Source organism: Megalobrama amblycephala, linkage group LG17, assembly GCF_018812025.1.
Source record: "Megalobrama amblycephala isolate DHTTF-2021 linkage group LG17, ASM1881202v1, whole genome shotgun sequence".
Classification (NCBI taxonomy): Eukaryota; Metazoa; Chordata; class Actinopteri; order Cypriniformes; family Xenocyprididae; genus Megalobrama; species Megalobrama amblycephala.
In genome coordinates this window covers 35,378,341-35,666,698 of record NC_063060.1, presented here as the reverse complement: position 1 = coordinate 35,666,698, position 288,358 = coordinate 35,378,341, and the positions used below count along the sequence as shown (strand labels likewise).

The window sequence follows — 288,358 nt, the reverse complement described above, 5'->3', positions numbered from 1 at the left end:
TAATGTGTGCAATTACATTGTAATCCATGCAAAATATTAACATGGTGTGTGCTTGTGATATGTGAGGTGACACTTCCAAAGTGTTTTGCAGCACCATGACTTATCTGAACTACAGGGGTATTGATTTTTATAAACAACAAAAAAATCAAAAATGCTCACTTAGGCTTTTTCACTTAAGGCGAGCATACACTGTGCGATATCTGTGCGATTTCAGCAAGGTTACCAACTCACATTGTACGAGTAGATCGCGTGCGATGGAAAGCCAAAACGCACGATTTATGTGCTCACACCATGCGGTCCGATGGTCGAGACGTGACTTGACTGCTCACACTATGCGTTTGAAATATGCACGATAAACCCACGTACTGGGATGCGCCGATAGACAATATGTTTCCAGAGATATTGTCAAAAGCATCAGCTATGGATATCAAGAGGATTTAGCATTTCCAATTCATATATTAAATAATAATAATAATAATAAGCCTATTATTAGTAGTAGCAGTAGTAGTAGTAGTAGTAGTATAGGGTAGGCCTATTTAATATTAAATTGATATTAGCTACAATTCATTTGGCCCGCAATATTTCATAGCGCATCACCGCATAACTGACGCGCTGTGAGGATAATAAAAGATTTGATTAGCTTATAATTACTCCTAACTGAAAATTATTTAAAGACATTTATACAATGAATTAAAGGCATATAATTAAAATTATTAACAGTAGCCTATGTGTTCGCAGACTGCAATAATCAGTCAATGAAAAGCAGCTTCACTTCAAAAACAACCTGTTAAACACGAAATACTTCTCTTCTCATTTTTTCACCCACTACATACAGTTTATGGGCCACAAGAGAAATATTAAGAAAATAAATTATGATATATAGCCTACCGTTATCAGGTTGAAGTAGGATTTATCTCTCGTTGTCTCTGAGAGAATATGCACCGAAAGCTCGTCGGTTTTACTTTTATTTTTTTGTAAAGACTGGTGAATAATTGACAGGGGATTGAGACGTCTTCATCGGCATAACTCTTGCGCAAAGTTTGTACATTGCTTGTGTAATATAAAGTAGACACTGACTTGCCTTCCTGGTTTAAAATGGAAAAAATTCCTATATGCGACGTGACATTTTTCTTTATCACCAATTGCCAAATGATGGACAACTCACATTTCCGCATTTAATAAAATTAAGTGAATATTAAATAGCCTACATGAGTAAATAGAAAGTGAAAAGCAAAACATATAAATTAATTATCAAGTAAATTAAAAGACAAGAGGCACCGGTTATGTACACCCAGGTGGCTTGAAAGACGTGGGTTTATCCATCATGCAACACGAACTGGAGGTAAGCAACATTTTGCTAAATTGCAGCTAGTTTGATAGCTACAGAACTTAAAGATCTCCCTCTTTTCATTTTCTTTCTTGCTGCATTGAAGATTGGTTTAATTTCTTTTTTCGCGCAGGCGCAGTGGGGGGAAAAACACAGGTTTTAGGCAAGTCGGTTCGTAGCTCTGCTTCAACTGTGCGATATCCTCACGAGGGGCGACCAAATTTCTGACATGCCAGAACTTTATCCGACCATGCGATTGCCAGTCGGGAGAGGTTTATCGCCACTCGTTTCCCCGTGTACACTGCACGAACACTGCACGACAAACGACACACGACAAAGCTGAAAATCGGCCGACTCAAAAAAGAGTCGCACGATTCAGAATTCGGCTCAAAATCGGACGAAAAATCGCACAGTGTATGCCTGCCTTTACTCAATTCTGAGCTTAAAGAGATTTGCTCAGTGCTGCAAGAAGTATCGGGTTGGTGACTAGGTGGTATTTAATTGTTCTGATTTAATCAAAGGTGGTAAGAAGACTGATGCAGTACCTAATATTGCACTGTTGAGTGTAGAGCAGACAGGTTCTCTCTGGATGGAGTCTAGCTGGTAGCCAACGGGGCTGTTCCATGGATCTGAATATGCCAGCAAACTGAATGCATCCTGCAAGAATGGAGATAGTAAGAAGCTTTACCACAAAACATACATAATCGTTGATGCCGGGCGGAAACCTTATATCTCCTTATTTTGTCATATTTCTTTTTCCTCCCTCAGAAATCATTACTATTGGTCACCCTTTATATCTGTCTGTGGGCTTTACAAATTTTTAACCAATGAAAAGGATTAAAAAGAGCTTGTGACTAAACCTCACAACTTGATAAAATCCTCATAACTCCACCCACCTTTATTGTGAATAAAGTGCTGCATGCATTTTGGACTGCCTCTGCTCTGTTGCAACTCAAGAGTAAATGAATAACTGGTTCTTTGAATAAGTACAGCGTTTTCTTTCCTCAAGGAACACACATATATATATATATATATATATATATATATATATATATATATAAAATCTAATGGTTTTTTTTGTATTTGAGAAGTGGAGAATAGCGTCTTAGTCAAGCATTTGTCATTGAGTCATAACATGATATATCTACATGAGATATATGATCTACATGATATTATAACATGAGATCTTGGTCAAATGACAAAAAAACGGAAAAAAAAGTGCCCACATAGCTACAATAAACTTTATAACCTAAAAGTTGATGAAAACATAATGCAGCTGCCTCAAATGCGGCTGTTCTAAATGACAGTCAAAATCACGTATTTCTCAAATTCTCCAAAATTCGTTGGTCAAAAACCTTCTAACTCCATTTGAGCTTGATTTTGGTAAAATGTTGATAATATAATGACACTTTCAAGTGTCAAACCATATATAAATCCACAATATAAACTTTGACAACACCATGTTTATTTATTAAAAAAAAAAAAAATAAAGTGTTTTTTCCATTTTCTGAAAAGTAGTGTTTTTGGAAATACAAGGTTTCCACCAGACAGCGACGATATACATACATCTCCATGTTTACTGGTCATTACCACCATAACCAAAAGATGTTTCGTACTGTGTTTTTCTAAACACCATTTAAGTCATAAATGTGATTAGCTACAAACAGCACCTACAATATAGAACAAGTGTGTATTGATGGCAGTACCTTGAGCATCTTCTTATTGGCTGAGTTTTTTCCCCGCTCACGGCGCAAGTGTTCGCTCATGCTCTGTAGCTCTCGGCCGAACTGGATCATCCTCTCGATGGCTGCCTGGCTCCCACCGCACAACTGCCCCTTAGACTGAGCGCTTTCCACTTCTATGTACAAAGCATTTAATCCATTTAAAATGGCAAACGGGATTCATTTGCATAACATAATTGACCAAACTATTGGGAGTCACATGTACAACATTAGATTTGTAATACAGATCACACAGGGAAAAAAAGAAAGAAAAAAAGACATTGACCTTTTACAACAAATCTCACTGCAGATGCACAGAATTTAACAAAAAAAACTAAATCCAATTAATCTACTCACCCATATCTGCATCACAATCCTCCAGCTCTGTCCCATGTGTAGAGCTGCCATTCAGAAATCCATTTGAAGAGGATTCAGACACTCCGTTTGAAAAGTGATCAACCTCCATCTCTACCTCAGCACTGCTAGGAAGAGTCAACAAGAGATAACAGGCTTATTCTGTGCTGTACAGTTATGTTCATTTAAAATGGTGAACTGTTAAAAAAAAATAACGCAAATTAATCCATTCATTTGCATAACATAATTGACCAAAGCTCCTCCCTTAGCTCTCTCTGTCTTGGACCGTCTTTGCACTCTCTCTACCTCACACACAATAATCTAAATCAACTCACATAAGACCGTCCATGTTTCACGACATTCGGAGAATGTTTTTCCTGAATAACCGCTGGGTGTGAATACATTAGATTTATACCCAATTAATCTACTCAAAAAGAAAACCCATATCTGCATCACAATCCTCCAGCTCTGTCCCATGTGTAGAGCTGCCATTCAGAAAGTGTGCTTCATTTAGCATTTGTAAAAAGCCTTAATAATCCAAAATATTTTCAGGATTCAATGTGTAGTAAATTAGCCTACCTATAAAACAGTTAGTTTAGACTGGAGTGAGGTGAAACCAGAACAAAGCCTGTTGTTTGAATTCAATTGTAATGGTAGAAAATTATATTATTGTTAATATAACTTCTAAATCTTTTTAAACTTTTCTCAAAAAAGCATCTTCTCTACAAAGCTACCTTTTTTTTTTTTTTTTTTTGCAAAGAGGGCAAAAAAGAATTACAGTGAGAGTGATGTACTATTGTCAGTATCAGGCTCGCAGATCACGTGGGTAGGGCACTTTTTACTGTTTGTGTGGAGATGTCTGTCACCACCGAAGACCATTTTTGACAGGAAAACCCTGCATTGATTCATTTGAATTGAAATATTTAATACTTTCACAGCAAAAATTATGTATGCGATTAATTTTGATTAATTAATCACAGAGTGTGTATTCTGTGCTGTACAGTTATGTTCTTAAATAATATGCCCTTTGGTAATAAAATTGCGATCAAACAGAAGTAGTGACAGATCTTCACCTATTGTGTGACTGATTATTTTAAAAAAAATAAAAAAAATAATGCTTTTAGGTTGTTTTTGAGCATCAGTTGGCTTAGTTTTTTGGCTCTAGTTGGACGCCATCAGGTTTTTTTGGGCCGTCGGTGAGAGAGAACTCCGATTGGCTGTCGAAGGAGTCAGTGCACAAGAATAAAAAGCAAAAGTGATGAAAGCAAGGAAAGAAGTCAAGACGATACAGACAGAAGACCATCATTATTACATACCTCACGTTGGTCTGCTGGCCCCGACTGCCATTCAGGACACCAAGCTCGGGACTTGGCAGGGTAGGGGGACAAGACTTGTGACTGTGGGTTGAGGTGTGGCCTTTACTTGATGAAACTCCATTACAGTAATTACTATCAAAACCTGGAGACAGATGGAAAAACAAATGATCCGTGATAACGGTCTAAGTTTAGCCTTGATTTGAAAATGATTTTTTGATTCCAAAGTACCCCTATGACCAAGACAACGTCCTTCTAAGCTGATATGTACCTCTGATACTTCTTTTGTAATATATGATGTCAGTTTAAGATTAAGGGCGCACTAGTGGGCCCTTGGTTGAGAACCACTAATCTAAATAGCTATTTCAATAAAGATTACGTTTTCGTACAATATTTTTGGTGAGACACTTTTCACCCATGCTGGCTGAAGATATCAGAAGATATAGTATAAAAAATTTTTTTAATTCGTTTAAAAGTGTGTATGTAGTGCACATGCCTGTCTGGTAGGCCTGGGAGCTGCTGGCTTTGTGAACAGGGCTGTTGAAGAGGCGAGGGGAGCCTGGGTAACTATCCTGTGACTTAGGGCTCCTCCCACCGAGACACCTGACCTCACTGTCAGTACCATTCACCATCTCAATGAACTGCCTGACTCTGGAATGAGATATAGATACATCATGTACATCATCTTCACTGGAGATGTGTCGATTCTTATAAAACTGCACACATCACACTCACTTCAACATGAAGAGGAGGTCTGGGTTTCTCTCTAACAGGCTGGGATAAAGTTGCTGAGTGGTCTCTATAGCCTCTCCCATTCTGCCGGACAGGACCAGCTTCTGGATCTCTGCAATCACAATCGTGAGGTCATTACTCCGCATTAGGTTCACCCTTGAATGCATGCATTAATGAATCGTTCAGAATTAGACCAGGAACTTTAATTAAAAGGCACACTATAGCCACATTTCCACTGCAGGAACTCAGAATTTTGGAGTGGTACTCGACCAATGAAGTTCCAGGCAAAAATTTCCCCCTCAGAAAGTCCCTGCTCATGAGGTAGTACTTTTTTAGAGTTCAACAACGGGGGTGGGACTTGGGTGCTGAACATGCTGATTAGTTGAGTTGAAGCAGCATTTTATTTCAACCACCATTTTTAAAAGTCTGTTGCGGTGCGTGAAGTAAGAGTTGTTTACTATTCAAATCAACAATGGAGTTTAAAAATATGACAGATGGACTGACGACGATGTCAGGCTTTATTAAGCTTATATGCGGAGGACGAAATCCACTGGGAACTGGAAAGTCGTGCGCAGTGCTACGTTACCGGACCAATTTGCCTAATCTTCATGGTACTTTAGACCATGATGGAAATGCAGACAGCAACAGGTCTGGGGGAAAAAAAAAGTTCCTGGGATAGAAATTCCTGGGACAAATTGTTTTAGGTAATTTCAGTTGAAACACGAAACACATGTAACTTTTGGCCCTCTAGCGGTTACAAAACAAAACTGCATGCATTTTGAGGAAGAACACCGTTTTGGTTGTGCTTCGGTTCTTGGTTCTCCATTCACGCCTATAATCCTCAATATCAAAGTCAAAGGGATCCTGCCCAAAATTGTTGTCCACGACCTCCCCTAGAGTCTGTAGACCCTAAAAATCCAGTGGGAACTGGAAAGTCGCACGCAGTCCTACGTCACAGGACTAATTTCCCTAATCTTCATAGTATTTAAAAAACAGAACTGCATGCATTTTGCGCAAGAACATTGTTTCAGTCGTGCTTCGGCTCTGCGTGACTGTGCGGATGAATATAGTTATCCTTCCTCTCATGAAACATTCACTACTAGGCTTATAACCAGTTTAAATGGAAAGGATCTCAAGCTGATTAGCTGAAGATGTTAATGTAGCCCATTAGTAGACAGGTTACTTCCTTGAAAATAAATTCCAGCACAGCGCTACAACAATCATAATGAAACAACCCTTCACATTAGATAATGCTTTACAATGAACTCTGTTAGAGCTACATATGCCAACCTATCTGTTCTACAAATTACCTTACTCACCTATTGAGAGATAAAAACGGCATCTCTGCGTCGCTTTACAACATTTTAAATCCATCGTGTCTCTCAATCTCCGAAAACCCAAGCTAATGTTGATTCTTGTTTTATTACAAGCTCTGTCGTATTCTCTTTTTACAAGAGTTTGGCGTGTTTTTGAAAACGTGTGATTCCCCGGAGGTTTGAGATTTAGCTGCTCCATGTCAACCTTTCTCGCTTGTTGTGACAACTAACCTATGCCACTCCCACATTCGTCAAAATAGCCGGAGCAACTTTTCTTTATTTGCGGATATGGCGAGACATGCACGGATGAGGACGCAATTTTAAGCAAAAAGCATCTTGCTCGGTCTAAAATATAAACACTTATAATGGGCTTACCATAGTGAATCAGTGTAAGACAAAAAACAAAACAAACAAACAAAAAAACATTTTGGAAGAAGGATTGATGGTGTATTGACTTTTGTTAATTTTGAACCAAAAAAGTTACATAGTGAACCTTTTAGAAAGTAAATAGAGTTAATTAGATTTTTTGTTGATCTTAATTAGAAAGACCCAAAAGGCCTGACAAGAGTCTGAACAGCCTATTTTTATTGACTGGGGAGACTCACTCTGTCTATTTTTGATAGAAGCAAGTTCCTCATGTACGGCCTGGTCAGTTGATTTGGCAAAGGCCTCCGCGGTGGCACAATAGCTGTGGTGAACCAGATAGGAGGCCACCATTCTGGGAAGACAGAAGAAAGCGAATAATTCAGAAAAAGAAATGGGGAATTATGCAGAAAGAAATAAGCAACTAGGCACATACATTCATTTCATTTTAAAGGTTCTGAAAACAAGACACAATTATAAAAAATACTCCAAATCAAAAGTACTCACTTCTGAATCATGGCCTGCCATTCTCCTTCTCTTTCCCCAATGGGGAAGCGATCAATCTGGGCTTGGATCTTGGTTCTCCATTCACGCATATAATCCTCAATATCAAAGACAAAGGGATGCTGCCCAAAATTGGCGTCCACGACCTCCCCTGGGGTCTGTAGACCCACTGTGGGATACAGGTTGGGCTGAAAGCAAAATAAGCACATTTTACTAAATCTGGATCACTTAATTTAACTTTTTGTTAATGATGTAAATGTAAGCACAATATCGAAAGACTTTCTGATAAAACAACTGAGAGTAGCGTGAAAAGATGATGGAAAACTGCAAATCTCGACTGCCTGATTGCTTGTGTATCATCACAAAATGTAAACTATATTATTGCCCAGCCAGCGCTAATGAAGGCATGAAGATATTAGGATTTTTTTAAAATAGTAACATCATGATTTTCTGTAAGGCTGCTCTGAAACAAGGAGTATTGTTAAAAGCACTATACAAATAAATCTGACTTGAAAATGCGCCTTGGTTCATGTGAATCATTAGGCGTTCAAACCGAGACGGATTAGAAAAAACATCAGATTTTAATCGGATTACAAATCAAAACTACATCATTATTTTTCTTTCCTTTTTAACGCCTTGGCAGCTTCTATGGCTATGTTCATGGTGAGAGCCAGGTTTAGTTAATCAAAAACAAAACTAAAGATGTTTAATATTCATTTTTTTCTAAAAACCTTATAATCTAAAAACCTTGAATTTACTTGGCTTTTCAACAGAATAAAACAAGTTCCTTAAAGGTGTAGAAGTATTACAGTCCAGCAAAATATGTTTAACATACAGTGGATTCTGACAAGATGAACACTTTGGTGATTTTTCTCCTGATAGTAAAAATGTATGTGTGAGTCTTGAGTGTCATATCCGGCATTGTGTTTAAATTACTTGATAAAACTTCATAATTCAAAGGTTGCATCTCGGTCAAGTCAGGGGGCAGGCACATATTAGTCATTTTGTGATGCTTTTTGGAGAATAACTCTGAGAGGGTCTCTGCTCATGGTCCAATAGAGAGAAAGGTCAGGGCTGCTAAACTGACATACTTCACAGAAGTACTCAGAGTAACATGAATGCTGGTCACCAGCCAACTGTGTTTTCTGCTCAATGGATTATTGTTATAGCCCCAAACAGGCCTCTGTTTATTCAGCGAGAGAAATGCTTAGGGGTTGTCAGTCCAAACATCTTGAATGATGAAGAAAGGAAGGAAAGACAAAACAATAGCAAAAGGCTTCCTCTACAACATCTAAAAATGGAAGATTATTACAATAGTAAAATATACAAATATACAATATACAAATGATCAATAACCACATGACCTTCAGTCAGAGAAAACAAAAACTAATCTGTAAAGTTACGAATGATGTGACTTGATATTTTCAAAAAACATTTGTGCATATATTGGAATGTAAACCAGATATATTTATCTGATGAAACCATCAGAGGATGCACTACATCAAATATAATATTATAGTAAGATTTTTAAAGATTTTTAAAGAAATGAACACTTTTATTCAGTAAGGTCACATTAAATTGATCAAAAGTGACAGTAAAGACTTTTATAATGTTACAAAAGATTTCCATTTCAAATAAATGCTGCTCTTTTGAACTTTCTGAATACTGAAAAAAAAATGTATCACAGTTTCCACAAAAATATAAAGCAACAAAATTGTTTTAAACATTGATAATAATCCAAATTAGCATACTAGAATGATTTCTGAAGGATCATGTGACACTGAAAAAAAATGGAGCTATGGCTGCTGAAAATTCAGCATTGCCATCACCGGAATAAATAAAAATTTTCAAATAGAAAAATTATTTTAAATTGTAATAATATTTCACAATATTACTGTTTATGCTGTATTTTTGACCAAATAATGCAGCCTTGGTGAGCATTAAAAAAAAAAAAAAAACTTCTGAACTGTAGGGTATAATATGGTATGAAATAATATAGCAACAAATTCTTAACTTCAATATCAGAGGTGATTAAGAAAAAACAGACTTACCGGTAAATCTGTAAAAGCTATCCCTGAAAGAAAAAGAAAAAAAGAATTAAACATAAATTCAATATTTAACTGTGTGCATACATGGTGTGTTAATTAGCCAAAAGTGCTTTAAACTTCCCATACACTTCTAAATCATCCTAAATTAAAAGTATTCTATTCCTAGAAATGTATATGTAATGTTAAAGTGCCCACTGAATTGATGGAGGAGGCTGTACCGTTACTGAAACATCAGTAATAAAGAAAGAACAAATAACCAGAGTTTAGTTGAAACAGGCTTTTAATCTTAATATGCAAAACAAATGTTTACTACCTAGACTGTGGCCATTTTTTGTGTAGAAACAGGTATTGTTGATGAGGTTCACACAGCAGCCAATCACATCGCCTGTTGTAAATGTGGGACCATAGGGCTGTCCAGTGCCAGAAGAGCAGAAGGAGTGGCCATCATCGCCATGGTAGCCATATGAGTGTTTGTCCCAACCTAAAGGTAGAACATTGGGCACATACTGTTGTTTTTTGGAAAAAAAATGTAATGCAAAAACACTAAGGAAAGAGCACTAAGCAGTCTAAACTCTTATCTCTCTGACAAGCTGCAGACTCACAGAGGAACCACCCAGTGTCTGTGAGAATCAAAACGGTGGCGGATCAAGTTAAAATGCCCACTAATTGCATCTAAACTTCAAACCTTGTCCATCTCTAGTGATTCAGAAACAGAATAGGACTCCTAGACACTTTAGACACAAACAACCTGAAAATATGACATAGCTAATATGTTACTAGCAATAAAAGTCCAGTGACTCCTCAATGTCTGAATGTCATCTTACCTGGAAGTCTGTTCATGTTGACACCTTGAGCTGACAGGCCAATCCCCATGTACCTGGTCACAAAAAAACAGCATTTATTTGATGTAAAAGTTTGTATCAGAGAAAGTTAAAATCGGTTACCCTAAAAATTAAAGGTGCACTCAGTAACTTTGTCCTAATTACAAAAGTTTTATTCCTAAAGAAATGAACAGTATGACTGAAAAATGTTAAAAATCATACTTATGTGAGACTGAATCTATTATTTTAGTATCATTTTATTAATATGATTAATATTAATAAAATATTATTATTATTTTTAGATTTTTCATACTCATTTTAATTTTAGTTAGTTTTAATAATTTTGTTGCGTTTTTGTCATTTTTATTAGTTTTCGTTTTTTTTTTTAATTAGTGCAGTCAAACAATTGATCGCGGTTAATCGCATCCAAAATAAAAGTTTGGTTATGGAATTTGTGTTTTTTTTTATTATGTATATATACACACACATACATGTATTTATTTAAAAATATTTACATGTATACATTTATATTTATATATAATTTATATTATATATAAATATTTTATAAGTTAAATATATACATGTATGTGTGTGTGTATTTAATAAATATACACAGAACACACAAATTATGTAAACAAAACTTTTATTTTGGATGCGATTAACCGTGATAAATCGTTTGACAGCACTATTTTTAAAATATACATAGTCAGTATACATCAGTTTTAGTTCTTTTTGTACATCAAGATAAAAGAGAAATGTTGCTTTGATAACTAGCTGAAATAAAATAGGTTTCATTTCATTTTAATGAACTATAATAACCCCCAGCCTGAGCGGTGCAGGTCACCCCATGGGGGCTGCCATTTTGAGATCACGTGATTAGATCACATGACCAGAACGAACATACTAATCATTTTATCTCAGTAAACCTCTCATTAGCTGACATTTTCGCTCATAGAATAAATTAATCATGGCTGACTTCTACTAGGTCATTTCTACAAAGGCATTAGTAAATGAAAACTTTTGCATAATGATACATCTGCGCCACTAGGTGCCAATATAAATCCAAGATGACTGTTATATAGCCCACTGCCGCATCAACAAAAAATTACTGAGTGCACATTTAAAGTTTTCCAGCTGATCTCAAAATACTGAATCCTTCACATACCCATCTCGTCCTTTACTGATAATTTTCACCTCAAAGTAATAGACCCCGCAAGCAGCTGGAATAGGGTGTGTTGCACGGACAGATGCCGCATCTTTTGGGGTCTTTCCATGACCTGGATGACATAAACAATAATTTTCAACTGCAGGTGGATAGTGTCACTCACAAGGAGAACTGGAACATTTGTAATATTATAACGTCGCCAGAGGTCGTGATGGCAAAAGAAAAAAAAAAAAGAAACACTTAGCAAAATAATCAATGTTTTGCTGTGAGAGCTGTACGCTTCAGGCTGATGACATTTTGCCTGGCAACAGAAAAAAAACTGCCTATTTGCTCTGATATTTAAAAATGTTTACTTGTTTAACATTTATTGTCAATTTTTTTAACAAAAAAAAAAAAAAAAAAAAAAAAAACTGTCCAATATTTGCCCCATTTAAAAATTGAGACCTCATTCACTCAACTTCATTTGAAACTATTAATTGAAATACATTTTTAAAAAAACATGGAAGTTAATTCTAAAACCAAATCTACATCAAATACAAAAGTAGCTGTTAATAATGCACCAAATAGAGCATGAACACACACACACACAAAAAAAAATTGTATGACAAACTATATATAGCTCGCTAAAGTCTAGATTTTGATTTTTTCAGGGATTTTTTTTATCAAAACCACCTCATATTAGCTGCAATATTTAACAAAGTTCACCTCTAAGACAGCAAATAAATATATCTAAAAGCTATAGGTCCCTAAAGTGTCTGAAGAGGCATTTAACTTATTATTAACGCACAACTAGACAGACACTGAACAGAACAGAATTAGCCACTTAGGTTTACTTCATTATCCATACATATTTTTTTTTTAGAAAAATCAGGTTAAAATGTATGCATTAAACATGATACAACAGGCTTCTGGGGAAATTTGATTTGTACATCTCTCAATCCTCATTGTACCGCCTTTCATTATCTGTTCGCCCCCAAAGCATTGATCATAAATCTAAGCATTTAAATATCATCTTACAAAGACATTTTCCTGGGACATATAGTATGACAACTGATATTTTATGCAAATAGTCTGCTATACTGTTATAATAAATCTCTGATTTACATTACAAGCTATCACAATTTTTTTACATTTTGGAATAAGTAAGAATCTTTTTCTTTTTCTATCCCAGTGGGGACTTCAACCTGAATGCACACCGACTCATGGGGACTAAATTGAGGTCCCCATGAGGAAACAAGCTTATAAATCATACAGAATGAGTTTTTTTTTTTTAAATGTAAAAATGCAGAAAGTTTTCTGTGATTGGTAGTGTTAATGTAAGGGGATAGAATATACAGTTTGTACAGTATAAAAACCATTACATCTATGGAGAGATGTATGTGTCTGTGTGTGAGCTCTGTATTATCACTATATCATACTTTATTGGCAATTAAAAGCCTGATGTATCAAATATAATACAAAACATGAAACACATATGCACATTTTTTATTTTACATTTTGTCTAAAGATTCACTTTGTTCCATTTTTCTAACTATTATTTCATATGTCAATGTATGAGGCATTTTTGGTAACATTTCAGTCCTGAACCCTTGACAATCAGACATAAACATATCTAAAGTAAATCCATAAGCTTATATGCAGCTTGTACATTTAAGACATCTTGGCCTACTGGTAATTTAACGCAGCCTACCTGAAACCTACCTGTCAACTGGCCTAATTAATTCTGTGGCCTACCTTTATGACTCAGCTGAGGAAAATGGCAGACACCTCACTGGATTCAAAGAAATTACTTATTTAATTACTAAATATGTTTATCAAATTATACATATATTACAGTTTTTCTTTATGTGCCAATTTCCTACTCGCGGTGGCAGGAAACCTGCCTCTGCAGATAAACACACACACACAGGCCTTGCTAGAGCTTATGCGACAGGCTCGATCAGTACCTACATCAGCATGTGTGTATTAAGACATGGCCTTTGTGCAAAGATCATGTTGTCAAAGGAGCTGACAATGACTGCATTTCAGCAGTGAAACTCTATAGAGTAGGAGCTTCCGGAAATGACTGAAGCATCTTTATAGCTCGCTACCATCTCATTGCTACAGTAAACGAACTTCATACTTTCAAACTTAACACCTTTATCATTCATTTCCAAAGGCCATATGTGTAATTATCCACATGCACGCACTGTTATGCATACAACATTATATTAAAGCAGCAGCTCAGTTAACAGACAATGCTGACTGCTCAGGAATGGTGCTAAATAATGCTAAAGGGAGGCTATTTTTATTCAAACACGTCGTCTGAGCAGTTAGTTATTACTTGTTAACACTCGTATATTTATATATCGACTAACGTGCTCGATTATCACTCCATATCCGTAACGATCTGAGCAGCTTTTGCGAACAAACATAGGTTTGATTTACACACAATACAAGTACGCAGGAGCTAATTAGAAGTGTCTTTTTAAGATCACTGATCAGATGTGCAACTTGATACGAGCTAACCTGGCTAATGCCTTCAACATTTAGCTGGTAAACAACTTGGTGTTTGTGTTCATCTGCTGCTGTTAGCCTTGGTTACCTTTGTAATGCACCCGGAGGTTGTTTTGAGACAGGCCGATGTAGCTGAATTTATCTTTGGGGCTCCAGGATCTGGGCAGCGGGGTCTCCTGCTCGTTGACGGCCGGGTAAAGGCGTCTAAGCCGCTGGTTGAGCTCTTTTTCCTGCTCATTGAGAGCCAAGTCTCCGTGAACGACAACCGACATCAGAAACCCACAGCCCGATGACGGTCCTGACATCGCGATCCGATTCCTGCCGTCGATACCAACAGCTTGCCAGCTATCTTTAGCTGGACAGCTTTCTAATAGTGTCCAGGGACTAAAGCGACCGCTGTCAGACACCGCAGGAGAAGAGCCGCTGAGATTTCGGGGTTGTTTTATTCGGATCTGACGGCTGGCTAGCCAGCCAGCTAACTGCGATTAGCCCGCAAACAGCCTCTCTGATACGAGTTAGCAAGACGCTCGAGAGAATTAATCACGCCAATACAGCGAAACGACAGCTTACAAAAAAATAACAGACATCCAGAAAGTTGATCCTTGTTATTTAAGACGACATCCAGCCGATCGGACAGACTAAATCGGGTAAAAGGAGCAGAAAGACAGCAGCAGAAGGGAACCCCGATCTTTTGTTTGTTGTTAGTGTGAAATACAGCGATCTGATTGGCTCTCTCAAGGTCCAGTCATACTTCCTCGAGGACTTGGTACATGACTAGACGCAAGCTACCAATAACATGTCCTAATTCTCACTTGACTTGTTATCGATATTTGAGATGGCTGTGACAATGAGAATATACATGCACACTTACAAATTATAATGTTTCGTTATTATATCATGGGACAATGCAGTCGTGATGCAGATTAGGACCCTCTTACCTCTTCTCATTTTCAAGTAGTGACTTGCACTGAGCTAATTATATTTTTATATCCCCTACCTCTTAATCTAACCCTCAAATATTTTTCCTGTTTTTTTTTTTTTTAATTCCATTAAAGACTGTATACATTTTTAGCAATAGCCTATTTATTTATGTGCCGCAACACTGTAAAAAAATAATTGTTGGTTTAACTTAAAAAAAAGGTGTAAGTTACCTGGTTGCCTTAAATTTTTGAGTTCATTAAAATAAACATTTTGAGTTAATACAATAAAAGTGATTGGTTTAATCAGCAGAAACTCAAAATGTTATGTTATCTGAACCACATTAATTATTGAATTGATTTGACCAAAAAAAAAAAACAATTTTGTCATAACAAATCATGAATATAATTTTTTAAAGTGTACATGCACATAACGTCACACCATTTTGAACAACTTGATTTTCATTGAAACATCAGTCCTTCTTTATTTTACATAAAGTACATCATTGACCATGCAACATAAATTATCAATTAAAGTATTTTATTATTATTATATTATTATTATTTTACAGTCCAAACGATTTGTGGTTTAACAGGGTCAGTGCATGTAATCTAGTTGGGGCAGCATCAAAAGTTTTACAAAAAATAATATATATATATCTATACAAAATATGTGAATTATAGTCTTTCCCAAACAATTATTCACATTTGCATGTGTAAAAGTGGAATGTAATAATTTATCACGAATCATGATTTGATGTTTTGTTTTTCCAGTTTTTGCAACAAATCACACATATAATGAAAGCCGCATCTGATGTCTTGGTCTTCCCATTTGACTTGGGATGTAAAATACTATACAAACTATAAAGTGCATTCTCCAACATTTCATAATCATTCATACATTTGTCACAAAGTGTAAAAACATATGCATGTATGTTTCTTTAAAACATGTTCTGACATGTTCATGCTTCACATGCATTTGTGTTCCAGGTGAAAATTGCAAAGTCAAACTAATACACTATATTGCAAACATCCAATGACTTGCAAATCTTAAAAAAAAAAAAAAGTTATTGTATGTTAATTATTCAGACAGAGAAAATGTACATTAGTAAGCCTAGAGTTGTTGAACTGACCATTTCAGGCACTCCAGGTAAAAGGCACATTTAACAATTATATACAGACATATGGTGGATCATTTTGTTGGTGTGAATACCAGTTAAGTATTCTAACATGGCATTTTCAGTGTTGGGGGTAACGCATTACAAGTAACTTGAGTTAGGTAATCAGATTACTTTTTCAAGTAACTAGAAAAGTAACACATTACTTTTTCAATTTACAACAAAATATCTAAGTTACTTTTTCAAATAAGTAACACAAGTTATACTGACTGACAGCTCTCCTATCCCCATGTTGAGAGAAATAAAGTGCAGAGGTGTTGTGTGCGCTGTGTGAACCTGATGGTTATTGTAGTTCTAGACTAAATATAAACTTGCATTTACTCATCTCACTTGCACGAAAACATTCAGTATTCCTCAGAATGAATAAAAACAGTGAAATGCAATTTCAGAAATGTATGCAAACCTGTAATAATTAGATAAATTAAATTACAGAAAATATACTTTATGTATTTAATCTCACTTTATTAACCATTGTCTTTGCTGCTGACATTCAATGATCCAATTCAATCATACTAATAAGCAAAAATTACTTCAGATTAGATTTAGAAAAACGAGTCTGAACTTCCTTCTGTATCCTATTCTTCTTTAATCCAGAATGGCAGAACAGCTGAACAGTTTGTTTGAGCGGCGCCCTCTACTGAACAGGTGTAAATATGCATTACCTTCAGCCTGAGGCTTATTCATTTCACTTTTGATGTGAAAGTGCCTTAACATTTGCCAAAAATAGAGCTTTTTTGTTGTTATTAAAAAATAAACAAGCAAGCCCAGCCCAGGTGAGCAAAAGTAACGCAAAAGTAATGTAACGCATTATTTTTCATAAAAAGTAACTAATGCGATTAGTTACTTTTTTAGGAAGTAACGCAATATTGTAATGCATTACTTTTAAAAGTAACTTTCCCCAACACTGTTGATTTGTATGATACTAAATGAAATCTGTGCACTTTTATTGTTATTTATTTTCAGTTCACTGTAGCCTACATTGTTTATCCATGAGCAGGAGAATTCACTAGTTTCAACAAATCGGCATTAGCGCATCCAATCATCAAATATAACAGTTACACTTATTGCTTTGGTCATTATGGTGGCACACAGTCCCAAAACTCACGACAGAGGCATTGGCAAAGGCCGTACACCATGACAATGAGAAGACTGATAGGTACCAGACTGACCATCAACACCCCCGTTGTGGTATGCTGCATGATTAGCAGGTAGACACCTAGAGGCAGTGAGCTGAAGTACAGCAGCCCCAGCAGCCAGACCAGGATGCGCGCTGAGGTCTGGCACAACAGGGCCGCGCAGTTCCACACTGTCCATCTATTGGTAATGGAGGCCATGGAGTCCAGACTGGAAGAGCGGTAATCCCTACCCAGGGCTGGAGTAACAGACTCCTGCCGAGGCTCCATAATGGTGATCACCACGTAATTGGAACGAATCGAGGTGGGGGAAGCTGAAGCAGAGTGTCCCACCAGGGAGTTGAGGTGTCTGGGACTGAGGAGAATCTCGCCTTGGGTGTCATTCAGGTTCTGGTGTTTCCGTGCCTGGACGGACAGAAGCGCTGACACCAGGTTATACTCATCTGGCAGACTATCCACAACTTCTCCGGGAAGGTCCGTGATGTAGCGGCAGAACGGACATACAACTGTATTTGGAGAGGATTCGCCTAAATCGAGGATTTTTGCAAGGCACTTGGCACACAGACAATGGCAGCACTTGAGAACCTTGGGCCGTCGTCTTGACAGGCTGTAAGCACAGTAGCAGATCTTGCATTCCAGTTCCTCTGAGGTGAAGCCACCCACCACATCCTCCGGGAGCTGTCCCATCATGTCTCCTACCTCTCAACGCTTTCTCATCGGCTGGTTGTAATCGAAGCTGTGCGGGAACATGGTTGGGAGGCAGCTGCTGGGCCGGTCCTGGTGTCTGGATAGTGTCCTATGCAGAACGGAGCATCTCCTGCACTGTGCCACAGAGGCTCTGGACGGGTTTGTGCTGAGGAACATTTCATGCACAGTGTGGAAGGGTGGGGAGAGGCCACTACCGAAAAGATAACTGTTAACACAGCAGTAGAGAACAAACACTGCAGCAACAAAGCAGGCCCTGTAAAACCAGGGCTGGAATTTTCTAGCCAGGGCTTTTGTTGCCACTGAAATTCAGTCCAATTAGTAGCTCCACACTTTCTGGTGCTGATTTTGCTTGCTCAATGCAATGCTGTTCCAAAAAAGGAGGACATTAGTTTGAAATTACTTTACGTTTAGAATAAACAATAATATAAAACATTTGAAACTTATTTGAAACTTGTTTCAAGCTGTAATTTTGAATACCAGCCAGGTCAGCAGTACACAGTTCACTGTGCAACATTAGAAATTAGGTCATTGCTGTTCACTGAGCTTGTCTCTCAATGCAAGGTATTACTGAGATTTTACCATGTAAAATGAGAATTCACTGATTGACATTTCTTTCCAAACATGATACTATTATATTCTGATTTATTATAGAGCACAAGCCCTTTATATGTGACTGGCGAGGCACACATAACCTGACCAGTGGAATTCGGTCTATGCCTGTATGACTAAGCAAGCTCCCTATTTCCTTTTTCAAAAGTACAAAAATGATTGCTTTGGAGTTTCACAACACTGCCACTGATTAAATGCTGAAGAGACAGGGTAATGTGGTTAGGGGTAATAGTAACATTTGAAATCATGATATTAACTTACTGTATCTCATAAGTGCGCACTTCAAAATAATATAATTGCTTTAAAGGATTAATTCACTTTCAAATGAAAATTACCCCAAGCTTTACTCACCCTCAAGCCATCCTATATGTATATGACTTTCTTCTTTCTGATGAACACAACCGGAGTTATATTAATAAATATCCTGACGCATCCAAGCTTTATAATATCAGTGAACCAGATCAACGAGTTTGAAGCTCATGAAAGTGCATCCATCCATCATAAACGTGCTCCACACGGCTCCGGGGGATAATAAAGGCCTTCTGAATCGAAGTAATGCACTTGTGTAAGAAAAATATCCATATTTAATATATAGTAATCTAGCTTCTGCCAGACCGCCTACTGTATTCAGCTTACGAAAAAAGTTGTCAGTTACACTTTTTTCGTAAGTTGAATAGGGAAGGTGTAGAACGTAGCATAAGCATGTTGAACTGCAAGAGTTTTACACTTTCTTCCTAAGTTGAATATGGAAGGCGGTCTGGTGGAAGCTAGATATTTTACTTTATAACTTGTTAAATATGGATATTTTTCTTACTCAAACACATCGATTCACTTCAGAAGGCCTTTATTAACCCTCCAGAGCCATGTGGAGCACATATTTATAATGGATGGATGCACTTTCTTGAGCTTTATACTCGTTGATCCGGTTCACTGCCATTATAAATCTTGGATGTGTTAGGATATTTCTTAATATAACTCCGATTGTGTTCATCAGAAAGAAGAAAGTCTATACACCTAGGATGGCTTGAGAGTGTGAAAATCTTGGGATAATATTAATTTTAAAGTAAGCTAATACTTTTATACTTATAAATGTAGTGTTTGCCTTAATATGGTACAAATTATTTAAGGCTGCCAGGAATAATACGTGTTTAAATAAAAATATTTTTTTTTTACTAAGATTTGAGCACCTGACAAGTCAAGTCTGTGTTCTGAATACTGCAATAATGATCAATAACATATTTTAAATACCTTTCAGTCAAACATTTTCATAACTAGTGTTAAAATTAGCTCTGACCTTACAATCAAGATAAAAATCTTGTATGAGTGTTAGCAGCTGTCAATCATGTCAACTATTATCCAATGACATACACTTTTTCAAAAGCACCACAACTTTAAACAGCAGAAGTTTTAGACATTAAAAATGATAATAATAGCAATAATAATTTTATATATATATATATATATATATATATATATTGTTAGTGGCTACTTACAATACAATACAATTTAGGTGGCTAAACTACTTCAACAAGCAATTTACAGTAATTTACACTGCGCCCTAGTGGTTAAAGAGTTTATTGAACTCTTTACTATTTTGTATTTTAGAAAAAACAAAATTTTAGATGACCTAGATATTAAAAGTTGCAAGATGAAATAGAAGAAATTTGTATTTTTCTAAACTTTAGAATGATGGCTGATAATGAACTACTAACTAAGAAGACTTGAATTGAAGAAAACAATGCATTATTTCCATGCATTATGAATGAAATCAAGCAAAACATTAATTTGGCTGTAATTTCGAGCAATAATCCGCATGCATTAGTAACCTAGAGCAGGTGGATGTTACACAGCTGACTTAACGATGACGTAAGAGTTCCCAACAGCAACCCGGGGCTGCCTCTGAGTGACGTCAGCGACTAAACAACAACAAAATAAATAGCAGCTGGCAGTGCGCGTGAGGAGAGGGGAGCGGGTTCGCGTTCGTTTGCTATGGCTAATCAGGGTGGATGCGACGGCCCGGATGCTTCAGAGGTGGAGCCGGTGGGCAAGACCGCCGGCGAGACTTCCTCCCGATCACTCAGCTCAGGTGGAGGAGAGATGGCGGAGAAAGAGGAAGAGCAACCTTCGGGAGTCCGACACCCTGCAGACAATTATCCGCTGTGTCGTTTATCAAAGCTGATTAACTGGAAAAGACCATTATGGACTTCCGCTTTCTTCGTAACTACAAATATAGCGTTTTGGTGAGACACATGACGCAGCGTATTTTCCTTATGTACATATTTATATTATATCACTTGAATGCAGAATGTATGTATGCAGATATCACATATTCTCATTTAAGATATCATGATTTTGGAGTTTGAATAAAATGTTGCATTAATAAATATGGGTCAGTGCTTATCGCTTTCCAATGCACTATATTTAATCGAATTAAATCAGCAGGCCCAACAGTTTTTGGCTTAAGGCATTTTCCCTTGACCATTTTCTCTGTATCTGTGTTTGCACTGGACTTGGCTACAGTTGCATTGCTCTAAGTATAGTGGTGTATCTTTTGTGCAAGTGATAATTGTTTCTTTTGTGCAACATGAATAAATATTTGAAGACAAACTTAATATTTAATTCAAAATTGCATATGCATTTTCCTACACGTACAATGTATTCATTGCTTAAATTAGTTTTAAAGAAATCTTGTTGTGGAATGCGGGAAAATAGTGTATCGGTTAACTAACATGACTGTATAAGTAGTAATTTGGAGTTCCTTTAGGAATTAGTTTCACTCAAAGCACATGATTTTACATAAGAGGTAACTTGAATAATAACACGAGTGTATAATTGTTTAATGTTTTCAAAGATGGCAGATTTATAGCATTTATCTTAAAAAACAAGCGCTATACAGTACATAGATGTCTGTTGACTGTAATTGTGTGCATGTGATTATAGATAGGAAACCTGTTTCTGTTTTTTTTCTTCCATGCAGGTTTGTTTCCCTCAGTCCCTGTCGAGTGTTCAGCCTCATCTGCATGTGTGTAGCTCTCTTAGTGATTATACAGCTAATGAGAGATGTGGCTCTTTCCAGATCAAGAGGTGTGGGTTTGTTTCATCCCATAATACTCTAACATGTATCACTTTACTCATAGGAATGGAAGCAAAATTCGATCCCACTGACGTTTATTTTCCTCTTTATAGGAGCTGCTCTATGGAAGAGTATGACGAGCAGGTAAATTTAGAGCATGTGTACTTATATAAATTCTGACCAAATACACAAAAGTTCAAAAGTTTTTGAATGTTTTTAAAAGAAGTCTTCTATGCTCACCATTGCTGCATTTAACCTATTTGGTCAAATATACAAATATTATTACAAGTCCAAATATCTGTTTTCTATTTTAATATATTTTAAAATATAATTTAATATTTTTATTACTGTAATGGCAAAGCTGAATTTTATTATCAATGTTGAAAACATTTTTTTTTTTTTGGAAAATCATGATAATGACAGGTTTTTACAGGATGTGCAGCTTGTACAGGATTTATTTGATGAATGGCCTTTAAGTAGAATTTTGTATCATTATAAATCCCTTTTTACCAATTTAATGTGTCCTGAATAAAAGTATTCACTACTGTTCAAACTTTTGAACAGTAGTGTATGTATTTTTTAAATAAACCATCAACTTGCATTTGAAAAGGTACAAATGCACAAATCTGAGTGCATGTTTAAAGGTGTTATTAAGTGGTTAGTTCACCCAAAAATTAAAATACTGTCATTAATTACTCACCTTCACTTCGTTCCAAACCCGTAAGACCTTCATTTATCTTCAGAACACAAATTAAGATATTTTTGATGAAATCTGAGATGTTTATGACTCGTCTATAGATGGCAATATAATCACCATTGTCAAGGCCCAGAAAAGTACTAAAGACATCATTAAAATAGTCCACGTGACTACAGTGGTTCAGCCTTAATTTTATGAAGCGACGAGAATACTTTTTGTGTGCAAAAAACAAAACGAAAATAACGACTTTATTCAACATTCTCTTCTCTTCCCTGTCATTATCTTTATGCAGGTGATGCATTAAGCACAGTGAAGGCTTCCGAGTTTATGTCCAAATGCCGGCTCAGTATTGGCCAAAGCTGATCACGTGAGCGGCACGATGCATGTGTGTGATGCTGATGCAGGTGCTGGCCAATAATGAGTCCGTGTTCTGACGTAGAACCTGGAGGCGCTGGACATAAACAGCTTAAGAGAATGACACAGAAGAGAAGATATTGTTAAAGACAGTCCTTTTTTTTGCGCACAAAAGTATTCTTATCACCTCATAAAATTAAGGTTGAACCACTGCAGTCACATCGACTGTTTTAACAATGTCTTTAGTACCTTTCTGGACCTTGAAAGTGTTGATTAAATTGCTGTCTATGGATGAGTCATACACACCTCGGATTTCATCAAAAATATCTTAATTTGTGTTCTGAAGATGAACGAAGTTCTTGCAGGTGTGGAATGACATGAGGGTGAGTAATTAATGACAGAAATTTCATTTTTGGGTGAACTAACCCTTTAAGCATTTTCCATTCATCAGTTACAGTCCAGCCTGTAACCACTAGAGGGTGTCCTATACCTCTTAATGGCATTATTGTTGACATACAGCAATCCATAAAGCCTGTCATGTGAGCTTGGAAATGTCAGTGAGATCTGCTGTGGAGGAGCTGTTGTGTGATCAAACTAATTAAAAATATTTAACAAAGCACACCTGACCCCCTTGAAACTGGTGACCTTTTTCATATATGATTTAGTTTGAAGAGTGTCCCAAGTGAAAAAACATTATATAATCAATATTTCCATCAAATCTTTGCATTTGAGAACATTGAGAAGTCAGCCTAAATTTGTTAAAGTATTGGATTAGTGGAAGGCTTGATGAATTTATCCAATACTGCTTATCATTGGCCTGCGGTTTTCCATTATTTCAATCTGGGTTGCGCCATGCTGTACTCTGACCGGAGTTGCAAATGCAATGGCACCATTGTGCTCAAGTGGGTGAGATGCCAGTGCAATAATCTTCAGTGTGGTGTTTATGTGAGGCAGGCCTCATTAAAACCTTGGGTACTTGACCAACAGCTGCTGGATTGCCTAAGCTTGTTCATTTCTGCTGGCTGCTGTTAATGCGAGTCCTGTTCAGACAGTTGTCTTCGCCCGGATCTTCACTCTGACCTCTTTGCCCCTAACCCCCCCTTCCCATAGCTATGGGATCAAAGAGTTTTCTGTTGTGCCCTACTTTATGTATTTCTGTAAGAACTGATAAGATCAATAAGTCATGACAACATGTTTTATTAATTACTTTAACTCATCAAAATGGTTTTTAAAAAAAAAAATGAGTTGGAATGACCGCCAGTTTGATTATACTTAAAAATTTGAGGCAGCAACTGAACTTAAGTTTTTAAGTTGAATTATAAAACGGTTAGTTCCTGTCCTTGATTCTGTGTTTTATTCACGATAAAACACGGCTATGACCGCTTCACCAAACGGTTCTGCGTATCACTACACAACACCCTTAGCAACCACTCTTAGCATCGTAAACTGTATGTTCTCAATTGATATTGTTCACTGAAGCTTATCGTATTATGTAGAAGAGTATTGTGAGAAAGAGATCGAGTGAGCGAGTTTATTACCTGCATTCAGATTTAGCATTTTCCTTCAGGTCAGTCCTATGTTTATAATAATTAATCTGTTTAAATGTCCAATGTATTATCTTGTCCTTTTAACAGTTGAGGGGTTTTCCCATGACTGACAGCGCTAGTCAAAGCATTTGTCAGTTGCGTCTTGTTCGTGTTCACAACAGTTCAGTGTTTTCAATGTAAAAGTCTTCGCTACTGAGTGACACACTCATAAAGACAGTCTTTGCTGCCATCTAATGGCGTACTAATGGAACTTCTTTTGCTGTTCACGGTCAGGGACTATTTTTTCAGGCGGAAGGAAGGCTTTTAGTGATTTTACTTCATGAAAGTTTTGGGCTTTAATATTTGTATTGTGGTAACCATTTTAGAAAAGCAATAAGGGACTCGAGGCTGGTGCTATATCCAGAATAAGTCACGGCTGAAGGGGTTGCAGGCACTCCCCTTATTCACGATACAGCACAGTCTCTCATACCTTTTTTGCTTATACTTAGAGGAATTTTTACATTTATGTATTTCATAGATGTTACATTACATTTAAAGTTTGTTATTTTTTTAAAAGTCTGTTATTTTATTTTTTTATATTCCAACAGAAGTTTAGTAATATTAATTTATTTACACAGTGCAATAATTTGTACTAATATAATATATGTCATCTTTAGTGAAATGCTTTGTTTATGTGTATTGTGAGTGTGACACATGCTGTAATGGGTTGTTTTGTCCTATGGTAGCATGTCATGTTGTGAAACCTGAGTTTATGTTTCAGACCATTGCGTGCATGTGTGTGGCAAGTTGAGTAGAATGACACAGCCATTTGTGCGCCCAGGAGTGATAGTAATCCTTTCTTGCATTTCCTCACCATTCTTATTGGGGGGATTTTGGAGTGTCCCAACCAAGAAGCCAGTCACATCACAGGATACTAAATAACAAAGGGTGTGGCTAGAGACTGGAGTTCTCATTGGAGGAAGGCTGAGTGATGATTAGATTACTGGTATTAGCTGTTCGCTGACCAACTGACCAGTCACGTTGCTTTCGTCACGGTCAAATGACCAAATAACAATGAGATAAATAAAGAAGTGATATAAATAATAAAGAAGACTATTACTGTCTGTATTTACCGGGGAGACGGGGCAAGTTTTCACACTATTTACTCCACTGAGTAGTTTTTGAAAGTTGATTTTTGTATATATACATTGAAGTCTTACAAAAAAAAGTTGTTGAACATATCCACCATTATTTACCAGGAAAATTGCATTTAATTTATGTCACATGCTGTGGGGTAAGCTGGCCCAGTGGAACCTGCCATTAAACCGCCTGTTATAGGCTTTTCAGCAAAATTTAAACAATAAAAGGATTATTAAAAGATGAAATGGCAAATGTAAAATGTAAAATGTACAAAAAAGTAGAAAACCATTGTTTTGGCCAATAAATATTTTAATAAATTATTGATTTTATACCTTTTTAAAACCCATGTAATGAAAAATGAGGTTTCATGAGCTGAACTACTTTAGTTAACATGAACTAAGAATGAACAATATATTTTACAGCATTTATTAATTATGTTAATGTTAATTTCAACATTTACTCATACAATATGGAAATCAAATGTCGTATTTGTTAACATTAGTTAATGCACTGTGAACTAACATGAACAAGTAACGAACAGCTGGATTTTTATGAACTAACTTTTAACAAAGATTAATAAATACTATAACAAAAGTATTGCTCGTTGTTAGTTCATGTTAGTTAATAACTAATGTTTAACTAATGAACCTTATTGTAAAGTGTTACCAAAAAAACAACAACAATAAACATATGACAACTTGCCCCATTTGTGAAAAATAAATATTTAAATAAATAATTTGTATTAATTTTATACCATTTAAAACACATGTAAATAATGAACAAAAAAACAATAAAGATTTGACAACCTATCCCAAATGAATATTTGTGAAAAATAAGCATTTAATTAATAAACTGTATAATTTTATACCATTTTAAACGCATGTAAATATTATTATTATTTTTTTTTAAAAAGGTGACAACTTGCCCCAAACAGACATTTATGAAAAATAATTTTAATTAATAATGTAAAAAAGCAATGGAAATGTGACAACCTGCCCCATATGAACATTTATAAATAGCACCCTTGTCCTGCAAAACGTTTCTGTTGAAATCTGCCTTCATTATATAGTCTGAATGTTTGCTAGTGAGTGTTATTTTCATTTGCTTGATACGATATGTACTGTATATCGTATTTACCTAACATGGTGAACCAATGGAGTTCTATATTGACAAGATAATTAATTTATAAACAAATGTTTTTCAGTAGTATAAGATTTTATATCATCATGAAACCCTAAATCATCATAAATCGATGAGAAGAACAAGACAAGCCCAGACTAAAATGCATGTTTGAGGTGTTTTAACTGAAAACAACTTGCACTGATATATCTTAAAATATGTCAGTGTCACTGTTTTGTCTCAAGATGCACAGCAGTAATGTTTTTTCTAAGGCAAGTTTATAAAAACTTCTGAAATGTCCTAATTAAACTAAGGCCTAATCCTGGCTTAATCTAAACCCTGTCTGTGAAAAGAGTGGAAGGAAGTAGCTTTCCACTAAAAATGATACTCATGTACCTGCACGGAGATCATTTTTCAGTGCGAAAAATTGTGTCATTCTAAATACTCTTCAGAGAGGGTCTCATTCTGTGAAGTGGGGGTATTAAGGGGGTATTATATGAAGTGTTTGTACGTGTGTGTGTTCATGCCCCAGCGCTGTCTTTCTGATGCCTGCTTGTGGAATGCTATGTGACTCTGGTATTTTTAGACCTGACTAGTTGAAATAGTGAAGCTCAGGCCTTGATCAACATAAACACTAGCTTGTGTGGTTCATGCGACACTTCATTTGTGACTCTGTCTGAACTCTGGAACTTATCACTGACACACTCACCTTCTGACTTACCTTCTGAACGCATTTCATGTTGAAACCTAGAGCTTTTGAGATGACGGCTGAAGACCATGGACCAGCATTGAGGTAAAAAAAAAAAACTGTATTGAAGAAACTGGCACAAAGAAAGAGTGGATTTTAACTCTTTGAATACTAAGCATCAGTGTTATGTGAATTAAGCTGCCAATTTTGTATATCTCGTATGACTTGAATGTATATTTTGTCTTTTTAAAAATATGTTATATTAATTAACACTTGTCTTTGAAGAATATAGTTTTAATATTACTTACATTGCACTTAGATGTGTCATGTTTCTGATATGAGCTTGTTCTGTATTATTATAAATGTCAGTCATCGTGTATCAGATGCATCTGGAGTCGTGCGGTCTCCATGGCGGCCCTTGTTTTGGAACATTTGCAAGGGGGAATTTCATGTTGATTGTCCCAAGGACTTTATAGGTATTGATACGTGCATGTATGCCACGCACCAATGGAACATGTCAGTCATGTGTGGTGAGGTTTAAGTGGACACAACCACAGACAGGCTAATAGCATTGTTAAAATACTGCAATTGACAATGCTAGTGTTTCTCCTGCCCTTATTTTACAAATTAAGAGACACTGTGGATTTTAACTGCCATTCCTCAGCTGTTTGTTTTGGGCTATTTTAGTGCCCTGTTACTGGGCCTGTTTGAGTGTCAGACAAGTAGCTTTCTGTGTTGTTTTTAGCGATTAGCATGGGAGTCAGCTAGTCCAGCGGTTTGGTTTTCAGAATCACCTGTTGTTAGAGAGGCTTTTCTACATATTTTCTTTGGTTTTAAAAGATTTAAGGCTTGCTAGAGACCGCATACTTTAACTTTTGTTTTGGCTTTCACATAATAATAATACTAAGCAACATATTTACCATGCAGTATGACTTCAAATAGTGTTAACTATCAAACAACACATGGCGTCAGTCAACAACCAGATTTCCCGAAAACATGTAACAAAAGATGACATGAAACCTCATCATACGTTTACAAGTGTCATATGAGTATTACACCTCATTGATCTCTAGTCGTCAGCTCTGGTCTGGGTTGGGCAAGCCTGAGCTACACTTTCTCTGGCACTTTCTCTTGTATGGTGAAATGCTAATGTGAGCTCTGTTGCCTCATAGTCACATGCACCCCATGCGCCCTGTTTAATAGGAAACCTCCGGTGGGGAAACATGTCTCTGAAATGTTGGAGGGGACTGGTTTATGACCTTTTGGAGGAAACACAGCTCGAGCTGATCTGTAGGAGGCAGCCCTAATTGCTTGGGTTATGTGTAGCTGTTTTTTTGCTTACGTTTGTGGTCGATCTGTTTGAAAAGTTTCGACACATTTACCTACTCTAGGTGGCGTTGTTTGGTTTGTTCAGGTGATGGGAAATATAGGGCGTCAGCTGTGAGGGGACAAGAGTAGGGGCGCATAACCAGAGATAAAGGGCATTAACAGGCTGCCTGTTAATAGATTCTTATCTAGTGCCAAGAAATTCTCAGATGCCCGTTCTAAAAGTCACTGAAAGCCAAATGTTTACCAAAGAAATATTTGCTAGGCTTTTAAAACTTTAACCCCCGGTTTCACAGACAAGGCTTAAGCTAGTCCTAGACTAAAATGCATGTTTGAGCTGTTTTAACTGAAAGCAACTTATCTTACAGTATGTCAGTGTCATTGCCAGCAATGTTTTTTTTTTTTTAGTGTACTTTTATAAAAGCTATTTAAATATCGTAATTGAACTAAGGCTTAATCCTGGCTTAAGCTAAGCCCAGTCTGTGAAACCGGGCCTAAAACTGATTTACTGTAAAATTTTCATACAGCGCCAAATGTGTTTTATTCTCAACAAAGAGTCTAACTTTGACCCCATCGGACTCAAAGAATAGTCATTTATGTGATTAATGATATGTTTGTTAATGTAGGCCATTGGTTAAAGACCTATAAATCCATTATTATGTAATCTGTAAATGGCAAACTAGATGAACCCACAAATACCCAAAGCATTTCAATGTGCAATAATTCCCTTATATATAAATCAGGTATTTTCAGGTTGACTCAGTTTTAGTTATCTCATGAACCCATTGTAGTTAAAAGTGAGAAGAATCCTTTTGTACATTTCTGCAATCATCACTCAGACTGTGAACTATTTCACACATGCAGCGTTCACGGCGATAGCGCTAGATTCTGTCTGTATAGCTAATGTTAAAGACACTGACATCCATTTATTAAAAACCTGATTTTGTAAAATCGAGACATTGACTGTGATCTAATCAGTGTGGAAAAACTGTAGCTTAAATGTTTATGTTACCTATATATGTTCAGATTGTGCAGGGTCTAAGGTCTAAATGAAGCTTTAAGGTCTAAATGAATTCTTTCCATCCTCCAAAACATGGATTTAAACATTCTGTGTAGGATCACATAGTTTCAGAGACTGAAAGGAGGCCACTAATATGTATATTGCAGTAAATGTGTTTAACAGATATGCAGTGATAATTAAAAGAATGAATGAAGTGCTGTTTCAAAAAGGCTCAGTCTTCTGGTTCAACATTAACGATCATCTATGTCTCTGGTCTTTTTAATTGTAGCTGGGAGGTCATTGATTCTGCCCAGGAGGGCAAGTCAGGACCAGGATCTCCATTCACAGACTTCTGGACAAGCCTTAAGCTATTCATTGAGGAGACTTCCTCTTTTAAACAGCAGAATCCAGGCAAGGTATGGATGGATTTGAGTAGATAACACATAACATGTTCTTTTTTTTACATCAACATCAAGATTGTATAAATGTATAAGGGAAATCTTGGGTAAATCTCAGTTTCTTCTACATTTCCACCTTTTTGCCTTCAGTAGTTCATTTTTTAATGGTCCTACAGTAACATCGATTTTCATTTTAATTTAATATTAATTTAGATGTTTTATATTTATAATAATATTTTTAGTTTAAATATTAATATTAGTTTTAAAATAATAATTTGTTTTTTTCACAGTATTCAATGTAATCTCTTTCCTAATATGGGCTCATAAAAGCTGCATGTATAATAATTATAAAAGAAATAGCAAAATGCTGTCTAGAATAGTTTTAGATAGAGTATAGCATGTCACATTGCATATTATATTAACTTTCCAGAAGTATTTCATGTCATCTATCCATTTCCAGTGAACTTAGATATTGTGAATTTGTGTGTCGTTGCAGTTCTGTCTTCTGGTGTGCAGTATGTGTTCTTTTCTGGCAATACTTGGACGTTACATTCCAGGGGTTGTTATTTCATACATCTTAGGTAAGTGGTAAGTTAGTACCTACATACACAAAAAAGATGCCTATCAATAGTTTTTGTCCTACCTTTTCATTTAAGTTTGATTGTAACCATGCTACTAATGGCTGAGGAGAGCAGACCCTTTCCTGGATTTACCTCCAGCACACTCGAGAACATCCAACAGTCCGTTTGTCATGTGACAGTGGGTTCCTAGTAATGTAACCAGGACGACATTCTCACTCAGTCTCTGGTTTCTCTTTCCTCCTAGCAGTCAGCAGGTTCATAAACACACTGGTAGTGACACCTACATTAATAGTTTGTACATCTGTTTACTGCAGTGCTGGGCATTTTTCTCTGGCCTTTGGTGTCGTCACATGAGTTTGGGATGTGGTTGGAACCAGTTCTGCAGAAACTGGACTTTGGAGTGGGCGAGTTTATTCAGAAAATTAAAGAGAATCATGGTAGGTCTCAAATACATTCACACGCAAAGCGCCTTTACATTTCTGAATTCTACATTATTTCCAATTCTTTGTTTGACTAGAGAGGCTCTGTTTCAAAACCTACTGAGCTGTGTAGAGACAGCATCCTAACCTTCATGGAAACTGTTATCGTTAACTTAAAATTAAAAGCACAAATATAGCACTAGACTTATAATTGAGTTCAATGGAGTTTGGCATTAGCATGTTGCTAAGCTAACAGCGATACGCCCTTTTTTTTTTTTTTTTTCAACTACTGTTTTTTAATGATTTAATTTCCAATTCAAACAAAATATTTAATTTAAAGTCATTCCTAAATTGCATTTTTCATATTCCCTCCCTTTTCCAGAGAAAAGGATACTCCAGTCAGAAGCCGAAAGAGAGAGCATTGAAGCAGATCTGTCTGCACTTTTTCCCAAGGTCAGTGCGTTGTCACACCTATATACTCATATCATGTGCCACTGAAGACTATGAGGGTTTCATGATATGATTATAATATAATATACATAATATATCGATTTCCTGTCTATGTGTGATATTGCTGATATTGAGAGATCTATTACAGATGGACTCCACTGTGTGCAAAGAGCTGTCTATATCAGACACAGAGGTTTCTGAAGTAACGTGGACAGACAATGGCACCTTTAACCTTTCAGAGGGAAACACACCTCAGACAGAGAACTCTGAGGGTAAGCTCCCTTATCTTTTACAGAAATTTATGCTCAGCAGCATCATTCACCTTGAAAATAAATGCATTAAATTGATCAAAAGTGCAGATTTTTATACTGTTACAAAAAAAATCTGTTTCAAATAAATGCTGTTCTTTGGCATTTTTTTGTTCATTAAAGAATCCTGAAAAAAATATCACAGTTTCCACAAAAATATTAAGCTGTTGTCAACATTAATAATATCAGCATATTAGAATGATTTCTGAAGGATCATGTGACACTGAAGATTATTTTAAAATATATTAAACACAAAAAAGCTATTTTAACTTAAAATATTTTACAGTATTACTGTTTTTCCTATAGTTTTGATCAAATACATGCAGCCTTGGTGAAACTTACTTACCCCAAACTTTTGAATGGTATTTATGAAAATAAATTAAAACATAAATGATTATTAATAAAATGTATGCCAGGCACCTATATTAGAAAGCCATTCTTCATGTATTATAGCCGGTCTTTAAGTATTATCTATTATGCCTTTCTAATGAAATTATGTCATATTAATATGTATATAACAATTTAAAATATTATAGCGTTTTCAAGACATTGAATTTTAGATATTAGACAAATTATGTTCCATTTGAATGTCAATTTCAGCTTTCATTTTTTAAAAATGTATTTTCTACATTTATTTATTTGATGTATTTTCTCAAAGGGGACGAGGAGGTCTTCACCGGTGGACTACCAGAGTTTCCCTCCCTGGACAATGGCTTGGTGACAAACGGAGAGGACAGTGAAGACCTGAGCATTGGGATGCCCACCCTTCCAGCCCATCCCAGCAGAGCCGGGTCCACACAGTCAGAGGTGGAACCTGCGGTCCAGGCCTTGGAGGTTGTGCAGAGGCTGGCTGGAGACGTAATTACGGCAGCAGTCACCGCGGCCATGCAGGAACGCCTGGAGGCGGCGGTAGCGCCTGCGCTGGTCCAGGCCCTGGACGAGGAATCAGACAGCGAGGCGGAGGACTTTGAGTTGTTGGACCAATCAGAGCTGGAACAGCTGGAGGGCGAGCTGGGGCTGGACCGGGCGAGCCGTGCAGATCCGTCTAAATCTAGCAAACCTTCTTCAGGCTTTCTGTCCAAACTACTGGGGCGCCACTGATCTTATTCAGAGGGGCGTCCGCTTCCCTCTGTGATGGGATGTGGGTGGGAGGATAAATGTCGGGTTTACAGGGCAAGGTCCAGAGTAATGAAGGTATTCCATTGTTTTACTTTGCCGGTGTGATTCGGTTGTTTTGCTATAAAAACAAAGTCAATCTTTGGAAGGGAGGTTAATTGTGGATTTTGACGGGGAATGTGATAGTGGCTGGTTTTGGCGTAGCTCCATCTCAGAGGGTCATTGGAGGAAATAATTTTCACAATGTTTCCTGTAACCTCCAACCCGCCAATGACCAGAGGGTTATGGACCAGAGTATTGTCATTAGTTTAGCTGTTAAAGGGCTGGTAGATGCAGGATACTCCATATTTTGCTGCCAAATATTTTTCTCTATTCAACTTCACATCAGTTCTCCCTTAAAAAAAAAAAAAAAAGAAGCTTAATGGCCAAAGAGAAAGGGCCTCCCACTAACTGACAATCAGGACAGCACTTAAGCAAACAGAAACATCTTCTAATAATAATGAAGTACACATGTGGTGAATATGTATTTTTATTCAAAATATTTTGTTTTCTAATCTTTTTTTTTTTTTGTATTTTTTCATGAAGGATTTTTGAAAAGCCGGTGGTCTTAGTGTAAACCTTTGCATGGATAGTCATGTTTGTTTCTATTTGCACCTTCCTTTAGAGTGAACCAACTAGGAACTAGAGCACATAGACACCAAAGTTGAACAGATTATGTTTTATATTCATATAAATATTCATCAAATAGTGCTTAAAGTGATGGTTTACCTAAAAATAAATATTCTGTCATCAGTGGTGTTTAACCCTTGTGCGTCAATTAAAAAAAGTTACACGTAGGTCCATAGTGGACAAAAATGTCCGTGTCAAATCCATAAATCAAAGCCATAAATCTAAACAAGCTGTGTTCCAAATTTGAGGTTGATATCTCAAAAAATTAGCTTTCAGTAAGATTTTGTTTGGGTGCAGTACCAAATTTTCCCCATTAGATGCCAGCAAAACTCCATTGGTATACACAGTAGAGTTTTTCTCTTTCAAATATTACAAGCACACACACACACAATTTTTTTATTACACACATACAAACCACACTGTCATATCCTTACCAACACACCCACACAATTATAGCTGCATAATTTATCCAAATGGCTCTATAATATGCATAAGCATAAAACAAGAATAAAGTGAGTATTTGCTTTATAGGCCAAACCTGAGCAAATGGCACCATCTGGTGAAAAATAGTAAAAATTTAAATTTTGAAGCCTTGCCATCTAAATGAAAGCCTATTAACAAAAATTACAACATTTTATAGTTAAATAGCCCTGGGATTAGAAATTGCAATGGGGACATTTTTATTCAAAAGGTCCTGAGAGGAACTATTTTGTGTACAAATAGATTTTTTAAATGAAATGGGGGTGAAATAGTAAAATTCCAATAAAAATACACTCCTGTGCCAAAATTTATGTAGTTGGCACAAGGTTAATTTTGCTTTGGACCCCACTGACTTTCATTTTATAGATAAAATCAATTGAAACATCTCCAAAATGTATTCTTTTGTGTTCCACAAAAATTCACACAAGTTTGGAATGACATGAGGGTGAGTAAGTAATGCTCATTTTTGGGTAATCTTTCTCTTTAACATACACAAATAACCTTAATATTCATTTTCAGTAAAAAGTAACATGGAAAATGTATTTAATCCCTAAAAACAATGTAGAGACAAGACAATTGCACTTTTAGTCAATCACATGAATCAGAATGTCTCTTTGGGGGATCATTATTTGCTTTCTGTGAGAAAGTAGTCTGTTATCAATTTACCTATTATTCATAATTGCCTTTTCATCAATGTAAGTACAGTGGCACATATAGCCAAGACTGTTTCTGTTCACAGTGTGGTGCTTGGTGTGTATCTAAATTTAGTGTTTCTAACAAACTACTGATGTATTATGAATTTTGTTTTGAGATGTATCAACCGCTTTCTATAATAACGTAGCTGAATATGAATTTCTGCCACTCACTATGACTGCTATCCAAAATTGATTCTAATCAGGTGTCAGTTTGATCATTTTTTTTATTTAAAAATATTATTTATTCCTATATATCTCTCTTATTAGATAGCTGCCACGCACATATGGTCGACTTATATGCCTGTGCAAGTTTGTCTGTCAGAGCGGAAGAAAAATAATCAAAATATAGTTATAAACAATCTCAAGAATGTAATTAAAACCATATGATTCAAAGACAGTGGTTTCTCTCTTTTTTTCTGAATGAGGTTGAGTGAAATATATCTGAAGTGACTTTGAAAAGATTCCAAATGTGGTCAAAACATATACAGTGAGGTTCAAATTTTACATTAAAAATCTGGGATTCTTTTCCCCTTCATTTAAACTTGGAAATAAACAATGCTTTAAGAAATTATGAGGTAAAACTGAAGAAATATAAGAGGTTTGAGTGCTGCTATCATTTAAAGTAGTGTTTCTCAACCCTGGTCCTGAAGGACCCCCAACACCACAGGTTTTGTCTTTCTCCCTAATTAAACACACCTGATTCAACTCATCAGCTCATTAGAAGAAACTCCACTACCTGAAATGAGTGTGTCAGACAGAGGAGACTTTCAAAATGTGCAGTGTTGGGGGTCCTCCAGGACCAGGGTAGGGGAATCTAATAAATACTAAGACATTATATAGGACATTTTCATATTGTAATGCTAATATATAAATTATATATTTTTTTTACCTTTTTTTTATTAATTAAATTAAAATGATAAACACTAGTGATCTCAGACTTTTGTACCTCAGTGTATAGTTAATTGTAACCAAATGCATGATTACCACATAACAAATGTATTCTCACTGGTATTTTCAAGTTTGCAGGTTTACCAGGTAAAGGGGAGGCACCGTCCTCCTCATAAATCTGACACCAGGTGATTTACTCATACCTGTAAAGCACTCCATCCATACATCACCTAAACTTTTCCTCAAGTCAGCATGAACAAAATAGTCATATTTCAATCTGTATGATTTATGCTTGGTAACTAACATCACTATGAACAGCACAAAATTAAAGCATTTCATGATTAAAGCAGATAAAAAGAATATTATCAAACATATTCATGATTTAGAGTGAACAAACAGCTTCTGAATGGATGCAACATTATGGCGACTATAGGTTATGGCTAAACATACTGAAACAATTAAAAAGAACCTCTTCCATAATTCTGCGTCTGGTGGTTGTTTAAATGTTCAGGCCCAGCAGGAGATGTTTTTACAACCACTGCATTTCTTTATGAAGTGAGTGGTTTAATGTGGTGTGATTTGTGTCTTAGGGCCAAAATAACACTCAAACATGCCACAAAAAGTCCACAGACCAGTCAGGGTGCCCATGCTGACCTCTGTTCACCACCAAAAGCACCAACAGTGGACATGTGAGCATCAGAACTGGACCATGGAGTAATGAAAGAAGGTGGCCTGGTCTGGTGAATCACATTTTCTTTTACATCACGTGGATGGCCGGGTTGCGTGTGCGTCGCTTACCTGGGGAACACATGACACATTGGGTCCTGCTATCCATGTGGATGTTATTTTGACACGTACCACCTACCTAAGCATTGTTGCAGACCATGTACACTCTTTCATGGAAACGGTATTCCCTGGTGGCTGTGGCCTCTTTCAGCAGGATAATGCGTTCTGCCACAAAGCAAAAATGGTTCAGGAATGGTTTGAGGAGCACAACAATGAGTTTGAGGTGTTGACTTGGCCTCCAAATTCCCCAGATCTCAATCCAATCGAGCATCTGTGGGATGTGCTGAACAAACAAGTCCGATCCATGGAGGCCCCACCTCGCAACTTACAGGACTTAAAGGATCTGCTGCTAACATCTTGTTGCCAGATACCACAGCACACCTTCAGGGGTCTAGTGGAGTCCATGCCTCGACGGGTCAGGGCTGTTTGGCAGCAAAAGGGGGACCAACACAATATTAGGAAGGTGGTCATAATGAAATGCCTGATCGGTGTATATAGCAGGATCCAATGAAATTTAATTTATGAAATTATACTTGAAACATTTAGTTACTTGTCCTTTCTGGCATGTAAATTATATGGTACCATACATATAATTTCTGTTATAATTTCTATGAAAACAAGCCTCAGTTCTTTTGAGAAAGGTCTTTAGTTTTCCATAAAATGCTATTTACGAATCATGTTGCTGGAAATATAATTATTTTACATAATACAACATCTCAGAGTAACAACAGGTATTTCATCACATTAACTATGTGTTTGACAGCCAGAAACTGTTTTAAACAAGATATCTATATTGTTTTAGCATGTGAAATTGAGCTTAATTTTTTTTTTTTTTTTATAAATGCTATTTGGTTTGATATTGTACTTTCTAATGCATCTTTAGGGGTGACTTGAATAGCTAAATGCTTTTGGGAGCCATTGTATGTGTGGAGAGAAAGGAGTAGCACTCTGCCCTTTAAGGCAAATAGGTGAGTTACCTGGGAAGAAGTGAAAACTGTCTTGTAAAACTCTAGAGACATGCAAACAGTGACAAAAGGAGAAAGAGAAACAGAACTCCTCAGAATTTTATCACCTTGACCTTCCTTGCATGCCACACTCGTCCTGTCAGAAGTTATAGGCCTACAAAAAAAAAACTAAAGTTCACTAAAGTTTAAAGAAACAGGGCTGATATATGATTTGATGTAATTTTTTTACTGTAGTAGATATAATGTATATATTCAAACAAAATAGGGCGAAGGGCAAGTTTTTTGTGTGCGTGTCTTCTAAGTGATTTTAAAGTCTTCTCTGGCGCCAGGTGTTCTGAAATTTTGAGCGAACGTCACATTCTTCTACATGTGGTATGTTGAAATTATGAGGCCGTATCGTGCTTGTGTGTTCAGCTGCTTCCAGGTTGGATTGCAGGTTTATGTGCTATGTAAAACACCTGTTTGCAGCAAGCCTGAAGTTTAATTATATATGTGTAGCTGGACGTGCTGATCCGGCTGTCCCATCATCATGATGAATGGATCTTAGTGGACACCATTAAACATACAATCGCATACAGTATACCATGCTGTATACATACAGAGATGCATGTTATTCTGAATCAAAAGCAGCCACATAGCTAAAACTATACATTTTTTTGCTGGTTTTAGTGGAAAATAATGATGTTCTGGTCATAAAAAGCAGTAATCTCTGATCTTTTATAGCATTCTTTAACCTTCTGGCCTTCAGTTGCCATTAGTTTCGACAGTGGTCGACACTTTCTGCTTTTCCTGTGGAATCTTTAGTGAGTGTGAAGAAACTGCCAGATAACACCTTCAAAACACTGCTGACAGGAATCCGCTTGTTGAAGAGAGTTTTTTTTTAACAGCAATGGTCTGGTTTTTAATTAGCTTGTATTACACAATATTGTATACAGATTTCTAAAAAAAAAATTCTAAAAATAATTCTTGTGCTAAGCTCACCTTTACATATTTTTGCATATCTTTACAAATATAGTGCTGATTTTGTCAGTTTTATAGGCGCAAAATTGCAAATATGACAAACATGCCTTAAATAATCAATTCTCATTGTAATTAAAGGTGCTAAAGAGATGTTTTGTTTCACACATTTTTGCAATATTACTTGAAACTGTCTTTACTAACTGATAAAATACTATTTATTAGGTGCAAGACCTTATGTAGCCCCGCCCCTTTTCAGCGCCGCGCTCGTTGTCTTTTGACTTCCGGCTTGTATTTCCACAGCGATCTTGTATTTATGAATGAACTGCTCATTTTAAAATCTTCCCGGTCTACTGACATTTGTTAAGACATCTGCTTTAAACATAACAATGCTCATGATAACTTTCATTGACTCTACAACAGGTAAATCCACTTCACCAGTTAATTATTCTTATTCTTATTTCCATAGAAATATACAGGGCTACCGCAAAACCGGAAGTTTAAAGACAATATTCTAAAGATGGCGGCGCGCTTGTTTCTCTGGAAAATAAGGTCTATACATCATCTGTGCACGAGGTAGGTCCTTAAAAACATCAGCCAATCGTTTACACGATCATCGCGTAAAAGATTGGCCCTCTGGCTTGTCAATCACTGCCGTGACGTTCCTTGTGAGAGACGAGCGCGGCTGCGCGCTCCAGTAACTGTCCACAGTCTACAGGCGCCGCATGCAATGTTTTTGTCAGGAGACAAGAGTAACAACTGCAGATTATGAGTTACCTGCGGTGAGTTCGACATAATTAATCTACTAACACGACACAGCGAATGCCGGTGGCAAACACTCATGTTCCAATACTCGTGCACGAGTTTTGGGAGGCGTTCCCTCAAAATGAGTTGTGAAGGAGGGGGGTTGTTCTTACGCATGCGCTCATTTCAAAAACTCACTAACGGTCTTTGGTTTCTCAGTCGACGAAAAGATCCTCTTTAGCACTTTTAAAGGGTTAGTTCACCCAAAAATTTAAATTCTGTCATTAATTACTCACCCTCATATCGTTCCACACCTGTAAGACCTTCGTTCATCTTCAGAACACAAATTAAGATATTTTTGATAAAATCCAATGGCTCAGTGAGGCCTGTATTGACAGTAAGAAAATGAACACTTCCAGATGCCCAGGAAGCTACTAAAGACATATTTAAAACAGTTCATGTGACTACAGTGGTTCAACCTTAATGTTATGAAGCGACGAGAATGCAAAAAAATAAAATGACGACTTCAACAATAGTGATGGCCGACAGTTTGATAGTTTAACTAACCCTTTAATTACAAAAGATGAAATACAAAATGTATTTTTGTTGTTGTAACATATTGCAGTCAGGTTAGTCATATTAAATATTTTTAGAACAAACCTAATTTAAAGATTATTTTACCTGTCAAAATGTTTGTTAAAGTGCAGTACAAGAATAAGTCTATTAAAAATCAATTTTTCGATTAATTTATTAAAAAATATTCAGCAGAAGCATATGAATAGATAATTACATAGAGATACACAGAGATTCAGAACAATGTTGCACTCAAAGATAAACTGATCTATGTGAAATGATCACAAACTGATTATGTATATGGCAGAATGGGGAAAAAAAGTCAATGTTCAGTTAAATTGTTTTTTCTTTGATTACTTCTGCATCCCTCCGGCTCCTTCTTCCAAGCTCGATCTTGCTGCTTTTCTTCATAATTACAGGACTCTCATTGGTCAATGAGCTGATTTTGCAAGAGCCAATCCCAAAAAGGCTAACAGCAAGCTCCTGACATATGACATGCCTTGTTGTTCTTAATGATCATGGAGCTCCTTAAAAACGTTGCCATCCACCACAGAAGCTCAGAGGGTTCGAAGGGGAGTCCAGGGGTTGTGTGAAGAGTTCAGTACGCCCCTTCAGAGCCCACCAGCAGCTTACGAGTATCTCCAAACATTTCTGCTGGAACAGGTAAGTGCTTTTGACTTGTTCCTTTTTTTCATTCAGTTGGCTGATAGAAAGAGTTTCCAAAATAGTCTTATTAAATTCATGTAAGGTTGAGTTAAGACCACTGAAAACTGGGTAAGGGATGTTTTGCTGGAGAATCTCATATGGATTGTCATATCTGTTGTATTATTTGATATGAATAATATAAAGATTTATATATGAAAGACTTATATATGAAGATTTTTCTGATTTAATATTTTCATCTAAAAATTAAAACAACACAATTTGGGATTAAATAAGACAGGATTAAATAGTATTTAAACATTCAAGAAGAAACTTTGGGGAAAGCCAAAGAAGTACTTATAAATAAAAAAGTAAAAATTTGTTTACAATTAAATGGAAAAAAACTTTATTTAATATGTAAAACATTTATGTTTTTTTTTTTTTTTTCAATTAATTGTCAAACTTATTCTTACTTTTCAGATTTATAAGTACTTATTTGGATTTTTACTTTACATATTTACACATTTTTACAAGAATTGTATCTACACTGTAAAAAATATTTTCATGATTTAATCAACTTCAATAATTAATGTGGTTCAGAAAACATAATATTTTGAGTTTCTGTTGATTAAACCAAATCGCCTTCATTGAATGAACTCAAATGATTAATTTCTATGAAGGCAAACCAGGTAACTTACTTTTTTAACGGTTTTTTTTATTTTATTTTTTTTTTTTTTTTTTTTTACAGTGTATAGCCATTAAATAGCAACACAATATTTAAGTTACTGGTCATATTAAAGAAATCATGCATTGCTTAAAAGTTAAAATAGTTAAAAGTTCAATATCATTTAAGAATCAACTATTGAAAAACCCAAATGGCAAAGTACTATTTTGGTACTCTCTCACGTGACAATTTTTGTTTTCAGGATTCAATAATCAAGAAAAATGGCCAGACTTACACTGTCTGTTATGATCTGTGGAATGGCTCTTGCAACTGTCTTTATGTCAGGTGAGAATCCATTTTGATCTAAACAAAATATTAAATCTAATATTTAAAATAAAATTCAACATAATGTCAAAAATTAAATTAATGTAGCATCAGAAAACATGAACCAAATTTCTAAGAAAACAAATGAGCAAATTGTGATTTTTTTTTTTTTGGGAACACTTTTGTGAAGACAAACAGTGCCCATAGGAAGGAGTCCTTGTGATTATCAGCCAACTACTTTTTCCATGAGCTATAAACATCTAAAGAGACCAACTGGAGGTGCAGATATATGCCACAAATAATGTTGCATGTACAGAACATTTTACATCCTTCATTTTATTTTACAGCAGTGGTAATTATAGCAGCAGCCTCTGGGCTGGTTCCCAAATCTCTTTGTAGTTTAACAGGTACACTTGCAGGGGGTCCCGGAAGTTTAAGCCCCATTTTAAAGCACTTAGAGCTCCCAGAGAGCCGAGACAGAGCAGTAATCACTAGAATAAGACACAGCCATCACTGACGGGAAAAGTACCTGCTGTGCACATAAGAGCATTTTAGTCAGTTGGCATTTTCCTTGATTTCAGAAGTGTGACATTTGGTTCATAACAGTTCTTTTTTTTGCAATGTTTGATAGACTTTCTGAATGCTGGTCCTGTAGGGCGCAATGAAGAAGAGGGCGGTGAGTTGGACTTTTTATATAATTATATCAGCTTCTGTATTCTGTAAATGGCACCGACATCACTCTGACGTGAGATAATGCCATTAAATATGAATCATTATGTTGCACACTTAAAAATGGCAGTGGTTCATTGTCTCATATATAGCATCTCTACATCATGGCCCTAAAATAGAACGTCCTACTTCTTAATATCATTTTAGGTTATATATTTAGAAAATGTTAACATTTCATAGTTATGAACGGTGATATGCTGGCAAAGATTCTTAATATTGCAATCAAATCACCACAATGAATTTTCCTCTTTTCCATTCATACTTCTCATCCTGTACACTGCCAGTCAAAAGAGTTTTTCTGCTTATTATGTGTTATCAATATTTTTCATATTTTAAAATAATAGTCATCAAAACTATAAAATAACAAAAAATATGTATAGACATATGTCTGTACATATATGTATGTCTAAAATGTGTTCAAATGTGAACCAAAACTATGTTTTATGTAAGATATAATATTCTATATAGCATAATACTCTTATTTTATAAAATACGCTACTGTTAAAAAGTTTGGGCTAAGTATGATTTTTAAAAAAAAAAAGAAATAATACTTTTATTATGCAAGTGCACATTAAATTGATTAAACATGACAGTAAAGACTTTTAAAATATTACAAAATATTTTTTTTTATAAATAAATGCTAAACTTCGAAGAATCCTGAGAAAAGAGTGTGATATTAAGCTTGAATGACATTTCAAAAATATTAAGCAGAATAGTTATTTTCAACATTAATAATAATAAGAAATGTTTCTTGAGCACCAAATCAGCATATTAGAATGATTTCTGAAGGATCATGTGACACTGAAGACTGGAGTAATGATGCTGAAAATTCAGCTTTTACATCACAGGAATAAATTACATTTTAAAATATATTAAAATAGAAAATAACTTTTTTAAATTGTAATAATAATTCACATTATTAGTTTTTATTGTATTTTTTATAGACTTCTTTCAAAAACATTAAAATATCTTACTGACCCAAACCTTTATATGAAGAAATTCGTATGTTGGAGCAATTTCTATGTAAATTCTATACCAAACTACTTTTATTTAAGCATAAGCTTCTAGATAAAAACGTTTTTAAAATCATGAGAAAACTAAATTTAGTCAAGTGTATAATATTGTAACTGGTAGTTAAAGTTTATAGTATCATGCCATTTTGTAAAACCAACATATTCTCAGTTCTGCCTAAATTAAGCATCCATAAAAAGGTATCTTCTACAATTAGGTATACATCAAAACCCCTTCACAAGAACTCCACAATAAGTGTAACAGTAAAATTGAGATGCCTATGATGATACTTGCTTTTGTCATGTGCTGGTTCAGCCATAGAGGGCGCTTCTGAGGTGAAGACAGACAGCAAGTCATCACTGAAGAAGCTTGTCCGCAGCAGGAGGAATGTTGCCTATTACAGAAGCCAACCTGATTTCTGGGGCTGGTATAAATACTTCATGGAGACCCACAACCAGGAAGGAGTGAGTAACAAAAGCAGAGTTTGTCAGTCATGGTCTTTTCATTGACTTTTTAGAATATAGTTCTTTAAACAAGTCAACTTCCTTGAGAGATGTTTTCAGAAAATTGCGACAAGTATAATCCAATCAGCCCGATCTTGTTTCTCTGTGATTACCTCCAAAGGTTGAGAACATGGATCGCATGTACCTTGCTTACCTGCAGAACAAGCACAGAGTAGAAGACGGCCGCTCTTACAACCATTACCTCACGCACCTGAGCGAAATTTACAAAGCCTGTGCCAACTCCGACGACCCAGACTGCATTGCAGAATCCACCAGTAAACCCAAAGCCAAGATTGTCATGCCTGTTCCCGTGAGGCAAGCTGCTGTGACAGTGTGCAACCCTTACCTCGACCCATACTGCCTCTATGCTGTTAGACCAAAAGCTGCAGAAGAAGAGCCTTCACCTGCTCCGGCGAAGGTCCCTGCTCCGATTCTGTCCCCTCTACTCCCTCTGCCTCTGAAAACCCCACCGGCTCACTACTACTACGCTCCGGTTCTGGAGCCTTTCCTGTCGGCTGAGCAAAGAGCAGAGCTGTTGCGTATCTGCAACCCTTCGGACACTGAGTGTCTGCAGTATCACCTGCGTGCTGCGTATGGCTACAGGCCCTCGCTTGGCCCTCTGCCCTCTTACGCTCACCTTGGATGTGATCCTACCAAAGATCCTTACTGCCAGCCCAAGCTGGTGGCCAGATCACCCTCAGGTTTGTATCACCTGTACCCCACCTGTAACCCGGCCACTGACCCCCTTTGCATCACCAATGTAGTTGCACCTGCAGCCCAAACTGCAGAGAATGCAGAAACCCCCAAAGACAAGTTTTGCAACCCTTTGTTTGATGAGGGCTGCAACCCCCTTACAGCTGCCAAACTAGCTGCACTCAATAAGCCTGTCTTGGAGTATGCTCCAAAAGATGAGCCTGCACCTCTCAACCTGGCCTGCGATCCTCGTTACGATCCGTATTGTCTGATTGGTGGAGCCGCCACTCTCAGGAAACCCCCTCCAGCTCTCCCGGAGTTCCAGACCCGTCACCGTCTGGGCGTCCGTGGGAAGACCAAGGAAGGATATGACTGCTACGTGTTCTACGATAAGGACTGCACCCCGGTGGAGAACCAGGAGTTGAGGGCCAGTGCTGCCAGTTCTAAACCTGACTGCCACCCGTACGACCCCAACTGTGGTAGGTTTGCCGCTCATCCGTCCACTCGAGCAGAGGCAGCCAAGACGGTCAAAGATGGCATCATTGAGCCCCATCCAGACTGTGACCCAGAAATCGATTACAACTGCCGTCTGCGCAGGGCAGAATCCACAGGTGAAGAACACAAAGATGAACCGGCACAGCAAGAACAAGGTCACAGCAACCCTTTCCCTGAACATGTGGCTCCTGAGTATCCAGTTCCACGATTCGAGGACTTCCTGAGAGGATATATGGGTGGCTACAAGAAATGAGAAGAAAAAAATGGATCATAACTAACAAGTTCAATCATGCTTATACAAATTTAGCACAAGTTTAGGTCTATGCAAGAAAAGCAATTCAGGGTAACTCAAGAATAATTTTTGTATTGATGTTTTAGAAGCTCTAGAGATTAACATTTCATTTTGTCTGAAATGTCATGCTGGGAAACAAATCAATAGATTTGGGGGTTTTGTTATTGGTAATGTGAAGCAATATACAGTATGTATTTATGTATTATATAGTGTAGGATTAGGGTAATGGAATATGACTTTAACTGATACTTAAATCTGTATGTTACCTTTTCTTTAGTTTTGTTATCTGATCCTTTTTATATATATATATATATATTTAATGTAGCTCCAACGACTTTGATAAAAACAATGTCTTTTCCCTCAGCATGTTATGCTTCATTATTTCAATAAAAAATAAATGACTTGAAATAAATCATTGGCGTTTTTCTATTCTTCTTGGAGTATGCATTAAAAACATATGGTAACATGAGTATATCTTTTCAAATAGACACTAAGTTCACATTACAAACTGTGTGATTTTCATAAAAAAGTGTCAACACCTGATAAAGTGGTACATCTATTGTGACAAAAATGAAAGTATTGAATTGTTAATGATGTGTTATGCAATATCAGGCTTTAAAAAGAGAGCAAGAAAACAGATGAAAGAGCTCAAACTTAAAAAAAGAAAAAGAAATCTACTGAGGGCAAATAAGTCATTCATAATATAAACTTGCATGACAAGTTACATAAGTATACATTTTTGTTCTTCAATATATAGGCCTTCTGTTGAATAGAAATGTCATTAATTGTAAAACCATGATTTAAATCACCCACAACAGCATCTGCTCAAAAGATCCCTGAGGCAGATGAAAAGTGAGTGCACTCTATGACTGTTTTAAAACAGCTTGGCATGCCAACACGGTAACATTAATGACTACTCACACAGACAGTGAACATGTTGAAATATGCATTAACTGCAAGGTGCACTGTAAATATGCCACTCTAAGAAGGTGCCTCAGTGGACAAATCAAAGTTACCTAAAAAGGGCAATGATGAAGTAAAAATACCTTGGATTATCCACGGACACACAACAGATTTTATTGGCAAAATTCATTCTGACAGGCAACTTAAGAGTACTAGAAATCAGTGGGGATATATTACCCAGGTGCATACTCAGCAGTTCGCATGTTCATACCACTGGCACGTCTGTTGTGGTTCTTTCCTCACTGTCTAATTGGCCTTAGGTGGGCTTTGAGAGGGGATTGAGCAAAAGCTATGAGACTTTGAACTGTTGCTTAATGCCTCAGTCAGCATGAGTCCGGTTTGTGCTGACTGCACCTCTCCATGGCCTGCATACCTGCGGGACCAGCTGAATGTCATTAAGTGGATGGGAAAGGGCCCTGAATAGTAATGAGGGTAAATATGTCCTCTGCATAAGCAAACAGAAATTAGCAGTGTACTTCTGTGTGCTGTATTCAGCAGTGCTGCAGAGTTTCTCATTTTTATGTGGTTAGTGAGTGAGTTTGTTTTTGAAACACTGCTTTCTTGAAAGAGACAGATCTGGCCTTGAACAGAGATTTTGATTATTTTGATGGCAATTCTATACAGTGATATATGGCCATTGAAACATGTATGAATGCATATGAATGTATTTTTGTAAACATTCACACATAGTCAGAAACAGAATAATGATACTGTATGTTTAGTATTGTCGTAAGCTGAATAAAACCGACCACAGAAAAATTAGTAGAAAAACATGTTATATACACCGATCAGGCATAACATTATGACCACTGACAGGTGAAATGAATAACATCTCTTCATCACGACACCTCTTAGTGGATGGGATATATTATGCAGCATGTGAACATTTTGTCCTCAAAGTTGATGAGTTAGAAGCAGGAAAAATGGATAAGCGTAAGGATTTGAGCGAGTTTGACAAGGGCCAAATTGTGATGGCTAGACGACTAGCATCTCCAAAACTGCAGCTCTTGTGGGGTGTTCCCACTCTGCAGTGGTCAGTATCTATCAAAAGTGGTCCAAGGAAGGAGCAGTGGTGAACCAGCGACAGGGTCATGGGCGGCCAAGGCACATTGGGGAGCGAAGGCTTGCCCCTGTGGTCCGATCCAACAGACGAGCTACTGTTGCTCAAATTGCTCAAGAAGTTAATGCTTGTTCTGATGGAAAGGTGTCAGAATAGACATTGCATCACAGTTTGTTGCGTATGGGGCTGCATAGCTGCAGATCAGTCAGGGTGCCCATGTTGACCCCTGTCCACCGCCAAAAGAGCCAACAGTGGGCATTTGAGCATCAGAACTGGACCACAGAGCAATGGAAGAAGGTGGCCTGGTCTGATGAATGACGTTTTCTTTTACATCATGTGGATGGCCGGGTGTGTGTGCATCGCTTACCTGGGGAACACACGGCACCAGGATGCACTATGGGAAGAAGGCAAGCTGGCAGGCAGTGTGATGCTTTGGGCAATGTTCTGCTGGGAAACCTTGGATCCTGCCATCCATGTGGATGCTTCTTTGAAACGTAACACCTGCCTAAGCATTGTTGCAGACCATGTACACTCTTTCATGGAAACTGTATTCCCTGGTGGCTGTGGCCTCTTTCAGCAGGATAATGTGCACTTACACAAAGCAAAAATGGTTCAGGAATGGTTTGAGGAGCACAACAATGAGTTTGAGGTGTTGACTTGGCCTCCAAATTCCCCAGATCTCAATCCAATCGAGCATCTGTAGGATGTGCTGAACAAACAAGTCCGATCCATGGAGGCCCCACCTCGCAACTTACAGGACTTAAAGGATCTGCTGCTAACATCTTGGTGCCAGATACCACAGCACACCTTCAGGGGTCTAGTGGAGTCCATGCCTCGACGGGTCAGGGCTGTTTTGTTGCAAAAGGGGGACCAACACAATATTAGGAAGGTGGCCTGATCGGTGTATATTTATAATATTCAACATAAAGTTCATATATATATATATATATATATAGGGACTATATATATATGAGCTTGTAAAACTGACATGAACTGCTGTTTGCGGTGCTGTTGCACATAATGACAAATAAAGTTTGACTTTGACAAATGTTTAGCCCTAAAGGAGCTGCGTCTGACAATGATTTTCAAACCAGATGTTACATGGACCTTAAAATCACACGAAGGTCATATATCTACCTAAAACTGTCCATTTTAAGTTGGCTAATGCACTGAAGGTGACCTTTTGCCAAAATGAGAGACGCCCTAGTTACATGAACAGTTTTAACTACTTTAATCTCTCTGGGTGACACACTTACAGAACATTGATGACAGGTTCTTTGTACTGTGCTTCAAATGAGAAAGTGTCTTTGCCATACAGGCAAACCTGCTGGGAAAAAAATAACATCAATATCAAAGACTTCAGTGTATTTATGCATTCTGGTGTGTCTGTTCTTATAAACACTAACATTTATTTATGGCTAAATTGTTAAAGTAGAATTTTAGCATAATAAAACTCACGGAGAGAGGATGAAGAAGAGAAGATTGTCAGCACTGTTGTGCAGCAGATAGACACAACCTCCAACCTCCTCATGCAGGCTCTGAAGCATGTGATGACATGGTGCAAAGGCTTGACAACCCATGAGGAACATTTTCAACTGCTGGTTCATATGGAGTTGTCTGGTACGCTTTGGTTTATTCTCAAAGATTTAATTTAAGATAAAGTTGTAGTGTTTCCTCTAGAATCTATAAGTCTGAATCACTGCAACACATTGTAATTTTTTACTGAATCAGAGACCTGTGATTGATATTGGAAAAAATACATCCTGATTTTCTAAATTCCTACATGTCATTTCTTACTGGGACTAGTGAAACAGTATATGATCAATTTAAATAAGCTTTAAACTTAAACTTGCACTTATATTGTATAGGAATGCATTAAAAAATTGGTTAATGTTATGGAAAGGAAGTATCGCACTACTGAAACACGCGCCTTCTGTGGTACAGAAGATTTGAAGAAACACAGTTTATACAAAGATTTATAAAAGAGACTACATGTAGGTAAATTTGGCATGTTTAGTTGTGAACATAAAGATTTGTACCTAATATTTTTTTGGATTTTGTCATAAGTACAGCAGGAATGATAGGCCTATTAAACAGATATAGTTATACAGTTTGTTATGGTTTCGATCTATGGACATTTTTAACCCTGCGGGCTTTTAAAGCACACTTTTCCCACTCATGAAGTGTTTTCAGTGGACAACTTGAGTTAAGTAATTTTACCCCGGTGTCATTTCCACCACATATTGTGTGTTCTGTGATGGAAAAGCGATTTTATACATTGTTGTCTTGCTAAGGCTAATTTCATCAGCTAGCATAATTAGCTAGCATTAACTAACCTAAATACACACAATTACATAATATTCAGTGACATTTACCTTGCTTTCACTTTGTTTTCTTCACATGGTTCACATTTCTTATCAAACAGCTGTAGCCTACACCGATACTGTTGTGTACTTGGTAAACTAGTAGCCTACACTAACTTTTGAAAAAACTTTATTGAAGCATGGGACAGATGGAATTTCGCGCAATAAATATAGAAAAGTTTATTTACACTATTTTATCATTAAATTTTTAAACATGCAATAATTCCTTCAGTTCAATTCAAATGTTTATGATGGATTTACATGTAACATTGAAAGTCTGGGTCTGGTATAAGAGTAAAACAACAAAATCTATACATAAAAAGCATTTGCAAGTTACAAAAATGAGGAATACATGGCAAAAAGTTTCCAAGACAACTGACAGTCGTTAAAAAAAAAGAAGAAATTTTTTTTTTTTTAGTTCTTCTAAAATCAACCCCTGTGACAAAAAGAAGGGGGGAAAAAGAAAAGAGATGTGATCATAATAAAGTGGAAATAAAACAACAACAACAACAAAAACAGGCTAAGTACCAATAACAGGCTAAGCCAGCTGTGAATGAATGGATGCAGTATGGAGGACATGTGGATGATGAAGCGGGCAGCAGCTGCTGTCACATGATCCAGTGAGGCTGAGATCTGAACGATCCAGAAGCGCAGCGCTCTGCACTCGCTCTCCATCTCGTCTGATGCTCGGACTTTGTTATTGGTGAGTAGCTCCTGTGTTTTACCTACTGTCTTTCTCGATTCTTTTCATCGTTGTCAAATGTTGAAATGCTTTTACTCATGTATTACCTGAGGTATTTTTTTAAAGAGGCAGTAGCTAGCCCACTTTTAATTATGTTTTGACGTCGCGTTCATTTCAAACTAATAGGCTAATTATTTAGGCTATACCTAAAATTGTTTTCTGTGCATGATTAATGACCCAACTCTTGGGTTGGTTCCGAAGTTTGCAGCACTACTTTAGTTAAAGGTTCCAACAGAAATCAAAAAAGGGTTTTCAATCTGATTCCAAATAAGAACCTTTTAAGTTCCATTAAGAACTGTTCTAAAACGTGTGCACTTGTGCTTTAAAGGAACCAGAAACCAATACACTTATTTGAAGAACCTTTAATGTGAAATGAAAAACTTTTTGAATCTGCAATGTTGACTGCGTTTGTCACTTTCATTATGTAATGTGCTGCATTTTACAGTTGGACCAGTCTTATTCATTGTATCCATATTGCTGACTGGTCTTGACGTTATTAAAATCATAAGAATTGGTTTGTCTATGAGGAAATGCTGACAATAAAACTGAAAGCCAACAATTTGACACACACACACACACACACACACACACAAATCTTTATTTCATGTTATCAGCATTTTATAAGTTGGCTTTCATTTTATCAAGCCAATTGCAATATTTCTTTCATTAATTTTGTACAAGCGCATGGTCCAAAACATAATAATCAGTCTGTGTCAACCAGGTGAACCAACTCTCAACTAGATACGATACTCACAGTCTTCCTGCAAAATCCTCTTCTTTAATCGATATTGTTCTTTTAGTGTCGAGAATGATAGTGCTGAAGATGTATGTTATTCTGAAAAAGAATGATTTACTATTCAGACTGTGTCAGTCAAGGGACAGGTGGGGGAAGCCAGCCATGAAATATCCTTTCCCCAAGTAAGGCTTATCTCTCATTGGGAATTCTGGGAGTATAAACCATACGATACCTGGACAGAATTTTCAGAGTCTTCCTCAGAGACCCACATTCTGCGTACACATACAGATAATGAAGATAAAAGTGTGTTTATTTATGTAACATATTACCAGTTTTAATGGCAGGATGAGCTGCCACAAAGTATCATGCTATATTCTTCCCTAGAGATGGCAGATAGATCAAAATAACTCTATCTGAGGTACCTTAAAGGGTTAGTTCACCCAAAAATGAAAATTCTGTCATTAATTACTCACACTCATGTCTTTCTAAACCCATAAAACTTTCGTTGATCTTTGTAAGACAAATGAGGATCTTTTTGATGAAATGTGAGAGATTTCTGTCCCTCCATTGACAGTCTACACTACTGAAACCTTAAAGGTCCCGTTTTTCGTGGTTTTTTGAAGCTTTGATTGTGTTTATAGTGTGCAATATAACGTGTTCATGTTTCGCGTGTAAAAAAACACAGTATTTTTCACATAATTTACTTATCTGTATACCGCTGTTTCCACTGTCATAAAATGGGCTGATGACTTCCTTGTTCTATGAAGTCCCTCCTTCAGAAATACGTAACGAGTTCTGATTGTGCCAGCGGTTCCTGTGTTGTGATTCGACAGCAGCTTAGCGCTCCTTGCCCGGAAAGGTCACGCCTCTTACCATAACGTGGAGATGCACGCGCTCAGTGTTATTGTAAACATGTCTTTAATTTTACCCTATCAATTTGAGCCGGAATCAGACCCGGTGATTGGACTGCGGGATGAAAATAACAGCGTTTCGACGACATGGCGACAAACACACTCTACAAACGCAACTCTTGTGTATTCCTGTGGGCGGAGGTTAGTCAAAAAACTGTTTTAGTCATTAAAGAAGGAAGTAGAGGGATGTAGTCCAAACTGGCCGTTCGATGTAGGCGACTTCTGTTAAATAAAATATCTCGCTTGGCATTGAACTTTGAGCTTTAAAATTTTACAGATTTTATTTATACTCTAACAACAACATTACACACTAACTAAAGTTTGAAACATGGGATCACGAAGAACGAGACATTTAATAATGAAATTGTAAAACTAATCCATATGAATTGAGAAATTTTCTGAAGAGACACAATCGCTTTATATGATGAACAGATTGAATTTAGGCTTTTGTTCACATAAACATTCATCAACTCACACATCAGTTGTGGTAAGCCAGTGAAAGCTCAAGCATTTTCGCTTGACGCATACAAGAACCAATGAGGTTCATTCTCGTGTGTTACGCAGCACGTCTGAGCTTTCGCAAGAGGTTGTTCTTGTGCGTCAAGCAGGTTTGTTCTGTTTATGTTCGCTGATCAATGTTTATATGTGAATAAAACCTAAATCTGTTCATCATATAAAGTAGAAAATTGAGTAGAAAATTAGTGACTAAATCGCTTGATTCATATGGATTAGTTTTACGATCTCTTTATGAACTTTTTGAAGTGTCAAAATGGTAGTTGCATAGCCGCTACAGAGGGACAGAAATCACTCAGATTTCATCAAAAAGATCTTCATTTGTGTTCTGAAGATGAACAAAAGCCTTACGGGTTTGGAACGACATGAGGGTGAGTAATTAATGACAGAATTTTCATTTTTGGGAGAACTAACACTTTAAACTCACATGCAAGATGTCTCTTCCAGTAAAGTTTTATATTGTAAACACCTGTCCTGTAGACTGAAAGATTTTTTTTTCTCTCTAGTTTACTTGAGAATAAAAACATGAGTGGGAGGAAGACGATTGCATAAAGCACCTCATTTTGTCATGTTATTTCAGAAACACAGCCTATTAGGTTTTACACCGAAACCACTTTACTGTCTGGCCTTCTGTCTTCACGATGCTCTATTATGATTTAATTCCTCCGGTTTGTTTAGAAGTTCATTGTTGATAGAGAATGACGAGATGAATGGAGTCTGCTTGTAGAATATGCTATTATCTACAGATTTCATTGACTTATTATTTAAAAGAACAACTTATTATAAAGAACTGCAGTAATTGTACCTACTGTATAAGGCTTTAACCCACTTAACAGTGATTAACTCTCCCAGTGATTAACTCTCACCCGTTCAAAATATATTTTGTTAATCTTATCATATACAAGTTTGTCGTTGAGGAATGCATAATTTACAATTAAACACAGTGAAAATAAATAAATAAATGTGATGACAAAATTTTGACTTCAGGGAGATGTTTTGGATTTATTTTAGCTCGTCATCCTCACTGTTCATGTAAAAGTGAATGGATTTCCACCTTAAATTGACCTTGTGTTGTCTAAGCAGTGCACCTGTCATGTCAATTGCAGCTCATTGTGTTACCAGCTAATTAGTCACTGCTCTGGTGACCCACTTACACATGCCTGGTTGAATTTACTCTATATTTGGGATCACCCAACAGAGGGAGTAAGGGATGAATAAGTCTCCTTAATGCCAGAGGAAAGAATGTCATGGCACTAAATAATAAACAAAAGAACATTATAAACATCAAATGTTATTTCATTATCTCATAGATGTAGATGTGAATACTCAGTGTTGGAGAGGTGTGCTGTATAGTGGATTGGTAGGATCTGTTGTGATGTTTTCTTACATTGTTTTTTTTTTCATGAATTCTGTGTGAAGTGTGAAGAGCTTTCATGCAGAAACTGTAATCTGAACAAGCACAGCATCAGGAACAGCTACTGTATATAGAGTTATACAGAAACAAAGAGATAAAAAACACATCAAGTTTAGAATCAGAGGCGGCTTGTAATAATTACACCAAAATTATCCCACTTATTACAAGGCTACTCACCAATTTATAAAACAAAATAAATAAATAAATATGTGAACATGCAATATTAATTTGAGTTGAAATAATTTTGTAATTTTATATATTTCACTATCAAAATAAAAGTAGTCCATTGCAACGTACAAAGCAATAAGACTAGCAACAAGACGAACACTGCAATATTTTGGAAATATGAATTAAAAAGTCATTTTCAATCTCAAGGTTAGTAATTAAAAACAAACAATGTTTTTTAACTGACAGTTAAGTAAGGAGCCTTATTATGTAATAAAAATATTTATTCATAACCAAATATAAACTTTTAAAGTCCCCCTGTAGTGAAAATCAAGTTTTTAATGTTGTTTATATGTCTACGTGGTGTTTTTAATATGTTTTAAGACAAACCATGTGCAAATTCATAAGTCAACACCATTGCTGAGTTGTTTTTTCTCTTTTAATCTGCAGTGATCTATAGACAGTTCAAAAACTCGGTTGGAAATCGCTGGTGTTTCTTACGTCACAAACCACCTTGTAACCAATCATGTCAACGTGCCGGCGGGCTTTAGCATATCATTAACTATGACCACTCTGAAGCAGTCTCAAGAGAAGCCAGGTTATTCTGGTATATTTTCTGTTTATATGAAAAATCAGGTAGATTTGGCAATATAGCAGGTGTATGATATATATTACAAAGTTATGATGAAATATATGCCTTTCTCCACTGACGTTCTGAGTTGTTCAAAGCGTTTTTAAGGTGTGACTCTGAGATGAAGAACGGGAACATGGTTTGTGTAAAATTAGCAACACATTATTAGCTGTTTGTAATCAAGCAAAAGGCTAATCGTATTAAAGGTGCCCAAGAACTGCTTTTTCACAAGATGTAATATAAGTCTAAGGTGTCTCCTGAATGTGTCTGTGAAGTTTCAGCTCAAAATACCCCATAGATTTTTTTAAATAAATTTTTTTAACTGCCTATTTTGGGGCATCATTAACAATGCACTGATTTACACTTGGCGCCGCCCCCTTAAATCGCGTGCTCCCTGCCACACGAGCTGTCGACTATATTACAGCGCATTTACAAAGTTCACACAGCTAATATAACCCTCAAATGGATCTTTACAAGATGTTCGTCATGCATGCTGTATGCATGCTTCGAATTATGTGAGTAAAGTATTTATTTGGATGTTAAAGTTTTATTCTGAGTGAATTTGAGGCTATCCTCCGTGGCTAACGGCTAATGCTACACTGTTGGAGAGATTTATAAAGAATGAAGTTGTGTTTATGAATTATACAGACTGCAAGTGTTTAAAAAATGAAAATAGCGACGGCTCTCTTGTCTCCGTGAATACAGTAAGAAACGATGGTAACTTTAACCTCATTTAACAGTACATTAGCAACATGCTAATGAAACATTTAGAAAGACAATTTACAAATATCAGTAAAAATATCATGCTATCATGGATTATGTCAGTTATTATTGCTCCATCTGCCATTTTTCGCTGTTGTTCTTGCTTACCTAGTCTGATGATTCGGCTGTGTGCAGCTCCAGACGTTAATACTGGCTTGTGTAATCCCTTGAACATGGGCTGGCATTATGCAAATATTGGGGGCGTACACCCCGACTGTTACGTAACAGTCGGTGTTATGTTGAGATTCGCCTGTTCTTCGGAGGTCGTTTATACAAATGAGATTTATATAAGAAGGAGGAAACAATGGAGTTTGAGACTTTTTGTATGTCTTTTCCATGTACTGAACTCTTGTTATTTAACTATGCCGAGGTAAATTTAATTTTTGAATCTAGGGCACCTTTAATTATAGCTATGTGTCCGACATTGTAAAAAACAATACCATTGTGCAGCATTTAAATCAGTAAGTTGACCGAGTGGATCTCTGAGCTTGTGCGAGTGAGTGGAGGCGGGGCTAATTAGCATATTCATAGATCTGCGTATACTAAATGAGGCAAGGGTGTAGAGTTACATTCAAGCTATTTTAAGGCATGAAGAATTTTAAATATGTCACTTAAATATGTCAGAAAAACATTTAAATATGTCATTTTGGTGATCAAAGATGAGTTTTACGGGATCAAATGATTGACTACAGAGGAACTTTAAAATGTGTATACATTAGTGAGATGATTCTAATGCTGAAGCAGAGATGGCTTGATGCCACCTTTTTTTTGGTTATGTACTTTTCGCACTGACCAACAAATGGGAGAAGTGTGAAGTGCTGTACTGTGTGAGTAGAGAGTGTTTGAATGGGGAATGTATAATAGAATAACAGGCTGCATGGGCTCAGTGGAGCTGGCGAAGTGATGGGGTTTGAATGGGAATAGAAATGTCATGTCCAGTCACAATGCCAGAGCTCTGCCAAGCCTGTCAACCTGAGAGAATGAGGTGAGGTTATTGTTAACACAGGGAAGCAAAAGGTTTTCATGCATCAGTGATTCGGTAGAAATGATGGTGTGTATTGAGAGCAGGATGCTGGTGTTGCTGAGGATCAGTCAGACGGTTGGCTCACTGTCTCACAGATGAAATGGATTCTGTGTCGGTCTGCTGATTTCCAGATCTTTTGTTTCTAGTGTGTTGAATGGTAGATTATATGAAAAAGAATCTAAAGAAGTTGCAGTATTCCTTCTAAAATTATATTGTACTTTAAACAGAGGTAAACATTTAACATTTAAAGATCACATTTATTATTAATGGTTAATGGTTTTTATTTTGTTTTTTAAAAGAAAGACTTGAATTTCTGTTGAAGTTGGGGCAAAAATATTGAAGTTTGTTCTTTATTTAATAGCTAGAATTTAGTTTATGTCACAGTCATTAAAGTTGATTTGCTAGTGTTCAGAAGTAGGCGGTATTAAGGCTTGAACACACTAAATGACTTTGAAAAATCTGAACAGATTTTAAAACACTAGACATCATAGACTTGAAGAGAGGAAAACTGGTGCATCATACACTAAATGACTGAGGAGGATCATACCAGGCTTGACTGAGATGTTCTGTACACAACAGACTCAGAGAGGCCGCTCACTGCAGAGCCAATTGACCTAGTCCAGCTCCACCTCTGTGGACCTAATGGGTGGAGCTTAATTTAATTTAATTTAGGGATAGGGTAAGGTTAGGGTGTGGCGGGACCTTCGAGCAGTGAGCACCACTTGCAAACTCAAGCAGAAACACATGCCTAGTTGATAGGAGATACATGACAAATGAACTAAATTTGTTCTAAAATTGGCTTAAAAAAATCAAACCAAAATCTGCAAACTTGGTCTGACTTTCAGCAACTAGCCTCAATTTGTCCAGACTGCAAATTGTGTCAAAAATCTGGGCAAAAGTCTTGTATTGTATTCTAGCCTTTAATGGGAGGGACAACATTCGATTTGTATAAAAAGCTGAGGAGTGCAGGATGAGTCATGAATTTTTTTTGTTTGTTTGTTTTTCTGGCAGTGAAAGAATGTATCACAGTTTTCACAAAAATAATATGAATCACAACTGTTTACAACAATGCTAATAATAAGAAATGTTTCTTAACCACCAAATCATCATATTAGAATGATTTCTGAAGGATCATGTGACACTGAAGACTGGAGTAATGATCCTTAAAACTTAGCTTTGCCATCTCAGGAATAAAATACATTTTAAATACAGTATATATAAAAAACTACGAAGCCCTGCACATGAGCTGCAGGAAAAAAAAAGTAGTCTAAATCTTGCACACGATTTACTAATTTGTTTCCTCAATTTGCTAAATCATGCACACGATTTATAAATTGAGGGAATGAATTAGTAAATCATACACATGATTTAGCAAATCGAGGGAACAAAATAGAAAATCGTCCGCACGATTTAACAAATCGAGGGAACGAATTAGTAAATTGTGTGCACAATCTAGCAAATCAAGGGAACAAATTAGTAAATCGTCTGCACAATTTAACAAATCGAGGGAACGAATTAGTAAATCGAGGAAACTAAAAAGTAAATCGTCTGCATGATTTGACAAATCGAGGGAATGAATTAGCAAACTGAGGTAACTAAATAGTAAATCGCCCGCACGATTTAACAAATTCAAGGGAACTAATTAGTATATCGCATGCACGATTTAGCAAACTGAGGGAACTAAATAGTAAATTGTCCGAAAAATTTAGTCAATCGAGGGAATTAAATAGTAAATCTTCTGCACTATTTAACAAATCAAGGAACGAATTAGTAAATCATGCGCACGATTTAGCAAATCAAGGGAACTAAATAGTAAATCGAGGGAACAAAATATGTGCATTACATGTAATATATATTTTTCAAAATAAAACAAAAACATTCAAAAATATTACCCCAAACCTTTAACCGGTATAAGCTAGCAGACTAAAAGCCACAAAACCTGAATTTTGATTCATAATTGTAGGTGAAACTGGATGCTTCACATTTGAAACAGTCCCACCATGATAAAGTTTTGTTTTTTTACTGACGTCACTGCCTCAGACCTGTTTTTTCCTTATTTGAGCTGAACACATATGTCCTAGAACTCATAAAGTCTATATTGTTTTGTCTTTAATATCCATATGTTAGCTGAACCCTTGACAACTCAATGATTTTGCACTATTGGTTATATTTACATTTAATGCATGTGAGGGAATGCAGGTGGGAATCCTGAAGAAACACTTTGTTATCACTTGGAGCGAAAGACAGGAGAAGCCTTATATGTGAACCTTTTTTTTGAGTGTGAACTTCACACGTCTCAGCATTCACACTCTGTAGTGCTCCTCACATCTCATCCAGACTAGTGTCTTCTCTGGTGTCATCCCTAGTGCTGCCACATTCAGCAGGATGTATAGCCTCTGTATACATGAAAAGAGTGTTTAAAAAAATCTGACTGGATCATCTTTAAAGAGATGTATAAATAGTGCTCAGAAAAAGATCTCCTTTCTTCTTGGTCCATTTACAGCAACTGCAGAATATTGGAGGAAGATTTGAAAACGCACATGAAACAGTTAGCTTGAGTTTGATGCGCTGTTTAGATGTGGCTATATCAGCGTTTGTGTGTGGTACGGTTTCGGGAAGAGAATGGATGGAGTAGGTACAGTATCTGAAAATAACTTTCTTTCTTGATCATAAACATTTAATGTCTGTTGCCATGGAGATAGGAAATGGGCAGGTAATGAATGAGTCAGTATCTGTTTAAACCCCACTGAAAAACTCATTATTTCACCTATACATGTACAGTGGGTACGGAAAGTATTCAGACCCCCTTCAATTTTTCACTCTTTGTTATATTGCAGCCATTTGCTAAAATCATTTAAGTTCATTTTTTTCCTCATTAATGTACACACAGCACCCCATATTGACAGAAAAACACAGAATTGTTGACATTTTTGCAGATTTATTAAAAAAGAAAAACTGAAATATCACATGGTCCTAAGTATTCAGACCCTTTGCTGTGACACTCATATATTTAACTCAGGTGCTGTCCATTTCTTCTGATCATCCTTGAGATGGTTCTACACCTTCATTTGAGTCCAGCTGTGTTTGATTATACTGATTATACTGAAAGCCACACACCTGTCTATATAAGACCTTGCAGCTCACAGTGCATGTCAGAGCAAATGAGAATCATGAGGTCAAAGGAACTGCCTGAAGAGCTCAGAGACAGAATTGTGGCAAGGCACAGATCTGGCCAAGGTTACAAAAAAATTTCTGCTGCACTTAAGGTTCCTAAGAGCACAGTGGCCTCCATAATCCTTAAATGGAAGACGTTTGGGACGACCAGAACCCTTCCTAGAGCTGGCCGTCCAGCCAAACTGAGCTATTGGGGGAGAAGAGCCTTGGTGAGAGACGTAAAGAAGAACCCAAAGATCACTGTGGCTGAGCTCCAGAGATGCAGTTGGGAGATGGGAGAAAGTTGTAGAAAGTCAACCATCACTGCAGCCCTCCACCAGTCGGGGCTTTATGGCAGAGTGGCCCGACGGAAGCCTCTCCTCAGTGCAAGACACTTGAAAGCCTGCATGGAGTTTGCTAAAAAACACCCGAAGGACTCCAAGATGGTGAGAAATAAGATGAGAACAAGATAGAACTTTTTGGCCTTAATTCTAAGCGGTATGTGTGGAGAAAACCAGGCACTGCTCATCACCTGTCCAATACAGTCCCAACAGTGAAGCATGGTGGTGGTAGCATCATGCTGTGGGGGTGTTTTTCAGCTGCAGGGACAGGACGACTGGTTGCAATCGAGGGAAAGATGAATGCGGCCAAGTACAGGGATATCCTGGATGAAAACCTTCTCCAGAGTGCTCAGGACCTCAGACTGGGCCGAAGGTTTACCTCCCAACAAGACAATGACCCTAAGCACACAGCTAAAATAACAAAGGAGTGGCTTCACAACAACTCCGTGACTGTTCTTGAATGGCCCAGCCAGAGCCCTGACTTAAACCCAATTGAGCATCTCTGGAGAGACCTAAAAATGGCTGTCCACCAACGTTTACCATCCAACCTGACAGAACTGGAGAGGATCTGCAAGGAGGAATGGCAGAAGATCCCCAAATCCAGGTGTGAAAAACTTGTTGCATCTTTCCCAAAAAGACTCATGGCTGTATTAGATCAAAAGGGTGCTTCTACTAAATACTGAGCAAAGGGTCTGAATACTTAGGACCATGTGATATTTCAGTTTTTCTTTTTTAATAAATCTGCAAAAATGTCAACAATTCTGTGTTTTTCTGTCAATATGGGGTGCTGTGTGTACATTAATGAGGAAAAAAATTAACTTAAATGATTTTAGCAAATGGCTGCAATATAACAAAGAGTGAAAAATTTAAGGGGGTCTGAATACTTTCCGTACCCACTGTACTTTGAATTAGCCAGTCTACTTTATATAATTAAAATATAAATGAGAGTTGTTTTATATAGTGTTATTGTCACAATTCTGTTGTTTCTGTTTCATTTTCAAGGACTTTTAGTTTGTTGTCGTCATTTCCTTTCACATCTTTCCAGTGAAATTTTGATATGCACTGGTACAAAAAGCAATATTCTATAAATATATTGTGTAGCCAGATTTGTTGATAGAATTGAATAGAATATTTATAGGGGACCTATTAAGTCTCTGGTTTCCCCAGAATGTGTCTGTGAAGTTTTAGCTCAAAATACCCCACAGATCATTATAGCTTGTCAAATTTGCCCCGATTTGGGTGTGAGCAAAAACGTTTTTGTGTGTGTCCCTTTAAATGCAAATGAGCTGCTGCTCCCAGCCCCCTTTCCAGAAGAGGGTGGAGCTTTAACAGCTCGCGCTTCAGTTGCTCAACAACAACAAAGCTGGCGAATCTCACGCAGCCAAAATGATGATCTTCAGTAACGGTGTTCAGCCTTACATTGTTCAAACCGGCTTCGGACACTGATGGAGAGACTCAGGAAGAAGTTACAACTTTTAGAATGCATCTGGACGTTTCTAAATGGTTAATGGATACATTTATGTAGTTGCTGTGGAGGTGATTCAACTCATCGTCCGGCGTAAAATGACAGCATGGTAACAACACCCTACTACAACAACTCTTTCTCTTCTCTAAAGTGGACTCACCCCCTTTGTGCGTGTTCTCGGGGGCGGGGTTTATGTAAATTTTAGTGTTCGTGATGTCACCAGTCCGGGAAGAAACTCGTTGTAGACCCTAACAGCCATTTGTTGCAGTCCTTAAAAAGCATTTTCTGTAAAAGAAAACATCTCCCTTTGCATTGAACTTTGAGCATCTTAACTTTGTAGATGTTTATGTTCAAACAGCAACATTTAATACTAACTAAAGTTAAAAAAGTGAAATCATAATCAAGGACCCTAATCTAGTTCTAGTGTTAAATAATAATAATAAAAAGTTATAAACCAGTATAGACTGTAATTTTTGTTTTCAGTCAATAGCACCCAAGTTCAAAAAACAATCACACTGAGTCTGAAATGGTTTGATCAAGGATCCAGTTCTCTAAACCCATTCTTTCTGAAAGCCTACTCTGCTCTGATTGGTCATGGCCCAGTCTGTTGTGATTGGTCAACCAAAGGAAACGAAATGCCCATTACCATGCTGAATTTCTGTTCCTGAAGCTTCCTCAGCATAGCATTTGTACAGACAGTGATATGAACAGTAACGTTGGTGTCGGTTTAACCGTATAAATTCGAGTCCTCATCCTTTTGAAGTGCATGCAAAGTGGATTTGCTTTCGCAGTGCAGAAAACAGCGTCTTCTCAACATGTCGTCAACACAAGCCAAACTCTTCCAGGCCTCAGCTACAACTACAGTGTTTGTGGGCGGGTCAAAGTAGACGTTGTTCACAGGCAACCAATGAAGACGATATGCAGGTATTATGCAAATTGGTTAGAAACTTACACAGGTTCTTGCTGAAGGTAAGGCTAGAATTACTGACTGTAAGACAGACAGTCTCCATTTATCATGCACTTTGATCTATGCAGGCCTTTTACATTCACAAACAGCTATATTACACACTAAAGGAAAGGTAATATCTGAAAAAGCATAATATTTGTTTATATGTGTGTGTTTCAGGACATCCTGAGAAGGATGACTGGGAAAACTCAAACCAGCAATATAACAAATAAGACAGATCCTCACTCTCTGAATTCCAGAGTGTTCATTGGAAACCTCAACACAGCTGTGGTCAAGAAAACTGACATTGAGCTAATTTTTGCCAAGTATGGCAAGATCACCGGCTGCTCTGTGCACAAGGGCTTTGCTTTCGTCCAGTATGCCTGCGAGAGGAACGCTCGCTCAGCTGTGGTTGGCGAGAACACCAGGGTGCTTGCTGGACAGACCTTGGGTAAGTGATATTTATTTCCCTTTTTATTTATGTAAGTGATTTGGACTGAAACAAGTGACAATGATTTCGATGACAATGAGGAGGAAGGTAGAAAACAAAACAGGAGAAATTCAGAAAAGGAAGGAAAGAGGTGAGATCTGCAGGCACAGAGAGAGTTGATCTTAGGTCATAGTCATTCCCATGGCTACCTGGTAAATATTCATCATCCTTTATTAAAAATGAAATTCCTGCTGTCACTGTTGTGGCTGTGGCTGTGGCTGTGGCTTGAGTTGAACTCAAATGGGTCTCTTGTGCTGGACTGATTTGGGTTAGTTCACCCAAAAATGAAATTTCTGTCATTTATTACTCACCCTCATGTCGTTCCAAATCCGTAAGACCTTTGTTCATCTTTGGAACACAAAATAAGATATTTTTGATGAAATCTGAGAGCTTTCTGATCCCTCAAGGCCCAGAAAGGTAGTAAAGACATTGTGGACTATTTTAACAATGTCTTTGCTACAGTACCTTTCTGAGCATTGAAAGTGGTAATTACATTGCAGTCTATCGGGGATCAGAAAGCTCTCGGATTTCATCAAGATGTTCCTAAGATGAACATGAAGAAGGTCTTACGGGTGTGGAACGACATGAGGGTGAGTAATTAATGACAGAATTTTTATTTTGGGGTGAACTAACCCTTTAAGGTTACTGTTATTTCTCTCTCTCTCTTTTCAGACCACTTTCCTTGTAAAAAAAATATTAGTTACTTGATTTTACTGAGCAGTGCAGAGCTGGGTATATGTATAAGTGTAAAACAATAAGCGTTTTGTTTTAATTTCAGTAGTATTTTGGTGAAAAATTCAAATGGCTTTGGAGTTTTTTTTTTTATATATATACTTTATTATATTATATTATAAAATATAACTTATTGTTATAGTTTATAATATAATATTGTTAATTATAATATTGTTTTATAATAATAATATCGTAAAATTTTATAATATTGTTATATTTTATGAACTTATCCATTCAAATCCTTTAATACATTAAACAAAATATAAATAAATAAATAAATAAATAAATCTTTTGTGATAATACCCACCACCCAACACAAAAATCACAATAGAACAACACATATAGAAAACAACACAAAAAACAATAGAAAAATACATAAAAAGATACTTTTACATCTTCAATATAAATAAATAAAAAAACATATATTCACACACACACACACAGGTTTGTTTTGCTATCAAAGTGAGGACATTCCATAGGCGTAATGGTTTTTATACTGTACAAACTGTACATTCAATCCCCTACACTACCCCTACTCCTAAACCTACCCATCACAGGAAACATTCTGCATTTTTACATTTTTAATAATTGTTTAGTATGTTTTTAAAGCTATTTTAAATATGAGGACTCATGAAATGTCCTTGTATTTCATGTTTACATCGTAATACCAGTGTAATACCCATGAATCACAAACCATGACCTCATAAATCACAAAATCACCTCATGACCTCATAAACCATGACCTCATAAATCACAAAAACGCGTGCACACGCACACACATACACACACACACACACACACATAATTTATAACCACACATAATATCTACAAATAAATAATATATAAAGCAAATAATACAAATAATATAGTCAAAAAATCACAGAAAAAAAAACTACGACTACTACTACTAAAAATTATGATAAATAAGTTAATAAATGATGGTTTCGGGGGGTTTTAGAGGGTTTTTGGCACTTTTCAGCTGGTCAGGTCAATGCTCCTCATTTTAATGCTAATAAGTTTTTTTTTTTTTTTTAAATAGTTACTTTTTAGTAACCAGAGCAACATTGTATCTTTAAAAATGAATATAGTTCTTTACAATGATATTGAATTGAAACAATTTGAATAGTTTCAAGAATTTATCTTAACTATTTTTCTGGGGTGTATAGAGTGAGTTCATTTTGAAGACATGTGACTCATATTTACAGTGTTTTATTGCCCCCTTATGTTGGCAAGAGGAAGTACTGGTAAGAAGAAGAAGAAGAAGAAGAAAAAAGTCATTTTACTGAATAAAAAATAGGCCAATGTCAGTCACTAGATGGCAATATAAATATACCATATATGTATATATACCAAATATGGCACTGCAGTGGCAAAGACAAAGCACAAGAAAAAAATAAAAAGCTCATTGTGGAGGATTTATTCATAACTCATGACCCCATTCAATTCACTCTGAGTGCTTTTACTCAGAAATATAACAGAAACTAAAAGTACTCCAGAAGAATACTAAAATCTCATAAACGAAATCATCTGATATATTTCTGCATATTTGAAGAACTCTTCCATGAATAAACCATATAATGTCAAACTTAAGATTTATGTAAGCTTCAAAAGGAATATGAGTCAGAAATCTAACCTTTAGTTTCTTTAACAATTTAGAAACTCCCAGACCTCAGTAAAAGACTTCACAATCTTCAAGATTATTTTCTTTAAGCTTGTCTTGAAAAAAGCTTTTATAAGAATATCAGTGTCACAGTGAATGTGTGTGTGTACTCATGTCACTATAATTAGTTTTTCTATGTCTGAAACCCTCTGACAGATATGAAGGCATCACAATGTCTTCAATTTCAGAGCCTGTCTTTAATTCAAAGGAAAAAGCATATTCCTGCATGAATAGCCTCCGGGCTTATAATGTTAATAACTACCCAGCATTTTCAAATGACTGACAGCAGCTGTGTGATGCTGTTCTTTTGATGTATAATATGATCCAAGATAAGATAAACAATCCGAGGCAAGAGTATAAACTGCATCAATCGTTGATATATATTTATACTATCCGTATATATATGTATTTGTAAAAGCTATACAGTAGTACAGTAGTAGATAAACATAATGCGTGTATTCTTAAATAATGCTTAATGTATTTTTTGTTGTTGTTGTTGTTAGTTTTTATCATGCACAGCATGATTTCTGCACTGTTTATTGGGTCCTGATTACTAATTTATAATTGTTTCAAATTTTTCGAACACCCCCATGATGTGTCAGTGGTACGGTCTGGAATGGTGCATGCCTGTATGCTGAACTCTATTCAGTCAGTCTCTCACAGTGACACTACGGTGAAGTGAGTTCAAGGGAAAGGAATCATATGTTTCTCAAAATATAGTATGCACAACCTAATGGACATGTACAGAAGAACAATGCATAAAGGGAAGCGCCACAATCAGAGATGTGAGTATTTTACGGACAAATAAGATGCTTTTAATATTTGATTTATAATAATACTTGAATTATAACATGCATAATAATAAGACTTTTGCAGTCTTTTTTAAATGAAAAAAGTGTTTTTTTACAATTACGTTATGTATTTACATTATATGCAATAAAATTATAGTTGTTTTTCTTGTTTGATATATAAAAATCTGTTTAATTATTAATAAATACATTTAGTAAATACAATGAAAATCATTTAGTTTGTAATTAGTCAAAGGAGAAGTCTGGTGAAACTGTCTCTGGACTGCACAGTTGCTGTGGACATAAAAAATCTGCTAAATGACAAGTAACCAAATAAATATATGCTGTAAATTCCATATATGCTGTAAAAAACTGAGAATGTGCTGTTGTTTCCATAAGGAGTTATTTCTACTTGATCTGAAATGACTTGTAAAATTACTTGTAAGTAAGAAATACATCATTTGCTGCATCCTAGTATAGTTATTAAACTTTAAAAATAATAAAATACTATTATATTAAAATAGAATAATAGAATAACATATTATTATTTAAAATAAAATTATTATTTTTTGACTTGAATAAAAACTGTTAATTTCAATGTTGACACATGAAACACACTTTAAGGTTAAAAAACATTTTTACAACCTTTTGGTCAACCATTCTGAAAGCTCTTAAAGGAGGAAATACATAAGAAACTAAACTGCATCTGTGAAAAAATGTTGTGACCTGTCTAAAATGATAACCTGTCTTTATTCTTTCTGAGGGTTCGGTGTGTGTTCTCCACATTGAACCATCACCTTTAGTAGATGAGCATGATTTTGGTCTTAAAGGATTAGTTCACTTCAGAATAAAAAAATCCTGATATTTTACTCACCCCAAGATGTCCATGTCTTTCTTTCTTCAGTTGAAAAGAAATTAAGGTTTTTGAGGAAAACATTCCTGGATTTTTCTCCATATAGTGGACTTCAATGGGTTGAAGGTCCAAATTGCAGTTTCAATGCAGCTTCAAAGGACTCTACATGATCCCAGACGATGAAATAAGGGTCTTATTTACTGAAACGATCAGTCATTTTCTAAAAAAAATAAAAATGTATTTACTTTTTAACCACAAATGCTTGTCTTGCACTAGCTCTGCGATGTGCCACGCATTACATAATCATGCTGGAAAGGTCACGTGTGACATAGGTGGAAGTACAGAGCAAGTGCCTGTAAAGCGAACGTGCAAAGACTAAGTCAAATGGCCTTTACAAAAAAAAAAGGTTAAAACAACGACGTTGGAAGATTTTGAAGTTGAAGCTATTCGGTACTTCTACCTAAATCACACGTGACCTTTCCAATGTGATTAAGTAATGCATGGCGCATCGCAGAGCTAGTGCAGGATAAGCATTTGTGGTTAAAAAGTATATAATTTTTTATTTTTATTTTATAAAATTACCAATTGTTTCACTAGATAGGACCCTTATTCCTCATCTGGGATCATGTAGAGCCCTTTGAAGCTGCGCTGAAACTGCAATTTGGACCTTCAACCCATTGAACCCTGTTGAAGTCCACTATATGGATATATGGAGAAAAATCCAGGAATGTTTTCCTCAAAAACCTTAATTTCTTTTTCACTGAAGAAAGAAAGACATGAACATCTTGGATGACATGGGGGTGAGTAAATTATCAGGAAATTTTAATTCCGAAGTGAACTAATCCTTTAAGTTTTTCTCCTTGAATACATATTTTTTCTGCTTTCACTTGTTCATATCTTTGACCACCAACTCAAGAAAATTTGAATTGGCCAAGTAAATAATTTAGAAATAGTTGACACAAAATTCCAAAAGCTGATAAATTTGCATGCAAGTTGAATCTGTTCATGATGAGCATTCATGTTTTGTGTGCATGCGTCTAATCAAAGACGGCACATCAAAGTTACAAAGCAAAGTTTTGTAGCTGTGCACACACACGACTCCAGGGATAACGAGTGGCACTGAAAATGGATATGATGTCCTCAAGTGTACAAGCCGTTCCAGACAATTGCGCACATCAGTCACTGAATTACATCACGCCACAAAGGAATGAATAAAGGAAGTGAAATGAATGTTCGATAAGTAGGTCATGTATGGAAAACACTCATTAGTGAAAGAGATGCAACCAGTGCCAGAGGTGTCTGAATCATATTCATATAGGCAGAAAAATGAGTTAATAATGTTTATAATTTCTGCAAAATGCTTTTCTTTGGAAATAAATAAAGTCCTTGAAGTTCTTTCTTGCTTAGTCGGGTAAATCCTGATTCACTTTGTTTACTGAGATTTATCAGAACATATTTTTCATTTAGAGTTTAGCACAAGTCTTCAGTAATGTCCTCTCAAATGAATCACTCAAAAAACTCCTTTAAGCTGACAGGCGGACGCTTTGACATTAAGCCGAGGTCATCACTAAGAGAAACGCCAATCTTCTCTCTTTGCTAAGCCTGATAGACCTTTGGGAGAGCAGCATACTGAGTAGAAGAGGCTCATTGATAAACTGAGATTAAAGCATTGATATGGCTTCATGTCTGAAATATGGTGGTATTTTAGATGTTCGGCACAAATCGAATGAAGTGTCTGGCGTGTTGTGGGACATTCCACTGATTATTGGTGCAGTTGGATGAGTCAGCCTGTTTCGGATCATATTGTCGACCAAGAAACCATTATTAAGATCTCACAAAATCATTATCGTGAACTTGAATCACTTGCTTCTACATTAAAGCAGTCAAAGAGACTCAATAAGGTTGTTAGTGTGACTCGGACAGTAAAGGATGGCACTAGTGTCAGGGGTTCGATTTCCCAGGGAATGCATGGACTACAAAAAATGCGAAGTGGATAAAAGTGTCTGCCAAATGCATTAATGTAAATCAAAAGAGATGAACAGCAGCCACCTCAGTGATTAGTATAAAATGCCAAGTTCATTGTGAACATACTCATTATGACTTCCTTTTTCACCCCATTCAATTCATGAACTTTAAATGCAGATTACCTCACCTTAAACATATACGAGAACCTAAAAATACTAAAGCAGAATACTAACATCTTATCATGGGCCATACTTTCTGATGTTTGCTTGACAATCTTAAGAAAAATGGTACCAAATTAGGGTTCCTTGGCTTTTTGGTGCTAAATAGAACCCTTTTTATAAGGTTCCATAAAGAACCATGCTTGAAAGTGCTATATAGGACACTTAACCCTTATGCAGTCTTCGTTTGGGAAGTACACTCAGGGTCTTTGGGGTCTCCACAGACCCCAGGCAACAAAATGCAATTTTGTAACAAAATTCTTGTTTTTTTAAAAACAAATGTAATTTTACTCTGTTTATTAATGTTTTTACTCCATGTTTGTACAGTTTTTGGAGGATTTATCATATTTTTTAAATTTATATAAAAAAATTTTTTAAAAAAAATTTTTTTAAATAGGTTTTTATACAAAAACAGCTTTTTATGTAAAATTCACTTTATAAAAGACCCACATTTCTAAATTTCATTCATGGGGATAACATGGATAATTTGACATGGTTTAGTGTAAGATTTTTGCCCATCTTTTGGAAAATGCAGTTTTAAAAGTAAAAAAACTATCATTTTTACCAGTAGATGGCTGCACGACTCCACTATATGCTATGTGCTATTTGAATGACTGAAAGACATCTTTTCATAAGTTTTTTTCAGTTGGATTCATATCTAAATATTATGAAATCACAATTATAACAATAAAGGGTACTTTTTGTCAAAGTTTAGTATTTTTTGTAATGAAAAAAAATGGTTTTTCAATATTGTTACATTATGATGAGACTCCACTGTGAAAATGGACAAAATTCATCCTCAAAATCAACATTTTGGAAAAATTATTTTTTTTCAGTAAAAGTAACTTTTATTGTTATAATTGTGATTTCATAACATTTAGATATGAATCCAACAAAAAAAAAACTTATGAAAAGATGTCTTTCAGTTAGTCAAATAACATAGCAAATAGTGGAGCTCTGCAGCCATCTACTGGTAAAAGTGATTTTTTTTTTTTTACTTTTAAAACTGCATTTTCCAAAAGATGGGCAAAAATCTTACACTAAACCATGTCAAATTATCCATGTCATCCCCATGAATGAAAGTTAGAAATGTGGGTCTTTTATAAAGTGAATTTTACATAAAAAGCTGTTTTTGTAAAAATATTTATTTATTTATTTATTTATATAAATTTAAAAGATACGAGAAATCCTCCAAAAACTGCACAAATATGAAGTAAAAACATTAATAAACAGAGTAAAATTACATTTGTTTTTTAAAAAGCAGTTATTTTATAACAAAATTACATTTTATTGCCTGGGGTCTGTGGAGACCCCGAAGACCCTGAGGGTACCTTTTTTTTTTACACTAACATAAAAACAAGCTATCACTCCGATTTTTTTTTTCTTTGTAGATCTAGAAAGTGTTAACAACGGTACAAAGTTTCATGTCATTTGGACAAAGAGAATATTTTTTTTTATTTGAGCAAACGTCGTTTGGGGTCTAAAAAGACCCCAAAGACCCTATAACGGTTAATGGTGTAATAAATAACAGTGTGTCTCTTCTATTTGTTTATGTAAAAACAATGATATGTTTATGAAGGCCAAAATTAGCAAAAATGGACAATATGTGAGCCGTTTACAATATTAAAAGGAAAAAGTGATATAAAGTCATGTGATGGCTTTAATGTTTTTTTGACTGGGTATGTTTATACTAGAGTAATACTAAAAATTTTTTTGAATAAATTCAATATCTTTGTTATTTGGTGGAAGAAGAGAAGATAAGTGAACTGAATAGAGCTGTTAAACTAAAAAGAGAAAAAGACTTGTCTGGTAGAAAACCAGTAACAACTTGAAAGTTAAAATTTACAGACATTTTAAGAAAAAAATAATTTACTTGTTGAGAGTGTGTTGACAGTCTGTGTAATTGGATGGCTGCTGAGCTCCAGAAAATCAGTAATGTGGTGGCTTTGACAGTTACAGATTTGAAAAACAAGACATAAAGGGTTCTTCAAGATGATACGGTTCTAAATAGAATTGTTACTATGTCTTTTTTTTTAGAGTGCATTTGAAGTAAAACTTAATGCCAAACCTTTTTTATTTTAAAAATCAAACTTAAAAAATAATAAAATACATATTATTTGAAATAAACGAATGAATGCATAAATATCTTTTTAAAATGTATACAAGTGAATGGGAATACAAATGGGATCTTAAAGAAATTAAAAAAATGAAAATTCTCTCATCAATTATTCACCATCATGTTGTTTCAAACCTGTAAGACTTGAATTTTTTCCCCCCAGAAATCGTTTAGTGTCCAATCTTTTTGTCCCATGAGGGTGAGTAAATGATGACTTTTTGAATGAACTATCCCTTTAAGTTTCTTTAACATTAAATTTAGAAACTGACATCAAACTCACAGCAATATCCTTTGAACCCCAAAAACGTCAACGTAATTACATTAATTTGAAGAGAATTTCTTTTTATATAAAGCTTTTGTGTTAACATCAAACTTTTCTGTGGAAAACGAAGGTTAGCTAATTGGTAACTGCTCATTAAAGAGGATGATAATAAACCTGATCTTCCCGGTCAACTGTTTTTTCTCTTGCTTTTCAGTTGCTATATGCACTCCAATATGTTTGAGTGTACTATTTTCCAATGTATTCCCCTAGCGACCCTCTCAGTCAAATGTTTTGAAACTTCAATCTCATAAATATATTCCGAGCGTGACAGTCTCCATTTAAAAGGTCTGTATGCTTCCATAATGAATTTGGCTCAGTCAGGCAAAGACTAATCTAAACTCTGAAAGTGCACTACTTTTCCTTACAGATTTAGTGCTTTGTTTTGTGCTTCATCAGAGTGAAGGCTTAAATTGCTTGTAAATGTCTTAAAGCTCTGAATTGTGATTTAGTCAGGCACTCAGGCAGCCCGTCCTTCTGGATAACGTGTCGGGTGACCTTGAAAGGCACTCAGGAGTGATTGTGTGTGTGTGTGTTGAGTGAGGCTGTTGCTCTGATAGCATCTCTCTTTCTGATGAGACAGATGAGTGCCATCAGTTATTTATTCTGTGGCATAATGCCTACGCTCTTTCAGAGGGCACAGAGGCTTTTCTATGTCCATTATATTCACCAGACATTTTCAGCCATTTATTTGAAGGAGACTGATTAAAAAAGAAAGCGTATGCTGTTTTTCTTTATAATGTCCTTTGCTCTTCCCACAGACATTAACATGGCTGGAGAGCCCCGTCCTTACAGGCCAAAAGTGGGATCTAAGCGTCCCTTCTCCTTATACAGGTGAGCCACCGAAATGTGTTTATTTATTTAGCTTTTTTCATTGTTTCAGACTGAAATAAACATTTTTCTCATTTTTCTCAAGTGGCTATGAATTTGATTATGATTTCTACAGGGATGATTTCTATACCAGGTATGTATAATTATATTAATTCAAAGATACCAGTAATTTTATAGAGTTCCATTGGTATTTCAGTAGTTGAAATTGTAATATGTTTTTGTTAATTAATTTTTTAGTTAAGATCCACCATGTCTCGTTTGACCTTTTCTGTGCTATGAAAAAGTAAGGTAAGATGAAGAGAAAAAAAAAAAACTAAAAAGTAGAGGAAGAGCTTCTCCTAATATCCATAATTAATGTCATTTTATTGGTTTGACTTCGATCCTTTGCTCAGGCTAATGATGAGCACTACTCTCCTGTGAGACATTAGCTGAATGTCAGAAAGCTGCTGGGTCGTTAACTGAGCAGCGCGAGTTACGCCGGTCATCTTTTCTCTGACATTTTCATGTGTTTGCTTTCACTCCTCATTTGGCAGAGCTGAATTTTTTTTACTTCTCCATGGAAAATATATGTGTGCTAACGAGCGAAATGCCTTCAGTGTGCCTAATTATGCTCATCAAGTGTTATCTCAGGGAAGAAGGACTAAGAAGTGATCTTGCTCTTTTGCATGTAGACTAAGTAAGATATTCTCTTATCTCTTTGTATTATAGCTTATTGGAATTCTATACATGTAATGATGTATATGTCAGTTGCTGGATTACACCAGGTCATTTTAAATTGGGTACAGTCAGTGTCTTAGACATTAGTGAAAATGCTTCTATTTTTGCAAATTATTAAAGGTAGTGACTTTTTTGTTCAAAATTAATGAGCCAATACGTCATCACTTCTTCTTACAAAACAGGTTTTTGTCTTACCCTGATTCACAATGTTAAAGGATTAGTCCACTTTTAAATAAACTTTATTTACTTACTGATAATTTACTCACCCCCATGTCATCCAAGATGTTCATGTCTTTCTTTCTTCAGTCGAAAAGAAATTAAAGTTTTTGATGAAAACATTCCAGGATTTTTTTCATATAGTGGACTTCAATGGGCACCAAACAGTTGAAGGTCAAAATTAGTTTCACTGCAGCTTCAAATTGTTCTACACGATCCCAGATGAGAAATAAGGGTCTTATCTAGTGAAACCATTGCTCATTTTCTGAAAAAAATTGAAAATTGTATAAGTTTTAACCATAAGCTCATCTTGAACTAGCTCTCTTCTTCTTCTCTATTAGAATTCTGGCAGTGTAGACACTGTGTATTACTGCCCTCCACAGGTCAAAGTTTGAACTAATTGTTATATACTAGCATATTGCATATAAAAATTAGTTAAAAACTTTGACCTGTGGAGGGCAGTAATACACTTAGCAGTGTCTACACTGCCGGAATTCTAAAGGCCGGAACACAGTAAGCCGATGCCGACGAACTAGTGGCGACGAAAGCAGACTGCGGGGTTTGCTCACGTCGCAGCGTCTGTGTCCAAAGTTGCCCTGACACACCAAACTGACGCTAAACAGCCGACGGCCAAGTAGCACGTCAGTTCTGCGCCTGCGTGAGATGAAATGCCTTTCCGAACCAGCAGGCGGCAGTAGCTGAACAGCCAATCAGAATGATCAGATGGCCCGACGGGCCGACGAGCTCCAACGCCGATTCAACATTTCGAATAGGCCGGAAAAAAAAACGACGAGGACCAACTTCAGCTGACGGTGCGGAACACACTGAGAAAACTTAGTCGGCCGACGAAGAAAAACTGCCCGACGGCTGACCATCGGCTTGGTGTGTTCCTGCCTTAATAGATAGAGAAAAAGAAGAGAACTAGTTCAAGATGAGCATTTATGGTTAAAACTTATATAATTTTCAATTTTTTTCAGAAAATGAGCGATGGTTTCACTAGATAAGACCCTTATTTCTCATCTGGGATCCTGTAGAACAATTTGAAGCTGAAGTGAAACTAATTTTGACCTTCAACTGTTTGGTGACCATTGAAGTCTACTATATGGAAAAAAATCCTGGAATGTTTTCATCAAAAGCTTTAATTTCTTTTCGACTGAAGAAAGAAAGACATGGACATCTTGGATGACATGGGGGTGAGTAAATTATCAGGAAAAGTTTATTTAAAAGTGGACTAATCCTTTAAGCCTATTATAAGTGTTTATATTTTAGATCTGAGGGGACACTTTTTATGAGAAATGACGTACATATGTCACTCACCCATGCGTGTCTTGTTATATCCGTAAATAGAGAAAAGTTGCTCTGTCTACTTTGACATGTGTATGGTGTGGGAGTGGCATAGGTTAGTAGTCACAACGAGTGAGAAATGTTGACATTGAGCATGCTATAATCTCGAACCTCCGGGGAATCACATGTTTAAAAAAAAAAAAAAAAAAAAAAAAACCAAAACAAAGGAGAATCTGCTGGCAAAAAGAGAATGCAACAGAGCTCGTAATAAAACAAGAATCAACATTGGCTTAGCTTTTCAGAGATGGCGAGAAATGAGGGATTTGAAATGTTGTTTTTATTACTCAACAGGTGAGTAAGGCATTTTATTGAACTTATATGTAGCTCTCTAAGAGAGTTCACTGTAAAGCATTATCTACTGTAAAAGGGTCAAATTCATCCACACAGTCATGCAGAGCCAAAGCACAACCAAAACAATGTTCTTCCGCAAAATGCATGCAGTTTTGTTTTTAACCACTAGAAGGCCAAAAGTTACATATGCTGCATCCCAATTTGATTACTATCCATCCTAAATAGTATTCTGAATTAGAATTAGTGTGTCCCAAATTGTAGAATGTTGAAATGAGTATTCCAAAGATACCCGGATGGTCTACTTTTTCCGGTTAGAATCCAAAGTGCAGATCGACGCACTCTCTAATGGCTAATATGGCCCACAACCCATTGCGTGTTGGATGAGGATTCGATTAGAACTACAAACACGAGTAAAAAGTGTTAAAAAAACATGGCGGATATGCAAGAACGACAGATAAGATAAAGGGGTTTGAGTGATTAATAATCGATATCTAACCTAATGAAAAGATATTTATTAAATATTATGCACATGATATTTAATCTGCAACAGCATTGTGAACTTTTATAACAATGCGTTTGGTCATTAACTATTAAATGCATTATTATGCAAACATGAGGAGAGTTCTCCGCATGAAAGACCCATGACTGGCAGATCAACGTGCTTCTACATTTCTCTCCAAAATGGTAGGAAATTTAATTGAATGTGGAGGACTTTAACTGTGACAAGATGATTGACAGGGCAGTTTAACCGGTTACAGGTTGCACGTAACTAAACAACAGAGCGTCAGAACTTTTGAAAGTGATCATTAAATAATAATAATGATTTATAAAATATTTTGTATAATATCTTTTTTCAGGATTTTTGACATTCATGGGCGATTTGAACCATCCCCTCGGGCTATGATACCTATCAAGCATTCCCGCTTGGTTGCACTCTCAACACGCAGGACGAAAAACTCTTTCCAGCCAAAGATGTCCACCTGCTCTTCTTATCTAAGAACGCTGTCATCAGGTTCCTTACGCTCTATGGGTTTGTCCATCATTCCGAGTCAATTTTTGTCACATTTCAGTTTCCATTATAATTTTTTTAGCCCCAAGAACACCATGTCCCAACCTGAACTTTGATGTATGTCCATACGAACCATAATCTACTGTCAACCATAACTACTTTAAAAATAAAAGTAACACAGTGAGCTGATAAAATCACAGTGATATATATTCATCCTCATCATTTTTTTTTTTTTTTTGTGTGTGTTTTTTTATCTAAGTGAAATCCGATCAACTCCTGACAATCAAGAAAGAACTGTCTCAGATCAAGATTAAGATCGACTCCTTACTGGGAAGGCTAGAGAAGATTGAACGGAAGCAGTTAGCAGAAGCAGGTAAAGGATGAAAATAACATTGCTGTCAGGTTAGAGGCCATGTTGGCAGGAGGTAGATTAAAAACACTTGTCTTCATCACTTTCAATGTCAGTGCAGGAAATCGAAAACAGCAGCACTCTGTCCCTCTACACACACAAAATATTGGGATGGGAGAGGGGCATCCACATACCTGTGTTAGTCTTTTTAAAGGTGCCCTCGAATGAAAAATTGAATTTATCTTGGCATTGTTAAATAACAAGAGTTCAGTACATGGAAATGACATACAGTGAGTCTCAAACTCCATTGTTTCCTCCTTCTTATATAAATCTCATTTGTTTAAAAGACCTCCGAAGAACAGGCGAATCTCAACATAACACCGACTGTTGGGGTGTACGCCCCCAATATTTGCATATGCCAGCCCACGTTTCCAACATTATAAAAGGCATTAGACAAGGGCAGCCAGTATTAACGTCTGGATGTGCATAACCAAATCATCAGACTAGGTAAGCAAGCAAGAACAATAGCGAAAAATGGCAGATGGAGCGATAATAACTGACATGATCCATGATAACATGATATTTTTAGTGATATTTGTAAACTGTCTTTCTAAATGTTTCGTTAGCATGTTGCTAATGTACTGTTAAATGTGGTTAAAGTTACCATCGGTTATTACTGTATTCATGGAGACAAGAGCCGTCGTTTCATTATTATTTTCATTTTTAAACACTTGCAGTCTGTATAATGCATAAACACAACTTCATTCTTTATAAATCTCTCCAACAGTGTAGCATTAGCCGTTAGCCACGGAGCACTATCAAACTCATTCAAAATCAGAAGTAAACAATATAACAGTATACAATACTCACATAATCCGACGCATACATGCCGCATGCATGACGAACACTTTGTAAAGATCCATTTTGAGGGTTATATTAGCTGTGTAAACTTTGTTAAGGCACTGTTCAAGGCAAGCGCGAGCTCTGTGGGCGTGGACCACGGGATTTAAAGGGGCCGCAGCATAAAATCGGCGTGTTTATAATGATGCCCCAAAACAGGCAGTTAAAAAAATTAATAAAAAAAAATCTATGAGGTATTTTGATCTGAAACTTCACAGACACATTCAGGGGACACCTTAGACTTATATTACATCTTTTAAAAACATAATCTAGGGCACCTTTAATTCTTTAAATATTCACTGTAGCCATTTGCTGCACTTTAATCTCATTCACCTCTTTGTCTGCCATCTTTATATTGCATAGAAGCCCACAGGAAGCACGAGAAGGCCTATCAATCTCTCTATAGTGAGACAGAAGAAAATTCTGGAGAGGATGTGGATCAGGAACATCAGACGTGGGACGTGACTGATGAATGTGATGATGGATATGATGACAGGGTAAACAATGAACTGGTGAGCTGTCATTAAACTTATATGAGTGTGAAATGTCAGTTGTTTTATTATAGATATATGAGTAAGAGCCACTTAGGATAGGATTTAATTGTGTGTATGTGTTTTAAACCCCAGATAGAAAACCACATATCTGATGTAGACAACTGAACAAGGTTTGTACATTCATACCACATTATGTTTAAAATTCTTCTCTACTTTTATTTGACATAATCAAAAAGTAGACAATTGTCTCTGTCCTTCAAGAGTTTTGTGAAAGGTACTGTCTGACACTGTCTGCTCTCATTGTATTGTGCAGTTTTTATTCAGACAGACATTTAGAAGCAATGCCCTGTAAACTAAAACTATTTAAGCCATTCATTTATGAGTACTAATGTCTCTTGAAATTTCTCATCATTTGACCTTCAGTATCAAGCAAGCAAAAAGTTCTTATTTGTTTTATTCAGTGTACAACCAACACTTATTGATACTGGAAGTTTCTGATACTAAAAAGTAATAATACCACAGACATTTTGTGATATATCTATTATATTTTAATATGTAATATTTATAATAATATATAATATTATTCAAGTTTTTTTCTTCTTCTTTTAGGACTGAGACCAGTGCACCTATAATGTTTACTATTTTTTGGAAGATATCAAGCTGGAATTGTTGACTTTTCCATGTCAAACTATTTATGTATTAAGTATGTATATGTATATGTATTTATTTCGTTCAATCATTATTTTTTGTAAGAAATTTGAGATCTATGAAGTTATTCTGATATCTGCACACATAAACTAAAACTAAATGGTGAAAACTGTAACTTTGATTTCAACTATGTAAAATAATTCATGTATTTTGTCTAGAAAAAAAGTGATAAACTTAAGTGTCATTGTCATAAAGGTTTACAAATAAATGGAAAATGTTATATTGTAGTGTATGTGCATTTTATTTTTCAGCATTAAATGATTATGTTTAAGTAATATTTATTGAATGCACATTTATGTATAGCCTAGGCATAAGTAAACTATCATAAAATGAGTGATGTCTCACACATCATTAGCTACCTTTTACATCTCTGTCTAGTTCTTTTCTATATTTCTTCTTTATTTTATGTGTTTATATTGTGTGACATATTTGTGAAATAAAATCAGCCAGACATCAATTGTAGCAGCTTTTTGACTTTTGGTATTTCACGCTGGTTGTAGCTGTGTATAAACCAACTGGAAACATAAAATACTCGCTAGGTAGGCAGCTCAGGACACATTTGGTTTCTTTTGGGATAGAAACTTCTGAAAGAGAAGCGGAAGTGATTACAATGCCGGAAGTAGGAATTACGACTAAGCGGGACTTTTAATTTCTGCAGCGGTAAAGTATAATGGAAAGCTTTGAATCCTACCCAGACAGTTAAAGTTTACTACATGTCAGGTAAGGTGATAGTAACACATTGCCTTCTATGTTAATTATAGTATAATGGAGACGAAGTTATCGTGGAATTTAAAAAAATAAATAAACCGAGGCTAGCAGAAAAGCTGACGTTCAACTAACTAACGTCACAGCACTTTGCATTTGAAATTAAAGCTTTACCTAACAATTTTGTACTTTTATACGACCCTGGCAGCTCCACATGCCATTTAATAGGAGAATTTGCCTGTTATTAACACAATCAAGTGTGTGAAAACGATGAGACTGGGCTTTGTTTACATTATGTGTTGTGTTGTCAAGTGCTGACGTTCAGAGTCTACAACTTATTTCAGCTCTTCGTCTTAATTCTCAGTTTCTGAATCAGTGACTTAATTTAACATTTATTTCGATTAAGGCATTTTTAAGCGTTTTTGTTGCGACATTGTAAATAAACGTGAAACAGTAACACGCTGTGTTGTGGTTAATGCACCCTCGTCTATTTTGTTATGACTTATTTGGTCATGTGACCAAGGTCTGCGGGTTATTTCTTATATATTTGACAGGTTGATAAAGACAGTAACTTGTTCTCACTGTGTCTGTAGCTTCGTTATGGCTGTTGGAGAGCTGTGTCTAATTGATAAGGATATTTCAAGGTGAGTTTAACTCAATCTAGATTTACACTAGTGTGTGATCGTGACTTCACTGAAGGTATTTATTTTTAGTCTACTAGAGGTCCAACTGAATCCCAGCATTTCATCCCTGAATCTTCACTGCAATCGCCTCACTAAGATTGAGGGCTTGACGACAGGATGGCATATACGACATCTGGACCTGTCATCCAATCACATCTGTCGTATTGAAGGATTAGCTTCCCTGTCCTCACTGCGCACCCTGGACCTGTCCTGCAACTTAATTACCAAAGTAGAAGGTAAAGCTCACACTTTTTGAGGCAGATTTTTTTTGTGTGTGTGTAAAACAATATTAGAAAAAATGGTAAAATGAAAGTGTGTCTGTTTTGAATTTGATCTTAAATAGGTCTTTCCTGCTGTTACTTTAAATTGGGTGTCTTTGTTATGTAATTGGTCAATACATGGATTTCTTTCAGGACTTAATGGACTAACTAACCTCACAAGACTGAATTTGGCCTACAATCAAATAAATGACCTAACGGGTAGGTTAAATGTTTTTGAAAGAAGTCTCTTATGCTCACCAATGCTGCATTTATTCAATCCAAAATACAGAAAAACAGTGAAATACTTTATCGTTGCAATTAAAAAAAAATTCTAATATAACGTTTAATATATATTTTGAAGTGTAATTTATTCTTGTGATAGCAAAGCTGAATTTTCAACAGCCAGACTGGAGGTCTTCAGTGTCACATGATCGTTCTAATCTGTTGGTTTTGTGCTCATTAAATAGTTGAAAATAGTTGCTCTGCATAATATTTTAGTGGAAACCATGATGCATTCTTTCAGGACTCTTTGATTAATAGAAAGTTCAAAAGAAAAGCATTTATTTTAAATAGAAATCTTTTTTAACAATGTTAAAATCACTTTTGATCAGCTTAATGCATCTCTGACTAAAAAAAAAGAAGAAGCATAAATTACTTTAATAAAAGAATTTTTACTGATCCCCAATTTTTAAACAGTGTAGATCACAATTGGACAACTGTGTATTCACTTTCTGCTCTGTGCTTTTAGGTCTCTTGTATCTCCATGGAGCGGAATACAAACTAAAGTACCTGCAGCTTCACAGCAATCGTTTGGAGAGTTTGAACCACCTGCTGCAGTGCATGGTGGGACTGCAGAATCTGAAAGATTTTACTCTTAGCAAGGATGGCGCACAGAATCCAATCTGCTCGCTGCCAGGTTTGTTGGAAAAAGTCCTGACATGTAATGAATGAAATGTGGTGAAAACTCTGAAATAGTGAAAAAAGGGTAAAAAAAAAAAAGAGAGAGAGAGAGATCTGGTATCACTTGTATGTTCTTCCTATGTTTTAGGCTACAGGGAGATGGTTCTTCAATCTCTGCATCAAGTCACCACACTAGATGGAGTAGATCGCCTGGGAAACACATCTCCTTTAGCAGAGGACAGTCCAATGGATGTTCCTGGTCTTGAGGACTTTCTCGAGTTTCTGATTTCATCAGACACTAGTGTTAATGGAGAACTGGTAAACTATTTTATGATACTTTTTGATTAGCTTTTTAATTAGCTAACCCTAACATATATATATTTATCTGCTTTTAGACTGAGAATGACATGTGAATCATCTTGAGTTGGTAGTGAGATGCATGCTCATGTTCAGAGTGTTTCTTTGTTATGAAGGCAAAGTCAAATGCTCCTCTCACTACTCCACGGATTGATGAAGTCCTGACCCAGTTTCGGCAACGAGGCGGAAAACCAACTGCAGAAAATCAAGAAAATGAGCAGCGAATTAAAAAACTAGAGCAGCAGGTTTCCCATCTAATTCAGAAGGTACAGCATGGAAAAATTATTACATTTTATTTATCATTATTTTAAGTCTTTAAAAAAGCACAATCCAAAATTTAGCAAATAGTATACATTTTACATTTGTACTTAGATCCCTACAGGGGCTGGCGTTAACACTGTGAGTTCTGTAGCTTCTGTGGTTCGTAAAGCTAAAAGAGACACCGATCAGACATCAGAGAGCGAATGTGACAGTGGAAAAGAGAACCAACGGCATTCCAGAATCCTGTCTCATCCCAAAGGCTCTGCAGGGAAAAAACTGTCTAAGGACACCAAACCCAAACAATCTGACTGGTGAAGTACTTGTACACATTCATATTTATATGTGCTTTTGTCCTGAATTTCGAGTGCTTATTGCATTTGGACTTCAGTTTCACAAACATTTCTCATTACAGTTTACTGGATTTGATTAATAATACAATAATGTTTACTCCGGCACAGATCTTGAATTGTCTTGTGAGAGGCTGTTCAAAATATTTACTTGCAGGATTCTTTACTCAATACAAAAGGAGTGGATGGTGCATCGACCTTAATAAGGTTCAGAATCATAGAAAAGCTCCACACTTTAGACTAAGGCTTTGCATTAGTCCAGTAATCAGGGCACTTTATAAATTGTCCTTGCTCCTCCCACTTAAAATTGCTTGTACACAAGAATGATTACACTGTCACAATGTTCATTTAGCTTCATCAAAACTTAAACTGCAATTAGCATGGAACTAGAGAAAGCAACTATTGAGGAGTTGCAGCAATAATATTTGAATACCTACAATAATGTACTCTTATGTTAATTAAATATTATTTATATATAGTTATTAGGGCTGTCAAGTGATTAAAATTTTTAATCTAATTAATTACATGATGCGGTGACTAATTAATCTCAAATTGATCGCACATCAAATTTGACTGAGAAGTTACACCCAAAAGATAATTAAAAAATTTTTTTTAAAGCATCAAATAGTTATTACAAAAAGAAATGTTTTTGGGTGAACTATTCCTTTTAATGTTTTTTTTTTTATTAATATGGAAATATGAAACAATTTTTTAATGAAATTATACTCTAACTAAGAAACTAAAATTGCCAGTAGGTGGCAGTAAATGTCTAAATGAGTAAGTCACTGAGTCATCATTCGTTCATTCATTCGATTCATTCAAACGGCTAACTCATTCAGTAAATGGTTCTCTTTATGAATCGTCAATTGAATCATTGGTTCACTCAATTCGTTCAAAACGCAGATTCAGAAATGAAACGCCGCTGCAGTGTTGCCAAGTCCGCGGTTTTCCAACAGAATTTGGTTACTTTTAAGTTGTTGCTGTGCCCCCATATTAATATATATTAACGTACCACTCCCATACATGCGTGCAAAACTGAGCAAAACGGACAAGATTGTCTCTACAATAACAATATTAACTTATTTATTGAACTATTGTGTAAAATAAGTATCGGATTTGCACTCGTGCAGCACTCATGTGATATTGCACTCATTGCTTGATATATTTAATATCAAAACATATAAATTACACATTTAATATTTGGCCATAAGTTCTAATGACCTACTATTTCTCACTAGTCTGAAATGGATTTTGTTTCCATTGCAGTGTGACAAATACACAGAAGCAGAAGTCGATGAAGCTGGCTGTTGGTGCCCGTAGGAGGACATCAGTCCAGAGCTCTGGGTCTGTTGAAACCATAGAGTCTGTAAAAAAGGCCCCCAAAAACATCAAAGCAAGTCCTAACAAAAGCTCAACTCAGTCTCAAGAGGAAACCTACAGGGTATGTAAACTGCACTGCTCAGGTCCAGCATTTTTTTTTTTATTATTGTATATGTAAATTTGCAAAGAGTAAAGCACTGGTGTGTTTACATGTAGGCAATAGTGGAAGAGCGAGACCAGGAGCGGGAGCGGCGCTGGAAGGCAGAGCAGGCTGCAAAGAGACTTACTGAACAGGTCAAGAACCTGCAGTCTCAAGCGAGCGAGGAAAAGGACCTTCAGAGTTTGGCCTTACACACCACAGACAGGTGAGGACAAACTGTTCTCTGCTAAAACAGAGAAATATAGTTTCACTTTGTTATGTTTATGCCTTTGATGAATGTGAATGAAATGTGAATGCAAATTGAGCAGCCTAATTAAGAGTTTTACTGCTGAGAGTCAAAGTAATATATATCTTTTTTTCTTTTTTTTTTTACCAATGAACACAATTAGCTGCAACACATATTATCTCGCTCATTCAAACATTCTCTCCCATCAAGGACACCTTAAAAAGTCTCCAGACATCCAAGTGTTTGCAGTGAATGTTTGGCTTGATGTATTGCACCTAATTGGTGTCAGCTCCATCTGAAATGTTGGATCTGAATACACTTGAGTATAATTAAATTTTATTAGAAGTTTCCAGAGACCCCACTGCAGGGCCCTGATGTATGAAGCTCTGCCATCCCACCTGCAAAGCAGTTTCTGTGGCATGATGATGGCCCTGATATTGTGCTCCGATATTATAGCCCACGCGCTCCCCCTGGTGATAAATCGTAATTATAATGGAGATTAAAGTCATGGTGACAGGCACATGTCTGCTGCAGATCATCAATCAATCCTAATTGCCAGCCCTGCAGCTCTCTGCTGCTAATGACTCTCGCCTCACAGACCAGTATCGGTTTTGTTAACTCTTCATCTGCTGAGTGTGTGTAAATGACAGTGAATATGACAGTGTCATATTTTAAATGTCATTAAACAGAAGTTTTAATGTGTTATTCACTTTTTGCTACAGTGTAATGTTTTGGAGCTATGGCCTAGTGGGTAGTGGTGACATGTTGAGCCTTGATGCTTATGCAAATGTGTATTAGAATCTTGTTACAATTCGATTTTTGACTCATTTCCCAATTATTTTGCCAATTCTTTTCCAGATCACTTTCAGTTATCTCTGAAATGTCCTATCAATAAACATATTTAATAAAGCCAAATTAATTTAATAGAATTTGAATTAAAATTAGTAGCTTCAGTACCATTCAAATTTGTAATGTTAATATTGTTAATAAAAAATTTGTATTAATATAATGAATACTTTAATTTGGCAAGGACGCATTAAATTTTTAAAAAGTGAAAAATTTACTTTTTCAAAAGTGTTCTTTTGAACTTTCTGTTCATTAAAGAATCCAGTATCATGGTCTCCACAAAAATATTAAGAAGCACAACTGTTTTCAACATTGATAATAATAAGAATTTTTCCTTGAGCAACAAATCAGCATATTAGAATGATTTCTGAAGGATCATGTGACACTGAAGACTGGAGTATTGATGCTTTGCAATCTCACAGCAATAAATTACATTTTAAAATATATTAACAAACAAAACAAATAAATGCATCATTGGTGAGCATCAGATCTGTCTTTTTCCTTTTAGGCTGAAGGAGATGTTGTTAAAAGAGCGCTCGGATCGGGCAGAACTACAGACTCGTTTGCAGGAGTTGGAGGAGAGGTACAGGTCTACGTTAGAACAGCTGGAGCAGGTGCACAACAGGGAAGACCAACACAAGAGGGCGCTGCACAGTCTGAAGGACAGCATGACCCAAGCAGAGGCTCTCAGGGTACAGCAGCGTGCAGAAGAGGTAGAGTAAGAGTTGCAGTACATGGCTATGTCTGAAATCGTCCCTATTCCCCTAAATAGGGCACTATTTGAGGGGACAGCCATTTGAAGTGGTGTCCGAAACCATAGTGGATGTTGAGGAGGGCACTTATTCAATGCCATAATGCACCTCAATAACAATTGTACAACAGATATACACTCAATGGCTAGAGAATACCCATAATGCACTGTGAGGGTAGCGCCAAACTAATTCCTGTGTCGCACCAGAAGATGACACAATAACGAATGTACAGCAGATATACACTCAATGGCGAGAGAATACCCATAATGCACTGTGATGGTTGCGCCGAATTAATTCCTGCGTCGTGCCAGAAGATGGCGACCTCAGCAGAATCATCCATCCATTTTCCAAACTGCTTATCCAATGTGGGTACAGCGTAATATCATACAGGTATAAAAGTCCTTTTTAAATTAATTATTACATTGTTTAATTAAGGATTGTAAATAGTTTCCATGACTTCAAATGAGTATTAAACAGCAAGCAAACTATGCCAAAGCGGCAGCCCTTCCAGAGCACTCAGTGTTTGAATTCGCTCACTTGTTTTTATTCACTCCTTCAAGTGGACTATATTAGTGGACTAATGTAGGGAATAGTAAATGAGGACATAGTGAGTGATTTCGAACGCAGTTCATATCAGGGGGGGCGAGATCTGCTTGGTTACAAACATTCTTGCAAATATCTTCCTTTGTGCACAGCAGAACAAAGAAATTTACACAGGTTTGGAACTACTTGAGGGTGAGTTAATGATGGCAGAATTTTCATTTTTGGGTGAACTATCCCTTTAAATAGTGAAGGATCCATAGCATGAACTGAATGCTCCAATATAGTGTATTATATAAGGTTCATGAGTGGACTTGTTTCATTAACCATAGACCTTTGTGTCAAAATACATTCAATAATTTTATCGATTCTCATTTGCTACATAAACTTTTTTTTTTTTTAATTAGCGCAGAATCAACTTTGCTCTGCTCTCCGCAGTCACGTCAAGGATCAGCCAAATTTCCACGTGCATAATCAAAAGTGGTTGTTAAAGAGTTAGTTCACCCAAAAATGAAAAAAATGTCATTCCAAACACATAAGACTTTTGTTCATTTTCAGAACACAAATGAAGATCCTTTTGATGAAATCTGAGAGCTTTCTGTCCCTGACATTTTTACAATTAGAAAGCTACTTGAAGTACCACTTGAGCAGTTATCTATGTATAAATTGAAAAAACGCTCTTCAAAATGGAATAGTTCTCTGTAAACAACATTAAAAGTGAATGAACTGCTATATTATTTCAGATGAAGAGGACTCAGGAGTTAGAGAAAAAAGCATCTGCCTTAAAAAGGGAGGTTGAAATTCTCCGCACATCAGCACGACAGCACAAAGAGAAGCTGCAGCAGTTGCATGAATTGTTGGCCTCCAGAGAGGAGATGCACAGGTACACAAGCATCACACGAAGTCATGTCCATGTACATTTTTCTTAGTCATACTAAGAGTGAAGGTTTTAATTTTTTTAATTTACAAAACAGGAAATTTCAACTGTTTCATCTTGCACCTGTTTGACTGTTTAACTTTGTGGGACAGGAAAGAGCTTGCTACACGGCTGCTTCCTGGTGGGTCTGAGTTTAAGGAGGCTGTAGCCAAAGAGGTGGCGGCGACAGAGCAGAGATTTGCCCAGAAACAGGCTGATTTGGAACAGAAGATCACTGATTCTAGAAGACAGTATGCTGCTCTAGAGGATGAATTTCGCATTGCTCTCACCATTGAGGCAAAGCGTTTCTCAGAGGTAAATCTAAATTTGAGGTAACATTTTTAGTCTGATTAGTCTTATTAGAATTAAAACAACAACAACAACAAAACAATGATTTTGTGACACTACATTTTAGTTTGAATTGATTCTAAATTTGAACATGGTTAACATAGTTAAATATAAATATACTTTTAATTAGAATTAGCTTTCGTTTTCATTTTTTTTTTTAGTTTTCATTGTGTGTGTTTGTTTCAGGTATACCCTATGTTATGGGGGCAAAATGACCCCACAAAGATGGCAATATCTAAAATTCTTGTTCTTGTGGGGACATTTTTTGGTCCCCATGAGAAAAACAGCTTATAAATCATACAAGTGTGAATGTTTTATGAAAATGCAGAAAGTTTTCCGTGATGGGTAGGTTTAGGGTTAGGGGATAGAATATACAGTTTTTTTACAGTATAAAAATCATTGATTATGTCTATGGACAAAAATTATGTCTATGGAAAGTCCCCATAAAACATGGAAACCCAACATGTGTGTGTGTGCACATGTTTTTGTGACAAATCAGGACACAAATTTGTATAATGACATGGGTATGACATGGGTATGACATAGGTATTACAAGGAGAGGGTGACTTATGAGGACATTATCCCATGTGCCCATTTTTCGAAAGGCTTATAAATCATACAGAATGAGTTTTTGTGAGAAAGTAAAAATGTGCACAGTTTCCTGTGATGGGTAGGTTTAGGGGTAGGGGGATAGAAAATATGGTTTGTACAGTATAAAAACCATTACGCCTATGGAATGTCCCCACAATTCACAAAAACAAATGTGTGTATGTGTGATTTCTAGGTTAAGGAGGGGTTTGATCAGGTGTCTGCTGAACTCCTAGAAGTGAAGTCGAGCCTCAGCCAGTCTCAGCAGAAAGAGAAGCAGTCAGCTTCTTTGGTGCAGGAGCTCACAGCTATGGTAAAAGAGCAGAAAACACGAATTACTGAGCTCCTCAAAGCCAAAAAAGAAGCTGCCACTGAGTTCAAGGTAAGACCAAAGTTTTTACTTACAAAAAAAAATATATAGGTTCTTGATTTGGTTGTGTCCTTCATAGAAATTGACAGCATTATAGCACATACATGTCTAGAAATGTAGCCATATGTTCTTTTTTTTTATTATCGAATCTTAGGAAGTGCCTCATAAATCATATTATGCTCTGTTTTTGCATGTTAGGCCCGTGTACAGTCATTGGAATCCAGGTTAGAGGATGATAAAAGACTTAACCTACAGGTGGAGCTACTGAAGAAGGACAAATCTAAGCTGATCTCCCAGCTTACTGCTCAGGAGTCTGTCATAGATGGACTACGGGCAGAGAGGAAGATCTGGGGCCAGGAACTTGCACAGCAAGGTACATCATTAACTTCAAGAAAATAGAGAGTCTGATGTATTTAAGCTAAGTTTTGTTCATTTTGTTTGTTTGTTTGCTTATTTAGGTGCATCCTTAGCACAGGACCGTGGTCGACTGGAGGCCAGAATTGAGGTTTTGTTAACCGAACTGGAATCACAGAAGAAGCAGAATGAGAGAGACAATGATGCACTCAGGATTAAAGCTAAGATTGTTGATGACCAGACAGAGACGATTCGTAAACTAAAAGAGGTGAAGTCCTACTCGCTCACAAAACTATAAACTAAGATTTAAATTAGGGCTGTCAATTGATTGATTCTTTTTTAACTGATTAATTATTACAATTACATGATATGTTTATTAATTAATCATATTAACCACCAATATTCCATGAGTGCCATGTTTATTAGACAACATTTGCAGTTAAATGGTACAACTTTTTAAAATTGCTTTTTATTACAAAATCTACACTACCGTTTAAATGTTTAGGGCTGCATTTTAAATACAGTAAATACAGTAATATTGTGAAATATTATTACAACTAGGGGTGTAACGGTACACAAACATGACAGTTCGATACGTGCCTCTGTATTGAAGTCATGGTTCGGTATGGATTCGGTATAGCTGGGGGAGAAAACTAAACATAAAATTGCTTCTTTTTCTTCTTTTGTATTAAACAGTGGCAACTATGTCTTTCTCTTTAAGTAAATTCAGTTATAATTAACATTAACTTGTTAAATTTCAATTAATGCTGAAAAACAATATACAGGGAGCCCTTTCTTGCATTACTATAATATTAAAGTTAATATTATAAATAATAATAATAATAAATATTAAACAATTAACAACAGAGCCCAAACTATTAAATTCAGTTGCTATTTATTTTTAGATATAATACTCAACACTCATGTACATTGCACATACGACCTTCCTTCTTAATCTAATTAAAAAATTAATTTTCAGTTATTTTTCTACTTCAATTCATTTTTGAAATATAATCTTTTACACATTTACTGTCATAACTTGTTTTCATGACAAATTTATTTAAAGGTATATTAAATAATTAAGACATTTACTAACAGGGAAAGTAAATATAATGAATATATAAGCTAATGTAGTGCATATATTTATTAAAATGCTCCCCTTTAGAGTTCATTTCTCTAGTGAACTAACATGCTGTGGGCACTAAATGACTTGCCTGAGGTAAATGTAGTGCTACATGAGATGTTATTCTCAAGCTGTTTTACTGATGTCTTTCCGTGGTTCAAACACAAGTTGAGAGATCACACTCAAACATATCTTTGCATAGATCGTATGATCTTCTTCTGCGCTTTTGTGGCGGTTCACAAACAGTGTTGCATTACCGCGTGCGTCCCCTTCTGGATTGGAGTGTGGATCACCTGTGACTGACTGTATTCGACATCTGAGTGCATGCACCAAACTGCAAAGTCCGTACCGTGACAGTTTGCAACGGATACACCTCTAATTACAGCTGTTTTCTATTTTAATATAGCTTAATTTATTGCTGTGATGGCAAAGCTGAAACTTTGTTTTTTTTTTTAAACTGTTATAATTTTTGGGGAAAATAAATTGCCCTTGCTGAATAAAAGAATGTCTTTCTTTCAGAAAAAAAAAAAAAAAAATTACTTACCCTAAACTTTTGAATGCTTTTGTAATGTAGTGCTAATGTAATTCATTAAATGCAAAACAAAATGGTTTTCATCACCTGGCTCATTTCACTCTGACATATTGCTTCTAGGCATTGCTGGAGCGAGATGAGCAGATCCGTAGACTCCGTGACGAGAGTGTGCAAGACCAGCGAAAGTTGAAGCAGCAGCTGGAGGAGGAAATGGCCTCTGCAGTGGATCTCAGAGACACAGTGGAGCAGCTCAGTCTTAGGAAGGAGGAGCTGAAACAACAGCTCCTTGATAAGGAGGTGGAGCTTGATGAGGTTAAAGAGACATACAGGTATGGATCGTAATCACCAATATGTTATGATTCCAAGCTGTAACCCTGACTTATTGATTATGGAACAGTATGTTGTTGTTTTAAAGGCTGGCTGCTGATGTCTGCTGCACTCCATCACACGGATATAATATTTTAAATTCAACAGCTATCCAAAATACATTAATATATTAAACTTTTGCAGGGCCTCAAGTAAGAAATGGCAGGAAAAAGCTGAACTGTTGAACAGGCTTGAGAGCCAGGTGAAACGAATGAAGGACGGTTTTGATTCCAAAGAGAGAACGCTGCTGGAGGAAAGGGACAAAGCTTCACAAGCACACAGGTATGAGATGGGCAGCAGGTCCTAATTTGGCCAATGTAGTATAGATTTTTATACATTTAAAACTGATTTATTGATTTATTAGAGCGGCAGTGGAGAAGCTTCACAGTGTGGACGATGCCTTCCGTAGACAACTGGAGACTCTACAAGCTTCCCATCAGGCTGAACTACTTCGTCTTGCGAATGACAAACAGAAACAGATAGAAAAGGCTAATCAGAAGGTATTACTGCCATTTTAGTATTGATTTCTATATTGATTTGCATTCATATTACTAGTGTTGTCACGTACAGATGTAGAATGAATGACTGATGATTGAACAGCACTCTTTGTTAAGTCTAAATTTCTTTTCTTTTTTTTGTAACCACAGGTGCTCCAGGTGGAGGAGGAAATGCGCCAGCTGCTTGAGGAAACTGAGAGTAATAAAAGGGTAATGGAGGAGAAAATGAGACGCCTCACACAAGTGCTGAAAGACTTCTAACCTCCTACCATTACAAACCAAAAGACAAAAATACTTGAAGATGCCTTATGTCTTATATAAGAAGATTTATGTCTCTCGAAGTCTGGCTGCCAACACGAACATATCCTGAAATTATTGTACTTATGAGTGACCAGCCTACTGTGTTTCACTATTTTTGGCAATTTTTTACATTACATAAATAGTAAATGGCTGTGAATTAATTGTAACAGTGAATTATTTTTCTTTATATATATATATATATATATATATATATATATATATATATATATATATATATATATATATATATATATATATATTTTTCTTTATAATATTGTTTCTATATATATTATTTGATATATTATATGTTATTTATATATACATATAAAACTGTTGTACCTTCAAAATACAGCGTCATAAAATGCATTTTTATATAACATTGCATTTTTATTCGCTTTTTTATTTACATTTTTAATTAAAATTCTAAACTTCCAAACTCTAAATTCCGTGTTCGGTATGTTCTTTTTTTCTGGATAATTAAATTTTTAAACATTTTATTGGCACGAACCTCTGGACGAACTCTCAAGCGGAGACGTTGTCATAGTAACAGTAATCCTACGTCATTTCCTCTCATTTAAAAACCCTCGAGCCATCATCATCAGTAGTAGAAGTGTAGCCTGAGGTAAATAAGTGCCAAGAGATGATTGTTGCTCCCCCTCACCGTCACCAACTAAACTGAGGTCGACCTCCATACCTCTAAACCGGACAAAGAAGGTGTTTTTGAGTTACACCGGGCGTTTGGATGGTATGGCTGAGTCGAACAGCGCGAGTTTTCCTCACACGACACCGAACGGGTCCAGTCGCCATGAGAAGAGTTTGGGTCTCCTCACAGTCAAGTTCGTTACTCTGCTTCAGGAGGCCAAAGATGGAGTGCTCGATCTGAAAGTGGTGGGTTAATATGCAATTACCAGTGGCTGAATGAATGAATGAAAGTCGACAGGCTGTTCAGTGAGGACTGAGTCTGTCTGGAGTTGCACAAAGAAACTTTTACCTGAGTGGACCTTCGCCGTCTTTTAAGGCTCTTACATACAGAATTACTAAGCGTTTGGCTTAACACTTGTTAAAGTGTGTGTTAAAGTGTTAAAAGAGCGAATAGAAATGGCGTGTTATTGTGATAGAGGGACTTTTGAACAAAAACCCGTGGGATTCTCGCAGCAGGTGTTTGTTACCTGACGCTTGAGGCAGCAGAGACGCACTGCGTGAATTCATTGGAGACATTTTTCAGTTTAATCACCTGCTACTTTGCGCTAAAATGCTAGAAAAAAGGCCCTAAGGCCCTAACTCTTTAAAAAGAAAAAAAAAGAGATTTTTTTTTTTCTTTCAACAAATGGGCATTGAAAAAATGGGATGTGCTTAACGTCCAGAAAATTATGATTTACAGAAAATGTATATATATATTTTTATAAAAAGTAAACATTTTTGCAACTATTTATTGTTAAAATTTAGCAGGGTCTAACTAATTTGGGGCCATATATTAGTGTGTTATTGATAGACTAGATATTTTTCGTGCATTAAAATAAGTAAATAATTTGAATAACAGGGCTGCTTGAATGCAAAGTTTTTATGTAAAAACTACGAACATTTGATTTAAAAATTATTTATTTGCATGCAGAAATGCTCTGGAAATTTATTTCTGGGGTGTCACAATTTTAAAGAATTTTCCTTTTTGTAACGGTAAATTTGTGCATTAACAGTGTATTGTTGTTATAATTGTTGTTTTAATTTTTTTTTTAGATATTTTTAAAATATAAGCATTTGTGTCTTTGCTTTAAAAACATAATGGGACATCAAAGTGTGTAGTATTCCTAGAATGTGCATGTACATTTTGTTACTTTCCATTATATTCCCATCATTCAATGACAGATGGGGTCAGTTTGACCAGCGTTAACGCACCTGCCACTCATCATGATGGCATTCTTAGACTTGATAAACTCTTCTGATAACAGTTGAGAGCTACTGAGTAATCTAAACCCAGTGCCCAAGTATATGTCAACCCGAGCAATTGTTCGGTCCCCTAAATAGCCACTTCCTCTCTTCTGATTAGACAGTCTTTGTAATGCCATTGTGCTTTTCATAGGCTGCAGACAGTTTGGCAGTCAAACAGAAGAGGAGAATCTACGACATCACCAATGTTCTGGAAGGCATTGGACTCATTGAAAAAAAGACCAAAAACACCATTCAGTGGAAGTGAGTACAAAGATGAAGAAAGTTATCACGGTGCTACCAAATGTTGATTGTACTGACATTATATGAATCTAAATATGATTCTTTATATGATTATATATGTATTTTGTAATGTGTGCACCAATTCTGCACCATGCATGCTCAGTGTGATATACTTCAGTTGCGCAAGTCTCCAAAGCAGTTGCTTTATCTTAATTAGGGGGGAGAGTTCAGGCTGCCAGCCTCAGGAAGTTCTCGAGCAGGTGGAACTTCTCAAGGCAAATATTGCTGATCTGGAGATGCAAGAGAGAGAGCTGGACATGCAAAAAGCATGTCTGCAACAAAGTATCAAACACCTGAATGAAGACTCCTCCAGCTGCAGATATCCTTACAGTCAGTGTATGAGCCAGAAATATTTATCTGTTTTTCTTCTTCCTTATTCTCGTCTGATATTCTTCCATTTTTGGGTGGTTCCCCATGAGATTAACAGTCCCAGAAAATGCCATTGTTGGAGGAGTGTACCTAATTACATGTTGAACGTTATCCTTCCTGGTCCTTCCTTGCCTGTGTGGTGTTATTTTTGGGTATTTGTGTTCCCCTAATCCAGTTTTTCCAGTCTCTAGTCTATGGCAATTCATGCTAGAGTTTCATAACCCTCACCCCACCAGTTATTCCTCTTTGGATTAAACTTAAAGTGGTGTATGTTAAAGTGGTATATTAAGGGTTGTCAAAAGAATGGCTTCGGTACCAAGTCTGTATGGAAATTTTGAAAATGTGAAGGAAAATACTAGCATTTCCTCCTAGAATTTTGAGTGGATTCTTAAACACCTGTTTGGCCATTTTTCTTTTATATTGTCATTTTCTGCTATTTGCAACAACACCACCCTGTTTCTGCAGCGACTTTCATCATGCTTTCTAATTCCTATAACAATGTCTAACGTTTACATTTTATGTGGCGTGAGAAAGTCACATAAACCACGATCCAGTTAGAGCAGTCAGACTGAAATGTTTTTTTTCTAGAAATGCAAATGGAATAGAATTTCAAACCACACATGAATGTAGCTCGAAACTGATTTATAAAATTTGCATTTCATGTTTGTTTTTGTTCACACTTGCTAAATCTGATCTGATTTGCACAAAAATCAGATTTGGTGTGACAGTCTGAACGAGGCTATAGAGACTTTTCTTTGGGGAAAATGTATAAAAGAATTGGAGATGCATGGTATTAGCCCTTGCTACATGTTCCTTAGCATTGTGTACATACAGCTATGTGACGCATGAGGACATATGTGATGCGTTCGGTGGGGATACTCTTCTAGCTGTCATGGCACCATCAGGGACACAACTGGAGGTCCCAGTGCCGGAGATGGTATGATACACCAACCTTGAGATTTGCATAATTTTTTATCTTTATTAAAACGGTTTGAGTGTAAAAGTGGAAAAAATTTTTTAAATAAAACATTTTATTTTTTTATGTTTATATGTAAAAGGTGTTCATCCTTGTCTTTTTCGTTGACACAGGGCCACAATGGTCAGAAGAAATACCAGGTGAACCTGCGAAGTCACTCAGCTCCCATCCAGGTGATGCTGATAAACAGAGAGACGAGCTGCTCCAAGCCTGTTGTTGTCTCCGTCCCACCTCTAGATGACATTTCTGCCATGCCGACTCCTCCTAGTACCCCAGCAGGGCTGCAGAGATTCCCCATCTCCTCAGCCGATCTCTGTGATCTGAAGCGTGGGCCGCTCAAAAGCCCCGCTGCAGAGCACCAACTCACTCCGTCCTCCACGTCCCCCGATATACACATGGGTACTGCTTTCATACTACCTCCATTCCTTATTGTGCACCAGTCATTGTTCCCTCTCCATATCAAGAAGGGATAGAAGAAAATATTTTTAACAATGAAAAAATTATATATATCTATATAATTAGTACAGACCAAAAGTTTGGAACCACTAAGATTTTTAATGTTTTTAAAAGAAGTTTCGTCTGCTCACCAAGGCTACATTTATTTAATTAAAAATACAGTAAAAAAACAGTAATATTGTGAAATATTATTACAATTTAAAATAACTGTGTACTATTTAAATATATTTGACAAAGTAATTTATTCCTGTGATGCAAAGCTGAATTTTCAGCATCGTTACTCCAGTCTTCAGTGTCACATGATCCTTCAGAAATCATTCTAATATGCTGATCTGCTGCTCAAGAAACATTTAATGTGTACAATTGTACAAAATATTTGTGTACAATATTTTTTTTCAGGATTATTTGATGAATAGAAAGTTCAAAAGAACAGTGTTTATCTGAAATCTAATCTTTTGTAACATTATAAATGTCTTTACTGCCACTTTTGATTGATTTAATGCATCCTTGCTGAATAAAAGTATTCATTTCTTTAATTTCTTTTCAAAAAAATAAAAATAAAAATTCTTACTGACCCCAAACTTTTGAACGGTAGTGTATAATGCTACAGAAGCTTTGTATTTCAGATAAATGCTGTTCTTTTGAACTTTCTATTCATCAAGGAATCCTGAAAAAAAAGAGTACACAACTGTTTTCAACATTGAAAATAATCATAAATGTTTATTGAGCAGCAAATCAGCATATTAGAATGATTTCTGAAGGATCATGTGACACTGAAGACTGGAGTAACGATGCTGAAAATTCAGCTTTGCATCACAGGAATAAATTACTTTGTCAAATATATTTAAATAGTACACAGTTATTTTAAATTGTAATAATATTTCACAATATTACTGTTTTTTACTGTATTTTTAATTAAATAAATGTAGCCTTGGTGAGCAGACGAAACTTCTTTTAAAAACATTACAAATCTTAGTGGTTCCAAACTTTTGGACTGTAATGTGTGTGTGTGTGTGTGTGTGTGTGTGTGTGTATATATATATAATATAATATAATATAATATATGATCATACAGTATGTAAGTATTTTCATTCAAAAGTTTGAGGTCAGTGAGATGTTTTTGAAAGAAGCTCATCAAGGCTGCATTTATTGATCAAAATATACATTAAAAACAGTAATTTGTGAAATATTACAATTTAAAAGAATTGTTTTCTATTTTAATATATTTTAAAATGTAATTTATTCCTGTGATGGCTGAATTTTCTGACGTCATTACTCCAGTCTTCAGTGTCACATGATGCTTCAGAAATCATTCTAATATGCTGATTTGACACTCCAGAAACATTTCTTATTAATGTAGAAAATAAATTATTTATATTATCAGGATTCTCTGATGAATAGGAAGTTCAAAAGAACAGCATTTTAATGCATCATTGCTGAAAAGTATTAATTTTTGTATTAGTTTACCAAACTTTTGAATGGTTGTGTGTATGAGAATTTTTATACAGTATTTTAATATGATTGAATTTAGTTACAATTTCTACCTCTTTTCTACCTTTTTATTTATTTTTTTTTATTCTTCTTCAAGAATGCAACCCTGAGTCTCCTGCCAGTCAGTGTTTGTTGATGCAGGGCTCTTTAGGTGGTTCTGAAGAACAGCAGAGGGAGATGGGGGGTCAGGATCTGCAGTCCATGCTGGAAGAAATGAGGGATGAGAGAGAAGGTGATGTGGATGCCATTATACCAATAAAAGATTGTTCCAGAGCAATAATGTGATATTTTTGTATTTTTAAGTGAACTTCAAGGAGATGCATCTTGCCTTTTTTTCTGATTCCTCTAGGTGTTTCTAACCTCATTGATGAACTGATGTCTTCAGATGGTAAGTTCTTTAAAAATATTTTCCAGCCATTTTTTGTACCAGTGTTGGCCTTCTGCACAGCCCCCTTGTGGTCACACAGAACAGCTTCCTTTGGTTATATTTGTTCTGCCTTGAAGCAGTTCACTGCTGTCCTTATCAATTAATCATATAGCTAGCAGTGCAGATAAATCTTTTTAATATGTCCTGACTCCTGACAAAAGGAGGATGGGTTCCCACAGCTGAGTGATGGTTCTTCTCAAGGTTTCTTTCTCCTGTGCATGCCAGTTTTGACACTTTTGCCTTTTGCTTGTGTTATGGCATTGATCCCTGTTATGCACAACCTTTTTCAACATTGATGATAAGAAATACTTGACCAGTAAAGTCTGCTGAAAATTCAGCTTCGCCATCACAGGATAAATAAATGACATTTTAAAATATATTAAAATAGAAAACAGTTTTTTAAAATTGTAATATTCCACTATATAACTGTTTATACTGTATACCAATAAGTGCAGCCTTGGTTGAGCATAAGAGCATTTAAAAAAAAAAAACATTCAAAATCCTATCAACCTCAAAATTTTGAACAGTAATGCAGGGCTCGACATTAACGCTTGTCCAGGACAAGTGGATTTTTTGAAAGGGCAAGTGAAAGAGAATTTTACTTGCCCGAATGGATAAGTAGCCTGATTAAAACTCAACAACAAAAATAGGGAATCACCAAAACGCGAGAGTGACTGTTTTTATTACATTTAGTGTAAATGGCAATCGATATTGGATAATATATAATGTAGGCCTATAGTGTACTGACGGTAACAAGGTTGTGCTGTTGAGCCTCGCGCAGCCTCATCTTAAAGGTGCCCAAGAATGCTTTTTAAAAGATGTAATATAAGTCTAAGGTGTCTCCTGAATATGTCTGAAGTTTCAGCTCAAAATACCCCATAGATTTTTAAAAAAAATTTTTAACTGCCTATTTTGGGGCATCATTAACTATGCACTGATTTTTTTCAGCGCGCCGCCCTTTTAATTCGCGTGCTCCCTGCCACACGAGCTCTCGATTATATTACAGCACATTTACAAAGTTCACACAGCTAATATAACCCTCAAATGGATATTTACAAGATGTTCGTCATGCATGCTGTATGCATGCTTCGAATTATGTGAGTAAAGTAATTATTTTGATGTTTATATTTGATTCTCTATGAGTTTGAGGCTATGCTCCATGGCTAACGGCTAATGCTACACTGTTGGAGAGATTTATAAAGAATGAAGTTGTGTTTATGAATTATACAGACTGCAAGTGTTTAAAAATGAAAATAGCGACGGCTCTCTTGTCTCCGTGAATTCAGTAAGAAACAATGGTAACTTTAACCTCATTTAACAGTACATTAGCAACATGCTAACAAAACATTTAGAAAGACAGTTTACAAATATCACTAAAAATATCATGCTATCATGGATCATGTCAGTTATTATTGCTCCATCTGCCATTTTCGCTGTTGTTCTTGCTTACCTAGTCTGTTGATTCACCTGTGCAGATCCAGACGTTACTGGCTGCCCTTGTCTAATGCCTTTCATAATGTTGGGAACATGGGCTGGCATATGCAAATATTATGTTACGTAACAGTTGGTGTTATGTTGAGATCCGCGTATTTTCCGCAAGTCTTTTAAACAAATGAGATTTACATAAGAAAGAGAAAGCAATGGAGTTTGAAACTGAATGTATGTCTTTTCCATGTACTGAACTCTTGTTATTTAACTATGCCAATGTAAATTCAAATTTTGAATCTAAGGGCACCTTTAAGGGGAAATAGAAACATGAGCTCAGCAGTTAACATACTGCGGTAAATAATCAAAATGTGGCGTTTTTTTGTTTATAACATATGATACAGTTAAGCAACATCACATGACCAAGAGTGCTGTCTTCCTGAATACAATCACGAGTGAAAATGTGACACTGATTTCATCAGTTCAATAAACAAGTTTGACGCAATGTCACTTGTTGCCACTTACTGGCGGTTTAGTTTCAGGTATAAAAGTATCTTTTTTTTTTTTTTTTTTTTTTTTTTTAATAATTTCTTAATTTCTTGTTTGCATTTTCAAAAAAATATTTAAAACGATCTCATAACATTATTTAATGCAGTTGTAATTTTTCAGTGTAAATTATTTAATTTGATAACAGCTCTATAGTGTTTTATTTTTCTAATTGTAATTTCTTGATCAAATTTAAGAATTTAAAATGAAAGATGAAGCATACATTTATTAAGATCGCGGGGGGGGGGGGTGCCTTTTTATAAAGATAAAAGGAAAAAAAGTCTGGGTAAATATCACATATATGCAGATTTAAATATGTCAAAGCTGATAGAACACTGATGCGAATATTGCTTCAGAATAAGTTTTTTATTTTACACCACAAAAAAAGTCCTATTTTTGTCCGGACAAGCAATTTTTTTTTTTACTCTGACAAATGAATGACTGATTTACATGACAAGCACATGACAAGTCTTAATGTCGAGCCCTGAGTAATGTATGGATTTATATTGCTTTCTTTTTTTTTTTGGTAAATGTATATTGGATGAACTCAATCTGTGCACTGATAACTTTTTGTGTCTTTACCACTGTAGTTTTCCCCTTGCTAAGACTTTCACCAAACACTGGTGTGGATTACAATTTCAACCTTGATGACAACGAGGGAGTCTGTGACCTTTTTGATGTGCAGATTCTCAATTATTAAAGCATGATTCATGCCACACCGGCTCACACTTGCATTCATGGACAAAAGCAAAGGTAATGAGTCTCCCCCCCTCACTGCCAACGGCTGCATTCCTGCCTCAGCGCCTGCTCCTTGAACCTTGGCTTGCACTCAGTTTCACATTCATTTACATTTCATCCTTGGCTTGAGTTGGCAAGTCTTTAACAGTGTTGTCCTTTCTGCCTTCAACCATAACTATTGTTTTAGAGGAAGGAGACAAGAAAAGATAACCCCCTCCCACCTGAACTTTAGACACGCGAGTGCCGATTGTTATTTTGTTTCATACAGTCAGTTTGTTTTCAGTTTTGTGACTTCACTCATTGTTCCTGATGAGTGATGGTGTAATTCATAGAGGTGAATGGAGGGCAGTTTTGAATGCAATCTGAGAAATTAAAACCACCCAAACATGACACACACATAAGTTTTGGACAACAACACTTGTTGGAACGTGCCTTAAGATAATCTTTTTGTTCTTTGTTTTTGCCCTTTCTGTGTCTTATTCTTTGATACTTTATAAAAAAGTTCTAATTCTTTCTTATTAAAACATATTGTATGCAGGAGCTCTACGACGTGACAAATGTATAATATAATTTAACAGCACACACAAAGACATTGGAGTGGCTTGATTATTTGTGTGTCTAACTATTTAATCACAACACTAATTATTTGTATGACGGTTGGTTTGTTTTGTAGTCTATTGATAGAAACACTGACACTCAACTGTGCATATTGAGGTTTTTTTTTTTTTTTTCAACTTGTCAGTTACAATTTTGTTCACCATGTTGTGAAATGCTAATTAGCTTTTTGTATTTGTGTAGAGGCAATCCCACCTAATTTAAAAGGGGAATGAATATAATTTATACTGTAGTGTTCTTGGTTTAGAGGACATAAAGATGTTAAACTGCCTTGGATAATCTTTGTTTATACATTCCACAAGGTTGTGCCTTATGCAGGTTTTTTCTATTATTGTAAGTAACTTTATTTTCTCTGTATAGGTTTTCTAATCAAAAGAGCAATGTTTTTGTTCTGTTGCACTTTTTTTTTTTTTTTTTTAGCCAAAGTTTATATATATCTATATATAAAAAATATTTGCTTTTGCTCAAGTATTGTGATTTATTTGTTTTGTGTGGAATCTTGTCTTGAAGAAGTAACATATTTGTTTGTAACTGCAATATAACACACATGAAGCATTCTTCTGAGTTGTCAAAATCTATCCAAGTCCTCAGTTTTGTTTTCGCTCAACTTACAGAAATTGTAATGCTCTTTTAAAGATTGTGGCCTTAACAAACCAGAAGGGGTAGCAAAAGCATACCCCAAAACTAAAAAAATTATTATTAGCTGTGTAACCCTATAAACTATATAAACCTAAACTATAACCCTCTACAAAAATGGTAAATCTTTAATGATTTTGTAAAGAAAACATACAAATATAATCTCAATAGTATTTTTATTATTTCAAGATAAACATTTACTGGACTGAAGCAAGTTATGTTTACTTATCCATACATCTTATATATATATATATATATATATATAAAATCTCAACAGGCACAACTGAAATGACAGAGCATTGATCATAAAAATAAGCATTAAAATATCTTTAGATGTTATTGACAACTGCATTTATGCAAGTGGTCTACTATAACATTATAAAAATCTCATTGATGTACATTACAAGCTTTCATAATTTTTATCATACTTTTTGGTCATACAAATAACATTTGCACCATCTTTTGCACAGTTTGGACTTCTTAATAAAAGTGATGTTTTTTCCTCCTTGAGTGTGAGTGCCATTTTCTCACTGTCATGCTCTGGGCCACAAAAGCATGATTTTAGTGCATCTGCTTCTTTTCAGGATTAGTCCACTTTTAAATAAACTTTTCCTGATAATTTACTCACCCCCATGTCATCCAAGATGTCCATGTCTTTCTTTCTTCAGTCGAAAAGAAATTAAAGTTTTTGATGAAAACATTCCAGGATTTTTTTTTCATATAGTGACTTCAATGGGCACCAAACAGTTGAAGGTCAAAATTAGTTTCATTGCAGCTTCAAATTGTTCTACACGATCCCAGACAAGAAATAATGGTCTTATCTAGAGAAACAATCACTCATTTTCTAAAAAAAAAAAAAAAAAAACATTTTATACATTTTAACCAGAAATGCTCATCTTGATCTAGCTCTCTTCTTCTTTTACTAAACATTATTTTAGTTGTTATATACTATTGAACTAGCATATTGCATAAAAAAATTAGTTCAAAACCTTGACCTGTGGAGGGCAGTAATACGCTTAGCAGTGTCTACACTGCCGGAATTCTAATAGAGAAGAAGAAGAGAGCTAGTTCAAGATGAGCATTTCTGGTTAAAATGTATAAAATGTTTTTTTTGTTGTTGGTTTTTTTTTTTTTTTTGTAGAAAATTAGTGATTGTTTCTCTAGATAAGACCATTATTTCTTGTCTGGGATCGTGTAGAACAATTTGAAGCTGCAATGAAACTAATTTTGACCTTCAACTGTTTGGTGCCCATTGAAGTCTACTATATGGAAAAAAAATCCTGGAATGTTTTCATCAAAAACTTTAATTTCTTTTCGACTGAAGAAAGAAAGACATGGACATCTTGGATGACATGTGGGTGAGTAAATTATCAGGAAAGGTTTATTTAAAAGTGGACTAATCCTTTAAGTAGGCCTATGGTGAAAGATCCCATGTGTTTAATTTCAAAGGTTTGTTTGGATTGCGCAGCTGGAGTTGATAATACAAATGCTATGTCACCCCGTGACCCATAGGAGCTGGCTATGATTGCTCTAGATTGCTGCTCTGGTTCTCCTTAAATTCTGTAGAACATTTTTGAATAATTTGAAATTAGACACTTCTGTAGAAGAATGGAATGGAAACATTAAAAAATGGAAAATGTGAAAGAAAAGAAAAAACTATGCCAAATGAACAACACAGAGAAACATTATTTTATGTTAATACTAGGTCCATAAAGCATTGTATTATTTAGTTATGAAGTCTTATGAAAAATCATATTCTTTATTTAAAAAAAGGGGGTTAAGAACTTTTTTTTCCTTTAGACCTAATCTTTGCTCTGATATTTATCCACGGAGTATTTCTTTTCTTTATTTTTAATGCAGCATTTTTAATAATTTTCTCAAAACTTTCATGACCCCCAGAATATTTTGTTGTATGAATATCTGAACATGCAATACGCCTATATCAAAAGAAAGGACAAAATCCCTGCTTAAAAAAAAGTTTTATTCTAGCTTCATGTATTCTTTTTATCAACACTTGAATGTGGGTAAGATTTTGAACAAAAAGCTGAGGAAAATCTTTTTTTTTTTTTTTTTCCAAAGACTACAACAAACAGACTACAATGCTTGTTTCTGCTCCTGTTTTTGTCTGTGTTTTGATCTGATTAATAGCGCCCCTACCGTATAACAGTGAAAACACGGAAAGCTGGAATAGAGTACCTCAGGGATGACGTGTTTTTGTAGGCCAACCCGGAAGTTAGCGGCGCACGGGTTCCCTCAATTGAAAGCCTATGCATTTTTCCCATAGACTTTTGGAAAACCACAAAAAAATAAGCTCTGTGTTTAACAAAGGGTTATGACACTTACACATTTTGTCTATCAAGATAATCTTTACAAGTTAACACAACATTTATACATTTTGAAGCCTAAATAAAGTCATCAGATATAAAAAGCTAACAGTAGTCTATAAACGGACTACAGCACACCATGGTCGCGGATCAACGTCACCACCACCAAGCTTCCTCAAACTTTATTTAAAAAACAACTTTATTTAAAAACATGCTCGCTGATTATGATCTGCGTTGTGTATGAATACTTATCCACTTTTTCATGAGAAATGATGTGTATATATATATATATATATATATATATATATATATTCCCCACCAAAGGAAGTAGTCAATTTTAGCAACTTGTTAGCAACCGCCATTTTTAAGACACAATAAAGGTTTAAAAAATCACAAGCGGGTTATAACTGGTGCGTTTTATGTCATAGATCAAAATGTGAAAATATTTAGAGGCTTTGTTAACCACAGACCTTATTTCAGGCGATTTAGCAAAAACCCATTCAAAAAACCCATTGACTTGAGGGCGATGGAACCGGAAGTCCTAAAATGCTAACTCGCTTCCGGGTTTTGCATACAAAAACACGTCATCCCTGAGGTACTCTATTACTTCAATGGCGGAGGAGAGCTAATAATGGCGTGTTTAAATCATGTCATAAACTGAACGCACATGAACGCCACCACATCACAAATGGGAATCTCTGAACTCGAAGTCTCCGACTGGAGTTGGTGGCGTGCCCGTAAACAATATGGCGGACGCAATCCACCTCTTGTAATGCGGAAGTAATCTATTTTCTGTGAATGTGCAAGTCCACAAATATAGTCGAGAGATGCCACCTTTGCAGCCTATTTATGGAGTTTCTTTTGTGTCTTTTTTATTCAAACAAACATATTGTGTTTGAGAGTAAAACTAATTATTTTGTAATTAAAAAATATATATATTGCAAAAAAAAGTCGTCTTAAGGCTCAAAAATAAAGAAGTTGATAACAGAATTATTTGCAGTGCGTGTAAATCTTTGAAAACCTTTATTTTTCCTTGTGCACTTCGAGAACTTTTCATCCCAAACCCACACATTTTGCTCTCTTTTCTGCTGTCTTTTTTGCGGGTCAAAATATTTTGCTTGCGAGGTGAATAGGTTTGCAAGCTGAAAAGTTTGCAAGTTGAAAAGTTTTGCGAATTGAAAAGTTTTGTTTGCACGTGAAGCTGTAGCTCAGTGGGCGGTCTCTACCAACCAGGATGAAAGGCATTTTTCTATTGGTCACCCTCGATTGAAGTGACAAGTTGGCCACGCCCACTACGGTTTCCAGCCTCTGCTGCTGCCACCGAGAAGATAAGAGAAGCGAGAATGGCGAGCAACAGGTCGTTTACTGGGTAAGATAACTAATTTAATATCATAAACGCAGTGACAAGTGAACTGAACGATTCTCTCTTCTTATGCTGCCGTTGACTAGATTTTATTAACGTTAGCCAACACTAGCAGCCAGAGCCACCATTAGTAACGTTTGCCGTGTGGTCGATGTCCAGTGTTGCTAGCTGAACTGACATTCATAATCACATTTGGATTTTCTCAGCGTAAAGGTTGACATAATGTGGTGTAATACTACAAAAAAAATATATAATCATAACCTTTATCTCCATACCAAAATCCCAGATGGCCAGACAGTGATTCATCTTTTATAAATCGTTAAAATATTAATGTCTGTGACGCTGTGACCATGGAGACTGTTGTATAGACTGTAAGTATTTTAAACGTGTAACTTTAAAATGATAAATGTTTATTATGAATAAATAGCGCTCATAAACGGCCGCGGAGATGGCATTCTCAAGTCAAACTAGCCGGGGCTTGGACCCAGAAACGGCGTTCCTTACGTCACGAGTTAACAAGCGGATATTTTTACCCCAGAACCCAGGCCCAACTCTACGAACATCGAAAATAGTGCCTCTCAACCTTTACGCTGAGAAAATCCAAATGTGATTATGAATGTCAGCTCAGCTAGCAACACTGGACATCGACCACACGGCAAACGTTACTAATGGTGGCTCTGGCTGCTAGTGTTGGCTAACGTTAATAAAATCTAGTCAACGGCAGCATAAGAAGAGAGAATCATTCAGTTCACTTATCACTGCGTTTATGATATTAAATTAGTTGTCTTACCCAGTAAACGACCTGTTGCTCGCCATTCTCGCTTCTCTTATCTTCTCGGTGGCAGCAGCAGAGGCTGGAAACCGTAGTGGGCGTGGCCAACTTGTCACTTCAATCGAGGGTGACCAATAGAAAAATGCCTTTCATCTTGGTTGGTAGAGACCGCCCACTGAGCTACAGCTTCACGTGCAAACAAAACTTTTCAATTCGCAAAACTTTTCAACTTGCAAAACTTTTCAGCTTGCAAACCTATTCACCTCGCAAGCAAAATATTTTGACCCGCAAAAAAGACAGCAGAAAAGAGAGCAAAATGTGTGGGTTTGGGATGAAAAGTTCTCGAAGTGCACAAGGAAAAATAAAGGTTTTCAAAGATTTACACGCACTGCAAATAATTCTGTTATCAACTTCTTTATTTTTGAGCCTTAAGACGACTTTTTTTGCAATATATATATTTTTTAATTACAAAATAATTAGTTTTACTCTCAAACACAATATGTTTGTTTGAATAAAAAAGACACAAAAGAAACTCCATACCCTATTGACCGTAAAAAGGTTTTAATTAACAATACGAATACGATAGTATTGTATAATTATAATAGCATATAACGATTTAAAACTTACAACACCTTCATAAATTAAATAAAAACATAAAAGCAAAAACAAAAGTGATGCACATTCTTTATTCATCCTTAAGTAGAATTAAGAATTTCACTTTATGTATTGTTGAAAGGTAGGATATATCGCTGTCTTGCTCTGACCAGTAACTTTAACACACCTAGTGTCATAAATACGACTTCCCAACTTGTAAATATGAACTTACCAGGAGAACTTGAACGCACCATCAGTCCGCTACTAGTCTGACGTTACTTTCATGTCTCTCGTATCATCCCTTTTTTTTGTTGTTCTTTTTCATACAAACGCAACTAGCAACATGTTGCGTCTCACACTTTACTTAAATGAGAAATTATTTTTCTGGTCAAAATACTGCCTTTTTTACAAAATACAAAAACAAAAGCCACTTTGTGTACATATTTGCCAAGGGGAAGATGGTGCAAAGCCTCAACAGGCTGGTAAAAATCTACATCTCCTTCACTGTGCTCAAATGGAGAAAGTACTGGTGTCCTGGGACTGTGAATGAGAATTCAAGGAGATATCTACTTCTTGTTGCTCTCTCGCGTGTGCTAACCTCCTCCCTCTGTCACCAAAGTCTTTGACACACTTCAGTACGTGCTGTCTGAAGGAGGAACCGACGCAAGTGTACAAAACAGGATTTAGACAGCAGTGTATTAATGCCAGGCTTTCTGTGATCTGAGTAGCCCTGTCCAGCTCTTTACTAACCCCACAGTGCGTAACAAACATATACACGATGTCCACGGCCCGGCAGAACTTGACCACGTTGTAGGGCAGCTGCGTGACCACAAAGACTCCCACCATCACCAGCAGCACACGGATGGACCTCCATTTCCTCCACCTCCTCTCCTGAGGGAGCTTCAATAGGGCTCGGCCTACACAGGTGTAGCAGAACAACATCACTAACAAAGGTAGCAAGAAGCCAATCACGATTTCCACCACCTCCAAACTAGCTTTAGCCCTGAGCGCCATGTCCGACGGATACATTGCAATGCAGCTTTTTTTATGAGGAAGCTCCTTGACCGTTGAAAACACCAAATCAGGGACTCCAAGACAAAATGCAACAGTCCAGACCACCAAACAGAGTTTTCCACAATGCTTCTTTTGAAAAGCACGGGCAAGGCCTCTGTTTCTGGCTTCCGGCCTTAAAGACAGGTACTGATCCATGCTGATGTGGGCAAGGAGCATCATGCTACAGGTGAAGTTGATGGTGTACAGGGCAGATACGAGTTTACAGACGGTGACCCCGAGATTCCAGCCATGGACGGCATCTGCAGCCCAGAAGGGCAACGTTAGGAGCAGCAAAAGGTCTGCCACAGCCAGGTGAAGTATAAATGTGTCAGTCATCGTTTTCAGTTGCTTGCAGTACGCGTACACCGCCACAACCAGAGCGTTCCCTGCTAAACCTAGCACTAGAGATAACCCGAAAACAGCTGGGAGGAAGATCCTCGCGAAGGAGCGCACGTCACCCTTCTCGCAGATGGTCTGATAATCATCATAGCTGAAGTTGGAGCTGTTGTTTTCGTACTCGTAGTCATAGTAATGTTCATCTGAGATCTCCATTCTTCCTCTAAAGCTCTGGACATAAAAAAACAAAAAAAAAACAATGATTAGTTGGAAAGTTTTTTATGTCCAAAAAGGCATGGCAATTTTCAAGCATTCTCTGATTTACAGATAGTGCTGATTCTTGTTCCAGTAAAGCATATGGCTACCAGACAGGATGTTTTATTGCTGCAGGCATGTAACAACACCTTCATTCCAAACATTCCCACTCGGCTTTTATCAAATGCTCTTTTTCTATACATGCCTGAAATCACAGATAAACTGAAACTAGAGATGCGTATCAGTAAATCCTTTCAAGGTTTCCAGTGTAATCCAACATTCGCTCAAAACAAGTCGTACACTTTAAAGTTTCTCTTTAAACATTCCCCCTTCCATATATAAAGTGGAAATCATAACATCTTCAATTCTTTATATTTTCACATTTTATTATGCACAAGTTCCAGGAAAATGTTTTCACAAATTATAGCTTAAATATCATACTGTAAATTAGTGGAAGGCTATACCATAAATGAGTTATTTCAACTATTTCAGGCTTAAACCCAAACATGTTATTTTCAGTAATTTGGAATATTAAATATAACACTGATCTGTTAAATACTATAATTCTGCTAATAAGTGCTGCTAATAGCAGATATGCACATTTCAATACAGTTCATGGCAGATTATCTTAATGTCTGCACAATTGCATAATTTCTGTTCAAAAGCTTTATCTCCCAAATCCAGCACTGGACATCTGGATCATATTAAAGGTCTAGCTAAAATCAAAACAATTCACTTAAACTCATAGTACAATGTTGTTCTTACCTTGTAAGATTCTTAGGTTTGCCTGAAGGCAGAGTAGATTGTTTCTGTCTGCTCTTCCTGTGAGAACAGAGTGTGTTTACTGTGACTCATGCATGCAGAGTTTTACTCCCACATTTCATTCTGCGAACGAATCTTTTCCTATTTGCGTCTGCAGCAACTGTCCGCAAACGCCTTTAAAGTCTTTTCAACAAGTTTATCAGATGTAATGCACAGCCACAGCATATTCAGCAGCATATATTAAGGTTTTTCTTCAAAATGAATGTGCATGCACATTATTTTTGTGTAATTATTATTTTTTTAAGCTAATTATTTCATTTTTTATTTTTGTTTGAGAAAAAACATGCTGTTGACTTTGTTTGTAGTCATCATATATACCTGTGTAAGTGCAAATTGTTGCTTTTGCATGGTTGCCTGTGGTTGCTATTTAGGGTTCAGTGTGAAAGCAGTGATACTGCATACTGGCCTTGGTGTGATTTCAAACAAAATGTTTTTCCCAGCACATTTCAGATGCTTAAATGGCATCAAAGTGAACTGCACAGGAAATAGTTTTGTGTTATTATCAAGAATTATGCAGATAAGGAAGAAAGGGTGTTGCTTTTCTATTTAATTTGGACCGCCAATGTGTTTTGACAAGTTCCTGGCAAGAAACATATTATTTTGCATGTTTCTAACAACTTTTCTGGCACATTTAACTGGCAAAACCACTCAAATACACAAGAGGAGTGATAATTACTCAGTTTTTATCTCACAGAATGCATCAACAAACACATAACTTCTCAGGCTATTTATGCTTGACAATATCCACATGTCATTCTTTTCATTCTTCACTAAATTTACAACCACAGCCAAATCTCTGTAGAAAGCTATTCTCCATCTACAAGGTTTGGCAATGCTTCCGCACAATAAAGAGTGACATTTAAACACAAATGCTTTATTGTAGTTAACAGATAAAGATCAACAGACATCAAATAAACATTGTGACAAGCGGAGCTGGCTTGAGTGCTCATCTCTTGAGTAAATACTGCCGCCTAGTGATGCCTCTTAGACTTACAGAATTGGGAGAATCTATTATATTTACCATAGAGATTATTGGAAAAATAAAAGCTGTAGAAAGATAAATGATTACTTTCATAAGCATAACTTGACGCTGAAATGTTCTTTATGAAACATGATGTATCTCTATATATGCAATCCCGCTTTTTCCCGATTCAGGGATCCTGTAAGGAGAGAACATCTGTTAAGCCTAGTACCATTTTTTTATATTATGTAAATATATTTGCAATATATTACCTGGGAAGGAGCCTTGAATGCGTATAATGCTTTAACGTCCCGGCCAGTGTCCAGTGTCCCTTTTGGCACGGACAGGCTGCTTTGTTAGGTAAATGACAAGTTGAGTGTAAAGCAATTTAATATAATATCATTTTTAATATAATGCGTTTAAATAACACATTGACATGGTGATCAGAGGATGGAGAATACCTTGGGAATTAGGGGAGCTCCCATTGCTAAAAGGCTGTAACGTCCCGGGCGATGAGTTCCTTTCTTTTTGCCCTTGCTTTTGCTCTGCCTCTTGGTGCGATAAAGCTTTACCTGAGATAACCAAATGATGAGTTCAGTGTAAAGCAAGTCAATATATTTTTAGAATATAAAATCATGTAACTGGTGAAGCTTGTATTGATTAAAGGTGCAGTGTGTAAATTTTAGCGGCATCTAGCAGTGAGGTTGCGAATTGCAATATAGAAAAGCTACGGTGGCCAACATAGGACAAACATGTCGTTGTCTGAGACCGCAGAGAGTAGCCAGTCAAGTAAACGCGCTCTGTAGAGCAGTTTGTCTGTTTAGGGCTGCTGTAGAAACATGCCGGCGCAAAATGGCGACTTAAAGGATTAGTTCACTTTCAAATAAAATTTTCCTGATCATCTACTCACCCCCATGTCATCCAAGATGTTCATGTCTTTCTTTCGTCAGTCGAAAAGAAATGAAGGTTTTTGATGAAAATAAGGGAATAAAGGGTCTTATCTAGCGAAACGATTGGTCATTTTCGAAAAAACTGTATATGCTTTATAAACACAAATTATCGCCTTGCACGTGCTTCCGCTTTCCGTATTCTTCAAAAAGCTTACTTGTATTTTTTTCGAAAAGGACCGATCATTTCACTAGATAAGACCCTTATTCCTTGTCTGGTATCGTTTAAAGCCCTTTGAAGCTGCACTGAAACTGTAATTTTGACCTTCAACCGTCTGGAGACCACTGAAGTCATAATCATTAAATTATCAGGAAAATTTTATTTGAAAGTGGACTAATCCTTTAACTTGTAATGAGACCCTTGGTGTATGTAGATAGAAATGGCTTATTCTAAGGTAATAAAGACATAACAGTTCATTATGTAAGGTCTTTATACACCACTGAAAACATAGTTATGTATATTATATTGCATTTCTGTCAAAGGATCCTCCTAAAATTTACACATTGCACCTTTAATTGTTTATAACTCAACCTTTTTCTCCATTTACTGTACCTATAGCCTTTGTCTCATTTCACTATTTATATTTGAATTGCATGAGAGAGGATAGTGAATACCTCAGAATCTTTACTGTCTCCTAAAAGGGTGAAAGCTCCTGGATGTGGCCTTTTTCTTCTCATAATCTTGCCGTTCTCCTTTAGATCATTAAAAAGAATTAAAGTCAATTTTCTGGTGACATAATTTACATGACAATCTCTGCAATGTGGAACAGGTATGGGGGGAGATACAGCTGCAGATTATATTTTTTGGCATGTGAAATCTTTAAATAGTTATTTTGTGTTGTACTACTGGCATCTTAGTAGTCATCTAGAGAGAGCTTGATTATGGCTTGATTATCATCCAAACCCATAGAGTTATTTCATTGTGAAACAGCAGCAGCTGGAAAAATCATCTCACAAGATTGCGCAAAGGCACAAGCTATTAAACATGTACTTACACTTGATGTCACAACAACTTCTGTCTTTGCTGTGTCTTCTTTCTCTGTGGAAACCGTCTGTCGTCGTACTCTGTACATCTACACAAACATCATTGTTAAAAGAGTAATTATGAAAACAATTAAAACATAAAAGATGCGTTTAATGTACACACTGCAGTTAAATGATCCTTCGTTCTGTTTAAGCATGAATAGCTTCCAAAATATCTGCAGAATGGTTTCAGTGACACATGAACATGTTGTCAGAGTTGTGAGAGGACCTTATGAATCTGTTCAAAACCATTCAAAACAGTCAGCATGCTTATTGATTATCATTACCTCAGTCAAAAATGTTCAACTGCTTATTAATATCAGTATTTGAAGCATAATTGCTAATGAAATTAGGTTACAAATAAGCCATTGATGCATTCTATCACTTTGCAAAAAAAAAAAAAAAAAACTGTATTTAGGGAAAAACATGCCCCTTAAACGTCCTTTTCACCCCAGTGTGATGGACCTCAGTAAAGTACTACCAGTGAAGTTCATCCCTCACCTCAGGCTGATGAAGATCTGGCTCTTCAAACCTAAAAGGATATTCCATGCTCTGATCTGGCTCTTCTAAATTAAGAGGCATATGCATGCTGGTATCTGTCTCTACTTCTCCATGAAGACTGGAGATGAGCAGGCTGAGACACAACAGCCCTAGCTGCACACTACCCTTCATCCTGCTGCCTTCTGCAGTCCAAGTGCGCTTCATCTCCGCTTTATACTCACACATTTAATCACTACCAGATGTCCAAAAAAGGGGCAGTAACATTTTCCCTGACGAAAACTTTTTGAAACACACATGCAGGTCTGAACAACAAAACACCCTGCTTGTATGTAATGATCTGTTGTCTAATACTGACACACAAGATGATTAGTTATGAGTGTTTTGTGTGGCTGAGGGGCCAATGTATCTCTTAAGGCTGTGTTTTGTCATCCAACTTTCGGTCTCGATATTGATTTATATCTTCATTGCTGGAAAATAGATGACGCAATTTGTTCCTGAAACGACAGAAAACAATAAAGTAAAAATTGATTTTGCAAAAGGAGAAAGTCCCAGAACGGGCGGTGAGAAAGAGCAAGGAGGAGGAAAAACCCAGGGTACTTAGCCCTTTCTGTGTCATTGTTTTCAAACCAGCTGACTGGATCTACATGTGATCAAGCTTAAGTCTGAAAATGCTGGAATATTTTGCCTTATACAGTCTGAATTTGCAGATCAGTGACAAGGACTAAAGGAAAAAAAAAATGTAAAAGAAGACCATGTCATTGCAATGTTGAAGACGGCCCACATGGTGTCTAAGTGTGTGCGGGATAAGCATTCGCAAAACAGGACCATAACGTCTTTGCTGAAACCAGTTAGAAATCGTTTGTTGGTTTTAGCTGGTTTAAGTATGGTGTCCCAGTCTGGCCAAGAGGCCAAAACTCATATAAATTTATTAAAGGGGTAGTTCACCCAAAAATGAAAATTATCCCATAATTAACTCACCCTCAAGCCATCCTAGGTGTATATGTCTTTCTTCTTTCAGCCTAACACAATCAGAGTTATATAAAAAAAAAATTATCCTGGTGCTTCCAAGCTTTATAATGGGATGGAATGGTGCCATTTTTAGGGCCCAAGCGAAAATTCGCGCAGGGCCCTCTTGTTCTTCTAAGGATTATTATTATTTTTTTTTTTTTTTTTTTTTTATTTTTTTTCCGTCTTCCGGGGCTTTTTGGGGGCCTTAACATGCTCAAAAACTCTTGAAAATTGGCACACACATTGGAATCCGCGGCCATTAGGACGCCGGAGAGGCTGGTACCCGGGCGTGGCAGGGGGGCTCGACAGCGCCCCCTTGAAAAAAGTCTGAAAATTTGGTCCATATATTAAACACGCTTGCACGTATTAGTATGAAACTCAGTACACATATAGACCTCATCGGGCCGAACAACTTTCGTGCTCTAAGTTAAACACCACGCCAACAGGAAGTCAGCTATTAAGGGTTGTTTGAAAAACGCATGCTCTGGAATTTGATATACTCCTCCTAGACGATTAATCCGATCGCCACCAAACTCGGTCAGCATGAAGTCAAGACACTGATGATTAAAAATTGCCAGGGGATTTTTGATATCTCGAACGGTTTGTCCGTGGCGAGGCAACGAATTTATGGCGAGAAAAAGGAAACAGGAAATGTGTTATAACGTCTGCATACATATATTGATCTTTATGAAACTTCACAAGTGTGTTCGTTATAGGAGTCTGATCACATGTATGTGACTATTGTGAGTCAAAGTTATAGCGCCACCAACTGGCAGCAGGAAGTGTATCACTTTTTGAAATGTTTTGAGATCACCCTCTTATTTTTACCTGATTTGCTTCAAACTTCATCAGTGTAATGTCAATACACAGAAGATGTAGACCTATGACAGGATTTTTGATATTTGAAATATTGTTGCCATGGCAACAGGTCAAACTGTAATAATATTCTTGAGTGTTTTTGAGGCTCTTAACATGCTTCAAATTGCATGAAACTCGACACACACATCAATATTGTCAACCAGTAGACATGGACAAAGCCATAGAAATGGGCGTGGTGGAGGGGCTCAGTAGCGCCACCTTTTGACAAAAGTGGGGGGGTTTGTTTTTCCTACAGTCACCAAACTTGGTACACATATTGTTCTCATCAAGCCGGACAATTTTCTAATTTACATTCATTAGCTCCGACCAACAGGAAGTCAGCTATTTTGGTTTGAATGTTAATTTTTTGAAAAAACAGGCTATGAATTTTATACTACTACTCCTACAGGGTTTATCCAATTTACACCAAGCTTTTTTTAACTTGTTGCTAACACATTGAAGTTGTTTAATTGCAAACGGATTTTGGATATCTCAAACGGTTTGGCCGTGGCGAGGCAACGAATTTATGGCAAGAAAAGGGAAACAAAGTGTTATAACTTCTGCATACATTAATTGATTTTGATGAAACTTCGGCTTAGTCTTCGTTGTACAAGGCTGATCACATGGATGTGACTATTGTGATTCAAAGTCATAGCGCCACCAACTGGAAGCAGAAAATGTGTCACTTTCAGCATACATTGAGATCACCCTCTTATTTTTACCTGATTTGCTTCAAAATTCATCAGAATAATGTTAAAACTTGGCACATGTAATCCTTTGAAAATGGGCAGGGAGGAGGGGCTCTATAGTGGCACCTTGTAGTGCAGTAAATGTGGAGTGAATTTGACATAGTCCTTTGATGTTTAACCGTTTTAAGTGCCTATTGCCCGCTGTGCACAGTTGCCCTGAAGCCACCGGGGTGGCGGTGCCACCGGGCTTGGGCCCGCCATCGCTGCTCGCAGCTATATTTTTTTTTTTTGAAGCCCAAAAAAGTGCATCCATGATCCATCCATCATAAAAGTAATCCATACAGCTCCAGGCAGTTAATAAAGGCCTTCTGAAGCAAAGTGATGGGTTTTTGTAAGAAAAATATCCATATTTATAACTTTATAAACTAATAACTGGCTTCTGGTAACGACCGTACACAAGTCTAGTTCCGAGGCTTGAGGGTGAGTAAATTATGGGATAGTTTTCATTTTTGGGTGAACTATCCCTTTAAAACAACAAACATCTAAGACCAGAAATTGAGATTAGGCTTATTTTAGACAGGTTTAAACAACGATTAACTATGAACATGTTCCTTAATAAGTGCTAAATTATTTTTGGAGATGCAATATTATTTTAAAGGTGCCCTAGATTATGTTTTTAAAAGATGTAATATAAGTCTAAGGTGTCCCCTGAATGTGTCTGTGAAGTTTCAGCTCAAAATACCCCATAGATGTTTTTTAATTAATTTTTTTAACTGCCTATTTTGGGGCATCATTATAAACGCGCCGATTTTATGCTGCGGCCCCTTTAAATCCCGTGCTCTCCGCCCACAGAGCTTGCCTTTAACAGCATAAACAAAGTTTACACAGCTAATATAACCCTCAAAATGGATCTTTACAAAGTGTTCGTCATGCATACTGCATGCATGCGTCGGATTATGTGAGTATTGTATACTGTTATATTGTTTACTTCTGATTTTGAATGAGTTTGATAGTGCTCCGTGGCTAACGGCTAATGCTACACTGTTGGAGAGATTTATAAAGAATGAAGTTGTGTTTATGAATTATACAATAGCTGGAAAATAGCGACGGCTCTCTTGTCTCCGTGAATACAGTAATAACCGATGGTAACTTTAACCACATTTAACAGTACATTAGCAACATGCTAACGAAACATTTAGAAAGACAGTTTACAAATATCACTAAAAATATCATGTTATCATGGATCATGTCAGTTATTATCGCTCCATCTGCCATTTTTCACTATTGTTCTTGCTTGCTTACCTAGTCTGATGATTTGGTTGTGCACATCCAGACATTAATACTGGCTGCCCTTGTCTAATGCCTTTTATAATGTTGGAAACGTGGGCTGGCATATGCAAATATTGGGGGCGTACACCCCGACTGTTACGTAACAGTCGGTGTTATGTTGAGATTCGCCTGTTCTTCGGAGGTCTTTTAAACAAATGAGATTTATATAAGAAGGAGGAAACAATGGAGTTTGAGACTCACTGTATGTCATTTCCATGTACTGAACTCTTGTTATTTAACAATGCCAAGATAAATTAAATTTTTCATTCGAGGGCACCTTTAATATGTGTTTGACTGCCTGCTGGGTCTCTATACAGGTCATTTTTGTTGTTTGTAACCAGGATAACATCTTTTTGAGATAAAATCTCTTTAAAAAAGTGACATAAGAATACAAGGCAACATGTAACAGTCAAAACTTTTTAAATAATATAAATGAAAAATCTGTCAATCAAATATCACAGACAAACAAACAACACATTTTTTAATTAATGTGACTAATCTTCTTATAACTAACAAACCATTCTCAATATGGTATCAGCCTTCAACACGTCCAAAAAGTGGATTAGCAGCACTGTTGCAGCCCTGTGTACCGGAGGTTGGCAGATTTTAGGTCTCGTGGTCGTTAATGGCATGAGACCACAGCAGGTACACGCGCTCCGTTTCTCTTAAGAGACTTTTGACTTTCTTTGGTCAAACTTGTCAAAAGGTTAACTTCGAACATGCCCGAAATACACTGAAAGCCGACCGTATTGATTCGAGACGGTCTGCGGACATTTATAATGAGTTTGTCTTCAAATCTTGACAGCTTGGCAGTCGCTGGTCGAAGAGAGCCGACGTGAGCGACTGAGGTGAAGACGCGACGGTAAGCGCCTCATGAATATAAACTAGCTCTTCCCAATGTAGCATTTTTATGTATCCAGTATGGTTTATTTTTTATGATAGATTTTATATACATGTGCCTACAGTAGAAATCGTATTAGAACAGAAAATATATAGCCTATTATAACTTTAAGCTGTCTCATGAAGGAATAGACCTGCATCTTGTATAAAAGTGGTTTGCTATCCAAACTCAGCATGAACAGCTTGTTTGGGATCATACTGTCGACTTAAGCAGTCACAAAGTCTGGTTTAAAGGGACAGTTTACTTATTAAAGTTCTGTCATCATACTCACCCACCCTCATGTTGTTCATGACTCTTTTGTGGAGCACAAAAGGAGATGATAAGCAGGTTCAGACACCATTCACTTTCATTGTAAGGGAAGAGAGATGCGTCGAAAGGGAATGATGACTGAGGCTGAGGTGGGTAAATGATGGCAAACTGTCCCTTTAATGCATTGCCACTTTCTGACAGATGAATTGTAGTTATAGCTCATGGGCAAAAGCTTTTTGTTTGCTTTCACTGTTGGCTCAGCAGATGGTTTTGAGGTTGAGGAGAAGGATCTGTTAGTTTTACAGTGTGCATACAAAAAGCCTAGGTTTGTTTTCAATTAGCGAAAAGGATTGTTAATAGTTTTAGTTAGCAATAACAACAGTTGGAACTCTAGCTTTCTAAAAATAGACAATTGACATTTTTATTTTCTTTACATCACTGTAGTGTTTAAGGCAAGGTCACAACCCCAGGCATGTGGCAAAGTTCATGTCTTTTTTTATGATATGCCAGAATTATCACAGTAGCCTCAGATATAATAATAAAGAACACGTCTACAGCAGTGGATAAAAATGTCATTGTTGGGGTCTTGAATCTCAGGGCCCTCACAAAATTTGTGCCTCAGCTGCAGACTGATTTAACAACCTTATGCAAGAGCTTTTACTTTGGACTTTTGCAATACACTGTATTATGTTGATTTCATTATGAAACAATGTTAGAATTACAAAATTGTTTTGTCTTCAGATTTACCTCCCAGCTGCCACTATGAAGCATTAGCCAATCCGTGTCAGAGTATGAAATTAAAAAAATAACCTCGTAAAATAAAACAATATCTGACATCTGTAAGTTCAAACATGTTATAAAGCCAGTGGCGCAGCTGTTTTTTGTTTTTGTTTTATTAAATTGCTCTTTTCTGCTTCCATCACTATCCTCAGCAAACAGTTGGGACCCGGCAGGTATCTTATTAGCTCCGTAGAGGTGAAGGATGGGGCGTAAACTGGATCTCTCTGGTCTGACGGATGTGGAGGCCGAGCATGTGATGCAGGTGGTGCAACGGGACATGCAGCTGCGCAAAACGGAGGAGACGCGGCTCAGGTGAGTCTCATGCACCCTTCTGCGTCACTTTTATGGATTTGCCTCACTTTTATGACTCCTGTTCAAAACTACATTGGTTACATAGTCAAAATTTGATGTAAGTAAGATTTTTTTTTAAAGAAATTAATACTTAAATTCAACAAGGATGCATTAAATTAATCAAAAGTGACAGTAAAGACTTTTACATTGTTTTAACTTCCAACCTAACTGTTTTCAACATTTATAACAATAAGAAATGCACAAAACCAGCATATTAGAATGATTTCTGATGGATCATGTGACACTAAAGACTGGAGTTATGGCTGCTGAAAATTCAGCTTTGCCATTGCAGGAATAAATTAGAAACCAATTTTTAAATTGTAATAATATTTCTCAATATTAGTGTTTTTACTGTTTTTGATCGAATAAATACAGCCTTGGTGAGCATATGACACTTCTTTCAGAAGCATTACAAATTAAAACATTTCAAAATCCATTTTTAATGATCTATTTTAGCATCGTCTCCCTTGTGATGTCACCCAAATGGCATTCCAGTCATTGATAGAGAGCATGAGGAAGTTCCCATCATTCTTTGTCATACTTTGAAACAAAATGACAGGAAAGGCCCTCCCTTCCCTCTTTATCCGTGACTCACTTCCCTGAGCCCACCATGAATACGATTTCAGCTTTAAAGGAATCTGATTCTGACCTACAGATACAGATAGAGATACAGATACAGTAGGTTTATCAATCAGGAGAGACAGATTCAGGTTGTGTCTTGGTTATATGAGACCCATATTTGGTGTCACTTCATAATAATGTTCAGTTATAAGCCATTTATAAGTTATAAGTTAATGATGAACTAATCATTTAAAAAACATGACTATACATTCATAAATGATTAATAAGTCATACACTAACATTTTAAGAATGTTTTGTTAATTCAGTTACAAGTCATTTATAGCTTATTTGTTAAGCATGAACTAAACATTTACAAAACATGACTATATGTTCATAAAGGTCACCCTTCCGCTGGAACTCGACTCGACCATGAACACGCGTATGGCTGTTGCTGGAAGCCAGTGATTATAACTTTTAAATATGGATTTTTTTTTTTTTTTTATCGCTATGCATCATAAGGCACTATTATCAACCCACTGGAGTCGTATGAATTACTTTTATGATGGATGTATGTGCTTTTTGGAGATTCAAAACTCGGGAACTATTCAATGCCATAACAAAGCTGGGAAGGGCCTAGATATTACACCTAGGATGACTTGAGAAAATTATGGGATCATTTTCATTTTTGGGTGAACATAACATAAACCACTGGAATCCCCTGAATATAAGTAATTTTATAAATGTTCATTCACTTGAAAACAAAAAAATTATGCTTCTTAGAAATACTGCTTTACATAGACGCCGATTTATGTTTCTGCCGGTGTGTGCCCAATAATAATATTATATTACAGATAAATCCGCACTTAGGTTATGTGTTCCCTAATGGTCTCGTGGTAGAATTTTTGTTAATAGAGTCAGAGGTTCAGTCGGTGGTTCGAATTTGCCCTCATTTAGTTATTTTTCCTCATAAAGTTTAAAGAAGTTCATTAATGTTTATATATCAAGAGCAGGGACATGTTTGTGTGCATTTTGTTAGTGATTTCTCTGAAAGAAGAGTCAAGCGATAGATTGACGTGCATGTCTGAAGACTACACGAGCCGCTGTTCCTCAGCATGATTTCAAAAACAACACGTTTCAGCGCTAGGTTGCTTCTTATTTAACTCAAATTAACGTCAACTGGATGTTTTATTTGCATTATATCCATGCAGCAAGATGACAATTTCGACCCGAAAGCACACTCTTTTCACAAGTGTTGTCGCTCTCGACATGCTCTCGTCTCGCTGATATCTGAGGCAAGGAGAGTTTAAGTTTGAGCGCGCATATATCTGATCGAGAGCAGAGCCATTTGTGCTCGCGCATCACTTGGATGCGCTCTCGATGTTTGCCATTAAAGGTACCCAAGAATGCTTTTTCACAAGATGTAATATAAGTCTAAGGTGTCTCCTGAATGTGTCTGTGAAGTTTCAGCTCAAAATACCCCATAGATTTTTTTAAATTAATTTTTTTAACTGCCTATTTTGGGGCATCATTAACTATACACTGATTTTTTTCAGCGCGCCGCCCCTTTAAATCGCGTGCTCCCTGCCACACGAGCTCTCGACTATATTACAGCGCATTTACAAAGTTCACACAGCTAATAGAACCCTCAAATAGATCTTTACAAGATGTTCGTCATGCACGCTTCGAATTATGTGAGTAAAGTATTTATTTTGATGTTTACGTTTGATTCTGTATGAGTTTGAGGCTATATGCTCTGTGGCTAATGGCTAATGCTACACTGTTGGAGAGATTTATAAAGAATGAAGTTGTGTTTATGAATTATACAGACTGCACATGTTTAAAAATGAAAATAACGACGGCTCTTGTCTCCGTGAATACAGTAAGAAACGATGGTAACTTTAACCACATTTAACAGTACATTAGCAACATGCTAATGAAACATTTAGAAAGACAGTTTACAAATATCACTAAAAATATCATGCTATCATGGATCATGTCAGTTATTATTGCTCCATCTGCCATTTTTCGCTGTTGTTCTTGCTGGCTTACCTTGTCTGTGCACAGATCCAGACGTTAATACTGCCTTTCCTTGTCTAATGCCTTGAACATGGGCTGGCATATATGCAAATATTGGGGTCATACATATTAATGATCCCGACTGTTACGTAACAGTCGGTGTTATGTTGAGATCCGCGTGTTTTCCGGAAGTCTTTTAAACAAATGAGATTTATATAAGAAGGAGGAAGCAATGGGGTTTGAAACTCAATGTATGTCTTTTCCATGTACTGAACTCTTGTTATTCAACTATGCCAATATAAATGCAATATTTAATTCTAGGGCACCTTTAAAAAAAATCGCCATTGAAACGGCTATAAAAAACTATAAAAAAGGGTGAAGATTGTGTCTGAAAGCTCCGATCGATTTTTTTATATCGAATTTTTATTGGTTAAAATCAATGGAGAATATCTCGTATTTTCTCGTGGGTGCTCAACCATTTCCGTGGGTGCTCCAGCCCCCGAGCACCCACGGGATCGGCGCCTATGCTGCTTTAGCATACTTGCATGTTTGTGCTTTTAAATACAGACCAGCTTACAACGTGACGATACGTCAATAAATTATACACTGAGCATTTACTAATTGTTTGTTCATCATTTGTTCATGATTAACCATTGTTTATTAAGATAATGATACAATTTTGACACAGATTTTTCAATGATTTATAGTGATTAATATATAAACTAAGAACCTATTAACCATCTACTAATGATCTGTTTATTTTATGATTTACTAATTTTTTAAGATAACTTACAACACATTTGTAAGTCGTTAGCATACAACTTATTAATCATTTAGTCGTGTTTTGTAAATGATTAGTATAGTAATTAGTATTAGTAATGTATAAATGACAACTGAACTAACAAAACATTCACAAAATGTTAGCATATCACTTATTAATCATTTATGAACATATAGTCATGTTTTGTGATGATGATAAGTTCTTCAATAACTAATAACTTATAAATGACTTATATTTGAACATTATTATAAAGTGTTACCTTCACCAGTATTTGCACACCTTTGCTGCATCTGAAATTGCATACTGTAATAGTAGTTAGTACATTTGGATTAAAACCTGTTTTGCAACCATTTAAAAAAGTATTTTCTATATAGTATGAATGTATGTATGAAATTCAGACATACTGCAATCCAGCGGAAACTGGAAAGTCGCGCGCAGTCGTATATCACCGGACTAATTTGCCTAATCTTCATGGTACTTTAGACCGTGATGGAAAACGCAGACAGCAACAGGTCTGGGAGGGAAAAGTTTCTGGGACAAATTGTTTCAGGTATAGATGCCATGATGCCAAACCCCCTCATGGAAGAAAAAAGCTGTCGTGTTTACAACTGTGACAATAAGCGCATATCAGAATCAAGTAAACACTGGATTTTAAAAAGTGTGTGAAGTATGTAAAGTTCGCAGCAAAGACTCTTCCAAGTGTTTTACACACAGGTCTGTTATTGTACGTACATTTTCACGCTCCTAAACATGACGCGGAACAAAACGATCTTTGATTGGTTGCTTTACATGTCAGTCAGATGGCCTTTGGGGCTTTCATTGGCCAATGAAAGCTGCGATAGAGTCCAGACCTTCTGCCGTCAGTCTGAAGGTCTGGCTACGTGAGACTATACCGAACCTGACTTTTAACTCTTTTTTAAGGATGGAACATAACCCATTATCTTTATTTAGTGTGTTTAATGTATTTAGCCTGTAATCTCTGTTTGACCTCCACTCTTCCCCTCTGCCCCCCATTGTTTTGTCTTTTTTTCAAAAAAAAGTATGGCACATTGGCACAGAGAAGCACATTACTCATCACTGTGATAAAAACACTTTGGTTAATGACTTTGTTTGGCACTATGATTTTATCTGACCTGCAGACAAGAACTCTGGCCATGCTAATCTCTGTTGTTGGAAATGCTTGTTTGCTAGAACAGGATGTAGGAATAATGTTGCAAAAAATTAATTTGGAAAAAAACAAAAACAAACAATGTCTCAGTGTAGTTGATTTCATGCTTTTAGGCAGTTTAGATAAGAAAAGCAGAAACACACTGCAGTCACAAAAACACTATTCTCTCAAAATCTGATCACAAGTGCTCACAGTAGATATTTGAGATGCATGTTAATGGCAGCGTGAAGGATCTGTCTTGGCTGTCCACTTTATTCGGATTGCTTGAGATGGATGTTAATACCATGTGTACACAGATCCTCTGTGATATAATGTTAAATACAGTATGCATTAGTTCTTTCAGAGCTCCAGGAAATTGTATTTGTCCAATTAAGAGTATTGGTTAGCTTACACTGTTATATCTGTACCATACAATCCTATACCATATTGATAGTCAGGTATTTTTTGTAAATGCTTTTGAAGATAAAGATAAGAAAAATATAGTTTTTATTTGAAGAAAACAGCTATTTCTTAAGACCCACAATTCTACAAAAACTTAAACCATCTCATTTAATGCAGACAGCATTTTTTTTTCTTCTCCCAAGTGTGTTCTGCCTGCATGCATCTAGCTTTTCAATATCCTCTCTTGACACCTGGTGAGCATCTCTGAATTTCAAACAGGACTGAGTGAGTTATCAGAAAATGGAAGAGCACAGAAACAAGATTATTAGAAAAGAGCCTCTGAGTAGGGGAAACTATGCAACATGATTTCCCTCTTGTAGGAAAGTATTTGATTTGAAATACATACTCATATACATATAAACCTGGAAACCAAATGCAGGAAAACTATTTTAAGTGAGCAATAATGTAATTTTTAAACAATAGTTGAGTTAAATAAAACTACCCAGCAGGTTGGGCTAAACATTTAACCCAACTGGTTTGTCCATTTTTAACCCAGCATTTTTAGAGTGAAGGATGGAAATGAATGAGCCGGCAATGTAGCTGTATTGGACAGTGTGTGTCATGCACTGTATCTTATCTTCTTCATAATTTTATATTTATTTTATATCTATTTTACATACTTTGTAAAAACCCCTTGGGACCCACGTAAATAGCATCTGGGGTACGCAAAGCCCTGGTTGGGAACCACTCATCTAAATCAGCTTTTGGAAACCATCTAGAGAGAGACCCTAGAGTACTTCATTTATCCATGCACTCATCCATGATTTTCCATTTCATTAAATCAAAGATTTCAAACAGATGGTATATTCTGACATTTTTGTGAGGAAACTGTTAATCCATTACATGAAGAGAAAATGTTATGGAACTGCACACAGAACATAGTGTTTCTGAGCAGGCAGTTCGGCTTGTATGACACTATTCAATGGGTCATTTTGATCTAAGACCGTACAAACAATTACGACAAGACAATTTATTTAATTACATGCTGATCCATTTATCATGTAATGCATACTAAAGCTTATGTTTATAGCTGTTCTTCACTGGCATCCAAATCTGAATCTCCATAGAAAGACTTTGAAGTCCCATCATATGGGATTAGTACATGTTTACTTGCATTGCTCTGAAGTGAGCCATTCCCAGCACCACATCTTATTTTACCAACTGCTATGCATTATTGTGTTGGAATACCACTGCTGATCTGTGTTAACAAGATGTTCCAGGAATAGGGCATGTAATTGCTACATTGCTGGAGTCTTTGCGCTGCATAACACAACTGTAGATTTGGCTCTTTGAGATTGATCCTGTGTGTCAGTGTGTACAGAGAAGCTCTAAATCCTCACGCAACATTTTATTTAATTTAACCTTAATTAAAAAATAATGAACTCTAAAAGTAAAATGCATTTTATTTTGTAAATGTTTATACATTTCAATTTGAATAGTAATCTCAGCATAGCCTTTGCAAAAATGAACAAATAAAATAACAAAACAACAAAATACCTTTTAATGTTGCATAATTATTTTCATGATGTTAAATTTGAAATAAAACACTAAAAACTAAAATCAGTGCATTTACAAGTGAATTTAGGCATCACAACAGTATAATGTACAGTATGAAAAATGGATGGGATTTGCTAAAGATTATTACGGTGACCGGGAGGGGACATGTTCTGTTTGCTTCCATTTTGTCATGGCGACAACATATTAACTCGAACGTGAAACTAAGTCGTGGCCAAATGATGTAAAGTCTTGGCCTCGAGATCCTATATTTATTGTTAAAGGTGCCATCGAACGTTTTTTTACAAGATGTAATATAAGTCTAAGATGTCCCCTGAACGTGTCTGTGAAGTTGCAGCTCAAAATACCCCATAGATTTTTTTTTATTAATTTTTTTAACTGCCTATTTTGAGGCATAATTAGAAATGCGCCGATTCTTGCTGCGGCCCCTTTAAATCGCGCGCTCTCCGCCCCCTCTCGAGCTCTCGACACTATCACTGCATAAACAAAGTTCACACAGCTAATATAACCCTCAAAATGGATCTTTACAAAGTGTTCGTCATGCAACATGTCTAATCGCGTAAGTATGGTATTTATTTGGATGTTTACATTTGATTCTGAATGAGTTTGATAGTGCTTCATGGCTAATGGCTAATGCTACACTGTTAGAGAGATTTATAAAGAATGAAGTTGCGTTTATGCATTATACAGACTGCAAGTGTTTAATAATGAAAATAGCGACGGCTCTTGTCTCCGTGAATACAGTAAGAAACGATGGTAACTTTAACCACATTTAACAGTACATTAGCAACATGCTAACAAAACATTTAGAAAGACAATTTACAAATATCACTAAAAATATCATGTTATCATGGATCATGTCAGTTATTATTGCTCCATCTGCCATTTTTCGCTGTTGTCCTTGTTTGCTTACCTAGTCTGATGATTCAGCTGTGCACATAAAGACGTCCTGCCCTTGTGTAATGCCTCGATCATGAGCTGGCATATGCAAATATTGGGGGCGTACATATTAATGATCCCGACTGTTACGTAACAGTCGGTGTTATGTTGAGATTCGCCTGTTTTCCGGAGGTCTTTTAAACAAATGAGATTTATATACGAAGGAGGAAACAATGGAGTTTGAGACTCACTGTATGTCATTTCCATGTACTGAACTCTTGTTATTCAACTATGCTGAGGTAAATTCAATTTTCAATTCTATGGCACCTTTAATTAAGAAAAGCGCGGAATTAAGAAATTAATATATTAACGTTGCCTGTTGTAGGCTATTGCATGCGATGGTGCCTATAGCAGCTCTTAAATGAAGTTTGTCATTTTAAATATGTTGTTTTCTTAACATAGGATCTCAAGGCCACAAATTTACATCATGTGAACACGACATAAAGATGTCGTTACCTCAAAAAGTGATCTCGTGGCCACAGCTTATCACATTCCCATGAGTTAATAATTAATATCTTGTGGCCATGATATATTATCATGTTTCCACAAGTTAATATGTCGTGGCCACGACAAAACTAAGTAAACCGAACATGTCCCCTCCCGGTTAACGTAGATTATACATTTAACAGTGTTATTATTAAATTGTCAGCATTTAAAAAATAACTTTACCTTTGCCATCATCTAATGGATATAAAAATATAAAATAGGCTATACCTAATATTGACTGATAAATGTCCAATATCAACCAATACCAATAAATGCAAAAATCTGTCATATTGTCCAGTGACCATTATAGTGTCGAGTATATCGTACAAGAGTGCATTTGAAACTTTTCAAACGATGCCGTGAAATGTATTGTGGATAAATACTTTGTAGTGTAACAGTCATTGGAAAAGTAAGGGATAATAATTTGTATTGGAGTTGCATATAACCTGTCATTCATAATAGATACTGCTCTGTCAGATGACTTAGTATAAAATATTGGCTTCTGTTTCCCCCCTGTTCATCGCACCAGTGCCCAGTCTGGCTATCTGGCATGGGTCACTTAGTAGACCTTCCCTTGGATCTGCACCTACTGGCACAGGACACCTCTGCTGTTCTTTGCCAATGGTTTGCTTTGTAAACAACAGACCATGTTTCTGAGAACACGGTGGAAATGGCCTGCTGAGTATCCAATTATAAGTTCTGTGTAAAGACCCCTGATGGGGTATCATCACAGTACATGATAATTTACTTTACTTTAAATTCATCTTGCCACTGATTGAGCCCAGACAAACTGGTGGAAGGCTGTTTGTAATCTCTAGTCTGTATCTGTAGGGTCTGAATGTCACATTTAGAGATTAATCTATGAAGTGCATGCATCTTGGATTTAGTGCAAGAGTTGTTTTTTACAAGCATATGCATGCACAATATGTCCTCAAAGGGAGGTTTTGTCACAAATGTGTCTCCAAACTATTGTGCACACATACACTCAAAAATGCAGTTATAAATGTGTCAAGCCCATAGTCTCAAGACTGGTATCACTGTAAAGTATTATCCCCGCATATGTATCATGTTATTACAGCCTTTTGTTTTCTTTCTTTTCCATTTTTTTCTTTCCTGTCTGTCTGTTTTTAATCTGCCGAGATTATCCTCAGTTCCCCTCTCTCAGTATTCACTGGAGCCGATCCGTTCATGCTGTGGCTCTAATCATTCGAAATGATTTTTTTTGGCATTGTTTAGAGAGACAAAGCAAATGCCACACCTCAAGCAGAGGTTTTCAATACAAATGCTTCCTTTCTAGTTTTTCATCCCTTTGCTTCTCCTGCCAGCTCCTCTCACTATGAGTCATATGTTTGCTTTTAGAGTAATATTTGATATATGATCACACATTATATAAAAATGATTTAAATTTCAATATTTATTTTTGAATTCCATATTTTAAACTGTTCACTTTTGTTCATTTATGTCTTCGCCATACAGATGAATAAGGTCAGTAAAAATGAACAATATTCATAAAAGCTGACAATTAATATTTTTATTATTGCAGTATATTTTGTATTACTTTTTTTCTGTGTTCTGATGATATTCAGACCAGCCATGCAGTCATGATGATATTCAGGCCAGTGTGATATTGCTGTTAGACAACACTTTAATAAACTTCAAATTAATATACTGCCTAGTCAAAAACAAAAACAACAACAAAAAACAAAAAAACAAATGCTAGTTTGGATTTAAATAGATAAATACTTAAAGGGTTAGTTCACCCAAAAATGAAAATTCTGTCATTTATTACTCACCCTCATGTTGTTCCACACCTGGTAAGACCTTCGTTCATCTTCAGAACACAAATTAAGATATTCTTGATGAAATCCGATGGCTCAGTGAGGCCTGCATTGCCAGCAATGTCACTGAATCTCTCAAGATCCAGAAAGGTACCAAAGACATATTTAAAACAGTTCATGTGACTACAGTGGTTCAACCTTAATATTATAAAGCGACGAAAATACTTTTTGTGAGCCAAAACGCGATCCAAACCACTGATTTGAAACAAAGATTCGTAAAGCTTCGAAGCTGTGTTTTGAAATCGGCTGTCACTAGATTTTATTGAAAAGTCGTTATTTTGTTTTTTTGGTGCATAAAAAAGTATTCTCATCGCTTTATAATATCACAGAGCCATTGGATTTCATCAAAAATATCTTAATTTGTGTTCCGAAGATGAACTGTACTGGTGTAGAACGACATGAGGGTGAGTAATAAATTACATATTTTCATTTTTGGGTGAACTAACTCTTTAAAAGTCTTTGACTCAATAATTATTGCTGTGATTATTATTTTTCTAGCATGTTATATGTTTGGGAACAGTTCTTGTAAGCCTAATGGATGGCGTGTGTAGCTTTTCATTTCTTAAACAACGAAGTAGGGGTATGACGAGATCTCGTGTCATGAGATCTCGCGAGACTAATATGTGACGAGATTTCTCGTCGAGGCGAAAAGTAGACTCGTGATGTTGCCATGAGTGTTAGGATGATTAGGAAAGAATGTGCCACCGCTACGTTTACATTACGCCTCCACTGTCGTTTTGCTTTGTATTTAAATAAAAAACATTTAATTCAGTTGGATAACGGTCGCCGCCGATCCATATTTACAGAGTTACGCGCAATTGTGAAAGTGAAAGTAAACGCGAGCGCACATTCAAACGCGATGTCAATACCCCGCATTTTGAAAGCGGCTCCCTGATGAATGCAAATATCTCCCAATATGAAAGCTATTTTAGGCTGGGCAGTGTAGTTGTAACCATCTCTTAGCTCTGTATCAAAGAAAAATTTGGTCTTATTTGCACTTTGAATATTGAGAGAGTGCAATGGTTGCACTTATTGTAAAGTGTTACCATAAAAAATGAATAACAGTTTTCTCTTAATCTTATTAAGCACAAACAGTAAGGTTTCATTTGTTAACATTAGTTAATGCACTGTGAACTATCATGAACTAACAATGAGTGACTATTTTTATTAACTAACATAAACAAAGATTAATAAATACTGTAGCAAATATATTGCTCATTGTTAGTTGATGTTGGTTAATACATTAATGTTAATAAATGAGACCTTATTGTAAAGTGTTACCATTTTTATTTATACTGTTTTTATTTCTATGATCAGTTTGTGGAAAGGAGTTCAGTTAGGAGGTCAAAAGCTGTAGAAGCTCATAAATCATGTACAGTAAGGTCTGAAGAGACTGAAATCATACAGAAGAGAAGTCAGTCAGTTGAGTTTGTGGCAAAACCTTTTACAGTACTTGAGTATTGTTGTCTTTTACTGCATATGATAATTCATACTCAGAAAGTAGAACTGAAATGACATGATGATTAGTAAAAACATTTCAAATACACCTGCAGAATATTTTTTCTAGTCATGTATTTCACCATTGAGGATTTCTTAAAAATAGTGTGTAAAAAGCTTGTCTCGTCTCGTCTCGTGAACTCAATCTCGAGTCTCGTCTCATCTCATCTCGTGAAATACCTGTCTCGTCACACCCCTAGTAGGAAGACATCATGGCCATATTCCAGGATGACAATGTCAAGATTCACCAGGCTCAAATTGTGAAAGAATGATTGGGAGGGAGCATGAAGTCCAGACCTTAAATTCATTGAGAGTCTTTAGGAGACTATACAGAGTGCTTGACTCTTGCATTGTCAATACAAGATCTTGACCAAAAATTGATGCACCTCTTGATGGAAAAACACCACAACATATATTTCCAACAAGAGGTGCATCAATTTTTGGTACTCTCTGATGAGTGTGTATATATATATATATATATATATATATATATATATATACAGTATGTATGTATATATACTGAATATACTTTATATATACACAGTATATGTATATGATGCCAATATTTAAGATATTTCTTAGTTTACTTTTTCATTTAATTGTCTTCTTAGCATGAACCCTACAATTCTGACTTGTTAATCATAAACTAAACCTTTCATTCATATCCTAAAGGCACATCAGTTTAATTGAGCAACATAAATCTAATGGACCAAATTCAAACAAAGTGTATGTGTGCTGGTTGCAAATAGTGTTCTGTTAAATAGTGTTAGGTCTCTTGTCTTTTCGCTAAATGTCAGAGCAATTTTGCAGAATTGCTCTCATCTCTGGAGGCTGCAGTACGGCTGGAAATCCAGACAGATTTAAGACGTTGAAGGGCAAATGCAGTACATCTGTCAACACGCAGATGCCATTTGAACATGATCCACTTATAGGGCACTACAGCCTGCTTTACATAGAGATTAATTATGAATGGTTTTTAATGCATCCCCCTAAAACTCATAATATACATCAGCTTATGTATCATTTTTTATAGAGTCACATACTTTATATCACATATGTTTTTCTCTTTTTTATACACTCTCTCTCTCTCTCCCTCTCTCCCTCCTTCTCTCTCTCTCTCTCCAGTGAAATGAAGAAGGCGCTGGTTGAGGAGGGCAGTCGGTCTGTTCTGCTGTCACGGCAGCACAGGTTTAATGAGCGCTGCTGCATCCGCTGCTGTTCTCCCTTCACCTTCCTGCTCAACTCCAAGCGTTCCTGCTTGGACTGTTGCTATAACGTCTGCAAAGGATGCTGCGCCTACAGTAAGAAGGACAAAGGCTGGCTGTGCTCCGCCTGCCAGAAGACCAGGTCAGTTTTGCTGTGCTAACAAGAGCTGTTGTGGTTTGGAGACAGAGTGAGAGGAAGCTCCGTCAGGGGAGAAAACACCTGCTGGTTAAAGGCTGATGATGCTTGTGTTACTGGTTGGTATCAGGGGTTAAAAACTATTGATGAATGATATAGTGAATTATATTGGTTATTGGTTGATATTAGAGTTTTCCTTATACAGTATATAGGTTTGGTGAAAAAAGAAGTGAAGTGTTTTTTACACAGTTGTTATTTTAAATCAATCTAAACTAAATCTATTGGAACTGAAAAGAGCTCTTTTCCACCGAAACAACAAAAACAACATCCTACGGGTTTCAGGAGTGGTTCTGTGAATGGACAGTTTTAATGTGAAAATGTGCATGCGTTTCTGTTCATATGAGTTGTGACTCTCGTATGCCAAATCATATTGAGCGTCTGTTTGTCTGTGGGTGGGTCATTGATGAATAAGGTTTTTAAAAGTGTAAAAAAACCGTAATGGAGATATAATTAATTTTGAAGTTTTATTAAGTGTTAACAATGAGATTATGTGGTTTTTATAATCAATTATTGCGTACATGTGTATGAGGGAGTGAAAACATGAATTTTTCAAATAGTTTAGTTACTTTACTTCACGACCATGTAGTCTTTTGCAGGTGTCTGAATGATGTCACATCCTGTCACATGATGTTGACCGCATGACTTGATCCAAAATTGTGCCTTTACATTGGTTACTCAGAACGACGTCAATGAAATTCATTTTTCCTGACATTTATTCTCATAACAAAGCAATGACTTCTACACATAATTTTAATACCGTTTTGCACTATGTTGATATATGATGTTATAAAATCATGCTAGAATAAGAAATATATATATTTATTACATTTTAAGATATTTTAATCACAAATAAAAAGGCTGTATTGGCCTTTGGACGGTTAAACCGAGTGACCTTGTGACACTTCAAAATCTTTAAAATACATTTATATGTAGCAAAATATAATTAAAACCTTTTGGATTCAATAAAAGAGATCTAGTTGTACTACCTTACATACTTTGGATGTCAAATCCTTGTTTTTTATTGTTATTAAGGCCTTTGGACAAAATAATTTCCCGTCACGTTATTGACCCGGGTGTGTTTATACTCATGGCTTAATAAAAGACAGTGCAATAAATGTTTATAATAGGGCACTTCCATTGAGGGTTCAGACAACATTGTTCACTCTTCTACAGTCTTCAAAATAATTATGTATTATACAAGTATGACATGATATGCAGTCAAAGGCTTTTGTAAATGTCACAGAGTGCTGTAGGTCACAATACTCAAAGACAGAAATATGTTTGTTCTGCTTATATGCAGTCTGAAGGACAAATACAGTACATTCCTACAGTTTAGTTTTAAATTGATTTTGTGGAAGCAGAGTTTTTACTGGTGACTTTCTGTCTTTTTATAGTGTTTCTATGTGATGTGAATCCATAGTGTTGTGACATTTTTAATGAAACCCAAGAGCTTTACAAGCTTTTGCCCTACAAAAGTCTTTCAGTTCTATACAAAATATCATTTTTATTTATTAAAAGGATTATTTCTTCTCTTTCTTATCTATACATACGCACTCGCACTTGAACAGAGATTACGTCTATCAGTGGAATTGAATGTTGATACTATACACATCCACTCTAGATTTATCTCCTCTGTTGTCATGTAATAAAACTGATGCTTATTCCAGTTTTCATTTCAAATATCAGTGTATTAGAACATTATTAAATGGAAGCAGACAATTTATTTTTTGCTGTTTATAGACAGAGAGTATGTACAGTATGCTAGTTATTTATATGCAGTATATGATGCTTCTTTTGTCTAGTCAATTAAATAAATGCATGTCATTTCCATGAGCAGAATAAAATGCCTCTTACTTTTCGGTTGGGAAAAATTATTATTTGTCCTCAGGGGGTGAAAGGACACAGAATGCTATTTTAAACATGAAAACAGCTGTGTTGTCTTAACCAACCTCTCAAACCTCTCTCTCTCTCAAAAAAAAACAGATTATAAAAACATGGTTGTCAGTGTAATATTGCAAACATAATTGGGTAACACTTTACAATAAGGTTCATTATTTAACATTAGTTAACATGAAGTAATAATGAATTGCACTTATACAGCATTTATTAATCTTCGTTAATGTTAATTTCAACATTTACTAATACATTATTAAAATCTTGTTAGCATTAGTTAATGCACTGTGAGCTAACAAGAACAAACAATGAACAACTGGATTATCATTAACTAACGTTAACGAAGATTAGTAAATACGGTAACAAATGTATTGCTCATGGTTAGTTCATGTTAGTTAATACATTAACTAATGTTAACTAATGAACCTTATTGTAAAGTGTTATCCAAAGTTGTTGATTGATACACAATTTTGGCTTTGTCCCTGGACCATAAGAATAAAGATTCTTCTGATTTTCTTGCTTTTAGTATACAACAAAAAATTAATTAAATAAATAAATAAATATTAACTGAAGCAGAAAGCCATTTTTTATTATTTCATTTTTTATTATTATTATTATTATTTTTTTTTTGTCTAGTAAATTCTCCCTTATTTTCTCCTTGCCTTTTTATTACAACACTTCTTACTGCATACCAACTAAACAACAATCTTATATGTTCCCAGGCATGCTCAAAAGTGCGTTTGGCTGTCTACTCTGACATTTCTGTTGATTATAGGACCTTGTTTCTATGAATATAGGACAAATGTCATACTTTGCATAATCATAACATACTGTACTTATGTTGTCAAAGGTTTTAATCAGTGTAAAGTAAACAAAATCTCAGGAATGCTCTTGTATAAGCATCATAATGTGGCCTTGTTCATGTATTTTCAGGCTACTGAATACCCAGTCTCTGGAATGGTTCTACAATAATGTGAGAAGGCGTTTTAAAAGGTTTGGCAGTGCCAAAGTGTTAAAGAACCTCTACAGGAGGCATGCGGCCGAGCGTGGAGTGCTAGCAGAGCCTACAGGTACTCGCCATCTGGACTTTTGTATGACCTTCCTTTAAAATAAAGGATGTTTTCACACTATGACATTTTAGAATGTATTTTGGTGGATATTTGCTACATTTTGGAGATGAAAGAGTTTCTCCATTTCAGATGTCATCTGCATCCAGTGGATATTTCAGTTTTGGATTGCCCTTCAAGCTCTAGCACTGTCTTTTACACTGTTTATGTTTGCATGTGTATGCATGTATTTAGCACTTATTTATAAGTGTATAGAGCAGGCAGGGATCCTGTGGTCTGATTTACCTCCTCTATGTCCGATTTAGCAGCAGCAGGATTTCTGAGAATTATTCCTGTTTACGGAGGAAAGGTCACTGTGCAGTTTGATATGACCTGATAGATCCCTACACATTTAAATAGCACATAAAATTTATATATGCATATAATTACTTAGTACTTACTTCTTACATTAACAGATAAATCTTTTAATCGCTTTCCTAAATTAAAAATTCTAGTGGTGCACAGAATTAAATTCATCAGAAATTAAACATTTAGTTTATTTAAAAATGGATGCATCCAACTTGACTATTATTTTAATAATACTATATTAGGCCCATTCATCCATCCATCTGTCCATCTATTCTACTGGAAAATATACTGTGGAAGTACAGCAACTAATAGCCAGAAATATACTACAGTACACCTTTGTTTAGAAGTGTAAAAAAAGATTATTTTCCTCCTCCAAACCAGCTCAAAGCTCCTTAGCTTGTGTTTGTGTGCACAAAGAGTTATGATCTGTGCTCAGCCTCCGTTTCAGTTTTGCTGTGGACTGTGAACAAAGAATGTCTTCTCCATTAGGAGAAAGGCAGTTAAAAGCAAGGCCAATGGCACATTAACAATGGATGACCATGACTGTGGTTGTTTGTCACCTCAGCAGACCCCTGTAACCTCTGAGGAAGAGAGAAAAAAGCAATACAGTGACAAAGAGCTTTGGCCACAAAACTCTCTGCACTGTGTGGTCAAGCCTTGGTAATTTGATGCAGAGAAAAGCTAGAAAGATAATCTGTTTGAGTTTAATGTCGGACAAGTGCTAAGAATGGAGCAATAAGCTTATGGCATTATAGGATAGGTTTTTAAGCTGCAACATCAGTCTTCAGCTTTATCTCATAGAAAAAGCTAGATTTATAACATTACTTTGATTTGCTCTCCTCGGTAGAGTGTAGGTGTAAACACTGCCTCAAATGTAAAGGGCAGGTGTTTTTCACAGAGCAGTAGATGGGGACTTCATAGGAAGCTTGACCTTCACCGGCTCTTTACAGAGCTCTATGTGAAGCTGAGTCCATATTGATATGTCAGTAGTTACCCGCCAAATGATTTGTCATCCGACAGCTCTCTGAGAATGAGACACTGTCTGTCAGAGAGAGAGAAACCTGTCCACATGGTTATTAAATCATGTGTCAGAGCTAGAAATGCTGTCGAATCTCTCAGGAACCGCTTGTCGACAACAAGAACAACAACAACAACAGAAATGTGTGCATATGGTTGTACTTAATCTTTCCCTTTTCATATTGAGCCCGTCTCTATATTCCACTTTTGTCCTAGCTTATCAGCATTGAGAATAGTAGTTTACTAATGAAAAAACTAGAAACTGACCGTTTTTATTTTGTGGGTGTTCTATTTTATTAAAGAAATTCTTTTTTGATGAAATAAGCTGTAATATTTTTTGCACCAACAGAGGGCAGCACTAATGAGGAGAGCATCTGCAATGAAAGTAGTGTGTATGAGAGCGACTCCACATTCTACAAGCAAAGTAAAGGTTTGTGATCAAATATATCCTATTTAGATATGTATGGTTTGTTATATCAGTATTTTATTAGTTTCATTCAGTGAACATTTGAAAACACTTTATTATAATGATATGGCATAAGTACAGAGCAGCAATTTTCTATTTATAAAGGCTTTAATTTTTATGTTTCTCTCCAGAGCACAGCATGGCTGATACTATTAGCGTGGCAATGCGGGTGGCAGAAGAGGCCATAGATGAAGCCATTGCTAAGGCTGAGAGTCAGACTGACAATCAAGTAAGACTTTCTCATACAAGATTATTCATTCATTCATTAATTCTTGCTACTCGGTAAATTGGCAAGTTTGACATGACAACTGTTTGACATTTTATTTTTTAGGAGAAGCAGAACGAAGCTCATTATCTGCAAGAGAACAGAGGAGAGCTGATAGATGAATTGGCTAAAACCATAGTACAGAAAGTGAGTAACACACATTAGCAATGACCTTTCATGAAGGTAGAGTTTTACATTGTCCGCAATTCAGTATATAGTGATATAGTCAGTTAAAGAAAGAAAAAAAAAGAAAAAGGAATTAATACTTACTTTAAATTGATCAAAAGTGACAGTAAAAACATTTATATTATGATTTCTGTTTAAAATAAATGCAGTTCTTTTAAACTTTCCATGATTCAAATAATCCTATATTAAGCAGCACAACTGTTTTCATCATTGATAATAATAAGAAATGCTACTTGAGCACTAATTAGAATGATTTCTGAAGGATCATGTGACACTGAAGACTGGAGTAATGATGCTGAAAATTCAGCTTTGCCATCACAGGAATAAATTACATTTTAAAATATATTGAAATAGTTATGTTATTTTAAACTATAATAATATTTTACAATATCAGTACAGTTTTTACTATGTTTTTGATCAAATAAAGCCATGAGCATATTCTACCCATTATTTTACATATATTTTACACATAAAGTATGTATATAACATAAAGGCATAATTATGTATTATTTATTTCAATACTTTTAAAATATATAATTTTAAATTATCCATTAATCTGAATGTATCAAGATCTGGGTATCTGTATATATTCACACACTTGATTTGACATCAAAACGGCATGTTGACTATAAAGATACTATATATCATTTTAATTATTATATACATTTTAAATGATTATATTATTTATCAGTGTTTACAATGTTTGCATAAACTAATTATATTGTAATATTTAAACAACAGATTGTCCACCGGAGGATGGATCCCTCTGAGATGCAGTCTGGGAGTAATCTGGACCTGTTGCCTGGCCAGAACATTGTTGAGACCTCTCCTGAACAAATCCAGAGTGCCTTCGATGCTTGTCTCTCGGTACACTGGCCTTTTATTTCTTTCAAAGACTCAATCGCCTGCAATTTTGGCCACTTTTGAGATTGACTATTGAATGCACTGACTAATGCACTGTAATGCTTTTGAATTGCTGTTTTGCTTCGATGTTTTCTGAATAAAACGTCTCCTCTCTTCTCAGAGGTCTCGCTCAGCTCTCTCTGTTGTGACTGATGAGAAAACAGACACGCATGCTAACACTGAGTCAAGACCTTCAGCCTCTAAAAGTCATGCTCTGGAAATGAAGATAGATGAAACGATGCCTGTCCAGGCCATGCCTAGCTGGAGGAGTGTTGACCGACTGGACAATTCCAGTTAGATCTTTGACTTAAATCCATAAAATTCTTAATCAGTTAATTAACTCTTCTTGCTTATAACAGAGAGATTTTAAAAACATTTTATACTTGTTGAAACTGTTGACCACCTCCATTTTATATACTTTGTCTAAATGCTGTGTATATGTCCTCAGTGTTACAGAGTCCTGATGGGAACTGGATTGCTTATCAGAGCAACCTACTCTCTCGACCGGGCCTTTTAACTAAGCGCAAAAGTCTGGTCTACAGCGTCCTAGAAAGGGAGTCTGGCGTGGTGTCAGCTTATGACGAAATGGGCTCCGAAACAGAGCCTGAAGCTAATGGGGGCTGGGGCGCTGCACTGGTAGAGTTTCGTCGTAAATTGTCTGCCAATAAGCAGTCGAGTTACCCAGAATCCTACAGCCGACAGTCAACCTTGCCTTTGGATGCACAATCACAACACACCTTGAATGCTGACACTGAGAACTCCTCAGGACAGGATGTACCGATGCCCCACAAAACTATGCTGCCCTTCCTGAAGAGAAAAGTGTCACTAGATCACAGGCGACCCTCATTCGCCCGACGCTCGACCCTCGGGGATGTTAATTTCAACCAAGGAGGGGCTGAAAGCAGTGAGGATGGCCTAGAGGACAGCAGGGTCAAGAGGTCACGACGAAGGAGGAAAAATAAGAGAGAGGAGGCAGAGTGGAAAGGACAGTCGGTGTTGTCTTTGGCTGCATCGGTGAGAATGACTGTTTGTTGTACAACATGTATTGGCTTTGAATTAGAGCAGGGGTTTTTAAACCTTTTGATGCCAAGTACACCCAAATAATGATCCCTTTCCTAACATATAAAGACAGCTATATATTTCCATATATAAAGACCCATTTATACTGTGTTGTTTCAAAAATTAAATGATTGCTGCTGAACCAAAACAAATATCAATACAAATAATATCTTCTGGAAAAAAAAAAAAAAAAAAATCTGTCTTATACCCACTACTAATCTAATATAAAATTTATGAACCTATACAATAAATAATAATTTCTTTCTATTAAAAACTGTCAGTAGAATACAATCATTAAAAATTTGCAATTAATTTCATGATTTCTGACCAGCCTATAGAAAGCAGAATGAAATGAATATTGATTTTTTAATGGTGGGGTTAGGGCTGGGCGATATATCGCATGCGATTGTCACGCGCATTTCGTCAGTAAAGCCGGTTCCCTGATTGCCGCTAAATCGCCATCACCTGCTTTCAGATGGAGCGGCATTTAATAGACAGAGCCGTAGTTCACTGATAAGCCACGCAATATCGCGTTCATTATCGAAGGCGATTCATCTGCGATATGAATGCGATATTGCGTGGCTTATCAGTGATCTACGGCTCTGTCTATTAAATGCCGCTCCATCTGAAAGCAGGTGATGGCGATTTAGCGGCAACCAGGGAACCGGCTTTACTGACGAAATGCGCGTGACAATCGCATGCGATATATCGCCCAGCCCTAGGTGGGGTATGTTATTTCTCAAAGTTGTAGCTGAACACTGTTGATATTTGAAATCAACCCACTTTCTTCATTGCTCCGCCTCCAAAGCTCACCCTCCAATACTAACCAACCTGCTCCGAGTCGGTCTCAAACCAGTGTTACCAAGTCCGAGGTATTTCAGCATAATTGAGCTACTTTAACACTGTTGCCACTGGTTGTTTTTCATGTCCGTAGGTTGAAGTGACCCCAAATAACATTATATTTAGCCACTGGAATGCCAATTTTACCTGGGAAACCCCACCAAAAATGCAGATTTGGGCTAGTTTTGAGTAACAATTGGGCTTTTTTTTTTTTGGTGAAAACCTGGCAACCCTGTCTCGAACCCCGATCAACTAACAAGGACGCTAAACAGCAAACACCGTATTCTCTAGCAGTCGTCAGTCTGCACAAGCTCTCACTAGCTGGCCTCCGTTGCAATGCAAGAGTGGATGCCTATTTATCATAGCAGAAGTGCAACAAATTGAGTCATGAAAAATAAAGTGAAGATGATGAACGAATGACAAGTAAGCACACAAAATGAACATATAATACACAAAAGTAAATACAAACAAGTGTTCGTTGTTTGTTGCCAACAGAACAGCAGCTCCAGACAATCAATGACACTTAAAACCAATGTTACTCACGTATGGAGCAGAATCAAAGCAGCCTCCGTGTCTGTTTTCAGGCCTTCCCGCTTAGCTCTCTCAAGTGCTGAAAAGGTTATCTAATCTTAACGCAGGTCCTAAAGCTCCTTCCTGATCATAACCCTTCGTTTTCCAGTGATATTCTTTTGAGCTTTTTTCTTTTGTAATGTCTCTCAGCCATCTCTTTTTCTACAGTCTTTCTTCAAATCTCCCTCTTGCTCATTCTGTCTCCTCCAACGTCACAATTCAATGACTTGACGTGCATATTATTTTATGTTTCGTTATCTTAAACCCCCAATATGTCAGGTGGTGCATCTGTCCGAACAAATTAACAAACTAAGAAAACTATTTAAAATGGTGTCTTAATAATAAAAAATGAAAAATTGAAATATTATGGCATAATTTTAGGTTTGAAACCTTTCATATAAACAAATTCTATAAATATCAGTAGTTTTAAAGCTATAGAGATAATCGAAAAACTTTTGTCCAGCAATTTGTAAATTCTCAAATGTCAGGGTGGCACAACTGCAAACATGGCTCTTTTATTAAGAATTGACAAGGTAATAACAGTAAACATGATAATGCATCATCCAGAGAGCCCCAACTGATCCGTGTGGCAGAGTAAAAAGGTTTGTAGATCTCTCAAATACTGGTAAAAACTGCTAATTTCAAGTATATGTAGGTTGGTACACTTTCCATGTCAGGTGGTACAACTACAGTATATACATAAACATAAAAAACAGTCAAAAATAAATTTAAACACTTTGAAATGTTATTTAACAACTGAATCTTGTTTAAACACATTGTTCATATGCATTACATCATGATATTTCATGACTATGATTCTTTATCGGCAGGATTCTAATAGCCAACTCTCTGATTCTCTGGTGAAGAGTCGTCATGTGAAACAAGACTTAGCCTTGCATGGAAAAAGACCATGTGATCATGCTTTGGAAGCCGACACTTCAGACACTGCTACTCCTGACATCTTGAGCTCTGGAGCTGTGACCCCTGATCCATTTGGATCTGATCTCAATTCTCCCAGCAATTCGAATCATAGAGCCCATGGTATGGTTGGATCTTTAGATCAGCAGTTGACTTCCAAACTGAAAGAGCTGACCAGTCAAGTCAGAGAAACACAACTTTCCTCCACTGAGGATGAATTGGACCGGTTGGAGTATCAAATGTGGGATGATGATGGTGAAACAAAAGCAACAGTGGGAGATGAAGTTATGGGAGATGCTTTATTGAAGATTAAGGCTGTAAAAGAAAAGTCAGATGAAATTGAAGCCACAAATCAAGTAATGAGAGCTGAGATGTTGAAACAAGATGATCTGACTTCCAAACTCAGAGAGTTGACCAGTCAGGTTAGTGAGACACTACTTTCCTCCACTGAAGATGAACTGGACAGGTTTGAGCATCAAACTGCAAATCAACCAATGAGAACTAAGATGCTGGTGGTAAATGACAGAACGGATGGAGACAAATTGGTACAACGTGATAATACAACACAAAATCATGTAGAGAAGAGACAAAAGGACAAGAAGGAGACACAAATGACCTTTGGGAGCCAAAAACAGACACTTGCTGAGACCAATGCACAATATAAGATCGCTAATGAGAGAAGTGAGGAGACAAAGAACAAGAGAGACGTTCAGACTGAAAAGAGAAAAGCAGAAATAAAAGATGGTGGAAATGTGGCTGAAGGTCACCAGAGCAGAGCTGAGAATACTGAGATGGTTGATCATATTGAGGAGCAGGGAGACGCCTTATCCTGTGAATTGGCTTTGAGTAAATTTGTAAGTCAAGATGGAAAAATGGAATTTGATAGTATCATCGATACTGTAGCGAAGGTTTTGGATGATATGGAAGAACACATAGAAGCTTACACTAGCGATGGGGTATTTTTAGACAGAGAGGGAAGTGAGGGAGAGAAACTAGAGATGATAAAAGAGAAGGAGAATGCAACTGAACAGGACATGGATGATGAGACAACATTTGTTGGTGGAGAATCGAAGAAGGTACAGGAAAGAGAAATGAAGGGCAAAATCAATGAAGTTGTGGCACTAAATAACAGCACTGAAGATACAGAGGAGACAGAAGACAAGCAATGCATCAAATCATCAGAAGGGAAGGTTCGAGGGAAAGATGGCAAAGGTCAACGTGACTTGGTTGAAATGAGGGAGCAGAGAGACAAGGACCCCACAATTCAGAACGTTTTTCAGCACAGTGCCCCATCTGGTCAGGAGGAGTATCTGTCACCGGAGGAGGTCTACAAGGTAACAACTATACTACAGTAAACTATAACAGTAATACATTAATCGCTTCAGGCTGCAGTAACCTGCTTGCATCTAACATGCTTTAATCTGCTAATTAATCTCTGAAGCTCTTCTAATTTCTTATTTCATTCTATGTCTTCTGCCTCTTTTTGAACTTCATTAGAATGCACACATGCTGGACAAAGAGAAAAACCTACATTTTATCTCCAGTATACTACAGCAGGTGAAGACTGTAATATGCTAATATGAACAGGATATGCTCTCATTTATACACTCATAATTTACTAAGCTATTGTACATGTCCTTTCCTCTCTTTTCTGTAAGTTTTCATCTGCTGTCTGACTCTTGTCTCACTGTGTATTACATTTATATTTTATGTATTTTACATTCTATTAGGCCTGCACAATTAATCGATAAATAATTAGCAATTTTCAAGGTGTTTTTGCAGCATTGCGTATTGTAACAAATTCACAGATATGAGGTTGATTGCATGAACCTTCCAATCTTCTGATTGACCAACATGGCTTTATGGTTAGGGTTATATCGCCACCTGTTGGTTTGGCATGCTCTTAACAGCGCTTCATAGCGTTTTTGTGTTTTCATGTGGACGTGATTTTTTTTTTTTTTAACTGAAAAAGGAAGAAAAACTATAAAAACGTTCATAAAAATACCAGTGTACGTGTGGACTAGGCCTAAAGGCTGATTTATACTTCTGCGTCGAGTGTACGCCATAGCTACGCCGTAGGTTGTACCACGCGTAGCCTACGACGTAGCCTGACGTGCACCTCTTCAAAAATGTAACAACGCGTCAATTCTATGTGGACTGCAAGTGCGGTGATTGGTCTGCTAGAACCCCTCCCACTGGCCAAAAAACTGACATGGAACACTCGGAGAAGAGAGAATGTTTTCAACTTCCATAGGAATGAAAATATGCTCTGTTTCAGGAGACACATGCAGTCATACTGCAACAAAACTCGTTACCTATTTGCCACTTCTATTAGTAAGCTTCTCTGACAACATACAAGACAAGCTGATTCTTCTTCGGCTTTTGCCTTGATACTCAACATGACTGCAAACACTGCCTTGTGGTCTGCATGCACGTCGGCGCGGACAACGACGCAAAAGAATAAATGAAAACAGACGCGTAGCCTACGGTGTAGAGACTCCGGCATAGGTCCGACGCAGAAGTATAAATCAGCCTTAAGTATGGAGGCTCATTTTTGCCAGATAAGGAAAAAAAATCATGCTTTGGTAAATCATAATTATGACATAAGAAGCATAAAATGTCAAAATTATGACAAACTAAGTCAACTTATACAAAGTTGAAATTATACAGTGGGTACGGAAAGTATTCAGACCCCCTTACATTTTTCACTCTTTTTTTATATTGCAGCCATTTGCTAAAATCATTTAAGTTCATTTTTTCCCTCATTAATGTACACACATTACCCCATATTGACAGAAAAACACAGAATTGTTGACATATTTGCAGATTTATTAAAAAAGAAAAACTGAAATATCACATGGTCCTAAGTATTCAGACCCTTTGCTCAGTATTTAGTAGAAGCACCCTTTTGATCTAATACAGCCATGAGTCTTTTTAGGAAAGATGCAACAAGTTTTCCCACCTGGATTTGGGGATCCTCTGCCATTCCTCCTTGCAGATCCTCTCCAGTTCTGTCAGGTTGGATGGACAACGATAAATGTTGGTGGACAGCCATTTTTAGGTCTCTCCAGAGATGCTCAATTGGGTTTAAGTCAGGGCTCTGGCTGGGCCATTCAAGAACAGTCACGGAGTTGTTGTGAAGCCACTCCTTTGTTATTTTAGCTGTGTGCTTAGGGTCATTGTCTTGTTGGAAGGTAAACCTTCGGCCCAGTCTGAGGTCCTGAGCACTCTGGAGAAGGTTTTCGTCCAGAATATCCCTGTACTTGGCCGCATTCATCTTTCCCTCGATTGGAACCAGTCGTCCTGTCCCTGCAGCTGAAAAACACCCCCACAGCATGATGCTGCCACCACCATGCTTCACTGTTGGTACTGTATTGGACAGGTGATGAGCAGTGCCTGGTTTTCTCCACACATACCGCTTAGAATTAAGGCCAAAAAGTTCTATCTTGGTCTCATCAGACCAGAGAATCTTATTTCTCACCATCTTGGAGTCCTTCAGGTGTTTTTTAGCAAACTCCATGCAGGCTTTCATGTGTCTTGCACTGAGGAGAGGCTTCCGTCGGGCCACTCTGCCATAAAGCCCCGACCGGTGGAGGGTTGCAGTGATGGTTGACTTTCTACAACTTTCTCCCATCTCCCAACTGCATCTCTGGAGCTCAGCCACAGTGATCTTTGGGTTCTTCTTTACCTCTCTCACCAAGGCTCTTCTCCCCCGATAGCTCAGTTTGGCCGGACGGCCAGCTCTAGGAAGGGTTCTGGTCGTCCCAAACGTCTTCCATTTAAGGATTATGGAGGCCACTGTGCTCTTAGGAACCTTAAGTGCAGCAGAATTTTTTTGTGTGGCTTTCCTAATCAAGTCCAATCAGTATAATCAAACACAGCTGGACTCAAATGAAGGTGTAGAACCATCTCAAGGATGATCAGAAGAAATGGACAGCACCTGAGTTAAATATATGAGTGTCACAGCAAAGGGTCTGAATACTTAGGACAATGTGATATTTCAGTTTTTCTTTTTTAATAAATCTGCAAAAATGTCAACAATTCTGTGTTTTTCTGTCAATATGGGGTGCTGTGTGTACATTAATGAGGAAAAAAATGAACTTAAATGATTTTAGCAAATGGCTGCAATATAACAAAGAGTGAAAAATTTAAGGAGGTCTGAATACTTTCCGTACCCACTGTAAGTCGAAATTATGAGATGGTCATAGTTATGACAAAAAGTCAAAGTTTGTCATAATTATGTTATATTAGGTCATAATTTTGACTTTTTATCTAATAATTTTTACTTTTTATCATAATCTAGACTTTTTGTCTCAATTAATATTAATCTTTTTTCCCTAAATGGTGGTAATTGGCTTCCATAAATTCCATAAAGTGATTCACTGTACAGTGTTCATAGGTTTGTTGGTTATAACAGGTTTTTCCAACGCTCATGTCAAGTGAAGCGAGTACCAGCTTTACTAATCAAAAAACACTCTTAGCTCGCTTTCTGCATATCATTTATTTACTATTTAAATATCAGATGCTTTCCTGCTGCTACTGTAGGTAGAACAATGTGAAGTTGACCGTTTAGTTGATGTGTAGCCCACATCTAATAGAATATGGCATGCAGTTGGCCCATACAAAAACATATTTTAATTTCAGTTTTATTAATCAATATTAATAACGGTGATTACAATATAAACTGAAATAATTGACTTTGTGATTATGATTTTGTCAAAATTGTGCAGCCCTACATTGTGCTACTGTAGGTGTGACATTATGCCCCATTCATTTTTATTCATATACGTACGTGAACATTAGTGTGTAAAGTTTACAGTACCTATCTGTCCTTCCTATGTATTTATCATGAACAGAAGTACTCGGCCGTATCACTGCGCAGCATCACCTCCGAGGTGCTGAAAGTACTGAACGCCACTGAGGATCTGATTCACGGATCCGTGGGAGATGGACAAAGCCAAACGGACCACAGTGACCTCTCGAGCATTCCCCCTGCCGAAGCCAGAAGACTGGATGAGCAGCTCAGCAGACTGGAGGAGAATGTATGCACTGTTTCTGAGATTAACATTTCTCACACCACTACCGCTTCTCAGTTTATTCTGATTCATTTCACCGTGTGCAGGTGTATGTGGCGGCAGGTACAGTCTACGGGCTTGAGGCTGAACTGGGGGATCTGGAGGAGTGTGCGCGCAGCATCAGTGGATCCACCACCGAAAGAGATCTCGCTCATCTGGAGGACCAGGTGGCCTCTGCAGCAGCCCAGGTGCAGCAGTCTGAGCTCCAGGTGCGTTCGGCCTGGACGCTGTGCTCTCTCTCTCTTTCTGAATCTCATCAGCAGCATCTCATAGCTCTGAAGACACAGTAACACTTGAGATAATGAGCAATATAGGTGTTGCAATCTTTGATCACCACAATGACTTTTTAAACATTTTTCCTACAATAGCTTGAATGTAAATCTACAAGCTTGCTTCATTTAGTATACGCAGATTCATGAATATGCTAATTAGCCCCGCCTCCATTCAATCACACGAGCTCAGACCTGATACACGTGCTCAACTTTACTGTAGTAAATGCTACATGATGGCAAGTGCAAATACTGGTTTAATTCAGCCATATATGTTTGAACCAGAAAATGATTCAGAAGAAGTGGAAGAGCAAATTATACAGGGTCATCTACAAGTCGATGTAGAAGTACTAGCAATAACATTTTACATCTGCAAAGCTTTACTGTACACATACTGTGTCATTTTCATATCTGCTTGCCTTGATCTGTGCTATTTTTTTCCAGGTTTCAGACATTTCCTCAAGAATTGCGGCTCTGAAAAATGCAGGTCTTAATGTAGCTCCACAGACACAATTTACCAAGGTCAACACTGTAAAAACCGAGGTATTGTCTTCATATTTAAGTAATATATTTATACAGACATTCTTACATGCTCATATGACTAATTATGACTATAACTGTCATAATATTTTTGTTTTAGACACAAACCATCGGCTCATCTCGGAAACTGAGGAGGCGACTGCCGGCACCTCCAGTACATGGTAAAAGCTAATCATAATCAATACTTACAATTGATATAATTGAAAGATGTTGCCTGTGTAATTAAAGGTGAAATGTGTAATCGTCTTAATTTAAAATTCTGCAGAAATTACACACTTAATCTTTAAATGTCTAATATTCAAAGGATTCATATATTCGAAGATGTCTGATGCTGACAATGATTTGAATCTCCCATTTTATACATTTCAGATAAAGAAGCATAAAGAGGATTGTAGGAGACGTCGGCAAGCTTCATCGCAAACTTAAAGGGTTAGTTCGCCCAAAAATGAAAATAATGTCATTTATTATTCACCCTCATGTCGTTCCACACCCTTAAGACCTTCATTCATCTTCAGAACACAAATTAAGACGTTTTGATTAAATCTGATGGCTCAGTGAGGCCTGCATTCACAGCAATGGTACTTTCTCTCTCAAGATCCAAGAAGGTACTTAAAACATATTTTAATCAGTTCATGTGAGTTCAGTGGTTCTTTCTTAATATTATAAAACGACAAGAACATTTTTGTGCGCCAAAAAATCAAAATAACAACTTTTCAACAATATCTATATGGGCTGATTTCAAAACACTGCTTCTGAGCTTTACGAATCGAATCAGTGATTCGGAGCACCAAAGTCACGTGATTTCAGCAGTTTAGCCGTTTGATAGGAGATCTGAGGAAGTACCATTGCTGGCAGATTCAAAATCAGATTTAATCGAAATATCTCAATTTGTCTTCTGAAGATGAATGAAGGTCTTACGGCTGTAGAACGACATGAGGGTGAGTAATAAATGACATTATTTTCATTTTTGGGTGAACTAACCCTTTAAATAACTTAATACCTAAAAAGCCACTGATCACATGTGCCTTGCTCATGGCTCATAGAAAATCTTTTATAAACTCTTGTGGGATAGATTCAAATAGACTCATGTATTGCTCATGCAGTAATGCCATATTACACAAACAAATAACTCTTGGATCAGGTTGCTTTATTACCTCTCTCTATACTAGTGTCTGAATTATTTAGAAATAGTTACTGTGAATGTAAGTTGTGAAATTACACAAAGATGTTGAGCTTTGTTTTGGCATTTTGACCATTACTGTGAATCAAACTCATCATTCAATTAAACCTTTAAAAAAAATTCTGGAACTGGAAGTACTGGGATAGTTCACCCAAAATTCTGTGATCATTTACTCACCCTCACCCTAACATGTTTGTAACCAAACTGTTTTGGTTACTATCGACTTCCATGATATGGACAATTTCTCAGAATATCTTTTATGCTTCACAGGTGAAAGAAAGAACTATCCCTTTAATTTCTCACTCACAAGATATAGATATATACAATGACTGCATCCGAAATGGCATACTCTTTTGAGTAGGTAGGTACTTATTTTGAATAAGTAATTGCGTACCAACCGGTAACAAAGTACGTTCTACAAAGTATAAATGTGTGTAGTATGAATGTAATCTGTATGTACTACATGCGCCATGTTGTCATTATCATGTGACCTACTAGCGTCAGTTGCGTTGCTTCACTGCCCCTCACAATTCCTCTCCTGTGGCCTCATGGGATAGTAAAGTGTCCATCGTATGCACACTTTAGAATGCTCTTTTATGAGTACTGTGAATTCGGACATACTTCTTTTCCAACATAATGTTTTTCGCCAACTGCATATAGTAGGAGAGTATGTGATTTCGGATGCAGGCAATGTTTTGCACATCTGACCAAATATTTCCTGCATTAATTTTTTTTTTTAACATGATTTCTCTGTCGGATTTATAGTAGACTATTCTAGCCATGTGTCAGCTATATGAATCACAGTCATGCAGAACATGAAACTTTATAATTGCTGATAGTGTAAATTTATGGTGTTAGATTTGATAATAGAGAGATTTACAAGCTATTGTAAAGACATTGATTTATTGTATATGTGTAAATGATCTGTGTAAATTAATAAATGGAATTTTTTAGTTTGATTATATTTAAATTATAGTACATTTTTTGTAGATTTATATAACCTGAACAATTTTATGGTGTTCATTTCCTGAAATCATCAATATATAATTTCAGTTGTTGAGATCTATATTTCTGGTTGGGAGTATTTCAGTTGTTCAGAGTAAAATATACAATTTAAAATACATTTTTCAAAGCACACAGATATTATGAGGACTGAGGCATGTTAAAGGGATAGTTCACCCAAAATTGTCATCATTTACTCACCCTCAAGTTGTTCTAAACCTGTAGGAGTTTATTTTAGATATTTTGGAGAACGTCAATAATCAAACAGTTGACAGTAGCCATTCACTTCCATAGTATTTTTTTAGTCAGTGGCTACCGTCAACTGTTTGATTATCACATTTCTTTAAAATGTCTTCTTTTGTGTTCAACAGAAGAAAGAAACTCATACAGGTTTAGAACAACATGAGGGTGAGTAAATGATGACAAAATGTTCATTTTTGGGTGAACTATTCCTTTATTGAGATTGCCTTGGATGTGCATGTGTGTGTTTTCTGAGTTTGATCATCTTGATCATTTCAAAGAACTATTGAAGGATTTTTCTTTATGACTGTACCTCATTGAAAACAACTAGGTTATCCAGAGTTATCCACAAGAATTTGGATTTATTGCGACCAGTTACACAAGAGTAAAAAGGTATTACTTATGTTGCATAAATACATATATCCTTCAGTCTTCCCTGTTTAACACAGGAAGTTCTATGAGGTGTTTGCAATACACAGGCTTTAATGACCCATCTGGTTTGAAGTGGGGCACCAACAAGAGCAAATCCCAGAAACATGATCGGGCCCTGGTAAAGAAGGAGCCCTTTAGAGAAAAATGAAAAGCTCAAATGTGAAGGTTTTTTCCTGAGCACTGCAATTCCATTGGCGTCACTGGGTTGGAAAAACGTTTATGTGTCCACATTGTTTACATTGCACTTTGGTGTGATGGTGCAATAGATCTCTCACATTTGTAGCACTCCCTGCTATAAGGTTAAACAAATACCACATTTATCCCAGCAGCCAGTGCAACTTCCTCTCAAAAACAGAGGAACTAATTCATAAACCACAGAATTCACATTAGCGGCGCTCCATGATCAGGAAACGTTCTCTTTGATCAGCAACAATAAATCCTTCCCTCTGGTCCGTCAGAAACAAGCTCTCTCTCCTGTCTGACACAAGAAAACTGTCTCTAGGTTCCATCATGATGAATCCTTCTTTGTCTTGTCCCATTGCCTCTACCTCTGCATATGACGGATGTCCTGAACCACGTCGAAATTTCATGGCAGGCCAGTGTGTTGGTCGTCTCTAGATATCAAGAACAAAATGACAACATTTTCAGAGCACCTACAAATAATTACATTTGAAGGCTTGTTTTATATACATACACTACCGTTCAAAAGCTTCGGGTTGGTAAGATGTTTTAAAAGTTTTTGAAAGAAGTCTCTTTTGCTCAAGGCTACATTTATTTGACAAAAATACAGTAAAAACATTAATACTGTGAAATATTAAAATAGCTGAATTGTCAGCAGTCTTCAGTGTCACGTTATCCTTCACAAAGCATTCTAATATTTTGATTTGGTGCTCAAGAAACATTTTGTATTATTATCAATGTTGAAAACAGTTGTGCTTTTTTCTGTGGGGTATTTTGAGCTGAAACTTCACAGACACATTCTGGAGACACCAGAGACTTATATTACATCTTGTAAAAGGGGCATTATATGTCCCCTTTAAAGCTCACCTCTATGAAGAAGAGACTGGCGCTGGAAGTGGGATGGTAGTACATGTATATTGTGGCCAACACAGCAACCACCATGAGGACCATGGTTACGAGGATGCCAATGAGCAGACCGGTCTGCATCTGCTCCTCTCGCTGTTTCTCTGTAATTTCCATCTGAGAGTCTGAAAGAGAAGAGGATATTTACACCAGTTTGTAAAGAACATCAATTACAACTACATTTTTACGTTTTCCAAAAGAAATGTGAGTGGCACTTGCCCAAATGCCACAATGTCAGGGTGTTCTGGGCTTTGCTGCAGTATCTGATTGATTGTATTAAAGGGATAGTTCACCCAAAAATGAAAATTTGATGTTTATCTGCTTACCCCCAGCACATCCAAGATGTTGGTTACTTTTATTCTCCAGTAGAACACAAATGATGATTTTTAACTCCAACCATTGCCGTCTGTCAGCCGAATAATGGGAGTGAATGGGAACTTGGATCAATAAGGGTCGAAAAACCTTGCATAGACAAATCCAAATTAAACCCTGTGGCTCATGACGGCACATTGATGTCCTAAGACACGAAACGATCGGTTTGTGTGAGAAACTGAACAGTATTTATATCATTTTTTACCTCTAAAACACCACTATGTCCAACTGCGTTCAGCATTCGTTTAGTGAGGTCTGATCACGCTCTGACAGTGGCAGTGATGTCTCGTGCTTATACTTCAATGAGAGCAAGACATCACTGCCGCTGTCAGAGCGCGATCAGACCACACTAAGCGAGTGGACATAGTGGTGTTTTAGAGGTAAAAAATGATATAAATACTGTTCGGTTTCTCGCACAAACTGATCGTTTCGTGTCTTAGGACATCAATGTGTCGTCACGAGCCACAGGGTTTAATTTGGATTTGTCTGTGCAAGGTTTTTCGACCCTTATTGATCCAAGTTCCCATTCACTCCCATTATTCGGCTGACAGACGGTTCTCAAACGGTTGGAGTTAAAAATCATCATTTGTGTTCCACTGAAGAATAAAAATAACCTACATCTTGGATGCGCTGGGGGTAATTTTCATTTTTGGGTGAAGTATCTATCCCTTTAAGGCTTAAAGGCACAGTTCACCCCAAAACATTTACTCATACTAATATAATTTCAAAACTTCTGTGGAATATGAACAAAGATATTTTGAGAAATATCTTTAGAAAAGAAAATAGAAAAATAGAAAGAAAAAAAAAAAAATCTCAATACACAGTAAGTTTGTGGGCGCCCAATCATTCAGATTTCGATATTAGGGTGAGTAAATGATAGAATTAATATTTTGGTAAATTATGCCTTTAAGAAGCTTTCTTTTCACCATCTTACAAGGAACTAATATAACACTTGTGAAGGCAGAATTAACAGGCCAGTTCAAAATATATGTGGTAAATGATGACAGATTTTGACAGAATTTTCATTTTTGGGTAAATTATGCATTTAAGAAGCTTTGTTTGCTTCAGGAACTTCAAAGTAACATGCAGCACAGAAACCAAAAGTACAGATACAAATGTTGGAAGTTTGTTCTGCAGATGAAAGGTCAATTTTGCATTATGGATTAAGTGCCATGTTGAAAAAGGTTATAGCCTGAAGGAAGAAGCAGTGCAGGTGTTGATTTTATTTATTTATTTTTTTGGGTTTTATAGCTCTTATAATTGGTCTCATTTGGAGACCTCATTTGGAAGCAAGGCATACAGTTGAAAAAATAACCTCTCAATGATCTCCATGATGTAATAAAACTGATACATACCATCAGTGAGGAAGCTGGTAGGAAGGTTTCTTATGAATAAGGGTGTGCTGGTGATCTTGGTGGTGAGCGTGGAGGCTGATGTGGTTGTTGATGTTGTTGTAGTTAGAGATACTGCTGTGACTCCTGTCTGCACCGCTGGAGTGCTGCTTTTAATGATGGGCTGTTTTCTGTCACAGCTCTGGTTCTTTGTCTTAAAATACATCCACAACAAGTCAGTAAAAATGGGGGACATTGGACGATTTATATATATATATATGTATGATATATATATATTCACCTCACTTAAGCACCCACTGTCAACCCAGTCCTGACGATACTGGTCAAAACCACTGGAACATCTGGAGAAGAAACAATTTGCAGCTGTTGAGTAAATGTAGAGTTGAAGCACACTGCACTGTATCTATCTGGCTTTTCACATCAAAAATACAAGTGAACCAAGCGTATACCTCTGTAAGCGACTACACCAACTACAGTTAAATCCGATCTGAGCCGTAACACACATCTCACAGCTGGAGAACTGAAGGCAGGCTGACAGCAGGAGGAGGAACAGAGCAACGTTTTAACAAAGAAGTGAAAGACATGGGTACTACTTTGTAAATGTACTGAAGTCAAACATGGAAAACAACAGTTACAGAATCTTTTAAACACAATGCCAGTACTGGAATAATATCAGTCCTGGTTGTAGGGGAAAATATTAACAAAACTTTCTAAGCACCACTATTTTCCGTGAATGAAGTGTATTCGGTCTAAGCTGAATCTAGATCTGTCAGCAGTTCAGACTCACTTGGTAGAGGAAGCATCTCAACACCAGTGCCGGTCATGATCTTGGATTTTAAGAGCTCTACCCGATGATATTCGTATATTGTTCTTCTTCGAACATCTGTCATGAAAATAAAAAACAAAAGAATGGAAGATCATTATCATTATTGTTAACTAAAACTGTTAAAAATAATTTTCATTATTTGAAATAAAGCTGAAATAAAATATAAATGTATAATAAGTTAGTGCATTAACTGACAATAAGCAATGCATTTGTTACAATATTTATTATTCTTAAGGCTGATTTATACTTCTGCGTCGAGGCTATGCGTAGCCTACGACGTAGCCTGACGTGTCGTGCACCTCTTCAAAAATGTAACAACGCGTCAATTCTATGCGGACCGCAAGCGCTCTGATTGTTCTGCTAGAACCCCTCCCTCGGGTCAAAAAACTGAGAAGGAGGTCTCTGCGGAACAAAAAGGGGCGGTTCCCAACTTTGGGGTGTTGTCACACTGGAATAGGTGTTTTTCAACCTCTTTACCTGATTTGCTCAAATCGAGTGGGAGATTTCCGGAAAAACAATAAGGGATATGTATTGTATATGAATGTAAGTGTATTGTTTAAGTTGTTTAACAGTTGTTTAACGTTTCTTTTGTGTGAATAAGCTTGCTAGCTTGTTGTAAAAAGCTCCAAGCAATCTTCCACTCACTTCTAGCGATAACTATTATTAGCTAACATTCGCTATTCTATTTGATGTATCTGTTAGTCACTTGATTTGTTTTAGTTTTGCCATTAGGTTGTGGCTACAGTGTCCGTGGTCAATAAAATGATTATAAAGTTTAAAGGGTTCAGAGTCATCATTTCAGGTTAACAAATTTTTTTTAAAGCTTACACAAGGTCAGTAAGTAGTCTCATTAATGCATATAAAGCTTATAGCTACTTATACAATATACGCTGAGGCAGTCATATGTTTCTGTGTGGTTGATAGCCTATAAAAAACAATTACACTTAAAATTAAAGTTAATTATATTACAAGCACTGTCTAGCCTACGTATTCGCCGACATAGTGCTATAATGATATAGTGCAGTGGTTATGTCATTTTAATATATATATATATTTATTTATTTATATATATAGCTTTTATGACAAAGGTTTACACTATGCACGTGAAATTTGGCATGTGAGAGATTAAATAAAATAGGCTGTTGGTCGCGTGCCTGCTCTTCTGCGTTATTCATATCGAAGAGCATTAATTATTAAGGCGATCTAGCCTTAAGAAACTATTTGAGGTGAAAAAGGTGAAGAGGTGAAAAAATACCGTAGTAATTTATAGTAAATACTATAGTGTTTTTGAACCATACTTAAATTATTTTGTTGTGGTAATTATATAGGCTATTGCTGTGGTAATATAACAACTATAGTAACATAAACAAATTACGTTACCCAATACTGTAGGCTACTAAGTTTTTCTTTAAACTATATTATACTACAATACACGCAGTTTACTGTAGTAAAAACTAAAGTATACTACAGCCTATGCTGTAGCATTCATTAACAAAGTGTTGTAAATACTATAATATACAGTATACTACAATTTACTGGTTCAAAAACACTATTTACTATCAATTACTATAGTATTTTTTCACCCCATGTCCAACCCAATGACGCCGATTGTTCAGACAAATGACTATTTGTCTATATAAAATATAGACTATATAGCCATACTGTGACAAAATTACATCCCGTGTCATTATAATTCGTAGTCTAGTTTATGCATAATAATAATAATAATAATAATAATAATAAAATAAATAAATAAATAACTAGCAATAAAAAAACGGAGTAGGCTAATAAAACTTGCATAAATCATATATTTCACCCTCTCGAGCTATAAGCTACAGGTCCTGTAAAATAGTTAATACTCTTCAAAATAAATGAATGTATTATAGTAAAATGTTTCCATATATCTAGGCAGGCACTCGGGAAAAACGCATAGTTTCCCTGTTACGGAAGTCAAGCATGCAGCAATATTTTATTTATTTTTCATTATCTCGGCATAATTGTTTCTCGGGATCTAAACATTAAAAAAGTAGTTGTGATCATAAGAAAACAAGCAAAAAAATAAAATAATAATGAATGGCCTTTCAAGGCTTCCATACTTTAAAAAAAAAACGCCTATCCCGGCTTCCGTACTTTTTTGGTTGGATCGTTATAAACACATCTCTCAGTTAGAAAACACCCCAAAATTGGGAGACGCCCCTCTTTTGTTCCGCAGAGACCTATACTTGAAAAAACTGGCGCGGAGCACTCGGAGAAGAGCGAGTATAAATCGGCCTTTAATGTTGGCTAATTTCTGTCTTGACAACGCTCTGAGTGTTTGGATATGACAATGTTAATATGTTCTGTCTTGGTCTAGATAGCGTGGTTAATGTTTATAGGATTGTCAATGAATCGGATGCTAAATATAATTTTGGCTTTAATAAGATTTTCCCAATAAATAAGCAAGAATAAACCTGGTGTCCTACATGATTCCTGTTCTTTCCAACAACAAAGCACTTGAATGCGACAAGCTCGTAATCACGATTTCAGAAGTGGGAAGTAGAACATTTCTGATTGCATGTAAAGGCAGCATTGTTACCGCCAATATACACGACATGCTGCCTGCTGCAGTACAGTAGCATACATGAATTACCCGTAGCAGATCTATACAGGTGGAGCTGGGGAAGGTGGAGGTTTTTTGAAAGCACGCTGCAAACTGCTACAACAGACTCTGACCCTGAGTATTTGACTCTGAGTATTTGAAAGTTGATCAGCGAGCTCATTGGCTATTGATACTGCAGAAACCAATCAGCTGTGTGATGTGAGTCAAGGCGCTATCGGCCTGCGCCATCTAGAGTACGCCACAGAACTTTGTATAAAAAAAAAATAAAAAATACAACTCTTCATTGTTAGCTCATGTTATAGCTCAGGTTCATTAAATATTGGAAATAAAGACAAAATCACATAAAATTAACAAGAAAACTGAAAATATAAAAATAAAAGCTAATTCAAAATATTAATAAATACTATGACAGTATGTAAATAATACTAAAATAACACAGTTGAAGGCAGAATTAACAGGTCAATTTAGAAAATATATGCAAAGAGAAGTATTATTCAAGAAGAGTTACTTACTGGGAAGCTGTTCAATCTTATGGAGGACCACAAATGCATCAGAGAGCCCGACTTTCACAGGATGATTCACTGAGCTGATCTTACTAGTATCAGTGGGAACCTAAAAGCGGATGAATGCCCACAATCAAACACTGCATCATCTACACCATTAAAGTGATGACAGCTGTAAAATCCATGAAGTATAAAAAAAAAAAAAAAAAAAAAATCAACCTCTTTATATGCAAAGGTGATTCTTCCATTGTTGTATAAAGCTGCCTGGAAGGTGAAACTGCCGAGATGAAATGCATCCTGGAGATACACACGGTCCCACTGCACAACAAGAGCTGTGCCTAACAGAAAGGAAGTAGATTAATAATACAGCCAATTAATAAATATAACACATTCTACAATGCAAGCAAATAAGTCTGTTCCATTTTTACCATTATCACAGTACATGACTGTTGAATTCTGTGAGATGCTGAGGTCAAAATTAGCCATGAGGGGAGCGATGTACTGAGTAGCAGTCAGCATTTTGTGGATAACATCTCCAGTGTAGATGAAACCTGAATAGAAATTAAATAGATGTAAAATATATGCTAACATTCAAAGGCTTGGGGTCAATAAGATTTTTTTTTAAAAGAAAGTAATACTTTTATTCAGCAAGGATTGATCAAAAGTGACAGTAAAGACATTTATAATTAGGGCTGCACGATTAATCGCATGCTATTCTCACGCGCATTTCGTCAGTAAAGCCGGTTCCCTGATTACCGCTAAATCGCCATCACCTGTTTTTAAACGGAGCGCCTTTTAATAGACGGAGCCGTAGTTCACGGACAAGCCACGCAATATCGCGTTCATTATCGCAGGCGATTCATCTGCGATATGAACGCAATATTGCGTGGCTTTTCAGTGACCTACGGCTCCGTCTATTAAATGCCGCTTCATTTGAAAGCAGGTGATGGCGATTTAGCGGTAATCAGGGAACCGGCTTTACTGACGAAATGCGCGTGAGAATAGCATGCGATTAATCGTGCAGCCCTATTTATAATGTTACAAAAAAAATGATTTCAATTAAATATTTTCAACATTGAAATGTTTCTGAGCACCAAATCAGCATATTAGAATGTAAAACTGGAAATCGGTGTCATGTTTAAGATTATATATATATATGTATGTATATAAAAAATATTAAAAAGTTAAATTAAAATATATTTGTAAAAAATATTAAAATCAAAAAAAAAAAAAAAATCACTCATTTGTTTTGGACTTACCCCCTGTTGCAACATGTATTTCCCTCAATGAATGTCCATAGAAAGGGAAATCGAAGGACAGATTCACTTTCTAGAAAAAACAAAACAAAAACAACTCAACTAAATTTCATTATGTGCACAAAAACGAGTGACAGTTCCAAAAATTACCTTAAGAAAACTTTGTAGCTGACGTACCAAAGTTTGTCGATGTGTGTTGGAGAGAATTTCATGAACTGTTCCCATGTTCATTTGCTCAATATTTACCCACAAATCCTTGCCTGCACTGTCTGTGGGCCCATAGAATTTGGATGTGTAGTAGACATGATCCATATCTCTCTGATGAACAAATATACATGTTATTTCAGATGCGTATATGAGAACATATATATGAGATACAGTAGTACAATCCTGGATGCTCACCTTAATGGATAAGTTGTCATGACTGTCGTTTGTCACAACGTCAGGAAAGCGCTCTGAATCTAATCTGCTGTGCATTTCATAGCGCTCCAGATCCTGGTTCTGATTGATCTCTTCCACAGATTTGGACGAGAGCATCCATCTCCTCCATCTTTTATTGTAAAGCTTGAGGTTTACACCAGCACTCTCTTGCTTGGAGAGCCTCTCAAAGGTGAAGTGAGAGACACCTGATGAATTAAGATTATTCACACCATTTTACATGCATTGTCAGTGTTGCTATGCAAAGAGATTCAGTAATAAATTTCAGATAAAACAGAAGTTACTTTTAGCTGTTTTGATAACTGAAGAATGTAACATTGACAAGGATTTTTAGCAGCTGTGGGAGTCGATGGATGCAAATGACCCGTAATGCAAATAAACACAGTTCCTCACATCCTGCAGTGACAGGAGTGTGTCCAAAGTACTTCTTTCACAGGAGAGGGTGAAACATGCTCAGAATTCCTCATAGTGCTGGACGGGGAGAGTGTGAGGGCAGGGCAGTGTTTTGACTGGGGTAACACTTTCCTCTGTCCTTCTCATTTGAATTCTGCCAACATTACTTCTACACCTATAATATCTCCAATCTAATCTGCTATTAATGACAGAACATCATGCAATAAAAGCTTCCTGATGAAATCCTTCATCTCATGCACAAAGGTGCACTCTTTTCCTGTTTGGCAATGTAACTAAGTGACATGCCCTCTGGTCTGTCACATTTATTTTCAACATGCTGACAGAGATCGCAGGGTAGAGTGAGCAGGCATGTGCCAAAAAATGGTCTGCATGGGTAGCTACTTGATGAGTAAAAAGATATGAGGGTAAAAATTATTTTAGATTTTTTTTTTGGTCTGGATCTCAAAAATATAGGAAATCAATAAAAAAATAAAAATAAAAATTCATACAGTCAATTTCTGAATTAAGTCATTTGTATGGTGCTAAACAAAGTATCTAGGTGGTCTGTTTTGAGATACTTTACACATATTTCATTGTTATCTTCTAGGTTAAATCATTGTAGATTTACTAATAGGGCTGGAACGTTTCAATTAAATTTCAACATTTATTTTTGAAGCAAATTTAAAGACAGACGTTGATCCAAAGTGCGGTACAAACTGTCGTAACATAAAATGAAACAAAGCCCTTAACCCAATAAAAAATAAGAGACCTAGTCAGTATTAAAAGCCACAGATAATGCTTTTAAGTGCAGATTTAACACATGAAAATTAATCTTTCTAGTTTGCCAGTGAGTTCAAAAGCAACATTTGTGAGTAAAGCGTTGCATTAGTAATTAATTTACCTCAGTTTACGTGAAGTGAGAATACCATTTTTAAATTCAGAATCACATTAACTCTTATTCCATATTTTTGACGACGAAATGAAAACATGCTAAATAAATTAATGACTTACCATTAGATGGCAATTCCTGAAGGGTAAATTTAACCTGAATAACTGCGAAAATCCCGAAGAAAATATGTGGTCCTGCCGGTAGTGCCATAACCAACTACATTTAAATTGTCTTTGCACAATAATATCGAGGGAGAACCCTAATAAGATGTTGAACTGCACGCGAGCGACGCGCGTAATCCGGCACGTTCAGCTCCGAACACACCCACGCGAGACTGTCCAGTGACGTGCGTACCAGATAGCAACTTTGTGACGGCCCAAATCTGACCCACGTCTGCCACGCGTGGTATGATGATTTGGGCCACACGTGGTGTGGAATGATGGCACTTGGGCGGACCGGTCTGTTTGCCACATCTGCCACAAGCAGGACATAGCAATGTCAGGCAAAAGCAAAGAAATAAACCAGGACTTGACCTTATCTGAGCCACAAAATCGTTATATATTATTTATAGAATCCTCTTAGCATTCACAACACTGTTAACAAGCAGAATCACTGATGGAAAGAAGAAACAGAAAAAAGAGACAAACAGAAACACAAGAGCTACAACTGAATTCAGCCATAGCCTTAGATGAAATCAACTGAAGATAAAAAAAAAGACATTAAAACTCTCCAGATCTCAGCAGAGGAGGATTAAACAACTCCACAAACAGCATTACAGCTTCACATTACTAACCAGATTGACTTTATTTCTGACATTCATCTCTTTAGTTCTTATTGAGAATTAACAGAAGTTTAACGCTCATGTTTGTTTCAAAGAAGTCACCATAATGGTGATTGGTGATTCCATTAGATAACTATCTTTTCTGGTTGCTCTGACAGTAAATTTGTCAAACACATTTGTAGTAGTAAAGAATTTTTCAGTTATTGATGGTTTTAAAACCATCATGAAAGAGTCTGAACCACTGATGAATTTGAATATAATTGTGTTGCGTCATTAATACATTTAAATGGTGAATCCTGTATCACTGCAACATGAGACCCCAAGAATAAAAACCGTAAAAAGAAATCAATACAATGTCATTGCATAAAGCTACTTAAAGACAAAACAAAAACCACAGCAAAAAATAAACTGCAAATATTTAGAATTAAAGAAAATAATAGGACAATTTAGCTGCATAATTTATTCATGCTGTGATGCATGCTGGGAGTTTTGTAATATTGTTCCCAGCATGCATTGTGGCATAACACTTTTGATTGTCACCATTGTTGAGATTCATGTGCTGATTCTTGGGGTGCTTCTCATATCCTTTCTTGTTTCTTTGCTCTTCTGTTCTCTTTTCTATGACCCATAAAGCGATTGATTAGCCGTATAGAAGGAGGTTATTTGAAAGCTCATAGCCAAACCTTATAACAAGACAAAACCGACTGTCTTTGAAGTTTCTTAAGAGAACAAAGGAACAAAACCGACCATCTTTGAAATCACGTAACCTAACGAAACAGACCGTCGCTGAAGTCTCATAACCAAACAAAACAGACCGTCACTGAAATCTCATAACCAAACAAAACAGACCATCATTGAAATCTCGTAACCGAACAAAACAGACCATCATTGAAATCTCGTAACCGAACAAAACCGACTGTTATTGAAATCTCGTAACCAAACAAAACAGACCATCATTGAAATCTCGTAACCGAATAAAACCGACTGTCATTGAAATCTTGTAACGAAAAACAAAACATCATTGAAATCTCCCAACGAGGCAAAACTGACTGTCTTTGAAGTTTCGTAAAAGAACAAAGGAACAAAACAGACCGTCTTTGAAATCTTGTAACAGAACAAAACAGACCATCATTGAAATCTCATCATGAGGCAAAACCGACTGTCTTTGAAGTTTCATAAAAGATAAACCATCATTGAAATCTCATAATAGAACAGAACCAAACACAAAAACATAACATATTGAGATCTTGTAACTAAACAAATTTGACTGACTGACAATGAAAACCATAATGATTGGTGTTCCCATTAGTTGGGCTCTTAACTCTTATATGTTTATCTTCTCTGGTTGTTGTGACAGTAAATTTGTCAAACACGTTTGTAGTAGTAAAGAATTTTTTAGCTATTGAATGTTTTATAACCATCATGACAGAGCCTGAACCACTGAGGTCATTTGAATATAATTGTGTTGCGTCATTAATACATTTAAATGACCAATCCTGTATCACTGCAACATGAGATCACAAGATTAAAAACCATAAAATGAAATCAATAAACTACAATGACAAACACAGATATGAGCAATCAGCGTATCAATCTCAACAATGATGACAACAAAACATTCAATCAGAACCGACTGTCATTGAAATCTTGTAATGATTCAAAACCAACTGTCTTTGAAGATTTGTAAAAGAACAAAGGAACAAAACTGATCGTCTTTGAAGTCTCGTAACCAAACAAAACAGACCATCATTGAAATCTAATAACCGAATAAAACCGACTGTCATTGAAATCTTGTAACGAAAAACAAAACCGACCATCATTGAAATCTTGTAACAATTCAAAACCAACTATCTTTGAAGTTTCGTAAAAGAACAAAACCGACCTTCTTTGAAATCTCGTAACTGAACAAAACAGACAATCATCAAGATCTCATAACAATTCAAAACCGACTGTCTTTGAAGTTTCGTAAAAGAACAAAACAGACATTTTACTACATTCAAATGACATCAGTGATTCAAGCTATTACAAAACCAACAATAGCTAAAAATCATAATTTGATCTCATTTCAGCTTTCTTTGTTACTACAAATGATCAACAAACACAATGTCACAGCAGCCAGAAAAGATAAACATTTTAAAAGGGTTAAGAGTCCAACTAATGGAATCACCAATCACCATTATGGTGACTTCAAATGAAACAAACATGAGCGTTAAACTTCTGTTAATTCTCAATACGAACATCTGTAGATGAATGTCAGAAATAAAGTCAATCTGGTTAGTAATATGTGAAGCTGTAATGCTGTTTGTGGAATTGTTTTTCCTCATCTGCTGAGATCTGGAGAGATTTCATGTCTCTTTTTATCTTCAGTTGATTTCATCTAAGGCTGTGGATGAATTCAGTTGTAGCTCTTGTGTTTCTTTTTGTCTCTTTTTTTCTGTTCTTTCCTTCAGTGATTCTGCTTGTTAACAGGCTTGTTAATGCTGAGATGTTTTTATAAATAATATATAAAGATTTTGTGGCTCAGATAAGGTCCGGTTCTGTTTTATTTCTTTGCTTTTGGCTGACATGTGGCATTGCTATGGCCTGCTTATGGCTCAGATCTGGCAAACAGGAGCGGTCCGCCCAAGTGCCATCATTTCACGCCACATGTAGCCCAGATCATCATACCACACGTTACAGATGTAGGCTGGATCTGTGCTGGCAAAAAGTTGCTATCTGGGTATGAGGAGTTATTTAAAAAAACCTGTAGTTTAGCGACCACTATCAATAAAAAAATATTATACAAGCTTCCTAAAAAGAACAGCACTAATAACTGGTAAAATTGTAAGCTAAAGGATATGCATAGAAATGTCTCTCAGACTCTACTACATTTAGTTAAAGTTTTTCATCTTTTAGCATAGCCTACTCTTCAATCTAGACCATGTGAAGGGAACATACATTAAACCCTGACATGCCATAAATATGGAGACTTTTTTTGCACAGAAATCTAAAATGCAATATTTTTTCTTTGTAAAAACACTTTTAAATATAAGGTATTTAACTATATTGAGCATATCACTCCGGAGTCAACCATGTCTCCTGAATGTGAACGGCAGACTTTGTGTCAGCATAATCTGAGCCATAATAAACAGTGGTTTAGCAACAGAGAACCGACATTACTGACATAAAAATCAAATTCCACCTTTCATTTTGATTCATCTAGGCACTTAAAACTGACGTATTTCATCCTTGCTTCTAGGCCTACTTGTAAGTGTATGGATGAATGTGGTTATGTGAGAGCGTGTGTGCTTGGTTGAAAGGCAGTAAGAGGGAGCATTGGCTGACTGTGAGGAAACTGGTTCCTGTGAGAAATGAGTGGATTAGGCGAGTGTGACATGTCTCATAGGGCTGAGAGGTTTCTCTAACCCTTAGGTTCAGAAAAGTCAGACAGCCCTCCCCTGAATGATGTTAGGTCAACTCAAGATTTAGGGGTTTAAATAAAGTGAAATATCAGACATGTTCCATCCAAGCCTCTGCTTGCTAAGATTTATTTTTTTGGAAATAAAGAAAGGAAATATGTCTGAGGTAAAGTCTAAATTGTCAGCAAAACTGTTGGTCAAAACCCATTTCCAGTACGTCAGAAAGTTCTTGTAATTTGCCTGAAATAAATTAAGAGAGCCGTCATACAATGTGGTGTCGTATAATACAAAGCAGTATAGGAAAAGCCCTTAATATCACATTAGTGTTAATTGATAATATTTTCACCTTATAAAGTGAAATATAAAAGAGCAAAGGTTGGGTTCCCAATACTCTAAATAATGTTAGCTGAACATAAGTAGTACATCTCTTCAGCATATTTCACTGCAATGTTGTTATCCAAGTAGTAGGTGAAAATGTAAATAAAAAAATAATAAAAATAAATGAAAACACCTTTAAAATGGCACTGTGGCATGCACATGATTTACATGGCAGACAATAAGTATAAATTATATCATCTAGAAGTATATAAATGTTTTTAAAAGCTATTATATAGTACATGAGATTGTAAAAAACTCATATATGTCGCCAATGAGCCTTTTCTTTTTTATTTCTAGTACAGTACATGGTGTCAGCTCAACTCAGCTGCTGTGTTTGGCAATGATTCAGTCAGTCGGGCATTTTTTGGTTGGTTGTCAATTATAAGGATAATAGGAATATAGATGGCATAAAGATGACATGTGATACAGAAGATTTGTTTCTGAGTTTGTGATTGCTCATTTTATGTGAAAGATGCGTCATTTTCATCTGCTGAAAGTGAAATTTTCCTTAAGTCACTGGAGTTGCCGTTCTCTGCTGTGGATGTTAAACCCTGTCAAAAACAGCAGTAGAAAACCTTTAAGACAAATTCTTACAACATTCTATGCATGTATTAGTCTATGTCTGGAGTTCCTACTCACGCTCATGTTGCAGTCAAAAGGGCTATAAGAAAAGTTTCTATCAAGCATGTCATCTTCAACTATAGATTCCCTGTAAAGATACAAAACATATTTGTCCTCCGTTCCTTTTTTGTCATAAAATTCTCCAAGTAATGAGCAGTACATACCTTTTTCTTTTTTTATTCAGCACAATAAGGACAGCACCAACAGTAAATATCACCAAAAGTGTCACTCCCACTCCAACACCAATACCTACAGCTGAACAAACCAACAAATGTTTTTGCATATGGAAATACAATGCTGCAGGATTTAAGTCACACTTTACAATTCACTCTAATTCATTTTCACAAATATGTATGAGCAGGGTTCAAAATGAACACTCGCCAAAAGCCAAATCCAAGTAAAAATTGACTTTGGTCAAAAGTTGGTCAGTATCTGCAACAAAATACTACCGTTCAAAAGTTTGTGGTCAGAAAGATTTTTTCAAGGACACATTACATTTTTAAAAAGTGACAGTAAAGATTATACATGATGTTTCAAAATATTCTTTTAAAAAAAATCCTGAAAGAAAATGTATCACGGTTTCCACAAAAATAGCAGAACAGCTGTTTTCAACATTGATAATAATAAGAACTGTTTTTTGAGCATCAAATCAGCATATTAGAATGATTTCTGAAGGATCTTTTTTTTTTTTTTTTTTTTTTTTAATCTTACCGAGCTCAAACGTTTGAACGGTAGTGTACATAGTTTACATCGCAATCAACAAGAACATTATTTCTGGTTTAATTTGATTGGTTATTGTTGATGATTATATCATCATACAGTGGTCTTATTCACTGATTTCTGAATGTTGTAGTCCAATGATAACACACAATAATCTGTCCTACTTTGATATTTTGAAAGTTATCATTGAGCAGAAATTATTCAGACAGCATAATTCTGCGTATGATCCTCAACAATGGTGACAACATTTTCAGATAAACAGATTAACTCTGAGCATCACAAAACAAGCTACTAAAGTCAGAAAAAAAATTTTTTTGTTTAGTGTCACCATTGTTGTGGATCATACGCTGATTAAGGATGTCTGTTTGAATCTGTTAGACACTGCTCAAAACTTGATCTGTATAATGAATTTAAAAAAAAAAAAAAAAAAACGTACAAAAAAAAAAAAAATTCAGAATTTTCGTTACTTTTAGAGAACTTTTAGGCAAAGCTGCGCAAGGTCACGTGAACGTTGCCTTCTACATGGGGTAAGATTGGCAAGCATTAATATATCTCTTACTGTCAAGAGATTGTGGAGATGGTGAGGTGGAATCTGAGTCACAAGGTCCAGGAATAATGTGAATATCATCAATAGCTATACTTCCTTTGGGACCTGCTCCCTTCAGGAATTCAAATATAAACTGTGGAGAGAGAAGGGTACAATGATGTACAAACATTTTTTGCTTTTGTTTTGCTTAAAATGATTCACATTAATCCTGTGAATTCTGCATGATAGCGTTTGATACCCAGAAAGGCTCTTGGTATGACACGTAGATGTTTCCTCTCCTCCAGACATCGCCCTGATCTCCTGACTCCACCCATACTATCTGGCCAAACTTATTCCCGCTGTTATGGATGGTCCTGGGAAAGAAAGAGTCCTTATTAATGGTGATGCATGTAGATAAACATACAAGGTCATGGTCATGGTTCTGTACCTGTTATTGATGTATAATCTGAGCGTCCCAACATTGTGTTCATACATATGATACCAGAATGTGAAGCAGTGCCCCCTGCTGTCAGGTGTGAATATCTCACTCAGAATCATGGCAGTCTCTCCCCAGAACCCCACAGAACTGTCCATATAAAGGTAATAACCTACACACAAGAGCATCACAGACTGTTTACAACTTAAATAAAATTGTGACCACTTGTGATATTTTTTTTTTTTTTAAAATAAAGGGTCTGATTTCATCACTATCTTATTCTTAATACAACGAGTAAATAGGGTCACAGTTTAGGATGTGCCCGAAGCCTTATTCCGAATTCGGAAAGGCACAGAAAATGAATAATGCATTCTATGCTTGCTGCGGTAATCAGTTATATTACATCACATCAGATTTCATGTGAAGAGAGTATGGAGAGATGACTGACAAGAAGATGTTGGAGGATTTGGTGCGCAACAGATCGTGAGCATCATTGAGAAATACCTTAATTTCTAAAATGCATGGTCAGTAACGCACACCCTATACAAAGAGTACGCAAAATTGCGAATTGGAAACAAAAATAAAAAGCAAGCATGCATTCAAAAGCGATTTGAATACCCCACATATTGATAGCAGCTTCCTACGTGGAAGGTGACATTCTCGTGACCTTGCGCAACGTTCCCTAAAAGTGACGAAAATTCGAAAATTCTTTTGGTAATGATAGTGCGCTGCAGTTCAAGGTTCCTTATATGAATTTAGGAGGATGTTCCATTTTGGTTATTTTATGGTCAAAAAAAAAGAAAGTTACAAAGAGGACATTTGGGACATTAACAGAACGTTCCCACACAGTCCTCTGTTGGTCATTTAATAACGTTCCCGATATGAGTTTAAGGGTACGTTCTATTTTGGTTATTTTATGGTCGTGCAAGAACGTTACAAAGAGGACATTTGGTAACAGAACGTCCTATAGTAATAGTCCCCTAAACATTCCCAGAACATCCTGAATGTTCCCTGAAGGTCCACCAAATAACGTTCCCCAAACCTTAAAAGAACTCCACATCGTGACCATCTCTGAACGTTCTGGGAACGTTACTAGGTGACAGGTTACCCCGCTAGAAATTTTACGTTCCTAGAACATTCTCAGAACGTCCACTGGTATTAAGGACGTTGCCTAATAACGTTCCCAGAACGTTCAGAGATGGTCACGATGTGGAGTTCTTTTAAGGGTCCCCCTAAAATCATATAAGGAACCTTGAACTGCAGCAGTTTCATTACCAAAAGAGGACGTTTTGTCAAATGTTCTGTAAAGGTTCAAAATTGATCACCTTTAGAGAACGTTTAGGCAAAGTTGCGCGAGGTCACGAGAACGTCGCCTTCTGCGTGTTACTAGGTGACAGGTTGTCCCGCTAAAAATGTTACGTTCCCAGAACATTCTCAGAACGTCCACTGGTATTAAGGACGTTGTCTAGTAACGTTCCCAGAATGTTCAGAGACGGTCACGATGTGGAGTTCTTTTAAGGTTTGGGGGAACGTTGTTTGGTGGACCTTCAGGGAACATTCAGGACGTTCTGGGAATGTTTAGGGGGACTATTACTATAGGACGTTCTGTTAACTTCCCAAATGTCCTCTTTGTAACGTTCTCGCGCGACCATAAAATAACCAAAATAGAACGTCCCCCTAAAATCATATAAGGAACCTTGAACTGCAGCACTTTCATTACCAAAAGAGGATGTTTTATGTCCCAAATGTTCTGTAAAATTTCAGAATTTTCGTCACTTTTAGAGAACTTTTAGGCAAAGTTGCGCAAGGTCACGAGAACGTCGCCTTCTACAGGGGTGTTTTATAGAAAATAATAATAAAGGTTCAGGAGCCCAACTAAAGTGAGCGCTTACCTCTGTAATGGTGACATTTATAAATTTTGATAAAACAACACCTCATTAAGAAGATTTGTATGAAAGAAACAAAGTCAGAGTGGTTTGCAATAAGTGAAGATGCTGAGATCTAGAGAGATCTGAGTTTAATCTTGTTTCTGTTATCTGAGTTTTGTGCTGGAGAGTAGATCCTGTGCTTCAGTCAGTGATGATCCAGAAACACTGAAGTTCTGCTGCATGTTGCTTTATTTAAAGGCAGTAACTGTGTAGTTGCTGATGCAGTGATACAGCAGTTACATTAGATCATGCGTGTGCTGTTCTCAGCTAATGACTTAATGCAAGAGATTTGCAATTTAAAGTAAAGGTTTCATAATATTAATCCAGGAATTACCTGTAAAGAGCTTTTTTGTTTTTTGTAAGATCTTTAAGAAAAAAACGTTTTTGTTTGAACAGCCACTTTTATTAGTCAATTTAGCTCTAATTTTCAATTCAATTTTTTGACAAGGGCAGCAGGGACGTTCTGAGAACATTTCCAAATAAAGTATGGTTCCCTAAACGTTCAGAGAACGTCTTGAATGTTCCCTGAAGGTCCACCAGATAACGTCCCCCAAACCTTTAAAGAACTCCACATCATGACCATCTGTGAACATACTGGGAACGTTACTCAACACCAGTGGGAACGTTACTCAACACCAGTGGGGACGTTCTGAGAATGTACTGGGAACGTAAAATTTCTAGTGGGGTTAGCACATATTGATAGCGCAAATTTTATACGATATGAGGAAAAAATATATTTAAGTGCTTTCTCTCTCAAGTATATAGTTGGGTAATTCCAACTATATACTTGAGAGAGAAAGCACTTACATATATTTTTTCTTCATCACCATATCCCTTTTGGTTCTCTGTAGAATGCGTCATTTCCTTTCCAAACATGGTATTCAACTTCGGGCACATATCATCTATCTATATACTTCCATCATAAACTTATTCTTTATAACATTTTAATGCAGCTCAGCGAACTTCTTTCAGCTCACCTGTGGAAGTGTTGGTGGTGTGGTCCACACTGGGTCGAGTGTGATTTCCAGTGCCTGCCTGGGCTCTGAGCCAGTCTGCATCATCCACCTCCATCAGATTCATCCAGCTGCAGAAGTTTGCCTCAAAGTCACATTGTCCTGAAGGAGTGCAGGGATAGTTTGAAACCTGAACATCATCAAGTGCTATGACTCCCTGTTCAGTCTGGCCTGCAATCCCCTCCACCACAATCTGAAAAGACAGCCGTATTAATGAGGGCACTCCTGCAGTTCCACATCATTAAACTCAAGGGTACAGAGTGTAGTTTAATGAACAGATCTGTACAGCTTAAGATCCGTGATCACTGTACCAACCAATGACAGCCACTGTGTATAACTTGTGGCAGGGCCACTATTTGCTATAATATGTGATTGTAATTCACCAAATACAATGCAGACTCAGGGACTCACTTTGTAGTTTGACCCTGAGAGGGTTAGAGGGGTCTGGGCAAACCTCCACAGTCCTCCCTGCTCTCCAGACTTGGTCTCCAGCAGGGGCTGGTCTTTGTCTGAGAACTGCTGATACACATTTAGGGTCCCAGTGCCCTGTCCCTCCATGTAATACCATAGCTGGAGACACTTGGCATCACCTGGAATGAAGATCATGTCTTCTCATGAGAGTTTTCTACCCTGCAGTTAATAGTTTACATATATCACAGTTAACAGAAAGATACACAATTGTCTCTCACCTGTTTGAAGCAGAGGAGATGTCATTATAGCACGATGTCCTTGCACATGGGTAGGAGCGCTTTCCATATAAAAGTAGGATCCACTCGCTGTGTTGGTTGTATGGTCGAAACCAGGTCTAGATTTAGATTTTACATTATTTCCTGACACTCGGATCCAGTCCAGGTCATCGTCGGCCTGTTGTATCCAGCCACAATCCCCCTCTTCAAAGTCACAAAGACCCTCTGAAACAAATATGCGCAGGAGATATTCATAAACATTCATATTGTAAAATATTGCATTTATAAAAATGTAATGATGAGCTGATATTAAACTTCTGTCCAATGCATTTTTTTAAATTATATTACATTTTTTTTGTCTAAAAAACCCCACTAAAGACAAAGGCAATATAAAAGTAAAAATGGGAGAAATTAGTATGCGTGATTAAATATTAAAATTTTGGCTGTTACCGATAAATTTAAAAAATCTCTAATATCTGCCGATGATGAAAATGGTACTAATATGTCATGCATCATTAACTGTAAATGTTAAAAATATGAGTTTTAAATCACTACTCATCAAATCTCATTATATAAAGAATTTTCATACAAATGTTATACAATAAAGTTTTATGGCCAAGATCCCCTACATCAAATCACCTTTCTCCATGCTCACATTTTTGTATGGTATATTTAATAAAATTGCCTTTGACATAAATCAAATGCATAAAATTTGTCACCAAGCTGACAGATCAGTTTCATACTGAAGACAGCATCTAGATGGACGAATCCAACATTATGTTACAGCTGTGCCAAATGCTTGTGGTGCTCTAGTAAGCATGGAGGACATTTCAGCAGGGCAATGTGAAAAACAACAGACCAAATACTAAGCTACGTTATTAATTACCTGTGGGAGCACAGGCACCTTTAGTGACAGCTAAATCATCTATAGCAATGTACCCAGACAGTCCTCCAACTGAAGCCTCAATTAATATCTGATGAACTTCTGTCAGTTTCACATGACTCTGAGCCAACTGCCATTCATTCCTCTGAGACCCCTTCCTTTGCCACATCTACAGTTTTAGAAACAAAAACATTTTTTGGAGTAAGTATAATAGCATTTCTTAAAATCCCATGAAAATATAATTCTTGTGAGTCTTACTAATGTGATGTGGTTGGATGAAATGTCATATATAGACATTCTTAATGATCCCACTGTTGCTCCAAACATGTGATACCAGAACGTGAAGCAATACCCATCAGGTTCAGTGGGGGGCGACAGAGGAGATTTCAAATGAGCCATTTCCCCAGTTCTGCCATGACTTGAGCTGTTGATGTACAAATAATACCCTGTAAAATATCAAAAGAGACACAATTAGGACATATATAATGATTGAGCTGACACTAATCAGGTGGAAATGGTTGTCAGCTCACCCTTTCCACTGGTGTGGTCACCTGAAGGACCTGTATTTGGGGTCTCAGTAGGTCCGCTCCATCTCTCCCAGTCTAGGTCCTCTGCAGCTCCCTGGATCCACCCACACAAGTCCTTCTCAAAGGAGCATGTGGCCAAGGAAAAGTCTGGAGTACAGGAGAAGTGAGACATGATCTCATAATGTGGGCTCAGGTCATTCGAGTTTTGATTTTGAGAAAATTATTTTAAATTGAAGTAATATTTCACAATATTAGTGTTTTTACTGTATTTTTGATCAAATAATCAAAAATACCTTTTGCTCACCAAATGCCTTGGTGAGCAAAAGGGTCTTCTTTCAAAATATTTTTTAAAAATCTTACCAACCCCAAACTTTTAAATGGTAGTGTACATAAATAGTCACAATATTTCACTTTAAAGGTGCCCTAGAACTTCTTTTTAAAAGATGTAATATAAGTCTAAGGTGTCCCCTGAATGTGTCTGTGAAGTTTCAGCTCAAAATACCCCATAGATTTTTTTAAATTCATTTTTTAACTGCCTATTTTGGGGCATCATTAACTATGCACTGATATATAGGTTGCGGCCCCTTTAAATCTCGTGCTCCCCCTCCCCCGGAGCTCGCGCTTGCCTTGAACAGCATAAACAGTTTACACAGCTAATATAACCCTCAAAATGGATCTTTACAAGATGTTCGTCATGCATGCTGCTTGCATACATCGGATCATGTAAGTATAGTATTTATTTGGATGTTTACATTTGTTTATGAATGAGTTTGAGGCTGTGCTCCGTGGCTAAAGGGCTAATGCTACACTGTTGGAGAGATTTACAAAGAATGAAGTTGTGTTTATGCATTATACAGACAGCAAGTGTTTAAAAATGAAAATAGCGACGGCTCTTGTCTCCGTGAATACAGTAAGAAATGATGGTAACTTTAACCACATTTAACAGTACATTAGCAACATGATAACGAAACATTTAGAAAGACAATTCACAAATATCACTAAAAATATCATGTTATCATGGATCATGTCATTTATTATCGCTCCATCTGCCATTTTTCGCTATTGTCCTTGCTTGCTTACCTAGTCTGATGATTCATATCCAGACGTTCTGCCCTTGTCTAATGGCTTGATCATGGGCTGTCATATGCAAATATTGGGGGCGTACATATTAATGATCCCGACTGTTACGTAACAGTCAGTGTTATGTTGAGATTCGCCTGTTCTTCAGAGGTCTTTTAAACAAATGAGATTTATATAAGGAGGAGGAAACAATGGAGTTTGAGACTCACTGTATGTCATTTCCATGTACTGAACTCTTGTTATTCAACTATGCCAATATAAATTCAATATTTAATTCTAGGGCACCTTTAATAATTTCTAGACTAATGCCATGGCCAGGTAAAATAGGATAAGCTTGCATTATATAGAATAATATAGAAACAAGATCATTATGCAGTTCAGATTTGCCTCTGGTCCTATACACATTTCCATCTTAACTAACTTCTCAGCAGCTTCCCCACCTGGAGGTTGGTAGTCCATCTCACAGTTGTGAAAGGAGACATCATCCAGGGCAGTGGTCTGAGATGTAGTGAGTGAGGTCTGGATGCTAAAAATGATCTGAAATGGGAAACAAAGAAAATATGAGCAAAATCATCCAGACCACTTGCCTGAGTAAGTGTATAATTTAAGCCATGAATCCTAGAGAATTAATGATCATGATGGATGCTTTGCATCTCATACACATTCACTGTGACATACCCTATAAGACTGGTCTTGTTTGCCCAGTGGTAAGCGTTCTGGGACCCACTCAGTTGAAGTGCTGCTGGATCGTGTCCAGAGCAGCTTCCTGTCCTCTCCCTTCTGTAGGATCACGCTAAGATTGCCTGAACTTCCTGCACCTACGTGGAAGTGAAACCTAGTGCGCAAGAGATGGAAAAGATAGTTGGGTACAAGGAACATGGCTAGTGTTGTGTAATTGTATTTGTCTGTTTCACAAAAACATCCCTTTAACTTATTCCACATTAAAGTGGGTCTGTTTTGCACAACATAAATATGAGTGAACTCACAGAAGCTGACAGTATGCAGAGCTGATAGGCAGGGATGGGCTTTGAAACACAGCCTCGTTCTCAGATGGATCCATAATAAATGTCTGCATGTAGTGCCCTGATGAGAGGTAAAGGGTAAAAAAAAGCTTAATTATATTTACCTTGATATGTTATTGTCATGGATTGATCTAGCAATGAATTACCTGTTCCAGTGGTGTGGTCAGTAGGCAGGTCTGTGTTGTCTGTGGCCTTTACCCTTTGCCACTTGTTAGGACCTACACTTATATCACTCCATTGGCACTGTCCATTCTCAAAATTGCATGGACCTAGACAGACAGATAGATATTTTTTAGAATTTTGACAATTATATTTTACTTTTTATATTTATTCTTTCTGAAGAAGCAAGAAAAGGACTCACCACAGGTTTCTTCATCTTCCCCTAGAGGGCAGTCTAGGACATAATTACACTGAGCACCAGCTGCAATGCATGTTACACCATCTGACCGCCAGCAGTGAAATTCATTCTCCTGAGTTTGACAAACCATGTCAGTTTATAACCAAAAAAATACAGCTTTCACAGTGATTTCTCTCAAAAGTGAAAATAGCAGCAAAAATGAGAGAATGGCAAATATTCACTCTTCATCTTTGTACATATAATAGTATAGTCAGTGTATGAAATATACACAGTTACAGCTGAAACGTCCTAACCTTACAAGGGTTGACTGTTGGTGAAGCTGAAGGAGCATCAGTCGTTGTTGTAGTTGTTGTAGCTGGTGTCATCGTTGGCTCAGGTGTGACTGGCAGCTCACTGTTGTCAGGATCATGAACGCATTTCACAGAGAAGGAAATATCATCCACCGCTGTTTGCGATGCTTGAGTCTCACCGTTTCCCACATACTGGAAAACAATCTAAAAAATAAAGCAGAGTCAGTTTTCTTTATTTTGTATCACTTCTAAAGTAATTACAGCTTGAAATTATGTAAATGACACGTGTACTGTAAAAAAAAAATCTCTGACCTTGCTCTTAACTGAGGTAGAAAAGGTAACTTCTGCTCTGTGCCAGAGGAAGCTCTGCTTCACAGTCCTGTCCCAAAGTATTTGGTCATCATCTCCATTACGAAGCATCCTCAGTGTGACGACTAGCCTGGAACTAGTGCTGTCACCGTGAGAATAGTGGTAGAACCTCACCTGCAAGAACAAGGTGCATCAGCACATATGAAAGAGACTTTGCATTACATTATTTGATCGACACATGACTGCACAATGACTCACGGTGCAATCAGAGCTGGGCAGCAGGGTTCTGGAGATGATCTCTGCTGTATGGATCTCAGTCAGCTCATGTGCTGGAGTAATGTAATGACCTGGAACATGCCACACGTCCTTCAGAAATCATTCTAATATGCTGATTTGGTGCTCAAGAAACATAATATTTGCAATGTTGAAAACTGCGTTTTGCTGCTTAATATTTTTGTGGAAACCATGATACATTTTTTAATCAGGATTCTTCGACGAGTAGAAAAATTGCACTGTAAATGCCTTTACTGTCACTTTTGATCAGTTTAATGCATCCTTGACCAAAGTGACACAAATGTTAGTGTTTGTGCTTTATATTGAGGAGGTTTTGGAGTACCTGCTGCAGTGTTACGGGTGTGGTCTCTTGGTGATCCATGCTTAGGCCAGGCTTGTTCTCCCTTCTGCAAAATCCAGCCAGCTTCCAAGTCACTCTTTTCCCACGAGCACATGCCCTGCTCGAAACTGCAGCGATGCTTATAGCCCTTTACATCTAGACCGACAAAAGACAAGAGTTCTTATAGTTCCTCATACAATGTAACGGTCCTTTAAAGGGTTAATTCACCCAAAAATGACATTTCTGTCATTAATTACTCACCCTCATGTCCTTTCACACCCAAAAGGCCTTCATCTTTGGAACACAAATTAAGATATTTTTGATGAAATCCAGGAGGTTTTTTTATCCTCAAATAAAAGCAACAAAATTATCATTGTTTAAGGTCCAGAAAAGTAGTAAAAACATTGTTAAAATAGTCAACGTGACTACAGTGTTTCAACCTTAATATTATGAACAAAAATAATGACTTTATTCAACAAATTCATCCATGTTTACATCCAAACGTGGGCTTAGTATTGGCCAGAGAGGGAAGAGATGAATTTGTTGAATAAAGTCGATATTTTTGTTTCGTTTTTGCGCACAAAAATGATTCTCGTCGCTTCGTAATATTAAGGTTGAACCACTGTAATCACATTGACTATTTTAATAATGTTTTTACTACTTTTCTGGACCTTGAATGATGGTAATTTCATTGCTTAAAAGAATAAATAAATCTGATTTCATCAAAATATCTTAATTATGAAGATGAATAAACGTCTAACGGTGTGGAACGACATGAAGATGAGTAATTAATGACAGAAATTTCATTTTTGGGTGAACTAACCCTTTAAAACTTTTGACTCACAGAACCACGGTTTTGATTGTTTAAACTGAACGTCATACCACAGAGCTCTTCATCACTGCCATCGCCGCAGTCATCGCTATAGTCACATACTCTGCTCGGCTCCACACACACACGGTTGGAACATGTGAACATGCCCTCTTGACAAGATTCATGAGGCTCTGAATGAGAAATAATGGATGATGGACTAATGACTTGGCCCATTACATGATGCTGTGTTAAAGGTTAAAGCGATCTGAGTGCTTTAAAATGGACTTATCAGTACAAATAAGCTAATGTGTTTGTAACCTGCCTGGGAGAGTGCAGTTGAAGAAGGTGATGTCATCTATAGCGATGTCCCCGAGCTCGCTGAAGGTTCTGGTAGCTTCAAAGAGGAGAGTGAAAACCTGGTGGGTGCGAGCCACACTCAACTCTGCCCGATGCCACTCATCTCCATGGTTACCAGTCATCCACCACAAGGGCGTCCTCCTTGGACCTTCTTGAAGGACCACTTTTAGTTCCCCAATGCCTGGCAAAGACAAGATTGTATGAACTACAGTATAAATCTTTTTGTATTACCTGAAGTAATTTAACACAAAGATATCTAGTCTTACCCTCTCCAAACATGTGGTAGTAGAATTCAAGCAGACACTCATTGCTGGCCTCTTTCATGGCAGGACTCTGTAAAGCAGCATAGCTGTTCTGGTCACCATGACTGGCTTCTACTGCCATGTACCAGCCTATGACAAATACAAGTTTTTATATTATATATAATATAATAATATATATATATTACACAGATAGCATTTTGTTTTTGCTTTATATATTAGTTATGGGAATTCAGACTCATAGTTTGTTTCCAGAACTGTAAAAAAAAAAAAAGGATTCAGCAACTCTTTACGTCATGTGGTCCTTGAAATCCCCGTGTGGCAAGTCACATGGTCTAAAATTCTTCAGTATAGCCATATGTACGTACATGCACAGTTTTTGTTCTTTTTATTGAGCTGTACTAGGGTGTTTATTATAATTTCATTTATTCCAGTTCATTTTGCTGCAGTCAGATTCAATTCCATTCATGTTATGATTCAATGTCACCTCAAACCTAAATATTATTTGCATTTACAATGTTAAAATGTTTTTTTTTTTTTTATTAAGTGCTTTTTATTAAATCCAGGTCAACAGACTCATTCAAATATATAAAGTTTGGGGTCAGTATTTATTTATTTTATTTTTTTTTTGAAAGAAATGAATACTTTTATTCAGCAAGTTTGCATTAAATTGATCAAACGTGAAAGTAAAGACATTTATAATGTCATGAAAGGTTTCTATTTCAAATAAATGCTGTTCTTTCTAACTTTCTATTCAGCAAAGAATCATGAAAAAAAATCTGCATTACCATTTCTACAAAAATAATAAGCAGTTTATATCAGCTGTTAACTGTAAAACTAATAATAAACTGTTTTCAACATTGATATTTATAAAAAAACATTTCTTGATCACTAAATGAGCATATTAGAATGATTTCTGAAGGATCTGATTCTGACACTGAAGACTGGAGTTATGATGCTGAAAATTCAACTTTGCATCACAGGAATAAATTATATTTTACAATATACTAAAATAGAAAACAATTATTTAAATTTTTCTTCATATTTTAAAACATTACATAATATTTTAAAATATTAGTTTTAACTATTTAAATCAAATAAATGCAGCTTTGATGAGACTTCCTTAAAAAAACTTTTTTTTTTTTTAAATGCCCTTGTCAAAACATTGAATTGAAAATTAGAGCTAAATCGACTAACAAAAGTGGCTGTTGTTCAAACAAAAACTAATTATTTTTCTTAAATGTCTTACAAAAATGTCTTACACAGGCATTTCCTGGACTATTATTATGAAACCTTTTCTTTAAAATGCAATTCTCTTGCCGTAAGTCATTAGCTGACAACAGCATACGCATGATCTAATGTAACTGCTGTATCACTGCATCAGCAACTACACAATTACTGTCTTTAAATATAGCAACATGCAGAAGATCATCACTGTTTCTGGATCATCACTGACTGAAGCACAGGATCTACTCTTCAGCACAATGATGACCTCACAAAACTCAGGTAACAGGAACATTAAACACTTACAGATCTCTCTAGATCTCAGCATCTTCACTTATTACAAACCACTCTGACTTTATTTCTTTCATACAAATCTTTCTTAATACCAAAAAAATAAAAAATAAAAAAATCTAAAATTTCTTAATGAGGTGCTTTTATCAAAATTATCTACTATTTCTAACTGAAGACTGGAGTAATGATGCTGAAAATTCAACTTTGCATCACAGGAATAAATTATATTTTACAATATATTAAAATAGAAAACAATTATTTAAAATCTTCTTAATATTTTAAAATACATAATATTTTAAAATATTAGTTTTAACTGTATTGAAATCAAATAAATGCAGCCTTGATGACCATTCTTTAAAAAAACAACAAAATTGTACCAACCCCAAACTTTTGAACAGTAGTGTATATATAGTACACGGAAAGAAAACCCAAAGTCATAGTTTTATTCCGGGTTAGTTGTTCTCTAAAATATTTTACCCAGCTCTGTGCCAGTAGTGTGGTCCACTGATGGGCCAGTGTTGGCGGTGGTTGTACCATTCTGGTCCCGCTCCCAAACAAACTGCCCAACACTGATATCTTTCCATTCACAAGTGTCTGTCTCAAAGTCACACCCAACAAACACTCCACTTTCCACGCTGATGTCTGAAAGTCAATAAAAAAAAAAGACACTGACAGCAAACGTCCCTCAAATAATGCCTCATCAGCTACATCAATCATTCAAAACTTTTTTTTTTTCAATGACTAGAAAGATATATTACCTTTACATGGCTCATTTGTCAATCTAATGTCATCCACTGCGATGTATCCTTCACTGCCTGTCTGAGCCTCTATGTGAATCTGATAAACCAGGTTTACACAGGTTACATGACTTAATTACACACAAATGGATACAACGTAATGGTGAAAGTTTACCAAATAGATAGGTATTTCACACCAGAAAGGGTTTGGTCTCAGACACAGTAATGGAGACATTTTCCCAGTTGTTCCCAGTGACCCGTGTTTCAAACAGCAGTTCTTGCTCTGTTGCTTCTGAATCTAATAGCACTCTAAGGATCCCAGGGTCACTGCCAATAGAAAAGTGCACCATAAAAACTCCATTAATCACAACTGACAGTCAAACAATGGAAGAGAGGACAGAAGAAGAAAGCAAGTAAGAACAGACCTTCCATTTATATGGTACCAGAACTCAAAACAGGAGTCACCGGTCGGCCGGATCCTTTCAGAGGTCAGCACAGAACTGCTTTTTTGGCCTTGCCTGTTCCTCTGAGATTGGCTCAAAAGAAATTTGCCTGAAAAAAACATGGATTATCATGTGATGTGTCTCATCTTGCTGCCCTGCTATCTCATTTGATTTGTGTCAAATATTTGCAATATTCACAAACATAACTATTAGAGGAGATCAGGGAAGGTTAGTCTGATATTTTTCCTCTGGTCCTCACCATCTGCAGTGTGAGTAGTGTAATCGATAGGGGGACCTCTGTAGTGACCGTCTGCAAGAATCCAGTCATGTTCATCTGTGACTCCATTAGCAACATTAACCCATGTACACTTCCCTGACTCAAAATCACAACTTCCTGCTGGGGAACAAGCTCCAGTTTTAATTGAGACATCATCCAGAAGAACAAATGACTCAGAGTTTGGACTGAGCTCTGCTCTGAACGCCACCTGTGCGCGAAAGCAAAATTACATGATTAAATGCCAAACAAACCAAATAACATACAGCATACTTCTTTTTAATATTTGAGGATACTACAACACAGGAACTGCAATTATTATGTGATTTTGTTTGTTTCTTTCAAAATAATATTTTTAAAAAGCAAGTGATTGTTTCCCAAGGGAAGGAGAGAAAGAATCAAATCAAATCAAATAAAAACTTTTATGAACCTTAAAGGGTTAGTTCACCTGGAAATTAAAATTCTGTCATTAATTACTCACCCTCATTTCGTTCCAAACCCGTAAGACCTTCGTTCATCTTTGGAACACAAACGAAGGTATTTTTGATAAAATCCGATGGCTTGCCAGCAAGATAATTAACACTTTCAATGCCCAGAAAGCTACTAAAGACATATTTAAAACAGGTCATGTGACTACAGTGATTCAACCTTAATGTTATGCAGCGACTGCCAAAGTCATGCCCCCCAGTGGTGAGCCATTTTCCGAAACAATTATAATGTAACAAAGCCTCGTTTACTGAAGTCATGTGACTTTTTTGGCAGTTTGATACAAGCAGAGGTGGGAAGTCCAGGGGTCAGAGAGTAAAAGTCCTGCCATATTTTTATTCCATCCACTGAAGCATTAATGAGATAAATAAGTGATTAATTGAGTGATGATTGACCATTATTGAAGACACCTGATGATAACAAGCAGAATCACCAAAGGAGAAAATCACTATTTAAGTGATATAAGTCACCATCATCGAGGTCAGGGTTTGTTTTAGTTGAGCTCTTGACTTTTTAAAATTAGATTTAGTTTGGGCAGTTTTAACTGCATTAAAACCAACCAGACAAGCAAAGTTAAAAGATGATCAGGTGGTGTTGATTATGTTTTCACATAATCATTATTTGATCTGAATCACTGAACTCATTTAGAGCCCAATCTTAGTTAGATTTACATTATTGATTACAGCAGCGATGTGATTCTACAGCAGATGATCAACTTTTACAATACAAACATATATTTTAAAGTTCTGATTTAAAAAAAAAAAAAAACATTTCATTTAAACACACAGACATCAAGAATCAGTCTGTGAATCTCAACAGTGGTGAGAGTAATAAAGCATGTTACAATGCATTCTGGGTGCCACCAATCAAAATTCATCCATGCCTCCCATCATGCATTGCTGCATGAATAAATTGTGAGCTGAATTGTCTTAGTAATTTTCTTTATTCTCACTATTTAAATGTTGCTGTTTTTCTGTGACTTTTTAGTAGCTTGTTTTCTAATGTTCAGAATTGATCCGTTTATCAGAATATGTTGCTTGTCACCGTTGTTGAGATTCATACGCTGATTCTTGATGTCTGTGTGTGCCTTAAAGAAATCTTTTTTTCGAGATAAGGTCAACTTTCAAAAAAAAAAAAAAAAAAAAAAATTGTATTGATAAAGTTGATCTGCTGTAGAATCACAGTGCTGCTGTAATCAATAATGTAAACCTAACTAAGATTGGGCTCTAAATGAGTTCAGTGATTCAGATCAAATAACGATTATGTGAAAACATAACCAACACCACCTGATCATCTTTTCATGCAGTTAAAACTGCCCAAAACAAAATCTAATATTAAAAAGTCAAGGGTCAAGAGCTCAACTAAAACAAACCCTGACCTCGATGATGGTAACTTAAAAATAGTGATTTTCTCCATTGGTGATTCTGCTTGTTATCATCAGGTGTCTTCAATAATGGTCAATCATCACTCAATTAAACACTTATTTATCTCATTAATGCTTCAGTTGGTGGAATAAAAATATGGCAGGACTTTTACTCTCTGACCCCTGGACTTCCCACCTCTGGATACACGTTCCGAACCACTGATTCGAAACAAAAGATTCGTAAAGCTTCGAAGCTTCATGAAGCAGTGTTTTGAAATCGCCCATCACTAGATATTGTTGAATAAAGTCATTCTTTTTTTATTTTTTGGCACACAAAAAAATATTCTCGTCGCTTCATAACATTAAAGTTGAACCACTGTAGTCACATGAACTGTTTTAAATACGACTTTAGTAGCTTTCTGGGCATTGAAAGTGTTTATTATCTTGCTGTCAATGAAGGCCTCACTGTATTTTATCAAAAACATCTTAATTTGTGTTCCAAATATGAACGAAGGTCTTTCGGGTTTGGAACGACATGAGGGTGAGTAATTAATGACATAATTTTCATTTTTGGGTGAACTAACACTTTAAAGAAATGATTCAGCCAACTAAAAGCGGTGATGAATCATCAGACCAGTTCTGTGAACCAAATCAACTGATTCATCAAAAAGCTCTGACTCAAAAGAATGATTCATTCACAAAGTCCTACTTGGTGGACAAGATGGTCACTGAAAAACTACTTAAATTGTGGCCTGTCTCTCACTCAAAGCTATCTTATGGTTCCATTTCACCTTTTGTGTTTCACAGAAGACAAAGTCATACAGTTTGATAACAACATGGGGGTGAGTAAATGATGGCAATTTTAATTTTACAAAGAAATACATATTAGAAAATAATAAAAAAACTCACTCTGAATTTGGAAGGAGATGACACAGTGACCTCTGCTACCTCCCAACTATCAGAAGTCGTTCCAGACAGAGACCAGAGAGCTGGACCCAGCTCCCCATTCAGAAGAACATGCACTGAGAGTGAATCACCTGAGCCTGCAGACAGCCTATACCTACAAACAGTGTTTTTCAAAGCATTACTCAGTTAGAACAGAGCTTAAATACAAAAACTGGATCCATTGTCACAAGCATACCAGAATTGCACACAGGACTCTGTAGATGGGCTATACTCTGGTGTCAGAAGATTTGAAACCTCTGGTTTCTGAAGATTGGACCCAAGCACAGCCATTGAATGGCCTGTCAAAAACACATGACATGGGTCATTACATTACAAAAAAACAAAAAACAAAACATTCACAACAAAAGCGCTCGTTCACTCACCAAGTTCAGTTCTGTACGTATGGTCAGTATGGCCACTGCCGCCACCCTCACGGAGCCAGATATTGCTGTCAGTCACATCGGGTTCAAAGCCACACAGCAAGGGAGACTCAAATCCACACGGGTCTTTGGTAAAGAGATCACTTTAATAGCTGAGAACGTCTGGCAATTAGAGAAAACGCTTTGAACGCTTTGACTCACTCTGTTCCACACAGGCTCCTGCAGTCACTCTGAAGTCATCAATGGCTATGAAGCCGCTGCCTCCTGCTGTTCTGCTCCCTAAGATCTTTACCTGTATAAGGTGATAGTCATGTTGTACCTGTTGGTTTGTTGGTAAATATGCATACATGTGGATTGAGATTTAAAAAACATGTCAGGGGCCCTTACTCGATCAACGTCTGAAGTGCTAATGGAGACTTGTGCGTTCAGCCACTCAGACGTCTGAGAGCCTCTTCTTGTCCATGTGATGGTTTCCATTGTTTTCTGAAACCAACAATAAAAGACTTGTTTTACAGTAAAAAATGATCTGAACTTCTTTTAAAGGGGTCATGAACTGCATATTTGTAATTATTTTATTTTTCCTGAGGTGCACTCACTGTATAATGTTAGTATGACTTTTTCATCAAACATTGTCATAATTTAGAATTAAAAGGCCATTTTATACCCTGATTTTAGCCTTCAGATTTGAACGCTCTGTTGGAAGGGGCGTGTCTGACTTCAGTGTAAACACCCACTGCTGTGACTGGCTAACATCTTTGCATAATAAATGAGCATTGCATGTGGAACTCTCTTGAAAACTTTTACTGTTTTACCATTATAGCTGTTGAGATTAACTAGTCATGAAATGTGTTTATAGCATTATATTTAGAGCTACGTCATTGAAACTCGATTTCTACACTTTTAGAAATGCTTTAATCATAACTTACAGTGCAAACATGATGTAAATAAGAGATTCATTGTGTCATGTAGTCAGCATCATTGATTATAATCTGAGTTCACATAGTTGATAACCAATTTCCTAGCATTAGGATCCATTGGAAGGTAATGTTTTTTTTAGTCCAGTGATACTATATCTCTCTTCTGTCCTTCTCATCTCACTAACGGTCCAGTGGGCGTGGCCAAAGATGCAATGATGTAGAAGTAGACGTTTATTTTGTTCTGCAGAGGTGGTACTACGTTGTACTATTATGTCATAATTTGACTAACAAGGAAGTTTTGAGTTCTGAAACCTACAGAATGTTTTTATAGTGCAATGACTTCAAGGAAAAATTGACTTCTCAAGTCACGATGACCCCTTTAAAAAAAAAGGTAGACATTTACATTAAAGTGCAGTATGTAATATTGACAGCTAGTGGTTAAAATGGATACTGCAGTCCAAATTCAAAATATTGGAGAGAATTGTTTCCCCCGCCCCCTCCTCCTCAGACTCGACCCTCACACAGGTTGCCAGATTGAGGACAGGTTGATTTATCCGCGTTTTAATATGTTGCCGATCATAGAGATATTTATATGGATGCCGAGGCTTTTTAGGTTGGTTAGAATCTGCAATCTCTGACCCAGTTTGTTCGCTGGCTTCCATGGCTGCAATACACTGTGTTTTCCGCCAACTGGCAACCCGGTGTGTTGAAATACTATAGGGTAAATTGGCAGTGGGCAGAATATTTTATAGTATTTTCATGCTATATTTATCCAAGAAGTTTAAAGGGATAGTTCACCCAAAAATGAAAATTTGATGTTTATCTGCTTACCCCCAGCGCATCCAAGATGTAGGTGACTTTGTTTCTTCAGTAGAACACAAATGATGATTTTTAACTCCAACCGTTCCGGTCTGTCAGCCAAATAATGCGAGTGGATGGGAACTTCTACTATAAGAGTAAATAAAACTTGCATAGACAAGTCCAAATTAAACCCTGTGGCTCATGACGACACATTGATGTCCTAAGACACGAAACGATCGGTTTGTGCGAGAAACCAAACAGTATTTATATCATTTTTTACCTCTAAAACACCACTATGTCCAACTGCATTCAGCATTCGCTTAGTGTGGTCTGATCGCGCTCTGACAACGGCAGTGATGTCTAGCACTCATTGAAGTATATGCGCGAGACATCACTGCCGTTGTCAGAGCTCGATCAGACATCACTAAGCGAATGCTGAATGCAGTTGGACATAGTGGTGTATTAGAGGTAAAAAATGATATAAATACTGTTCGGTTTCTCGCACAAACTGATCGTTTCGTGTCTTAGGACATCAATGTGTCGTCATGAGCCGCAGGGTTTAATTTGGACTTGTCTATGCAAGTTTTATTTACTTTTATAGTAGAAATTCCCATCCACTAGCATTATTTGACTGACAGACGGCAACGGTTGGAGTTAAAAATCACCATTTGTTTTCTACTGAAGAAACAAAGTCACCTACATCTTGGATGCACTGGGGGTAAGCAGATAAACAAATTTTAATTTTTGGGTGAACTATCCCTTTAACTTCATTAAAATTGCTATGCATCATCCAAACAAGCCTAAGATTCATAATCATGACAAATGCCATGTTGAACGTACCGTCTCAATAAGCAGATCTAAGTTTCCAAGAGACGGTCCTAACATGTAGTACCAGAATCCAATACAGACTTCACTGCTCTGAATTATCATCGGTGCTGAAATGACTGCTGTCTCTCTGGTTTCATGTTCTCCAGACATATTTATAATGAGATAAAACCCTGCAAGGAAAAAAGATGAAGATGTATGACAAAATATTATAGACTGACCTGCTCTGCCCACTAAAGGGTAAAATAATGATCTTACCATTGTCATTTTTTAACGTGTGGTCATATAAAGGTCCTAGCCATGGTTCATTCACCTTTCCACCCACTTGATGGATCCAATCAAATCCATCATCTGTCTCCTGGATCCAGTCACATAGTCCTGCAGGTTTTCATGTTTTATGGGAACTTTCCATAGACATAATGAATTTTTATACTGTACAGGGATATTTTTTATACTAGTATTCAGGGATGTGTACACTTGTGCAGTTAGTTATTCAATTTTTTTTTATTCTTATCTTTTCCCCTGAAATCTGTTACTTTGGATTTCAATTTTTACATTACAAGTGCAAAAGTTCTAATTGTAATTAATTATTAATTTTATTTTATTATAGATTTATCATAATATCCAGCTGTTTTAACAGGGGTGTGTAGAAATTTTATATCCACTGTACATATACACATACATCTATGGTTTGCTCATTCATCTCTTACCCTCCTGAAAGTTGCAGTCCATGGAGGACGCAGGCGGAGAGGTGGGCTCGGTTGTGGGAGCTGGTGTTGTCGGAATCAGGTCAGAGCAGCGCGTGTTCCTCCTGATGTAGATGTCATCCAAAGCAATGACTGCTGAGTCAAAGAATTGATAGGGGCGCACGGCTTCAAACACAATCTGAAGTGAACAGTGAAGTTTAAGTCAACTACTGTCAAGTATCGGAGTGTGTGGCATGTTTTTGTTCATCAGCCTCTCACCTGGTGTCGTTCAGATGATTGGTAGTCTACAGTGACATGGTGCCACACATTTTCATGATTGCCAGTTTGATTCCACAGACAACGTAGAGAACCGGACTCATTTACATAAATTGCCAATGTGAGCTTCTCTACAATAATAAACACAAAATATATAAATGGAAGAAAGATCATGGTGTTTATACTGCCTCAACTAGTCACAGAAATAGACCTCACTTACTATCCTAATGAATGAACTTAGCCATTAATAAATCATTTTAGATCAGCAACTTTTTGACTCAAAGGCCCCCTGTTGTCCAATACAATTTTCAAAGGCATATATATTTTTGGTATTTCTGTTGTAGTTATGACATACAGTAGCTACTTGATTTCAAACTTTTATCTATTAACAGAAACTTGTAGTATTGATGTATTTGATTAATTGAACGCAATTCATTTTGTGACTCCAGAAGTTTCAAAGATGGTATGTTTTACAATAAAATCAATAGTTACAGTATTGAGGGAAAATAAAAGTGCTTATTAGCATTTTAAATTAGGATTACATTTTGATTATTTTAATATACTAATAATTACACTACCGTTCAAAAGTTTAGGATCGGTAAGATTTTTAATGTCTTTAAAAGAAGTTTCGTCTGCTCACCAAGGCTAAAAATACAGTAAATTCGGTAATATTGTGAAATATTATTACAATTTAAAATAACTGTTTTCTATTTGAAAATATTTGAAAATGTAATTTATTCTTGTGTTGGCAAAGCTGAATTTTCAGCATCGTTAATCCAGTCTTCAGTGTCACATGATCCTTCAGAAATCATTCTAATATGTCAATTTGCTGCTCAAGAAACATTTATTGTGTACAGATGTACAAAATATTTGTGTACAATATTTTTTTTCAAGATTCTTTGATGAATAGAAAGTTCAAAAGAACAGCATTTATTTGAAATATAATTTTTTGTTACATTTTAAATGTCTTTACTGTCACTTTTGATTGATTTAATGCATCCTTGCTGAAAAAAAATATTAATTTCTTTAAATTCTTCTCAAAAAAATAAAAATAAAAATTCTTACTGACCCCAAACTTTTGAACGGTAGTGTATAATGTTACAAAAGCTTTGTATTTCAGATAAATGCTGTTCTTTTGAACTTTCTATTCATCAAGGAATCCTGAAAAAAAAAGTATACAACTGTTTTTAACATTGATAATAATAATAAATGTTTCTTGAGGAACTAATCATCATATCAGAATGATTTCTGAAGGATCATGTGACACTGAAGACTGGAGAAATGATGCTGAAAATTCAGCTTTTCCAACACAGAAATAAATAACATTTTATATTATATTCCAATAGAAAACTGTTATTTTAAATTGTAATAATATTTCACAATATTACTGTTTTTACTGTATTTTTAATTAAATAAATGCAATCTTGGAGGGCAGACAAAACTTATTTTAAAAATATTAAAAATCTTACCGATCCCAAACTTTTGAACGGTAGTGTATGTATTAATTTAATTAATTTAATTAATTAATTTTAGCTGTTTCACTCGGATATACGTCACTATAGGTAAGAAAAAACTTCTGTTTCATGCCGACTATAAGTCATCCTTGGAAGTTTGTTGAGGTCCCCTAGTGGGCCCCTGTCCCCTGGTAGAAAACCAAAAAATACACTTTCTGGGTTCTCTACGAAGATACTCACCAACGCTCCACATATGCATGTGTAACCAGAACTCCAAACATCCTTGAGATTCAGTCTCCATCATCTCACTCTCAAGATGAGCAATCTGATCTGTTGAGCTACTTGTGTCAAATGCCATGTAATGTCCTGGATAGAAGAGAATGAGTGGATTTCAGAACAGTTTACTTAGCAGTCACTAGAGATAGTTCACCTAAAAATGACAATTATGTCATTATTTATTCACCCTCATGATGTTCCAAACCTGTATGACTTTATTTCTTCAGAAAGGAGATGGGCAGGAATGACAGTCACCATTCACTTTCATTGTATTTAAAAAAAGATGTAATGAATGTGAACAGTGACTGACTCTGCATTCTGGGTTGTAAATCTGTTTTCATTGTAATCCCGGATAAGAGTGGCTGGTTTATGATTGTGGCACTCCAAACATTACAACCCATGGGCACCATTTACTTTCCTGTGCTGCACTTTTACCCATGGGTTTGATTCCAAGAGTCAATCTCTATTACCCGGTGTACATACAGCATTAAGTAATGTGTTAATATTTACCCATGGCAGTGTTTGTGGTGTGGTCGACCTCGGGGCCAAATGAACCAGCACTGGTTCCAGAGGTCCAGCTCCAGTCAACACTGGAGCTGTTGACATGAGTATTCACCCATCCACACATGTCCATCTCAAAATCACAAAACCCTGAAGAGAATCGTGTGCACAGCTTCATTTAGATGGTATAAGAGTTTTTAATTTAAAACGTTTTGAATATATTAAGTGCTTTGTGAGGTGAATACATGTTAATGAATTGGTCAACAGCAATGAAATAATTATAATCTTGTGATTATGAAGGTCAAGGACTTACCACGAGGTGGACAAGGGTCATTTGTGATTGTTAGGTCATCAATGGCAATATCATGGTTCTGCTCATTTCCAACCACTGCTTCAAACATGACCTGTTATCCAAGCAGTAAACCAGAGGCTTAAACATAACTAGATTGTATACATGAATGTGATTTTTAATATCACCTGCATAATAAAAGGTATAAATACATAACTGCCTGCACACCACAGCACATGCAGGTCAGATTTATTGGGCAATAAAGATTATTGGTAATTCCTACCAAATTATTATATTGACCATCTTTAATGTTCCCAGTTAATATTTTACAGGTACTGACATTGAACCTGTTTATGGCTCTACTTTAAAAAAAGAATTAATTAGATGGCTGTATGAGTGTGTATGACACATATCTTCACATATTGCACATGCTCTTAAAAGCAAGCAAGGAACATAATCAGAACCTGCGTCATCCACAATGGGCCAAAACCTCGCAGTACAAGCATAAAATATGTGCAATTACATAAGAGAAGAGTACTGACAATTTTTACAAAATAAATAAAATAATTACAAAAACTATGTTTAAAATTACACCGATCAGGCGTTATAACCACTGACAGGTGAAGTGAATAACACTGATTATCTCTTCATCTCAGCACCTGTTAGTGATGTTGGTGGGTGGGATATATTAGGCAGCAAGCTTTCACGCCACCATTAGTCATTTTAAGTCCCAGATGACAAGCAGCACAGTGCAACATATACAAAACACACACACCTTATATGGGCTGTGAGGACTTATGACTGTTGCTCTGCCGTGTCTCCACTGTTCTCCTTGATCTCCACTCACACTCCATACGAGTATTTGAGATTTGGCACTGTGAAGCTCCTGGACATATATGTTAAGAGAACCCACGTCTCTTCCACTCATGTGGTACCAGAACATCAAGCACTCTCCGTGCTCAGAGGACGGTTGATTGACGTTCATCAGTATGCTGCCTCTGCTGCCACTGGGGTTCTTCCACAGCTGTGCACTCAGGTAAAAGCCTATGGATAAAAACAATATGAATTCTTATCACATTGTTGGTATTACTATGGAGTCTGGCATGCTGTAGCTAAGGTGGTATTCAGACCCTTATCAGTCTCTAATGTATGGTCCGTTGCAGGGCTGGGGGTGCCAGTGGCCAGTTCTCCGTTAGTTCGGATCCAGGTAAAATCAGCTGTAGTGTCTGACGACAGGCCGCATAGAGAGCCTTGGAAGGTGCATTCCCGCTCAGCTGGACAGGACCCATTTGACACCTGCACGTCATCTATGGCGATGTAGCCTTTAGTGCCTTCCAAGATGCCCTCAAATATCATCTATTGGATGCAATGCATGAGAACACATATGTATGCATATATCCATTAGGTATAGTGTGTATGATTCAGTACCTGAACTGGTTCTTCACTGTCTGTGAAACTAAGGTCCACAAAACGCCACTTGTTGCCTTGAGTCCCTGTCCTCATCCACATAAGTGTCTGATTTCCATTAGCATGCTTGGTTATGAAACTGAGAGAGCCTTCAATAACAACAGAAACCCAGGAACCACATGTAAAATATGTGCATATAAATAATAACATATGTTGTAACATAAATGTGTTTGGTTAATTTGACTGTAAGAGCTTAGACAAGAGTCATCTGTCGTACCATCTTAAAAATCACCAATATGTTTTTGTGAAGTTTAGGGATAGATAAATAAAAAGGATACATAGACCCTGATATGTGCAAATTTGTGTAGAATTTGAGGTCAGAATGTTGCACAATGAATATGTACAGACTAATAAGTACCACGAAACCAAAATTGACCTTATTCCTAGTTTCATTATGCAGAATTTATTGGTACATGTTATTCCAAGAAATTCATCGTTGCACAATGAATATGTACAGACTAATAAGTACCATGAACATGAAACCAAAATTTACCTTATTCTTAGCTTCATTATGCAGAATTTATTGGTACATGTTATTCCATCTTTCATGAAATGTCCACTTTTCACAATCCAATCAATTCCTAATTAAAAAGCAATTACAGCTCTACACTTTCTTTATCACAGAGCATGATGAGAGCATGTTCATGACTCACCAATTTTTCCCCCATAGATAATATACCAGAAGCTGACACATTTGGCCTGCTGTGGAAATCCGATCAGTCTGGCTGTCTGAGGTGGTTTAGATGACCATTGTGGTGCTATGAACATAAAATAGCCTGCAAAAAATAAAAAATAAAAATATTTGTTTACTTTAAATTGAGGTTTATATTTTACTAACTAAACTTTTATGAATAGTGTTCTTAAAGGGTTAGTTCACCAAAAATGAAAATTCTGTCATTAATTACTCACCCTCATGTCGTTCCACACCCGTAAGACCTTCGTTCATCTTCGGAACACAAACTAAGATGTTTTTGATGAAATCCAATGGCTTAGTGAGGCCTCTATTGTCAGCACGGTAATTAACACTTTCAGATGCCCAGAAAGCTACTAAAGACATATTTAAACAGTTCATGTAACTACAGTGTTTCAACCTTAACACTGCTTCGAATCTTGTGTTTCAAATCCATGGTTCAGAGCACCAAAGTTTGATATGTGATCTGAACCACTGATTCGAAACAAAAGATTCGTAAAGCTTCGAAGCAGTGTTTTGAAATCCGCCATTACTAGATATTGTTGAAAAGTCCTTATTTTGGCACACAAAAGGGATTCTTGTCATTTCATAATATTAAGGTTGAACCACTGTAGTCACATGAACTGTTTTAAATATGTTTTTAGTAGCTTTCTGGGCATCTGAAAGTGTAAATTATCTTGCTGTCAATGCAGGGCTCACTGAGCCATCGGATTTCATCAAAAATATCTTAATTTGTGTTCTGAAGATGAACGAAGGTCTTACTGGTGTGGAACGACATAAGGGTGAGTAATTAATGACAATACTTTCATTTTTGGGTGAACTAACCCTTTAATAAATTACTTTAAAAAAACATTTATAACTTCTAATTCTTAAAACCCCCATTGTTTTACAAAAACCTTTGTAAAGTCTACCAATCATGCACTACACAGATGAAATGAGGTTACAAAAACATACAATGAATAATATATCCGTTGCTCTGCAGGCAAAGAGGTGTAATTCAGTGCAAAACAGTACAATAATTTTACATAGACAACGGTAAACGTTTGGGGTCAGTAATTATTTTTAATTAATACTTTTATTCACTGGTAATGCACTAAATTTATCAAAAAAATAAAGTTTCAAAAGCTAAAAAATAATAATGCTGTTCTATTGAAATTTCTATTCATCAAAGAATCCTGAAAACAAAATGTCCTGATTTCCACAAAAATATTAGGCAGCGCAACTGTTTCGACATTGATGACAATAAGAAATGTTACTTGAGCACCAAATCAGCATATTAGAATGATTTCTGAAGGATCATGTGACACTGAAGACTGGAGTAATGATGCTGAAAATTCAGTTTTGCCATCACAGGAATAAATTACATTTTAAAATATATTAAAATAGAAAACAGTTAATATTTTAAATTGTAAAAGTATTTCACATCACAACTATTTTTACTGTATTTTTGATCAAATTAATGCAGTTTTGGTAAGCGTAGGCCCGAAAATTTGAAACCGTATCATGTATGTATGCAAGTATAAATGGTTATATATTCCTACCAGAACCAGTGGTGTGATCATGTGCAGGTCCCTCATAACCAATTGGAGGGTTCTGTCCATCTTCTCTTTTCCATGTGATTTCAGTTGACTGGTCGTAGTACCAGGAACAGGTGTCATTCTCAAAGTCACAGCTGAGATGATCTGAAGGTGCAGGGATGTCTCTCTCTGCACAGTCTGTCATTGTAATGTCATCCAGCATGATATCCTGATCTCCGATGAATGTAGGATCCACAGAAAATACGAGCTTTGTTTTTGAAATGGAATAAGAAAGCATTAACACAAAATAAGGACAGTACAAAAAAAGTAAAGTCAGTAAAGCTCTTGCAATTACAGTGTCCAAGATGACTGTGCATGCAGTGCATTACCTTCAAGCCCAGAGGACGATTACCAATTAACAAACAAGCATTTTCCCACCCATTAGTCTGGCCCTTTTTAATCGACCATAACTTTATAGGTGAAGTGCCACCAATCAAACTCAGGGAGAAGTCGGAAGCGATATTCACAGGATCATGGAGATGATACCAAAAGCTGAAACATAATGTTACAAAACTGTGCTCACATATAGTGCTAATATTTAAAAATAAATAAATAAATAAATAAAAGAATGAGAATCTTAGTGATTAGAAAACATTTTTTTTAAATCCAGCATTTAGAAGTAGGCTACACATAGACAGACATGCAGTAAGCAAAGCCTTGCCCTAAAACTGTGTGTTTGATGTGCTGCTTCTGCACCTTAGTTTGCATCCAATTGCAGTGGCCCTGGGAAGAGTGTGCTCCAAAATTGCTTTCGAGAATAAATTTACATAATCATCTTCTGCATGCATAACTCCACCTATAAATAATACAGATGTCTAATTATCAAAAGTTCACATGATTTTAAATCCAATTTGATTTTCCTAGTCCAAAGGCCTACCCCAAGGTGATCCTGTGGTATGGTCAACACCAGGGACATCACTGATGTTTGCCATCTCTCGACGCCATTTAAATTCATTATTACTGGAGTCAATCCATCCGCACGCATGTTCATCAAAGTTGCAAGGGCCTGTGACGAACGATATTGTAAGCTATAATTTTATTTGCATGCAACACAGGTTCATTAAATATTACTACATGATAAAGATGTGTCATCAGTAAGGGAAAGCATAATTTGATTAAGATGACAATGTTGTAACTACCACAGAACTCCTCATCTGATCCATCCGCACAGTTGGGGTGGAAATCACACACTAGTTCCATGGAAAGACATTCTTGAGAGTGAATACACTGGAACTGTCCATCAGGACAGGAGGCCAAGCCCATCGAAACTGCATATAAATGCAAAATAAATAGTGGTGGAAAAAATATTGTTTATACACCGATCAGGCATAACATTATGAGCACTGACAGGTGAAGTGAATAACACTGATTATCTCTTCATCACGGCACTTGTTAGTGGGTGGGATATATTAGGCAGCAAGAGAACATTTTGTCCTCAAAGTTGATGTTAGAAGCAGGAAAAATGGGCAAGCATAAGGATTTGAGCGAGTTTGACAAGGGCCAAATTGTGATGGCTAGACGACTGGGTCAGAGCATCTCCAAAACTGCAGCTCTTGTGGGGTGTTCCCGGTCTGCAGTGGTCAGTATCTATCAAAAGTGGTCCAACGAAGGAACAATGGTGAACTGGCGACAGGGTCATGGCGGCCAAGGCTCATTGATGCACGTGGGGAGCGAAAGCTGGCCCGTGTGGTGTAGCTTAAATTGCTCAAGAAGTTAATGCTGGTTCTGATAGAAAGGTGTCAGAATAGACAGTGCATCGCAGTTTGTTGGGTATGAGGCTGCAAAGCCGCAGACCAGTCAGGGTGCCCATGCTGACCCGTCCACCGCCGAAAGCACCAACAGTGGGCATGTGAGCATCAAAACTGGACCACGGAGCAATGGAAGAAGGTGGCCTGGTCTGATGAATCACGTTTTCTTTTACATCACGTGGATGCCTAAGCATTGTTGCAGACCATGTACACTCTTTCATGAAAACTGTAATCCCTGGTGGCTGTGGTCTCTTTCAGCAGGATAATGCGCCCTGCCACAAAGCAACAATGGTTCAGGAATGGTTTGAGGAGCACAACAATGAGTTTGAGGTGTTGACTTGGCCTCCAAATTCCCCAGATCTCAATCCAATCGAGCATCTGTGGGATGTGCTGAACAAACAAGTCCGATCCATGGAGGCCCCACCTCGCAACTTACAGGACTTAAAGGATCTGCTGCTAACATCTTGGTGCCAGATACCACAGCACACCTTCAGGGGTCTAGTGGAGTCCATGCCTCGACCGGTCAGGGCTGTTTTGGCAGCAAAAGAGGGGCCAACACAATATTAGAAATGTGGTCGTAATGTTATGCCTGATTGGTGGATATAGATTTACATCTACAAAAGAATAACAATGCACAATTTGTTTTATTAAAATGTAGCAGTATAAAGTCTCAGTCAAAAGTATAGACACAACTAATCATTCTTTATTTTTACTATATTCCACATGATACAATAATAGTGAAGCCATCAAAAGCATTAAGTGTGAGGAATTATGCAGCAACCTTTGTCCTGATAGCAGCTCCACACAGGCATTTCTCAATCTCAGTGCTATGCCATGTATTCTGGGCAATTTTGACTGCCCTTATTTCACTCTTTAGTCTAAACCTTTTTAATTTTGTAGTTTTGTAAAGAAATTAATACACATGCACATACACATTTCTAACTTTTAAGCATAAACATGTGAAGATACATAAATGAAACAAATTCAAGCAGGCTTCAACTGGTACCTGGTCATATTAAGAAAATAAATTTTATAAAACTGTACATTATGCATGCAAAACAATCATCAAAGAACATAAGTAGCTGGTCCTGATGACCTTGCTGGCATTTACATTTTAACCTCAGATTCACAGAGTAAACCTGTCTATTGTATTTGAACTGATACAAGAAAAATCCTGGCCTCACCAAGTAGCAGTAGAAACAGTCCCCTCATTTTTCCGAGAACATGGATGAAGAGTTCCTCAGTGAACTAGCCTGTTCCTGCAATGTCTCTTGCTTGGCACTGCATGAATGTGAAGCCAATGAAATGTCACAGAGATTAGAGATCATTCTTTAAGTAGATCATTTGTAATGAGGGATGTTTATCAGTGAATGTTAAAGTTCAGTGGACCCAACAACCTCAAATGTTACTTTTCACCTGCCTGCTTTTTTATAACTTCCTGAGGCCAGATAAAAAGCATACTATGCAGAAAAGTACAGTCAGTACTGGCATTCCAACAGTTGTTGAGGAATTGCTCCTCACTGTTTCCTTCAAGTACTCATTTGGTGAGAATATCCTTCATTTGTGGTACTTACATACAGAAGTTATACCTAAGATTTCAGAAAGTAAGATACATCCTGCAAAGTATACAGTACATGTGTGTTTTTTTAAATGGTAATAAAAGAGTCTCACTTAGACTTGCAACTTTGGATACTGCCATAATCCATGACATCATGGTTTACTCTACTGCCCATGCTAAACTGCAAGATCTGAGTGAACTTTTCTCTAGTACTATCATACATTATGCATAATCGTGCATAATCATGTGCTAAAAGGTTAAAAGGCTCTAAGTCATGCAAGATTAAGTACTACCACTAAATACAGTTGAATATACTACGTAAAAATGCTCAGAACAGGTCCATAAGAACAGGTGTGAAAACCATGCACAACCATGATTTCAACAGACACTATTGAGGTATTGAGCAAGCAGCATGGGATAGAGGATACTTGGAAGTCTCGCCTCCTTTAAGCAATAAGTCTGGAGGGAAACTCAGAAACAGACACTAGTTCCAAGAAGCAATATATTGAATGAATCTTTGAACAACTACTTGCAACCTTTGAAAAGACTCAATAGTTTGTACATTAAAAGGCACAATTTAAGAGACTCTAGATAGCTTTCTCCATACACAGCAAAAGGGTAAAAGAGGAAACTCACGACCACAAGTTGTGGCTGGGAAAAGTTCCAAGACAGTGAAATGAAATAGTGAAGTTGATTTAAAGGGTTAGTTCACACAAAAATGAAATTTCTGTCATTAATTACTCACCCTCATGTCGTTCCAAACCCATATGTCCTTCGTTCATCTTCAGAACACAAATTAAGATGTTTTTGATGAAATCCGAGAGCTCTCTGACTTCTCCATAGACGGCAATTTAATTACCACTGTCAAGGCCCAGAAAGGTATTAAAGACTGTTAAAATAGTCCACATGACTACAGTGGTTCAACTTTAATTTTATGAAGCGACAAGAATACTTTTTGTGCCAAAAACAAAACAAAAATAACTTTAACGATCTCTTCATTTTCATGTCGCAGTGCAGCGCTTCCCTGTTTACGTCAGAATGCCGGCTCAGTACTGTACACGTGATCAGCACGACACATGCGTATGATGCTGACGCAGGAGCCGGCCAATAATGAAACCGGCATTCTTACATAGAACATGGATGCACTGCGTTCACTACATCAACTGCATAGGAGACTGACATGAAAGAGATTGTTGAATAAAAATGTTATTTTTGTTTTGTTTTTGCACACAAAAAGTATTCTCGTCGCTTCATAACATTAAGGTTGAACCACTGTAGTCACATGGACTATTTTAACAATGTCTTTAGTACCTTTCTGGGCCTTAACAGTGGAAGAGTCAGAGAGCTCCAAAGATTTGTGTTTTAAAGATAAACCAAAAGGTCTTACGGGTGTGGAACGACATCAAGGTGAGTGATTAATGACAGAATTTTCATTTTTAGGTGAACTAACCCTTTCAAATAGTTTAAAAAACAGTACACGTTGTACTTCCATAATTATGCAATATCAACTCAAGATATTATGGACAAGAACAGAGTGAGTATGTCTCTTTTCAAGTGCCTTATGTAATGTTCAAAGTAATTTGCCAGTAACTACCCATACCTCCTTCTGACATTGTGCAATACTAACCCTTCACACAAACCATCAATGCCAGTAGTCAGGAAGATTTCCCAATTCTTTTCTTACTCACTGTCCACTGACTGTACCCCCTCTGCAAACTCAGCACAGAAGACACAAAAACACATGCGTTTGGAATCACTGTGGAAAGCCAGAGAAGGGAAATGAATGATTATGTAACAAAAGGCAAAAAGGAAGTGAAACTTGCTTTCCTCCATCAACCTTGCTTACACTTTATGAGTCAACTCCACAAATCCAAACACAAGGATTCACAAAGGCTGACTATCACTTTGACATATGAGGTGATTGGGAGAAACGGCAAAGATGGCAAAAAAGACAATGGATCATTGTGTGCACACTGGTTGCTGTGTTTTTGCAGATACATTGTGAATTAAAAAATACCATGTTTATTCTAATCTATGTGTTAATGAAAAGAGAAGAAAATTTATCATAAGAACTTCAAAAATGCACAGCACTTTTCTAATAAATATATATATTCTTCACATATTCTACAGAATTTGAAGGACCTTCGAAGCAGCAAAACAGATGTGTCTATAGTTTTAACTGGTTATTACATCCAGGTCAGATCATTACATGCTTTCTACATTTGACAGTTCCTACTACGATGACTTAAACTTAAGAGTAAATTTAAATTCATTTCCTGAAATAAGATTCTTTAACTACATATATTGATGACAATAGGTACAAAAGACCATGCATGCATAGAAATAAGACAGCATAATCTGTTAGTTTTTCCCTATTTAAGTACAAAATGCATTCCTTTTAGGAAGGAAGGAAGGTTAGTTTTTCAGTATTGGATTGCCTAATCTGAAGGATCTGCCACTTTTGAATGGATCAACAATCAACACTGGGATGCCGGGTATTGTGCTAAGAAGGACTGAGTTAAAAATAAAATGATAATGTTTTATTGTTGATGGGCTTTGGGATTTGCAGCTTCTCAGAAAATACATCTACAAGCACAACTTTTGTGTCAAGGTAAAATAACGGTAATGACCATTATAATATTCTTTAATATCAATTCGTGAAATTCATTAGTTATCAAACCACATTCGGACCGAGATTAAAATATTTTTAAGCAATAACTTGCAATTGGGGCTCCATGTAATCACCACCATGCTGATATTCTGTGCAATAACAATACTATGTTGCAGATGTCCTCCTCAGAGAGAACTCTGGCTTGACCTGCTCCGCGCCATCATGAAACGAGAAAAAACACAAACGCTTTGAAAGCTCGCTCCTTGCTGGAGGCAAAACGTCCACGTCCGTTCGCAAAAGAAAACAATTAATTAGAGGTAGCAGTCTAAATATTAAGATAAATATATATATATATAAACGCCACAAACAAATATACATGGCGACAAGTGTAATCTGGTTCACTACCAAATGAATTTTATGAGTCAGTTCGTTTAATGAATCGGTAAATAGCCCTGAATCAAAAAACTCTGAAAAAATCTGAATCCTTCACTGAGCTCTGACAGATTCTACAGAAGAAAGAAAGTCATACAGGTTTGGAAAAACATTTCCTGAGTCTTCTGTGGTATTTAATTATATGACTGGGTATATACGGAGCATTATGATTCTAGAGAAGTCCTATCCAGATATTATTGATAGCCTACTATCAAGAAGTTGCTGCCTTGGTTTATTAAATAAGAGTGTGTACACAAGTAAATGGCAGTACTCAGTACTCTTACTGAATCAACTTGACTCTTTTACATTGGGGTTTACAATAATTTAAATCATTTTTAGATCTGCATGTGAAAGAGGTGGGCATCAGAGGTAGGGAAGGGCAGGAAAATATTACTGCATGATTACTGCCAGTTCTTGTTAAACAATTCTTGTATAGCCTATCATTTACAGTATTGACAATGCTGGGCACTCTGTTCTACTCTCAGAATTAAACAAACAAACATATTTTGGTAAGATATTAAACTTTGTAATCACTAGAATTCTAAAGAGACTACCTCACACTAATAAGACCCTGACTGGACATTGATTTGTACTTTAGCATCATGGTTAACAGTAGGGATGTGTCACGATTTTCGAATATTCGATTAGTTGATTTAATTATAGAATATCGAATAGGCTGTGCGATTGTCCTCTTAAAAAAATCCTCATGTTTTCAATGGTGACACGTTCATGTAACCAGAGGGTGGCGCGCGCGCTGCCAATAACTCACCTAAAAAGCTGTCAATCAACTAGACAACAGCAGAACATAGACGTCAAAATCAATGTTCACACGACACACGAGCCGTCATTCAAGCTGTTCACAATGATATAACACGTTTGGGCAGCCTAAAATCAATATGGCTTGAGGTAGACTTGCTGCGATAGTCGGTGTTGCCGGTGTTCAGGAACAACATCGGTATCATCACTTGTCACCGCTCCCGAATTGGCGCTAATTTGAAAGTGAAAGTAAAATTCCCTCGGTCATTCATGGTGCGTGTCCACTATAAGGTGCCGGACTGGACAAAAGCGAGGCGAACGCCGCGAGCGAGCGACACTGATAGTCCACTGGCGAAGAGCGAGCGTTTTCAGTTTATTCCTACGGAAGCTCGCTCGCTTCGCACTGTTATGAATGGCCGTGCGGATTTTACTTTCACTTATATTAAAGAACATATTAATATGTTTTAGCACATTACAATCATTATATGGCTTGAGTTAAGACAGCATGTTCTCCAATGAATTAAACAGTTTATCAATATCATACAGATAGAAAGCGTGAATGGTCTCTCTCCCTCTCTCTCTCTCTGTTTGTGTGTGCATGCGTGCGTGCAGGGGAGGGGTGCGATTTTCGAATAATAATCGAATAATTTCCAGCGATTTTCGAATATTATTTTTGCTTGAAATGCCCATCCCTAGTTAACAGTACTATAAATTCCTCTACTAGAACTAATGAAGACAGACAGGAGACATGTATTGAAAAAAATAATTAATTTTGAATATGCAAAACTTATTTATTTGTGAAATGTTTGACATGAAAAGCGTGTTTGTGCCATATTTCTTTAAAGTAAATTCCACTAGATTTAATTTTTTTTTATAAAATGCATACATTTTAAGAGTAGCTTAACTGATTTCTAACACTGTTCTGAGTAGTTTTCTTCTATAAATTAATATCGTGGTGTCTGAGATCTTTCTGTAGCTGGGGAGTGTGTTTTCCGACGGAATGGAATATGGGAGGCACCATTTCAGGAGCGATGTTCTCATAGGCATCTGACAGCTGGTTCTCATGAGGCAGAGAGATAGTGACATCATAACAAGGGGTAAATATAAATGTTTGCAAAATGATGGTTGATGGGAGGCAAATTTGTGAAAAATATATTTTATTTTTTATTTATTTTATATAGATTTATTATTTATAAAGTAACAGGTGGGGTCACAGTGACAGTTCTTCAGTATTAGTGCAGTATAGGTTTTTAACATATATGACTACAAGCAAAACAAAATTTTCTTACGTGGTAAATTGCTGTCATCACAAGATTTTGCACAGGATGTGCAGGAACATGAGTACAAGGCATAACAGGAAAGGGGAGCATGCAGATCATAAATTTTAAGTGTAATTCAGTTTTTTTGTACTGCTATTGTTGTGTATGCTGACAGGGCAGAACCATTGCTGGGAAGAGGGAATGTCTCTCTGATTTAAGAGGTTTGACTTCATCTAGACGTTTTGTGGGGAATTATATCATTGTATACATCTGTGTTCCTCAAATACCCAAACCAAAGCTGACCAAAAATCAAACTCAAACTGACTAAGACCATTTTCGATTATTGAGAAGATTCCTTCTCCTTTTCCAAAGAAGCCTTGTGACATTAGAGTTTCAACAGTTCTGAAGAAAGAGACGTGACAGGATGTAATTCTGATTGGAACAATCGGACCCATTTAAAGGGCAGGTCTGCAGAAGCTGCATTGAGACTGCAGAAGCTCAGCCAAAGGCAGAGGATGACACTGGAATAAATTCATGAGCAGCAAAGAACATATTTTGCATCAAGATGAAAACAATTACAGTAGTTATTTTGCTTGTATTAGAAGTATCAAACTGCTTTGCACAGTCAGGTATGTATTTTAATAATGAACAATAATAATCATACATTTTGTTGTTGCAAATAGTATTTCTTATTGTGAAAAAGCAACTTGTCTTTTTGTGTGTGTGTGGTTTTTTTTTCCATTTATGCTAAACTGAATGTGAATATCTGAACACTGCATCATCTCATCCTATTTTTGTGCAGGAGGAAACTTTTTAATATATAATGTGGATAATAACAAATGCATGTCAAGCTCCCTGGAACGACTCGTCAACTGTGACCAATTCAGTAACTCACAACAGTTCCGTTGGACTTCGAAAAATCGCATTTTGAACATTTTCACAAAGAAATGCCTTGGAGTGGGAAGTAAAGCAGTGGGCAAAACACTGCAGTGGCTGAAATGTGCAGAAGACAATGTTTTGCAGAAGTGGGAATGTCACAGTGATACATTGCTTGGCCTAAAGAATGAGTCTCTGTACCTTGCTGTAAACAGTAACGGTGTGCCAGTGATCTCTGCAGACACTGGAGTAAAGAGCAAATGGACAATTCATGGAACACTGAACAACATTTGCTCTCAGCCTTATGAAGGTATGTGCCTTAATGTCTCTATTGAACTTATTGTCATAAAGTGACAATGCTGTTTTTACCTTTCCATGCGAATGTTTGTTAATCAGTCAGGGAGTAAAATACATGCTGGTGAAATAGACCATTAATTCCCAACCTTTTTTGTCCCCATTAGTAACATATTATGCTGGATACATTTAATGTCATCACTTCTAAACAAATAACAATCCAAACTAGGTGAAGACTCTAGTTGCTTCTCCCTTAAATCAATTCAATTCCATTTTTACCAAACTTATTTTATCAGTGCTATTTAATATTTAACTAAATGATTTAAACTAATATCTTTGCTTAAATTAATTAACCATTTTTATAACGAATTCAGTTTTTTTTTTTTACCAGCACTATAAAACATGGTTTAAACTACTGATCAACTCTTACATTATTTTTAACAGAGATGTACACCATTGATGGAAATGCATTTGGGCGGCCATGTCAGTTTCCTTTTCTTTATGAGAAAAAATGGTATGCAGATTGTACCAGAGATGATGAGCAAGATAAACGCCTATGGTGTGCCATTGAGTCTGACTACGGTATTAATCAGCTGTGGGGCTACTGCCCAACACTTGAAAGTAGGTTTACTTCCCCTCCATTTTATGTTACCTGTACAAATTGTTACCTGTCCATCATCAAAAAGTAAACTAATAATATATATATATTTTAACAATAAAACATTGGCTTGCATATATTGATGGGTAGTTATGTTTTTTGCAGGTACATTTTGGTCCAAACATCCTCTGACAAATGTCTATTACCAAGTGAATGGAAGGTCAGCCCTGACATGGTACCAGGCTAGAAAGAGCTGCCAGCAGCAAGGTGCAGAGCTGCTGAGTGTCTCTGAATCTCATGAACACACCTTTATAGCAGGTACAGTCCCATTAAAGAGACACTCTGATTAGAACTGTTCATCATTACACACGCTAATGAAATACTAAAGGATATCCAGAAATGTCCAAAGAATAAAATGCTAAGAAAAAGTGCTCGTTCTCAATTTGTCTAGGATTAGTTCAGAAGACATATGGCTCACTATGGACAGGACTGAACAAATTAGATGTGTCGAGTGGATGGCAGTGGAGCAATGGACAGCCTTTACGTTATCTGAAATGGCTCAGTGGTAAGACTGTCTGTCAGTTATAGGATTCAGTCTTGTTGAATCCCTGTCGCTCAATTGATGAGCAGCACAATACCAAAAACACTAGTTTGATTTCTAGGGAACATGATTCATCATGAATAGCTGAAGGAACAAATCAAAATAATCAGCTTTCACTAGCTAACTGAGCATATTAATTGACTGAAATGATCTTTGTTGAAGGTTTCCCAACCACACAACCAGGCTACAGTTGTGGTGTCCTGAAAAATACTTTTGGTTCTGAATGGTCAAACGAACCTTGTTCGGAAAAACATGGGTACATCTGCCAAAGAGGCCATTCTGTTCCTACCATTCCACCAGGTAGGCTTTCCATCCACTTTTTTTATTCCATATAGCAGCGTTTCTCAAACTGTGGGAGTGGACATTAGTAAGTCGAGATGTGTCAGAATGGTGCTGTGCATGCAAAAACAAACATATAGCATGATCTGTGTAGTGCGACTGACAAACAAATGATTCTTATGAGTCGGTTCTTTTAGCGATTTATTCATGAAGGAGTGGCTCTCATGTGCTGCTTCCCAATTTGCATATGCTACTATCCGTTCTAACTAGTATTCAAATTTAGAATTAATGTGTCCCAAATTGTAGTATGTTGAAATGAGTATTCCAAAGATACCCAGATGGTGTATTTTTTCCAGTTAGAATCCTTGCACTCATTAATGTCTAATATTGCCCAATATTAGACATTAATGAGTCTAATAATCTAATATTACACTGAACAAGTATTCGACTAGAACTACAAACATGAATAAAAAGCGTTTTAAAAAAACTTTTTTAAGGTTTAGATAAAGGGGTTTGAGTGTTTAAATTGTTAGTTCACCCAAAAATGAAAATTCTGTCATTTATTACTTACCCTCATGCCGTTCCACACCCGTAAGACCTCTGTTAATCTTCGGAACACAAATTAAGAAAGATTTTTGTTGAAATCCGATGGCTCAGTGAGGCCTCTATAGGGAGCACATTTCCTCTCTCAAGATCCATAAAGGTACTAAAATCATATTTAAATCGGTTCATGTGAGTACAGTGGTTCAATATTAATATTATAAAGCGACGAGAATATTTTTGGAGTGGCAAAAAACAAAACAAAATAACGACTTATTTAGTGATGGCCGATTTCAAAACACTGCTTCTGGAAGATTCGGAGCACAATGAATCAGTGAGTCGAATCTGCTGTTCGGAGTGCCAAGGTCACGTGATTTTAGCCGTTGGCAGTTTGACCGACACGCGATCTGAATCATGATTCGATACACTGATTCATTTGTGCTCCGAATCTTCCTGAAGCAGCGTTTTGAAATCGGCCATCACTAAATAAGTCGTTATTAAGTTGGCTTGAAAAAGCCAACATATTGTTATCCTATTTTCTTCTGAGACAAAAATTTCTGACTGCTACTCCTCCTAGAGCTTTAACTCTACAAACTTCAAACTCAGGTCAGACCTTCAGACTGTTCTGACTCGAGTTGCTAACGTTATATCTTTTCTAAATGATCCGACTTACGGTTTTCCTAAAAATGACTATTAAAGCTCGGAAAAATCCCATTGACTTTCATTGACGGAATGTTCAAATGAGCCAAGACTTTCAAATTCCAACTGTCAAAATTCAAATTTAAACTACGGAAGCCCATTAGACTCAAAAACTCAATTAGACTCAAGTGCCATTCTATGTACTATTTCTAATCCATTGAAACTCATTAAACTCTATCTATCTATCTATCTATCTATCTATCTATCTATCTATCTATCTATCTATCTATCTATCTATCTAACTAAATCTATCTATCTATCTATCATATATAGAATACCCTAGCAACCGTATAGCAACACCCTAACAACCACCCCGAGTACCCTAGCAACCACATTGCAACAGCCTAGCAACCATCCTAAGTACCTTAGCAACCGCATAGTAAAATCCTAGAAACCACCTTGAGTACCCTGACTCTATCTATCTATCTATCTATCTATCTATCTACTAAACTAAAACTTAAACTTTCAAACTGAAAACTTTTAAAACTTCTTCAAACTTTCTGGACCAGCTTTTTCAAGCCAACTTAAAGTTTGTCTTGACAAACTTTTTAATCTAGTTTTGTTTTGTTTTTTGGCACACCAAAAATATTCTCGTCGCTTTATAATATTAATATTGAACCACTGTATCAACGTGCTACACTGGATCAACGTGCTACTACATTTCTCTCAGATACGGTAGGAAATTAAATTGAATGTGGAGGATTTTAACTGTGATAAGATGATTGACAGGGCAGTTTAAACGGTGACATACATAACTAAGCGACAGAGCAGTCCGTTAAATATTAAATTATGATGAAGTAGTATGCATACTATCCTGCTACACACTCAAAAGTATGTACTTTTTCTTCACAAAAAGAGTACATACTTTTAGGACGTAGTATAATTAGACGAATTGGGATGCTGACTTACTAAACTGAAGGTCAATGTACTGTATCTTAAGGCTACTTCAGTATAGGCTATAATAAGTTGATAAGGAAAATAAAAATTTTTCAAATGCACTTATATCTCATACTGTATTTCATTTTAAAATGTTTTTGGCATGTCATGAGATTGATTAAACCTCTCAAGATGCATGAAAAAGTTTGGGAACATTCCCAGACAGCAGCATAGTGTGGCCCAGATCCGGCCCACATCTGGTACATGTGGATTACACGTGGACCAGATGTGGGCCGGATCTGGCCCGACATTATGTTGTTGTCAGGGTTACCATATAGAATAATGGAAGCATTATTGGTGTTGGTAATATGTTATCTTTGGTTTTTGGACAGTGGTGAACACTGGATTTTGCCAAAGCCCCTGGATTCCATATTCAGGCAACTGTTATCTGCTTCATCGCAACAAGCGAACATGGATGGAGGCGCGAGATGTATGTCTGCGGGAAGGAGGAGACCTGCTGAGTATCCTCAACACAGAAGAGCAGAGCTTTGCCATCACACAGCTTGGATACTGTAAGTTTTGATCATTGGCTTTTAACTGGAATGCATTTTTAACAGTGTTGTTGTAGAAAAGACAGAAGTCACGCCTATATGAGGTTGCTAGTCAATCATCTGCATCACTATTCTCAGTGAAGACAGACGAGCTGTGGATTGGTTTCAATGACCGCAAAACTCAGATGCTGTTTGAGTGGAGTGACCAGTCTAGTGTCCCGTTTGCCTCATGGGAGGTGGGGGAGCCGAGTCACAGTGCTCTTCATGCTGAGGACTGTGTGTTAATGAGAGGAGAGGTAAGAACTTCATATGTGAAAAAGCTTTTACTGAAAACATTTTCGCACATTATTTGAGAAGTCATCTAAAATAAACATTTACATAATGACTGTTTCTCCTTTAGGAGGGAAAGTGGGCTGATGATATTTGTGAGAACAAGTATGGATTCATCTGCAAGAAGAAGGCCAGCTCTAAAGCCTCAAATAATGACACAGTTGTCACAAGCCCAGGATGCAAAACAGTATGTATATTTGTATAATAAGAAAGTGACCTAAAATGGTAGAATTAAGTTCTTGGGCATCAGGTGGTGAAATGTATCTACTGACAATTGTCTTATTTTTTGAAAAGGGTTGGACCAGGTATGGGTACTACTGCTACATGGCAGGATCTGAGACAAAGACCTTTGATGAAGCAAAACAGATGTGTGAAAAAGCTGAGTCTCAACTGGTTGATATTTCCTCCAGGTTAGATTACATGTTTTCTGTCCTTTCTACATCTGAATTTGTACTACATTGACTTAAACCTTTAAGCAAATTCTGAAATAAAACAACTTTTCTAAATGTATAATTATGTGTTTGTTTGTTTTTTGTTTTAAATCATATTTTAAAAATCATGAACAGATTTTAGTGTCAGCTTCTGCCTGCATAAAATTAAAGGGATGGTTCACCCAAAAATGAAATTTTTGTCATCATTTACTCACCCTCAAGTAGTTCCAAACCTGTGTAAATTTCTTTGTTCTGCTGAACACAAAGGAAGAATGTTTGTAACCAAGCAGATCTCGCCCCCCATTGACTGCCATAGTATTTTTTTCCCTACTATGGTAGTCAATGGGGGACGAAATCTGCTTGATTACAAACATTCTTCCAAATATCTTCCTTTGTGTTCAGCAGAACAAAGACATTTTTACATGACTTTATGGTGAGTAAATGATGACAAAATTTTTGGGTGAACTATCCCTTTAAGACAGCTATCAAGAGCCATTAATCCTTAATCTGTTCGTCCCCCCCCCATTAGAATAGAAAATGCATTTCTGGTCAGTCTAGTAGGAGCACGACCTGAAAAGTACTTCTGGACTGGACTGTCTAATCAGAAGGATCTGCACACTTTTGAATGGACCAGCACCAAGCAAGTCCCATTTACTCATTTCAACGCTGGGATGCCAGGTATTATGCCAAAAAACACAATGTCAATGAAATGATAATGTTTCTGATTTCTCATAATTAAAGTACTACATTTTAGAAACACTTTTTTTTTCTTTTAAAAAAACTTTCAGGAAGAAAACAAGGCTGTGTTGCCATGACGACTGGAATTATTGCTGGGCTTTGGGATGTGCTCAGCTGCTCAAATAAGGAAAAATACATCTGCAAGCAGAGAGCTGAAGGACTAGTTACAACTCCAGCCCCAACAACCCATCCTGCCCTGGGCTGTCATGAAGAATGGATGGCACTTGCATCTAGAGACCTTTGTGTCAAGGTAAAATTGACCTTTTAGGTATTTTCATGTTGAATTTTGAGGATATTTGTTTTCTAAACAAAATCATAGACAGATTGTAGAACATTTCATGACATTATTTCCTTCTTTTTGGCAGTATTTCAATGTACCTTCATTTCAAATGAAAACTTGGGATGAAGCTCTTGACTTCTGCCGAGAGCTTGGTGGTGATCTTCTGAGCATCCATCATGAATCAGATATTCCTTGGAAACAAGGAGGGTAATAACTATCATTCCTTTTGCATAATGATAGCTGATAAATGTCCAGCTAATGGACAAATGTGTTCCACTGGTGTGACAGTACCATATTATTTATAACATACTCTATTCATCTGTTTCTGTCATGAGAATTTTCCACCATCTGACCATCAGAAGCCATAATCCACAATCCATCTCCATATACTTGCATATATATATATATTTATATATATATATTCAGTATATATTCAGTCAAACCAAAATTTACTCAAAAACCTTATATAGGTAAAAACAATGGTAATAAAATATGACAAGATTTCAGAGTTAAACTGTCAGAAAAAAATAATCTTAATTATGTCAGAGAACACTTAAGCAAAACATGGTCAGGTCAAAATGTCTGAATAATTTTTGGTCCCAAATTTTTATCAGTTTTACTGGTAGTCCACTGTATGAAGAATTTTTGGGTATAATATGTCACAGTTTACTTTATTTTGCTATTCTTACTTACATAAATGAACTATAGTGTCCTGTACCCACTAGTAAAGATATATTGAAAATATCAAAAATGTCTAAATAATTTTTGGTTTGACTGTATGTATATATATATATATATATATATATATATGTCCACAAATGTTCGATTTGGTAGGGTCTCCGTTAACTTGTATCTTTGTTCAAGTGTTTAATATTCATCACCAGCAGTGTATACCACTGAAGGTCATAAATAGACAAGGCACATGACTGAAATGGATGAATACATAAATTTATGATTAAAAAAGTAAATAAACTACATGTTTTTTCTTGTAGAGGGTATCCAGCATGGATTGGTTACAGAATGTACGATCCCTCGGTGGGTTATGTTTGGAGTGATGGTTCTTCGGTGAGTTCACAAAGAATATGTTACAGTCTACAATTCTTGATAGAATGCTTTTGATGTAATTTTTCAAAAACTGTCTTTTAGTCATCCTATCAAAGTTGGGCCAGTGATGAACCAAACAATTTGAACAACATTGAAAATTGTGCCGAAATGAGAATTTCAATGTGGGACAATGATGGAATGTGGAATGACGTGAACTGTCACGACAGAAAGGACTGGTACTGTCAGATTCATAAAGGTACATAAGTCTAGTTATGCCATCACTAGATTGGAAAGAAAATTATATTTTCCATTTTTAATTGACAGCTAACTGCTTTGCCTTCTCTTTAGGAAAGACCCCAAAGGAAGTGAATATTACAGGTCTAGGTAAGTCTTTTACTTCAAGAAGTCCAGACTCGAACGTTATTTTTTGGTCACACTGAAGAGAAACTTGAATTTAAATCATTTCTTCTTTTCTTTATTTAAGTTTATAATGAAACAGAGGATGGCTGGATTATATTCAGAAGTGACCAGTATTATATATCTCAGTACTCATCAATGTCTGTGCATGACTCGCGGGCATTCTGTAAGAATGCAAATGGTGATCTTGTGGTTATCAATGATGAGGAAGAGCGGCTGTTTCTCTGGCACAAGGTATGACGGCTGAGTGATGCTTTCATCGGCTTATTTGTGGTGCATATCACACAAAACTTGTATCAGAGTGATATTTTGAGTATTCTTTATATTCCATTTAATTTACTGACATCCTCAGAACTGTGTCTCACTGAAGTGCTTGTTTCTGTGTGTTGTAGGCTCAAAGGACACACAGTGATGTTATCATCGGTTTGACAGTTGATCTGGATGGGTCTTACCAGTAAGTTTAAAGAATGTAAATAGCACCTATATTCACTTACAAAAGAACAAATAAACAAATACATTTTTGCTCTTTAAAGGTGGCTGGATGGGTCCCCTGTAGTATTTCAAGCTTGGGAAGCAAATCAGCCGGCCTTTAAAAACAGTGAGGAAAGATGTGTGAAGATGACCACCTCTCAAGGTACATCATATCTTCTTATCTATGAAGACTTTATTGAACACTGATACATTTGGTGAAGGAAATGTTTGTGTATGATTAAATCACTGTTGATACATTTGATAAAGAAGTGTTTTGACTGTTACAGGACTCTGGGAAACTGTCAACTGTGGTGATGAATATAATTTTGTTTGTAAGCGAAGTAAGTCTCCTCCAGTTAATTTCACGGTGGCCCCTACACAAATGCCAAAAGGAGGCTGTGCTCCTGAGTGGAAAAGCTTTGATGGAAAAGTAATTATAAACATATTCTGAAATTATATTATAATGCTATACATTAGAAGTAAATTATAACCTTCAGATTTTACATTTAGACATTTTTGTTCAGCGTTAATGTAGTTGTTAAACGGTTTTGCATCAGCTCAAATCAGAGTACACCGATTAAAGAGTAAAAAATGTAATTTCTGTCATTAAGTACTCACCATCATGTTGTTCCAAACCCGTAAGAGCTTCGTTCATCTTCAGAACACAAATTAAGATATTTTTGATGAAATCTGAGAGGGTTTTTTTTATTCTCAGTTGAAAGCAACAAAATTACCACATTCAATATCTAGAAAAGTAGTAAAAACAAGAGTCAACGTGACTACAGTGGTTCAGCCTTAATGTTATGAAGCTACAAGGATACTTTTTGTGCGCAAAAACAACAAAAAATAATAACTTTATGCAACGATTATCCTCTTCCTTGTCAGTTTGTTGCCCAATACTGAGCCTGCGTTCGGACACAGAAACTGGAAGCGCTCCAATGAAAATAGCATAGCAGAATGACAGGGGAAAGATGAATTTGTTGAATAAAGTTGTTATTATCCACTGTAGTCACGTTGACTATTTAACAATGTTTTTACTACTTTTCTGGACACTGAATGTGGTAATTTCATTGCTTTCAATGGAGAATAAAAAAAAAAAAAAACTCTTGGATTTCATCAAAATATCTTAATTTGTGTTCCGAAGATGAACGGAGGTCTTACGGGTTTAGAACAACATGAGGGTGAGTAATTAATGACAGAAATTTCATTTTTGGGTGAACTAACCCTTTAAGCCTTGCTTATAAAAAGTTTTATTTTAAAAAATTGCACTGCTGTAATAGATTTTCCAGTGCAATATTTGTGAAATATCTTGTCATGATTCAAATTTGTGACAATTAATGGTAGAAGAAAATAAATAATGGTCATTTATATAAAACATTACAGTGTTATAACGTGAAGGAAGACGTGAAAACATGGAAAGAAGCAAGAGAATACTGCAGAGAGCTTGGTGGAGATCTGTCATCTATTATGAATCGAAAACAACAAGGTAAATTAGAAGAGATTTCAGGACTGCTCAAAATGATGAATGTGTAAATACCTTGTCGTATTCTTTGCATGGATAGATTAAAAATGTCACATTATTCTGAAGTATTGATCTGCTACGTGTTGATTTGGTTTGTTGCAATTTGATTGACTTGATCATTATCATTATATTGCATGTTTAATGTATTACATCATATTCATCCATCTGCTGCAGCCTTTTTAACCACAATGCTTAGAGATAAAACCACAGACTTCTGGATTGGATTCAGCAATTTGGCAAACGGGAGGTTCAAGTGGACAGATGGGAGTCAAGTTGCGTTCACAGAGTGGGCCAAAGGGGAGCCTCAAAACTATCGAGTATGTGCATATTTTTGTCAATTATGAATTAAGGCCGCTTAATGAATGTCAAATTTAACCTGTTTTGGATGTTTCTCTTATTGTTTTTCTTTTACAGTGGCATTCATACTATTGGACAAAATATCACTATTCAGAGGAACAGGTACTGTGATAAACTGACTAAAACGGAATAGTATTTCTTTTAGTGATAACAAAGGCTTCAGCAGCTCTGTTCTGTTTCAAACAGGAATGTGCTGTTATGGGCATTGGTTCAGGCACTTTTGGCAAGTGGGTGGCAACTGACTGTAATTCTACTAACGGTTTCATCTGCAGTCGTGATGTTGGTGAGTTTAGTCAAACACTGTAGAGAGACTGATCCTCTGCAAACGTTTATCGTTCATAATATTTTGCTTTCATTGTCTCTTTTTTCACATGTTCAGATCCTGGTATTGCCACAGTGCCAACTGAACTTCCTAAAACCTTTGTCAAGCTCGGAAATTCATCTTTCAAACTGATTCAAGAAAACTTAACATGGAGTGAGGCAAACCGTCGCTGTGAGGAGGAGGGGGCTCATCTTGCCAGCATTCGGGACTTGGTGACACAAGCTTACCTTGAGTTGCAGGTCTACAGAGCACAGCAGCCCATGTGGATTGGTCTCAACAGTGTGAAGGTACGGCTTCAGAGTGAGAAAGGGAAAATCATAGCCTTACAATTTGTAGGAATTCTATGGAAGCCCGTTTCCACCAAAAAACAAAACAAAAAAAAAGCCACTAAAAAAAAAAACGCCACTAAAAAAAGAAAATCTCAGAATTCTGACTTTTTATCTCGCATTTGCGACTTTATATCTCAGAATTCTGACTTTATATCACGCAGTTGCGACTTTATATCTCAGAATTCTGACTTTATATCACGCAGTTGCGACTTTATATCTCAGAATTCTGACTATATCACGCAGTTGCGACTTTATATCTCAGAATTCTGACTTTATATCACGCAGTTGCGACTTTATATCTCAGAATTCTGACTTTATATCACGCAGTTGCGACTTTGTATCTCAGAATTCTGACTTTATATCACGCAGTTGCGACTTTATATCTCAGAATTCTGACTTTATATCACGCAGTTGCGACTTTATATCTCAGAATTCTGACTTTATATCACGCAGTTGCGACTTTGTATCTCAGAATTCTGACTTTATATCACGCAGTTGCGACTTTATATCTCAGAATTCTGACTTTATATCACGCAGTTGCGACTTTATATCTCAGAATTCTGACTTTATATCACGCAATTGCGACTTTATATCTCAGAATTCTGACTTTATATCACGCAGTTGCGACTTTATATCTCAGAATTCTGACTTTATAACTCGCAATTGCGACTTTATATCTCAGAATTCTGACTTTATATCACGCAATTGCGACTTTATATCTCAGAATTCTGACTTTATAACTCGCAATTCTGTGATAAAAAGTCACAATTAATCTTTTTTTTTTTTAGTGGCTTTTTTTTTTTAGTGGCGGAAACGGGCTTCCATAGAATTCACCCCCACACACACACAAAAAAGATGTTTGGTAGAATGTAAAGGCTGCTAATTGCCATAAAATTAAAGTTATTTATTTCTAGGCTGTCAAGCTCCAAAAAGGACAAATGCTCAAGAAAGTAATTTGGCATGTCTGTTTTTCTAAATTAGGCTTTTTAAATGAAAAGTGAACTAGATATCCTACTCCTCTGTATGTGTGATATATTGATGACTCCAACCAATATTTGTATTCATTAACAGTCAAATGGATATTTTCAATGGGCGAATAACTGGACCATGAAAATGGAGAAATGGGCACCTTCTGAACCACGGCCCAACCACCCTTGTGCATACATGGGAATAAGAGGGGAATGGAGAACGACTCTCTGCAATCAAACCTTCTACGGTATCTGTGAGCAAACAACAGGTGAGATCCAGGTGTGTGTGTGTGTGTGTGTGTGTGTGTGTGTGGTCCTGGTAAACCCTACGTTACAGGTTTACCAGGCTTGCAAACAAAAACAATCTCTAGCGTTAATTTGGATGATGGCTTTTCTTGAAAAGAAAACTGGGGAAAATATGAAGACGAGTGTGTGGAGCAAGTGGTGGTTTGTTGTTGTTGTTGGCAACATCAGGTTTTGCGCTCTTATTCATTTTTGATTTGATTGTTGTTGAAGTAACACTGCATTACTGGGCCTCAAAACTTCTGACAATGCCAGAATTTCGTCTGAGGTAGAATTTGATCGCAGTGGTCATTAATCTGCTGTTGGCAAACATGTCAAACTAACGATCAAAGAATTCTGATTTTGGCCCAGGATCAAAGGAATCTTTTAGGATTCTTCAAATTTGTGCACCCAGCTTTAGTTCTTGTTTCTTTTGTCCCTGTTCATTAGTTGTCATGGTACAGTATGTTCCCTTTGTTTCCATATTTACTTATTTGTTAATTAACTCCACCCGTTCCTTGTTTTCTCCCTTCATTTAGTCTATCTATATATAGCCCCCATTTTCAGTTGTTTCTTTGTCCGTTCTCTGCAGTGTATAGTTGGTTGTATTTTTCCTGCGTTTCTCCTGTGCTCCTGTCCTGCGTGTTTGTTGTTTTGATATAAATTTGTGAATAAACGTGACTTCTGCGATTAGATCCTGCCTCAACTCTCCTTTGCTGCATCCAGCCGTGACAGCACTATATTTCAGTGCTCTTGGAACGATACTCATCCACTAATTCCACACTGCATGGATAGTGCTTCTTGTAACAGCTGTTCAGTAATCCATCACTTTCTTTTAAGCACACTTTTCCATGTGACATTCTCTCCAGACATTGCCCCATCTCCTCCACCTCAGCAACCTGGACATTGCCCAGAAGAAAACGATGACAGTCCTTTCAGGTGGATACCTTTCAAAGACAGTTGCTATGCTTTTGTGACGGAAATGAAACCATGGAGCAGAGCGGATAGACTCTGTATGACATGGGGTAAGGTTATAGATTGATTTTTAAAAGCTGTTTACCTAATTACATGACAGGTGCAAAGTAACAAAGTTTGCACTTCATTTCCTTTCTCATTAGGAGCATCTCTTGTCAGCATTAGGGATGAAGCGGAAGAGAAGTTTATAGATGCCAACCTCATGCTCCTTGAAAGTTACAAAGAGTTTTGGATTGGACTTTTCCAAACCCAGAAAGGTAATGTGCCAAATATACCCACTCGCATGTAGGAATCTCTTCTGTTCAACTTCTTTCCAGTGCCCAAGTGTCTTCACATAAATATTCAAAGAACTCACCCCAGACGGCATCATAACGTGGCCCAGATTCAGCCCACATCTGATACATGTGGATTACACACGGACCAGATGTGGGCCGGATCTGGGCCGACATTATGTTGCTGTCAGGGACGGATCTAAAAGGGTTGGTTACATATGAACTCACCTTAGATTATCTAATTATACAGGACACTGGTTGTGGTCAGACAAGAGCGTGGTAGATTACACTAACTGGGCATCTACAGCCGATTATGAAGAAGACTATGAAGACCGCCACTCTTGGAGTCCTGACTGCACATTAATCTCTACCAAATCTAAAAAATGGAAAAAACGACATTGTGATTACACAGTCTTGCCGTTTATCTGCAAAACCCCCAAAGGTATGTACTGTAAAATTTCACAATAGCGTATTTCGTACACATGAGTAGTAGAGAAACGCAGGACTATATCTCAGTAACAAACGTTTTGAGTCAAATGTCCAAAGGCATGATTGCAAGGTATATTATAAAATGATAAAAAGAGGTATTTTTTTAGTTTGGTGTTTCATTTGTTATAATTTTATATTAATTTGTATCATTTGTGTTAGCCAAAACACTGGTTGGATATTTCTTGTGTTTCATAATTGCTTTACTGCTTTAATCTTTCTGAAAAGCCACTAAATACCCTATAATACCTTTCAAATACAAGTATGTTGTGGAAGATGTCATTTCTCCTTTTACTTTAGATGTACTTTCTTAAATTAGTTTCATTAAACAGCATGTCCACATATTGTGACAGTTTACCCAGTATAGTGTGTCAGTATGACCTGCCAAAGTCACAAAAGGTCACTTTATACTGCTATATTTCTCTAGAAAATAAGTGTGAAGATGTTCAATAGCCTATTACATGTAGGAATGTGTATATTCAGAAGTTCACAATGGACAAAAAAAAAAATTTTGTCACTGGAGTAAAACTTGACAACTGTCTCACCTATATTATTCATATGAACAGATATGCTTATTATGATTGTTTAGAGTAAAAGGGAAATTAAATAAAACTCCAACATTTTATTACATTATCTATGTATCCTTTTTTTCCTGCAGTAATAAATTCAATCACTAAGGCCCCACATACAGGTAATATGATGACTTATTTCTAATAGCTTTTCTTGTGCATTTTCTGTCAAGAAATATTCAAAAAATCTCACGTTATGTCAAGTCATATACTTAAATATAAGTAAGTTAAATAAGTATAAACTCTCAGATGTTTAACAGCATATGTAGTAAAACTGTAGATAGTTAGACACACTAGATAATTTCTCGTATAATTTTTTTTATTGCTGTTTTCGCAGGTGCTGAACCTCACAGGGTCAATACCGGTTTGGCTGTGTTTTTGAGTATTGCAGTGGTCTGCATATTGGGAGCTCTAGCGTACATTTACTACAAGAGTTCAAAAAGACTGTTATTGCCTACATTTGAAAATCCCATGTATCAAAACACAGAGGGTGCTAATTCAGATAGTAAAGATAACAAAACATTGCTTGGCCACATTGAGATAGCTGAATAGACCTGTGTTTTATATTGTCCCAGTACTTGTATATATGTAAGGGATAATGTACAATCAGCCGGTCATAATCATAAAATAAACAATGGCAGGGATCATCGAGTTTATTTTGCGATAATGGCTGTACTTTATCCTGCTTCATACTGTACATGGCTACTCAGCAAATAAATATTGATTTTGGTAGAAATAATTTTTATGTCAGAAAAAACGCAGCTATGTAGGAATCGGTTGTCAATTCTGTCAGGACCACTATCGTCAAATATGACTGATAATTGCATAGAGTTTGTATTGGCGGTATGGTTCCATTCTAGGCACGAACTCCCTGCATATCCATGCAACCTCGCATGGATAAGAGCCGGGAGAGCAGCAATACTAAAAAAAAGGGTAAACAGAACAGAACCAACATATTCAGGGAAATCAGAAGGCCAAATTCTGACTGGACGACAAGAGGAGCTAGGGATGGAGGAGGGTAATTAGCTCCTGAGAAGTGCGATAGCTGCTGATAATACTGAGGAGCTTATATATGGATGCTGTGATAGGCGTCGTATTCCTATAGGTAGACATGAGTCACCTGGGATTCAGCTGATGCAAGCTTGACTGACGTGACCTGCCAGAACCGACGCTATGCTTGATTTATATAGTTTAGCAGTCATTATGCAAAAAAAAAACATCTGACTGCAGAATGGTGCAAATGACTAATCAGAATCAAATATTTCAAAGAGTCAAACAACATGAAAGAAAAATGCTGATTTAATATGGCATTGCCATTGTCCTGTATAGTTTTATGTGATGCTATTTCAAGGCTTTTGTACAAGTTTTCAGAAGTTTTTAAAATGTTTTTCAAGTTGAATAAGAACTGTCTCTAAATAAACTTTAATTTTTACACTGTAATGTATATATCTGTTTTTGAGTGAACCACCACAGTTACACTCCAACTTTGCAGTGCAAATGCCAAAAAAACTAAAACAAGACAAGATGACGTAAGGGCAGCTGACATCCCTGACAGCAACATAGTGTCGGCCCAGATCCGGCCCACATCTGGTCCGTGTTTAATCCACATGTACCAGATGTGGGCCGGATCTGGGCCACACTATGTTGCTGTCTGGGATATGGCAGTATTTGGAGTTATTCCCTGGCTAATCAATGGTGAAAACACAACGAGAGCCACATTTGGGAAAACAATACACAAAAACATTAAATGGTAAATTTGACGTGTGCATTATTGGTTCAGAAGAACATTTCAATAAAGACAATATACAGTCAGATCAACTGAATACAGATGTACATCTATATTACAGTGCAGCAGTATCTGTACTCAGTTTTATCAGTCCAGTATCTACAAAGGCATTTATGAGGTATGTACAAATGCATAGAAACAATTTTCAAGCTATAGTGTTGTCACAAACTAATGCATAGAGTACTCAGGAAACATAAAGGTATAAAATGTAAATAAAAGTCATGGTTCCAGGTGACTTAAGAATATATACAGATTTGAGTGCTTATATATCGTTGCCATCTTTCTCTTTCCATTTTTAACATAACTGGAAACAAAACTTTTACCATGTTGTTGCACAACAGGTATTTTCTCAATCATCGTACTTTTTTCGCTCAAGACATTTGAGTGTGCCTTTTTACTTTATGAACATGAAACTTGCGGTTGAGAAAAAAATGATATCCATTTGATGTACATACTGTATATACTTAAACGTTTTGAAAATTATAAATACATGCAGCTGGTTGGCTAAAATTATCACATTGTATATAATATATATGGAAAAACAAACTGTTCATAAACATCCTTTGCAATAATTTTGCATGAGCAAAGAACACATACAGTAATATGGCTCGAGAGTTGATTTAACATGACTATGTTATCAGCTAAAGCTCTTTGTATTGACACAAACAGTCCTTTAATAACATTAAAATTTACTGAATTAATTTTTGTCATGGCAAAACCTATCTACAAAACCTGGCCAAACTAAACACTGAACAATGTATACATTAAAGCCAACATGAAATTGCAAATGTCTCCACCTAAAATTGGTCAGATTATGAAAATAAAATAGGTTGCAAATGATAATTTACATTGACTTTAAAGTTCGTAATTGCTCTCAGGGTATGTTTACACGACGATGTACTAAAAACGGAAAAGTTTTGTGTTTATACAGATGACAACGTTGTCAAAACAATCCTGTTCATACGGATTCGTGAAAATGACTAAAAACGCTGTATTATGCTACCAGGCCAGTAGTTGGCGATGTCACTTTGTAAAGATAAACTACGTGCCTATTGACTGAACACGTAATAGGCATGTGCATGACGTCACCGTTTTCACAAATTCACGATAATGGTATCGTCTTTAAAAACTTGAACATTAAAACCCGTTTTCAAAAGCTTCCGTTTTTAAGCTCCAAAAAGCCTTTGTGTAAATTAACAGCAAAAACGCAAAAAGTTTTCCATTTTTACTTGAAAAGGCTGTCGTGTAAACAGCCCCTTAGTGTCAGCAAACGGAATTACAAAAATAATAACTTTTCAAACAAGCTTCTTGAACACCTCGCCCCACACAATCTGCCATTGGTCAGAAAAATATATAGGCCTGCCCCCAGACCCAGTCATTGGTTGAGCTCCGGTTGCTGTCAGGCTGGTCGAAATGGTCAACTGTTGTGCCACAGCGTTTATACTTTTCAGTTAAATTAACCTACAAATTTCTTCTTGTCTCTGTTTTAAGTAAGGATAGGTGAAAGTACTATAACACTGAAAATATACAAAACAGAAGCTATTTCCTCTGAATGTGCGAGACTTCTGCTTCAATAGCCCCTGTAGGTAAATAACTTGATTAATAAAAAAGTACAGTGAACAGTAAAATTATCTGCTCTGTGATTATTACATTAAATTAAAATATGAGAACATATACCAGTTTGCAATATCAAGCGCCATAACACATTGTTTTCGTACAGCTAAAAAAATGGAAGCCTTGCACATTCAAGTCAAAAATGTTGAAAACAAGGTGGATAAAATAAATAAAAACTACTAGACTAGACTGTCCTTGTTTCGATGTTGCTAAAAACGGACCTTTCAGTCCTTGAGGTGAGAAGCCCACGACAACCATAAAAGGGTTCTTTAGTTTGCCTAATTTTAATGCAGCTAATAGCAGCAGAGTGAATTTTGCCCAGTCCCTGCATACAGCCTATTTGTGTGTAAATGCTAATATTTCTTGTTAATTATTTTCTTAATATTTTCATACCTACCACTAGTGTTGCAACACATGTCCCTCAAAAGACCAATTTAAAACAAAGAAAGAGAAACTAAAGAGTTATCTTTCTCAGGGGCGACAAATAAAGATGGATAAGAAATGGGTATGACCAGTTTGCATATGTGCGTTTCATGAAATTATTTGAAAAATATGTATGTATATGAGGGATTTAACCATATATGGAATTGGAAGGACCAAACGTGCTGAAATCATTTAAAAATATGGTAATCACAGGCCTGATACTGTAGCAAGAGGCATATAAAGCCAAGGAAACCTAATTATACGAACGACAGACTCAAAATCAAGGAAAGTTAGATGTCGACCAGTATAGGCAATAACTCAGCAGAATGGATAAATAAAGAGAAAACATGTTATCCTGAGTACACGGTAGCCAGCATATCACATAGCAGCATTAAAACAACGTCCATCTCAGCGATGAATGTACATGTCTTCAGTCCACTCCTCCGTCTCCACGCATCTGTCCCTCTCCCTGTCCCTGTCCCTTTCCCGTCCCTGGTAGTGATAGTGGTTGTGGTGTGGGTGAGCGTAGTGGTGTGATTGTTGGTGCGAGCGCAGCTGTATCGGCTGTCTCTGTTGCCTGTTGTGCTCGTTGTGCTCCAGCTCGTAGTCCTGCTGCCCGTGGTGGGAATAATCCGGCTGAATGTCCGTGGTCCCGCCGCGGCGGTGGTGGTGATGTCTATGGTGATGGTTGTGATGGTGGTGGTTATGGTCCCTTTGAGTTGTAGTCCTGTTGTGGTAGACCTCGGTTTGGTCCAGCTCGCCCTCGTCCGGGAGAGCGCGCCTGCTCCGGGGCTCCGTGTATGAAGTGTCTTTAGTGGGAAGCTGCTCCGTGTCAGGGTGCTGCTGGTGGCGCACGTGGTGCTGGTGTTTGTTGTGGGGCTCGGTCGGTCGGCTGGTGCTGGAGCGGTGGTGATGATGATGGTGGTGATGGTGATGGCTGTGTCTCTTTGGCTCGCTACGAAGGAGCCTCTCCTCCTCCTCGGCCTTCTCCTGCACATCCTCTTCCTCCTCCTCTTCCTCCTCCTCCTCCTCTCTCGTCTCCTGAGCCTGGGGCAGATGCTCCTGCTGGTGCTCTTGAGATCCTTTTCTTTTCGTGGCAGCCGTCTTCTTGGTTTTCTGTTCGTCCTGTATATGGGATACATCAAACGAAAATGAGATACATCAAAATAATGTTTTGTGGATTTTAGACATGTCTGTTAGATTTGAGGCCATTTATAACTGAAACAGACCAAAACATGTTCTATTCATGTTCTCCATAGGGGAACTGATTTTTAAAGATAACTTTTAAACATAATGACAGACCTACTATGAGGTACAAGGTTGCTAAATGATGGAATAAGCTTTTGTTAAAGCCACCAGTCTTCATTATTTAAATATTTTTTAAACAACTATGCTGTAATGCGTAATTCCTGGTGAAAAACTACATTACTGTTGATTCTACAACGTAATCTCCACTAATCAGAGAATCGAAGCTAGCAAATCATGCCAAAAGAATATTTTAGCATCCGTCCACTACCATGAAGGTCTGAGAATGTCTGTGTGGCAAGCAGGGTGAGGCAGAGAGCCATGGGAACGGAGCAAGGCTGGTGGCGCGATTGCTAATGAGCACCTGCACGCCACACCGGCCTCAAGTCTCAAAGAGGAGGATAAAAGGAGGAGTGACGATAGTGAAGGACCAGAGAGGATCAGGCCTGGACTATTTATGTTGTGTTTTATTATGTTTTTATGCAGCAGTCGTCAGTGAGGGGCTGACGATTTACTTTTTTTTTTATATATAATGATTATTTTATGATGTTTTGTAGTTTATGATATGGATTTTTAAGTTACTTTGGAATGTTCGCCAGTTCCCGCCTCCCCCTTTCCTGAGCTTAAACCCTGTTAAATTGATGCTGAGGGACACAATGTCAGAGAGCCCTCGCTGCAGCATGAAGGAGCAGTGACTGCCCAAGGCGGTGGTGCAGCAGCGATTGACCAACAGGTGGGACAGAGTGCTTGTTGCCGTGCTCCTGGGTCGAGGAGTGGTGGCTGCCATCCATAAGGGAATGCTGTTCACCGGAGGCCAGACCTGCTGCCATCCACCATGATGGATAGGAGCAGGCAGACCGAGGGAATGGGGAGCTCACCGCCGGGAGGCGGAGGAGGATCAAGCCATCCACCGAGGAGTGTCCAGTGCCATCGCATGGCACCGCGAGTGAGAGCCTCTCGACTGGTTGAGGACTGAGGTGCAGTGTGTCCGGGAACCGGACCAAGATTATTTTTTTCCCTCTCTCATCTCTGTCTCTCCTCATCCTTCAGTCTCCTATTCTCTCACCTCATCTGTCCTTACCCCCAGGAGCTGCAGCCGCCCAGATGGGCTCCACCCAATGAGCGTCACCTGCACACCACACAGGCCTCGAGTCTCACGGAGGAGTTCCGCGAGGATAAAAGGAGGAGTAACGAAAGTGAAGGATGAGAGAGGACTAGGCCTGGATTATTTATGTAGTGTTTTATTATGTTTTATGCGGCAATCATCCGTGAGAGGCTGCTGCTTTACTTTTGTTTTGTTGTTTGTTTATTATTATTATTTATGATTAAAGTTACTTTGGAACATTCGCTGGTTCCCGCCTCCTTTTTCCCTGAACTTAAACCTTGTTTGATTTGGTTGGTTTGGTTCTTGGTTTATATCTCTTTAACTAACTGCTGCACTCTATGTTAAAGGGTTAGTTCACCCAAAAATGAAAATTCTGTCATTAATGACTCGCCCTCATGTCGTTCCAAACCCGTAAGACCTCCGTTCATCTTCGGAACACAGTTTAAGATATTTTAGATTTAGTCCGAGAGCTTTCTGTCCCTCCATTGAAAATGTTTGTGCGGTAGACTGTCCATGTCCAGAAAGGTAATAAAAACATCATCAAAGTAGTCCATGTGACATCAGTGGGTTAGTTAGAAGTTTTTGAAGCATCGAAAATACATTTTGGTCCAAAAATAACAAAAACTACGACTTTATACAGCATTGTATTCTCTTCCGGAATCCATTCCATTGAATTGATTCCATTGAATCCTTTCATCTGTCGGCGTTGGTAATGCACTTTTACGTCGTTGTTTTTGGCAATTTGGACATCCGCGACATGCACACTTACGCACCATTTAAAAAAAATATAGCAATACCAAAATACAAACAATGTAGAATAGCTTGAATACAGAGTGTGCGTCTCCCTCAGACTGTAAACGAAGCTCGGGCGCACCAGATAACACGTCAGCAGCGTCACTGTGGAGTGACAACAGACCCGGAAGAGAAGACAATGCTGAATAAAGTCGTAGTTTTTGTTATTTTTGGACCAAAATGTATTTTTGATGCTTCAACAAATTCTAACTGACCCACTGATGTCACATGGACTACTTTGATGATGTTTTTATTACCTTTCTGGACATGGACAGTCTACCGTACAAACATTTTCAATGGAGGGACAGAAAGCTCTCGGACTAAATCTAAAATATCTTAAACTGTGTTCCGAAGATGAACGGAGGTCTTACGGGTTTGGAATGACATGAGGGTGAGTCATTAATGACATAATTTTCATTTTTGGGTGAACTAACCCTTTAATGAATCATCCTTCACTACACAGATTTTTTCCAATCAGATACTTGCTAGAATTAAAAGATTTTTACAGGAAGCAACAAACAAAAGAACAGAAGAACTTTCAAACAGTACAGCATGGAACTAGCAATGCCAAAGTCATGGGTTTGCAAGGAAGCAAGGGAATGCAAGAACATCAAATGTGATTAAATGTGAACCTTTAATGCAATGTAAGTCACTGAGGATAGAAGTGTCTACCAAGCAGTGTTGGGGAAAGTTACTATTAAAAGTAATGTGTTACAATATTGTGTTACTTCATAAAAAAGCAACTAATTGCATTACTTTTTATGGAAAGAAATGTTACGTTACTTGTTTGTTTTTTAATAACAAAAAACAAAAGTTTACACAGCACACACAACGCCTCTGCACCTTACTCACAGTCATGATTTCTCTCGACATGAGGACAGGAGAGCTGTCAGTCAATAAATGGGAAAACAAAGTAACTTGTGTTTCCTATTTGAAAAGTAACTCAGACATTTTGTTGTAAATTTAAAAGTTATACTTAATCAGATTACTTTTTTCAAGTAACTAGTAATGTGTTACCTACAAAGTACATAATGTTTAACCATAAAAAACCTGCCAGCCAGGGCTTAATTATACCGGCCTACTCCTACCAGAAAACAAATTATTAAGAAATCACCACCGACTAGTCATTTATTGAAATATGTTGTAGTTTCACAAATTCTTAAGTAAACCCTAGTGTAAAACCAAATAATTGGCCTAATAAAAAATGCAAAGACACTGAACTACAAAAATGGCACTATACTGCTGTACTATAAACACCTAATACACCTAACACCTAATAAGCTATTACTAATATGAAGAAGTAGAACAAACTAGTAGGTACTGACACTAAAGGCATTTTACCTCACCATCTCACTCACCGAAGGTCCTTTAAGCTCAAGTCTTCTTTAAATGTCCAAGAGAGTTTAGTAAGAGGTAGGGAGGAAATTGAAAATTGTCACAGAATGACACACCACAAAGCAAAATTTTAGACTTTATGGAGCCTGCAGAACATCTTAGGACTTGCATAGAAGAACGAATGAGTAAATAAAATCTGCAAGAATGTGGATAAAACTGAAGGACAAGAGACATTAATTAGAAAATAGTACTATAATTATGTGAAAATCTTATTTAATTGTGTGTATTTAGGATACATAAAATGCTAGCAATGAGATCAGCCTTTAAATGAGATAAGACGAAGGAGTCTGAGATTTTATTACACAATACATAATGGGAGATGTGGTGGAAATGACACCATTTACGGTTTTATGAATATATGTAGACTACCTTTCAAAAGTTTGGCGTCAGCACTATCTTTTAAAAAAAGAATACTTTTATTCAGAGAGGATGCATTAAATTGATCAAAAGTGACAGTAGACATTTGTAATGTTACAAAAGATGTCTATTTCAAATAAATGCTGTTCTTTTGAACTTTCTATTCATACAAAAATGCCACAAAAACTGTTTGAACATTGATAATAATAAGAAATGTTTCTTAAGCACCAAATCAGCATATTAGGAACATTTCTGAAGGATCACGTGACACTGAAGACTGGAGTAATGATGCTGAACATTCAGCTTTGCTGTCACAGGAATACATGACTTAAAATTAGGAATGCACTGACATGAAAATTTTGGCTAATACAAAATTTAACTGATAATTCTTTATATTTAAAAGCCGATAACAGACATATTGGCCGATAAATCTAAATCCAAATTTTTATATAATTTTTGAAAGCCTGATTACAAAAACAAAAGTCTCACCATTAAAAGCCATGTCCCAAGCACACAATTATAATGTTCACATTATAATTTTATGAAGCCTATATGACAGACTGATATTGTGGCCGATATATCGTGCATTAAAAAAAGAAAAGTTATTTTAAATTGTAATAATATTTCACAATATTGCTGTTTTTGCTGTATTTTTGATCGAATAAATGCAGCCTTGGTGATAAGGGACTTCTTTCAAAAACATTTAAAAAATTACCATCCCCAAACTTTTGAACAGTAGTGTGTATATTTTGACCGTTTAAAACACTGTCCTAAGGACAAATTAAACTGGTGAGAGTGTGAAAGGTGTTTTAAAGGGGTTAATTTTAAAAATGTCCAAAGGGCCAAAATGTTTTGTTAAGCAACCAAACAGAAAATATATGTCTAAAGAATATTTCTGAAGTTGTTTTGAATTGTTTTCGCCGTAGGCTCTATCTGTACAGCAAATGTTCAACCTCAGTACTTCATTCCCTGTTCTTCTCAGAGTGTGTCCAGTACCTTAGCAGGTGTGGGGCTGGTGGGGAGTGTGTTTTCTGCCAGTTTCTCCAGCATGGGGTTGGGAGGTTCCATTTCAGGAGGGTGTGTGGCTCTCCAGTAGGCCTCCAGGTAATCAGCGATGTGTTCACAGGCATCCGACAGCTGGTTTTCATCCAAGATGACATCGAACAGCTCCTGTGAGAGAGACCAATGCTGACGTCACAACAAGGGTAAGTACACGGTAAAATGAAGCCAATGGCGCATAATGCTGGGAGGCTAATCTATGTCAACGACTGCCTTGGGTACTTTGCAACCTAATATAGCATAAAAATAACAGTCTCTTGATAATCAGATCCGTTTGTGATTAAGCCCTCCAGCTAGACTTGGATTAAAAATAAGGGCAGTGTTAAAAGGAGGCCATCAAAGAGGTTCGAAATTTGGGTGTTCATATTGATTTTCTAAAAAGAAAAAACTGAGGTTATATATCAAGAGCATAACAGAGTGATATTTTGTATCATGATTAATTGACTATTCCGCCTTAAACATTACTAACCAATCCACATGAAACTAGAGCTTATCATAAAGATTTCCAAATCCTCCCCATGGGACATTCTGTAAAGTTAAGAGGGGTGGATTTTAGCAAACTACACTCCTATAGAAAACATTTGAACATCTTTTGCATGTTTTTAAGTATATGGATGGCACACTCACATTAGGACACTGGGCCAGTTTGTCTGCGGCCACCATCTGGACATTCAGATGTTTAGTCTGAGATTTTCCCCTGGTCTTTATCAATCTTGTGAGAACCTGAACAGCAGATGAAAAGAGGAAGGAAAAAGGGACAGGAAGGATGAGTGGGAGGCATAGGGGGTGAAAGAACACTGGATGTTAGGTCACACTGGGTCACAAGAGAAAGGTTAGTGTTTTTGTGCAACTGGTTTTGAATCAAATCAGCTTTTCCTATGTGAATGTAATAGCTATACATTCAAAAGCCTCTGGACAGTGAATGAAACTACGCCTCGTGATGGACAGATAGATCATATATCATTTTGAACGATGTAGTGCACTTTGAAAAGACATAAATAAAACGACATTTGCGGTTATCAAATGACAGGCTTATCAAACGAGCTGATATAGTGCCATATCAGATATCGCTGCACTGACAGAATAATCTTGTTCCTGTCTCCTGTTGGCTTAGGTTCATTTTTATTCCAGAAAATACCTTCTGTTAGAACTAATGGAAAACTTGAGCATACTAGCAAACATGGCATTTTCGGGCATTTTCCTAAACTAGGGAAATGGCAGAGACCAGTTTGAACTGGTTAATATACTAAATTAAAGCTGAATGAGGTGCTTTCTGATGACTAACTATGACTAGGTATTTAACTGATGACTATGTATTGAACATTATTTATTTTATAATAAGTTCTGAACATAATTCTTCACGCTGAATAGGTCCTGTTTTGGCATTAAACTCTTCAAAACCTTAAAATTAATTGTTTTACAGATCATTGCTGCAGAATGTAGCGAATATTCATGCCAATGATAACTAAGCATCAATACAACCAATACAACCATATTCATACATATTCATAAAAATATGTATTAACCCTTGTGCGACCTTATGGATGCTTTCAGTTTTTTTTTTTTTTTGGGATCATTTTGCCTGTGTTAATGCCAACTGCATAAATTTTGGCACAGGGTGTGTATTTTTATTGCCATTTTACTATTTCACCCCCATTTCTTTTAAAAACATCTATTCGACACTAGGTCCACAAAATAGTTCCTCTCAGGACCTTTTGGACAAAAATTTCCCCATTGAAACCCATTAAAACTGCCATTTTTAATCCCAGGGCTATTTAGCTATAAAATGTTGCAATCTTTGTTAATAGGCTTTCATTTTGATGGCAAGGCTTCAAAATTTACATTTTTACTATTTGTTTACCAGATGGTGCCATTTTCTCAGGTTTGGCCTATAAAGCAAATACTGGTACTGCGCCCAAACAAAATCTTACTGAAAGCTCATTTTTTGAGATATCAACCTCAAATTTGGAACACAACTTGTTTAGATTTATGGCTTTGATTTTCTAGCAGTTTTAGAGTTCAACATGTTTCATAAAATATATATTTTATATAAAATAATGTTCATAAATCATTTTCATAAACTTAAACTTAAACTTTTTTACATTTTAAAAAAGATTCTGCCAAGGCTCTTCTTTTAAAATGAGACCAAACCTAAGTTTGTGCTCCCAAGCTTCAAATTTTTATGAAAGTTTTTTGACAAGGACATTTTTTTCCACTATGGACCTACTTTTTTTAATTGATGCACAAGGGTTAATATTTAAAACATCATTTAAAATGGAAAAATATATATATTTTCAATCACCTGGATCTTACTAACAGATAAAAAGTGATAGTAAAGACATTTATAATGTTACAAATAATTTCTATTTTATATAAATGCTGTTCTTGTGAATTTTTATTCACCAAATAATCCAGTATCATGGATTCCAAACAAATATTAAGCAGCACAACTGTTTTCAACATTGATAATGATAAGAAATGTTCTTGAGAACCAAATCAACTGGAGGAATGAGAAAAAATTCAGCTTTTCCATCACAGGAATAAATTATTATTATTATAAATTATTATCAAATACATTCATATAAGAGAATTCTTTCAAACACATTTGAAAAATCTTACCACCCCACATTTCTGAATGGTAGTGTATATATCTATTTCATCAGTAAGCAAATGATTATTGTGAGAATGTTTGCAAGTGAATTTCTAACCTTAGGTGATGAAATCTTGACATACACCAGGATTGGGGCCAAGGAGGTCTTGCTTAGTTGGATAGGGTGGTTAATGGTGTCGGCATCCAGAACCACAAGCTGTAGGCTGCGTGCTAACTCAAAAATCCTCTCAACCTCTCCTTGGATTTGGGCTGTAGGGACAGATAAAGAAATAAATGAGGCTATTCAACCTAAAAATCCTCATATACAGAATGAGATCTTCAAAAAATATTATTCTATCAAAGTACAAATCTGCTGAATTGCAGCCAAAAGCACTTAAAATGTAATGGGATGGGAAGCTTTTTCATGTCCAGTTCCACTAATATAAGTAGGAAGAAAAGAAGAAATAAAGCTTTTTGCGCCATTTCATGAAGTTTTAGAACTGAAGAAAAAAATGTGAAAGTCCCATCTTTAAAACTAAACACATTCCATACACAGGTCATGCAATATGTCTTTGAAAATAGAGATGATCAAAATATGCTGACAGTACAGTTCCTCATCCACAGGAAGTAACAGAACAATGAAAGTTTAAAACTTGCTCTTTGCTCCAAATTGAGCAAACTTTAATAAAAAAAAAAAACATCACATGAGTTCAAAATCAGTTCACATGATGTTTAACATTATCTTTCACAACACACTGCAAAAATAATTGTCTTAATCAGTAGTTTTACATTGTTTTCCAGTAAAAATATCAAAAAATCTTAAAACAAGATTTTTCTTACTCCATTGGGTAATAGTTTCCTATTTTCTTATCTTTAGTCTTATCTTACACGATTTATCTTGTTTTAAAGATGTTTAGATATTTTTTCAGAAAAACAAGACAAAATTACTTATTAAGCAGCAAAACTTACTCTTACACATACATTGAATACTTTGGCTTGCATTTGTTTGACCAATAAAATTATGCACAAATTATGAAGATTTTGTAGTTATGGTGTCTAACACAAGCCGAAGCTTTTAGGAGCAGTGACCTTCACTAAAAGTATCAGGGTTCTTTGACACTTATAGTGTTCTCTAAGAGGTAAAGCAGTTCTGATGACACCAACAGGAATGAGTTGGGGAACATAGACAGGCTACTGCTGTAATACATACCCGCGGCATCTGAGGTAAGAGAGCAATATGAGGGACAGAGTGGAGAGAACCAATCAGATCCCCTTAAAAGAGCTAGCTACACACCTCAGATCCACACTTGACGAGAAAACACATCCACTCATGTTAAACAGCTACTTAATAATTACAATGACAAGATACAACTTTTTTGAGTTTGAGAACTGCAAGAATTTAAAGGCTCTCTGTAAGTGGGATCTTTTTTTTTTCTGAACACACTGCAAAAATAGTGTTATCAATCAGTTTTTTGTCTTCTTTTCCAAATATTTCAAACCAAAAATGCATATACTTGATAAGAAAAGTGTGCAAGATAATAAAGGTGCAGTGTGTAAATTTTAGCGGCATCTAGTAGTGAGGTTGCGAACTGCAACCAACGGCAGCTTTTGAAGCAAAATAGAGAAGCTACGGTGGCCGTCTGGCCCACACAAGTCAAAGATGTTGTCGTCTGAGACAGCAGAGAGTACATTAGCTAGTCAAGCAATGAGGTTTCTTCTTACTTCTAACAAAGAACGGTCTCTGCTTCTAATAAACCACACGAATACTACTACTACTTCTTCTTCGTGCGTATTCAACGTAGTGACGATGCATGCTGCCTCTAAAAACACAAACGGTTTAGAAGAAGAACAGCATAGTGATGAAACGCGCTCTGTAGAGTGTTTGTCCGTTTAGGGTTGCTGTAGAAACATGCCGGCACATAATGACGACTTGACATGGAGGTGTATGTAGATATAAATGGGTCATTCTAGGTCATAAAAACATACCGGTTCATTATGTAAGGTCTTTATACACCACTGAAAACATACTTATGTATATTATATTGCATTTCTGTCAATAGATCGGTCCTGCTCTGCTTCACACTACAATAACGTTAATAATCGCATCCATGAACATGATTTCTTCTCGTGTCCTATCCCTATTCTTTTGCACCGCTTGTGAAGTGCAGACCACATGTTCCAAGATTCCGCACTCAAACTCGCCATCATCAAGCTAGGCCTTTAGCGACCTCTAGTGGACAGAAAACTTACATATTGCACCTTTAAAGGATTAGTTCACTTTCAAATAAAAATTTCCTGATAATTTACTCACCCCCATGTCATCCAAGATGTTCATGTCTTTCTTAAGTCGAAAAGAAATTAAGGTTTTTGATGAAAACATTCCAGGATTTTTCTCCATATAGTGGACTTCAATGGAGCCCAAACGGTTGAAGGTCAAAATTACAGTTTCAATGCAGCTTCAAAACGTTCTACACGATCCCAAATGCTCATCTTGAACTAGCTCTCTTCTTCTCTATTTGAATTCTATACTTGCACTAGCATATTGTATATGACAATTTAGTTCAAACTTTAACCTGTGGAGGGCAGTAATACACTTAGCAGTGTCTACACTGCTGGAATTCAAATAGAGAAGAAGAAGAAGAGAGCTAGTTCAAGATGAGCATTTATGGTTAAAATGTATAAAATTTAAAAAAAAGAAATTCAGAAAATGAGCGATGGTTTCTCTAGATAAGACCCTTATTTCTCATCTGGGATCGCTGTAAACTGTAATTTTGACCTTCAACCGTTTGGGCTCCATTGAAGTCCACTATATAGAGAAAAATCCTGGAATGTTTTCATCAAAAACCTTAATTTCTTTTCGACTGAAGAAAGAAAGACATGAATATCTTGGATGACATGGGGGTGAGTAAATTATCAGGAAATTTTTACTTGAAAGTGAACTAATCCTTTAAGTCTGTTACCACACTAAATTACTGTTTATGCTTAAAACAAGACAAAACAACTTGCCAACTTAATTCAAGGTATATTCTCTAAAAACAAGTTTTAATATGCAGTGTCACTTAAGATGTATCTTTCTTTAAAATATGAAATTATTATTTAAAATTAAGACAAAAATACTGATTAAGATTTTTTTTTTTTTTTTTTAACTATCAACTCTGGTCATTTATCCCAGTGTTAAGTAGTTGGTAATTATTAATCAGCTTTATAAATACATGTTTGGGTTCAATGACTAATACATTCTTTCTAGACTCTCTCTGATTCAATATCTCAAGACTGATTTAATATCTCAAGTCAGTACATTCAGAATATATTATGTGATTGGCATGGAATGACATAAAACATAAAAAAAAAGACCAAGTAGTGATTACCTAAACTAGAGCGGGTGTTGGAGCGATCCATTATGGCGTGTTTGCTGGGGTTGTTGAGGATCGACCGCTTGGCAAGTGCAATATCTGCCGTCACCCGGGTGATAGTTATTCTAATGATGGATTTACATATTAGAAACAACACTCTATATGGCTACACACAATTATTACAATAGCAAATATTCATTTGTAATGAGTCCATTAATTCCTTAATCATGTGTACCATACCTTCCTTCAAATCTGTGTTTTAAAAAATCAAAGAGAGCTTTTTGCATCATGTCCGTAACCTGTAAAATCAAATACAAGAGAGGAAATATGCAATTCATTAATAACGCTTCAAAAACTAAAGTGTAGTTTCAGTTACAAACAGTAGAGGGCAGTACATATTTTTACATAATAAGTGTGGCAAAAGAGAACATGATCCTCAGGTTCTGATATAAGATACATTACAATTTAAATTGAATTTTTATTTTAAGAGTAAAATATTTGCATATGTCAGCTGAGCCACTGGGTCCTTTAAAGCAGTAATGTTGAAAATCCTCTGAGACTTTGGACAGTGAATGACTGAACACTGCACATATGGAGACAGTGGCAAACGGCCCTCACCTCATAGCCCTTGAGCGAAGGCCCCATGAGCACCACAGGACGCATGGAAGGCACAACGTCATATGCAGCCAGTTGCTCTCCCTGCATTTAAATACACAGTGAAAATATGCTTAAATAAGCAGGCAATCTATAAATATATTAACATAAATGTGTGTGTTGAGGTCATAAGCATAGCATTATGTATTTGCTCACCGATTTCTTCTTCACTTGCTGAACTAAAGGTAAAAATTTTTGAAAAATTAGAAATTTAATTTAACACACAGACACAATGATAACATTATGTTCCACATACATTATAATTAAAAGCACTGATGAAATTCCAAGTTAGTGGATGATAACAATTTAGTAATGACAAACACTCTAAATTCAGTCATTTGTCTTATTAAAGGAATGATCTTAAATAAATACTGTGGATAATAATACACATACCTGCAAATAAATAAATAAATATATAAATAAATAAACAATCAGTGCACCTGTTGGAGGTGGAGCCGCTTTCTTTGCGTTCAAATCATCTTTGGCAGAACTAGCCGCTTTACTGTAACGAGAAAATAAAGCATTTTGTTCATGAATGATTGTTGGAGCAATTTGTGTACATTTAAGGGTGCTTTCATACTAGCACTTTTAGTGCACATACGGGGTCTATAGACATCAGAGATTGGTTCATTTGGATTTTATGTGCTGATGTTTTGAAAACAAAACTCTGGTTCGGACCAGGCAATCGAACCAAATGTCTGATTCAATCATGCAATAAGAACACAAAGATACAAAATGAAGACCCCACACTGCGTTATAAATGAGTTTTGTTTACTTGGCCAGTGCTTTGGCGGCCTTCCTGGCCTGCACCTCTCTCCTGATCAGAATCGTCTCCAGGTTCACTGGGCTGGGGATAAAACCAACCTCTCCCCCTTCCTTTACAGGCCGTCCAATCCACCAGTCATTATTAAACTTCTGTAAACAACAACAACAAAACAATACCACGTTTTATATATATTTATACAATAAGGTCTCATTCGTTAACATTAGTTAATGTATTAACTAACATGAACTAACAAAGAGAAATACATTTTTTACAGTATTTATTCATTTTTGTTAATATTAGTTAATAAAAATAAAGTCATTCATCATTTGTTCATGTTAGTTCACAGTGCATTAACTATGCTAACAAATACAACATTTGATTTTAATGTATGATTAAATGTTGAAATGTTAACTAAAGTAGTTAACTAATGTTAACTAATGAAACCTTATTGTAAAGTGTTACCTATATATACACACATGTATATCTATGTATACACTACCATTCAAAAGTTTGGAATCGGTAAGATTTTTAATATTTTTAAAAGTTTTGTCTGCTCACCAAGATTGCATTTATTTAATTAAAAATACAGTAAAAACAGTAATATTGTGAAATATTATTACAATTTAAAATAACAGTTTTCTATTGGAATATAATATAAAATGTTATTTATTTCTGTGTTGGAAAAGCTGAATTTTCAGCATCATTTCTCCAGTCTTCAGTGTCACATGATCCTTCAGAAATCATTTTAATATGATGATTTGCTGCTCAAGAGACATTTATTATTATTATCAATGTTAAAAACAGTTGTATACTTTTTTTTCAGGATTCCTTGATGAATAGAAAGTTCAAAAGAACAGCATTTATCTGAAATACAAAGCTTTTGTAACATTATACACTACCGTTCAAAAGTTTAGGGTCAGTAAGAATTTTTTTTTTTTTTTTTAGAAGAATTTAAAGAAATTAATTTTTTTTTCAGCAAGGATGCATTAAATCAATCAAAAGTGACAGTAAAGACATTTAAAATGTAACAACAGATTATATTTCAAATAAACGCTGTTCGTTTGAACTTTCTATTCGTCAAAGAATCCTGAAAAAAAAATATTGTACACAAATATTTTGTACATCTGTACACAATAAATGTTTCTTGAGCAGAAAATCAGCATATTAGAATGATTTCTGAAGGATCATGTGACACTGAAGACTGCAGTAATGATGCTGAAAATTCAGCTTTGCCAACACAAGAATAAATTACATTTTCAAATATTTTCAAATAGAAAACAGTCATTTTAAATTGTAATAATATTTCACAATATTACTGATTTTACTGTATTTTTAATTAAATAAATGCAGCCTTGGTGAGCAGACGAAACTTCTTTATAAAACATTAAAAATGTTACCGATCCCAAACTTTTGAACGGTAGTGTATATAGACACACACCAATCATGCATAACATTACGACCACCTTCCTAATATTGTGTTAGTCCTGCTTTTGCTCCCAAAACAGCCCTGACCCATCGAGGCATGGACTCCACTAGACCCCTGAAGGTGTGCTGTGGTATCTGGCACCAAGATGTTAGCAGCAGATCCTTTAAGTCCTGTAAGTTGTGAGGTGGGGCCTCCATGGATCAGACTTGTTTGTTCAGCACATCCCACAGATGCTCGATTGGATTGAGATCTGGGGAATTTGGAGGCCAAGTCAACACCTCAAACTCATCGTTGTGCTCCTCAAACAATTCCTGAACCATTTTTGCTTTGTGGCAGGGCACATTATCCTACTGAAAGAGGCCACAGCCACCAGGGAATACCGTTTCCATGAAAGAGTGTACATGGTCTGCAACAATGCTCAGGTAGGTGGTACGTGTCAAAGTATCTACATGGACGGCAGGATCCAAGGTTTCCCAGAAGAACATTGCCCAAAGCATCACACTGCCTCCGCCGGCTTGCCTTCTTCCCATAGTGCATCCTGGTGCCATGTGTTCCCCAGGTAAGCGACGTACACACACCCGGCCATCCACGTGACGTAAAAAAAAAACATGATTCATCAGATCAGGCCACCTTCTTCCATTTCTCCATGGTCCAGTTCTGATGCTCACGTGCCTACCGATAGTGCTTTCGGCGGTGGACAGGGGTCAGCATGGGCACCCTGACTGATCTGCAGCTATGCAGCCCTATACGCAATAAACTGCTATGCACTGTCTATTCTGACACCTTTCCATCAGAACCAGCATTAACTTCTTGAGCAATCCGAGCTACAGTAGCTTGTCTGTTGGATCGGACCACAGGGGCAAGCCTTCGCTCCCCAATGAGCCTTGGCCGCCCATGACCCTGTCGTCAGTTCACCACTGCTCCTTCCTTGGACCACTTTTGATAGATACTGACCACTGCAGACCGGGAACACCCCACAAGAGCTCCAGTTTTGGAGATGCTCTGACCCAGTCGTCTAGCCATCACAATTTGGCCCTTGCCAAACTCAAATCCTTACGCTTGCCCATTTTTCTTACTTCTAACACATCAACTTTGAGGACAAAATGTTCACTTGCTGCCTAATATATCCCACTAACATGTGCCGTGATGAAGAGATAATCAGAGTTATTAATTTCACCTGTCAGTGGTCTTAATGTTATGCCTGACCGGTGTAATATAGTCATTGAGTATACTGACATTAATTTGATTGAATTAAATGTAATGATTGTGCGGGTGATCTGGGAACACACTGACCTCTTTGATATGTAGGAAGTCTTTTGCTTCAAAGGAAACCCCGTGCCCTGGTATGGGGACGTTGTCATCATCTGCAGGAGTGTAGGTGAAGTTTGTGCGAACGGCGAATGCAACAGGCTTATACTGAATAACAGCAACAAAAAGGTAAGACTGAAACCTCTACATTTTGATAACACGACAAAACACATGAATGTGACAAATTTGCATCTTGATCCTTTGTGAGCACATGATCTACTGTAACAATTGGTGTAAACCTCATGTACCACGTATGGGTGAGAATATTTATAAATCTCTCCATGAGGCTGTGTATGAGTGAGCGTGTGAATGGCAGCAGACAGATACTTTGAGGAGGGTACTGGAACTGAAACACGGCTGATTTGAGCAACGGCACATGTGCTGCATTGCCCCAAGCAAGTTTCTAATAATAGCTTTCATTCATTTACCTTCAAACCAATTGCAATGCACAAATTCATTCTTGAAGAGCTCCATATCAGCCCAGTGAAGGGTAATGCAGTCTAATGGCAGCTACATGAGGCTTGAGGACAGTGCGGGTTTGAATACATATGATGAGATTGAATGTACATGAGATCATTGTAATTCAGTCTACACAGCTGTATAACTTGTCCTTCAAGTGCAAAATTTGCAAGGATATTTTTTTCATGGAGTGCAGAAGAGTAAGCTACATGGAAACTTGCAATCAGATCTGATTGGTCCATATTTACATACCTTTACGGTTACAGGAATAAGGACAATTGTAGAATTTTGTGCAACAAAATAATAAATAAATCAAAATATTATTACAAACATGAATTCATTATATTATAATTTATAGTATTTAATTTAAAAGGAAGTCAAATGTCAGCACAATGGCAGCCTGGCTGTTTATAGCCATGGTTTTAAAAGCCGATGCACTGTGGGAGATGGCGGCCTGAAGCAGGACGTGATGCTGTCTGCTCAGTACCTTAATTAAAAAGGACCTCAGGGAGCTCACTCGCACAGGCAGGGAGTTTCATTCAAGTTTTTAAGCCTATCAAAACTGGACTCTGCAAAGAGCCGATGATAAAACACCAAGCGTTTGTCGTTGCTCATTCACAATTTGCTACGGTGCTTCTTATCAGTTTTTGGACGGTGTAAAGAAGCAGGGGAAAAGGTACAAGTGATAATTGTTCAGTTGCATGTAGACCATTGATTTTGTAGAGTACAAGATTTAACACTGTTGTGCTGTTTCATCCAGGGCATTTGGTAATTAGCTTTTCGACACAGCTACCTTGTTACTTTGACAGAGGAAAAAGAGCCGTGCAAAATTTATGAGCACATCTATAACCGTGATATATTTCGGTCCTTGTGGCCAACGTCACTGGGAGCAGGAAATGGGCAGCCGAGAGAATTATGGAGTTGCAATCTACCTTGGCCTTCTCGAGCTGGACTTGGGCATTCTTCTCCTTCTCCTCAGTGGCCCCTGAGTCCTGACGGTCCGCCGAACCCTACCACAGCCAAACAAGAGTAAGAACCAGCATTATTATTACATACAGACTCGCTCTCTTTAACAAGACATTTCTCTCCATTTTGTCTCATTCTGAGCAATGAGCACTTGCCTGTGCGTGCACATAGCGTTGAATGTAACACTCAGGAGAATTATGCTGAAACTATGCTGTCTTTGATCATACAATAATACAATAAAACGAGGCATATGCTCTGATGTGTTGTTTTCAGTAGAGACCACTCCACTATATTATGACAGTGACATCAAAGTCACAAACGATCTTGGGATCTTTCTCCTTCAGGGCTCCTTCATCAAATTTTATTAGCAACTCCTCACAAAGGGCACGGTTCAAAGTCAATGTCAGGCATTAAGAATTCAAAGTAAAACCAATTAGCTCTGTCAAATTGAGCTAAATCTTTAACATAATGTTTTCAACCCAGATGAGAAAAGCAATTATGATACTAAATATTTTATAAGTCCTGATGACCACATGGAAGGGTTTGATATTACATAATATATTGCATAGCACCTTCACAACCTATTGATGGAAAAACAAAGCTGTAGAAATGTGAATGCATTACATTGCAAAAAACACCTACAATAGGTTTACATACATCCGAGGTCAAAAAACTTTTAATAGCATGGTTCGATCAAGGATCCAGTCTCTCTAAACCCCTTCTTTCTGAGAGTCTACTCTTCTCAGATTGGTCAGATAGTCCAGTCTGTTCTGATTGGTCAACCGCTTACAGCGTGTGCTGTAAAGAACACGCCATTTCCAATTTCTGAATTTTAGCAACTGTACAGCTTCTGTAGCGTTTACATTATTGGCGGCCCCAGGAGGGAGGTTTGATGGGTCCCCCTCAGGAGAAATCACAAATCGGAGTAACGTTGGTGTTGGTTTTAATGTATAAATTCCTGAGTTCTTATACTTTGCAAGTCGCAGTACAGAAAACATCGCCTTCTCAAATTGCTGAAAACAACGAACCAAACTCTTCCAGACCTCAGCTACAACTACAGTGTTTAAGGGCGGGTCAAAGTAGACATTGTTCACGAGCAGGCATTAAAGACCATAAGCTGGCATTATGCAACTTTGTTACAAACCTACATAGGTTTTGCGCAGGAAGTAAAACTCAAATTACTGACAACTCTCTCAGGCAGTTCAAAATCGTTTCTTTCAATTTGGAGATTATAACTCCATTTATTTTGCATTTTGATCTTTGAAACTTTGCAGACTTTTTACATTCACAAACAGCTGGGTGATTCTATAATTGCAGGTACATTTGGTGTCCAAAAGTCATTATTTTTTCCTGCTTTTTTCAAATGGTTATATTTTTAATTATTTTAAAATGTTGATACACATTGTTATGGATCACAAGATGTTACAGGCCATAACAATTTAATATTTTCTGTAAAAAAGTGCTGTATATAGCTTTAAAACATGATTTCTTGTTTTTTCTGATTAGTCAGTGTCAACTCTGTTACTATGGTAGAGTAACAGTGTTGACAGTCATGTACATATGTGTGTGTGTGTGTGTGTGTGTGTGTGTGTGTGTGTGTGTGTGAGAGAGAGAGAGAGAGAGAGAGAGAGAGAGAGAGAGAGAGAGAGAGTGTTTCTTAGTGTATGACTGTCAATTCTGTGACATATTGTCAACCCTGTTACTCTACCTTGGTAACAGAGTTTGAGAGTAACAGAATTGACACTGACTAAGGGGTGTGTTTCCCGAACAACGATGTAACTCGCTGCTGAACTACCATAGTACGATGCTTCGTTGAACAAATCAACTAGCTAGTCATGACTGTTTCCCGAAACCGTATCCGCTTGTTAAGTCATGACGTAAGGAACGCCGTTTCCGGGTCCAAGCCTCGACTCGTTTCACTTGAGAATGCCATCGACGGCCGTTTATGAGCGCTATTTATTCATATTAAACATCAATCATTTTAAAAAGTTAAACATTTTAAATACTTACAGTCTACACAACAGTCTCCGTGCTCACGGCGTCACAGACATTAATATTTTAACGATTTATAAAAGATTAATCATTGTCTGGCCATCTGGAATTTGGTATGGACATAAAGGTTATGATTATAATTTTTTGTAGTATTACACCACATCGTGTGTGTATATTAGCGCCATTTGTTATTTTCTTGTGGTATGAGGTAGAGCGTTAGGACCCGGAAGCGCTGCCGCATGACGTCAGACTTAACAACCATAGACATATAATATATTATTAAAGAAATTGACAAAAATCTAAAAGATACTCATGATGAATCACTAAAAGCACATTTTGAGATCCAAAATAAACTCCAATGTTACTCGACCCTAAATAGAACCACTAAATTGGCAAATTATTTATTAATCAAACAATTTAAAGAAAGACAAATCCTCTCCAAATACAGATTAAGTGACCATGATCTAGAAATAGAGAGAGGAAGACATAGACAAACATGGACAGCGAGAGAGCAGAGGATCTGTAGACACTGTGATCTACAGCAAATAGAGGATGAGAAACACTTTCTACTCATCTGTCCTAAATATCACAATGCAAGAGAAACATTTCTCTCCATACTTGGAACACTATTTCCATCATTCATTGAACTAAGTGATACTGAGAAAATGCCCTTCATGCTTGGTGAAGATGATAACACAGCTACACTAGCTGCAAAATATGTGTTAGCCATTCACAAAATTAGAGATGGATAACTCTCTAGAGACCTGCTTTATTTATTAATTTACTAAGATGAATTTGTTTGCATTGCTGCATGTAACATGATGTATACATATATGTTTTGTTTGTTTGTTTGTTTATTTTATTATTTATGTATAATATGTTAATGCTTTGGCAACACTGTGATTCACAGTCATGCTAATAAAGCTCATGTGAAATTAATAAACACCGCATTCAACCATAGACATCATATATAGCTAGACGCCCTATCGAATGCTACTGCCTATTGGCACGGACGAGCCGTGGAGCCGCCATCTTGGATCGGTCGCCAGCTCCACTCAGTGTAACTTGTTTGACAGGTGCAATGAGCTGTCAGCGCATTTAATTAATCATATCTCACAGAATACCTAACTGATTTTGGGTTTTTTTGCTGCAAAGGTAATTCATGTAGCTATGATACAGGACACATTGTTGAATGTATTTTAATATTCATAGTAGACTTAACAGTTATATAATATTCTGATATAATAAGATATAAAGTGACCAGACGTCCAAAATCAAAATATGTGATGTAGGATATAAGGTAATTTATAAATCACACATTATAGATATAATAAAGAAGCAGAAACAGATAGTTGCAGTAAAATGCGATATTTTAGTAATACTAGCAGAAGTAACTCGATTTGCGCTTTGCCGTCATATGCTTCCTGATATCACGTGCACAAACACAAATAACTATTTTGTCCGGTCGAACAATGTATGTATTCAATTCAGATTGGATTGTGTTGGTAATAGGCACTTAACGTTACCTAACGCTAAAAGTAAGTTTCGTGCATTGAGTGCATTCTTGTGCTTTCGAACTTCCTTCTGATCTGAATAGTAATTATGTGGAAAACACTTGCGAGGTCCGACGGTTAAGCAGAGCGGTTAAGATAAAGGGGCTTGAATAATTAATAATCAATATAACCTGACGAAAATATATTTATTAAATGTTATCCACATTATATTTAATCTGCAACAGCATTGTGAACATTTATAACGATGCGTTTGGTCATTAACTTTTAAATGCATCATTATGCAAAGATGAGGAGAGTTATTGCATGAAAGACCCATGACTGGCAGATCAACGTGCGACTACATCTCTCCGAAACGGTAGGAAAATAAATTTAATTCAATGTGGAGGATTTTAACTGTGACAAGATGATTGACAGGGTAGTTTAAACAGTTACAGGTTGCGTAAATAAGCGACATAACGTCCGTTAAAGACGCAGTTATGACGGTAGTATGTCCCAAAGCTTGTCTACTCTTCTGCTACACACTCAAAAGTATGTACTTTTTCTTTACAAAAACAGTAAATGCTTTTAGGACGTCGTATAAGTAGGCGAATTGGGACGCAGCTTAGGAGTACGACCGGTCTAAGATGGCGGCCGCAAATCTCGGCGCCCAGTGGCCAATAGGGCGTCTACCTATATGATGTCTATGCATTCAACGACGTTGGTGAATAACGTCACGCAGATGGTGGAGTAATAACTTCTTTAAATGAATCTGTTTGAGATCGAATTAATGCTAGAATTTCTGCTATAAATTACAGACATGGCATTAGAGGACTAATTCTCATTTTCCTCAGTTATTTTGATTTATTCCCAGATTAAATCAAACGCTTGTTCTTACGTACTAGAGCACGTACACACATGCGCACTCTCCAAAAACGGTGCTTTAAATCTCTTGACAAACTAAAATATATAAATGACACTTGTATATATTCGAAATAAAAGATATACATTGTACTTGATGTCAGCTTGCTTATTTTGCTCAAGATAACGATTCATCAAGTTCACATGTCATAAAAACAGGAAACTATGCTTCTAACCACAGGTTCGAGAGCTGTTGTTCCAACCACACAAGTTTGCGATGCAGTTTGCGAATGTTCGTTTGAACGATGATTTCGGGAATCACCAAATCGTTGAACTATGTAAGTAACGACAGAACTTGCGATGTTAGTTGGCTAACGATGGTTTTGGGAAACGCACCCCAGGACAACAAGATATCACAATTTTCTGCTATAAGACACTTTATACAGAAAATATTAAATTGTTATGACCTGTAACATCTTGTGATCCATGATCAAATTATTAAAATGATTAAAAATAACTATTTGAAAAAACCCTGAAAAAATAATGATTTGGACACCAAATGTACCTGCAATTACAGAATCACCCAGCTATATTACACACTTACGGAAGAGGATTAGGGCCAAGCAATAATAAAAAATAAAACCATCTCGAGATTAAAGTTGTTAAATTACGAGAAAAAACTCGTTAAATTTCGAGAAAAAAGTCGAAATAAAATGTTGAGAATAAACTCGTTAAATTACGAGAAAAAACTCGTTAAATTTCGAGAAAAAAGTCGAGATAAAACGTTGAGAATAAACTCGTTAAATTACGAGAAAAAAGTCGTTAAATTATGAGAACTCGTTAAATTTCGAGAAAAAAGTCGAGATAAAATGTTGAGAATAAACTCGTTAAATTACGAGAAAAAACTTGTTAAATTACGAGAAAAAAGTCGAGATAAAATGTTGAGAATAAACTCATTAAATTACGAGAAAAAACTTGTTAAATTACGAGAAAAAAGTCGAGATAAAATGTTGAGAATAAACTCGCTAAATTACGAGAAAAAACTCGTTAAATTTAGAGAAAAAAGTCGAGATAAAATGTTGAGAATAAACTCGTTAAATTAAGAGAAAAAAGTCGTTAAATTATGAGAACAAACTCGTTAAATTTCGAGAAAAAAGTCGAGATAAAATGTTGAGAATAAAGTCATTAAATTACGAGAATAAAGTCATTAAATTACGAGAACAAACTCGTTAAATTTCGAGAAAAAAGTCGAGATAAAATGTTGAGAATAAAGTCATTAAATTACGAAAATAAAGTCAGTAAATTACGAGAATAAACTCATTAAATTACGAGAAAAAAGTCGTTAAATTACGAGAATAAATTCGTTAATTTAATGACTTTATTCTCAACATTTTATCTCGACTTTTTTCTCGAAATTTAACAACATTTTTCTCATAATTTAACAAGTTTTTTTCTCGTAATTTAATGACTTTATTCTCAACATTTTATCTCGACTTTTTTCTCGAAATGTAACGATTTTTTTCTCGTATTTTAATGAGTTTATTCTCAACATTTTATCTCGACTTTTTTCTCGAAATTTAACGATTTTTTTCTCAAAATTTAAAAACTTTAATCTCGAGATGGTTTTATTTTTTTTTATTATTGCTTGGCCCTAATCCTCTTCCGTACACACTACATGAAAGCTAATATCCAAAAAAAGCATAATAGGGGCACTTTAATTTTTCCTGTCCCACTTCTTGTATTCTTTATGTTTTGTAGTATTTAACTACAAAAAAAATATTATGACTATATATAAAAATTCAACCCTCTAGCTTAATTAACCTGGTTAACTTAAGCATATTATGTCACTAGCTATGATAAATCGAGCACAGCATTAGTTCAGTCAGGCCATGTAGGCATAGTGCTGCGACCAGCTGACGCGGTCAGCTGTCAAATCGCTCCAATCACTACCATTACACCGGGGACATATATACGTGGCATTACTGCTCGGTAAGTACCTCAAACTGCTCGCAACCCTCCCTCCCTCCCCATTATAAGCATGAGCATATTACTGTGCACCTTCTGGTTGTCATCTTCTTTTGTTTCAGATCACTAAGGCTTTCAAGTCCTAGACCTCACTGCTGAGACTCTCATCCTCATAACCAAGCTACAGTATAGACGTCCCACTGCCACATCTACACGATTACCACTGTTCGCTTTTAAAGACATTACTAAAGTGTCTTAATTGTCTATGTATTTCCAAGCTGATGGTTCCATGTGGGGTTAAGGTTAAAGCTCTTGTATGTTCAATTAATTTCGGAGCAAGAACCCCCATAAGGAACTATACCGCCAAAGATAACTTGTGTTTCAAAGTAACTTGCCAAAGCAGTCATGTCTGAATTACATTTTAGATTCTCTCATTCTTAAAATTCAGTCCATATCTAGTGCAAGACTTCAAATTTCAGTTTCGCAATGTCACAGCAGAAGTCATGATGACTGAAATACACCCTCACTCTAGCACACTCTCCCAAAGGCACACCTACACGTGCTCACATGCACACTAACATGCTGACAGTAATGGCACAGTGACAAGCCCCTCGAGAGACACTGGTGCTACGCAGTCTGACAACATCATATTGACCTTAATATAAGGCTGATAACCTTGCTGACAAGACCAGCACTACTGGTCACCAGCATATGTTGTGTTTTGGATGCTGGAGTGCTGATAAACAGCATGCCTACACCAGATAGACCAGCACCAAACCAGCATGGAAATTCATGCTTTTGTAAATCGGTGTCTTCTTTTGGAAAAGGAGGACAAAATTAGATCGCACATAAAATTATTATATCAAAGCAAAATTTCAATTAAAGTTGCAAATGGTGTAAATGTTTCAAAACGTCTGTCAAGAACATCAATGCGAGCTTGAATGTTATTATTAATGAATATTGTGCTCACGAGTGTTTAAAGGGCATGCAGCAAACACATGAGCGTAACATAGTTTGTGCTGGAAGAAATGAGGCTAATTAACAGAAAAGGTGGTGAAACGAGATTGAGAAAAGGAGTGAATAAAATAAGGAATTGAGGAGACTGGGATAATTGGGTTCCCATAGGCACAGTCATGTAGAGGTGCTCGCTTTTGTTTACTCATGTCTGCCATAGACATCTGTTCACTCAGTGCCGCCTCTCCTGCAAGTCAATGTCACGGAGAGAGCAGTACAAAACGCTGCTGAATTATTAACCAGTGCCACGCTCGCCAAGATGCTCTTCCAACCACAGAGTTTAGTGGGGATTCTGATCATTTCTATTCTCCTTCTTACATGTATTGAAGTGTGATGCCTCTCTATAATACTGAAAGGGAGTAGCTGATTTCCCTGAGCCAGCGAACAGAAGATCTCTCCCCACTCTTTCCCATCTAGTCATTGTTCAAGGTACGGCCTCGACAAAGGCAGCTGCAGAGAAATTAAATGTAGCACTTGTTTTGTGGTGAGAACTTTTTTGGACACCAAACTCTATAGACTTCAGTGTTCCTTTATCTTCAAAGGTACATTGCAGATGGGCCTGTGATTGACTTACTAGTGCAAACCCAAATTAACCTACAACAAAGTGAGCGACAGCTAGTCAAATTTGAAATTCCCTGATCATTTCATGATATTCCTCTTTGGCGAACTAATGGTTGCCAATAAACAAATGAAACAAAATGTAATATTGCAGAAAGAGAACACACTCTACAATTTTAATGTTTTATCGTAATGCATTATTGATATAATATCTTAGCCACACTGTTTTAACTAGAAAAATCTTCAACAGCAAGTCAGAACTTTGACTAGGCCACTCCAAAGCATTCATTTTGATTCTACTGAGCAGTTCAGATGATTTTGTGTTTTGGATCATTGTCCTGCTGCATCACCAAATTAGGCACTAGCTTCAGCTCATGCACAGATGGTTAGACAATCTCTTTAAGAAGTGTCTGGCATGTTGCAACTTATCCAGTTTCCTAATGCAGCAAAACATAGCAATCTGCCACCAATATGATACTGACACAATGGAATGATTTACATTCTAATATAAAGAAAAAGGTATCTTAAAAAAAGTTCAGACCAGAATGAAAATGTATAATTTCTTAACAAATATTCACAGATTGTAATACAAAGTATGTCAGTAGTTTTGGGGTAACATCAAAAAAAAAGTATGTCTGTTCAATAGACCTATTTTGTGTTTGCAAACAGCGATGGTGTTTTTGTGGGCAGAGCCTACCTGGTGGCAGAAAATGACAGTATCCCGCAATTCTGACTTTTTTCTCTGTGATATAAACTCACAATTGCAAGTTATAAAGTACGAACTGGGAGACACACAAATGCAAGAAAAAAGGCTTAAAATGTTATATGAGAAAAAAGATAAAAATGTTATATGTTTAAATGTTAATAATACGTAAAATGTTATAGGTTTAAATATTATTTTACGCTGTAATTGCATGGCTATGTACACTGTGTGCAGAATTATTAGGCAAGTTGATTTTCTGATCATATTTTTTTCCAAGCACATTTTACCAATTCCAATCCACATCAATCTTAATAACTACTATTAATATTGTTTTTAATCATTTTTAAGTGATATATAATTGTTCATGAAGGCTGGAAATGAAAAATGCCTTATATTTAGGTGTGCAGAATTATTAGGCAGGTTTTCTTTTACAGGCAAAATGAGCCAAAAAAGAGATTTAACTCAGACTGAAAAGTCAAAAATTATTAAAGCATGACCAATGGACAGCAAAATGCTCATTGGGTCAGCGGGGTCATACAAAAACAGGTGGAAAAGAAATGTACATGTTAACTGCAAAATAATTAAGAATTAAGGTGAAGAATTAAGTGTGAAACCATCAGGAACCCTTTAGTCTCCAGTGCCACCATATTCCAGAACTGCAACCTACCTGGAATCTCCAGAAATGCAAGGTGTCAGGATCTCAGAGGCTTAGGTTAGCTAAAGAATCCTAAAAAATGACCCGCACTAAATAAGAATCACAAGCTGAAGTGTTATAAAATACATGAAGACTGGGTTTTTATAGGCCTTATAGACAGACAGCTTGAGAGTGACTCTTGAAGGACCAGCATCACATCCTCTTGTACCACTGATTGAAGAATTTATCTTCCAGAATCTGGCGGTAAGTTTTAGAAGATCATTTTTAGTCCATCTCTGTAAGACGGACATTTCAGGATAAGAGATGGACTAAAAGTGAACTCCCGCACTTATAAAAACAATATTAATAGTAGTTATTAAGATTGATGTGGATTGGAATTGGTAAAATGTGCTTGGAAAAAAAAAAATATGATCAGAAAATCAACTTGCCTAATAATTCTGCACACAGTGTATGTATGTCCCCTATGAACTGCATATGTCAATATTATGTAGAATTACTCATGCTAATTATTGCAGGTTTCATGTGACTTGCAACATAAACGTCTGCGTTTAGCTTCAAAGCTTTTCTATAACAATGAAGACTATATTTTTCCATTCTGATTCTGACATCCAAAGGCACAACAAAACATTTTGTGGATTTTGCCCATTTTCCTTTTTCTGCCACCAATATGTGCGCACAGCTGCAAGTGACGTAACTGTGACGTCTGCTGCTCCCAAATGGTCTATAAAATGTGCTGCAAAATTTTGCACTTTTTTAATTAGAAAACAGATATCGGGTGAATAGATAACACTTAGTGGGCCAAATGTGGTCTTATATAAAGTCCTACATTTATAATACTGGACTGATTGAACTGATTGAACAGACTTGACAGCATTACTGTATTGCAAATAAATAATTGGTTTTCTAAACCAGTCAGTCACTGCATTATATCTTAAAGTAAATTCAGTGATATTCCACATACACAAACACAAAATGAGTCCAACCACACTGCTGTGAAAATATACATTAAAGGAGAGATTACCAGTTATTGCCAGCACTGGTTTTATATGAATATTATTAACTTTTTTTTGTTAAAGCTACAAATAATTCAATTAGATGGAATATTACATTTCAAACATTTACTATAAACAATGCAGATTGATGATACTATGAAATACAAATGAGGAAAAGTTATTTTATGAATATTTTATCAATACAACAGAAAACTGTGTGTGTGTCTGCATTAAAAGAGACAGAAAAGAACAGACGTTGCTATGGAAACCTCAAGAAAAGGAAATGTGCTGGCTATGCAGTAAATTTCTTATGAGGTGTATGACTTTTAAAAATCTAGATTTTCCATTAAAGTACAATATTTTGTATTAATCATTAAAATGAGTAGTAACGAAAGGGGTTTTTCATTCATAAAAACAACATGACTTATTGTGTTCTGTTTTTTAATAATTAGGATAGTTAAAAGACTGTGATTAATAGACACAGGTACGTCACAGTATCACACTAGTGGGTTTTTTTAGTCTAGTGCTATAATAGTTTGAGTCCTGGGCTGAACCCCCACATACACCTACTGCAACCTGTGTGACTCCTGCTACCGCACCACAGAACATGTCATAAGATTTGGGTCAGATCCATTTAGTGAGTCAGCACCTTTCACTTCCACACTGGGAGTACAGCAGGAGCCAGAAGTTTAGTGAAAAATATTCTCTCTGAAAAATGACTTCAGACAGTAACACTACATGCTTATATACGGTGTAATTCTAAAGTTGAGAGTTTTATTAACTAGATTCGAGGCTAGTTCAGCCTCAGGTGAATGTATGGGTGAGGTTTTCCTGAGCTCTGAGTAGACAAAACAGGGGACAAATCTGTGGATGTTGGAGCAGCACACTTTCTTATTCGAAACTGCCTCCTAATCTAATTAAGACTATAAGATTAAGATTTCCTGACTGTTGCTAAATGAGCTCTGGCAGGTCGCCCAGGTATTCGACTGCTCTGTATTCATGGCTATGCCAAATGTTACTGTTTGTACACTATAAAGTAATGACTATATAGATTTTTTACAATTTATACTTGTAATTTGTAAGTAAGTGATGCCAACATCTAGAAATAGATAGATAAACATACAATATAGTACACTGCAGAAGAATGTCTTATAAAATTCTGTAAAAAACACTGCATTTTCCCAAAGTATTCAAAGACATACCAAATGTTTAATAAAATAGGAACTCAATAGGGGCTTTTTTGCCTGTGTAATTTCTACTCTGGTGATTTTTATATCATTTTAACACTAGTTAGGGCAATGTAAAGCAAGTACAGATACGGACTGTTCTTTAGACCTACTAAACACAACAGAGAACTGTGGGGGAGATGTTAGGCCAAGCTACACTCATGCACAGGACGTCTCTCTTTCTGGCTGTTGCTCCTGGTCATGATTGCTTCTCTGTAAGGAGATTAAGATGGCATGCGTCAATCCAGGATTTGGAGAGAAAGAGACAAATACAAACTCGTCCTGTCCAGCGGACAACACTGCAGACAGAGACAGTTTCACACGTCCTCACCGACCTGCAGCTACTAAACATGCAACTAAATTTTTAATTTTTCTGCCAGACAAAAGTTACTTATCTTCAATTTTTCTAATCGATCTTGTTTTCTAGTAAAAATATCTATGCATAAAATGAGATTACACGACAAGCAAAGTTAAATTAGACTTTAGGAACTGGTTTCAGAAAAAAAATATCCTATATCCTTAAAAAAAAAAAAATTACACTTAATTTAACATGAAATCTAATATATATATATACAGTACTGTGCAAAAGTCTTAGGCCACCACCAGCTTTGTTGTTTTAGCAATGTTTTAATGACCATCCATGTTTATTTTTCAGTCTCTTTATTACGATACAAACAGAAAATACAGGAAATATGTACACAAAATGTAAAAAAAAAAAAAAAATGTTTCTTTAAGCAAAAATCAGTATTAAGTGTGACCTCCTGGACTTCTTCCATTTTCTCCAAAAAAAGAAACTCTGAGAAACTTCTCATCAGATTTTGAAAGTTTTCTTGGCCTCCCAGTCCTTTTCCGTTCCATATGGGTTTAAGAGAGCCAGGTTCCTGCTATTGCTCAAGTGTAAGAGGAGGTCAATAAATACTTGCCGCTTTAGCCTATAAAAGCTGTTTTTTTTTCTTTCTGTTTTTTAATACTGCATAAAAATTTACTGTATTTTGTTTATATTCTAATAAAGAGACTGAGAAATAATTATATATGGTCATTATACCATTGCTAAAACAACATAATGGTGGCCTATGACTTTTGCACAGTACTGTATGTATATAAATGCATTAGAAACCATCAAGGAAACTAGTTTAATGCCCCTTTGCAGGTCAAGTGTTTTTCCTATTCTAGTAAAGCAAACCAGTTATCCAGGTATTTCCCCCTAAAAATATAAACTACAAAAAACAAAAACACCACACCTGTTCTATATTTAGATATCATTTGAGAAACAGCTGAGTTTTGTAATCCTGACAATTGGAAAAGGATTATGTTCATAACACTGCTCAGCACAATTCCATCGCTTTCAGCATTGCAATGATTGTGCAACCTGTCATGTGGAGGTTACATTTCAGGACTATTTTACTTTTGACACAAAAAACACCCAGCATAGGTAGAGCACTCTTTACCCCAGTCCTGGTGCACAGGCAGTATATTCTCCATAGTACATAAAAGCAATGATGCAGAGCAGCTCAAGCTCACATGGATTACAGCTGAAAGCAACAGATGGCACTCTCCTCGAATGGCACTCTCATGTCTACCTCACCATCACTCCCTCACATACAAATGCACTAACACAGAAGATGTTTTACCTTTTTCTTGGGTGGCATGCCCACTTGCTCGTTTTTCTTTTCGTTTCTCCACGATTAACAGCTTAAGTAGTGGTCAATTCTGTGCTCTCAGCCGAGATTGACCAACGACTGAGAAATATCCATGTACTATCCCCTTTAATCTGTTCCGTCCCAGGACAGCCAGCCAACTTTGTCAGATGAACCCTAAGCAGGTTTTACGGCATGTTTTGCGCGCGGTGAAATTCATAACGTCGCGAGCCTCGGGTTTATCTGATAGTTGTCGCAAACGATAAGGACCGAAAGTCTCTCCATGAGTGGATACACAAGCGGTGTGAGCGTCTCTCGCTGTGAGTGGAGTTTGCCACACTACTCCTCCACCCTCCCCCGCTCTGAAGGGCTTTATTCCACATCGTGGCATCTGTTGCTCCAAGCACGAGCTGCAAACCCCCGCGATTAGTAAAACTGATATTCTGTGTAAGGTATATTGGTGAGGACATCTCGTGACATAATGGGTTTTTTTTTACACGGAGATAATGATGATTGACAACCCCAAATTGTAACTTTACAACTAAACTTAAATCTCACAGGCCTGTTGATATCAGTAGATTTAAAATAGAGGATGACTTCGGGTTAATTGGTCCAATTAACTAATATCTTCATAAATATCAGATTTATGAGTCTTTCAAATAACGGGGATGACTTCAAATGTCATCTCAAGTTGGTTTTCATCATGTTTTACTATATTAGCGAGGACATTTTCAAAAATAAATGTGGCCCTCAAAAGTAAAATAGGTCCAAATAAGTCTACTACAGAATTAAATGCTTTGCAGACACCGCAAGTACAGGAGTTCCTGAACGAATCAGGTTGAGTAAATGATTCAATGACTCATTTATGAAGACAACACTACTTTGACTATTTCTTCCCATAATATGAAGCTGTACCTATAAATATGAAAATACAGTTCTAGCTCTGACTGATTTAAAATCGTAATTTTGGCCACCCCTGAAATGGGTCATACCATTAACTTTACCTGAGCTGTTGAATTAAATGCGCTATAATAAAACCGCGCTCATTCAGGGACATGCTTTTCTTGAATCACAGAAGTACCAGGATGAGTTTAAAGTTTGGATATAAACACTGATATCTAGTGATCAAAATAGAGAAAATCACCTTTTTGAAAGTAACTTGACGCTTCAAATAATAGTATCGATTACACTGTTACACCACAAGGTGGCGATAAGTAACTGTTAAAAATGTATTTGTCACTGAATCATTCATTCAAGAGATTTGTTCAAAAATGATTATCTAGTAATGAAACAATTTAAGTATTTATGTACAATTCATAACCATTTTTAAAATCATAATTCATTCAAATTAACTAAACATTTTTAAGTAGGCTGCAGCGATTAATATTTTGTCAGATGCTCTAGTAAAATATATGAGTCTTTCAAATAGCGGGGATGACTTCAAATGTCATCTCAAGTTGGTTTTCATCATGTTTTACTATATTAGCAAGGACATTTTCAAAAAAAAAACAAAAACGTGGCCCTCAAAAGTAAAATAGGTCCAAATAAGTCTACTACAGAATTAAATACTTTGCAGACTCCGCAAGTACAGGAGTTCCTGAACGAATCAGGTTGAGTAAATGATTCAATGACTCATTTATGAAGACATAAGATGCATTCAAAATAGAATATTAGAACACTAGGCTACTTTGACTATTTCTTCCAGAGAGGGGGAGGGGGAGGGGGGGGGTCTCTACCCATAATATGAAGCTTTACCTATAAATATGAAAATACATTTCTAGCTCTGACTGATTTAAAATCGTAATTTTGGCCACCCCTGAAATGGGTCATACCATTAACTTTACCTGAGCTGTTGAATTAAATGCGCTATAATAAAGGTGCGTTTACGCGGCCTTGTAAGTCCTGTAGTTACTAGCTTGTAAAAAGCGTTCACGTCCTCGTAGAGATCGTAGTTACAATGAAAAGGACTGTAATATCAGCACTTTTTAGAATGCCATTTGACCATTTGTATGTAATGTTTATTGTACAAAAGTATCAAAATGTTCTTAAAATCAGATACTGTTTAAATGACCATAATTAGCGGCCCAATATCATCCAAATTATTCACACAACATAACATGACAGAAAATTGGACATTTTAAATGCATAAACAACAGCAGGAGTATGATTCACCAGCCTAACACATGGCGCAAACACTGGGCCAAAAATTACATTAGCATTAGCTATTATACCAAGTGACAGGTGAATTTTCACCAAAATACTACAGTCTGATTGGACACACAGCATTTGGAAATGCTGTAGACACTATTGTTTTTATATACAATAAATTATAATTACTATAGTCTAACACTGTAGCCCACTAAAGACCACTACATCTTTCTAGATGACCTATATATGGCGCTAATCAGATGACAGAGTATTAAAGGTGTACAACTGTGAGTGAGTGATGCGATGGTGATCCTGTGTGTGTGTGTGTGTGTGTGAGAGAGAGAGAGAGACTCTTTTAGGATGTCTATTTTGTCTTCAGTGTTTGCATGTTTCTTGTAAACTTGTTTTAATAAAAGGAAAAACTCTAAATAGCATGTTTACATGAACCCACTATCTGTACATACAGATGGAAAGAGTGTTTCTATTAGGGCCCATAAATTAGAGCTTTGTTTTTTGGTGCCCAGTGAACCAAAATTACATAAGAGTAGAATTTGCTTGAATTTAAATTGGTGGATTTTTAAATTATACATTTTGAGTTTAAAATATTAAAATATGGTGTGTACGAACTACGTTCGGACGTAAACACGGAAGCCTGCACTGCGTTCTCTACATCAACTGCATATGACAACAGTTCAACAGTTCATCAGTTTTGTTTTTGTGCACAAAAAGTATTCTCGTCGCTTCATAACATTAAGGTTGAACCACTGCAGTCACATGGACTATTTTAGCAATGTCTTTACTACATTTCTGGACCTCAAAAGGTGCAGTAACATTGCTACCTATGTGTGGATCAGAAACCTTCGGATTTAATAAAAAATATCTTAATTTGTGTTCTGAAAATGACCGAAGGTCTTACGGGTTTGGGATGACGTGAGGGTGAGTACTTAATGACAGAAATGTCATTTTTGGGTGAAGTAACCCATGAATAATTAATAATAATTAACCAATATTTAATTCAAACACTTGATTCTACTACTCACTGGAAATGAGAATTCTTTTCATTTCTTTAGATTCTTACCGAATTCATTTATTTAAAAGCCAAGAGTATGAAAAATTCAACTATCATTTTTAAAATATATTTCTCACTTTTAAATGTCATCAACCCCCACACATACACACACGCACACACAGTCACGATCATTCCATGAGCACACAGATGCACTTACTAAATTACTAGTTGACAGATCTTAGCGTGAGACACTTTACGTCAGCCACACTAACTGAATAGGATTTCTGTGGAGCCTACGTTGACCATAAAAATGTCTGCTACATTGTCTAAGTATAGATTGCATTAGCCTACAATCCAAATAGGAACACAGCTCTTTGCCTGTTTATAAAATTATTCTATAGACCTGCACATTTAGACATAAATATTACACAGAAACATTATATATTAATGAGAATGAACATACATTAATATGCATGTGAAGGCACATGCAGTTGGATTACGCTTTTCATACACACACAGAAAGAGAGAGAGAGAGAATCTAGAGTATAAGCCTCTTAAAGAGGGTGTGTGCAGTGTAAAGCCACGCTCAGTAATACACTGCTCAGAAGGACACAGCTAGGCAGACACGCACTGCTGGAGTTCCAGCCTCAGCACCTCTCTGCGCTGGTCCATTCAGCCTCACACACACAAACACATCCAGCTGGAAGACAAACATCTGTCTAACCTTACAATCACACCAGAAATTATCAGCCTTTTGGTGGGAGACTGCAAACCCCTAACCCCAAATCTAACCCTAACCCACTAGTTCTTGGTGACAAGTGACAGTTCATCCAAAAATAATAATTATGTCATCATTTACTCACCCTCATGTCATCTTAAACTTGTTTGAATATCTTCCTTCTTTAAAAAAAAACAACCTTTTGTGTCATTCAGGACTAGGTGAACTATCCCTTTAAAAAGCATATGGTTCATATGAACCTTCTGAGGGATTCAGTTTGGTTTTTGCTGACTTTAATGATACACTGTAAAAAAAATCCCGTTGTTTCTACGGAAAAATACCGGCAGCTGTGGTTACCAGAACAATACTGTAAAAATGACATCAAACCGTAAACATACTTACGGAGTTACATGTGTATTTTACATTTTAAATATGTATATTTAACATTGGATTTCAGTACACTGTAAAAAAAATCCCAGTAAAATTTACCGTAAAATAACATATTTCATTAACTGATATAATGTTAATTTACCAACCTAATGAAGTACTAATATCTGTTTTGTACCTTTATAATACACTGACAGTCACCAAACACAGTGGTGATGAGAGTCACATGATGAATCAAAGATCATCACAAGCAGCTTTTCCACAAGCTGAGGAGGACAATACTAATATATAGAAGGTGCACACAGTGTCATTCACACACACACTAAACACCATTATGGTAACATGCATGAAATTTTAAAAATGCAATAAACATTAATTTAACAACATTAGATGTAACATAAAACCCTAATGTACATAACTGATTAGAAAAAAATGAGAAAAACTAAGAAGAAACAGAGTTATTTCAACAAAAATATATCAAATGTGAAGTGTCACGCAGGGAATTGTGGGAATGTCAATTTACGGTTTTTCACTGTAAATTTTACAATGAATTGTTATTTTTCACTTTCAAAAATGAATTTTTCAGAACTGTGAATTTAACGGTATTTTACCGTAAAATTACATTAAATGTACCGTTAGATCTATTACAGTTATTCACCGTATATAGTACGGAAACTTTCTGTAAACCAATTAACAGTTTTTCACCGCAGCATTTTTACAGTCTTTTACTGTTAAAATCACGGTAATTTTTTACAGTGTAAGTATCAAATTTAGTCCAGTATCAACTGGAATATCTCCCTCTTTTTTGTACCTAAAATGTTGGCTATCTGATTGTCTGCTTACAATACTCCAGAAGAGCTTAATTTGTGTTTCTGGGAGTTTTTTTTTTTCCCCCTCAGTAATCCTTGTTCTTAACAGCATTCAGGTCACTCATTATGCCTGTTTGAAATGCGTCCTGGCATGAAAGCGTCTTTCCCTGCACATCTGTTTGAATATGGCATTATAAATCAAACTTGTAGGGTCTTCAGGGACCATGGAGCAATTTTTAGTTTCACAGAGCAGCGTTTTGTGCATTTTCAAACCTCAAACCACTTTCACAAGATCATTGTGCTAATAATGTCAAGCTAAATTATGGTAAGCATAAAGGCTAATGTTGTGGCTTATGATGGGCTGCTCCCTTTATATGCTAATGAGGATCTTGTTTTAAAAACAAAATTTGACAGTCATATCATTCTAACCACAAACTGGCACTCACACACTACAGATATCAATAAAGAGTTCATCTAGAGCCAAATGTCCCAACGAAATCCATGTGCCTTGAATGTCAATTTAGCTAGACACACATAAAATGTACCTCAGGGTTTACTCACCCAGGAGACGTTTTTATTCTTAAGAGTTCTAGGCATTTCTGCAAAGAGGAGAAGGAGAACCGGCGACTGATGCCCTCAAATTCCAAGTTCACCTCTGAGATCTGTGGCCCATTTGCGCTGGTGTCTGATCCCACTGAATTTAGGCTTTGATATGATACACCGTGGCCATCGGCCACCACCTACATGATGTGTACAGCAACTGACATGACCAGGACATAACGAAAAACACAAAGTTTGGTCTTCTTGTCTCTATCATTTTCTCGCTCCTCAGCCCCTCTGACTGGCAATGCATTAAAATACTGTATGAATATGCAACGTAACATCTGGATGATGCTCCGCCCCATAGTGCTGGAGGCAGGAACTCATGAGCGGCCAATCCAGCCCACCCAACAGCTGGGAGAGGAGATTTAAAATGATAGAAAGAATAAGGTGGAGCACAGGGCACGTCCTGCCCAGTGTTGTCAGACAGATTGTATGTCTCTCTAAAACAGGATGAGCAATGCATATAATCCTCCGGCACTGTTCAAACACTCTCTGTCCTGCCTAGGTCAAAGCATTGAGTACTGCAAAACAGCACAGTATGCTTTTCATAACCATCAACTAACACCAGCCTTCTCTCTGTTACTATGATAGACCCATTCTGTATATAATGACTTTGATAGTAACAACAGAGGAAACAGATCTGGCCAAGACTGAACATTTTTTTTGGTGAAAATACTATAATGTAATTTAATTGAAAAGTATGAATGGCGCTCTGTGGCGCGCCAGGATTTTTGAACAGCTCTGTGCTTCTATTACAGGGTGCGACATCCTTTATGCTTAATTTTATGTATCTTGCAACTAACGTTAATTAAATTCTGTCATTAATTACTCACCTTCATGTCGATCCAAACCCGTAAGACCTTCGTTCATCTTCGGAACACAAATTAAGATATTTTTGATGAAATCCAAGAGGTATATGACTCATCCATAGACAGCAATATAATCAACACTTTCAAGGTCCAGAAAGATACTAAAGACATTGTTAAAATAGTCCATGTGACTGCAGTAATTCAACCTTAAAGGGATAGTTCACCCAAAAATAAAAATTTTATGTTTATCTGCTTACCCCCAGCGCATCCAAGATGTAGGTGACTTTGTTTCTTCAGTAGAACACAAATGATGATTTTTAACTCCAACCGTTGCCGTCTGTCAGTCAAATAATGCTAGTGGATGGGAACTTCTACTATAAGAGTAAATAAAACTTGCATAGACAAGTCCAAATTAAACCCTGTGGATCGTGACGACACATTGATGTCCTAAGACACGAAACGATCGGTTTGTGCGAGAAACCGAACAGTATTTATATCATTTTTTAACTCTAATACACCACTATGTCCAACGGCATTCATCACTCGATTCGTGAGGTCTGATCGCGCTCTGACAGCGGCAGTGATGTCTCGCTCTCATTGAAGTATATGCGCGAGACATCACTGCCATTGTCAGAGCGCGATCAGACCTCACGAATCGAGTGATGAATACCGTTGGACATAGTGGTGTATTAGAGTTAAAAAATTATATAAAAACTGTTCGGTTTCTCGCATAAACCGATCGTTTCGTGTCTTAGGACATCAATGTGTCGTCATGAGCCGCAGGGTTTAATTTGGACTTGTCTATGCAAGTTTTATTTACTCTTATAGTAGAAGTTCCCATCCACTCGCATTATGAGTTAGCGCTCTGACGTAGAACACAGAAGCAAAGGGATCAAAAATATCTTAATTTGTGTTCCGAAAATGAACAAAGGTCTTACGGGTTTGGAACGACACGAGGGTGAGTAATTAATGACAGAATTTTCATTTTTGGGTTAACTTAACCCTTTAATACGCAACGTTAATATACATGAATAATGTGGCGTACCCCTCTGGCTTCGCCACTGTATTCGTTTTGCTAGGCCGATTGTTTTGTGCATTGCAATGGACTATTTTTTTTATCGCAGAATCCTTAAGATAATATACAGGTAAAATATAATAACCAAAACTAGCAAGTACAGCTCCAATATTTATACCATAGTTAACGAAAATATGTAGAATTATTAAGTTCCCATCCAAAATGGGCAACTATGATCAAATATCAACATAACTGAGGCCCGGTAATTTACTTTTGCATGAGTTTCCAAAAGTGTGACAAGATTTGCACAAGCCGCTTTCACAATGCCTATGATAAAATATGTAAATCTGATTACTATTGAGAATTTACTACTTTATAATGCTATATAGAAACATCAAACAGTCACATAATCTAAAAAGACTGAAGAGAAAAAGAGAAAACATCTTGCATCAAAATTAATTAGAAGGCTTTTTTTTAATGACCACCCTAGAATTTATTACGTTTTATTGTAGTAATAGTTACTGTGGTCAATTTTGACCATAAAATGAATAAATAATCATTTTCAGTATAAGAAAATTAATTGCATGCACTTACTTGCTCCTTGTTAGAATTATTTTTTTATTTGCAAAATGTTGGTTTACATATCATCTACACATACAAAGTTGGTTGATAACAAATTTTGCAAATAAATAAATAAATAATTCTAACAAGGACACCCCACTAAAACGGTTTACTCTTCAACTCCTAATGTTCAAAGGAAATCTACGATCTTGCTGAAGCTTAAAACTTTGTACTGGTGTCTACATTCATTTCCTTAATTCATGTGACACATGATTCTTCACATAAAACAATAAAATACTCAATGTTCCAAAGGGTTGTGAAATGCATGAGCCCATTGCTAAAGTGTCGTATGTGTACATTAATCAAACATTTTGGGGGGTGTCCGTCGACTCTACAGTACAAACTGTTAAAAAAATACTCTCAGAATGAGGAAAGCTGGCTTATCAATCAAAATAGAATGGGTTTGCTCAACCTTTTCATTTAAATAATGTGGTGTATGTGAATGCCAGAAATTGGCATTAACAGAGGCATGTCCTTCATCCGCTGCCATCCTGTCTCCAGTATTCTGGCAGAATATGACAGAGATGGGTTCTCTTCCATTAGCCACTGCCAATAGCCAGATAAACACTTAATATAATTCAAGTTCACTCAAGATCAGTATCTGCCAAAGAAAAGAGTTGAATATCGTATTGAAAGAACATTAAAGTAAAAGCCGAACTAGACCGTATTTCCAACCCTTCCACTTATTAAAGTCTTAAAGGTTTAGTTCACCCAAAAATGAAAATTCTGTCATTAATTACTCACCCTCATGTCGTTCCAAACCCGTAAGACCTACGGCGTAAGACCTACATAGAACCTGGAAGGAATGTTTTCCTTTCTGGGCCTTGAAAGTGGTAATTAAATTGCTGTCTAGGTCAAAGAGCTCTCGGATTTCATCAAAAATATCTTAATTTGTGTTCCCGAGATGAACGAAGGTCTTATGTGTCTGGAACGACATGAGGGTGAGTACTTAATGACAGAAATTTAATTTTTGGGTGGACTAATCCTTTAATACTTCACCTTCTCAAGTTAAGCTGCCAAGTGATAGCATTTGCATTTAATGATTTCTTCATGAAACTATAACCGATTAAGTCAGTTTCTTCCTCACAATATCACACTTACGTGAACCACATATAAAAAAAGCACATAAAAAAAAAAAACACTTCCCAGAAGGCATAACCTTTGATCAAGTTCGCAAGTGCCATCACTAAGTCAGAGAGTCTTTTGTCAAGAGAAGTGGTAAATGTGTCTGCAAGAAATCTAGCCTGGATGAAATCTAAATTGTGTCTTTTAGACACAAATACTTGCCGTATAATCCATGTTAGGGGATTAGATACACAACAGAAACCAAGAACACATGGCAGCGAATTGGAACAGGCAGCACCTCCCAAGTGCACTTCAGAGGCTTAACATGAAAGTTCAATCTATTCAACACATCAATATATCACACAAAGCTCCTACACTGTCCTGCTCTATACTGAAGACAAAAATAGAAAAACCACCTCATAATCCCTTTAGTCATGTTTTCTAATAAAAATATCTAAAATCATTTCATTAAACATGAAAATGCACTTGCAACCTGTTGTCCATATAATGTGATGTCTGTCAGAGTGATTTGTAATCGCATACTACTACCATACATTTATTGCTGCAGTATACAGTACAGAGTGTGCACAGTACAATATTATACGACAGAGGTTACTGTGTAATATTACTTCATCCTATAATGCAATGTGCTTCACTTTTAAGTATGATCAGACTTTCCAAATTTAGGATATTTTTTGCACAAAACTGGATTTAAAATAAAAATGTACTTTTTTGCTAGCTTGACTCCACTTGCTGATGAGGTCATGTAGTAATAATCGTGATAAAATGAAGATGTTTGAATCGTTTATTATGAAATGTTTATCACATTAAAGTTTGTAGTATGTAGGCTATGTATACAGCACAATTTTCAGTAAGTTGCATAGTACTAGCATTCCATTCTGAACATATCCCGAAATATTTGACTATTTATAATATTTTATAATTTTATTATTAATATTGTCGGTGGTTGTTGCAAATAAAAATGAGAAACTGATCTAAATGCAGCAGTAATGATTTGATTAAACTCTGACTCGAAACAAAAACTAGAAATACTCAGAACTAGAAAACAATGAACAGAACTGTATAAACCTGATGAGAGCAGACAACGAACTGAAAGAAACACAGAGCTTAAAGCTGCAGTCCGTAAGGTTTGTCTCTTTGTCGCCATCTCTGTTTGAAACCTGCAATTGCAGTTATTTGTGGAATTATCATCTTTACGTGAGTTGTGCATCGGCACGGCTCCTCAGCGTGGATGAATCTAATGTTTGCTGTCAGTCACCAAACCAGTGTGGATACTGTACTTCAGAATCAGAGATTGTAGTCTGGGAAGTATGACCAAAATATGAATTTTCACCCGAAAATGTCATCTGAACAAGTAAGTAACAAATCTGCCACTTTTGTTCTGACCAACTGAGAAAAAAAAGCATTACAATAAATCATGCTACCAATGTTGATTAAATCGCTTAGCTTGGATCACATCAAACCGTGCAAATCATTATTGTTACACTTTGTTCAATTCAAAATGATAAGTTTAATTATTCCAGCTGCTGTGAGAAAATGACTATAAATGATTCACTGCCTGCAGCATCCTCACATGATATAGCCTACTAGCTGGGACTCCTTTATCTGAACAGATGTGATGCAATGACGCAAAGATGAACGGCTACATCCTCAAATTTCCCTTGGAAACCTACCAGAACCACCCGAAATAGAAAACATTATTACAAGCTTAGCTTTGTGAATCGGGCTAAGGTAAGGAGATAGTTTCGAACACTGGCTTGTTATCCCAGGTGAAAAAAAAGCTCTCAGATTTCATCAAAAATATCTTAATTTGTACACTTCTATAATGTACTTAAAGTGCTCTATTTTCGCGCACTAATTTTGTACTTAATATACTGAAAATTCTTCTTTAGTACTTCTTGAGATAAACTTAAGAACATCGAAGTGTACTCAACTGTGCTATTTTGAGACAGCATTAAATATGTATTTAAATGTGCTATAAAATTACTATCTCTGTATTTAAAAAATGTATTTAGATACCACTTGTAGTACACTATGGGTTCAAATGTATTATAAGTGGTATCTAAATACATTTTTTAAATACAGAGATAGTATATTAAAAGCACATTTTAGTTCATATTTCATGCTGTCTCAAAATAGCACAGTTGAGTACACTTAAGATGACCTTAAAGGGTTAGTTCACCCAAAAATGAAAATTATGTCATTAATGACTCACCCTCATGTCGTTCCAAACCCGTAAGACCTCCGTTCATCTTCGGACCACAGTTTAAGATATTTTAGATTTAGTCCGAGAGCTTTCTGTCCCTCCATTGAAAATGTATGTACGGTAGACTGTCCATGTCCAGAAAGGTAATAAAAACATCATCAAAGTAGTCCATGTGACATCAGTGGGTTGGTTAGAATTTTTTGAAGCATCGAAAATACATTTTGGTCCAAAAATAACAAAAAACGACGACTTTATTCAGCATTGTCTTCTCTTCCGGAATCCTAAAATACTACAGAGGAATTTTTAGTATATCAAGTACAAAATTAGTGCACGAAAATAGAGCACTTTAAGTATATTATAGAAATGTACTTTTTTTTCACCTGGGATGTACTTGCTCAAAAATTGATTTTGGATCATTTTTAACCAAAAAAAGTTATGGACTGCAGCTTTAAATACCAAAACAAACTAATCAACGAAATGAACAACAGTTGCAAAACTGACCATCAAATCACTGAAAATAAAACCATAGAAACAAACTGGAAACTACGAAACACAACTAAAACCCACCAAAAAGAGACATAAACACAGATGACCTGTAACAAATAATAATGTTATTAACAATATACAACAGCCAGCACGGCCTAAGTGACGTCAGCACAAGGTTATTATGTTAATTTCATGTTGACTCCACACAAGCTACTCGAGAAATTATGAAGGTAATTTCTTTGAAAACCAGTGTTAATATCGCATGCAGTGCTGGAATATATTTTACTTACAAATCACACTAATATCTAGCAGTTAGTTTGACTGTAGCATAAGACATTGATCGTCCTGTGGCGAAAATACCAACGGCACATTTCTGAGGATTTGGAAACATCTGACGCAGCGGTTACAGTAAAAGACGGCGCTTTCATTTTTATAATTCCTTTTTTTTTTTTTTTTTTTTTTTTGCACTTTGAGTTCTGCGCCTGACACTGCATACGGTCTGAGGCACGATAAGCCTATTTACTACCTGTTTGCTTTGACAGCTTTGGAGCTCAGTGTGCTTCTGTGTGACTGTGATCCCCTTCCGCCTGCTCTGGGGGATTTAGGTAAGGCATTGATTCATCATGACACACACAGTAGTGACTCACGCGTCTCCATTCTGTTCTTTTACACACGCTCTCATTCACTTTCTCTCCATGCGGCAGCTCAGGTGGCAGAAAAAAACTTGGCTTAAAATAACAGCAAGGGTATTTTTAGACCTTCTAGTTCCCGCTGAAAATACGTGCTCGTACGTACGTCAAATGTTATGAATGATGATGACGAGCTCAGAGAGATACTGTGGTGGTGGTGTTGGCAGTAGTAGTAGTAGGTGGATGGTTCAGTTCTGACCTCTTCACTCAATGCTACTGAGGGAACAGGTTGCCATTTTGAAATCTTGAAAGTCCAGAATGCCACAAAACAGTCAGGACATTACAATGACATGAACTTCACCCCTGTTTTTAGCATTATAAAGTGTAATATACACAAAAACACTAATTGAAAACTTTAAGGAGGCTTAGAATGACAATATAGGCTACCCTTATTTCACACTTTCAAGTTCTACATAAAGTGCATTTTGTGATACTTACTCAAAATTGTATATTTACAGGTTATATTTTCACGTGCAGCCCTGGTTTTCAACCAAGAGCATCCTGACAAAGGAAGATAACATTGAGCATGCTGCAGTTACTCACATAGGTGGACTGTTCTCTCCGCCAGTGTCCCAGACCACAGCAATACATCAAGAGAACATCCAGGGGGGTCCAGATGATGGTGCAGCCAAGAAGAGAGTCTAAATCACTCTTTCTGTGACACACAGCCTCTGGTTCCCTTTCTGTAAGGGACAGCCATCACATCAGTCTGATGAGAGACACAGCAGCAGCAGGTAACTGTCTCCGTTCCACACAGCCTCTGGTCCAGCCCGTAGGTTTACAGAGCGGATAAAAAGCGAACATTCCTCCACAAACAGTGATGAATGGGATGCAGTCAGTCAAAGTGAGTGATTCACATCCTCCTGATGCTTGAGACCAACAGGCTCACAGTCTGCTGGCTCCAGGTGTGTGCGATCTGTTTGTTCCGCTCTTCCCCCGTTGAGTTCCTCGCTTTATTTATTTACGCCCTCCCCAGACAAACCCCCCCCACCCCACCCCTCCCACCGCACCCCTTTTTTTTCAAAGACAGACACAGGCTCAGAGTTTAAAATTGATACACGGTGTAAATGTCATTTTCCTGCCTGACTTTCTCTGCGTCAGCTTCTCCCCGCCCACTCCGGCCAATCAGAATCCAGAAGCGAGCCACGTCTGGGTTGCCTTGTCTCCAGTCCACACAGGCAGAGGAGGCTGGAGTCCACCGTCTGCCGTCTCTCCTCCCTGGTCTCTGCTGCTTCTCTACCTCCACAACCCCTCCCGCATCCCTTCCCTGTGGATTTAGGCTCTTTCTGTCTCTTTTTCCATTGATGTTGTCACGGGCACTCCTGATAACCCCCTCGCGTTACCCCCTCGTGTCCTTTCTGTGGCTATATTTTGCCATTTTCCCTCGCTCCCTGTTGCTACACTGCATGCTAGAGCACTTAGTGGAGCTTGTAATGCAGGAGAAACACAGACTGAATTTAAATGCGCTTCCTTCTTCCTCTCAATGAATCTCAGATGCTTTTCTATATCGCAGGCTTTATCAGTCAGTCCACTCCTCTTCTTTATCTATATACTGTATCTGAGTGTCTGTCCTTGCTGTCTCCTCTCCCTCTGTTGTCCCCTGCTGAGGAGGTGAGCGAGAGCTCATGCAATTTCATTTGCTGCATCTGTTCAGATGCTGACTGTCAAGTTTAAACGGAATGAATTAAAATTAAGCTCTATTCTGAAATCTGTAGGAGGAACACTGAGGCGAACAATTCAGTCACACTCAGAGATGGGTTTTTAACATCTCCTTTTGAGAGAATAAATTACGCCTCGTTGGTTAGATGGAAATAATGCCAAGCTGAGAAAATAGGCTTGAAATAAGCATTAGATTGAAAAAGAAGAATATCATATTCAGAGGTTTCTCCTTGAATACTTATAAATGGGATTTCAGAAAATAAATTGAGATATCATCATCACACATAAAGCAACATCCTGGTGGTCATAGACTTCAACAATGTTGGGACGTTTAATAAAATTTATTTGTCAAAAAAAAAAAAAAATGAAAATTGTTCAATTGTTCATCGTTTAATTGAAAAATCATGGAAAAAATTGTGTAAAAACCTGTTAGCTGCAAGTTAAACTGGTTAGTTACCTTTACTATATATATATATATATATATATATATATATATATATATATATATATATATATATATATAAATAATATATATATAGTGGAAAAATACATTTAACAGGAAAATTGTGTCAATTACAATATAATTTTCTGTGAAAATGACAATACTTCTAGAAGTAAAAAGTGTCATTTAAAGCTGCAGTCCGTAACTTTTTTTGGTTCAAAATGATCCAAAATCAATTTTTGAGCAAGTACATAACCAGCCAATCTTCTTATTTACAACGGTAAGCTTGTAATAATGTTTTACAATAAAATCGGTACTAGTGGGTTTCCGCTGGAAATTTGAGCATGCAGCTGTTCGTCTTTGCGTCATTACGTCACGTCTGTTTAGATAAAGGAGGAGTCTCAGCTAGCTGACTATATCATGTGAGAATGCTGCAGGCGGCTGATAATTTATAGCCTTTTCTCACAGCAGCTGCAATAATTAAACATCATTTTGATGGTGGATTGTAATCCAGAAAGGTCCAAATGACAATCATCAGTGACAACTGGAGATTCACCCGTAGTCAAAAGCGAAAGACTTCGGACTGCAGAGTGGCTACAGAAATTGAAATCTACAGGTAACGCTAATACACACTAAATACACATAGTCATGCAATGCTGATGTTGTTAACATTAACAATTTGAGAACAAAATATAACAATAAGAATAATTTGCATGGCTTGACGTGATCCGAGCTAAACGATCGTTAGATTAATCACCATTGGCAGTGCGATTTATTGTATTGCTGATGCAAAACTTACAGACTGCGGCTTTAACAATTTCCAGTGAAAATCTACAAAAGACAATGCATGTTTTTTACAGTAAAATACTCATAAAAATATTTTGTTGTTAATTTATTTTGAAAGTATGAAAAGAAAAACCTTATAGAATTAGCTTATTAATTTTTAATATCAATATTAAAAATATCAATAATATTATAGTTTGATAATTTGAAAGTTTTTACAGTAAATTATTGGAAAAATAATAATGAAATGTTTTTTTTCTTTAAAAAAACTAATGTAAATATCCTTATTATTAAAATTCATTAAAAATATTAATGTAAATATATATTAAAATGTATTTAATAAATAGTAAAAATATCTAGGGTCTAGTAAAAAGAGTCTTAGGAGAGAATGATCTCTGTCACACTGTCATAGCTCTCAAGGTTACAAATGCATAACTTGATAACTGGTATAACAATAACAAATCAGGTGTGTCTATGTATCATGAAATACAAAAAATGATGGACGGAATTATGGTTTGCAGCAATAAGAGGTTTCATTTATGAGATGCAAGGGGATTTCTGAACATCACGGAAATTCAAAAGCTTCTCTGCGTCTTATGATATACATTAGAGTAGAATCATAGTATTACTGTTCAGGCGTTTTATAAAAAGCAATCCGTTTTTACATGATCAAAACGTGTCCTGGCACAAGATGAACTTGCATTACCTTACATTCAATATCAACCATAGCTGCACTCATATGCTGAAATGAAATCCAACAATAAACGTGTAGTTTCAGATGTTCTTAATTTTAAAACATGACATTTGACATAATGAATTAAAATGTACATTAAAAAAGCCTTAAAACATATTAAACAGCATTTACCAATATCATTTTCAATAAATATTAATAGAATGATGGCTAAACATTCAGATGACCGTCTATAGTTTTGGTTATCTGTAAAATAAAAATCATGAAATATACACATTCATTCATATTTACAAGTCAAAATACATAGGCTGTCAATCTGTACTTATTTCTTCTCTTATTTTCCTCACAATGCCCTCAGAACATGCTTCTTTTGTTCAGCAGCTTTAGTTTAGTCATAAAGACAAAGTACATGAAAGACACCGCAGCAAGAATGTTCTTTAGTATGTACAGCACAGGGGTAACGTAACCGAAGACCCCTACCAGGCATATGCGCACCACCAGGAAGGGCAAATCTTGGGAAAGGACGCTGGAAGCAGTCAGCAGAGGACTGTCTGGAGTTAGAACAGTACGTAGGATGGACAGATAAGCCAGCATGTATATGGGAAACACCCACGCTGAGTAATACACCGAATCAGTCCCGGCCGCCCTCAACATTTCCACGGTGTCAAACCAGAACATGAAGGAGGCCACGAAGAGGTCATGCCGAGGGTCTCGAATCCAGAAAAAGCGAAAGGGACCTGAGTGAGAATGAGAGGAGTAGAGATATGCCGTGCTGCTGGTGCGAGACGGGCCTAATAGTGACCCGTTCCTGACCGGCGACCTGAGAGACGTGTCGCCGTCCCGTCCGTTAGCCTGCAGCTGCGCGGACACTGATGTCACCTGCTCCAAGTGAGTCAGAACCGGACCCGGCATCTCAAAATCCAGATCTAATGCACTTGCTTTTTAAAAAGAGCATAAAAGTAGAGCACAACTTAGACAGATCATTTAATTGGCCGTATTTATTGGCTATTATCTCTTACCCTGTCCTGTCAGGCGAAGAGGGCGAATTCTCTCCACTATGTCCACACAAATGAGGGAGAACAAGACCAGAGAGACAGGGAGCTCAGTGAAGCGGTCAAACTTAATGCCAGCGTCAACCTGAACCTGCACAACCATAAATAGGCCAGAGGGTTGCTGAGAGAATGCAAAAAGCCTTTTATCGTCCCAAGAGAAAATAGAGGTGAAAGACTGAAAATGAGTTTTAGATGTATCACCAAAAACAAACTAAACCAATCAAAAACCGTGAGAACTTTTTTAGAAATGCAGGTAGTGTAGACTACGGGCCTCGTGATTTTAGATCTAAGTTGGCTGTAATTTAGCTCCATTCACATTCCACAGTCTATAATACCCCATCTTTGGGTTAATAGTAAATCTGCTGTTCAACACTGAGTTACTGAGTACCTCAGAGAGGATTTGTTTATGAAAGGTTTCTGTTGTGTTGATGAGCCCTAGAGTTTTTATTACATACCAAAACTGCCATAATGTTTCTCATATACAGTGTATTTTGTTTCCTACTTTCAGAATGAAGTTACATGACAAAGAAACAGTACATGGTGTTTGTATACGTTCAAATGGAGACAGACTTTTAAAGTTCTAATTAAGAACCTTTTAAAGTTCCAAATTATTCTCTAGTTCTCAGGAAACCATCAGTGTAGTGATGTTTAAATCAACCTAAAAAAAAAACAATATGTTGATATTAACAACTAATAACATAACATGAAACATATTTTAATCTCCAAAAAAACATATAGCAAATCAAAAACCCTCTACAGTGAACTAATTGATGTCATGGATTCTAATAATATTTATTTTAATATACCATTGTCATAACGTAATTACAAAATAAGTACACTGTAAAAAATTATTTTAATGATTTATCACATTTTTTCTTTTGTCAAATTAACTCCAATAATGAATGTGGATCAGATAACGTAATATTTTGAGTTTCTGTTGATTGAACCAATCGCCTTCATTGTATTAACTGAAATGTTTGATTTCAATGAACTCAAAATTTTAAGGCCGATAACTTACATTTTTAAGTCAAACCAACAAGTCTTTTTTTTTTTTTTTTACAGTGTACTGAGTAATTGTAATTAACAACATATACTTACTATAGGTTTAGGGTTTGGTTTAGTGTTAGTTGTTGTAATTATGCATAATTAGCTGTTGTTATTATTATAGAAAATACATTAATACATTGCTGCATATTCATATAGTAGTTTCTAAATGAGACCATTACCTTTGAGTTGGCTATGATGATAGCAAAGCATGGTAAAGTGCTGAGAATCACATAGGCGAGAGTAACAGGTCGCCTGCAGAAGAAATAAGGGTGTTTTCATTGTGAAACTCAATTAGCATCACAAACTATTAGAAATTAAATTAGAAATTAAGAGTATGATTTCATATTTTTCACATTAGAAGGGGGAAAAAACCTGGTCCCATAATGTGTCTTACTTAAAATGCAGCTTGGTTTATGTTTGACATGAAATTTCTGGACATTCAATCAGTGGCATGTAGTGTGACAAGGAATAATTCATCTTTTTTTTAGTTTTTATGTCTATACTGAAAATTATTTCACCGCAGAACCATTTACAGTGAACCAGTGAAGCCAAAAAAATGGGTGATTCTGAGTGGTGAAAATTTAAAAGAAACAACAATCAGTCAGAGTATATAAGTATTTTCACATATGAAAATTCAAACAAAAAAAGTTACTGTTGAATAATAAAAGAGTTCATGGGTCAACTACCCTTATACAAAAATAGAGAAGCAGTGGTTAGTACTCACCAGTTAGTCACTTCTGAGAACCGTTGAGTCTTGAGGATGAAGTACTTCAAAGGAACCCACACAAACAGGGTTGCAGACGCCATATAGGCCACAGAGGCCGCCACCACCAGCCAGTAGGCAGTGGTACTAGACTTCACAAGTCGAATGACTGAAGCGAAGCGCTCCATAACTACAAACACAGGAATACAGAGACATGCGAACTGTAGAAGCTCATAAAGGATGAGTTTGACAGTCTTCCAAGAGGGCATCTTGGCAGTTTGAGTCTTCAGTAAATCCCTCTACGAGTGAGCCGTCACTGAATACATCCAGTGCATCTCCTTCAACGCTGAATGACTGAACGCTCTGGACTCTGTACACTGGCACTGCTTACACTGCATTCCTACAGGTGCTCTTTTATTGCCACAGTAATGAAGCAGTCATTTTCTTTTTATGGAGTTATGGGAAGAAAAATTGTCATTCCAGTAGCAAACTGAAACAATATAGTCATAATGACATGCGGCAATGTCCCCACATCAAAAACGTATATTAATGGTGTTCTTAGTCCAAAAACAGTAATGATAATTTAAAAAAAAAAAATAAAAGAAAGAGGATAAAGGTGTCTAATTTTATTTTACATATCAAGTAGTATTTTGCTGAGGCTTGTAATCTCCATGGTAAAAAACTCAACAGTATCTTTATTTTTTCAGTAAAAACTCTTATGTACAAAATGTACTGAATTGATTAAAAAAATACGTTTCATAATAAAAAACTAGACAATACATTTTTGTTGGAAATACTCAAATTGTTTCTGAAACTCTCTTATGCACACCAGGCTTTTCATTTTTTTAACCAAAAACACATAAAACTGCCATATTTAAAAATGTTATTATAAATTTTAAGGGTTAGTTCACCCAAAAATGAAATTTCTATCATTAATTACTCAACCTCATATCGTTCCATACTCATAAGACCTTCGTTCACCTTCGGAACACAAATTAAGATATTTTTGATGAAATCCGAGAGGATCCCCCATAGAAAGCATATTCAAGGTCTAGAAAGGTAGTAAAAACATTGTTAAAATAGTTCACATGACTACAGTGGTTCAACCTTAATGTTATTTAAGCAATGAGAATACTAAAATAACAAAAATAACAACTTTATTCAACAATTTCTTGCCTTTCCTGTCAGTCTGCTATGCTGTTTATGCTGTAAACACAGTGCAGCACTTCCTGGTTCTACGTCAGAACAGCGACTCAGTATTGGCCGACGCTGTTCGCGTGAGCAGCACGACGCTGACGCAGAAGGTGGCCAATAATAGGCTTGTTTGAGATGCATCAGCGCTGCACAGACCGATCGGCGTATGACACCAAAGTACCATGATATAGCGATTCAAAAGCATAAGGAGTCATATGCTCTCCACAAAAAGTGGAGTGTGCACAAAAAGTATTCTAAACGCTTCATAACATTAAGGTTAAACCACTGTAGTCACATGGACTATTTTAACAATGTCTTTACTATCTTTCTGGGCCTTGAATGTGGTAATTCTGTTGCTTTCTATGGAGGATCAGAAAGATCTCTGATTTCATCAAAAATATCTTAATTTGTGTTCTGAAGATGGGTTTGGAACGACATGAGTGATTAATTAATGACAGAATTTTCAATTTTGGGTGAACTTACCTTTTATGTAAACTGTTTTTACACATTTTTAAATGTATAACAACTGAATTTTCAGCAGCCTTAATTCCAGTCTTCAGTGTCACATGATCCCTTAGAAATCATTCTATGCTGATTTGCTGCTCGACAAACATCTCTTATTATTATCAATGTTGAAAACAGTTGTGCTGCTTAATATTTTTGTGGAAACCATGATACTTTTTTTTTTTTTTTTTTTTCAAATTCTCTGATGAATAGAAAGTTTTAATCAATGTAATGCGTCCTTGCTGAATAAAAGTACTAATTTCTCTTTAAAAAATTTGACGCTAATGATAATAATAATCTGTAACACTTTAGTTTAGGGTCCAATTCTCAGTATTAACTAGTTGCTTATTAGCATGCATATTATTAGGATATTGGCTGTTTATCAGTACTTATAAAGCACATATTAATGCCTTATTCTGCATGACCATATTCTACATAACGTCCCATAATCCTACCAAATACCTAAACCTAACTACCTTACCAACTATTAATAAGCAGTAATGAGGAAAAAGTCATAGTTAATTGTGAGAATCTGACCTAATAATCAATCTGTTTCCAAATTATTTTATTTCTTATTCACTACTTATACTACACTAATTGCAAGGAATGCCTTGCTGTCGTAAACTAGCTCCTGAACCAGTAAGCCACTAATCAACCACCTGTCTGCCTGAGCAAAGAACACACTAGTGACGCATAAACATGAGACACAACATATGCCGTACATTTGGCCTAGTTTTATTGTGAATACTAATAATTAAGATGATTAAAATAGTACATACAAACAACTGGGTACATAGAACCGATACACCAAAAACAGTCATTTTCCCTGTGGATAAGGTTGACGTAAGGATTATCATCTCCGTGTGCAAATGCTAAGGTGTTACATTAGAACTGGCCCATGGTCCCAATTTCCCAGAATGTTCTCTATGAAAGGTCAATAACTACTCTGATAACACTGTAGCTACATTGAGACAGAGATGTGGGGTACTGCCTTAGTTTAGAATAGGAGATTCAAATGAACCGAGTCTGTTCTCTTTAGTGTCAGTCTCAGCCCTCGCCAGGACTTACGAAGTTAGTTCAATCATTCCACGTGCTACGGTGCATTTACACGTGATTCATTCATTCCCAGGGGATACGTTCGCAAAATCCAAGACAAGTTGCATGAGTATTTCTATCATCTGTTTTGAAAGGAGGAGTTAAGAGTGCAGGGTTAATGCCATTCGGGTTCTTCGAGAGCTTAGGAAACGTACGTTTTAAAGTGGGCACATCTGAAATGAGGGTAATGGAAAAAGGTAAATTAAAAGTGCATGATGTGGAGTAGCATTACTCCTCAACTTCCCACGTGCCCTTTCTACAGAAGCAGCAGCTGCTTTGAACGTTACGCTCTAAAGACAGAGGTGAGCTCTTGTATATACACATCTGCACACAGGCAGAATATTACATCCTTCTATTAATGTACTGTCAATTAAAACAGCAAAACGACAATCAAAATATAAATAAAATACACTAAAAAAAACATTTGATCTTTTTTTAACACTGAGTAGTGAGCTTAAAGACATCGGGGTGATGGGCCACTGTCAAGACAATGGCAGTGTTTCGCTATATGGTTCTGGAGGAGAGATGCGAGATGACTTCTGTGGGCTTGAACGCTCTCTCTCTCGCATACACACACACACACACACACACACACAGACATAGTGATGAGAAATTAACCTGTTGTGACAAACACCGGACTATCAGGGACCTACATTTGAACAGAAATGTATGTACAACACAAGCATGCTCTCTTTGTGTGTTTTCCTGTAAGAAACATCCAGTTAAGTATTACTAGAATGAAAATGCAAAATAAATGGTATAACTTAGTGTTACTCATTACCTTCAACAAAATGTTCTTATAAAAGAGACCAAAAAAAGAACCGCTCTGTGAGAACACTACCTGTTAGTAGTCAACAATCGGCACATCCCGTCATGATCAGAATCAGTGTTTGTTTGTAGTGTGTCTTAAAGAAGAGGAGGAGAAGACAATCTAGGAGATATCTGTGTGTGAACTGAATGTTCTTTGTTTATGACTGGAAGTGTGTGTGTCTGTATGAAACCAGAGAGGTTGAGTCTCTAGGGGTCCTATAAGAGGGCTTTCTCAGGGTAAGGGGTCTGTTGGTTGTCTGCAGTAGCAGGGTGGCTTTGGGAGGAGGGCACACTGTAGCCGTGGGTCTGGGTCATGCCCGCTGGAGCGCCGCCTGGGGTCTGGTAGGACTGGACATCAGCTGGGGCCAGGCTGCCAGGAGAGGGGCTGTAGACTGGAGGCTGGCCCATGTACATATGGACATCACTGATAAACACATGTGACAAAAACAAATCAGTTTTTTTATAGAATTATACTAATATAATGCATTGATACAGATTTTCATTTTTTGTTAATTTAACCCTCTGGCACGGTCTTTTTGACCCCAAATGATGTTTTCTGAAATTTAAAAAAAAAAAAAAAGAAGTTATCTTTGTCCGAATGGCATGAGACTTTGTACGGTTGTCAACACTGTCTAGATCTACAAATAAAAAAATAAATTGGAATGACATCTGTTTTTATGTTAGTGTGAGAAAAAAAAAGTCACACTTGTGCTGTTTAGAGACCCTGCTTAGAAATGGACAAAATTCATCTTCAAAATCAGAAACAATGCAGACCACACATAGACAGAATCCATACGTTTTATATTTCCTCATTTGTTATTTCTGTTCAGTTCATTGCATTTTGATGTTCATGTCGAGTATTTTTACTCAATATGTAATATATAACTGTTCATTTCTGTTAATTTTTGTTCTGTTTATTTAGTAACTGAAGTGTAGATTAAATTTGTAGAATTATATGAAAAACAGATGTTTGAAATAAATTATAAAGTTTAAAGACTCCAACTTTTCTCTTTGTAGCATCTTGTTCAGGTTTGATTCTAATCATGATGTAACATTTTTTAAAAACTTTAATTTTTTTTTATTGTTTTTCATAATATGTAGATATGAATCCAACTGCAAAAAAAACTTGTGAAAAGATGTCTTTCAGTTAGTCAAATAGCAAATAGTGGAGCTCTGCAGCCATCTACTGGATAAAGTGATAATTTTTTAATTTTAAAACTGCATTTTTCCAAAAGATGGGCAAAAATCGTACACTAAACCATGTCCTAATTATCCATGTTATCCCCATGAATGAAAGTTAGAAATGTGGGTCTTTTATAAAGTGAAAGGCTGTTTTTGTATAAAAACCTATTTAATTTTTTTTTTTTTTTTATATACATTTAAAAAATATCATAAATCCTCCAAAAACTGCACAAATGTGGAGTAAAACATTGATAAACTGAGTAAAAATTACATTTGTTTAAATAAAAAAAAAAATATTTTGTTACAAAATTACATTTTGTTGCCTGGGGTCTCTGGAGACTCCAAACATCCCAAGTGTCAACCCCAAATGAACAGCACCAGAGGGTTAATAATAATTATTATTAAATTAATTGATCCAACTTTTTATTTTTATTCAGGTAATAACAATAGTAATTTCAATGAATTGATACATATTTTCATTTTTTATTATTGTAAATTTAACAACAATATATAAATACAATTTTATAAATGCATTGATACAGCATTTTAATTTTAAGTTTATAACAAGAATATTGTTTATTTAATAATAATTATTAAATGAATTGATAACTTTATTGTCAATTAATTATTGTTAAATAATGTAATAATAATAATAAATATATCAATGCATTGATACAAACTTTTTTATTATTGTAAATGTAAAAACAGCAACAATATAAAAAAAAATATATCATCATCATTAATACATAGATACAGCCTTTTATTTTGATACAACTTTTATTTTTTTTATTTTAAAATAATAATAAATTTCAAAATATTTTGAAATTCTTTTATTTGTGAAATATAATAAAATGTGATTACCTGGGAGCCGGCTGCCCAGCCATTGGTGTTCCTGTTTGGTTCATTGCAGTGAGCTGCTCCATTGGAACGTTGTATCCCGGTACTGCTGTGCTACCCATTGCATACTGCCCTCCAGTGGACTGGCCAGGGTACACCTGAAAATAAAACAGACTTTCTCTAATATACCACTGCCAAAACAATCAACAACAAATAGCCATCATAACAAATCGTATTTAGCATTAAATCATATCTAGCAAACTTATAATATACACAGTTTCATCACAGATTCTCACCTGTTGGGAAGCGTTTGGGGTCTGCTGCATGTAGTATTGCTGGCTCTGTAGTTTAGCATACATAGTGTATACTGGGTCTTCATTCATTAGCTTAGCATAGAGAGACAGTGCTTCCATGACCTTCACGTTCAGGTCGGACAGCTCTGAGTGTTTTCTGAAAACAAGCATGACAGATTTATTACATGTGAGATCTCTGGGGGAATGAAACATGCATTTGATTCATTGGACATTCACTACAAATAATTGGAGGTTTGTTTACAGGCTTTTCTAGACATATGGAAGGATGGATGTTTTATTATTTAAATTAGTTTTTAGATGGGAATACCTGTCAATCTCCTCCAACTTCTGATCAATGAGAGGACCCATCTGGTTGCAAGCAGCTGATTGTGGGAGGGGGAACAACTATTAATCAGTGGACCAATCTCGAGAACACAGAACCAACGAACTCTGTCAGAGCATACGGATATGGTTTTACACTCACCCTCCAACTGCAGGAGTTCACAGCTGTCCGACTGGTCATCTGTTGGATCCGCACTCTGGATCATCTGAAGCAGCTGGTCCATTTTCTCCTGCAGAACATTCCAAAGACATTAAAACCAGACTGCATGACACTTCTATGAGAGCTGCTACTACCCTTAACACAGTTCTCCAATGAGAGCATCTGACAACTTTAGATGGAAATAGTGAATTATGGATCATTCTTGATTCACTATTGGTCTAGAGTTGTAAGGGGTGTTTGAAACAAATGAATCAAAGCAACACTGCCAAACACTATGAGATATATGCAGCCTCACCTCATCAATGTAGACAGGCTCTGGCTCCGGTTCAATCGTCTCTACCTGGACGTCTTCACTGAACTGCACAGTCTTCTTCTCTGTTTTCACTAAAGACAGAAAAACATTAAAGATAAAATCATGTAATGTAATAAGCAGAGAACCAACATCCAAGAGGATATTACTGTCACAATGTACACTGGGATCCAAAAGTCTGAGACCACACTGAAAATCTGGGATTAAAAATATAATTTAAATCTGGAAATAAACATTCTGCACTACTTCTAGGTCCTCAAAACAAGCATTTTGTGACACTGATCATATGAACTCCTTTTGTACAGACAGTCAAATGTTCTTCCAATGGAGCTCAAGATGCTCTTTTGGTCACTTACTTATTTAAAAAAATTCCCTAGTGGTCTTTACCTTTTAGACCCCACTGTAATTACTGTTTTTCATTGTATTGAATACTGAATGACTAATAATACACTACCTATCAAAAGTTTGGGGTCGGTAAGATTTGATAAGACTGCTCACCAATGATGCATTTATTTGATAAAAAAAAAACAGTAATATTATGAAATATTTTAATATATTTTAAAATGTAATTTATTCCAGTGATGGCAAAGCTGAATTTTCAGCAGTCTTCAGTGTCACATGATCCTTCAGAAATCATTCTAATATGCTGATTTGGTCCTTAAGAAACATTTCTTACTTTTATCTATACTTAAAACAGTTGTGTTGCTTAATATTTTTGAGGAAACCTTGATACATTTTTTGCACAAAGATTCTTTGGTGAATAAAAAGTTCAAAAGAACAGCATTTATTTGAAATACAATTGATTGATTTTGATCCATTTAATGCATCCTTGCTGAAAACATTCTGAATGAGAGTGTAAAAAGAGAAACTATTGGAAAAAAAACTGTCAGAGAGGAAGAGGCATTGAAGGGCTGAAAAAGAGTAGATGTGACAGCTTTACTCACTCATCTCAGGCTCTGCTGTAAGGTCTGCTGTCACAAAGTTTGACGGAAAAAGCCCAACACCCTGATACGTCTCACCCTTCCACCAGTTAGGGTCACTGTGATAGAGAAGAGATGCTTAAGCCACCTCCCTCCAAGTTTCATTTAAAAAAAAAAAAAAAAGAAACTCTTCGGCTGTGTTTAGAATCATTCACTCCATCTCTACAGAGAGCTGAACGAACAAATTGCCAAAAAAAAATTGACACAGAAGCCCTATTCGGACGGGACAAGTTTTCTGATCACCCAACGTTTGTGATTTGATGTGTCAATTTGGACGGGACTAACATCTTCATGTTAATTACAGAGGTTGGAGTGTGCGTTTTATAGACATGGGTGTTATAGTAGGTCATTTGCTGTGCTTGTATGCATCACGTATAACCAGGGCCTAGAACTAACTTTTTGCCACACCTGCCAATGGCCGGTGACGTAAAAAAACATTTACTAACAGTAGTTTTCAGGAACAGAAATTTAAATTTAAGTAATAAAATGTAAAATAACAAATACAGTAAATCTTCACTGTATAAATTAAACAAATTAATCCTTATTGAAGTTACAAAAGTTATTCAATCAGGAGCAACGAGTAATTTTTTCTCTGTCCTTTGTTGTTTGATTAACATTAAAGGTGCCCTAGATTATGTTTTTAAAAGATGTAATAAGTCTAAGGTGTCCCCTGAATGTGTCTGTGAAGTTTCAGCTCAAAATACCCCATAGATTCTTTTTTATTAATTTTTTTAACTGCCTATTTTGGGGCATCATTATAAACGCGCCGATTTTATGCTGCAGCCCCTTTAAATCCCGTGGTCCACGCCCACAGAGCTCGCGCTTGCCTTGAACAGTGCCTTAAAGTTCACACAGCTAATATAACCCTCAAAATGGATCTTTACAAAGTGTTCGTCATGCATGCAGCATGCATGCGTCGGATTATGTGAGTATTGTATACTGTTATATTGTTTACTTCTGATTTTGAATGAGTTTGATAGTGCTCCGTGGCTAACGGCTAATGCTACACTGTTGGAGAGATTTATAAAGAATGAAGTTGTGTTTATGAATTATACAGACTGCAAGTGTTTAAAAATGAAAATAGCGACGGCTCTCTTGTCTCCGTGAATACAGTAATAACCGATGGTAACTTTAACCACATTTAACAGTACATTAGCAACATGCTAACGAAACATTTAGAAAGACAGTTTACAAATATCACGTTATCATGGATCATTTCAGTTATTATTGCTCCATCTGCCATTTTTCACTATTGTTCTTGCTTGCTTACCTAGTCTGATGATTTGGTTGTGCACATCCAGACGTTAATACTGGCTGCCCTTGTCTAATGCCTTTTATAATGTTGGAAACATGGGCTGGCATATGCAAATAATGGGGGCGTACACACCGACTGTTACGTAACAGTTTGTGTTATGTTGAGATTCGCCTGTTCTTCTGAGGTCTTTTAAACAAATGAGATTTATATAAAAAGGAGGAAACAATGGAGTTTGAGACTCACTGTATGTCATTTCCATGTACTGAACTCTTGTTATTTAACAATGCCAAGATAAATTCAATTTTTCATTCGAGGGCACCTTTAAAAACAGACAGCAGCAGGATTATTAGGCTGCTGTCACTTTAAGACTTAATGTACAGATCCAATATCCTGACACGTGTTTTCTTTGACACTATGTTTACTAGGATACTCGGCGAGACTGGCTTTTTTTTTTTTTTTTTTTTTACATAATTTTGTGTGAATCTGTCTATTCAAATGCAGGAAGACATGAAGGACAGCTTAATCTAGTTTTGTCTGAGACACGTCTTTCTCTGCGCGGATGCGCGCACTTAAACTTCCCACAGAGTTCATGTTCTCACAACATTGCATTGTTAGAATTCATAAAAATGTTACCGGCCAACTGCTGTTTGACATCGTGTCATATACTCATCAGCGCTGATTTTTACTCGCATTTGGCACTTTGGCGAGTGTTAATTTTAGGCCCTGTGTATGACATATGTCTTTTAATGAATTACTTACTGATATAACTTAAATTGTTTTTATTAATAAACCCCTATTTAAATAAACTTCACATGAATTTATTTAAGTGGCTGTTTATAATAAACCAACATAAGTGAGCATTTATTAATTTTATAATTCAATTTTTTCGTTAAATACCAGCCATATTGAAATGAAAGCACGCGTAAGAATGGCGTGCAAACGGTAGCTCATAAAACATGTGAGAAGAAGCATTAGTACAATACAATATTGGCACAGATATTCAAATTCGGACTGGATTTGATTTCTCAGAGGACCGTTGTGTGAGAAAAATACAGACACAGCAGAATCAGACAGGATTAAGATCACAAGTACGCCAGTAAAACGTGAACTTCTCTAACATTCTCCATGAAAACTAGTCCTGTCCAAATAGGGCTAAAGGGAATGATTAGAAATACAGCCTTGAACCATTTTGTCGTGACCATCAATGAACAGAACCAGACTCGCCTATCATCCAGGATGGTGATAATCTCGCCTGATTTAAAGGTGAGCTCATTGTCTTCGGCTGCCTCAAAGTCATAGATGGCCCTGACCTTTCTGCCCTCAGTCTTGTGAGAGGTGATGAGGCTGCTGGTGCTCGGGTAGAGGCCAGACAGAGAGACCTGAGGCTGCTGCTGGTGTCGCTGGTCCTTCAGAGACAGTTCAATCGCTGAGACAGAGACACAGAGACAGAGAGATTACCTCCCTTTCTTCAAGGCAATTCACTGCAGACATCAGCATTACAGATTTGTGCCTACCTTTAGCAAGGTCTTCTTCTTCCTTCTTGTTTGTTGAAGTTGCAGGGTCTTTAGCTACCAATGCAGGACTGGCTTTAGCTTGATCTGCTGCCTGAACAAATAAAGTAAAACATCTCATTACTTAAACATTATACACACACATATTTTCTCCTTTTAAAACTAAATACTCATTCAGACAAAGTCTGTCACAAAACACAAGGTTATAAATATTCAACAAGTAGTTTGTTCAATTTGTTGTTATTCCATTTGAACTGTCTCTTAATTGTTCAGCATCCTAAAAAATAAAATAAATAAAAAATCTAAACTTTGAGAAGTCCAACATAATGGAAAAAGTCTCTCTTTTTTTGCAAATAATACTAATAACAAAATAAGAATAATAGTAAAGTATTTTTTTTAATGCATACATATATACACACACACACACTACCGATCAAAAGTTTGGGGTCGTGAGATTTTTTAAATGTTTTTGAAAGAAGTCTAATATACTCACCAAGACTGCATTTACAGAAAAAAAAAAAAGAAAGGAAAAAAATACAGTTAAAACAGTAATATTGTAAAATATATTTACAACTTAAAATTATTGTTTTCTATTTGAATATATTTTAAAGCCTATTTTATTCCTGTGATGAAAAAGCAGATTTATTTTAGTAGCCAGTACTCCAGTCTTCAGAGTGTCACATGATCCTTCACAAATTTACATTTATTCATTAAACACGGGCATCAAACAAGGAGAAGTGATAGTAATACAAAGTTTCAGACATTGTTCAGAAGAGTACAAGCTAAATGAAGGCACTGACAGTTTTTTTTTTTTTTTTGTGCCCACGGAAAAGATTCTTGAATATTGTCAGGGATTCGGCTGTCCGGATAGGGTTGGAAAGATCATCCCACCAGCAAAAAATAGTGAACAAAATCATTCTAATATGCTGATTTGGTGCTCAAGTAACATTTCAATGTTGAATTATTCAACAGTTGAGCTGCTTAATATTTTAGTGAAAACTGTGATTTTTTTCCCCCCCGGATGAACGCAAAGTTTAAAAGAACAGCATTTATTTGAGATAGAAATCTTTTGTAATGTTAAATGTCTTTTCTGTCGCTTTTGATCACTTATTGCATCTTTGCTGAGAAAAAAAAAGAAGAAAAAAAATCTTACTGACCCCAAACCTTTGAACGGTATTTCCTTTATTATCAGGTTAAGCATGTTTTTTTTGTTGTTTTTTTTTTTTGTGCTGAAGATTCAGATTTGGCCTTTAAACTGAAACTATACTCCTGACACACATTAAATTCCCTACACACTTAAATAACAAGTAACTACAGCATTTCACAGAATCCAGTGAACTGGCAGATCTGGACAGCAGGGAGCTGGACTGAGCCGCTCACCTGAGAGCCCACCGCAGGGAAGATGACGCCCTGTTCTCTGAGGTTCTTGATCATGGCCGATATGAGGCTGAGCTGGGGGTCATTACGGAAATCCTCAGCCCACTCCACCATGAGAGCCTTCAGCTTCTCACACACTTTTGGGTGGCCCTTGAGAAGAAAGGCCTAAACATCAGTCTCATACTGCTGGACAAGACAATGACGCATACAGTATTTCTACAAACAAAAGTACGTACCTTATTTAGCACATTGCTAACTTCACTAGCAAATTCCCTGGAGCAGACTTCTAAATGGAATATTTTTCCACAGTTTGACACACACGCACCAAGTAGCTATGAAAGAGAAAACTCTTATTTCATTCTCAGTAGGTCATTAATGGCCTCTGATGTTTGCATACTTGAGATGGAACCATGCTTCCTGGGCATCCACTAGACAGCATTAAGAATAGTTTGCCTTACCGTCAACGCTTGCATGGCAACATGAGGATCCTTGTGATTCACTCTCCTCATTATAGATCGCAGGCATTCTTTAGGCCTTCAGAAGACAAGAAAAAACATTTAACTCACTAAACATTCATTAAAGGGTTAGTTCACCCAAAAGTGAAAATTATCCCATGAATTACTCACCCTCAAGCCATCCTAGCTGTATATGACTATCTTCTTTCAGAGGAACACAATTGGAAATATATTTGAAAATATCCTGACTCTTCCAAGCTTTATAATGGTTGTGAATGGGGGGGGGGGGGGGCATGATTTTGAGGGGGATCAATAAAGGCCTTCTAAAATCAAAGCGATGGGTTTTTGTAAGAAAAATATCCATTTTTAAAATTTTATAAACTAAAATAACTAGCTTCCGGCAGTTATTAAAGTTTTAAAAATGGATATTTTTCTTACTAAAAACCAATCGCTTTACTTCAGAAGGCCTTTATTGACCACCTGGAGTCGTACAGATTATTTTTATGATGGATGGATGCATTTTTTTTTGGGATTCAAAATTGCACCCCCTATTCACTACAATTATAAAACTTGGGATGAGCCAGGATATTTTTAAATATATCTCTGATTGTGTTTGTCTGAAAGAAGATAGTCATATACACCTAGGATGGCTTGAAGGTGAGTAAATCATAGAATAATTTCATTTTTTGGGTGAACTAATCCTTTAATCTAAAAGACACTTTCAAAATAATTCTGAATGCTTGTTCACCAACCCAGTGCGAGACTGTCCGATCTTGTCACAAATATCCAGAATGAGGCCCCAGTCCTCAGCTGTGTTCATCTCACTTGTCGCTTTCTCTGCAAAAGAATAGTTACTCAAATGTTTATCTCTCATGACAAAAGTTTCCAGTGATTTCACAGATTCAACAGCATAACTTTTATATACATAATCATAATGAATAAATGTGCATCTGTGAAAGGCCACAGGTTCTGTTAAGGCCCAGATATACTTCAAATGAAATGAAGTCCTTTCAAACGATATCAGGCCAAAACAATGTTCTTTTTTTGTAGTCATGTGGACTATTTTAATGATGTCTTTGCTACCTTTCTGGACCTTGAATGTGGTTGTAGCTATGTTGTTTTCTCTTGGGGGATCAGAAACCTCTTGGATTTCATCAAAAATATCTTAATTTGTGTTCCAAGTAATAAATGACAGAAATTTAATTTTTGGGTGAACTAACCCTTTAATAAAAAAGGTTAAAGGGTTAGTTCACCCAAAAATGAAAATAATGTCATTTATTACTCACCCTCATGTCGTTCCACACCCGTAAGACCTTCATTCATCTTCAGAACACAAATTAAGATATTGTTGATGAAATCCAATGGCTCAGTGAGGCCTCCATTGAGAGCAAAGCCATTCAAACTCCATTCAATGTCCATAAAGGTACTAAAAACATATTTGAAACAGTTCATGTGAGTTCAGTGGTTCTATCTTAATATTATAAAGTGAAAAGAATACTTTTTGTGTGCCAAAAAAACTAATGCTGCGTCCCAATTCGCCTACTTATACTACGTCCTAAAAGTATGTACTGTTTTTGTAAAGAAAAAGTACATACTTTTGAGTGTGTAGCAGAAGAGTATGCAAGCTTTGGGACATACTACCTCGTCATAATTGCGTCTTTAACGGATGTTCTGTCGCTTAGTTACGCAACCTGTAACTGTTTAAACTGTCCTGTCAATCATCTTGTCACAGATAAAATCCTCCACATTCAATTAAATTTATTTTCCTACCGTTTCGGAGAGAAATGTAGTGGCACGTTTATCTGCCAGTCATGGGTCTTTCATGCAATAACTCTCCTCATCTTTGCATAACGATGCATTTAAAAGTTAATTACCAAACGCATCGTTATATAAAGTTCACAATGCTGTTGCAAATGAAATATAATGTGGATAACATTTAATAAATATCTTTTCATCAGGTTAGATACTGATTATTAATCATTTAAGCCCCTTTATCTTAACCGCTCTGCTTAACCGTCGGTCTTGCACATCCGCCATGTTTGTAGTTTTTTAACACTTTTTACTCGTATTTGTAGTTCTAATCGAATCCTCGTCCCCAGCGCAATGTGTGATGGGTAATATTAGCGATTAGAAGTGTGTACGGATCTGCACTTCGAATTCTAACCGGAAAAAGTAGACCATCCGGGTATCTTCGGAATACTCATTTCAACATAATACGATTTGGGACATACTAATTCTTTTTTTCGAAATACTATTTAGGACGGATAGTATGCGAATTGGGACGCAGCATAAATAAAAATATCTAGTGATGGGCCGATTTCAAAACACTGCTTCATGAAGCTTCTGAGCTTTATGAATCTTTTGTTTTGAATCAGTGATTCAGATCTCCTATCAAACGGCTAGACTGCTGAAATCACGTGACTTTGGCACTCCGATTCACTGATTCGATTCGTAAAGCTCTGAAGCAGTGTTTTGAAATCGGCCCATATAGATACTGTTGAAAAGTCTTTATTTTGGTTTTTTTTGCAGCACAAAAAGTATTCTTGTCGCTTTATAATACTTAGAACCACTGAACTCACATAAACTGTCTCAAATATGTTTTTAGTACCTTTATGAATCTTGAGATTTTGAATGGCTTTGCTCTCAATAGAGGCCTCAATGAGCCATCGGATTTCATCAACAATATCTTAATTTGTGTTCCGAAGATGACCGAAGGTCTTACGGGTGTAGAATGACATGAGGGCGAGTAATAAATGACATTATTTTCATTTTGGGTGAACTAACCCTTTAATTTACAGACACTTACAGAAAGCAATAGCCCTGTTTACAGAAGCTTAACCAGTGACCTACATTAGTTGTGAGATTCTGTTGATCAATCTAGCAAGCTGTCAAATAGAGTACATAGGTTAACAAACAAAAACACACCTCCCACTGTCAGAAACTCAGTATCTGCAATTTGGTACAGAGACACCAATACAAAATATTCAAAATAAACAAAACCGACCTATAGACTAATTCTATATGTACTATGCCATCAGGCAGCCAATAACATCTGCAGCTACTGAACATCAGACCACTTAGTCACTGCCAAAATCTGACATTTCCCACATCGCCAGTATTTCATATGCAATGTATGATCAACTCATGTATTATTAATTAACCTATAAGTGCATTAATTAAATACTAAATATAAGTGCAAGCATTTATATTACATCAGCACATGCTGGCTAAGGTAGTTTAATGGTGGTCCAAACAAAATTACCACCAACAGGCTCAAATATCTTAATAATAGCCTATTATAAAGGATACAGTCATAGCAAAACAAACACGGTTAATAACATATAAGAGCAGCAGATGGGGACATTTGCAGCGTCACCGTATGAACCGTTAGCTCGTGTGCGAACGCCTTCAGGTCGGGTCTGAATTAAACCATTAAGCGTGAGATGGCTCTAATCATCTAAAGTGAACTGCAAAGCACCTGTTTTTACTCAATAGTGCACTGTCAGTGCCATACAAACAGAGAAAATGAGATTCTGCTCGCGTACAATCATAGCTTCTTCAGCTACAAACTTGGCTAGCCATCAGGCTAATAAACACGTCTAGCTGTGAGATTGTTGTCATTAATGTCCAGGTTAGTAGTCAAAACCGCTGGTTGGAATTATTTAACCACCAGAATGCCATTGCGAAAATCTCACAAATATTTAAAGTCAACTGGTAATTAAATAGAAAGCCGGTGGGTTGCCAGGAACAACAATAGACAGAGATGATGTCCCGTTAGCTCGCCTGCTAACTGCAAGACAAACTTACCAACATCTTGATCAAAGGGATTTGACGTGAAGAGAGGCATGGCCGAGATATACACGCAACGAAATCTAAGCTCGATCCTCTTCTTGTTCGTCTCCCTGTCAGCACTTGCTTAAAAGTGAATTAATAATCATAATAAAATAGAAACTACAGTCAGTGTTGCTGATGGGATCCCCTCCTCAGTCACTTACTCGCAGCAGTGCATTCTGGGTAATAGAGGTGTCGCTGGAGTGTGCACATACTATACAGTCTATAACACACAGACAAACAGCTAAATAAATATGAGCAGGATTATATGTACCGTGCGAGATTCGACACTGGAATTTGTTAATCGGCTAGTGTAAATGATGAATTATTGAAGGTTATGGAAAAAACAGCTGATAAATCATATGACTTAATCACATGGTAGACTATCTCTGACTCAGCAGTCACGAGATAATATAAACACTTCTTTTTTTTTTTTGGACAGTTAAACATAATTTGTGACTTTTGTGATTTTGGAAGTGGTCACAAGTGCTATTTCTCTCAGTAACTAAAAGGAGTGTGTGGTAAAAAGTTGAAATGACAAATCACTGATTCTTGAGAGATGGGACAAAACATGTCCAGCAATTGTAACTTCTATTAGGTTTAAAAATAAAAAGAATTATAAATGTTATGAGGGATTAATAATAAAATGTATTTATCAAAATTATCTCCTTCAATTTATTTTTATCATTATTATATCAAATCACTTATTGTCTTCTCACTACATTTAAAACAGTGTGTTCACAAAGAAGGGTTCAATCATTCATATGCAATAAAATGGACATTTAATGATGAAAAAGATTGTTTTATTAAAAAGCAACACTTGATAATATCTCATGTCAGAGCAAGGTTGTTTTTCAATGAGACAGGCATGTTTTATAAGATTTCAAAGTTGTGTCCCCACTTTTTGACAAAATGTGTGTTTTCTCTAGCAGTGATTTTATATGTTGGTTTCAAAGAGGATAATTCATACGGTACAATACCGTCATATTTTTGCTATAGCTCTGAGTTAAACAAGTAAACACATTCCTTTAGACAAGGCGGGATTGTCCATAAATATTAGGTTTTATCATAAAATGGAACATTTAAATAGGTTATTTACATTTATAAAATAAAAATGTTTTAGAAAGAAGTCTCTTATGCTCACCAAGGCTGCATTTACTAGATTAAAAAAGTAAAGTTGTGAAATATTATTTCAATATAAAATATTGTTTTTTATTTTAATATATTTTAAAGGCCCGCTGAAGTGTCTTGGAAAACGCAGCATTATTCAATGTGTTAAAGGATTAGTTCACTTTCAAATTAAAATTTCCTGATAATTTACTCACCTCCATGTCATCCAAGATGTTTATGTCTTTCTTTCTTCAGTCGAAAAGAAATTAAGGTTTTTGATGAAAACATTCCAGGATTTTTCTCCATATAGTGGACTTCAATGGCCTCCAAACGGTTGAAGGTCAAAATTACAGTGTCATTGCAGCTTCAAAGCGTTCTACACGATCCCAGATGAGGAATAAGGGTCTTATCTAGAGAAACCATCATCATTTTCTAAAAAAAAAAACATTTTATACATTTTAACCATAAATGCTCATCTTGAACTAACTCTCTTCTTCTTCTTCTTTATTAGAATTCCGGCAGTGTAGACACTGCTAAGTGTATTACTGCCATCCTCAGGTCAAAGTTTGAACTAAATTGTCATATTCAATATGCTAGTGCAAGTATATAACAATTAGTTCAAACTTTGACCTGAGGAGGGCAGTAATATTTTCCTTCAGGTCAGTCCTATGTTCATAATAAAAATCTGTTTGAATGTCCGCTGCGATCTTGTCCTTTTAACAGTTAATGGGTTTTCCCATGCCCTGCTGACACTGACAGCGCTAGTCGAAGCATTTGTCATTTGCGTCTTGTTCCATGTTCGCAACAAGTTTCAATATAAAAGTCTTTGTGACTGCCTGACTTGCTCATAAAGACAATCTTTGCTGCCATCTAATGGCGTAATAAATGTAACTTCTGTTGCTGTTCACGGTTAGGGACTATTTTTTCCAGCGGTTGAAAGCCTTTTAATGATTTTACTTCATGACAATTGCATTGATTTACAACAGCTAAGGGGGTTTTAGGCAACGCCTCTTAGCTGTTATAAATTTACTGTAAACCACGGCTTCTTGGGGCTTATTGCTTTAATTTATTCCTGTGGTGGCGAGGCTGAATTTTACACACACACCCTATAATGGAAAACATAATGGAGGTATAATTCATTTTGATGTTTTATTAAGTGTTAATAATGAAATTTTTTTGTTTTTTTTTTTTATAATCAATTAGCACTGCTTTTGTAATTTTTTACAAGATGGACAAAATTATTCACCAAATAAGTCATTCGGTTTAACCAAAATTTCGGTTTTACCTAATGACACTTTTGGTTATACCGAATGACGATATTTTCAAACAATGCTAACAGGCTGATATCTAGCTAGCTAGCTAGTTAAATTGCTAGCTAACTAGCAAAAGGACAATCAAACATTTTATATTTAGTACAAGTTTTTAAAATATTACAACATTTTCCATGTTTTATAGCGGTTGAACCAAATGACCTGATGTTTTGGGACATGTGTATGAGCAAGAGAAAATATGAATTTTTCAACTAGTTAAAAGAGGGTTAGTTACTTTGCTTCATGACCATGTGGTCCTTTGCAGGTGTCTGAATGATGTCACATCACATCCTGTCACATGATGTTGACTGCATGACTTGATCCAAAATGGTCCCTTTATATTGGTTACTCCGAATGACATCAATGAAATTCTCATAACAAAGCAATGACTTCTACATATAATTGTAATATCATTTTGCACTATGTTGATATATGTTATACAATCATGCCAAAATAAAAAAATATATACATTTATTACATTTTAAGATATTTTAATCACAAATGAAATGGCTGTATTGGCCTTTGGACTGTTAAACCGAGTGACCTTGTGACACTTCAGAATCTTTAAAATTCCTTTATATGTAGCAAAATATAATTAAAACCTTTTGGATTCAATAAAAGAGATCTAGTTGTACTACCTTACATACTTTGGATGTCATATATTTGTTTATTATTATTATTAATGCCTTTGGACAGAAAATGACCCATCATGTCCTTATATATACATACATATGTACAGTATCTCACAGAAGTGAGTACACCCCTCACATTTTTGTAAATATTTTATTATATCTTTTCATGTGAAAACACTGAAGAAATGACGCTTTGCTACAATGTAAAGTAGTGAGTGTACAGCTTGTATAACAGTGTAAAGTTGCTGTCCCCTCAAAAAACTCAACACACAGCCATTGATGTCTAAACCACTGGCCACAAAAGTGAGTACGCCCCTAAGTGAAAATGTCCAAATTAGCCATTTTCTCTCCCTGGTGTCATGTGACTCGCTTTTATTACAAGGTCTCAGGTGTGAATGGGGAGCAGGTGTGTTAAATTTGGTGTTATCTCTCTCACGCTGCATTCACACGGGGCGCCGGCGTTAACGCTTCTCATTTACTTTGAATGGGTGACGTCACGCATTGCCGAACTGAATTGTGGGTTCCGTCGCGTCGCTTCACTCGCGTTGCAAGCGGCAGAAGTTGAAGATTTCTCAACTTTTCAAGCGCCAACGCAGGCGTCATCCAATCAGATCGCCCTATGCAAATACCCTAGAGCAGTTGCTAGCCAATTGCGTTTGTGCAACACCGGAAAGTAATGTGATTGGCTGTTACCACTATAATGATCGCATCAACACAAGCTTCAGACACGCCCTCCGTCAAGCGTTGACGCTGACGCCCCGTGTGAATGCAGCGTCGCTCTCTCATACTGGTCACTGGAAGTTCAACATGGCACCTCATGGCAAAGAACTCTCTGATGATCTGAAAAAAA

General features: G+C 36.5%; 15 protein-coding genes across 27 annotated transcripts in view; 7 read left to right on the top strand and 8 right to left on the bottom strand.

Annotated features, from left to right (window-relative positions):
* The window catches only part of ranbp9 (RAN binding protein 9), an 18,230-nt gene extending 3,319 nt beyond the window's left edge, over positions 1 to 14,911 (bottom strand). The window contains exons 1-13 of one of the 2 annotated variants that reach the window (XM_048162708.1): positions 14,249 to 14,911; positions 11,665 to 11,776; positions 10,503 to 10,555; positions 9,992 to 10,159; positions 9,682 to 9,704; positions 7,634 to 7,818; positions 7,369 to 7,481; positions 5,451 to 5,559; positions 5,212 to 5,366; positions 4,719 to 4,860; positions 3,406 to 3,527; positions 3,034 to 3,185; positions 1,873 to 1,984 (exon numbers count right to left, since the gene is read on the bottom strand). In XM_048162708.1, coding sequence (XP_048018665.1) covers positions 1,873 to 1,984; positions 3,034 to 3,185; positions 3,406 to 3,527; positions 4,719 to 4,860; positions 5,212 to 5,366; positions 5,451 to 5,559; positions 7,369 to 7,481; positions 7,634 to 7,818; positions 9,682 to 9,704; positions 9,992 to 10,159; positions 10,503 to 10,555; positions 11,665 to 11,776; positions 14,249 to 14,465 — 1,663 coding nt within the window. In that variant the 5' untranslated portion in view covers positions 14,466 to 14,911. Of the gene's footprint in view, positions 1 to 1,872; positions 1,985 to 3,033; positions 3,186 to 3,405; positions 3,531 to 4,718; positions 4,861 to 5,211; positions 5,367 to 5,450; positions 5,560 to 7,368; positions 7,482 to 7,633; positions 7,819 to 9,681; positions 9,705 to 9,991; positions 10,160 to 10,502; positions 10,556 to 11,664; positions 11,777 to 14,248 lie in introns of both variants that reach the window. The other variant, XM_048162707.1, reaches the window with a different exon arrangement.
* A 2,233-nt stretch (positions 14,912 to 17,144) lies between these two features.
* Positions 17,145 to 19,052, bottom strand: rnf182 (ring finger protein 182). Its single transcript, XM_048164502.1, has one exon. It carries the CDS (start codon positions 18,076 to 18,078, stop codon positions 17,332 to 17,334), a length of 747 nt encoding a protein of 248 aa, XP_048020459.1. The 5' UTR covers positions 18,079 to 19,052; the 3' UTR covers positions 17,145 to 17,331.
* Positions 19,053 to 20,627: 1,575 nt separating this feature from the next.
* On the top strand, positions 20,628 to 35,137 carry retreg1 (reticulophagy regulator 1). Its single transcript, XM_048163640.1, has 9 exons — positions 20,628 to 20,945; positions 21,683 to 21,789; positions 21,892 to 21,922; positions 29,918 to 30,044; positions 30,523 to 30,607; positions 30,922 to 31,044; positions 31,409 to 31,479; positions 31,625 to 31,748; positions 32,443 to 35,137. The coding sequence occupies exons 1-9, from the start codon at positions 20,695 to 20,697 to the stop codon at positions 32,883 to 32,885; spliced, it is 1,362 nt and encodes a 453-aa protein (XP_048019597.1). The 5' UTR covers positions 20,628 to 20,694; the 3' UTR covers positions 32,886 to 35,137.
* Positions 35,138 to 39,393: 4,256 nt separating this feature from the next.
* and2 (actinodin2) lies at positions 39,394 to 45,422 on the top strand. The gene is made up of 5 exons (XM_048164878.1): positions 39,394 to 40,320; positions 41,226 to 41,308; positions 41,919 to 41,963; positions 43,343 to 43,491; positions 43,652 to 45,422. Exons 2-5 carry the CDS (start codon positions 41,245 to 41,247, stop codon positions 44,969 to 44,971), a joined length of 1,578 nt encoding a protein of 525 aa, XP_048020835.1. The 5' UTR covers positions 39,394 to 40,320; positions 41,226 to 41,244; the 3' UTR covers positions 44,972 to 45,422.
* A 4,540-nt stretch (positions 45,423 to 49,962) lies between these two features.
* On the top strand, positions 49,963 to 78,656 carry ralyl (RALY RNA binding protein like). 3 transcript variants are annotated; one of them, XM_048163228.1, is made up of 9 exons: positions 49,963 to 50,099; positions 62,380 to 62,650; positions 72,102 to 72,174; positions 72,257 to 72,304; positions 75,597 to 75,769; positions 76,008 to 76,121; positions 77,361 to 77,509; positions 77,624 to 77,661; positions 78,101 to 78,656. In XM_048163228.1, the coding sequence occupies exons 2-8, from the start codon at positions 62,395 to 62,397 to the stop codon at positions 77,654 to 77,656; spliced, it is 846 nt and encodes a 281-aa protein (XP_048019185.1). In that variant the 5' UTR covers positions 49,963 to 50,099; positions 62,380 to 62,394; the 3' UTR covers positions 77,657 to 77,661; positions 78,101 to 78,656. The 3 variants fall into 3 exon arrangements, with proteins under 3 accessions (XP_048019185.1, XP_048019184.1, XP_048019183.1); XM_048163227.1 differs by lacking the exon at positions 49,963 to 50,099 and adding an exon at positions 61,739 to 62,177 and having other exon boundaries at positions 75,597 to 75,751; XM_048163226.1 differs by lacking the exon at positions 49,963 to 50,099 and adding an exon at positions 61,748 to 62,177.
* A 111-nt stretch (positions 78,657 to 78,767) lies between these two features.
* On the top strand, positions 78,768 to 91,151 carry lrrcc1 (leucine rich repeat and coiled-coil centrosomal protein 1). Of its 3 annotated transcripts, none has more exons than XM_048163222.1 (20): positions 78,768 to 78,919; positions 79,498 to 79,548; positions 79,618 to 79,823; positions 80,001 to 80,066; positions 80,596 to 80,763; positions 80,896 to 81,065; positions 81,221 to 81,370; positions 81,477 to 81,676; positions 82,979 to 83,153; positions 83,249 to 83,397; positions 84,773 to 84,977; positions 86,300 to 86,439; positions 86,586 to 86,787; positions 87,605 to 87,790; positions 87,977 to 88,151; positions 88,237 to 88,400; positions 89,908 to 90,116; positions 90,298 to 90,435; positions 90,518 to 90,653; positions 90,801 to 91,151. In XM_048163222.1, the coding sequence occupies exons 2-20, from the start codon at positions 79,505 to 79,507 to the stop codon at positions 90,909 to 90,911; spliced, it is 2,994 nt and encodes a 997-aa protein (XP_048019179.1). In that variant the 5' UTR covers positions 78,768 to 78,919; positions 79,498 to 79,504; the 3' UTR covers positions 90,912 to 91,151. The 3 variants fall into 3 exon arrangements, with proteins under 3 accessions (XP_048019179.1, XP_048019181.1, XP_048019180.1); XM_048163224.1 differs by having other exon boundaries at positions 78,779 to 78,919; positions 79,459 to 79,548; XM_048163223.1 differs by having other exon boundaries at positions 78,781 to 78,919; positions 79,487 to 79,548.
* A 361-nt stretch (positions 91,152 to 91,512) lies between these two features.
* On the top strand, positions 91,513 to 100,687 carry e2f5 (E2F transcription factor 5). Its single transcript, XM_048163225.1, has 8 exons — positions 91,513 to 91,838; positions 93,028 to 93,137; positions 93,334 to 93,495; positions 94,374 to 94,482; positions 94,635 to 94,920; positions 96,566 to 96,700; positions 96,818 to 96,856; positions 99,457 to 100,687. Exons 1-8 carry the CDS (start codon positions 91,698 to 91,700, stop codon positions 99,564 to 99,566), a joined length of 1,092 nt encoding a protein of 363 aa, XP_048019182.1. The 5' UTR covers positions 91,513 to 91,697; the 3' UTR covers positions 99,567 to 100,687.
* Positions 100,688 to 105,712: 5,025 nt separating this feature from the next.
* Positions 105,713 to 112,025, bottom strand: ackr4a (atypical chemokine receptor 4a). Of its 2 annotated transcripts, XM_048163218.1 has the most exons (7): positions 111,807 to 112,014; positions 111,278 to 111,355; positions 110,898 to 110,975; positions 109,797 to 109,907; positions 109,608 to 109,686; positions 108,318 to 109,534; positions 105,713 to 107,528 (listed from the first exon to the last, which is right to left on the bottom strand). In XM_048163218.1, exon 7 carries the CDS (start codon positions 107,511 to 107,513, stop codon positions 106,419 to 106,421), a length of 1,095 nt encoding a protein of 364 aa, XP_048019175.1. In that variant the 5' UTR covers positions 107,514 to 107,528; positions 108,318 to 109,534; positions 109,608 to 109,686; positions 109,797 to 109,907; positions 110,898 to 110,975; positions 111,278 to 111,355; positions 111,807 to 112,014; the 3' UTR covers positions 105,713 to 106,418. The 2 variants fall into 2 exon arrangements, with proteins under 2 accessions (XP_048019175.1, XP_048019177.1); XM_048163220.1 differs by lacking the exon at positions 105,713 to 107,528 and having other exon boundaries at positions 109,233 to 109,534; positions 109,608 to 109,683; positions 111,807 to 112,025.
* A 4,272-nt stretch (positions 112,026 to 116,297) lies between these two features.
* On the top strand, positions 116,298 to 146,541 carry myripa (myosin VIIA and Rab interacting protein a). 4 transcript variants are annotated; one of them, XM_048163216.1, is made up of 17 exons: positions 116,298 to 116,552; positions 117,773 to 117,932; positions 130,339 to 130,560; positions 133,441 to 133,577; positions 135,289 to 135,369; positions 135,537 to 135,634; positions 135,737 to 135,817; positions 136,598 to 136,723; positions 136,881 to 137,052; positions 137,208 to 137,773; positions 140,059 to 141,480; positions 141,644 to 141,703; positions 145,003 to 145,188; positions 145,269 to 145,409; positions 145,935 to 146,033; positions 146,131 to 146,191; positions 146,400 to 146,541. In XM_048163216.1, exons 2-17 carry the CDS (start codon positions 117,823 to 117,825, stop codon positions 146,411 to 146,413), a joined length of 3,576 nt encoding a protein of 1,191 aa, XP_048019173.1. In that variant the 5' UTR covers positions 116,298 to 116,552; positions 117,773 to 117,822; the 3' UTR covers positions 146,414 to 146,541. The 4 variants fall into 4 exon arrangements, with proteins under 4 accessions (XP_048019173.1, XP_048019171.1, XP_048019174.1 ...); XM_048163214.1 differs by having other exon boundaries at positions 116,299 to 116,552; positions 145,269 to 145,430; XM_048163215.1 differs by lacking the exon at positions 116,298 to 116,552 and adding an exon at positions 116,631 to 116,989 and having other exon boundaries at positions 145,269 to 145,430.
* Positions 146,542 to 148,794: 2,253 nt separating this feature from the next.
* plxdc2a (plexin domain containing 2a) lies at positions 148,795 to 159,127 on the bottom strand. 2 transcript variants are annotated; one of them, XM_048164569.1, is made up of 13 exons: positions 158,718 to 159,127; positions 157,278 to 157,501; positions 157,026 to 157,193; positions 156,879 to 156,948; positions 156,048 to 156,170; positions 155,839 to 155,957; positions 155,629 to 155,728; positions 152,479 to 152,574; positions 152,141 to 152,222; positions 151,972 to 152,032; positions 151,695 to 151,884; positions 149,932 to 150,092; positions 148,795 to 149,498 (listed from the first exon to the last, which is right to left on the bottom strand). In XM_048164569.1, the coding sequence occupies exons 1-13, from the start codon at positions 158,803 to 158,805 to the stop codon at positions 149,271 to 149,273; spliced, it is 1,710 nt and encodes a 569-aa protein (XP_048020526.1). In that variant the 5' UTR covers positions 158,806 to 159,127; the 3' UTR covers positions 148,795 to 149,270. The 2 variants fall into 2 exon arrangements, with proteins under 2 accessions (XP_048020526.1, XP_048020527.1); XM_048164570.1 differs by having other exon boundaries at positions 157,053 to 157,193.
* A 3,747-nt stretch (positions 159,128 to 162,874) lies between these two features.
* On the bottom strand, positions 162,875 to 203,097 carry si:ch211-106h4.4 (MAM and LDL-receptor class A domain-containing protein 1). Its single transcript, XM_048165080.1, has 52 exons — positions 203,079 to 203,097; positions 194,428 to 194,524; positions 192,635 to 192,763; positions 192,373 to 192,501; positions 192,192 to 192,291; positions 191,825 to 191,987; positions 191,460 to 191,703; positions 189,881 to 190,003; positions 189,189 to 189,316; positions 188,891 to 189,116; positions 188,536 to 188,804; positions 187,785 to 187,875; positions 187,481 to 187,621; positions 186,935 to 187,060; positions 185,244 to 185,371; positions 184,989 to 185,163; positions 184,537 to 184,656; positions 184,294 to 184,451; positions 182,123 to 182,218; positions 181,937 to 182,027; positions 181,739 to 181,861; positions 181,552 to 181,654; positions 181,320 to 181,470; positions 178,547 to 178,772; positions 178,270 to 178,396; positions 178,042 to 178,171; positions 177,866 to 177,944; positions 177,585 to 177,749; positions 175,599 to 175,724; positions 175,298 to 175,513; positions 175,047 to 175,166; positions 174,168 to 174,320; positions 173,810 to 173,898; positions 173,555 to 173,725; positions 173,246 to 173,446; positions 172,956 to 173,064; positions 172,741 to 172,863; positions 172,559 to 172,655; positions 172,251 to 172,407; positions 172,013 to 172,109; positions 170,496 to 170,639; positions 170,224 to 170,411; positions 169,969 to 170,134; positions 169,086 to 169,307; positions 168,808 to 168,986; positions 168,361 to 168,589; positions 165,468 to 165,627; positions 165,279 to 165,393; positions 165,053 to 165,173; positions 163,938 to 164,028; positions 163,792 to 163,861; positions 162,875 to 163,703 (listed from the first exon to the last, which is right to left on the bottom strand). Exons 2-52 carry the CDS (start codon positions 194,453 to 194,455, stop codon positions 163,614 to 163,616), a joined length of 7,203 nt encoding a protein of 2,400 aa, XP_048021037.1. The 5' UTR covers positions 194,456 to 194,524; positions 203,079 to 203,097; the 3' UTR covers positions 162,875 to 163,613.
* On the top strand, positions 200,021 to 216,406 carry mrc1b (mannose receptor, C type 1b). Its single transcript, XM_048165081.1, has 31 exons — positions 200,021 to 200,488; positions 200,662 to 201,045; positions 201,474 to 201,650; positions 201,793 to 201,945; positions 202,079 to 202,192; positions 202,391 to 202,528; positions 205,015 to 205,194; positions 205,312 to 205,469; positions 205,574 to 205,690; positions 205,798 to 205,913; positions 206,464 to 206,612; positions 206,723 to 206,922; positions 207,038 to 207,159; positions 207,945 to 208,017; positions 208,099 to 208,252; positions 208,345 to 208,380; positions 208,481 to 208,647; positions 208,806 to 208,867; positions 208,947 to 209,047; positions 209,172 to 209,314; positions 210,268 to 210,370; positions 210,581 to 210,723; positions 210,821 to 210,865; positions 210,950 to 211,046; positions 211,143 to 211,372; positions 212,486 to 212,651; positions 213,534 to 213,689; positions 213,783 to 213,896; positions 214,162 to 214,353; positions 215,056 to 215,088; positions 215,304 to 216,406. Exons 1-31 carry the CDS (start codon positions 200,425 to 200,427, stop codon positions 215,516 to 215,518), a joined length of 4,302 nt encoding a protein of 1,433 aa, XP_048021038.1. The 5' UTR covers positions 200,021 to 200,424; the 3' UTR covers positions 215,519 to 216,406.
* A 311-nt stretch (positions 216,407 to 216,717) lies between these two features.
* cacnb2b (calcium channel, voltage-dependent, beta 2b) lies at positions 216,718 to 263,918 on the bottom strand. Of its 3 annotated transcripts, none has more exons than XM_048165083.1 (14): positions 262,487 to 263,918; positions 236,231 to 236,308; positions 234,825 to 234,947; positions 232,115 to 232,254; positions 231,780 to 231,841; positions 231,496 to 231,518; positions 231,304 to 231,384; positions 230,926 to 230,984; positions 230,701 to 230,810; positions 228,543 to 228,551; positions 227,451 to 227,602; positions 225,370 to 225,465; positions 224,680 to 224,853; positions 216,718 to 219,914 (listed from the first exon to the last, which is right to left on the bottom strand). In XM_048165083.1, the coding sequence occupies exons 1-14, from the start codon at positions 262,532 to 262,534 to the stop codon at positions 219,198 to 219,200; spliced, it is 1,872 nt and encodes a 623-aa protein (XP_048021040.1). In that variant the 5' UTR covers positions 262,535 to 263,918; the 3' UTR covers positions 216,718 to 219,197. The 3 variants fall into 3 exon arrangements, with proteins under 3 accessions (XP_048021040.1, XP_048021042.1, XP_048021041.1); XM_048165085.1 differs by lacking the exon at positions 262,487 to 263,918 and adding an exon at positions 249,352 to 249,811; XM_048165084.1 differs by lacking the exon at positions 228,543 to 228,551 and having other exon boundaries at positions 262,487 to 263,915.
* Positions 263,919 to 265,598: 1,680 nt separating this feature from the next.
* Positions 265,599 to 269,274, bottom strand: tmem236 (transmembrane protein 236). Its single transcript, XM_048164887.1, has 4 exons — positions 268,342 to 269,274; positions 267,797 to 267,869; positions 266,538 to 266,661; positions 265,599 to 266,456 (listed from the first exon to the last, which is right to left on the bottom strand). The coding sequence occupies exons 1-4, from the start codon at positions 268,587 to 268,589 to the stop codon at positions 265,873 to 265,875; spliced, it is 1,029 nt and encodes a 342-aa protein (XP_048020844.1). The 5' UTR covers positions 268,590 to 269,274; the 3' UTR covers positions 265,599 to 265,872.
* A 1,458-nt stretch (positions 269,275 to 270,732) lies between these two features.
* On the bottom strand, positions 270,733 to 284,782 carry stam (signal transducing adaptor molecule (SH3 domain and ITAM motif) 1). The gene is made up of 14 exons (XM_048162188.1): positions 284,433 to 284,782; positions 281,378 to 281,462; positions 280,629 to 280,704; positions 280,407 to 280,502; positions 280,174 to 280,320; positions 278,797 to 278,887; positions 278,507 to 278,708; positions 275,992 to 276,086; positions 275,033 to 275,121; positions 274,720 to 274,807; positions 274,564 to 274,618; positions 274,239 to 274,392; positions 273,967 to 274,100; positions 270,733 to 272,347 (listed from the first exon to the last, which is right to left on the bottom strand). Exons 1-14 carry the CDS (start codon positions 284,470 to 284,472, stop codon positions 272,140 to 272,142), a joined length of 1,560 nt encoding a protein of 519 aa, XP_048018145.1. The 5' UTR covers positions 284,473 to 284,782; the 3' UTR covers positions 270,733 to 272,139.
* Positions 284,783 to 288,358: the final 3,576 nt, after the last annotated feature.

Excerpts from the sequence above, each read along its gene's own strand:
- mrc1b (XM_048165081.1), top strand. The coding sequence starts at position 200,425 with ATGAAAACAATTACAGTAGTTATTTTGCTTGTATTAGAAGTATCAAAC. Across the intron at positions 206,923-207,037 it reads CTAGAGACCTTTGTGTCAAG|TATTTCAATGTACCTTCATT; the intron begins GTAAAATTGACC and ends TCTTTTTGGCAG. Across the intron at positions 208,648-208,805 it reads GGCTGTTTCTCTGGCACAAG|GCTCAAAGGACACACAGTGA; the intron begins GTATGACGGCTG and ends TGTGTGTTGTAG.
- stam (XM_048162188.1), bottom strand. The coding sequence starts at position 284,472 with ATGCCTCTCTTCACGTCAAATCCCTTTGATCAAGATGTTG. Across the intron at positions 275,122-275,991 it reads TACAGCAGAGCCTGAGATGA|TGAAAACAGAGAAGAAGACT; the intron begins GTGAGTAAAGCT and ends TTCTGTCTTTAG. Across the intron at positions 274,101-274,238 it reads CCCCAAACGCTTCCCAACAG|GTGTACCCTGGCCAGTCCAC; the intron begins GTGAGAATCTGT and ends TTTTATTTTCAG.
- rnf182 (XM_048164502.1), bottom strand. The coding sequence starts at position 18,078 with ATGATGGGACAGCTCCCGGAGGATGTGGTGGGTGGCTTCACCTCAGAG.
- tmem236 (XM_048164887.1), bottom strand. The coding sequence starts at position 268,589 with ATGCCCTCTTGGAAGACTGTCAAACTCATCCTTTATGAGCTTCTACAG. Across the intron at positions 267,870-268,341 it reads TTCTCAGAAGTGACTAACTG|GCGACCTGTTACTCTCGCCT; the intron begins GTGAGTACTAAC and ends TTTCTTCTGCAG. Across the intron at positions 266,457-266,537 it reads TCTTCGCCTGACAGGACAGG|CAAGTGCATTAGATCTGGAT; the intron begins GTAAGAGATAAT and ends CTTTTTAAAAAG.
- e2f5 (XM_048163225.1), top strand. The coding sequence starts at position 91,698 with ATGGCTGAGTCGAACAGCGCGAGTTTTCCTCACACGACACCGAACGGG. Across the intron at positions 93,496-94,373 it reads GAAGACTCCTCCAGCTGCAG|ATACAGCTATGTGACGCATG; the intron begins ATATCCTTACAG and ends AGCATTGTGTAC. Across the intron at positions 94,921-96,565 it reads GTCCCCCGATATACACATGG|AATGCAACCCTGAGTCTCCT; the intron begins GTACTGCTTTCA and ends TTCTTCTTCAAG.
- ralyl (XM_048163226.1), top strand. Across the intron at positions 72,305-75,596 it reads AGGGATGATTTCTATACCAG|GATTTTTGACATTCATGGGC; the intron begins GTATGTATAATT and ends ATCTTTTTTCAG. Across the intron at positions 77,510-77,623 it reads ACAGGGTAAACAATGAACTG|ATAGAAAACCACATATCTGA; the intron begins GTGAGCTGTCAT and ends TTTAAACCCCAG.
- and2 (XM_048164878.1), top strand. The coding sequence starts at position 41,245 with ATGGCCAGACTTACACTGTCTGTTATGATCTGTGGAATGGCTCTTGCA. Across the intron at positions 41,309-41,918 it reads TGCAACTGTCTTTATGTCAG|ACTTTCTGAATGCTGGTCCT; the intron begins GTGAGAATCCAT and ends AATGTTTGATAG. Across the intron at positions 41,964-43,342 it reads GCGCAATGAAGAAGAGGGCG|CCATAGAGGGCGCTTCTGAG; the intron begins GTGAGTTGGACT and ends GTGCTGGTTCAG.
- lrrcc1 (XM_048163222.1), top strand. The coding sequence starts at position 79,505 with ATGGCTGTTGGAGAGCTGTGTCTAATTGATAAGGATATTTCAAG. Across the intron at positions 86,788-87,604 it reads AGGCAAAGCGTTTCTCAGAG|GTTAAGGAGGGGTTTGATCA; the intron begins GTAAATCTAAAT and ends TGTGATTTCTAG. Across the intron at positions 90,436-90,517 it reads AAAGCTTCACAAGCACACAG|AGCGGCAGTGGAGAAGCTTC; the intron begins GTATGAGATGGG and ends TTGATTTATTAG.
- ackr4a (XM_048163218.1), bottom strand. The coding sequence starts at position 107,513 with ATGGAGATCTCAGATGAACATTACTATGACTACGAGTACGAAAACAAC.
- cacnb2b (XM_048165083.1), bottom strand. The coding sequence starts at position 262,534 with ATGTATTGCTGTGGTCTGGGACACTGGCGGAGAGAACAGTCCACCTAT. Across the intron at positions 231,842-232,114 it reads GCCGCCAAAGCACTGGCCAA|TAAAGCGGCTAGTTCTGCCA; the intron begins GTAAACAAAACT and ends TTCTCGTTACAG. Across the intron at positions 230,985-231,303 it reads CTTCGCTCAAGGGCTATGAG|GTTACGGACATGATGCAAAA; the intron begins GTGAGGGCCGTT and ends TTGATTTTACAG.
- plxdc2a (XM_048164569.1), bottom strand. The coding sequence starts at position 158,805 with ATGGCACTACCGGCAGGACCACATATTTTCTTCGGGATTTTCGCAGTT. Across the intron at positions 156,171-156,878 it reads AATACATGTTGCAACAGGGG|GTTTCATCTACACTGGAGAT; the intron begins GTAAGTCCAAAA and ends ATTTCTATTCAG. Across the intron at positions 152,033-152,140 it reads TGGTGTAGTCGCTTACAGAG|ATGTTCCAGTGGTTTTGACC; the intron begins GTATACGCTTGG and ends TTTCTTCTCCAG.
- si:ch211-106h4.4 (XM_048165080.1), bottom strand. The coding sequence starts at position 194,455 with ATGAGGGGACTGTTTCTACTGCTACTTG. Across the intron at positions 190,004-191,459 it reads TGATCACACCACTGGTTCTG|GCTATTTTATGTTCATAGCA; the intron begins GTAGGAATATAT and ends TATTTTTTGCAG. Across the intron at positions 173,726-173,809 it reads TGCCCAGCTCTGATTGCACC|GTGAGGTTCTACCACTATTC; the intron begins GTGAGTCATTGT and ends TTGTTCTTGCAG.
- retreg1 (XM_048163640.1), top strand. The coding sequence starts at position 20,695 with ATGGCTAATCAGGGTGGATGCGACGGCCCGGATGCTTCAGAGGTGGAG. Across the intron at positions 20,946-21,682 it reads ACTACAAATATAGCGTTTTG|GTTTGTTTCCCTCAGTCCCT; the intron begins GTGAGACACATG and ends TCTTCCATGCAG. Across the intron at positions 31,480-31,624 it reads TGTCTGCACTTTTTCCCAAG|ATGGACTCCACTGTGTGCAA; the intron begins GTCAGTGCGTTG and ends GATCTATTACAG.
- myripa (XM_048163214.1), top strand. The coding sequence starts at position 117,823 with ATGGGGCGTAAACTGGATCTCTCTGGTCTGACGGATGTGGAGGCCGAG. Across the intron at positions 135,635-135,736 it reads AGAGTCAGACTGACAATCAA|GAGAAGCAGAACGAAGCTCA; the intron begins GTAAGACTTTCT and ends TTTATTTTTTAG. Across the intron at positions 145,189-145,268 it reads TCAGCAGACTGGAGGAGAAT|GTGTATGTGGCGGCAGGTAC; the intron begins GTATGCACTGTT and ends CACCGTGTGCAG.